This window comes from Musa acuminata, chromosome BXJ2-11 (genome assembly GCF_036884655.1).
Source record: "Musa acuminata AAA Group cultivar baxijiao chromosome BXJ2-11, Cavendish_Baxijiao_AAA, whole genome shotgun sequence".
Lineage (NCBI taxonomy): Eukaryota > Viridiplantae > Streptophyta > Magnoliopsida > Zingiberales > Musaceae > Musa > Musa acuminata.
In genome coordinates, this window is record NC_088348.1 from 1,825,799 (window position 1) to 2,080,460 (window position 254,662).

At 39.7% G+C, this 254,662-nt stretch overlaps 25 protein-coding genes, 3 long non-coding RNA genes and 3 other non-coding genes across 62 annotated transcripts; 12 read left to right on the forward strand and 19 right to left on the reverse strand.

Annotated features, from left to right (window-relative positions):
• Nucleotides 1-2,201: 2,201 nt before the first annotated feature.
• LOC103970229 (uncharacterized) lies at nt 2,202-13,600 on the reverse strand. Its single transcript, XM_009383923.3, has 3 exons — nt 12,800-13,600; nt 3,806-3,892; nt 2,202-3,628 (listed from the first exon to the last, which is right to left on the reverse strand). The coding sequence occupies exons 1-3, from the start codon at nt 13,151-13,153 to the stop codon at nt 2,675-2,677; spliced, it is 1,395 nt and encodes a 464-aa protein (XP_009382198.2). The 5' UTR covers nt 13,154-13,600; the 3' UTR covers nt 2,202-2,674.
• Nucleotides 13,601-14,259: 659 nt separating this feature from the next.
• LOC135627727 (uncharacterized) lies at nt 14,260-18,792 on the reverse strand. The gene is made up of 4 exons (XR_010492678.1): nt 18,628-18,792; nt 17,418-17,475; nt 16,693-17,320; nt 14,260-14,763 (listed from the first exon to the last, which is right to left on the reverse strand). It is a non-coding gene; the product is annotated as an uncharacterized LOC135627727 (long non-coding RNA).
• A 430-nt stretch (nt 18,793-19,222) lies between these two features.
• Nucleotides 19,223-26,048, forward strand: LOC135627728 (nuclear transport factor 2-like). 2 transcript variants are annotated; one of them, XM_065133923.1, is made up of 9 exons: nt 19,223-19,576; nt 19,697-19,831; nt 20,744-21,050; nt 21,622-21,881; nt 21,954-22,146; nt 22,593-22,714; nt 22,783-22,848; nt 23,182-23,257; nt 25,660-26,048. In XM_065133923.1, exons 1-9 carry the CDS (start codon nt 19,538-19,540, stop codon nt 25,878-25,880), a joined length of 1,419 nt encoding a protein of 472 aa, XP_064989995.1. In that variant the 5' UTR covers nt 19,223-19,537; the 3' UTR covers nt 25,881-26,048. The 2 variants fall into 2 exon arrangements, with proteins under 2 accessions (XP_064989995.1, XP_064989996.1); XM_065133924.1 differs by having other exon boundaries at nt 21,954-22,128.
• A 21-nt stretch (nt 26,049-26,069) lies between these two features.
• On the forward strand, nt 26,070-28,826 carry LOC103970844 (plasmodesmata-located protein 2-like). The gene is made up of 4 exons (XM_065133925.1): nt 26,070-26,210; nt 26,291-27,618; nt 28,024-28,128; nt 28,233-28,826. The coding sequence occupies exons 2-4, from the start codon at nt 26,784-26,786 to the stop codon at nt 28,238-28,240; spliced, it is 948 nt and encodes a 315-aa protein (XP_064989997.1). The 5' UTR covers nt 26,070-26,210; nt 26,291-26,783; the 3' UTR covers nt 28,241-28,826.
• A 1,377-nt stretch (nt 28,827-30,203) lies between these two features.
• Nucleotides 30,204-34,986, forward strand: LOC103970232 (uncharacterized). Its single transcript, XM_009383927.3, has 8 exons — nt 30,204-30,505; nt 30,913-31,376; nt 31,467-31,539; nt 31,663-31,743; nt 31,858-31,921; nt 33,763-33,850; nt 33,983-34,067; nt 34,788-34,986. The coding sequence occupies exons 1-8, from the start codon at nt 30,389-30,391 to the stop codon at nt 34,824-34,826; spliced, it is 1,011 nt and encodes a 336-aa protein (XP_009382202.2). The 5' UTR covers nt 30,204-30,388; the 3' UTR covers nt 34,827-34,986.
• A 295-nt stretch (nt 34,987-35,281) lies between these two features.
• Nucleotides 35,282-56,068, reverse strand: LOC135627730 (pre-mRNA-processing factor 19-like). 2 transcript variants are annotated; one of them, XM_065133926.1, is made up of 18 exons: nt 55,890-56,068; nt 55,696-55,781; nt 55,471-55,542; nt 52,667-52,729; nt 51,722-51,808; nt 43,383-43,527; nt 43,179-43,297; nt 42,802-42,918; nt 40,742-40,837; nt 40,567-40,626; nt 37,973-38,047; nt 37,051-37,155; nt 36,779-36,895; nt 36,607-36,684; nt 36,423-36,519; nt 35,965-36,016; nt 35,685-35,755; nt 35,282-35,594 (listed from the first exon to the last, which is right to left on the reverse strand). In XM_065133926.1, exons 1-18 carry the CDS (start codon nt 55,900-55,902, stop codon nt 35,467-35,469), a joined length of 1,581 nt encoding a protein of 526 aa, XP_064989998.1. In that variant the 5' UTR covers nt 55,903-56,068; the 3' UTR covers nt 35,282-35,466. The 2 variants fall into 2 exon arrangements, with proteins under 2 accessions (XP_064989998.1, XP_064989999.1); XM_065133927.1 differs by lacking the exon at nt 55,890-56,068 and having other exon boundaries at nt 55,471-55,576; nt 55,696-55,768.
• A 12,027-nt stretch (nt 56,069-68,095) lies between these two features.
• Nucleotides 68,096-74,200, forward strand: LOC103970235 (protein PHOSPHATE STARVATION RESPONSE 2). Of its 2 annotated transcripts, XM_018821053.2 has the most exons (9): nt 68,096-68,234; nt 68,932-69,255; nt 69,355-69,506; nt 70,106-70,313; nt 70,388-70,464; nt 70,555-70,594; nt 70,868-70,925; nt 71,944-72,013; nt 73,769-74,200. In XM_018821053.2, exons 2-9 carry the CDS (start codon nt 68,943-68,945, stop codon nt 74,048-74,050), a joined length of 1,200 nt encoding a protein of 399 aa, XP_018676598.2. In that variant the 5' UTR covers nt 68,096-68,234; nt 68,932-68,942; the 3' UTR covers nt 74,051-74,200. The 2 variants fall into 2 exon arrangements, with proteins under 2 accessions (XP_018676598.2, XP_018676597.2); XM_018821052.2 differs by having other exon boundaries at nt 68,932-69,506.
• Nucleotides 74,201-75,546: 1,346 nt separating this feature from the next.
• TRNAG-GCC (transfer RNA glycine (anticodon GCC)) lies at nt 75,547-75,617 on the reverse strand. The gene has a single exon. It is a non-coding gene; the product is annotated as a tRNA-Gly (tRNA).
• Nucleotides 75,618-77,615: 1,998 nt separating this feature from the next.
• Nucleotides 77,616-77,686, reverse strand: TRNAG-GCC (transfer RNA glycine (anticodon GCC)). The gene has a single exon. It is a non-coding gene; the product is annotated as a tRNA-Gly (tRNA).
• A 2,603-nt stretch (nt 77,687-80,289) lies between these two features.
• Nucleotides 80,290-80,360, reverse strand: TRNAG-GCC (transfer RNA glycine (anticodon GCC)). The gene has a single exon. It is a non-coding gene; the product is annotated as a tRNA-Gly (tRNA).
• Nucleotides 80,361-83,979: 3,619 nt separating this feature from the next.
• LOC135626181 (protein NRT1/ PTR FAMILY 5.2-like) lies at nt 83,980-88,298 on the forward strand. The gene is made up of 4 exons (XM_065131301.1): nt 83,980-84,193; nt 84,632-84,849; nt 86,736-87,307; nt 87,381-88,298. Exons 1-4 carry the CDS (start codon nt 84,073-84,075, stop codon nt 88,237-88,239), a joined length of 1,770 nt encoding a protein of 589 aa, XP_064987373.1. The 5' UTR covers nt 83,980-84,072; the 3' UTR covers nt 88,240-88,298.
• A 168-nt stretch (nt 88,299-88,466) lies between these two features.
• LOC135626182 (uncharacterized) lies at nt 88,467-90,658 on the forward strand. The gene is made up of 3 exons (XM_065131303.1): nt 88,467-88,898; nt 88,998-89,146; nt 89,284-90,658. The coding sequence occupies exons 1-3, from the start codon at nt 88,815-88,817 to the stop codon at nt 90,215-90,217; spliced, it is 1,167 nt and encodes a 388-aa protein (XP_064987375.1). The 5' UTR covers nt 88,467-88,814; the 3' UTR covers nt 90,218-90,658.
• Nucleotides 90,659-92,490: 1,832 nt separating this feature from the next.
• LOC103970239 (cyanate hydratase) lies at nt 92,491-95,724 on the forward strand. The gene is made up of 4 exons (XM_009383933.3): nt 92,491-92,861; nt 93,547-93,618; nt 94,489-94,597; nt 95,248-95,724. The coding sequence occupies exons 1-4, from the start codon at nt 92,503-92,505 to the stop codon at nt 95,281-95,283; spliced, it is 576 nt and encodes a 191-aa protein (XP_009382208.3). The 5' UTR covers nt 92,491-92,502; the 3' UTR covers nt 95,284-95,724.
• Nucleotides 95,725-96,241: 517 nt separating this feature from the next.
• LOC103970240 (splicing factor U2af large subunit A) lies at nt 96,242-108,553 on the forward strand. Of its 2 annotated transcripts, none has more exons than XM_009383934.3 (10): nt 96,242-96,395; nt 97,052-98,561; nt 98,681-98,818; nt 105,016-105,087; nt 106,546-106,587; nt 106,724-106,813; nt 106,919-107,020; nt 107,110-107,202; nt 107,339-107,418; nt 107,506-108,553. In XM_009383934.3, exons 2-10 carry the CDS (start codon nt 97,245-97,247, stop codon nt 108,296-108,298), a joined length of 2,727 nt encoding a protein of 908 aa, XP_009382209.2. In that variant the 5' UTR covers nt 96,242-96,395; nt 97,052-97,244; the 3' UTR covers nt 108,299-108,553. The 2 variants fall into 2 exon arrangements, with proteins under 2 accessions (XP_009382209.2, XP_009382210.2); XM_009383935.3 differs by having other exon boundaries at nt 96,336-96,477.
• A 459-nt stretch (nt 108,554-109,012) lies between these two features.
• On the reverse strand, nt 109,013-127,370 carry LOC135585223 (protein NPGR2-like). Of its 7 annotated transcripts, none has more exons than XM_065133934.1 (9): nt 127,140-127,370; nt 126,904-127,054; nt 125,799-126,099; nt 124,856-125,105; nt 121,061-122,274; nt 120,603-120,753; nt 116,550-116,672; nt 113,050-116,462; nt 109,013-109,663 (listed from the first exon to the last, which is right to left on the reverse strand). In XM_065133934.1, exons 3-8 carry the CDS (start codon nt 125,988-125,990, stop codon nt 116,356-116,358), a joined length of 2,037 nt encoding a protein of 678 aa, XP_064990006.1. In that variant the 5' UTR covers nt 125,991-126,099; nt 126,904-127,054; nt 127,140-127,370; the 3' UTR covers nt 109,013-109,663; nt 113,050-116,355. The 7 variants fall into 7 exon arrangements, with proteins under 7 accessions (XP_064990006.1, XP_064990005.1, XP_064990004.1 ...); XM_065133933.1 differs by having other exon boundaries at nt 113,050-113,265; nt 116,333-116,672; XM_065133932.1 differs by having other exon boundaries at nt 113,050-114,093; nt 114,168-116,672.
• Nucleotides 127,371-129,530: 2,160 nt separating this feature from the next.
• On the reverse strand, nt 129,531-133,234 carry LOC135627320 (cyclin-dependent kinase inhibitor 4-like). The gene is made up of 3 exons (XM_065133370.1): nt 132,570-133,234; nt 130,202-130,402; nt 129,531-130,092 (listed from the first exon to the last, which is right to left on the reverse strand). The coding sequence occupies exons 1-3, from the start codon at nt 132,986-132,988 to the stop codon at nt 130,023-130,025; spliced, it is 690 nt and encodes a 229-aa protein (XP_064989442.1). The 5' UTR covers nt 132,989-133,234; the 3' UTR covers nt 129,531-130,022.
• Nucleotides 133,235-137,618: 4,384 nt separating this feature from the next.
• LOC135627210 (E3 ubiquitin-protein ligase PRT1-like) lies at nt 137,619-145,297 on the reverse strand. 6 transcript variants are annotated; one of them, XR_010492553.1, is made up of 6 exons: nt 145,027-145,226; nt 141,986-142,060; nt 141,203-141,396; nt 139,652-139,767; nt 138,753-139,296; nt 137,619-138,566 (listed from the first exon to the last, which is right to left on the reverse strand). XR_010492553.1 is itself a non-coding variant. In XM_065133219.1 (5 exons), the coding sequence occupies exons 1-5, from the start codon at nt 145,113-145,115 to the stop codon at nt 139,075-139,077; spliced, it is 717 nt and encodes a 238-aa protein (XP_064989291.1). In that variant the 5' UTR covers nt 145,116-145,217; the 3' UTR covers nt 138,586-139,074. The 6 variants fall into 6 exon arrangements, 1 of the variants encoding a protein (XP_064989291.1); XR_010492552.1 differs by having other exon boundaries at nt 137,622-138,574; nt 138,753-139,317; nt 145,027-145,217; XR_010492551.1 differs by having other exon boundaries at nt 137,626-138,566; nt 138,753-139,317; nt 145,027-145,217.
• A 2,035-nt stretch (nt 145,298-147,332) lies between these two features.
• LOC103970846 (uncharacterized) lies at nt 147,333-147,719 on the reverse strand. The gene has a single exon (XM_009384774.3). The coding sequence runs from the start codon at nt 147,717-147,719 to the stop codon at nt 147,333-147,335; it is 387 nt and encodes a 128-aa protein (XP_009383049.2).
• An 892-nt stretch (nt 147,720-148,611) lies between these two features.
• On the reverse strand, nt 148,612-150,398 carry LOC135627428 (uncharacterized). Its single transcript, XR_010492602.1, has 3 exons — nt 150,239-150,398; nt 149,260-149,381; nt 148,612-149,149 (listed from the first exon to the last, which is right to left on the reverse strand). It is a non-coding gene; the product is annotated as an uncharacterized LOC135627428 (long non-coding RNA).
• Nucleotides 150,399-155,951: 5,553 nt separating this feature from the next.
• LOC135627157 (pectinesterase inhibitor 9-like) lies at nt 155,952-156,847 on the forward strand. Its single transcript, XM_065133153.1, has one exon. It carries the CDS (start codon nt 156,011-156,013, stop codon nt 156,593-156,595), a length of 585 nt encoding a protein of 194 aa, XP_064989225.1. The 5' UTR covers nt 155,952-156,010; the 3' UTR covers nt 156,596-156,847.
• Nucleotides 156,848-163,084: 6,237 nt separating this feature from the next.
• On the forward strand, nt 163,085-167,734 carry LOC135626269 (uncharacterized). Its single transcript, XM_065131459.1, has one exon. It carries the CDS (start codon nt 163,085-163,087, stop codon nt 167,732-167,734), a length of 4,650 nt encoding a protein of 1,549 aa, XP_064987531.1.
• An 8,089-nt stretch (nt 167,735-175,823) lies between these two features.
• LOC103970244 (UNC93-like protein 1) lies at nt 175,824-177,629 on the forward strand. The gene is made up of 2 exons (XM_009383944.3): nt 175,824-177,097; nt 177,207-177,629. Exons 1-2 carry the CDS (start codon nt 175,935-175,937, stop codon nt 177,421-177,423), a joined length of 1,380 nt encoding a protein of 459 aa, XP_009382219.2. The 5' UTR covers nt 175,824-175,934; the 3' UTR covers nt 177,424-177,629.
• Nucleotides 177,630-180,779: 3,150 nt separating this feature from the next.
• Nucleotides 180,780-185,208, reverse strand: LOC103970246 (uncharacterized calcium-binding protein At1g02270). Of its 2 annotated transcripts, none has more exons than XM_018820312.2 (11): nt 185,073-185,208; nt 184,768-184,953; nt 184,574-184,678; nt 184,379-184,484; nt 182,864-183,084; nt 182,702-182,778; nt 182,516-182,624; nt 182,287-182,412; nt 181,729-181,839; nt 181,545-181,652; nt 180,780-181,307 (listed from the first exon to the last, which is right to left on the reverse strand). In XM_018820312.2, the coding sequence occupies exons 1-11, from the start codon at nt 185,073-185,075 to the stop codon at nt 181,068-181,070; spliced, it is 1,392 nt and encodes a 463-aa protein (XP_018675857.2). In that variant the 5' UTR covers nt 185,076-185,208; the 3' UTR covers nt 180,780-181,067. The 2 variants fall into 2 exon arrangements, with proteins under 2 accessions (XP_018675857.2, XP_009382222.2); XM_009383947.3 differs by having other exon boundaries at nt 180,780-181,310.
• A 2,912-nt stretch (nt 185,209-188,120) lies between these two features.
• LOC135627731 (uncharacterized) lies at nt 188,121-204,014 on the reverse strand. 3 transcript variants are annotated; one of them, XM_065133937.1, is made up of 7 exons: nt 203,863-204,014; nt 202,289-202,705; nt 190,490-190,624; nt 190,361-190,403; nt 189,915-189,974; nt 189,620-189,734; nt 188,121-188,485 (listed from the first exon to the last, which is right to left on the reverse strand). In XM_065133937.1, exons 2-7 carry the CDS (start codon nt 202,603-202,605, stop codon nt 188,355-188,357), a joined length of 801 nt encoding a protein of 266 aa, XP_064990009.1. In that variant the 5' UTR covers nt 202,606-202,705; nt 203,863-204,014; the 3' UTR covers nt 188,121-188,354. The 3 variants fall into 3 exon arrangements, with proteins under 3 accessions (XP_064990009.1, XP_064990010.1, XP_064990011.1); XM_065133938.1 differs by lacking the exon at nt 203,863-204,014 and adding an exon at nt 203,792-203,817 and having other exon boundaries at nt 202,289-202,708; XM_065133939.1 differs by lacking the exon at nt 203,863-204,014 and adding an exon at nt 203,153-203,355.
• Nucleotides 204,015-209,518: 5,504 nt separating this feature from the next.
• On the reverse strand, nt 209,519-210,173 carry LOC135627733 (small ribosomal subunit protein eS17-like). Its single transcript, XM_065133941.1, has one exon. It carries the CDS (start codon nt 210,122-210,124, stop codon nt 209,699-209,701), a length of 426 nt encoding a protein of 141 aa, XP_064990013.1. The 5' UTR covers nt 210,125-210,173; the 3' UTR covers nt 209,519-209,698.
• A 273-nt stretch (nt 210,174-210,446) lies between these two features.
• LOC135627732 (heavy metal-associated isoprenylated plant protein 44-like) lies at nt 210,447-211,887 on the reverse strand. The gene is made up of 3 exons (XM_065133940.1): nt 211,681-211,887; nt 210,986-211,061; nt 210,447-210,903 (listed from the first exon to the last, which is right to left on the reverse strand). Exons 1-3 carry the CDS (start codon nt 211,876-211,878, stop codon nt 210,587-210,589), a joined length of 591 nt encoding a protein of 196 aa, XP_064990012.1. The 5' UTR covers nt 211,879-211,887; the 3' UTR covers nt 210,447-210,586.
• Nucleotides 211,888-217,144: 5,257 nt separating this feature from the next.
• Nucleotides 217,145-217,656, reverse strand: LOC103970250 (uncharacterized). The gene has a single exon (XM_009383954.3). The coding sequence runs from the start codon at nt 217,504-217,506 to the stop codon at nt 217,318-217,320; it is 189 nt and encodes a 62-aa protein (XP_009382229.1). The 5' UTR covers nt 217,507-217,656; the 3' UTR covers nt 217,145-217,317.
• Nucleotides 217,657-234,994: 17,338 nt separating this feature from the next.
• LOC103970252 (B3 domain-containing protein Os02g0683500-like) lies at nt 234,995-240,112 on the forward strand. Of its 14 annotated transcripts, none has more exons than XM_065133945.1 (3): nt 234,995-238,952; nt 239,411-239,508; nt 239,816-240,112. In XM_065133945.1, the coding sequence occupies exon 1, from the start codon at nt 235,349-235,351 to the stop codon at nt 236,363-236,365; it is 1,017 nt and encodes a 338-aa protein (XP_064990017.1). In that variant the 5' UTR covers nt 234,995-235,348; the 3' UTR covers nt 236,366-238,952; nt 239,411-239,508; nt 239,816-240,112. The 14 variants fall into 14 exon arrangements, with proteins under 14 accessions (XP_064990017.1, XP_064990024.1, XP_064990019.1 ...); XM_065133952.1 differs by having other exon boundaries at nt 234,995-237,090; XM_065133947.1 differs by lacking the exon at nt 239,816-240,112 and having other exon boundaries at nt 234,995-237,090; nt 238,892-238,952; nt 239,411-239,742.
• A 1,885-nt stretch (nt 240,113-241,997) lies between these two features.
• LOC135627091 (uncharacterized) lies at nt 241,998-242,639 on the reverse strand. The gene is made up of 2 exons (XR_010492530.1): nt 242,317-242,639; nt 241,998-242,143 (listed from the first exon to the last, which is right to left on the reverse strand). It is a non-coding gene; the product is annotated as an uncharacterized LOC135627091 (long non-coding RNA).
• Nucleotides 242,640-243,825: 1,186 nt separating this feature from the next.
• LOC135626626 (peroxidase 5-like) lies at nt 243,826-245,406 on the reverse strand. The gene is made up of 4 exons (XM_065132061.1): nt 245,158-245,406; nt 244,816-245,010; nt 244,475-244,637; nt 243,826-244,384 (listed from the first exon to the last, which is right to left on the reverse strand). Exons 1-4 carry the CDS (start codon nt 245,371-245,373, stop codon nt 243,984-243,986), a joined length of 975 nt encoding a protein of 324 aa, XP_064988133.1. The 5' UTR covers nt 245,374-245,406; the 3' UTR covers nt 243,826-243,983.
• Nucleotides 245,407-247,657: 2,251 nt separating this feature from the next.
• Nucleotides 247,658-249,215, reverse strand: LOC135627376 (peroxidase 5-like). The gene is made up of 4 exons (XM_065133460.1): nt 248,878-249,215; nt 248,602-248,790; nt 248,304-248,466; nt 247,658-248,216 (listed from the first exon to the last, which is right to left on the reverse strand). Exons 1-4 carry the CDS (start codon nt 249,145-249,147, stop codon nt 247,834-247,836), a joined length of 1,005 nt encoding a protein of 334 aa, XP_064989532.1. The 5' UTR covers nt 249,148-249,215; the 3' UTR covers nt 247,658-247,833.
• Between the last annotated feature and the right edge of the window lie 5,447 nt (nt 249,216-254,662).

Genomic DNA, 254,662 nt, shown 5'->3' on the forward strand with positions numbered 1-254,662 from the left:
TAAATTAGCTACTCAAGTTTTGTTGTTCAACACGAAGGGATAATTCCATACACCAATCTTAACTGTCATGAGTCTGGACTAACTAGTCTATCAACTTCGTTTAGTCTAAATCATTAATCAAAATACTTAAGTTAAAATTAATAATAATATATTCATAAAATTCTTATAAATCAATCTTAATCTTACTCACTTTCGATGTATAACGAGATTTATGAGTCACGTGAGATAAAACCAAATTCGATATATGTGCTGTACTTCTAAAATAAAATAAAATATACAAAAAATATTATGTGCATGACCAGTTTTTATATCTTTTAAGACAAATAAGCTTCATTTTTTTATCTTCAAAAGTCTTTTTTAAGGTTTATGAGTAAAATCATATAGATATATCTAAAATGGATAATTCCTTATAATCCTACTGACTTATTAGAATTGATAAAAATATTTAATCTTACATTGATTAAAAAAAAAAAAAAAACTAAGAACTTACAAGTCCACTATGTCACTATCTTTTGAAAAAATAAAATTGTGCAGAACATTATATTTCATTTTCCTAAGTTCAAACGCCAAGTTTTATGCAAAACAGAGTACATATTATGCTGATTCAATGACGGAATACACACTTGTGGAACATTCAAGAAAGCATGCTCATTAAGGCTTATTAGAACCTGGGGAAGTTGTTCCTGGCTTGATACAAGAATATTTCTCACCAACTTATACATAATTACCATACTGCACCAGTAGAAGATAAAAGGCAAGCAGCGTAAGGAAGACTTCAACAGATTCAATATATAATGATAACGAAAAGTGAACGAATAAAAAAAGATTCACTGATAGTTTATTACCTTAAAAAAATATATGTTTCTTATCTTCAGTGTTGCGTGTCACAGTGGCTCAGATGCATTCGCGGTGCACTTAGATTCCCGATACCAGACCAGCCAACCACGTATCCAATAAAATACTCCATTGGGACAAGCCGATGTAGGAATCATAATCATGTGCTGTACAAACGTATGGCTGTTAGATTCATGACATCTTAGAGAGGGCCAGCTTTGAGAGTCGGTGATCACAGAAAAATATTATCAACTGGTGAGCAAAACAACAGGAGATTGCCCGTCGTTTGATAGGTAGAACAGCTAAGACAGACAGAAGAAGAATATTAGGTTTCCTACGATGGTATGATGTGAATAAGAACTTGGTGTGGCGAAACAAAGCAAGTGTTGTAGTAGTGGCAACAAAACGTACACGTACTGAGAAGAAATAAATGGACGACGAGAAGTCAAACTCACAAATGGCTATGCAAGGGATCTTCTATTAAACAAAAGGACACAAAGACATAAAGATAATATGTGTTCTCCCAGGAAAAAGAAATAATACAACCTCTTGCGTGAAGAATCAAGTTCCTGCATGATTTACACATGGCCACATCATGAGATTGATCATCAAAATACTTTTAAATGCAAGTATTTGAGAAGAAGGAATATTAAGTGGCCTTTACGCCAGTAAATGATAAAGCAGGAGATAACAACAGCAAAATGAAAATGAAGCTTTCTAATGTGCCTTCAATTATTCATTTTAGCTAAATTTCTTCAAAATATAGTATAAAAGAATATATTTGTTCCGTTCACAATTAATTAGCACAAGAATAGAATAGATCGACAGTGAAATGAACTCATTCAGATAAGTTATCATGCCAATAAATTATGTATATGAGATGCATATCTCCTCTTGCCTTTGTGCAATGGTACAACTGGATTCAGGTGATCTTTGCTTGCAAAGATAAAGCTACCAACATTAACCTTTCCTATATTCTGCATTGTGAGAGCCTCATGCACTTATATTATCTTTTACTTAGGTGTATTGATAACAAAGCATCCACAAAGATCGGCATCAACCGTATGAATACCGGAAGTACTTGATATATTACACTCCGAAACCTATGGACACACCATACCTATAACCAATCATGAACGATTAAGTCATATCCTTGCATTTGGGTTGCTACAAGTATTTACCTGGTAGATGGGGGTCCTGCAACCGACGGAGCATGAATACAGTTAAGGATCCATGATTGCTGCCGCTAAATAAATAAATCAGGAAGGCTTATTAGATATGCACATAAAATTTCACAGATGAACTTACCTGCATGATCCACAGCCACCTTTTACTTGAAAGCCCATGAAACCGCATGCTAACTTGGATACTGGAGACTTATGTATCATTGCTCAAACATGAATAGTTCATCTCAACCTCAAATAACTCAAGTAGATCTATGGATGTTGTTCCATAGCAATTGAAAAGACAGATAAACTCAATCCCTGTTGAACTATAGAGGGGCATAATTGCCTCCACTATGACCAAACTGAAACTGAAAGGAGCCAAGAACTGAGCAGACACTCGACAACTTTGCCACTTTGCTACCTGAGACTCCAAATGAACACAGTAGATCCATTTTCCAAGTCTGGCTCATTAACAGACTCTACTATGATTTCTCATTCTCTATGGAAGCTCAAAAAATTGTCCAGAAAAGTCTCTACTGAAATGGTCACTTCCAGACACCAGAGTGTTGGATGTCTAGGATGTTCACAAGTGAGGATCTTCTACCGGACTACGTTCTTGAATCTGGGCCATTGTATCACTTGACCATCTACAGTCATAATATAATGAACCAGGGTTAGTGCTTGCTGGAACTGGACCAAGTATCCTGACTTGCATTGGTTTTGGAATAAGACTCATCAAAAGGTAGTGATGAAGATGGAAACATTGGAGGCTGTTGGGCATTAGAGGTACCAGTGTCGCTAAACATGGAAACTCCAAGTTCAGAAGCCACGCTAGCCAGTAGATTCTGCCAACTTTCCTGACTATCATCTGCTGCTGTCACTGGGGGACACATAGAACTCTGCTTTGTTGGCAGTGTAAAGTGTGATGATATATTTTCTTGCATCTGATATGCTGAGGCACCTGGTGATGTCACCAACGGATCCTCAGATCTCTGCTGTCCTACTTGAGGGCTTCGTGGTCTCTGTGATGTCCTCGTCGCATAAGTAGATTTCTGTAGCACACCCCTGGGAGTATGATTACTACTGGCAATGGTGTTGTGAGGTGGGTTATTCAAGCTAGTAAAGCTATATTGCATAGTCCTGGCCCTTTTAAATCTTGTCTGAGAATTCATGAGTTGAGTGGTCAATGCACCAGCAACATGGCTATCTCTCTGTATATATTGTATACTAGGATTAAGTGGGTAGGATTTGGTTGGCCGCTGGCCATGTCTCTGGAAAGAGCAAGAGAGAATGGTAGGTTGATAATAGTTTCTCTGGTTGATTGCATTTGAATTTGAGATACTAGCGGCAGAGCAAGTCTGGAGTGAATTTGATCTGGAACCGGGAACCAATAGAGGATTTAGGTTTGAATAAGACAGTGGCACTGGATCTTGAAAAGGTGGAATCTTAGAAGTGGGGTTATCCGTGGGTTTCTGTGGAAACATAGACTCCAACTTAATTTGTTTGAAATATTGCCTCAGGTACTGCCACCTTTCTTCTTTATCAGTTGAATGACAATGGTCAGTACTTTTATCACCAATATCCCAGCAACTGCAAGGGGCTGGAGAGTCACAGACATAACAATGGCACTGCATTGCATAAGGCAGCATCAACCATTTGCTTGCATGAAAAAATAAGAGAACAAAATACCTAAGAAAACCAGTCTTTCAAGTTCTAGGAAAGCATGCAAAGAATCATTCAACCAATCAGATTATGGCCTTAGACGAAAAGAATACCAGTTTCTGAACTGAATGTATAGGACTCACCAAATCACAGAACTTTTCATGAGGTGATGAGCTGAAAGGAAAATGAGCACATAGGTGTCTTGGATGTGGGTAATCCCGGCAAGCAAACTGCATAAGCATATAAAAGTAGTTCAAAAGAAAATCAGAGTCACTAAAATCGAAAAACTGCAGCTTATGTTAACAACATTAAGTATCTCTTTTGAAGGTTAAGCAGTGAAGTAGCTGCACTTTCTAATATGTGAGTATTTGGACAATATAACCTCCAAAAACCTGCTATATATATGCAAATAGTAACTAAAATGCAGCATGTTCGAACCCTGAAAAATAACTCATATTCACTTCACAGTCCAATATGAGAATTTTTGGACAATATAAGTTACAAAACTTGTTATGGATATGCAAATAATAACTTAAACACAGCCAGTTTGAACTCTTAAAAATAGCTCATAATCTATAATATGAAATGGAAGAATAAAGGATGCCAAAATCATTTCTCTAAAGTTCCAAAATGTCAACATCCATTCTTGACCAAAATTTTTGCTATGATTTGCATGATTCATTTTCATGAAGTAATTTTGAAAACTATAAACGAAACAGAGGACACGCTAATTACTACATGTTATGTATAGAATTACCATAGCGTTAACTGGAAGGGATATGGAGGGTATATACTAAGTAATATTGAATTTGTGGTGCTAAATGCCCTCGTCATTTAGTTGATAATACACTTTTAGAGGGTCAATTGCTGAACATATGACATAACAAGCAATTCTAGCACCAAGTTCTTAGTGCCTCGCTGTCTGCTTTAGTATATTCATTTGTGCTGACCATTAAAGTCAAAACAAGCATGTGGCAGGACTTGGTTGATTGGAACTTATTTTCTTAAAATGGGTCCCTGGAAAGCATAATGTTATTATGTCAGACTTTTTTCTCTTTTATTTGTATATACGTATTTAAACCAAAAGAAGCCTCTTTTAGTTGTCAATCTTAACTCCCTTGATGTTAGTGAACCAATGAGCTAATAAGTGATGGAGAACAATTTAGCTTTACAAAGGATTTTAAAAATGTTTTATTCTAAGCAAAGAAATCAACAAAAAATCATCAATTAGTTGACCTAGAAATTCTAAGAGTTGTGTTGAAAATTGAAAAGTCTTTTGCGCTTCTAGGGATTCCTTTTGTATTAAGTGCACTCATTTACTATTTATGTATCCTAAAAGTCACATTTTGGATTTCTAAAAGGCATACTAATTCCCTAGGAGATAACTCTTGGGAATTGTTCCCTTCATTGATCATGCTAAGGCTCCTAAACTCCTATAAATAGTAAATCTTGTCAATGGATGACTTACTTCAGTTTTGAATGAAGAGAATTGCATCATCTCTAGTCTCTTACTCTCCACTCTTATCTCACACTTCTCTTTCTTTCTCTTTCCTTCTCTTTCGCTCTACCTTCTTACTTTGTTCTACATCAGTTTGGTATCATAGCTCATCGAGAAACCTACCCTGTACCTCATTGGGCCCTAACTAGTAACTTCAATCAACAGTGACGTCACTCACGAAACCTTGCACCTCCAACATCAATCCCTTACGTATGGAGTTGGGCTTTGTGGTGACTATCCCTATGGAATTGGTGGACCACATAGCTCTCATTGTCCAGTAATTTTTTTAAAAAACTTTACTAATTTTTTTTGTTGGGAAGAAAAATAGTATATTCCATTAGATCATGGTTTTCATCGCTTCTCCCCTCATATTCTCCTTTTTTTTCTACTTATCAGACTCTCTATCCCCTTTAGTTACAACTACATTACCACAAAAATTTAAACCCTTGAAAGTTGTCTAAAAAAAAAAGTGTGGAAAAAAAAAAGAAAATCATTTGAAACATTGCATTTATATCTTGTGCATTACAACAATTAACAACCTCATTACCAAAAGGTAATTTGTCGATAGCATTAGAATCATGACACGACAAGGTGAAAACCAAATCAATCCTAGTGAATCCCTAAGCCAACAAAGTGAGGTAGACACTCTTAGAACTAAGCTAGCAAATCATGACACAATGTTGAACCAATTATGTGATCAAATGACCCAAGTCCTAAGAGCTCTCCAAAATCTTGAAAAATGACTCCTGAATGAGGAGGTTAGGCAACATGTCCATTCTCCATAATCTATAGCTTCAAATCAAGGAATTTTACCTACTCCCCAAGCCTCAGTTTGAACAATACTAGATCTACCTATAGGGCACCTATTCACAATCATGCTCCTACAATTCTTGATGATCAAGCCTTTAACCTTAATGATGAATTCCTAGAACCTACTGGAAATCCACAAACCAAAGTAATGGGTTAACAAGTTTGGTTTGCTAATAATCTGGGGGAAATAGTTAGAAGAGTCAAAGTGGATGTATCGAACTTTGATGGTAGGTTTGACCCAAATATGTTTGTTGACTGGTTAGATAGCATTGAAGACTACTTTGAGTGGTATGGAATGATTGATATTGAACCTATACCATTTGCAAAAATAAAACTGATAGAGTCAACTAGGAAATATTAGTAACATATCCAACATAGTCTCTAACACCGTCGAGAGCCTCCCATCACTCAATGGGAAGTTATGAAACAAAAACTTAAGGGTAAATATTTACCAACCTACTTTCGAAGCCAATTGGTTGAACAATTGTTAAACCTTAAATAGTTGAATTCTAGTGTGGCAAAGTATTTGACCCAATCACCAAGAGACTCTACTTACTGGACCCTAAATCTTTTGAAATAGAGAGCCTAGATAACAAACTTTGCATGTCCATCGTTGCTAGAGAAATTCTTAGCCCTTGTAATATTCTTAACCTAACTCTTAAGGTTAAATCCTTATTAGATGAATTTTCTGATGTCATACTCTTGGAATTACCTAGTGAGCTGCCACCTATCCAGCATGCCATTGACTTTCTCCCAGGATCGCAACTCCCTAATCTCCCACATTATATAATGAATCCTAAGGAGAGAATTGAGTTAAACAAACAAGTTGAGGAACTTTTGGCTAAAGGCTTTGCACGACATAGCCTTAATCCTTGCCTTGTAACCCATAAGAAAGATAGGTCGTGGAGGATGTGTGTGGATAGCCGAGCGATCAACAAAATAACAATCAAATATTGCTTTCTGATTCCTCGACTCGAGGAGATGCTAAACCTTTTCATTGGATCTAGTTGGTTTTCAAAAATTGACTTGAGAAGTGAATAACACCAAATTTGTATTAGACCTGGTGATGAATGGAAAACAACATTCAAAACAACTCATGGTCGTGACTTTATTTTGGTTGTTATTGATCGATTTTAAAAAATGGCTCACTTTATCCCATGTAACAAGACCAACGACGTCTTACACATTGCTGAATTGTTCTTTCGAGAAGTGATTAAATTACATGACTTACCCTTAACCATGATGTCCGATAGTGATGCGAAGTTTGATAATTACTTCTGGAAAACATTGTGGAAATTGTTTGGCACAACATTGTAGTTCTCTTCAGCTTTTCACCCCCAAATTGATGGTCAAACTGAGATAGTTAATCATTCCTTAAAAAATCTTCTTAGATGTTTAGTTGGGGAAAAACCCGAAAACTGGGACTTAACCTTGCCCACTACAAAATTTGCATATAATAACTTAGTCAACCGCTCCACCAGAGAAAACCCATTTCAAATTGTCCTCAACTATACTCTCGCAACCCCATTGACTTTGCACTCCTTCCACTTAACTATCATGCCTCAAAACCAACCCATTCCTTTGCTCAACATATTCATGATTTGCATGTCAAGATTCGACGAAAAATGCCTGAGTAATGAAAGTTACAAATTTGCTACTAATGCATATCATAGAAGTCAAAGAGTTTCAAGTTAGCAATTATACCTTGGTTCATATTCGCCCTAATCATGATACTTTTGAGCCTTCTCTGTCTACCGGTATTCCTGCAGGTGATAATCCTCTGAAAGCATCGATTCTCCCATAACACAAGGATGGCATAGAGGTTATTCTTGATGACCATCTTGTTACGTCTGTTACTAGCATTACTCAACACAAGTGGCATGATCGTTTAGTTTCCGATGCCACTTGGATTACTTTCAAGGAACTTTATGACTTTGCACAAGATTTAGTGGACCAATACCTTGCTAATCACTCTCCAGGGTCAAATTATTTTCTATCGAGAAAGAATAATGGAGAACCATATAGTTTTACAAAGGATTTAAAAAAAAGTTTATTCTAGACAATAAATTCAACAAAAAATCATTAATTAGTTGGCATAGAAATTCTAAGAGTTGTGTTGAAAATTGAAAAGCCTTTTGTATTAAGTACACTCGTTTACTATTTAGGTATCCTAAAAGTCACGTTTTGAATTTCTTTTTGAATTTCTAAAAGACATACTAATTCTCTAAGAGATTACTCTTAAGAATTATGGCCTTCATTGATTATATTAAGGCTCCTAAACCCCTATAAATAGTGCAGCTTGTCAATGAATAACTTACTTAATATTTGAATGCAATTTTCTCTGGTCTCTTAGTCTCCTCTCTTATCTCACACTTCTCTTACTTTCTCTTCCCTTCTCTTTCTTTCTACTTATCTACTCTGTTCTACATTAACTATACAAGATCCAAAGGCTTTTTACATTAACTATACAAGAAATAATTTAAATACAACCATTATTTTGTTGCATATAAGAATAGATTTTACTTTATCCTTTGCGTGCATAATTGCATATAACTTTAAGTTTGATTAACAACCAAATCTGGATGTACTAAATAAATTAAAAAATGATTTTATAAAAAATTCAACGTTGTTATTCTTAACCTCAAAGCAGAAAAGTTAGATATGCATGACATGCCAAATCCCAGAAAAGAATATGTTCATGGATCTCATATTATTTTCTTCATAATATTTCCAACCCATATTGGTGGACATAACCTAAAAAAATACAGTTTATATATCAGATAATCAGATAGCATCATAAATGGATCCGATCAGGGTTGATGAACATCTGAACTGACTGTAACGTTAGACTAAATCAGATCATGAATCAAATAAAAAATTGCAATTATAGGATGAAACTTTTGGACTCAATAGACAGGCCTAGATCAAGTTGAATTCTGGAGAGGTCGAAAAAATGCAAATGGGACCTACTCAAACCAAACCCAGCAGCTCAAGTTTCTTGAACTTAGAATCAACTCATACAAGGGGTCAGGCTAGTTCAGGTTAAAACAAATAGGGTTTAGAAAGAAAGCAGGTTGAGATTGTTTTCACAATACCTATATGAACATAATATAACTAAAAAAATATCTTGATCTCCACCTGAGCCATATATAAATGAAATCCTTTTTTCGTTTTCATATTAATAATTATATACATTTACATATACATATATAGCACATGTATGAATTATATAAGATTCTATTCTTGTACACATGGTGGTACTAGGCTAGACTCCCTGACGTTTAGTTACAGCTTAAGTATTAACCCAGGCACTGAAGCAAACATTTGTTAAAACAATAAAAAGGATAAGTAGTGTGCATGGATAATTAAAAATGTTAATCATATTCCTCAAAAAGCAAAATATACTTATGAAAACAATTGAATCATCTTTCACCTAGCAACAAATTCTCCAACTTATCCATGATATTTAAATGTATGTTGTCTACCAGTTCTAGAAATAATTATGGAACTTACTTTCCTTTCTTTTTGACATTATTGTCAATGAAAAATGCTTAAATAGTAGATTGCAACCATAATTTATAAAACAGCAAAAAACCATTTTTACAATTTTCTTTAAGGAAGCACAAAAGAATCCTAATAATCAAACAAACAAAGTGATTGTGAGATCCGTCAATGAACCAACAAATTCCCATACAAGCTTTCTGAAATTGAAGAAAAGTGAAACCCTTAAGTTCAAGGGAAAAAGTGGTAACACAGATAAAAATTATCACTTTGACAGAAGTCCGCATTTTTATTTATTTGGTCCATAAGTGTAAATTCAAACAAAAAGGACTGGTTTGAAAAGCTCAAGACTTTTCCCATTGATGTGTTCATAAAGCCCAACTCATAAGTGAAATGCTTCAAGAAAGGCTTTTAAGACTATCAGCTATATACACTAAACATTGTCATACCAACAAATTATGCAAAAATAGTGACAATAGAGCAGAACATGTATTGAGCTAAAACATGCAATTATAATAAGAACTCAAATGCCAAATAAGATTGCTATATTTATATAGCAGACAGCATGGCATAGTAGTGTAACCAGAAGTGTGCCTTAGGCAATTACCTCGCCAGTTTCGTCAAAATGATCAATGCCTAAATGCATGCCTTTATAATGTTAATATGCTTTCATTAAGCACTACAAACAATTGGGTTTCACAAATTATTTCAGTTACCTTTCTGTTCTCGCTTTCTTTATTTGAAGTTTTGCTTTCCTCCATTAATCTGTTTTTCTATTTCTTTCACCACCTATGTTACTATATTTCACAAATAATGCATTTTGGTTAAGAATGTATCATCACAAAAAAGGAAAAAAAATTATGTTTCTTTCTTAAGTACCAGCAATATGTACTTGGAAAAATCACAGATTATTTTTGCAAGACGAATTACTTAAGCATCAACTCAGATCTTTTTGCAAGCCATAAGGACATGCTTGAACAAATTAGACCCACTCTTTCTTTTGCATTAAAGATAAAGAATAAAGATAATTATCAGATACATAATAAATGAAAGGCATTTTTGTAGCATCTGATGTGGACATATCTTTATTATTATAATACTCATGGGCTAAGTGAAACCTATGCCGACATAATAGGCAGTGATTTAAAAAGGCGCTCGGGCGCTCTCGCTGCTGCTGTCTCAGACATATTCTTTTGCTGTCGACGCTCTTGCTGTCGTTGCTGCTGTCACCGCTCTCGCTGCCGCTGCTCACTGCTACCGCTGTCGCTCCCACTGTCGCCGCTCCCGCTCCCACTGCCGCTGCTATCGTTGCCACTGTCTCCGCTCACCGTTCTCGCTCCTGCTGCTCGTTGCTGCCGGTGCCACTGTCGCCGCTTGCCGCTCCCGCTGTCGCTGCTGCAGCTACCGCTACCACTCCCGCTCTTCTCAGTCAACACCCTCGGTCTTCCGACTCTTCCCTTACACTCTTTTCCTCTTTCGATAATATACTGTTAACAATATACAATATACAGTATATTGTACACTATTAACTGTATACTAGTAATAGTATTTGTATTTATTAGATTAATTTAATAACATATTTTTATTTAAAAATTTAAAAAAATTATATTTATTAATTATATTATATATTTTTATATTTTAGCATCTTACTTCGCTCGGGCGAGCACCAAGTGCCTCGGGCGTTTTTGAACCTTGACGCTTTTAGGCGTCTAGCGCTTTTTAAATCACTGATAGTAGGAAATCTCAACTGTTTGTTTGTGAAGACTAATAACAAAGAAGGTAATATAGGAAACATATTCCATCATTTAATCTTTGGTATAGTAATTGCAAACAGGAAAAAGATGAAATTAGCTCTTTCTGTGTTAACCTTTAGTACGTTTCTTTAATTATATGTTCCCTATTTCACATTTCGAACAGTATGAATTCAAATTTGATCACGTGCATTGATATGCCAAATGCTAGCCATAGATGTTGTTCAAAGGAGACAACAAATAGCTTGTAGGTTAGCTCATTGGATCCACAATCAAGCTCAATCTAAAACATTCTGTTGGCAGTAACCAATACTGGTTTGCTGTAAACATATGACAAAAGCCACTAAAAAGGCATTCAGATGTTTAGCATCCAACAGATTTTCAGTGAAATTTTGCATGGACAGTGTAGAAGTCATTTAAGGTCTGAATATCTCAGGGGAGACCCATGATAGGATCATATCATGTTTACATAAGACAAGACAAACATGTACTAGTTGCAAACACCAACATCATGCGACACAAATTTTCAATATACTATATCTGTTCATGTGATGCATATGGAGAAAGATGTAGTCCCAGAAGAAAATGAGAGGCATTCGTTAGTGAGTGCATCTGAAAAGGGAAAAACAAGTTGTAAATTATAAAACCTTTTGACGAACCATCTAGATTACTCCTCAGGACGACATTATCCTCGTGCACAGTCCTCATTCATGGTGTTTATACTAAGAGGTCAAGCTCAATGAAGGCAAGAAATAAAGCATGTAAAATAATCGCAAAAGAGAGCCAAAATCAAAAGGACGTGCTTATTTTTCACAAAAAAATCTATATACTCTATGATAGTAACATGCAAGTCAATTTTTCAAGCTCCATATGCTGTCTCTTCCAAATGGATATCCAGATCATTCATGCATCAAAAAACACAGTCATGATACAATGGCTTGCAAATTCCTTTCTGCAGACTATAAAGCAACAAACCAGGGCCAGATGGAAGAAACTTCTCAAAGTGCAAATACGGATTGGTTTACCACTTCAATATAATGCAAAAAGTAACAAGTGAAAGGACACCCCATTTTTATGCAATCCTTTGAGGAGCCAAAATTTGAGATATGCATATATTGCACAAAGCATTAAGTTGGTTTATTTCAAAGATATCGAAGTGCCAAGTTAAAACTATATTTTTATGTAATCCTTCGAGGAGCCAAAATTTGAGATATGCATATATTTCACAAACCATTAAGTCGGTCTTCCTCCTAAGAAATTTTTAAGGTCAGGTTAAAATAGGCAAGAAGCAACATGAAGCTTTACGTTCTAGCAGCTCTGTCCAAAACAGACAAAGCTGGTGCTTAACCTAGTGGGGAGTTCTCTGCCATATTAACATGCACGAGGCTCTCAATTATAAACAAGAAGGCATGCAAGCTGCAAATGACATCAAGAAAAGTAAATAGCCAAATTTCTTTTCAATCAGGAACAAATAACACCAAGAGACATCTAAGTAAGAAGGCAAGACATCTACAGAATGAGACATAATAACATAAACTAAAGCATAAACACCACCACATTTTTCACAAGGTCCTCACCTGCCCCTTCTCGGCGACGATGAGCAGGTCATCGCCCCTATCCCCAATTTCGCCGCCATTATCATCAACCACCGAGACCGGCTTATCCGGGTCAGAGTCCAACACTACGCAGTCGTCATCGTCAAAGCCACTGCCCTTGTCCGGCGCCAACAAACCCGAGTCCTTCTTACGCCTCTTCGCGGCAGAGGCCGAGAACTCGTCCACGATCACGACGTCATCGGATTCCTCCTGTCGCCGCACGTCCGATCGATCGAGCACCTCGAACGAATTGAAAGAGAGGCCATCAGACGCGTCCAGGCCGAGATCCTCCTCATCGGAGCTAATATCGACCACGACGGCGTGATCGGGGCCCATGAATCCCGACGCTTCGACGACTCAGATTCCCAAAGAAAAGGTTTTCCGGGCTGGATTCCAACAACAATGGTTTGGTGCATCTCAGGGACCAAAACCAATTCTTAGACGATCAAAGTCCGTCTAGAATTAAATAGAATAAATAGCAGCAGCAACAGGAAAGAGAGAGTAAGATGATGTAAAGAGTCCAGACACTGAAGCGGAGATACTATCAAAGTCAGTCCAGACGCATAGATATTGGAGATGGCATGCTAAGGAGGAGTTCAATAAATTGAGAGAGGCACCGGAGAGCGAGTGGAGAGGGAGAGAGAGTCTGGCGGGTGGGTGGGGTTGATTATTCTGCCGCTTTGGAAACCCTGATTCGGATCTTTTCCAGGCGTCGAGAGACCACGGCGGAAGCGCTCTCCTAATCCTAAGGCCATTGGGCTGCTCATTGAATGTCTCTCTGTTTCAAAATTATACTGAAATATAGTAATAAATAAAAATATATATTAATATTTGTTTCAACGGAATTCTTCCTTAAATATTCTATTCTATTTCTGATCAACCAGGTCATACCAGAATTATGGACGGCGTCGGCGCAAGCACTCTCGCAATCCAAAGGCCATTGGGCTGCTCATTGAACGTTTACTTTTTATGTTTATTAATATGATATTATTTGTTAAATATTGCATATAACCCCCCATAGTTAATCATGAATAGTATTCTAGTTCTTATATTTTAAAAAATTAATATTGAGGTCCCTAGATTTATGGAAACTACTCCTGTGGCACAGGCCTAAGCTCCGTTAAGTTATCATAAGACTCGCATGAGGATGCAAATCCAATATATTTCAGTAATATTATCATCAAACCAGTTTTGAGAATCAACACTCATGCTACCCTCAATATTCAAAGCAGGTAATTGAATTGTCAAAAGGAAAATTGGCACCCTAAACACTGGACATGCAGTTGACAGGCCGGAGAAATTTCAGAGGAAACCTCAAACATTTCAACTTCTACAAACATTGGTTCATTAAAGAAATTTAGAATCTGAAGAAACACTATTTTTGCTAGAATATCATCAGATGTGGCATCTTGACCAAAGAGGCTTTATACTAGCTGGAATGATCAAAATCTTCTCTTAGGATAACAGCAGATTCCAGACCACATATTTAGATTTTCCCCAAGTGAAAATGACTATTACCTTGTCTATATCAATGCCCTCATTTGGATCTCCAGGTTGGAAAAAAAAATAATCCACAAGCAGGCTGATTGTAGAACTGAATGTGTGGGAACAAGGCAGGAAAAGAGTCGGAAACACTCTGAGATCTAGCACAGCCCACCTGTCACCAATATCATCATTGCATAACATTAGAACCTGATCAGCCCTTCATCATTTATAAGCATTGGTGTATCTTGAAAGAAGAAACATGAATATCATAATCTGAAATGATAACAGCCAAGGAAACAAACAGGTCGTAACCCAGCTTGCTAAGCGTCAGTTGTCCCAAATGATCAGCTACATTAATAGTAACTTCCATAATATGGTTGAGCAGATGGTGCTGGTTGGGAAGGAAATGCTGGTGCTACTGGGGTGGCTGCTGGCTGGGCATAACTTGGTTGTGGATAAGCCTGCACAACCAACAATCAGATTAAGTTGGTGCCGGAACAAAAAAGACAAGATTACTACCAATAGGACCAATAACATCCCCAAAACACAAGGCAACAAAGATGTAAAATGGGCACCGGATTCATGCTAGCTTTACAACCAGGCCCTAGAGGAATATGTGAACAAAGACCAAGCAAAAGTAGCATACAAGTTATCACAGTGTCTCACCAACAACTAATTGTGCTAAAAGCATTTGACCAGCTTAGAAAGAAAGCAATATTAAGGACAACCGACAACAGAGCACACAGATGACACAACGCAAATAAACAGACACAACATGAACTAAAATTAAACATTACGCAACATTAATACCATAGTTAATATATGTCTTTATATATTATTCTAATTTTATACTTTACACAATAAAGATGATCTATGATTATCATATATGTCACTTATAAGAAGCACAAAAACCATTCATATGACAGGCAAACATTCAAAAGAACTTCACAGGAATCTGACATAGACATGACAAAAACACAGTAAACATTCTAAAGTGTCAAACTTCATAGCGACAATGCATAATGATTCATGTAAGTATGTTAATTAGCATATAATGTTGCACAACCTTTCCAAAGCACATTCTTCCCAACAATGAAGGAACACTGGTTATTTGCTTCTAATTCTTTCATTGCTTACTAATATAGATGGAAAAAGGATTGATAGGGTACAAGAGATCGAAAGAAATGAAGACATCATCAACTTGCTAATGCACAATTGTAAAATCTCTAATCCAGCTAAAGAAAAAGTGGTTCGCTTGCAATGAGAATGATTATTAATGTGATGTAGACATCGTTTCCATGGATAAATAATCTTTAATGCTTGGACTGTTGCACAAGAAAATGGGAAACAATTTCCCATATACTTGTATTTTCAGAGCTGGAAAGTTAGAAGCAGCTCAATTTTGGGGATAGACTAGAATTTCAGATAGAAAGATTAACAGAAGCCTTTAACTTTTCTTCGGTGAAAAGACACAAAACTTTTCCGAGAACTCTAGTAACTTATACGGCCTGGTACTGGTTACTTTACCAGGTAACTTGTACCAATCAGTCATTGGACCAACAAATACCAATTCATACCAACCAATATAACCAATTTTTAATATCTCTGTTGAAACTATCACCCAACTTAATCACTGATCATAAACTTTACAAGTCCACCTAATTGACCTTGTAACAAAAATCACGAGTGACAGCAACAAATAATTAATAAATTTATTTTCTATGATATTACTAAAATATCCATTGTGTGGGATGCTCATCATAAGTACATAAATTCTAAATCTTGTCACCTACAGATGTACAATAAGATATATGTTGTGTAACATATGATGTGAAACACGTACATAAATTAACTTGATTACAGAGTCAATTACTCTTAAACAAGCCACAAACATAAATTTGCATGAAATCCAAATTAACAAACAGGAGTGATAAAAAGGCACCATCTGGAAGTGGTTAGAACCAGCTCTTCTGTTAAACAAAAATGTAAAATTTGAGGAGGCAAAAATGTAACAGCACATGCTCCAGTTGAGGCATGTAGTTCTTAATTGGACGAGAGGCTAAAACAGCATATTCATTTCATTTGTGCCATGTGACCTTTACAACCATGACTATGTGGCCATCTGGATCTTGCATTTTATCTGATCTGATTTACAGCATCAATTTACATAATTGGTTAAACTAGAAAAACAAATCTTCTACCTGAAAAGCCTTAATTGAATTTAAATTTACCCAGAACAGTCAATATGAAACAATTATATCTTAAAGCTAATATATTATGAAAATCGCATATTTGGCATAAGCAAAGGATTACATAAACTAGATCCAATCAGAAACATATTTGACAACCAGAAGTAATAAGTTAAGATAACAACAAAAGAATCATATAACCTGAGCAACTTTTTCTGTTTCTTCAATAAGTGCTGTCCAAGCATTGAAATCTAAGAAATTTGCTCTAACCATGTTCCACTATAAACAACAACATAGAAATTAGAGAATAGAAAAAAGTGGAAAGAAAAAATTCTAAAAATTATATTTCTGAGAGAATGAATATTAAATAAAACTATAAAAAAAGAGAAAGGATTAATAAAACTATATTAGAAACAACAACATAGAAATTAGAGAATAGAAAAAAGTGGAAAGAAAAAATTCTAAAAATTATATTTCTAAGAGAATGAATATTAAATAATCAAAAGGGTAAAATCTCAGTAACATCATCATATGCTTGCTCAACAACGGCTCCACCTGTCTCATTAGACACTTCCATTCATGACAGCCCCAGTAGATTGATAATTTGTCATTTCGCTGGTGCTTCTGTCAATGGAATCATAACCAGCCATGTTCTGCGAGATACTAGCCATGTTTTCATCAGTGACAACACCTTCACTATGCCCAGGAGTAGCAGCATCAGCTTTGGCTTCATAAACCACACTAGTTGCAGCATCTTGTGAGATTGAATTTCGATCGTGAGTGTAGGCATTCCCATCATTGGTACCAAAACCATCTACCAAAGCATGAGCTGTAACAGCAGATGAAACAGAATGAACAGTGTCTCCACCTCTCAGAACACTTTCTGTATTCAAGAGGAACATGTTCTGAAGAAGTATATTCTGTACCAGTGGATTCTTGGTGGAATTTAGGTTGACTACCTTCCATCTTGCACCAACAACTAGCCTACATAGCTAAAGACAAGTCAGCTACACATGGATGCACACACGTGCAGAATAAAATCTAAATATTAGATCTTGTTGAACATAAATTAAAAGGCATTTAATCAACTTAATCCGTGACCTCTATAGAAAAACATCCAGATCAAGCAATAACCCCATGGACAAACAATGCATCAAGACTTAAGTTGTGCATGAGTAAGCCTAACATAAAAGCACCCTCGAAAATGAAATAATATGACAATACTTCGGCAGAATATCATATGTCCTGTTAAAATTGGTAAAGCATTCAATGCTACGGTCTACCAATCGCTCAAGCTTACAATTCTTTGGATCAAACGCAACAATGCAAGAAACCAAGATTGCATACGGTGACATAACAAAACCTTGCAATCTGGATCAGTTACCTACTTGAGGTGTTTCCAGACAATTAACAGAACGACTAGAGTCAAAAAAGTGTAACAACAAGAATGTTCTATTGATCTTGAAAAGGCACTCTCCGAGAATGGATTCTTCATGTCATAGATTCTGTGGATTTTTCAGAATCCAAACCAAGATTCCCAACTATTCAGACTTGCACAACGATATATTAAAGAACCACAAGTTCAGCCCCCATCAAAAGAAAAAAATGAAGCAAAAATCTTAATAAGATAAATCCTAAATCTAACATGTAATTCCGGGCTTAAAATAAGGCATTCAAATGGGAACTCATCCAGAAGACAAGACCCTAATTCTAACCTAGCAAAGAATAATCAATGAAGATAGTACCTACTTGAGGTGGTTCCAGACAATTAACAGAACAACTGAAGTCAAAAAAGAGTAACACCAAGAATGTTCTATTGATCTTGAAAAGGCACTCTCCGAGAATGGATTCTTCATGTCATAGATTCTATGGATTTTTCAGAATCCAAACCAACATTCCCAACTATTCAGACTTGCACAACGATATATTAAACAATCACAAGTTCAGCCCCCATCGAAAGAAAAAAATGAAGCAAAAATCTTAATAAGATAAATCCTAAATCTAACATGTAATTCCGGGCTTAAAATAAGACATTCAAATGGGAACTCATCCAGAAGACAAGACCCTAACCCTAACCTAGCAAAGAAAAATCAATGAAGCTAGTGCCTGAAAATGAAGCTAGGGGTCGGAGATTACGAGGGTCACGGCAATAATGGAGGCGCAGCGGCAACGATGGCGGTGGGGGCGACAAGGCGGTAACAGGACAGTGGAGCGCGCGGGACGGAGATGGGAGGGGAAGAACAGTGTCCAGTGGAGAGGCTGTTAAACTAGTTTCACCGGATCGCGGAGTCGGCAGCGTTGCAGGATACATGTACATATATATTGACGCGTAAGGAGCCAACAGCTCTCCGCGCGCGTCGCAGGTGCAAACGATGAACTGGGCGTGGCGCCTATCACGCCACTTGAGCGCAACCTGACCAACTGTCAAACTTTCTAACCCGTTCAACTCGCTGACAAGTTACGGGGCCCACCACGATTAGGCAAATCATCAGCAAGGTAGGAAATTACAACGCGTAGAAAAGATTATTACTCTCGAGTCAAGCTCCTGGCTCTGCATCAATCATTGTTCCGTTATAATCCGTGCTCTTGGGTAATGGAACCTACTAATCTGACGGATGAGATCGTATAGAAGGGAGATACCACGGATCGACGGTAAAGATCAATGAGCAGTCGCGTTGCTTCCAGGTCGCTGTCCTCGTGATAAGCGAAGCAAAGAGAACCAAAGAGAAATAGAAAGGCATTTGAAGCGCACGACGGCGTGGGAAGAGCACAGAAGAGAAAGACAAGGGCGAAAAGAGGAGAGTCTAGGCGGCGAATTCCAGGCGCCTCTTTTTGAGATATTTTCTACCATTCTTTCCTCGATTCTGCGATCGAATTCGAATCTGTAGTTTACCCTGTTGATGATCGATCTGTCGAGAGCGTTCGAATCTTGTTCTTTCTCTCTCTTTCTTCCGATCTAGGGTTTGTTTTTACGAGGCTCTACTGGAGGGTTAGGTTTTGGCGATCGATCTCTTTGCATGCTCGTTGAGGGCGATAAAGGGCGACAATGACGTCTTTCTATCCTGGTCATGCCAATGCGACTCAGGTAACCCAATCGGATGCCTCAGGAGACGCGGTTTTGCGTGTTTCTAATTTCAAGTACCCAAAATGTTCTGTTTTGCTGTGTTGTCGGTTTTAATTTATGTTTTTCTCGCGATGACTACAGGTAGGAACGTACTTTGTGTGTCAGTACTATCAGATTCTTCAACAGCAACCGGATTCCGTCCATCAGTTCTATACGAATCTGAGCTCCATGGTGCGATCTGATGGGGCTGCGACAGAGTCTGCTCAAGGGATGCTGGTAAATTATATTTACTCTGGATTTTCCTTTGTAACTAGATATAATTGTACTCTAATTGGTATATTTGACGATCAAAATTGTATACTTGGGCATGTCATCGATAACTAGAAGAAAGAAATAATGCCTTTAGTCCATCAGCTGTTGGTTTATTTCTTGAATGATCTGTATATTAATGACCTTATTATGTTCTTGTAATCTTTTGTGTGTAATTTAATGTTTTTTCATTTCTTTTTTCTAAATGATAAAATGGTGGAATCTTAATGATTTGCTTTTCGTTGTCACAATTGCTTGAGATTTTATCTGGCAATCAAGGTTTAATACTTCTTCCCAAAAGAGAAGTTTTTTGTTCTAGTTGTTACTGCAGAAGCGATAAGTTTTTTTTTTTTTTTCATTGAACAGTTTATTTGAGAGACTATTTCTTTTTCTTACTTATGTGTACCAAAATTTATTAGCTTAATATCTGGGATTTGTATTTCTTGTACTTATAATATTGAGAAAAAATTATACTGCATTTCAGATAAATGGTTTGTCTTCTCTTATTATAAATTTAATTCTATTTTTCTTAAAAGCAAACAGCTTCCCATATTTCCACTAATTATTTGTGGATGTCAAGAATTATGAAAATTCCATAGAAAGGTTTTTCTTACATGCATGTTTCTTGTTTAATAAGAGATTAAGAGTATAAGAATATCTTACAAGATGAGAGAATTGCCCATTTTCATCATGGGTGTTAAAATGTTCAAGTTGCATAAATAACCATTTGATCATAAGAGCAAGAATGTACTGTCAACAGTTTCATGCATTGGGCCAACTTGTCTTCCTGAGAGTTAGGATTTATATGCTTTTAACTATTTACTCTTCTTCAGTCTTTGCTGATCCATGTTGATGATTAATATCTTCTAAACATTGCAGCAAATTCACAATCTTGTCATGTGCTTAAACTTTAATGGGATTGAAATCAAAACAGCCCATTTTTTGGAATCTTGGAATGGAGGCGTGTTGGTGATGGTTTCTGGATATGTGCAGCTGAAAGAATATAGTATTAGGAGAAAATTTGTGCAGACATTTTTCCTTGCTCCTCAAGAGAAAGGGTACTTTGTTCTTAATGACATCTTTCATTTTCTTGAGGAGGAACATGTACATCAGCTCCCGGAGTCTGTGTTGGTTCATGGTGACTTTGAGACCAAACAAGATGCAACCAACTCTTTGCCAGAGCCAGGTAGTATGCACTTTGGGATTCAACTTCAGTAATATGCTTCCATGTTATGGGCCAATGTGGAATACTTGATTATAAATCATATTCTTTAAAGACCAGAATCAGCAACAGAGACATCTTTACATGAATTTGTTTTTGTTTTCCTTTTGATATCTGAAAAACTACATTCATGATATGCAGTTGTCTGGTTTCCTTTTTGTGTGAATTTATTGATGTGTTTATGCAGGAACTTCCACTTAAGTAGTATGATAGTCACATCTCATTTGGTTGAAGGAATATATAATAATCATCCGTCACATATGTGACTATGTTTTTGTTCTATTTTTTTAAGTTCTTAGTAGCCTAACCTGATATCTGAGTTTTTTTGTTATATATTTTTTCCTTTTAGTTAGGATATCAATGAGAAAATTACACCTCTCTCAGCAGATGTAATAAGTTTGTTTTTTTTTAAGGATCAATGTTATTAAGTTTCTAAATTCACAAAATCATTTTATCAAGGACATAAATAGATTTCTTTTTCATTTTGTTGTTCTTGGTCTTGGCTCATATATTTGACTTGTGATCAATTTTGCAGTTTCTGGCTACACAGTAGCAGAACAAATTCAGGCTGAGAATTTTGTGTCTCCGGTTGATGCAGAAGAAAATGATTCAAGTGATAATAATACCATTGATGAAGTGCCACAGGAATTTCCTGTTTGTGATGAAAGAGAAGATGAAACTCCTCAAGAAGAGCGTACTATGACACATCCAAATGCAATAAACAACTTAAGGGACCTATCTTCTACTGCAGAAGAACCAGTAGCAGAAGCAGGGAGGCAAACTTATGCTTCCATTGTATGTTATACTTCTACCTTTCAATATTTAGTTGTATCTTGTTCCATTTCAGGCTAATCTGTTTGACCTCAGCTCCAAGCTAAGGGACAAGCTGGACCTCACCCTACGTCTTTAACCAAGAACTCTCTGGTGGCTCCAGACAGGCATCACAAACCACCACCAACCACCCAACAATCGCGATCTGCCCTGGTAACAGAGAAGTCTAGCTCAATGTCAGTTGATGAAGCTCTACTAGTTGAGGATGAAGGTTTCTATCTATATCAAAGTAACTGATTCTGTGTCTCTCATATTCATTGTGTATTTCCAAAGACTTGAGAAAAACTATTTGACATCTTGAAAGGAGAAATCACATTTTTTATAGGATAGCTGATTGTTTAGTAAATTACTATAATATGTTGAACATATTAAGCACCAAAACTAGTAACATGAGATTTTTCAAATGCTCTACAGTCTAGTAATGTTTTGAGTTTCCTCGTACATTGGTGTTTTTTTCGCTTTCAGTGAACCTTTTCCGTCAATATCAAGAGTCAGACCATATTCCAAATCAATATTCAGATTTGCTTGTTTGTTTTCCGTTTAATAATATTTAACGCTTACTGCTTTTAGCTTTTAATACCTTTTTTGGAAAATCTAATTCCTTATGATCAATCCTTATTCTTTTAGCTTCATTCAATATATTGAAGTATCTAATCTTGACCTTCTTTATGCCAGGGGAAGAAAGATCAGTCTATGTCGGAAATCTTCCATCATCCATTTCAACTTCCGACCTTGAGCAGGAGTTTAAAAACTTTGGGAGACTTAAACCAGATGGTGTTTCCATTAGGAGCCGCAAGGTGACTTTGCTGCATCTTTTGGCCTTTTTTCCTTTTTTAAATAATTGCTTTAATCTGTTGATCTACAGGAGGCTGGTGTCTTTTATGCTTTCATCGAGTATGAAGATGCCACTGGAGTACAGAATGCACTTAAGGTAGGTGACTTCAGGAGAGATGTCAACTTATTATTTCTAATGCGGTCTGAACTCAGTACCAAATAACATCGGGCTGAAAGCTGGAATTCTGTAATTTTCTCCAAGTGCTACAATTGATGGGACACTTAAAATTCATAATTGAAAATCCATTTTATATTAATTTTCAGTCTGAAGGATTTCTTTCTATTCTATATTGAGAAAACTACTTAAATGTAACAATGTGCATGTAGCTCACAAAGATCCTCTCTCTCTCTCTCTCTCTCTCTCTCTCTCTTGTGTTTTATCCTGTAGATCTCATTCTTTTCTATGCTCTGAATTATTGTATTCGTTCAGGCATCTCCAATACAGTTAAATGGGCGACTGATTCATGTTGAGGAGAGAAGACCAAACGGGGGTGCTTCAAGAGGAAGTAAGCAATGTGATACTTGATAGTCTTATATTTTTTAATATTTACATATTATGCAAGTCTTCTATGCATCTATGGAAATATTTTATTGGAGTACTTTGTTGATTAAAGACAATATAGCATTGTTGATTTTGAAGGATGGAAATCATTATTAAGCAAAGAACTTAAATGCAATTAATTTCTTTGTGATTTGCAGTTTTATCTGCACTATGATATTTCATCCCATTGCATATCTTGCATTGGAGTTGGAAGTTTTGAACTATGTACTTGAACAGTTTCGTGACTCAAAAGCCTATCTTTATTATTGCAGAGTAATATCGTCACTTTATATTCTATTTTGAGTAGATAAGATATTGCTTGCAAATGCTCAAACTTGAAGGAAAATAACTTCAGGACTTAACCTTACCACAGAAGTCCAACATATACTATGCAGGAAATATGGCTAGTCATACTAGGATTAGTATATAAGTTTACTTGCATATATCCCTTCTCCATGTTGTCTTCATTTGTGCTGTCTAGTTTTTTTGTCTCCTAGTTGTGGAGACTGTTGTTATGCTTTGAAACCTGTTGTTGGAACTGTAAAATGTATAGTTGGAGATATGGATAGAACCATGGAACCCAACTCAATCATAGTTTTCATGAGTGAAGAACTTTTCTCCTTCATTCTCTTAATTGATTTTTGAATTGGCTAAGCTAATGGAAGAGCCAAAAACTCTGATGCATGGCACAGTAATGTTGCCAGTTCAATTTTTTGGTGCTGGTTAGTACGTTTAGTCCTTATCTAATATTGACTTTGAAGAGATTAAAATCACAGCTGAAAGAGAGTGTCAGAGTGGCCTCGAATCATGATGCTGAGTTTTGATTAGATTTGATTTTTTTATCTGAGTATCTTTATTTCAATATTAAAATAAGAGACGAGCATCTTTGTTATATGAGACAATTTAGTTGCCTTCAGAGTGGTGGGTATAATTCTTATCATATTTCTTTTGTTTGCAAAGCATAAGTTATAAAATTGAGATTCGATCCCATGACCTTACTATCAATAATCAAATTCTACCGAATAAACTAGCTTTCATATTGGAAAAGATATGTTGGATGTGGTTTCGAACCTTAACCTTTGGAAAGTAGATTAGTATACCATCTCCAAATTAATATTTTAAGTATAAATTTATCATATGAAGTCTTGAACCATTAACTTTTTAAAGTGGGCATCCTGATCAGACTAATGAGATTTTGAACCTTATAACCTTTGGTAAGAAGGTCCGGTGCATCACCATCAAACTAATGTTCTATGTATAATTATAATGATGGGAATTCTCATTCTAAAAAGATGTAAATGTGTTAGGTCCAAAGGTTACAACAGAAATGTATAGTTTGAGAATTGCTATAAGTGAACGAAGGATGAGAATTCTCAAAGCAACTTTGTTACAAAACTAAAGATTGGATATAGCTTGTTGTGACTTCACTACTTTGACATTTATCTTCTTTTGTATAAATTCTTTGTTTGGTCTTTAGCATATATTTACCATTAATAATTGTATGTTTGTTTATGTTTAATCAAATGCTATATGAATATGGAATCATGTATGTGGCTGCATATGTTTCCATATATTGTTTATGCTGTAGCACGTTGAGCCTTCATTCCATGACTATTAAATTATTGATATTTTGAGATGAGAATTATGTTTTTTGACCATAGGCCTTTTTTCTATTTACTGCACTCTATTCTCCTAGTATCCCTCCTACATTGCCTTCATATGCAAATATTCTGCTCTGATGTGGAAATTGGTCCACCAAGTTACTCCTCTAAACCTAGATCACTTGGAGCCTATTGTAATTTATGTAATGTAGATTCTAGATAGCAATCATGTTGTCCATTTTCATGTAGTGTACCTACAATAGCAGCAGTTTTCTCTCTATTTTTTTGTCTGAATGATCTGCCAGGTCCATATAAAGATTGGCTGACGAGCTACCAGGGAAAACTAGGTGAGGTGTTGTTTAGGGTCCTAGGAAACATAGTTTCACTTTAACGGGCCATCATTCTTTCAGTCATATTAAACCTTAGTTTCAGTGACTGGAGGTCTGTCAAGACTTGACCTTTTTGTGTTTTTGCATTGGCCTAATACGTTTAGGATTTTTAGAATGACATTTTTATTTTGATTTGTCTTCATTCCCTCATGTTAAATACTACACCTTATCTGTTTTCTGTTGTTCTTTTGCATACCTCATGTTGATGAAACTCTATCCTCGACTTCTATCCTGTGGTCCTCGCATGTATATGTGCGGCAGCATTTATGGACTTCTTTGTTGCCAATTTTTATAATCAATCATGATAATTTCTTTTGTTTGCCAGAAATCTCCTCTAGTTGGTAAACAAGATGTCACTGCTCTCTTGTTTTCTGCAGGAAGGAGCCGAGGAAGAGGTGGATATCAGTCTGAAGTTCCACGGGGACGTTTTGGTGGTCGAAGTTTTGGCAGGGTTGTGGCACAAGAAATGGGTGATAAGGATTATAACAGTCGCCTGAGAGGAAATGGAAACCTCCAGCGAGTTCCACGCCAACAACGGGGCATCTTGGGGAGTCAAGCTCCAAGAAATGGGCACAACCCAGCAGAAGCTTTGTTTTAGTTATCTATTATGTTAATGCATGCATATATTGCGGCCAGCTTCTGCCAAGAGCTGCAATAAAGTTATTCTTCTCTCTTTATAGAGTGCCAATTTTGTGTGAGCATTTTATCAGCGGGTATTCAGAAGCAGCCCAATGTTTATTTTCGCTTTTAGTCTTTTGACTCTTTATATTTTGTGTCTGCTGGGTGGCTTATGTAGTTTCTTTGGTACATTCCTGATCTCTCTATCAACTTGTTGCTCGTAGGTAAACTGGCTTATGATGTGGGTCGAGCAATCCAGGGCACGGGTTGGCGTCCCATACCCACATTTCAAGCAGGACGGAGAACGCAGGTATAGTTGAAAGATGTCCAAAGGATAAATTAGTTTGATTGAAAAATATTAGCTTCTGAGATGTTTCCCGATGATGCTAGGACGGTTAATACTTGTCTGTTGCGCTATCGGATGGCCGTGTTTAATTTGAGGAGCTCACGGCATGACGATTGTGACGGGACTTGAGCTTTACGTGCTTGATTGTCACAAATCCGGTGCTGGGCGTTCCAATGTGTGCAAAGCCAGGGGTGTGGGGGGAGTTGAATCGAAGCCACGGGCGGGCGTCGCAGAGATATATGCCCCTATCCGGTGCCCACTGTTGACGTGCCACGTCCACCACGCCCCATCGTCTCCAAATCTCCATTGTCAGTCTTAAAGCTTAAAGGTGGAGAAGGTAAAATCCATCCAAAGCGCGATACACTGTCGAAAGAAAAAGTCCCCAACGCAAAGTTGTAAAGGTAAAAGGGGATCCCACTGTCTCTTTCCCCGCTCCCACCGCAGGGTGACCTAGAAGAGCTAGGAGGGGATTAGAATAAGAACCCGCAAAAGAAGAAAAGTAGGGGATAGAGAGAGAGAGAGAGTAAACCCTAGTCGATGGGCATCTCTAGAGCCCAACACCACCACCGCCACCGCCACTCTTCCTCTCCTCCCCGAATCTCCAGAACCCCATTCCCACTCGTTACCATAACCTTAACGCTTCTCCTCCCCGCCGTGGCGGGTGACCTCTGCACCCTGGTCTATAAGGGTTGTGCCAACCAGACCCTCTCCGGCAGCGGGGCAGCCTACATGCAACCCCTCGCCGCCCTTTCCTCCGCACTCACCGCGCGAGCTGCCGCTGCCAAGTTCTACAAAACCACCACCTCCTCGGCCGTCGGCGGCCAGCCCCTCTTCGGTCTCTTTCAATGCCGCGGTGACCTCTCCCCCTCCGACTGCTCCGCCTGCGTCGGCTGCGTGCTCCCCATGTGGACGTCCCTCTGTGGCCCCGCCGCCGCTGCCCGTGTCCAGCTTAACGGGTGCTACGCCCTGTACCAGGTTTCCGGCTTCCCGCAGGTCTCCGGCACCCAGATGCTCTACAAGGCATGCGGCTCCGGCGGCGGCGGTGGCGGCTTCGAGGTGAAGCGCGACACGGCCTTCGCCCAGCTCCAGAGCGGCGTCGCCGGCGGCCAGGGGTTCTACGCCACCAGCTACGCCTCCGTCTACGCCATGGCGCAGTGCGAAGGCGACCTTTCCGCCGGCGACTGCAGCGAGTGCATCGCCCAGGCGGTCCAAAAGTCTGAAGTGGAATGCGGCGGCGCCGCCTCCGGCCAAGTCTACCTCGACAAATGCTACATCAGCTACAGCTATTACGCCAATGGCGTTCCCCACGGAGGCGGCGGAGGAGGCGGAGTCGGCGGCGGAGGAGGCGGAGTCGGCGGCGGCGGCGGAGGGGGTAAATGCTGCCTTCATTCCCTTGCATTTCTTTTGTTTGATTTGTGGTTAAAAGCTGTTTTCTTTATTCCCTTTGGATTTGGTTATTATATGATTCCAAGCTTAGCTTTTCTTGTAAAGCTTGTAATGGATTCAACGTCACATTCCATTCGACTACTTTCTTACTGCATTCTTTCCATTTTTCATCTTATATTTGGATAAACTTGGAGATTATTTACTATTCAACTCTTGTGGTGTTAAGAAGTTGCTTACATATTTCTTCTTTGTTCTTTTCCTTTTTACGAGATAAAGAGGTAGAAATGCCTTTTTTTTTTTTGTAAAAGCATTCACTTCTTAGTCTTAATACTTTCTTTTCTCATCTATCATAGACATGGTAATTAATCGAATGGTGTTGGGTATCAATCAGGGCAAACAGAGAAAACAGTGGCCATAGTGGTGGGAGGGGCAGCAGGGGTTGGATTCTTGGTGATCTGCTTGCTGTTTGCCAGGAGTGTAATGAAGAAGAAGGACGGTAAGTGTCTCTGAGAAGAGAGAGATTGGTTCTTTGGTTTCTTGGGTTGCTTGCTTCATGCGTGTCAGTGACATAACTTCTCTGGTCTGTTGAATTGATTGCAGATTTTTGAGGACTGGTGGTGGCAGAAAAGCAACAGAGGAGTAATTGTTGGGAATTTGGCTATGGAGAGGGAAAGATGTCCTTGTGAAACATTGGGCTTCAGGGACAGGAGGGATGGAGTGGATGTTTGTCCCTTTGGTAAGAGTTGATGGAATGCTGAAGAGGCCCGCCCTCCCTTTGGCTGATTCCTTTCTTCGCATGGGTGTCATCCACCATGTGAGGGAGAGAATAATGTGTCGGATCCGATCTGCACTGACTCACTGTAAGGAGATGCTCTTTGTTTCATCATCATCATTATGTACATCTGCCTCTGGGTAGGGAGGGATGTAACCCTATACAGATTCAAGGGAATATTCTCGACAGAAAACATAGGCTGGATAACCTTCAGTTCTTCGGTTCTCTCCCACTGCTTGTTTGCTCGGTCCCAGAGAGATGGGCCTTTGTGTGCTCTGTTTACTGGAGATCAGTGACTATTATATATACTCTTTTGGAACTTGAACTGCACCGTCTACGTAAGTCACTTTGCATGAGTTTTAACTTCTTAAATTGTAGATTGATGATTGCAATTAGACGATGCCAGCATGTGGATTCCTGCACTATTTATGTTTTGTTTGATATGTTTGCAATTAGTTGATGAAGTCGATGATCGATGAATGAAGAGAGAAGAGTGAATTAAGAAGCTAATTATAGATCATCTCTATAATTAGTTATTCTTAGTATTTTGTTTCTTATACTTTTAAAAGTTATATTGAGATTGTTATATTTATGAAAGTGAAATATTTAGTTTAGTGTTTTCTCATGTTGTCGATATTGTTGACGAAAATATACTCAATGGTAAATCGAAGGTAAAGCCAACATATGTTTAGTAGTAAATCTTGTAGTAAATGAGATTAAATATTTTACTTTCATAAATATAAGGATCTCGATGTAATTTTTGAAAATATAAGGATTGAGATGTTAAAATAATTAATTATATAAAATAATTTATAATTAATCTTAATTAAATTATAGCGTGGAAAAAAAAAGTGGAATGACAATGTGTTTACAATAATATTCAAATCCGACCTAGGAATTATATTAAAAAAGAAATAATTTTATCCATTTTTAACGGGACAATATAAATGTAAAAATTGATTTGTTGTTGTGCAAATGACTTGTGGATGATCTAATACACTGCTTTTCTTATTATAACTAAAATGATCAATTTGTTCGCGCAGATGCTTGTGTGCATTAATTCATTTGTTGTATTTAAGACATAGAACTCTTCTTTTAGAGTTTTCTAGGTTAATTACGACATCATTACTTATAAAATGTGTAAGCTTAAAATTTGTAATATATTATATTAAATATGAAAATAATTTTTTATGTTAAAATTAAAATTAAATATAATTAGATCTAGTTTTATAATGTATACCTAATGTTATCTGAAAAAGATATATCTATTTTGATCTTTAGTCTCTAAAGTTCTATTTATTTATAGACAAAAATAAAGGATGAAAAATAAAAAGACTAATTTAACTTAGATTCACAAATTAATTAAAAGTTGTAAATAATTTTACTTGCCTCATGTTAATAATTTTGTGAGACACACAATAATTTGTTGGGTTCATTCCAAGAACGGATGCATGCACACATCTTATGGTAGATTTAGCACCCCACTCTTTCTCTATTTAATTAATACTAAGTTTAAATCTCGTATTTATTATTTATTTTTTAAAAATAAATAAATAAATAAGTAGATTATCAAAACAAAAAAAAGAAGTCGATTTCGGATTCGGATCTGAAATGATAAATTTGGGCATGCCGCGGTTCCCAGTCAAGATTGCTCTCTGTTTCCATTCGTGCATGCCACCGCGTAAGCTAACCAACCAACGTCAACAATAACAAAGGAAACGAATACGTCCGTTTCGTAGGCGTATTTTGGGAAACACGCCGTCTCGTGCCGTTCACCGTTTCCGTCCCCATTTTCCGTTCCGTTCTATACGACACGCCTTGCATTTATGTGCCCACAATCCGAGCGGCCGAGGGACGGACCGTAGCATCGACGAACGCCACCTCTCTTGCTGCCGCGTCCTCGAAGTTCGTATCGACTCCCGATCTACGGTTAGGGTTGAAGCTCCGATCCCGAGATTCCCCCTTGGCACTGCCACCGGCCGCGATGATCTCATGGAAAGACAAGGTGGCCGCGAAGCTCTCCCGGCTCCTCGCCGACTCACCCTCGTCTCCTTCCTCTGCATCCGCAGATTATTCCCCGGTCGCCTCGTCGGAGCCTGAGGTAGTTCCGCTCGATCTCGCCCTCTCGTTTTCTTGATTTCCGGTTCCTCGAAGCGATTAGATCTGTTCTTGTTAAGGTTCGATGCTCTCGTTGTACCCTTTTGTGGGTGTATCCGATCGGATCTGTTCTTGTTGGAGTCCGATTGCACATTCCGTTGGAGTCCCATTTGGTGTCTGTGTATTCTTGTAGCGCTTGTTTCTTGATCTGTTTCGTACGCCGCCCCTTGTTTGCTGGGATCAATTTCTTGGAAGTTTGATTCGATGGATCGTCCTTAAAAGATACCGTGAACTACAGATCTGAATTTTCTTGAACTTTCTTGGTCGGGATTTTAACATGCTACGACATTGCATCATCTAAATGCGTTGAAATCATGTCTCTCTCTCTCTCTCTCTCTCTCTCTTTTGTAGGAAATGTTTTCACAACAATATGTGTCTCCAAAGAAATTTTCTCACTCTTCACAAGGTTTATCGTTTCCGAACTCAACAAGTTGTGCTGTTGATGCGAATGCGCAAAACTCACCTGCAAATTGGCGGCGTGGTGTAAATTTTTCTTCACATAGCTCACTTCCAAGAAGATGGAAAACCAACTGTCTTGCGCAGAAAGATAGACCATCTGATTGTCCCGAGGAAAGTGGAACGGGATTTGAGAGTGAAGAATTGCCTGAGAGTACAAAGGAAAACATGGATCATTTCCCGAAAAGGCTTGTCAATGTTTCTCGCGTTCTTGATGAAACCTCCATCACACATGACCCCGGCGAATATCTTTCTTATCTTACAGAGAAGTCTACGTTTATGTCTGCTGATCTTTTTGAGTTTTTCCAGTCATGTTTGCCTAATATAGTGAAAGGATGCCAATGGGTTCTCTTGTATAGGTAAGATGTTATGAATCCTATTGTTGCCGAGAGGCTATATGATAGTCTTATTGGTTGTGATATATGATTGCTTTCTCCATTGAAGGGCAGCACATGGAAACATGGGATATCGCTTCGAACACTTCTTCGTAACAGTGTGAACCATCCAGGGCCATGTCTATTAGTAAGTTGTACTTGTCTGCTCTCAGTCTTTGATTGTCACTCATCCTTGTCTGATATTGCAACCATTCAAATGTTTCACCTTGAAGAATAGTTTTTTGTGATGGTTTTCTTTTTTACTTGCTAGATTGTTGGAGATATGCAAGGTGCTGTATTTGGTGGCCTTTTGGATAGTCCTTTGAAGCCTACAGCTAAAAGAAATTACCAAGTAACACTCTACAAACTCATCACAACAATGTGCATCTTATTGTAAATTTGTTCTATAATTCTGTAACCTTCATTGTTTCTCGAGTTTGATTAAGATCACAATGTTAGTGAGCAGGGAACAAGTCAAACGTTTGTATTCACTACAGCTTATGGGGAACCAAGGCTCTTTAGAGCAACGGGTAATTAATTTCATTATTTCACTTGTATATGATTGCATACCTCCTCAGTAAATGTTTAACACAATCATTTATCTTTGCCAAACTGTTCTTAAGACCATGATATAAGGACCTTTGTTGTTGTATCAGATGATGCTAGTAGGATTTATCAGAATCTGGTAAATGTGTTTTCGTAAGAAATGGAAATGTTATATGACGGGAGTGGCATATAGGTCAGTTATAATTTACAAGTCTGTCTAGTCTTGACTAATCATATTTAATTAAGCAATAAAGAAAGATCTAAACCTTCATATTCTGTTCTTCTGTTGACCAACACATGAAATTTTGCAATTTGATTTACTTGCAATGGTATTCAATTCTACCAATGTCAGAGCTGGCAATTTTTTGGACCCAATTGGTGAGTTGATCCTGGATGTTTGTCATTATTCTTTTCATCCCTTCCTAGCAGGAAAGGCATGTCTTACTGCTGACAGTTTAGACCATGAACAGCATGATATAATTTGGGGCTATTTACATGTTTTTGAAATGGAACAAGGACAACTGAGGCACAAGAGGGTCAAACTCAATCCGCTATAGTTCTGTCGGATGAATTTCTTCTCACTTATGAGGATCTGGATTATTTTTAGCTTTTAACAGAACTTCTGTTCAACTTATAGGTCTGTCTAATTTAGTAGAGACTGTTCAATTTGTAAAATCCAAAGTCCTAATTGGTTTACTTGTTATCTAGTAGCCAATTGGAGCTATGTCTGAAGAGTTCTTCGGTAGCAATGCAATCTTGAGAAAGTTTGGTCCATGAGCCTCTGAAATTAGCAAAAAGGAAAATTGTATGTAGTAATGAAATTATGAAGTTTGTCAGAAGCCACGCTACATCTATCAGCAGATGTGATAATTTTTACTGAACCAACCTTGTAGATATGTTTAGGTACAAACCCTTGGATGCTGCACTAAGATCATGGATTTCAAAAATGTTGTGTTTGACTAGAAGTTACTGGTTGGAAAATTGAATTTCAATTGGAGTAGAAGGGCATTGGTTTGTGAAGAAACATCTATTTTGTTGACCATGTGGTGTGATAATCTTGAGTGCTTCTTCAGCAGTCACCATGTTATTGTAGAAATGTCCAATCTATTTTGAATTATTGTCTGCTTTGGAGTAAAGAATTACTTGCTCACATAAGTGCATTATAGAATATTTTTTTTGTTACCTTATATAAGTGCATCAAAGACGGTTCGGTATGATTCAATTTTATGCCCAGAATCAAGGATAGAAAAGCTTAAGAATACAATTTTTCGTTCCACATGTAGTTTATGGATAGAGGAAAAAATGTCCAAGATATGGATCGCTAATTCTAATGTATTCTGGTCATGTATTCCTCTGGTTATTCTTGATCAGAAATTTTATAATTAAAGCACACCGTTTGCCCATTCTTTTACTATATGAATATATTTTAATCTCTATTTTCCTTCTTTGCATTCACAAAGATATATATATATGTATGTATGCTATTTTATTGTGGTTGCTGATCGAGTTACTTTTAGGATTGCAACATCTAGGTTATTTTGTGCATCAATGTGTAATAATTATTGGCCAAGTGCTGACAGCTTTGTTTTATACACATGATCAGATTTGACAGTCTTTATGATATCTAATTATTTATACTTCCTGGAACTTATATTAAATAACATCATGGTTTATGACCTCTTAAATTTTGGATGGTTTCTGCTTTAGAAATTATATTGTAAGTTACTTGACATCAAATAGTGTGGAACAACGTACAAAGTGGAATATGCATATTTTGATAAAGATGAACTGAAGCAAGTATACAATCTTGGGCCATTGCTTGCAGGCACAAATAGGTTCTACTACTTGTGCTTGGATGATATGCTAGCATTTGGTGGGGGTGGGCATTTTGCATTATCTCTTGATGAAGATTTGTAAGTAATGTGCATTCAGCTTCTATTTCGTAAATACTGAATCTTCGGTTCATGTTTTGATGTATAATAATACCTCCTAAGATGAATAAACTTTTTGGAATAACTATTGCCTTTACATTTTTTGTTGAAAAGGTTACATGGAACTAGTGGCCCATGTGAAACATTTGGAAGCCTATGCTTGGCTCATAGTCCAGAATTTGAATTGAAGAATGTTGAGGTAAATATTTAACAACCTGTAATCTAGTTTGATGTCTTAAACCTGTACATTGGTTTTGTTATTTGCCTTTACCTTCTATTCATCCGAGCACCCAGCTTCTGCCAGTTCATTGTATAATATGCATGCAAATTTTTAGCATTTTGGCCATGTTACATATTACTTAAAAGGCTATGCATGCAAATGCTAAAATTATATGTACTTGATAAATATTGCGTTTGGTCAAAAATGATCGTTCAGACAGAATGGTTTTTCATTACTGAACCTAGATCCAAAAGAGTATTGCAAAAGTTCTACAACTCCAGGTGAAAGATAGCCAAACTAAAGAAGAAATTAAGAAGTCAAGAGGGAGTTAAAAGAAGGGTAAAATGAGAGAAAGTAGAGGGAAAGCTGGGAGACAACAAATAATAGAAATAGAAGACACTATGAGATGGCACACTATTCTTATGATCATTATGATGATTAAAAATGACCCTTATTTCCACCAGGTAACATATCTCGTGGCAATAGAACTTGACTAGCTGCTTGAAGTTTGAAGGCCGAGCCAAAGAAAGAATAATAATCTTATTATTGCTCTCTTACTCCCAGAATGAGTTCTTTTATGCTAATTGAATACATTAATCTCTTTTATCTGTTCATTATTTTTTGTGTTTTTTCTTTAGATTGACTACTTTAAGAAATGTTGTCTTAATATCTAAGTTTCTTGTTATCACGTTGCTGCAGTTGTGGAGTTTTGCGCATTCATCTCATTATCTCGCCTAAATGGGGGTGAAGACGCCAGTACTAATTATTTATTCCTATTCTTTTATTAAGATGGGTTGCATTACTGCATTATTTACTGTCCCGACACACATCATATGTTGTATTATTACCTTGATTAGTTTGTTCTATTTGAAATTTATCCATCTCGTGTTCTCTATTATACCCTTTGCTACATTTGCTTGCTGTGACTGTACTGTTTGATGCATGTTGCCCGAGGCTTTCGCTGATGGCGAGCAGAGTGCAGCATACCATGTCATACTTCACCCTAAGAGCAGCCGATAGACACATAAGGCGATCCTAGGATTTTGGAAGTATCAAATTTGAATGTCCGTTCATAAGGCGATCTCATCCAAATTGCTGTGTTTAAACGAGTATACAACAAATTAATTCAGCGACCATAGTCTAACGTGACCATCAAAACCCTAATGGTTTGAATGAATGCTCCAAGTCAAAACTACAAAATAATTGGTCGTGTTCGACAATAATTAAAAAAAAGTGTACAATAATGCTGGGCAGGCAGTTTCTAACCGCTCCTCCATAACATCAATTTTAAAAAAAAATAAAATAAAATAAAATAAAATTGCTGATAGACAGACAGGCATAACTCACCTGATCATTGAGATTTTGGCAATTTGGCTCATTAATTATCAGGGGATCTCGGCTCCTCTGAGTCATCCCCTGGAAGACCAAACATCCGTAGGTTTCGGTCCATGGAACCCACTGCCATGTATTTTGCATCAGCTCCAAACTTAACACATGTGACTTTCCCTGGAGACATCAAAATTATTACACCAAACAATCAACAGAAACTAGGTTTTATAATTCAGACAGACTGTATCTGGCATCAGAAATCTGCACCTGTTCCAGATAAATCAGGGAACGTCTTGATAAGATTCCACTCCAACTTCACGTTGGCTACTTGGTACACCCTGCAACAAGCCATTTAACGGTTCTATTCACATCAGATGAAAAGGATGACATCTTATCTTTCTGATTAGCAACTACCAACATTTAGAATCACAACCAGACGTCTTCTAGTGCACAAAAGCCTTTTAAGTCCATGTCCTTTCTTCCAATAAATGACTCATGATAGATATGCACATTATTACTCGGAGGCCAGAAATTGAAAATAACATACCTGGTGTCCGAGCCTGCGATAGCAAGATAACTCCCACTGAAGTCAAACTCCACTGCAACAAAAAAGCACGTCTGATTTAGCCATAACGTCTCATCAAGAAACAAAGGATGCTTTTAAATTGTCGTTTACAGAAAATTAGCACCAAGTTCAATGACATTAATTTAACCATTGCAGTCAGACCCTCTTCCCCCATCCCCAAGACACTACCACTGAACATGCGAAGAAAAAAAGAACTTCCCATGAAATAAGGAAACATAATAGCACCGAAACAATTGAATCACTAGCAGTATGATGGATCTTTTACATGCAGCAGAGGTGACATCTTTCACAATTAATCTTCGTAGTTCTGATAGAGCAGTTTATATCAAAAAATTAAACATGCGCACTAGAATTAGAAAGTACAAGACTGAAGGAAGAAATTAGAAACGTTTCATGAAAAACAAAAAGCAGTGGCATACCAGAGTTTGTTGGCGTATTTGGATCATAGGGAGCAAAGGATCTGAAGTTCCTTAGCTTCCTAAGATCCCAAAGCTTCACACCATCCATAGCTGCAGTCTGATCAATGCCAAAACAATAAATCATTACAAGGCAGTGTGAACCTCTATAACTGTTCCTACATTTAAAAAAAAAAAAAAAGCCTACCGCAAGGAAATAACCATTCTCAGAGAATGACATAGCGGTCACTGATCCAACATGCCCATCAAATTTCGCAACATTTGACTGAAATATTCTTGTTTCCATCAGCATAAGCAAAAGGCAATCAAATTGTTCATGCCTTGCAAACTATCACCTTTCTAAATTGCCAATATAGTACCTGAGATTTGACATCCCAAATCTTAACAATGGCTCCAGTGGTGCCTGTTCCAAGAATAAGACCATCAGGATGAAAGGAAGCTGAAGTAAATCCCTCCTCTGTTGAAGCTTCACCAACCTGCATATGCATGTTCTTAATAAATCAACATTCAAGTGGAGCATCTGCAAGTTTTGAGGGTACATATGCTTGCTTGTGTATCATGTTGATGATGGCAGAAAAAAGAGGAAGGAAACAAAAGAAACACAAAAGTACTTTGAGTGAGAGAGAGATACTTGAGTGAGGCATGATCCAGTAGAAAGGTCATAGAAACACCAAGTACTATCCATGGAAGCAGTCACAAAGTACTTTTGAGTGGCATGAACAGTAACAGCTTGCACCTGTTGCAAAGGTTAAAATGTCAAAATACAAATATTGTTATTATATTGTTTTATTCCAATAATAATGACCTTTCACTTGAGTGAAAGGGATTTGCAGAAGGTGATCTCTAATTCTTTAAATATCCATGATTCCCCTCAGTAACAATATTCAGATTCTTTCTTTCAGATAAAAGAAAGAATAAGGATCTTAATGTTGCTTTACACAAAGACCTTTTCTATTTCATACTCATGAAAACAGATAAACTAGATTATCAATTTACTTCTTTGTCTATTAATCTAAAGATGTCCATATTAAGCAAATTGAGTAACATTAGTTTGTGAAAGCTAATTGTTCAATTAATAATTTGGACATCAAAATGACATCTACAGAAATGTTTCAACCACTCTTCATATTCTTCAGATTCTAAAACCAGCCTTTCCAAGAAATTAGAGCAATAAAATGGCAGCCAAAGTAGACTCGAAGGACCAGAAATTGTAGGTAAAAACATGAAGCCAGGTAAACGAATTAACAGCACATTTCTAATATCTTAGCACAGACATAAAATACAGTTAAGCAATTATAAGCTGATGTATGTAGAATGCAAACAGAAAACAGCATTACAGTCACATAATTTCCTTTCATAGTATGTTTCAAGGCCAACTAAAACTGCTGTCCCACAAAGTAGTCACTATTAAGAAACTTCACAAAAGTAAAGTATCCATGTTTAAAAGCTTTTCAATCTCTAACATGAAAGTTGGATAGACAATTGCCCTAAAGGAAAAATACAAACATCCGAAATAATCAATAATAGACACTAGATGCAATAGATCAGCATACCTCAGCAGTGTGGTCCCTCAAGATATGTCGACAATCATAACTACCATCTTCAGTCCCTTGCCAAACACGAACAGTCTGTAGAAAACATAAATCAATTCAAGAAGCACAAATGTAGATCATCAAAATCAAACATCACACACTTTTAGGATTTTGATTTACAAAGTCTCTTCGAGAGGCTCAGAAGAAAATAACTCAGAACTACATAATCGAAAATCATGTTATAGCTATCCTAGAAAGCATATATTATATTTTATAATTCTTTGCATAGAAGGACAAAACTAAGATGGTTAAGGCATAGTGAGGCAGCTGCAGAAAAATACCACTGTTGTATGTTTGCTTGCAGGTCTATAAACAAAAAATGGATTACAACTTCCAATGATGAAAGTAAGAACAATGAAAGAATAAAAGATAAACCTACATTCAGATCTTCATCCAATTATGACATTTTAAAAACAGAAATAACTCATCAACAATCAACGCAAAGAAATTAAAAAGAAAAATGAGAAGAAAGAGAGTGTTGATGAGTTATTTCTGTTGATGACCATACAAACAAATGGTCATCAACAAGCAAATTTCCTACAATTAAGAAATTAATCTTGATTTCTTGAAATTAATGGTCATCAACTGGTCTTTACAGACACAATGAATCAGGAATTTACAGATGGAAGAATCAAAACATGTCTAGTTAAAAGAATACAATCACATAATTTTAGTCAAGGAATGCCATCTCATACCAATCAGCCATACCAGTATATAGGCACACTGGTATGTACCAATGTTTTGGAAAAAAGGGCCAAAATGACCTGAAATTATAAAAAAAACCCTATTTTAGGGCTTTTCTCCCAATTTCTTCATATATATATTATAGTCAAGGAAGACCATCTCGGACTGGTATGTAATGGTAGGTGTATGTTGATACACCTGTACATACCAATGTTCCAAAAAAATCAAAAAAGACCTGAAATAAATAAAACTATTTTGGAAGTTCTCCTAAATTCTTTGTATATGTATTATATTCAGATAAGAATAAAGTATATATAAACCATAAATGAAAAGAAATTCTAGGTTGATTTCCACTCCTCTAATTATATGAAATGATAAATAAAACATCTTCTCTAGGTTGATTTTGACAAGTCTAATTATATGAAATTATAACTAAAATGTAAAGAATCTAAATCTGGATTTTTAATTTCGAATGATACCGATCATACCAATTGGGGTTGTTTCCGCCCAGTTATCATACGAAATCGGTCGGTGACAGTCGCTGCCCGCTACAAGACGATATTAGCCGAGGGAGAAAGAAGAAGAGGGAGAAGAAAAGGGAGAACCTAGAGATCCGGTGCCGCTCTCCCTGGACGATCCCGATCTATCGTCGGACGCCGCAGATGATATGTCGTCTCCTCCTCGACTGAGGCGACGAAGCCTCGACGTTATCGATGACTTCTCGTCATCCACGAGGGGAGAAGAAGCCTCGGTGACATCGCCGAGGCTTCGCGGGGAGAAGAAACAAGGCAACGTCAACCCTTTTTTTAATTTTTAACTTTATTATTATTATTATTATATATACCGAACGATACGCCAGAACGTACCACTCGATATACCCGTACCATACCATACCGAGCTGAACTCGATACTCTAGTACAGTATGAAATTGCGACCCTTGATCTAAATACCTTCAATTGGAGAGAAATTCCACTATATCTCGAGTTCCAATCCCTATTTTATCCGAATCAAAAGGTTATTTTTCACTTATCACCGACTAGGAAGATTAAACAAGTGAGAGAGTGAGAAAAAGCAAGAAAGAGAGTGAGAAAGACAGCGACAATTAGAGTGAGTGACAATAAGTGAAATAGGGAGAGGGCTTTACAAGAGATGAACCACGTAATACCCGCCCTTACAATGTACCTACTGCCCGAAACAAGCTGATCCACATACCAATCAGCTGGCAAACCAATACATACTGACTGTTTCATACTGATCAGGTGGTACATCATACCATGATTTTATCAATGTCAAACCGATGTGCAATAAATGCATAAGAAATTGAGTTATATAATGTGTTAAACAATCACATGGCATTTGTCCATGTCAATTAAAAAAAAAACACATGCATTTACATGCACAAGTAGACTACACAGTAGAAAGAACATCTGAAGAGATATATACCTGAACTTTACAAATTTGTATGAAAGGCAGTTCCATAAAAATTTGTAGCACATATTTGGACCAATATGTGACTAATCTGGATTATGTGAACATTCAGTTTAACATCATTGAAGAATTCATCATATAATGCTACAAAAATGAGGATATTACATAAAGTTCATCTTATTCTCTTTAAGAATTGCTTACTCCATTTCCCCCTTTGATAAAAACATGTAAGGCGGTTATGGTTTAATTGGACATTAAGATTATAGAAAATAAGAAGTGCAAAAGAATTAAACAATGGATGGTAGCAAAAGAGAACAAGTCCATATTAGATCCACAGGAAAAAGCATAGACAGTTTACATACAGAAAATATACAAAAAAAATCTTAGAAAGTTGCATATGAAGCCAATGAGAATATATAACACACTAGTCAATTGTGACTAACCTTATCACTTGACCCAGTTACAATCACTTCACTACCAGGCACAAATTTCACACTGGTAACCTACAGTGAAAAGAAAAAGAATCATTGAAAAATTTTCACTCACTAAGAAACCACTAAAGAAAGAAATACAGAGAACTGAATAACAGGAACAGTAAGCTGTGGTGGAAGCAAAAACCTTTTTTGAGTGGCCAGCAAGTGTAGATAAGATCTGACCTGATGTCCTATTAAAAAGTACTCCATTTGTATCAAAACCCCCCGTTGCAATCATGTCCTGCTAGTCATCCAGGAATGTCTCAAACAAGACATGGTTTCCATCATATAGAATAGATAATATAGTGCTAGCATAGCATTATCCAAATGCAAATTGTGTTTAGGAAAGAAACTTTAACATCAAAACCAATAGAGAAATTGCTAAATCCATCAGATTTGTAAAAGAATAGGAGCACTGCCAATTTTCATATAAGTGGTGTGGCATGGAATACACACAAATTGCCCAGTTTCATATCTTCATTAAGAAAATAGTAGATGTCTTCTTAAATGGAGAAAATATCGAATAAAGTAATCCTAGGATAAACATATCATTCTGCTATTCCTGCATTATTTGCAGCCAGATTAGCAATATTCATAAGTTATGAAAATTGGGAACATAAGCTTTCATATGCTTCTGCCTTCCATCAAGAGTGTGACAAACAACATATTTATGTTTCAAAAATTAATTATCAAGCCTTATGTTGCATATTTGGTGTTGCACTTTCTTTGTAGGCTAAAGCAAATTCCGAGAAACCAAAACTACATTACATTTCATGTCTTCATGTATCATTATAAACAGTCGAATATCCAACGATTGAAACACTAGTTCTTTAATGCATTCTAAATCCAGTGCCTTACTTTTGGGATGGTAAACTATGTCCATAAATAGTTCTACCATCCCATTGCAAAGGCTGTACAATTGTCCATTCATGCCAAAAGTTTGACCAGTTGCATGCATGCATGCATATCCTTAAAGGCATTTTGCATATTAATTCCCCATATCGACGGGATTTCCACAATAATAGCTCAACCCTTTTTTCATGTTACTCCCTAAAAATTCCCAAACCATATCATGTAAAAGCCTTTTGAGTTTGTTTAACCACAACAATAAGAAAACAATTCAAGAAATTATTTTCATCATTGTAATCTTTGATGATTAAAATTTTTGAAAATTTTATCCCTTTCTTCTCCTTCCTTGGAACAAAAAGTTTCTTCATCATGGTAGTCTTTGATACTAAATGTTTTGTCAACTCTACACACTTCTTCTCCCTTGGAAACCATACTTCCTAAAAGTTCAAAAGATACCTCATGATTTGAGTTTGTTTAAACACAACAATAAAGAAGATATCAAGAAAGATTTTTTGATCATCGTAAACTTTGATAATAGAAGTTTTGAAGATTTTACCCTTATCTTCTTCTTGCTTGGATGACTTGTCTATTCATCATGGTAGTCTTTGATATTAAATATTTTATCAATTTTATCCCATTCTTCCTTGCAACCATACTTCCAAAAAGTTCAAAGGCACCTTACAATGTCTCTTAATCCTACCACTTACAATTTCCAATCACAATAACAGTCCAAACAGCAAATTGATAGATTTCATCTGAGGATTTGCATTTGTATCAATATTTCACCTTTACTTTTCAACTAACATACTAATCTCCATGCATCATTTTCTAATGATTGTAAGGTTTTAGGTTATGTATATTCAAGGTCTCGAAAGGAAATGATATCTCCTAGATATCACTAGTTCTAATAGAAAACTTATGAAGTTCCACTCTAATAAAAAAATATCAAGACTAACATAGAATGAGAAACAAAGTATAAAACTAGAAAATAAACATTATATAGCATTACTTTGAGGACAGAGAAGTAGTATGGTCATCTTCACCATGCAAAAGTTAAATACGTAGAAGGTTCAATAAGCACTACGATTTAACATTGTCAGGATTAACATACAATACAAAGAACTGTTGGACTAATATGCAACTCAAAGAGAGACTATTGCGAAAAATGAGGCTATATATGTACATGTATATGTACATATGTATGTGTATGTATATATATAATATGTGTGTATATATGTATATATGGATATACATATATATATGTGTGTGTATGCATGTGACTATATATATATATATATATATAAACTGAAGAACAAAGAGAAAGTAACCAGAAAAGCAACCAAAGAATTGATGTACCTTGGAAGCATCAATATCAATAGAAAGAATGCCTGGCTTGTTAGTCTTGTGAAGAGGATGACTAGAGATCTGAGTGGATCTCTCCAGCGCATCAACAGAAGCCAATGTTGCTGGGATCTAACATACAAAAAAAGAAGCCAATGTTTATAGTATCCACCCATCTTTTACATCTATGTGTTCTTGGACTGTCTGCAATTCACAATGATTATTTGCTTTTCCACAACAAACATGACCACATATAGTTGGGATAGATAGCATGATGAAAGTGGTGGTGGTGATCCTGCTGCTTTCGCAGTCAAATGGTTGTGTTAAAAATATACTGATCACATGGCTGAGGAAGAGGCCAATTTGACTGCAATAGAAAAGAGAAAAGGTACCTGCCGCTTCTTCCGCTGTCCAGAAAGCAAAGCATTGCATTCTGTAAGTTCTGCAATAATAGCAGGATTAATACCAGGACGAATTCTCTTTCCATCAGGACCCAACTCATCCTCTGCAGCTGCAAGTATGATAAAATCTTACAAGATGTAGTGAATTCCTGTTGTAGAAGCCAAACTTCACATTGAATTTAAAATTATCAAAACCTCTTTTCCCATTGCTGACAATAGTTGTTGCATTAGCAGCTGAAGCCGTTAATAGAGGGATCTGTCGCTCAGCCTGAGCCAAAAGCACCCTGGCTTCATCCCTTTCCTTCTTCAGCCTTGCGATGACACGGCATGCAGCATCATGCTGAAGGATAATGCAATTAGTGCTGCAAAAATGATCTGACCAACAAGGTGCTAAAACAATATATAAAACAAAAGAAGGCTAATGGGAAAATGTATCAGCAATGATTCTAGAGATCTGATGCAGAGCAATACAAAGGAAGGTTCCGATAAGAAACAAGAGCCATCAGGTCATTCACAATTTAATTTAGTTACATCCAATCAGGAGATCATCAGATCAGAACAATCAATAGAAAATTTAAAACAACTTCCAAGGATTTGGCGCATGAGTTGCATAACAAAAAGATAGTGAATTCAAGGTTTAAACTTTCAAGAAAGATATTTGTCTGAAAATTAATGCAAACAAAGCAGTTTCTGGAACTTAATGCAGCAATCAGCAATTGAATGTTGAACATACATTTACCACAGCATTAAATATGAACCAATTTAAGGCATAGAAAGAACAATCATAAACTCCCTGCTCCATGTTTCAAGTTAAAAAACATCTAGATAAAAAGGATTGATAATGATTACTTTAAGAACCAAGAATGAGAAACAGCATCAGCAGTTTGAAATTGTTTTTGTGGCCAAAGTAATTTGCAAAAAAAGACTTCAACAACTACAAAAAGAACAAAAAAATAAAGAAGAACCTAGAGAAGGAAAAGACCAAATATTGAACTCACACCGCCACTAGAAGGCTATGAAATCAGTGGAAAGATTTCACAACTCTATACACCTTGCAAACTTCAGTCTCATGATTGGAACAAGGTACTTATCAACACCGATAAAGTGAATTTAAAACCAAAAAAACAACAAAAATAGGAAACCACTTCATCTTACACTGAACCTTTCCCTAATTCCAATTTTTTATTCCATGACCATCTTATTATTTTCCTCATTATAGCAACTTATCACCAAAAAAAATTGTATATAGCCTAATATAAAGTAGATGAACCTCAAAGTCGCCATATCACAACATACCGTTCGATACAGGCAGTACATATTAGTCCAATGGGAGACTAGTACGAGCAATACATACTGGTATGTCAATATACCCCACTGTACCATGTTGTCACGGACAAACTCTGAAACAGGATGTTTGATGTAATACTTATATCTGTCCGTGTCTGTTGGCATGTTCATGCCTTGTACAGCGTGTAGAGGGGCAGTCGAAGGCTTATAAGTCCCATTTTAGTTGGGTGATGGCCTCTTTAGGCTTGTAAATAAAGGTTGTGTCATGTGGACACGTGCGAGAGCTTTTCGGTCTGTAATGGACCATTTTACCCCTTTGTTGTGCCACTGTTCAGAGCTTGTAAAGTCTGTTTGTAATTTGCATTGTCTATGAAGTGTTTTTCGGACATGTTTGCTTGTGGATCCCGATTGAGGCGTTCTCTTTAACCCGTTCTCTCTTTTGTTGGTCCTAAGGGACAATGGGAGGCTTCGGGGAGGCTGACCTTTGCGGACGGACGCGCGAGGGAGCCGCACGACTTAGGCAAATCCAGCTAAGTCCGTGTCATATGGTATCAGAGCGGGACAAGCACTCATAGAAACACTTGACATGCAAACGTGGGGGACCTAGCGAGGCTGCGTTGAGGGCAGTCAGCACACGCGCGACCGTTTGAGAGAAAACAGGCATGGAGATGTAGGGAAAAGAGTCGCTCGGAGGAGCGGGCATCTGAGATTGGCATTCAGAAGAATGGCCAACCCTTCGCGCAAGAGGCACCACGAGAACAGGCAAGCTTGGAAGAATTTGGAGCGCACAAAGGTTGGGATGGCTGAGTTTGAGCTACGGCTCAACGTTGACAACTATACTTGATGGTGCTCTAGACAAACGAGGCGCTTGGCAAGAATGAGACCATGCAAGGTGGAATGAGTTGCTCAACGACCAAAAGAGTTATGCAAAGCTCACAGAGGTGAGGGGAATTGCTAACTCGAAGAATTTGGTACTCATGCATGGGCTTGTATGCGGACGACGGAATGTTCGTGGCCATCCCAAGGCGACCGAAACTCGGCGCCATGGAGCATTGAAACTTTCTCTTCGGCATGTGAAGGATACGTCCGTCGGAAGCTAAAGTGTGCAACGAGTTCAGCATGTTGCTAGGCCTTGAGGGGCGCAGCGGGGGCTGTATTGACATGGAGTCGCAATCTAACAAGTGCGTTTGTAGGAGGCAGAACAGTGCACAGTTTGTTCAGCAGATCGGAGTAGTCCAAGAGGATGCTGGTCTCCGAAACGAAGAAAGATGTTGCTCCAACGAGATAGTTATCCAGGAGAGATAAGTCTCAGCTCTCCAAAGGGAGAATCATGTGAGACGGACCTCACATGTTGAGGAGGAGTACCTCAACAAACAACAACTCCACGAAGCTCGATGGACTGAGCAAGCGACGAGGAGTTGTCGCATGATCTCGCTCGAGAGAATGCATTGGTGGATGCATTGCGAGATCAAGTGGGGGAGTGACCTAAAGCAACTTAAATGAAGGCATACTTGGAGTCGATGTGGAGATCGGACTCAAGGGAGGGCTGACCCGTGGAATGGTGGGCACGAGGGCCACCATCGACTCAATGCAAAAACGAGGAGCGGAGCAACTTGGGTGTAACTTGGCGAAGTACCCAAGCCGCATGAAGGGAGCCAGCATAGATGTTGGAACGTGGAGCAGAGGCACAGTGCTTTCCTTAGACAGAGGTCAAGGGCATGAACTCTTGCAGAGGCAATAGTAGGATCATGTTGTTCCATGGGTCCTTCATTCTGACGGAGCGAACTCATCTTGCATGGTGCCAAAGACGAAGGGAGCTTCGGGGCACATGCACCTTATCTCGGAGAAGCATTTGATGGAGGAACAAAGGTGACTCAATTTGCAGAGGCGAAGTTGGGTTCAGAAGGCCTTAGCACGGGGCAAGAGGACGCAGAGGCGGGTACTCTTGAATAATATGCCACAGTGTTGTCATTCGAGTTGCTATGAAGGAAGCAGTGCGCAGCGGATATTGTGCTGGTAGGGGCAGAGTCCCAGGATCCAGACAATGGTGCACAAATTACAGTGAAGTCGGTGGACTTCGGGAGCTACTAGGCGACGGACTGTCCTAGAGCGGTACTTCATCTAGGTGTGACCCACCCAAGAGTGGGTGGATGAAGGTCGATTGCCAAAGGAGCGAACAAAATCGAAGGTGGAAGAGACCCTGCGATGTATTGGCAGAGGCCACACATGGAGGGTTCACAATTCGAGTTTATTCCACAAGGATCAGAATGCAATGGAGATGTCACCAGGAGGCGACATGGTGCAGCGGATCGTGGTGGGACAGTTCGTGGCAATGCGATACACACGACAGAGTCCCGGGAGGGACTAGATCATATGGAGATATGATCGGGAGCTACTGGGAGCTCCACTTCGGTGAACAACACGACGGCAAGAAGGGCTATGGATTCAAGGAGTGAAGGTCATGGTACCGCAGAGGCGGGTCTTCCGTGCGTGCATCGAATTTTGCATCGGATGAAAACCTTGGTCATCAGCATATAGGGGCTGGGTTCCACCAAGGGAAGAGTTCGGATGCAAGTACCAGTGAGTCCCATGAGAGGGACTTGATCATGCAGAGGTATGATCGAAGCAGCTGGAGAGTTGGACTGCTCCAGAGCTCATATTCGCTTAAGGGAGCCCGACAAGTCAGAGGATAAGGTCGAGTAAGCGAATGTTGCTACCAAGGAAGCTAAGGAGAACAGAATCGGTACAAACCCTACAATGTGATGGCAGAGGCCATGCATGAGAGTTGCAGTCTGTCTTTCCATCGACCAAACAGACTGCTTGGAGAACACAGAGGTGTTGAAGCAGGAGGTCGAAAGGGGCGAGGAAGCGACGAGGAGTCCAGAGGGACTTAGCTACCCAAAATCAAGCATCAGTCAGAATGGAGGTGGACTCAGAGGAGTGCCACGGAGACATATCTACTGATCGTGAAGAAAAGGGATGCAGATGCGAGGAGACGGATAGTAGGGCCATGGGCATGGCAGCGCCATGGTACCGCAGAGGCGGGACTTCCGTGAAAGTCATTGATCCCTTGCTCTCACGGAGGGAGAGCGTTTGGTCGTGAAAGGGGCCGAGGAGGTGGAGCATGCAGAGGCAATCTCCAAGTACCGAGACAAGGCTGAAGGGCAGAGGCCAAGAAACTTCGTAAGACCGGTGTCAACAAGTTTCTCATCAAGATAGCCGTAAGTGAAGGACTTCGGGTCATGCAAGAGTGCACGACCAAGGAACGAAGCAGGCAGTACGCGGTGCTGTACCTTTGCTACTCAGTGGAGTAGGCGGCAGAGTTGATGGAGAAGACGGTACAATCCCAGAGGCGACCTCATCTATCAGAGAATTACTCCAAGTCGGGGTGAAAACTTCCCGCATTCCAGAAGTTCGATGGCATTGAGAAGGTGAATCACAGTAGCTAACTCAACGCAAGGAGTGCAAACACTTCAAGTGCTTCAGAAGTGTGAGCAAAGAGCAGGCGAAGGCCAGTAACCAGCTCGATGCATGAAGTACAACCTCGAGGAGGCGGGCGAAGTCAAGTAACCTTTGTCTTCTCAACTCTTAAGAGAATGGGCAAAACCGAGTACCCCAATTCTCTTATCTATCCAGCAGAGGAGCTCTGCACAAGTTCAAAGACCCTTCACCAACGGAAGGGAATGGAAGACAATAGTTGTCAAATCCTCACCAACGGTGATCAGTGCTACTGAGAGTAGATTGTCCGCTTCATTTCCCAACGAAATGCCAATCGAAAGCGGAAGTGATGCGAACCTACTTGGATGCGACAACTAACTGAAAGAAGAGTCAATGAGCAGATTTTGTGGAGGAAGGACCCAAAACTTCAGAAGTTTGCGAGGCGATGCTCGTTAAAGCTCCAACAAGCATCCACCCAGTTCAAGCAGCATGTGAAAATTTTGAGAATCTGGCGCAGTAAGGATGGTCTTTTCCTTCATTTGGTGGATCCACAGGAATCAACGAGGATCAACACAACTCAGCCAACCCCACACCAGAGTCAGAGTCATTGGTGAGTTGAGCAACATGGCGGATCAAAGTTCGACTACTCAAAAACAGCAGCGGAGAGCAGCTGGGAGCCAGGAGACGCATTGCAGCTGGAGCAGAAGATTGAAGACTCAGCAAAGGCGAAGAGTTGCAGTGTTCACAAAGGCTTCGACGAGGACGTCGAAGGGATAAGTGGGGGAGAATGTCACGGACAAACTCTGAAACAGGATGTTTGATGTAATACTTATATCTGTCTGTGTCTGTTGGCATGTTCATGCCTTGTACAGCGTGTAGAGGGGCAGCCGAAGGCTTATAAGTCCCATTTTAGCTGGGTGATGGCCTCTTTAGGCTTGTAAATAAAGGTTGTGTCATGTGGACACGTGCGAGAACTTTTCGGTCTGTAATGGACCATTTTACCCCTTTGTTGTGCCACTGTTCAGAGCTTGTAAAGTCTGTTTGTAATTTGCATTGTCTATGAAGTGTTTTTCGGACATGTTTGCTTATGGATCCCGATTGAGGCGTTCTCTTTAACCCGTTCTCTCTTTTGTTGGTCCTAAGGGACAATGGGAGGCTTCGGGGAGGCTGACCTTTGCGGACGAACGCGCGAGGGAGCCGCACGACTTAGGCAAATCCAGCTAAGTCCGTGTCAATGTGTTGGTACATCGATATGGGCCGGTACATACCATACCGACAGCCAATCGGTACATCGGTATGGACCAATAAAGTGAACCATGCCTCAAACAAAGTTCCACCTTGACTTGTTAGGGAGCCCTTAGATCATTCTCACGGTGAAACCTTTCATGAAAAAGACCAAACCTATACCATATCTAAGTTGAAAGGACAAGCACAATCAGAAAGCTTTAAAACAACCAATCAGACAAGCATGTGTAAAATAATAAATACAACTCTCAAGACAATGTTGTATAGTGATGTAAGCAAGGCATGAGGTTCAAGAACAACTCAAGCTCAACCTGACATTTGGTTTGAGCCCAGCCCATTCCAGTGATTTAAAAAGCACTAGGCACTCGCCCGAACGAAGCAAGACGCTCTGAAATATTAAAATATAAAATATATAAAATATAATTAATAAATGGAGACTAACAGTGCTAAAATCTAAATATAATAACAATAGTTAACAATCTACTGTTAACAGTATTTAATCAACTATTAACAGTAGTTAGAGAGGAGAAAAGAGTTAGTGACGATAGAAAGTGGGGAAAGAGTGGGCGACGATGACGAAAGAACTTTCGGACGTTAGTGACAACGACGGAGGAAGTTGTGAATGGCAACAGTAGCCACAGAGGAAGCTTCGAACAACAGCAGCAGAGACGAAAAAAGCTTTAAACGATGACGACGATGATGACAGAAGCTGTGGACGATGACATCTTGGGCGGAGGAAGCTTCAAATGTATTCATCAGTGGCAAAGGAAGCTGTGGTCCTCTCCTTCGACGGTGCAAGGAGCTGCACATGGAAGCAACAATGGCGGAGGAAACTACACACGAAAGCTAGACCTTCGAACCCATCTGTCGATGATAGAGGAAGTGTCGGTCCTGTGCGTCGATGGCAAAGGTAACGACAAAGGAGGCAACGACGAAGAAGGTAGCAACTACGCACGAAATAGGGTTTATGGCTTGGGGCTGCGCGGGGAGGGGGGAGGGTGTTTGTGTGCACATATTTAGTAACATTATATAGCTTAGTTGGTTCAATCGAACCACCTAAGCTAATGTTCAATCGAACCAAACTTAATAGCCTAGTTCAGTTGCCTCATTTTAATCGAGCGCTCGCCCGAGGTGCTCGACACCTCAATTCAAGCGAGCACCCAAGCGACGCTTCATTGAAGCGCATCGCCTAGTCGAGGTTTGAGGCGCTCGAGCCTCGCCTCGCCTGAATGCTTAGGCGAGCACCCTATTTAAACCCCTAGCCCATTCACAAGCCCAATGAGCATGATCAAATCATATTTTTACAAATCTGCTTCTTAAAGAACTAAGCTTGAACAAGCCCCAATGTGCTTGAGTTGGAACATTAAGGCCTTAAAATTAATACAATATATATAAAAGGAATCCTTCGAGTGTTGTTGAAGCAGAACCGTTAGTTGAATATCATATCATCAATTCATTTCATTTTTACAACTTAAATCAAAATTCATTTCATAAATAATCGAACCCTAACACTCTTCTATTTGATCTCCCTCATCATTATCTCCCCCAATTGTCTTATTCCTTGCTCTCTCACCCTCTACTGGTTCCACCCTCAGCTTCTTATTCCAGTTTTGGTTTTAATTCTATGTTCAAATTCAATCACAACTACAATTTGGACTTAGCTCCAACCCTGCTATATGATATTTGGTCCTGCAAGACTATCCAAATTCAGCCCAATCCCATGATTTAGCACTATTTCGAAAAGGAAAGGCAAGAATGACAAAATAGTAGTCCGAACATTGAAAAGCATAAAAGCAATGCCATGTACTCTCAGGATAAGAAAAACAACAAAACATGGGTAACAAAGGATGGTAGATCAAATGCAAGGAAACTAACAAAAGATTCAACCCATCCACCATAAAACAAAAAGAATCACTTAAAAAACTATATAATAATTAATAATTTCTCATAGAACCACAGTTAAACACCAACAAAGTGGGACAATGTCATGACTAAATTAACTGCTACCTATACATTTTCATTTAAAAGATGATGACTTATAACTACCTTATAGTTGAGACCACCAAAACTATTAATTATTCCAATGGCAAGGCTTAAAGATTAAGCTTATAAAGAAAATGCTACTAATGAGAGAAATTCTGTAAGAGCATCCATGATATCTAGCTTTGCCGAAAAAGCTTAATCTACCCTTTGATAAAACTTTAGACACCTCCATCATTGATGCTCATTTATCTACAAGTGCATGTGTTGTTCCTCGTTACCTATCAATTTAGGGAAAAATGATAGAAAGTAATTTTAATAATGAACCAAGCATGTTTCTTTAGAATTAATCCGAATGGTTGGCAAACCACGTGACTAGGTTATAGTCCCTGTATTCTCAAGTTTTTAGCCACTGTGCATAACAAGCACCTAATGAGAAAGGTATTAACAAAAACAATCATGGAAAATGACTAAGTATCAAATGCAAAATGCAAGAATAAATAAAAAACACAATTAGGACAACACAAACTGATGGTCTACAATCAAACCATATTCCCTCTCATAAACAAGAAATTAATTCATACCTGATACAAGGCATGACTTAGCTCTTGCCTCGCCGTGTGTAATTGTTGCTCCAAAGCAAAATTAGACAACATTAGAGCATCCCATTCCTATTACATAAAAAGAAAAGAAACCAACGGTTCAATTCCCAAAAGGTCAATAAGAATCTGATGTAAGAATTATTAAGTTACATAAACAGAAAAACGGTAAAATTCATTAATACTTTTAGTCTTCAAGAAGAATTTGCCAATTAGACATAACTACATAGACATACAGCTCTTGCATCATGACGACTTTTACATAACCAGGACATATCACAAGAATTAAGCTCTACAACAGTAGGTAGCCTCAGGCTTTAAATTGCCCCTGGTGAACAAACGAAATGATTGCCAAATGCAACTTTCTCTTTTTTTATTTTAACAAAAATGTCCCTCGATGAATTGCCATCTTATCTCGTTACAAGTGCAGATAAAGGTAGTAAAACCTGCATAAATAATTTTTAGAATGGATTTGGCCAATAAATGCTAAACTTAGTAGCATATCACCTTGATTACACAACTACCAAATTAGAACCAGATTATTTCTCAACACCAATGAAGAATAACCAAACACACTCCTCCATCTATTATTTGACAGGAAGCCAATTGAGACAAGCAACTCAGCTGACACTTCAAATCCATGTACTACATGGCAGCATGGGTTATCAATGAAATGGTGATGTGAATAGAAAATCATACAAATGAAATTTCCGGAACCTGCAACATATATTTATATTCCCTGAAGTAAAGAAGATGCTACATCATGAACTACCAAGTTCCAACTAATAGCCAGTATTACTGAAAAGCACTAACATCAAGGATTTTGCCATTCATTACATTCAGATTGTAATAACAGTAGTAAATTTTTCAGGACATGATTAAACGAACAAGAGAAGCCCCAAATAAACCAAAGAGTTCAGGGAGACGTACATTCTGAAACATTCCTAGCAACCCAGGGATGCTTGCAGCTTGCAAGGGTCTGGGCTTCACCACCTACCATTGGAAAAAGATTGAGAAAGAAGAAAAAAAAAACATGCAACAATGAGAAAGAAAATAACATTGAGCAAAATGCAACAGCTGCTTAAAAATCCAATTGCATTTGCAATAGTATCATACCCAGCAAAAATATTCACATATAAAGCAAGCAATTGATGGATCAATTAACAAAAAGAATCCAAAAGAGAAGATTATTCCATTTTCTGTAAAGTCGAGTCCTCATCGTTTAAGTTCTAAACAAGCTAAGCTCTTTATTTATGTTCATGCAAGGCATGATTCACCTTACCGATCCGTGCTGGTGTAATGGTCAGCTGTTGGTACAGTACTTACTGAGCTGTACCAAGCTGTACCAAATGTGCCAACACATGATACGTGGAAACATACTAAGGTACCACCCGTGCCGGTCCCCTGTCAGATAGGTACATACTGCTAGTACCAAGCTATAAGCTACGGTACGACGAACCTTGGTGCAAGGTAGTCAATAAACTCAGCAAGAGTTAATCCAAGTCAATAAGTTAGACTTTTACAACACTTAACTCTTGCCTAGTAACAATTTGTGCTTTTTTTCGCATAATATTGATTACTACAGCACATTATACCAATCTATCTGGTCCTATTCAGAGGTACAAACAGGGCAGCCTGATCAGGACACGTATCCAGACTTAACTTGAAAATCACTACAAACATGGTTGATTATGCGATGAGGCAATTCGAAAGTTCATTACATGATCATAAAACTTGAAAGTTCGTTTGGACATGGGACTTGCCATGCTAATAGGAATGGTTTGAAAGAAGTTCAATTTGAACAGCAGAGGAATCAAGCAAGGTAATTTCGGTGGTAAACTAAGTCTACTTCGATGAGTTTGGAAGTGCAAGCTATTCCTAGGTCACTCGGCTGGCAGTTCATTTTGGGTATTTCAGCAGTAGCACCCATGGCCCTGCCATTTTAGATGAAAATTTGTGCTTGGATACCTTGTTCTTGCTTAGGGACCTAAACAAAACATTATCAGTTTTCATTAGGCAGATGCCTTAATCTAAAAATAGGTGATTTTCCATATATCAAATTTTGAATTACATATATCATGAGAACTTGATTTTCTAGTGTATATACCAGGGATTCCAGATGAAAAAAACTACGAAGCATCTATCAATGTATAAGAACTGTTAGCTTTATGCATTAGATAAGAAAAAATTATCTTGCATTAATCATGCCACTCTCAATACCATGTTTCATATACAGTCCAGCTAAAATATCTTTTCTCTGCTTAAGCAGCAAAGAACTGTTTCAAAGAACTATAACCAATATGAATTATAACTCTCAAATGCTACTTGAATGGCAAAACATGTCCCTAACACCAGTGATATGTGATGCAAGAATGCAAATACTGAATCCATGTATCCATTAAAAGATGATGTTAACCCATGTCTTCGAGCCATGTGATTTGGTCACACTAAAGAAGACCAAGTGTTGTTAAAAGATACCGTTCTTTATATCTTGCTCAGTCAACCCACTATCATAAGCAAAATGCATGCCATCAAGGTCCCCGGATGTACAAAGTATCAAAAGTTATAACAGAACATAATCAGTTTCTTTAAGGCCATAGGCAGAGGCTTCTGAACCAATCAACATTTGCAAGGATCATGCAGGGTGTAAGGTCTATTTGCAGTTTAAGTGAGGCAATCAATACAGAACCCTCGAGCCATATGCTCAAGTATATTATATGGAGACTTCTATGTCATGGGAATAGCAAGCAAGAAACAAACTGCATAGCAAAATACAAATTATAGCTGCATAGTCTCAAAACATCATTGAGCAAAGATAGATATTCAACATCATGCGGATTGTAAGAAGCCTTGATCAGATGAATAACAGTTAGCTTATGTTTTTAGATGTACCTAAAGTGGAGTCTGATAAATGTTAGTGTTTTAGAGAAACTCACTCTCTATTGGTACAAGCCTGCTAGATTGGACAAACAGAAGAGATGGCCGATTGGAAAAGGCAGGAGGAAAGCTCACTAATGCCTCTGATTTAACTTCATCTCCTCAATCTCTTTCAAACAGCCTAAGAACAGCAGATTCTGGACATTTGTGATCTATAGTTGATTTCACGCAGAAGATTATGATTCACAATAATTCTGTTGTTTGAGAATAATTCTCCAGACCTTTCCTCATGGTGCAATTTTATGCCTTGTCCTCTCCCATCTTCTTCTTTCTCACTACTGCACATCTCATCTCTCCCATGTTTGTCACACGATCTTCTTGATGTTGTTTTCTTTTGACCATTTTGACTAGTAGTAAATGTAACTTACCTAACACAAAAACCCATTCAACACTGAATCTGTGATTCAAGTGCTCTTTCATGACACCCAAAGCCCTATCAAGCAAACTATGGTGATATTATACATAGAAAATCAAGTTTTATGTCCCAGAGAGGGGACACCTGGACTTCATAGCCTGTACAGCTAAATCACAGATGTATAGCCCTCCATGTACTGACTTATGATCTTTCCTAAATTTAAAACAATGAAACCAAATAAATTGCACAACATGCAACAAGATGCTCATTATCTTTTGACATGTCACTTTGCAGTGAACATTCTTTCAAATGGTTCCCCCGAATTAGACTCTTGCTACTTTTATGGTTCTTTTTCTAGTGTCTTAATCTATGTGCCAATAGTACTATGCTTTTACTATCAAGATAATAATAACTGAGAGTTAATCGAAGTTATGAAATGCACCTTATTGGTCTTCACAGGTACAAGATCATCTGTCGTGAGGTCCTCCTTGGTAACGGGGCATTTCCCGTGACTCTAACAATCCAACAGATAGGAAGAAGAGCACAGACTAATCAAGATTCGGCAAGAAAATGGTATAAGTAGAGAACAGATGCAGCAGAAGACAAATTTCATGCAGCTAGAAATCTTGAGCCATTCAATCTTCCCTAGAAAGGAAAAAAAGCGTACCGCAATGTGGTGCTCGATCAACCGCCGCTCAAAGAGAAGCCCGGATTTCTTGGAGACCACGGGTTCCTCCGGCACTTCGCCAGAGACTACAAAGAAAAGGAGGAATCGAGGTTAGAACCCTAAACCGAACGGTGAAACGAAAGAAAACAAACCCTGGGGTTTGCAGACGACGAAAACAAGTGGCGAGGCTGTACTTGCGCAGATCATTGCGGATTCGACTGAGGGTTTCGACCGCGGAATCGGCAGGCGGAGGGTTTTCGCAAGAACTGTGATTCTTGAAGGGCAGCAAGAGAGAGAGAGAGGCGGAGGAGAAATCCGCAAGGGCGGTAGGGTTTACAAAAGCTGCTTTTGTTCCAGTCGACTCGAGACGAGTCGCCAGGGCCGGATGACGACGATATATTGATTCGAGTTCACGACCAGATCCGGAATCAGAGATCCGAAACCCATACCCGTTAACGCTATACCCGACCCACTTGGATCTCTAGGAAGAAAAAAGGTAATATAATTATGCGAGCAATGGGTGATCTGCCACGAGTGCATCAAGATTGACGAGATGCCTTTTATACGGCGTGATCTGCCAACAGAGACCGACGTTGGCGAGCTGTTCCAAGACGGTCGAGTCGCCACATAGAGGCCATAATTATGGGTGACCGTAATATGTATTATATAATAAAACGGCCAATCCTTTCAGTAACGGATATGTGTCCTATTTCTCTCTCTCTCTCCCTCTCTCTCTCTCTTGTTGATTTTGAAGAAGTCAAAGGCTTCTGACACAATCAAGATGGCATTAATTGTACATGTGAACAGGAAAGACACGTATTTTTTTTATATATAATTGGTTGTTACACTGCGGCCTACAAAATCTCGCTTTTCAAAATAATTTATACATCATATTTATTTGAGGAATATTGAGAAGTACAGTTAATTATTTTCACAGTTAAATCTTCCTTCTTTGCTTCTTCCTTTCAGGAGTGATGGAATCTGCATTTATGGTTGATACTATCTAACATTGCAAGATAACTTTGTTGATCTTGTGTACCTCCTAGTACAAAAAAATAATGAACATTATTGTTATTGGATAATATATATTAACATATATCAGGAATCCAAATCTTATTACTGTTATTTACTCGAATATAATAAAAATGGAGCCCAAGGTGTAGTTACTGAGAGTAGGTAATGGGACTGGGTCTTTGTCCACGTGTTTTGTGTGCTTTGTTTTTAGTGGTAAAACAAAAATATTATCCTTCTCCAACAACAAGGCCTTTACAAGTCTTTTTCCATGTGTTTTGTTTTTCTGAATTATCTAAAAAAGAGGTAAAAAAAAATCGTTAATGGAGACGCTTTGGTGTCCCTCTCGGTGTTCTTCTTGGTGGTACTGTTGTAATAGTTTCCGCACTTCTTGTAGCTCCTCCTCCTTTAAAATGGCCCATTCGGAAGCAGAATCGGAGGGTGTATCTGCATTCCCATCGCCGCCCAAATCCTCGACTTGTACGAGAACGACATCGGCAACGATCTCCTTCCGACCTGAGGCTGCCTCGCCCTCCTCCGGCACGGCCACGACGTGTTCTCCTCCTCACCGCGAACGTCTCCTCCCCTCACTCGACGCTCTCCCAGCTCAGATGCTGGACCCCGAGATCGACCTCCTTCCCGACGTCTGCTACCTTTCCTCGGCCTCCTCCTCGTCGCTGGGCCGTCATCTCGACATGTTCACGGCCCAGGCACCGTACGCAGGAGAGTTCAGCCTGGAACCCTTCGACGACCTGATCTCCATATGCGACGTCGCCACGAGCGAATACCGGCCGTACCCGCCCGACCACGCGGCGGTCCAGATGGCGGCGACCGGTGGCCCGCCGAGGTGCCAACAGCAGCGTCCGGCGAGCGATGAGGAATTCCACGCGGCGGTGGCGGCGGCGGTCGGGATGACACCGCCGCTGTGTGCAGTCCTCGACGGGAGCGGCGTCGGGGCGTCGTACCACTGGGGCGGGTCGGCGCGCGGTGACGGGCCGCACGGGTTCTTTCCTGCGGGAGGGATGATGGCGGCGGGGCCCGAGGTAGGGCCAATGGGTTCGGAACACGTGGCAGATTACCAGGCGGTGCTAACTGGCTCGAGGATGTACGGGCTGGAAGCGCCGCCGCTGCGAGCGTGCCACACTGGGAATTTGCAGGTACAAATAACACCCTCTATAGTTGTTTATTATTCTGTCGACGTCATAGCACTTTTAAGTTCTCTCCTCGTCTGCACCGATACATGAATAATCATGCACGCGTAAAAGGACAGTTACATTATAAATATCTTAGTCGATATCATATTTTTATTGCTCCTAAAATATATTATTGTTATTATTCACATATAATTGACATGATGAACCGTGACAGAAACTAACACTCATGCCCGAAATCACACGTATCTCATGACCTGGTCGTCCAAGCACGTGTCCGCAAATGATGATGTTGAATGAGGACAACAGATACTTGGGGCCTAATTCTTTGCGCACATGCAAGATCTTGTGGATGACCAAGCTTGATGTATCCCATAATTTGACAAGCTCCGATGGAGCAACAATTAACTGAGAACATAATAAACACGTCAATTAATATGCGAACACTTATGCGACACTAGCTATAAGCCATTTTTAGGTTGCATTTCTGCCTCCAGGCAAAAGAAGCTATCCACAATCTTTTTGATTGAAGAGTCGAGTCCCTAAGATTCACCTAGTTGTTACATCAAACTGTGGAATATATCTTATTCTACAAGAAAAAGTTGATCTTTGGTGCATCCATAGAAGGTCTGAGCGACTAATGTAATACCAACTCTAATAGCCCAGAGCAGGATTCTCCCAACTATATTATGTGCAAGCCAATCGATGATTGAAAGTGACTGTGTGAAGGAAAAATGGGTTAAGACCATTGACTATATGCTTCCTCAGCGGCTCTTTTGACAAGAAAGTTATTTGATGCTAGAACAGTTGATACATTATTCCACGCAATCCATAGATTATAGCAGATGGTACATACCTGGGAATTGAAGCCCAGGTTGTTTCAGTTGATCGCATCGCCTTAGAATAGATCCAGCTTATCAAGTATCAACTGACAATTAGTTTGAGCCTCGTGCTGTAGTAAATAGATTTTGCACAATACAGATCACATACCTTGCCCTTTTCATAAAAGGATGTAATAGAGTTTCATTTGCCTTGTAAAGGTGATTGGAGGAGGGAGCCAACATCTGATGGCTGGGAACAGTGGCAACCCAACACCCCTGCCAGGTTCCAACGTCTCCGCGATGGATGAGTCCACCTTCAAAGTAGGTCGTCTGTCTGTCGAGGAGAGGAAGGAGAAGATCACCAGATACATTAAGAAGAGAAATCAAAGAAACTTCAGCAAAAAGATCAAGGTAAAATTAACAGTTTTGAAAGTAATTGAAATACAGCCTAAATTGATTGCAATACACTTGCAGTATGCTTGCAGGAAGACTCTAGCAGACAGCCGACCTAGAGTCCGAGGGCGGTTTGCAAAGAATGATGAATTTGGAGAGATGACAAAACCCAGTTCCAGAAACCATGAAATGGATGAGGAAGTAAGAACCTACTTTTACCATTTTTATTGCAGCTCAACACACAGTTCCAGAGACCGACCCTTCTTCTTTCAGACTCTGTCTCACATGATACAGATCCTCACAGCTTAGAAATCTGCATCTCATTTATGATACAAAAATATAAAAAGAACACAAAAACTAGGAGATCATAATTTATCTGCAACAATATAGAATGATTTTGAGGTTAGCTTGTTTGGAGAAAAGAAAAAAAAATTACTATGAAATCTGTAATTAGATTTCTAAAAATCACCCAGAATTCATTGCACTTTACCTTTATACCAAAAACATGCTTCCACAATCTGGTGCTTCTGGCAGTTTTCCCTCAACACTTGCTATTCTGTTTGTCCAACAATAGCAAAATGTTTTGCGCACCTTACTTTAGCATCATCAGTACCGATGGATAATAACATGATAAGTTCTGAAGAAGCAGTAGCTACTACTATTCACATATATCAAAAGGAAGACCCGTTAAGAAAATTGCAGTCATCATAATCATTGTATGTGAGAGCTTAGAAGCTTAAAACTAACATCAATTTACAAATTCAACCCACATTTTAAAGATTAAATTTGTAGACGATCAGAATTAGAAAAACTCAGCTACTTGGTAAAATAGCCCCTAACCAAATTCAGCGCAAAGCTTCCACAAGATGACCTAATGTCAAAACTTACTTCAATGACATTGGCTCCTTTCCTATATGAGTATGCATATCTTACTAATTTTAATTACGTACTGCTTTTGTTTGTAGGTGGTTATGAAGGAAGAAGACATACTCGACTCCTCAGACATCCTTGTACATATCAGTGGCATGAACTCTTTTAAGAACAACTTCACTCTTGAATCTTGGATATAAGCAAATGAGTCACATGACCTGACAAGTTTGACTCATATTGCTGATTTTTTTACTTGCATTCAACAGCTGATGTAGCCATTATTTACCATACAATAAAATGACTGGCATGGAAACTAATGTTACCGCCACAACATTGTCTTCCCATTTCTCATTGTTTCAACACCAAGAAACATACATAGGAGTCATGGCAGATAATCACTGTGGACCCTGTATAGCTCCAGAGGAACATAATAGTGTCGAATGAGAAACTAAAGATGGGCAATATACATCTTGGATTTTTTGCAAACTTTCATATTTTCATGAGTGCATTAGCTATTCATAACAAGGTGCTAAAATTTGCCAGTACATTACATAATTGGAAGTCAAAGGCTAATTAGATAATTGTGTGCAGCAAAGCAAGAACCATTGGAGTTTGTATAGTAACTGATTTACCTGATTCAATTGACCTCAATTGACAAGCTTGTTGTTCACTAAAATCAAACAATACAATGTCAATTGTTTTCTAGTCAAAATTAGAGAAGAGGTTGACATCAGATTGTGGATATGTAATCATACAGTCATGAACTTATTACATACAATAACAAGCATTTGACCAGTTCGCTCTGCAGTGGATGTACTGAATTATGAACTAATTTGGGCCAATTTGGCAGCTAGAGTGTTTTGTACCCATTTTAGTATTGGTGAAATAGACTTCAGTAAGAAAAAAATTGAAATGGCATCGAAGTTTATCCTTGAGAAAACTAAGGAAAAATAATTCCCATGTAGGTATTGTATCTATTCATATTTCTCAACATTAATATCCGGTTTGATTATGAAGCAGGAAAACTAAGTTGTAGGAAAGAATCTTCAACCGCAGCATACACAAAATTAACTGTAGTCAATGATGCCTCTTCAAAGAAACTATAGTGGGTGATGAAGTATTTCGGACCTTTACCAACTGAAGTAGTAAAATGATTTATCCAAATATTTTACAAGCAATCAACTAATCAAATGTTTTAAAAAGTAGATTCTAGCATGTAATAGAAATTACTTCTGATATTTACTGAGAATAATTAGGATGTGTCACATGCAATATGGAATTTCTGAGAAACATTCACAAGCCAGTGGATGGTGATAATATTATGACTAATCAGGAGTTAATTTATGAGATTTTCTGGCATAATTTCTATAACATATGGTACTTCTGTACTTTCCTTCGGAATCCCTCCTGAGCTTTATATATCACTTTTCTTTATGTTTTGTTTGTTTACTTTTGCGTATAAATCATCCTTCTCTTTTTATGACAAAAGATTTGAAAGGATAACCCCTAATGTTTCTCGAGGAAAAAACAAATGTGCAAGCCAGTAAGGGGGCCTTAACCAGTCGACATAACAAAAGCTTTTGCATCTGAAGATAGTTTGAAGAATAAGACTAGGCCAATTATAACAAGGACGGATGATGAAGTTTAGGAAAAAGAAGTGGGCACTCGAAGAGCACATGAAGGAAGGTCTAATCACCAAAAGGTTTAGGCTCAACAGCAAAGGTGAGCAAAGTAGAGTACCAAAAGCAGACCCTGAACATATTAGGAAAGTCAAAATTAAGAATAGAAGATAGAAGCAGAGGTCATAGTTAATTGTTTTATCCTGCAACGGGAGGAAGCTAATTAGTTACCAAAGCCAAGTAGACCACATCATTTATCCGAAATGGTCAGATAGGAAAGCACGATGACTGCAGAACCTATCTAACATCTTCTAACACCTCATCCCAGTTCTGGCTTGGCTTCAAAGTGAAAAACCCTCAATCATGTTACCAAACCAACAGCTTACTGAGGCACTAGGCTCCATGTTGCCCATGTTTCATTAGATGTATTGCTCACCAATCCGAGAAAGAAAAAGGCTGGTGGTGAAGTTGGTCTAGGGTAAAAATTACTCAAGTGACATGAGACATCTAAACCCGAGAAAGAAAAAGGCTAGTGGTGCAGTTGGTCTAGGGTAAATATTACTTTGGAGATTATGCCACGCCAATTTTCAAACTAGCAATAGAAGGCATTGCTCGTTTGGCAATCATGATGATTTTTTTGTTGCTATCAGGATGTTAGGTTACCTAATGATCACAAGTTCCATTTATGCACCACTTACCATGTTAAAAAGTTCTACAACTTTTCTCATCCAAATGACATTCTACTCAACTACTCAAATAGACTCCACTTTGAAGAAAGCATTAGCTCAAATGGTGAGAATTTTCCTCATTGGACCTAGGTAAAATAAGAGGGCATAGCTATTCATAATTCAATATCATACAAAGGCAATACTCTATTACAGTATAAATCAATCTCCAAAACCTAAGCAATGCCCTCTCCAATGAACTCAGTGGCTATGTCACTAAAAAATTATGGAGAAGATTATAAGCCATGATTAAAATAATTTGCAGCAAAACTTTCCATTATCGGTGATACAAGTTTACAAGCCTGAGATACAAGATAAGCATAGACTACTTTGCAACTACAGACAAGATAACCACTATACAGCAGCTACATTGATTTCGTTGGGATTACCTCATTTACAGGAATTGACAAGCAAAGCAATTCAGACGGGTGGAAAGCTACAGCCATCTCACCGATCACAGCTGCCTCCCATAAAGGAAATGGCTCCGAGTAGAAAACTCTTGTACATCCACGAATGCCATCAAAATCCAATCTTTTGTAGCTCAAACGAACCCCATGCTTCAAATCAGCTGTCAGAAAGAGACAGACGCGCCGATTCCTCGTGCGCCACTCAATCGAAAACCAGCGCTTAATCTCTCTCCCCACCGTCGCAGCCTTAACCAGCAGTCCCAACGCATCGATGCCATCTCTGAGCGCTGAATTCAATTGAAAACCCACGAACCCTTCAAGAACCTTGGCAGTGTTCTTCGAAACCTTGTATCCACCTTTCAGGAACCCTATCCCCAGCAAACCATCAGCGACGGATGGGGATTCCGCGTAGCCGAGAAGGCTGACGGCGCCGAGGCAAGCTTTGAGCCTCGCCGCCACAACGGAAGGGATCTTAGGGTGGGATTTGAACGGATGGAGGAGCTTGGAGGCCTTGTAGCTCTTCACGAGGGCCTTGGTGGCGAGAAAGACCGACTGGGGCGAAGGCGAGTGGAGAAGCCGGAGGGCCTCGGTGCCCTTGATGGCGCTGTCGGCGAGCTTGATGGCGGTGGAGAGAGGTTTGAGGGTTTGCGATCGGACAAGGACAAGGGAGGCGCAGACGAACGCCAGTCCCAGCGAGGCGGGAATCGGAGAAAGGTGTAGGGCTTCGATCGAGGAACGGAGAGGAGTGGATTGGGAACAGAGGCTTTCCTCCCGCTGCCGTTCTTGGGATTCCATGAAACCATCCGCGTCTTCGCTTCTTCGAGACTATTCTACACTCGGTCGGGGTCGTCACGCGTTTGATTTGGGGACGCGACGCCGCGCATCACAACGATCCGCATCTCTCCACCACTCTTAGATTTTGTGATTCGGGTTTCTCGGTAGATCGAGATATTTTGCATCTCAGGTCATTAGCATTAGATTTATTTCATCCATATAATGCGTGAGTGATAATATTATCTTACCTATATGAAATCAATCGAAAAAATCATTTTTACAAAATTGAGGATGATAAAAGTCGAATTATTACTATGGTTGAGATTCCAAAAATAGGATATTTTCTTTGAATATTCATATTGCTAATAATTCTTATTTCGATTCATTAAAGATGAATCTTGTTTATGGCATTTGTAGTTTGATTATCTATATTTTTATAGCTTAAAAATCTTGTATGAGTAAAAGATGGTCATAAGATTTTCTATAATTAACCATCTCGATAAAGCATGTGAAGAAGAATATATTATACAAAAGCAAAATCGTCACCCTTTTTTTTCAAAAATAATTATAGAAAAACTAGAAAGTCATTGGAAGTTATGCATTCAAATATCTATGGCCGATCGATCCAACTTTATTTGGTAATAAAAAAAATATATATTTTTTCACTTTTATTGATGAATTCACTTTTCTATATTTTTTAATAATTTAAATCTTTGGTTGAAAATGAAAACGATTGTTATATAAAGGTTTTGAGAACCAATAATTTTGATAGATCTTATAAAAATCTATTATAAGAGACAATTAGTTGCAGCATATACTTTATAGCAAAATGATGTTGCATAAACATGGTCAGAAGTACATTGAAAATCAAATCATTATCTAAGAATTTTGAAGTATATATTTTTAAAATTATGTTTCTTAGAAAATATAAATATAACACCCGACGAAGAAGCATGGTGTGATTATAATATAAGCCAGATGTTAGTCATCTTAGAGTTTTTTATTGTGTTGCATATGCTCACATTCCAAATGAGAAAAAAAAGAAACTGGATGATAAAGTAGAAACATATGTATATTTTTGGACTACAATGAAATTTTTTTATGAAAAAAATATAATTAGTAACTATAATCCCATCATTAAGAAAATTATAATTAATAAAAATATTTTTTTTGATGAATAAAAAAACTTTAAAAAAGATTATAGTTATAGGCAAATTTGTTCCAATTAACTTAAAAAATATAGATAATGAAGATGTAGTTGGGTACATCAAGAACATCTCGTTCCTTAGCTAGAGATTTTTTAAGCCCATCGACTTCAAAAATATCCTCAATATCGTAACCTATGTTAGCTCCTATAACTTACAAAATTAGAAGACAATAGTGATTGATAAAAGATTATATTACGGATCTTCATAATTTTTTGTAGATGTTGAAGAAGTTGATAATATCCTAGTTCACCTTGTATTATTTGCTAACGAAGATCTAGTCATCTTTGAGATAAAAAAAAATGAAGAAAAACAATGTAAGTGCAAATTAATTCTATTGAAAAGAATCAAGCATGAGAATTGGTTGATTTAGCTCTAAAGGAAAAGCCTGTAAGTGTAAAGTGGATTTGCAGAATAAAACTGAGATAAGATAACACTATTGATATATAGACTAGTTGTAAAAAGTTATAAATAGAAAAAATGAGGTGTTTGCAATAGTCCTAGACAAAAGACAATGAGGTTAATATTTTCTATTGCAACTCAAAATAATTGATTAGTCTATCAGTTATATATTAATAGCATTTTTTACTTGGTGAGTTGCACAAATAAGTTTATGTTGATCAATCTCTTGGATTTATGTTTAAGAGAATTGAAAATAAAGTATATATATTAAAAAAGATATTATATGATCTAAAGCAAGCACCCATAGACTAATATAGTCATATTAATGCATATTTTGAGACATATAGATTTGAAAAATCATCTTAGGAGCATACTTTATTTATAAAATATAAAGAGACAAGGAGGATATTAATTGTTTGCTTATATACAAATGACATAATTTATACTAGTAATGATGCTGACATGATTCATAAGTTTTAATCTTTTATGAAAAAATAAATTGGTATCACTAACTTGGATTAATGATATATTATCTTGATATTAAAATTAGGCAACATGTAGAATAGCATATTTGGTTATATTTTCATTTTAGGTATCGGAGGAACTTCATGATATCATGAGAAGCAATTATTGTAGCAATATTGAGTAAGATGTGCTAATCAAAAAATTTTATGATAATTCTTTAGCCTTAAAATTATCTAAAAATCCAACCAATGGTGGCAAAAGCAACCATATTCATACGAGAGATTATGTCCTAAGACATCAAATGAAGAATAAAATAATCAAGATGAAGTATTATAGGATCGAAGATCAAGTTATAAATATCTTTATAGAGCTTATGAAAACTTTGATGATATATCGCAAGGTCCTAAGCTCGAATACAACCTTTGCAACTTACCCTTTGTAAAAAATAAAAATGTTTGAAAACTAAAACGTTTGAACACTTATGACACTAACTCGAAGGTTCAAGAAATAATTAAATTAAGGGAGGATATTAAGTACATGATTTAAATTTAATTAGGAGTTCGAGTTGAATTATAGCTCTAAAAAAATAAATTAAGAGAATATATTAGAGATATAATTTAAATTTAATTAAGAGTTTGAGTTGAATTATAAATCTATGTTTGATTAGAAATAAATAATTATTAATTTAGGGTTATACATAAGATCCTTTACAACCCCAATAACCCTGAGCCATGAGAAAAAAAGGACACCACTAGGGGTGTAAGAGAAAGATTTCTACGAAGAGATGGATGGCTCATAAATCCATTAATAAGGATTGCCACAAGCAAGATAGGGTCGAAACCGATGGCCCATGATACTGTTGTCTTAGTTTCGATCAAGAAACGAGAAGTCTTATGGATTTCCTTTCTTCTCTTATAAGACAAATGGCATAATCTAATATGTTTCATACCTGCATAGGTTTCCCAAGCGTACACAACTCCCATTATCATCCAAGTCAAAGAAGGCAACAATCTAATATGTATTATACCTGCGCAGGTAGGTTTCTCAAGCGTACACAACTCCCATTATCATCCAAGTTAAAGAAGGCAACATGTTGCTGCAGAAACACTCAGATGACAGATGCTTAAGGTCGATGATACACGTCTAGAGTAGCTAATGCTCGAGCCGAATTTCTAGTTCAAAAACACTGTGAGCACTCCTATCCTAATATATAAAGACGAGTGCTTGCATGAACAACAACCAAAAAATAGGACCAGCAGCATGAAAATTCAATTCCAGTTTCATGTGCAACTAATCATTTGTGGCCGTCTTCTCCTTTCCATGATGGATGAACTAGGAGGTCATGTAGTCCTACTTTGAAGATGAAAGATGGACGAGAGAAACATGGAATACAGGTTCAAGTGAAGAAGTGGAGAGCAAGCATCGAAATCCTCTTAGGAAGGTGCTCCTCCAGGTCAGTCCGGATCCTCCTTTCCAGCGTCACTGGCCATCCTACCTCACCTTCCCCACCCCACTCTCCCGCAGGGACGGAGAGCCTTCGAAAGAGCAATGTGGGCGTGTGCACGGCAGCAGTTCCGGAAGGCAACCGATGCCGGTGACCGCTGCACCAACCGCGGGGGCCAGCTGTCTCCGCCTTTGGCGCGCTGAATCGAAGTCTCGAGGAGTATCGCGTACACGAGAAGCGCGTGCGACGAGAGCGCAGGGAGAGGCGTGGGCTCCTTCGTTGGTGCGAAGGGTCGACATGGACGACCGCGGGCGGCCTTTGGGGCGCACTGAAGCCAACCGACTCCAGTGCGCCTTCTTTGCATTTCCCCTTTTCACCCTGGGCTTCGATGAGAATTACAGTCCTACCCCCTAACCAAACTTCCGGATGCAGTCACCTCCCTACATCGGAGACTTCGCTATGATAGAAAATTGGGATGATAACCCACTAATTAATTAAATATAAAGTAACCATCGATAATGTTCATGCGGGTGGAAAAATAATTATGCGCTATTACACCTAATAATAATTCTTTGCCTTCGTGTGCGCACCGCCGCAGAATCTAGCTTTTTGTCGGCGAGGACAAAACGAATCCAAATGTTATGATGCCTCACGCGAAGTCCTCAGTACAATTTGGTACTGCCGATGTTTGTTAGTACAAGATCATGCGGGAACTCAGTACAACAGCTCCATATCTAAATTCCGGTTAAATAGTTAATTTGGCTTAGCAACATGCTAACGCCGGATCAATTTAATCTCCCTCCATTGATTGACCGCAATTGTAAGACACGTGGATCGTGGAGTCAGTTTAAAGTTCATTTCCATTTGTGGTATGTTCCCCTCGCGTCCCCAAAGTTGCTTCCAAACTCTTCCGTATTCTGTTGTTGGTTATCCTCGATGTTCGAGCATCGTCCACTCGTTTCTTTTCCCGGTGTCGTGATTGGATGAACCGATGCTTGCGCAGCGGGGTCCGCAAAGGGGAACGACGCCCTCGTGGTCAACTAAAGCAGGTAAAGTGGCGGAGGGTACAAATCAGTTTTGATGATTTGGGTGTGGAAGCTAAGATGGAAGTTTCCTCTCTCTAGAGGGTTGCGACGGCTGCGTGTCTCGTCTGGCCACCGGAATCATTTGCCTCCCTCGTTCTCCGCCCAAGGCCTTCGCCACTACGTCTCCGGTGGCAGCTATTTCTTCCCCCTTTCGGCCCCTCGAGGAGGTGATACCGAAGCCGATTTGGGCAACTAATGCTCTTTTTATTGTCTTGTTCGGTCCCGTTCGGTTAATTCGGTCGTGGCTGGAAATCCCATTTCGAGTTCTTGTGTTTCTATGGACAATCTCGAAAAATTACTCCTGTCGATGAATTTTATAGTTTTCCTTCAATTTACGTGCATAAGATTGTTAGGTTTTGTTTAGGTAGCGTGTAGATGTCCCCTTTTCGATTTCGAGTTTTCCCATCTGTCCCCTCTTTATATATAATCTGTAGAATCTGAAGCCTCATCTTGATATGTTCCTTTTCATGTAATCTTCATGTTTCAGTTGTGCATACATGTTCGTAATGTTTTTGTTCCTTCCGCTTCATCTGGATTGTGGATGTTGTATTCACTTGACAGAATAGTGGTTTTAATATGTTGATTGGTTGTTTCGTTTTCGTTGATGAACTATACTTTGATTTCGAGATAATAGTGTTATAGGCATATTAGGTGAGTTGACTAAATGCTTAGTAGCTAACTCTCTCTCTATATATAAACACACACACACGTATATTTATGTTATTACTAGTTCTAGTTGTAATACAACATCACCTTTCCTGGAAGGTTCTGAAACTGGAGGAGGCTTAACTTTTGCAAGTTATTAGTGAGCAAAAAAAGTTATTTCTGGGCATCATCCTTATTTAAGAGATCAATTATTTGCAGGAAATCTGTGAATGGAAAGAAATGGAAGTTATGGACTTATGTCATCATCTTTACCTGTTCTACCGACCCCCTCAGAAGAGAAATTTCCTAAGCTGACAGACTTACAACAAGTTTCTGTGGAGAGGGAAATAAGAAACATTGCACTGGCTTCTCACCATACTCCATTTATCTCTGATGGTGGGATTGTTGGATCTCTGTATTCATCCCCTTCAGGATTTTCTTCAGAACTTAATGGGTCTTCCTTTTCACTTCACGAGGGGCATCCTCTGTTTGCTACACAATCACCGAGAGTTGGGGTCTCTTTGCATCCAACTAATCCATCATGTACAGGAACAATTCAACCTATCACAACTAATTTTCCTAGACAGTCCACTGAAGTAGCCTGGTGCCCAGATGCAGTTGATGACATTCTTGATTTTACAGACAATAACATTGGTGTGGGCAATCAAATGCCAAGCAATTCTGCCATGGTTTCTGATGATCTTAGTAAACAAAATGAGTGGTGGACAGATATAATAGATGAAGATTGGAAGGAAATTCTTAATGAGACAACTGCTATTGAATCTCAGCCAAAGGTATGTATATTGCATTTAATTGTGAATTTCATTTGTATTATATTGTAAAAGTTTGTTCAAGACTATCCGCCTTTTCTCCTTGTTTCTTAATCAATGTCCATACCCAGAACTATACAAGTTCAATCGTATTTGCTGTTACATAAAAGGGGCAAACATAATGCACAAGGTTATTGCTAATGTAGGATATGGGGAGGGTAAAATTATCTAGCCTTACTCCCATAACCAGAGAAGTGAGTTTCATGACTCAAATCCTGATCACCTAGGTTGAAAGGAACAATCTTACTATGATATCGTGGGTTTTGCTAGATAATTGACACTTCTTTGTTGTTGGCTACAATTCTCTTGTTTCAAGCAGATGGAAGATGGTACCATCTGAATTTATCATAAGAAGGATAATCATATTGTAAATTACGTGTGCTACTGGACATTTTAGTAGGCAGCCCAAATCCGACAAGTGAAAAATTAAGGTGGACAACTAACTAGCATTACGTGCGAGTGTTCTAGAGGCAATAACAATTATGTTTCAAGTAGTTGTCATTGTAAACTTATTTACGATTGTGTTTTTTTACTTCTGATTAATATTTTTGGTTGTCATATAGGTTGTATACTCAACAACTCAATCTACACCTAATATATTAGTGCATGAGCCACCAATCCATCATTCTGTTCCATCTAATTCAGGAGAGACTTGTGCTGTTATTAGTTCGTCATCTGCTGCGACTAATGCAGCCAAGCCGCGCATGCGCTGGACGCCGGAGCTTCATGAATGCTTTGTAGATGCTGTCAACCAGCTTGGGGGGAGTGAAAGTATGCTGCCCTTTCTTTTTCTGTTGATACCATATTTATTTATCAGTTGACCTGTTATTAATCTTGACCTTCAGAAGCAACTCCTAAAGGTGTGCTGAAGCTCATGAAAGTGGAAAGCTTGACAATATACCATGTTAAGAGCCACCTCCAGGTCCCTGGTTTTTTTTGTTGTTTTCCTTCAGTTGGTGTGACATTTCTTTCTCTGCGTTTTAATTGTTTTATTATTTTTTTTACATTTCAGAAATACAGAACAGCTCGGCACAGGCCAGACTCTTCGGAAGGTAAGTAGAGTTGGACATGGCATTCATTTCCTCCAGAAACATTATGTTATACTGTTATTGATGTTTCCTTTTTCACTTTTTTGCTTTGTATCATTGATGAAGCAAATACACATCTAGGGATCAGCAGTTTTTTATTTATTGACAACTATTTTGTCTGCAGCACTAATATCTTTCTTTGCTTTTGTATAAATTCTTTAATGAATTTCAGTAGCTTCAGCTCTTTTTTGTAACATTAGCCGGAAGCGATTATAACATTTGTTTTAATTCAAGCAGAGATATTCAACAAGAAGATCACTTTGAAGGAAGAAATCCCTTCTCTAGACCTCAAGACGTGAGTTGACTATAATTTAATGAGAAAATTTTCCCATATTGTTTCTACTATCTTTTAAGTAACTCTGGCTATATTGTTCTTAAGAGTTAAACCAATACTATTAGTTTATTGTCTTTTTTAACAATGCTAAACACTATGGTTGTTAGACATCCAAATAAAGTCACTCAATCACCTTACTTGAATACATAAAGTTACAGTCACTATGCCAAAGTATCTTGAGTGAAACACTGTGGTGTAGTGTACATATTTGCAGCAAATTATGAAATATTATTAAGGTATATCTTCAAGGTTAACTTGAAACTTGATTCAAATACTTAAAGAAAAGAAAATAAAAGAGAAAACCTTGATGCAAGTAACCATTTGACAATGGGCCTAATGATTTTGGATTTATTTGGTTGAGTTTTCACTGGCCTTGGGAATATATTGTTGAGTCTTATTACTGTCTTTTAATTTTACATATCGGATGCTGGTCCTGACATTTACTTTGGAGTTAAGTTAATATTCCTTGACTACTTGTGTATGAAACATTTTGAATTTGAGTACAAACCATTTCTATTTTTATGTGCTTAAATATCCTTCTCTTATGAACTATTTGATGTTTTCTATCTGGGGTGAAATGGATAAGGTACAGATTGGATAGTAAATAAATTATATCTGCATTCATTTTTAATCGACTGATATGAATTCAGATATGGATATCGAACAAATACTAAAATTTTGAGCAATATTTGTTTAAAACTGATATGAATATGAACCAGATATACAGCAGATGCATTATTTTGATCTTGAGTATATATTGATCGAGCGGTTATGTGTTGGTATTCCTGTTTTACAGTGAAGCATCTCACTATTTTTCATCTTAAGGAAATTCACCAATTTTAGTCCGTTCATAGTTACAGATAATTGTTCTTGATATTAAAGCTTCAACTTGGAAAGCTTGATCTTGCCTTCTAAGTTCTGTTCAGTAGGTTGTACTATGGTTGGTTGGATATTTAATGTTGTAGCATTCCAATGTCAGGAGTTTTGACCTTACTGAAGCACTGCAACTCCAAATGGAAGTTCAGAAACAGCTCCATGAGCAACTTGAGGTACAATTTGTATGGTCGAGTTATAGTCAAGCTTTACACATGATGCCTTTTCTAAGCTTAATCTTAGTCTTTAAAATATTGTTCGTTAAGAAATGCCTTGAAAGAATTTCATGGTTTGTTATTGAGCTGAGTTATCATTTTCTAGAATTCATCTCATGTAGAACAATTAGGTAGTTTGTGAACATATTTTTATTTGTACTCATGGTCTGTTATCGAGCTGTATTGTGACTAATTTTCTTCAAGTTTTATCGTATAGATTGCAAATTTCCACATTTTCACTCATAAAGACATTTCTTGTAGTTTTTTGGGAAACAAAAGCTAAGCTTGTTCTATTTATGTTACTTATTTCTTTGGTGTTTGCATTAGCAGTATTCAACTACATGCAATTCATAGTATTAGTAAGATTGTGCATGCCATCTAGGACTCTTTTATAGGATATAAGTGTGTTTGCATTAGCAGTATTCAACTACATGCAATTCATAGTATCGATAAGATTGTGCAAATATATCTTTATGCTGTCTAGGACTTTCTTATAGGATATGATGACTTTTGCTGCCACTGCTGGCCTTCACATTTCCTTGATCCAGCTATTGCCTATGTCACCATATGAGGACTTATCATTACCAACTTTTCATAATTTACAAAAGCCCTGTGAAGTTGCAAATACCATAAATATCCTCCTAAAGTTATTAAACTTTCAAGAGTATCCTTTTGGATTTTCATTGACGCTTAGTTACCTATTATTAGGCCTGATAAGATTATTTGATAAATCAGGCCAAACATGCTGAGAAATGTTTTGTTCTATGGGATCAAAATCATAGCCTTCCAAAGTCCATTAAGTATAATCCCTTATCGTGGTATATAACAATGCTCAATTAGAAAAAAGAAACTACAATCAACCGAGTCAGGGTCAGGCAATCTATGGATGAATCCAAGTCAAACCTCAATTCAACTTCAATTTCACTCTGGACCATTGGAGGTACAAACAACTACAATGGACATATATGACAATTTACGTTCAAAAGGCCATCCATGGTACTTGTAACTCTGGAGGAGGATACATAAAAATTTATATTACTAATGAAGGCTATATATGATATTGCCCCTACTTGGACCATGTCTTTGGGTTCTTGGATAATTATACTTGGTGGTTGTCGATTGATTGCATATCTTTCCTTATTTTACTACATAAATAATCTTGTATACTTCATGTTGATTTTATGTGCTTGGTCCTCTCTATACAATAAAAAACAGAGATCTTGCCGTATCTTATTGCTATCTCACCACGGTTAGGTTAGAAAATATAGGTAAATAACTAAAACTGTCATTTACATTCTTTCAAACCCTAGTAATGTCCACCAAAGAACTATCCTGGAGTAAAAAAAAAAAAAGAATCTTGGAGCAATTTTCTCTTTAACCATACAACTAAAATAGCCTAAACCCCGTTCTGTTTAGATTCAGTTGTGCAACAAAATGGTACAAATTGTGTTTCCTAAATTTTTCACTTATAGTCTTGTGATCACCAAAGGGTATTTAGATCCGTATACACATCCCAAATCTTGCTGAATGCATTTAGGGATGCTTGTCCACCACCACTCAGATGAATTCTGGAATGAATAGCCAACTCTCTAGTGGCACAGTAAATCTGAAGCTAACGTGTTCAGTTTGTCTGTCTTCGCTGTTGCGCATGTGAGAAGAGTGTTTTAGGTGAATACTCACTAACAGAGCTAATCGTCTATATGATTTCTGCCACAGATTCAGAGGAATCTGCAGCTGAGAATTGAAGAGCAAGGAAGATACCTGCAAATGATGCTTGAGAAGCAATGCAAACCGAGCATCCCGGTTGCCACCACTGTGGAAGGACCATCAACCACAGCTTCCGATCTAATGCATTCAACTGACAAGGTTGACGTCCCAGAGAACAGTGACGACAGTGCAAATACAAAAGAAGGTTCAAAGCAAGTTGGTAACGAGATAAAAATGCCTGACGCTGAACTTTCAGATATAAAAGAATCGGCTGCTGTCGGTCATTGTTAGTGTTATTTTTAGTCATTGTACCAAGTATCACAAAACAAAACAGGTTAGTGTTATTTTTATGCTTTGATTAGTTATATTATACCGTCGGACTCCTCTAGGTTAACTTGCATTCTAATGAATTGCAATATATGCATTCTATTATTGTCATAATGCATTTCAATGTATGCTAAAGTTATGATGGAGTCAGTATTAAAAGAGGGGGGTGAATTAATGCAGCGGATAAAATTACGTCGGTTCGAAATTTTTTTTCGTTTAATAAAACCAATATCGGAAAGATAACTTTAAATTTCGTTTGTAAGCGTAGTGAAAATAGTAAATAGGTAAGACAGTTTGCGGTAAAGATAAATTGTAAGAATGAAAATGCAAATCGAGTTTTATAGTGGTTCGGTCGTCGTAACCTACCTCCACTCCGTTGATTCCTCTTCCGTCGAGGCCACCAGCATCCACTAATGATCTTTCTTCAATTGATGAAGATCAATTACCTTTACAACTCGATTCTTCTTTTGACAGGTTTAGGAAAAAACTTTTACAACCCCCTTCATTCCTCTCTTAAACAAGACTAATACTTAGAGCTTGAGAGGAGTTTTCACGAGATTACAACAACTTTTTTGTTTCTTTTTGCTCTCAATTCTCTTGTATATGTTAACCAGGGATGAGAGGGGTATTTATAGGCCTCAAGTGGATTCAAACTTGGAGCCTAAAAGTGTCTCATCCCGGGTTTTCCGGGTCCTAGCGATATCACTGCTTGCAGTACTGACACTAGGCGGTACCATCGCGTGACAGTCTCTTGGAGACTGTGTCTGGGTGGTACCATCACCTAACACAATCTCAAAGATTATGTCACGACGGTTTCACATGTTGAGTCACTATTTGGGCTTGGTCAAACACAGCCCAAACTTAGGCCTAGTTGGCTCATAATTGAGTTGGTCTAATTACATTCTAAACCGACTCAATTAGATTCTAAACTAACTTGATCTAGACATAATCGATTACAAGCGAATCCTATGTTGTCCGGCATGTCATTGGTTCTTCCGACGCTTCGTCCGATCCTTCGGAGTATTGCTCAATCGGCATGTTGTCTTCTCGTAATCTGATTTTCTTGGCGCAGTGTTCGATCTTCTTAACCCAATGTTGAATTCACGGACCGAAGCTTTTTGTCGACACGTCGACCGATCATCCGACCCGACATCCAATCTTTTGATATATTTGCTTCGACCCAATGTTTGATTCCTTATGCTTTAATCGATTTGTTTTTCTGATCGAAGTTAATCTTATATCACTTAAACGCAGATCAGATAAACACTATCAATTAGTTTCATCATCAAAATATGAGATTCAACAAAGCATACATTAAAATTTTACAGTATATTTTGAAAGCAAATGGGATATTTTTGTTTGATTCAGTATCATTTTTCATATAATTTGATAACATAAATAAACAATAAAACGGGTATATGTATAAGTAAGACAAGTGAGATAAAAAGAAGTAAAACAACTGCACCAGCCGGGAATCGAACTCGGGTCTGTACCGTGGCAGGGTACTATTCTACCACTAGACCACTGGTGCTTCTGTTATTGGTTGCTACTAATACTAATATGGATTAAAGAAGAATCTATCGTCTACCTCTCAAAGAGGAGATTTTGGTCATGGTTGCAATATTTGACATTATTTTTAGTATTCCAAATAATAATACAAAGCATTAGCAATAATAATACAAAGTATGTTTTAGAGAATTTATCCAAATCACATCCATGCACCTATATGCCAATCATGAATTATTATTTTTTAATTGCATTAGAGCATTCACTGCTTAAGCAAAAGATCTTTTAAGGATCGAAACGATCATTAAAATGAAAGAATTTAAAACTTTTATTTTTATCGAGGGATCATTTGGGTTTTAACCCGCACCCATCATCTAAGCATAAGTTGATAAGTTGTATGTTAAGAACAACAACCTTATTATAATGGCACTAAAAATTTACAAGGTTGGCATTAGAGAGTTGATTTACACCAACTAACTTTTCTAAGTTAATAATGGTCTCATTAGTGGTCTTATTTTTATGTGATTTAGCTCATCTAAAGATAGCATGATTAAGAGTATCAAGCAATAGTATATCCCAATCTATTGATGGTTGGAAGAGAGTTGATTAGCAAGGAAGGATCTAACCATCGGTTTAAAATTATCATATTCCAACTAATAAGGTTTAAACTTGATGTTGGTATATTGATTTCTTTTTTTTGGAAAATGGCTAAGCCTAATGAGTAGGGAGAGAGTGATGGGATGCAATGCAAGGTACGTGGGTGGGTGACAAAAGTATTTTAAAAAACAACATCCCATAATTATTGAATAATATAATAATATCTAATCGAGTAGAAATTTACTTTGAACCAAAATGATTGTTACATCATATAAAATGACTATCAATAAAGCCAACATTTATGAAATTATTATGAAAAATAAAATCCTTCAAGTTAAGAATAGAAGAAGAGAGAGCAAAATTACGATTACTAAGTTTTTTTTTTTAAATATAGTATTAAAATTATTATATTAGAGCCATGAACCGATGAAATATTAATATAAAAGTTAAGATTCCAAAAGTATTATATTCGAAAGAGAGAGTGTTGGCATAGATCGTTGAAAGCAACCAAGAAGTCATACCCAAGTTTTGGATTAACAGATTTATTACTTGTTTATTCTGATGAACTATAGCCACCTTTAGAAATAAAAATCTTTTTATGCAATAAAAATGCCTCTTGATTGTCCTTTCACAAAGTAATAGATATCAACCCAAATACTATCTAACTTTCTTAAAAGGTGATGGGATTGATCTTAAGTCATCTGAAGCTCTTTTTTTTTTTTTATTGACTTTCGGATCTTAGAATTGTGGTTGACTTTAGGGTTTGGGAGTATCTTCTAATAAACTAAGAGCACTAAGAAGTACATCAAATATTTTTATTTCAAAAGTAAAGTGAAAATAAAAGAAGTCGACAACCAAATTCTATTATATAGTAATAAAAAAAATTCTCAAATTTTCGAAAGAGCATATACGAGAAAATTAAGGGAAATGTGTTATCAAAAAATATTCCGTAAAGATTAGGCTTCCATCTACCGCAACTAGAAATCAATTATCTTGGATCCAACTTGAGATGTTTATCATTGAATTTTATAAAGTTTATCCTCAAGATGTATATTCGATTTTCATCGTCTTGCTCAGGACGAGAGACGAGTAATGAAGGAGAAAAGCAAGAGGATTTGATCGATAAGGGTAAAGTGGCATTACGTGATTTTTTAAGAAATAAAGAAATTAGATACTCATCGAAAAAAAAGACGATGAGAGAAGAAATTAGATGGAAGAGTGAAGCATAATGATTTCCATCATAATATTTTGATTAATTATGATCCACATGTTTTAAATTATAAAGAGCTTCATACCATTTACAATCATTTTATAAGTTAATATAGTTATTTTTCTTTTTTATAAAAAAAATATTAACACAAATAAACAATAAAAGGTGTAAAGAGATGAGTAAATAAGCATCAACAAATATAAAGACCAAAACAAATGCACCAGCCGGGAATCGAACCCGGGTCTGTACCGTGGCAGGGTACTATTCTACCACTAGACCACTGGTGCTGATGTGACATCTCTGCTTTATGTACTATTTTACCAAATGAATGGGTCATGTATTGGCACACGCACGAACACTTGCATCAGCAGGAATCCTTCTTCTATCTCCATCTTTGCTCGTCCTCAACAACCCCCTCCTTTGGCTCAAATCCATGCTTGTCGTTTGACTCTTCCTCGAAAGAGAAAAGTCACTCGGAAATTCTAAGACTTCGTGATCCAATGAAAGACGACGACACCCACTTACGCCAGAATCTGTCTGACATTTCTCCGATAGAGAATTGACAGTAGCTTATCCAACGTATTGCGGTTCTCTCTCTCTCTCTCTCTGATTTCTAAGCAACCAAAAAGTCATAGATCGCTGAGAGCAACCAAGAAGTCGTACCTAAGTCTTAGATTAGCAGATTTAGTACTTGTTTCTTCCGATGAACTGTTGATTGTCCTTTGATAAAGAAATATATATCAACCCAAATAATATCTAACTTTCTTAAAAAGTTATGGGATTGGTGGTCATTTAGATGACTCTCTAGAAGAATTATGATATTCAAATCGCATGTCTTGATGAGGTTGTGAAGAGCCTCACATTTCTTTTTTATTACTTTTGTATAATTCTTAGATAGAATATTGAGAGTGATAAGGTAAAATTTGGGCCTCATCCACGTCACAATCAACATCGTGTCACGTCATCGCTAGGTCAGCAAGAGGAGTACTCCCACGCATCGAACCAAGATCAATACAAGGCACCCCTCAGCACATCCCTTCCCGGGAAGCTCGAGACGTGTCGTATAGTGTCGTTCCATGCATTCTGAAATGCGACCGCACAAAGGTACCACCTCGACCCTTAGGGATTAGTCGTCGCGTCAAACCCGCGTACGATCGACCCTCGCATAGTAATATAAGAGTCTCTAACCGACATCTGGCCAAGGGAAGGTAAAAAAAAAAGAGGAGAGAATCAAGCACTAACTTACTCGTTGAGGGGCCACCGTCGGTAATCACCCGACGAGGGCCTTCTATGTAGGAGTGCAGCCACACCCCGAGTCATGACCATCCCGACCTAGAAACATCTTCCCTCATACGGACTCAACATCCCGACCTACGGGTGATCAACTTTGGTGACCCGTTCGATCAACCGTTGACTCCCAACATCGATCCGTAGATTAGGCCATGCTGACTCATTAGTTATAATACATCAGTTCATCAACATAGAGTTATATGAATCATGAATAAGAGGTAGTACAAGTTGTGATATATATATATATATATATTTTCAATTTTATGTTTGAAAGTAAGGGGTGGCAAAATAAAGACCTACTTATTATGTGTCTTTTAGGTTTTGATCTCAAACAATATAATGTCTGTTAATTTGGATTTTGATTGTTCAAAATGGCCTCCTCTATCTTGTGATTATTATCGGTTATTACCTTTCTGAAGACTTCTTGCATGCGATCCATAAGTGAATCTAAGGAGGTTGCATTGGAAAGGGAAGTAGATGAGGTAAGAAGTGGTGGAATCCCATTGGAAGAGCTGGTTGAAAAAGTAAACTCATGGTAATCTGAAGAGGAAGGGTCGTAGTGCTTCTTTGAGTGTTTCGACATCAAAGCTACAAGAGGGTTAAAAATATAAATAGATTTTGAGGGAGGAAGAGAGGAATTATCTTGAAAAGAGTGGAGAGCTGAAAGCAATGACATGTTGCTAGTAGGATCTTTACTTGATCATTATACGATGATGTTGATCTTTTAAGTTACGTGAAGCTCTTCTTTTTTATTGACTTTTGGATCTTAGAATTGTCCTATCATGATTGATTGATTTTAGGGTTTAGGATTTGATAGCAAATAAGATTTCTTCAACTATACTAGGAAATACTTCCTTCTAATATGTATAAATAAGAAAGAGACATGTTAATACGTTCGAAGCTTCTTTAATAAAGTTTATTCAATAAAATTTCTTATCTTTTATTCTTTCTAATAGAATTATCTATTATATGATATTTTTTATTTCAAAAGAAAATAAAAATAAAAGAAGTCGACAATCAAATTCTATTATATGATAATAAATTTTTTTTCAAATTTTAGAAAGAGCTTATACGAGAAAATTAAGGGAAGTATTTTATCAAAGAATATTCTTTAAAGGTTAGGCTTCTAACTATCGCCTATTGTAGTTAGAAATCAAGAATCTAACTTTAAATAAAGAGATATCTGTTATTGAATCTTATAAAGTTTAACTAAAATCGTCGAGACGAGAAAGGAGTTAAAAGGGGAAAAACAAGAGGTTTTGATAGATAAAAGGTAAAGTGGCATCAGCTGATTTCCTAATAAATAAAAAAATTAGGAAAGGAAAAGAAAAACAAATGGAGGAGTGAAGCCTAATGATTTTCATCATAATATTTTGAATAATTATGATCCACAGGTTTTAAATTATAAAGAGCTTCATACCATTTACAATTATTTTATAGGTTAATATAGTTATTTTTATTTTTTTAGAAAAATATTAACACAAAAAAACAATAAAACGGTAAAGAGGTGCAAGTAACGAGCGAAGAAAGCATCTCCACTGGCCGGAGGGGAAGCGGTAAAGAGATGAGTAAATAAGCGTTAACAAATATAAAAAACAAATGCACCAGCCGGGAATCGAACCCGGGTCTGTACCGTGGCAGGGTACTATTCTACCACTAGACCACTGGTGCTGATGTGACACTTCGTCCGATCTATAAGTTCTATTTTATTAAATGAATGGGTCATGTTTTGGTAGGCACACAAACACTTCATCGGCAGGAATCCTTCTTCTTCTGTCTCCATCTTTGCTCGTCCCCAATAACCCCTCCTTTGGCTCAAATCCATGCTTGTCGTTTGACTCTTCGGGTACACCGTAGATCAAAGACGTGTGTATTAGCTGAAGTAGCCTATCCTTCTCGAAAGAGAAAAGTCACTTGGAAATTCTGCGACTTCGTGATCCAATGAAAGACGAGGACACCCACTTACGCCAGAATCTGTCTGACATTTTTCCGATAGAGACGATTGACAGTAGCTTATCCAACATATTGCAGTTCTGTCTCTCTCTCTCTCTCTCTGATTTCTAAGCTCGTGATATAACTCGAGTCAGCATTGCTGCCTGCAACTTGAGCTGGCGGCTTGACCTTTTAAGCAGCGCAAACGATTCCTCCGAAGCTTCCGCTGCTTCATTGACCACATTTTTTCGGTGTTCGTGACGTGAAGATGCGCCTCAAATCGACCTCAAAGAGCTTCTTTTCTAGAAAGAAAATGATCACGGAGAAATCTAATACGAAAAAACAAATTAGCTCGACTGGAATCAAGTATTTGCCATGGCCTTTGTATCTCCGGCAAAGACAAACTTACCGAAGCATTTGTGCTAAGAACTGATGTGACTAGTGATTTTTCTTGAATTTTTTGTTTGATATTTCTTGCTTGTGTATGCATCTGTCAAAGCTTCGATAAAATAGTTTTGTATCTTAGAATAAGTTACACCTAATCGACTATGTAGTCTATTGACTCTTCCAAATAGATGTGAAGAAGGCTACTTTGTCCTTTAGATGACTTACCTAAGAAAGACTTGTGTTCATCACCATGTGAGTGGACGATCTGTATCTGACGAACTCGCCACCCATTTATTATCATCAAACATTTTGTTGGTGGACAAGTAATTCAAAGTAAAGAGAGAGAAAACAAAAAAAAGAAAGGTGCAAAATACAATATACAAAAGTATTGATAGAGAAACTTCAAATACTTGCAACTAATAGATTGCATGAAAGGGACTGGGAAGCAATCCTCCTCCTTGGGAACAGATTTTTTGATGTTGTAGTTTACTAGTAGTCAACATGAACTAATATTATTGTGTTTCTACATCAGATATTTAAGGGACCATCACTGACATAGCGAGTATATAATCCGCATTCTTTTTCTTTTGATTTCGGAAGAACATCTTTTATTATGATGAAAGTGGATCCGAGTCGAGGCAAGATTTTGTAGCACATAATGATGAGTAGAAAATTCAAACCTCGAAGTGGAGGCATCTAATAAGAACTAATGACAAAGAAAGGGATCCAATCGAAGAGGAAAAGACCGACCAAAGTACAAATTTCGAGGTCGTACGCTATCGTATGCCTGCTGGTGAAAAGACAGCGATGTGCCATTCACCGAGGCAGTCAAATTGCATTTATGAGTTTTGTCTGCTCTACATGTTTTATATGCTCTCTTTTCCATGAAGACAATTTGCATTCGTTTCTTTCTTCGGAACTTCGTCTGGTACACAACGCTTTCAGCTCATCAATTCCTGCTCAGATTGGATCTGCGGCGATGCCACGCCATCTTTCCTTTCATCTCGGGGCGACCAGTTGACCGATCTGATGAGCGTGGAATTCTTCTTCTCCATCTCCTCATTCAGCATCCTGTTCACTGTATGAACAAGTAAAAGACGGAATAAGAAGTGTTGGAGATTTATATAGTCTTCCAAGTGAACGGCATCGCAACTTTCTGACTTGTGGAAGCTCGCGAAGAGACTCGCGGAAGTGCAGCATCCACAACATCATCGATTGTGACCTGTTTGACAGGAAGCATTCTGCATCCAAAACCCTAGCTCCAGAGCTTTCGGAATCGCCTACAAAATGGACTGGTGATGAGGAACACAGCCGTCTCCATACATGCAACTTGCTGTGCCGACTGATGCTTCAGCTGGCACGCAGCATGGAGAGGTCTTTGCACCTCCTTCAGGGTTACACGAAACGTAAAGGTAGAGAAGGAATCCGTCACATTTCGTGATACAGATGTGGAAGTCGACGGGAATATGATGGTTAACGTGAACAAGTTTCAGGATCAAAACAAAAATTGTCCGAAAAGTCAACATGGAAAAATCTAATCTAATATGATATATAGGATGGTGCTTCTGTGGGCACCTGTTATGCACGGATCAAATTTGATCTCATGGGTGTATGTTTGGAAACACTTAACGATATAATCGAAGAGAGATGTAAGTGTTCTTTTCTACAATGAAGAAAGATGCCAAAAAATAAAAGAAAGAGATGGGACTTTATTTTACTGTGAGGAAAAATGATTTGATCATGACAGGACGAGTAGAACAAAGTGTGATCTCTTCTTTTATTGCATGGTTGTGTGTCCGATTTCCTATGACTAGTAAATGTGTATCAATGAAACACAATGAACTTCAAAAAATAAAGTAGCAACTAGTAACATCGTCAGTAATGAAAATTATAAGGGGAAGAATATTCTATTGATACTATAGAATATTTTATATGATTAACCCGCTATAAAAGACCACTCGAGACACCGTAATAAAAATCAATTATGATTTTCTAAATTTATTTTATAATTATCGATTATTAATTTAAGCGTAGGAGAGATCACGTCGAGAATCCGACTTACTTTGATCTTTATGCAAGTTAGTCGTAGGATAATTGTACATTAGCTCTCATATATGTATTTTATTTTTTCATTTCATCACATCAAACCTTTTGTACACATAGATCAAAACAAATAAGGTTGATATAAGCAAGAATATTATCCCTATCAATGATCATAAGAAAGTCATTACTTTTCCAATTAGGATTGTCTCAAGTCTTCTTTTTTTATTCAACGGTTGTCACGTGTGTAACACACGTAATCTTGTAATTGAGATCATTTCAATAAGAGCTAATTACATATTATCCCTTATAGCTAAATACATTTAGTATTTAATTCTTTAAACTTTAAAATGTTATATTAACATTTAGATTTATTTACGGTAATTTTACCAATCAAAATATGAAAATAAATAATAAAAAAATAATTTTAATATTTCAGTTTATGATAATGGATGACGATGCTATTAATGGCCATGGGTGACTTCTGTGAATGTGAAAAATAATGACGAGAGATAAGAATTACTTTGATATAGTTATCGAGTGGTTCTCATCTCTCGCCGATGCTCTCATTATCCATGATAGCTACTCGCGACCCCCTAGCGACATTGTTATCTATCACCATCGACATCGTTCATTACCATAAACTGAAAAATTAATCTTTTTAATTTTTTTTTATATTTTTATTGATAAAACTAGCGATGTTAAGATAAATGGATCAAAATATTTTATTTTCATAATTATAATAATATTAATATAAAATTATTAAAGTATAAAATTCGAGATATTAAAGGTAACTAAGCACGACGAGCCCTCTCGACCATAATGCAACGAACTCAATGACACTCCAATCTGGTCTTCGCTAAATGGAGAATGTTTATTTTAAGATTCCCACAGGACATCTCACGTGTGAGCGTCACGATGCATGCCCACAGGAGACTCCATAGTCTCCGCCATTATTTCCCTTGGTTACCGGCGATCGGTGAGTCTATAAAACTCCGAGCTGCTCCTCATCTCTTGGCGAGCCATGGCGGAGAACTCCGAGTCTGGGCGAGGGGAGTACACCAAGGACGGCACCGTCGATCTCAAGGGCAACCCCGTTCTCCGATCCAAGCGAGGAGGATGGACTGCCTGCTCTTTTGTCGTCGGTAATGCCCTCCCCTGTCTCACACTCCATCTCTTAAGGTTTTGTCTCTTCTTGTGAGTGTTGTGGCTCATGTTTGGATGCTATAACCATGGAGCTCAAGGCTTTGATGTCTTGAGAACCCTTCAAACTACTAAACTCCGGCAGTAAATCTCATCTGAAGGTGTCAAAGATACATGATGACTAACTGATGCATATGGACACCCCTGCGATCATAGTCTTTGAAACTTTCCTTTAGAAAGCACAATTAATCAGTAAATCGTTCACTATGAACGAAAGGGCTTCAGTTGATATCGTCGAATTTGGTATCACACACCAGTAATTACCGGAAAACTCACATCGAGCTTCCTATGTTATCTGTAGATCACTTCCTACCATGGTTTTTCGATCACCACCAGCTACCTGATTTCAATTTTTATCACGTTCTTTGACCAACTTGCAGTGTATGAAGCGTTCGAGAGGATGGCGTACTATGGCATCTCCTCAAACTTGGTGCTGTATCTGACCGACAAGCTCCATCAAGGTACCGTCGCCTCTGCTAATAACGTCACCAACTGGGTCGGCGCGGTGTGGTTAACGCCCATCGTCGGCGCCTACATCGCCGACGCGCACCTCGGCCGCTACTGGACCTTCATCATAGCATCTATCATCTACCTTTCGGTAAAGCTTCCAAGACCATCTTATCTCTTTGCTCGCTTTGAAGGCCATTGACATATAATTAGGTAAAACTCGCAAAGAAATATCTACCCATCACAACAGCAAAAACGGCAGTAGCAGTAACATGCATAATACTGCAAGGCCTGACTTCCAAGTCAACGGATCATTTTCTTTGTAGATACGAAGTTAGAAGATTAATCATGTAGCAGAAAATGATAACTAGATAAATATCCTCATTGAATCCTGACCACTACAAGGCCCTAATTTATGATTCGTGTACCTAACAATATAAGGGTCTATGTCATGTCTGCAGTGTATATGACATCTGCCACCTCAGTCAAACTCTTGTATTCTTGGCTTCAGGTGTAGTTGCTAGATTCTCGTTTTGGATGAAGATGAACTCTAACTTAAGATTAAGGATGCGAGGTTATAAATGATTCAAAATATCACGTTTCTTCGTCCTCCTGAAAGATACTGACTTCCCAGGGACCACTACTGTAACCCAATATGCAGACAGTTGAATCTTCTGAGATAACTATGCTCATTGTCCTCACTGATTCTCTTGTTTTCCCCGCCCACTGGCCATTTCTAGATGCCATGTCGATGGCTATTCGACATTCCAATCTTGCATCTTTGCCGGCAAAATATACTTTGTCCAAATAATTTGTACGATATGATTCCGCGATGATACCATATGTCATTTGGCCTTGAAAACTTTGTTTCCTCGACTGAAATCCGTATTGTCTTGTTTGGCACTATAGTCAAACGTGTAATAGCAGGTATGCTGTCGTTCACTATTAGGGTTGCAGTCTGCACTTCACGGCATGTGTTTTGACATTTGAAGTGAGATGATTTGAAGATGTCAAGACCTTATTGAACAATTAGTCTAGTAAATGAATACATTAGACTACATCCTGAGTTTCTGTAACCCTAATATGTTCTTATCTTGAGTTTTTTGCTATGATTGTGTAATGTTTTTTAGTGATGTTCGATGTTCTAAGGACATCTTATAACGCAACCAAAGAGACTTTAGATGACTACTGTCAAAGCAATATAACCCAGTTTGATGAGAGCAGTTTGTCTACCCCTCCAAACATCTTGACCTATATTAATTTGCTGGGAGTTTGAAAAGCTGACGACATGAATACTATTCTTTAAAGCACGGCGGTTTTGGCTCTTGAGGTGGTCGATTAGTCAATGGCCATTGATGATGAACTAATATTGACTCCCAAGTATTGTTCTCAAGTGATACATTAAACCATCACCCTGTAGGCCTTACGTCTTGGTGAAGAAGATTCCAATCTTCCCCAGGATCTGATTGGTGCAGAGTATAATACAGGTCATGAGGTTGGTCAACCTGCATATTTTTCATTACGCTTTGACATAGTCTTAATTCTCTGGAAGAAGATGTGTCATGCTTACAATTTTGTCATTGTTGCCCATTGCAATAATTATTGATCAAGAAAATGCGGCCTATAAACTTTGACTTGGATTCCTGGAGTACCTAAACGTCACATCATGAAATTATATATGGGAAAGATTGGACGATAAGGAAGCTACGATGTGTTGGGAGTTGGGCGTGGCCAAATTCGCTTTAAAGCTATCTGGTCTTATCCTATAAAGCTCATAAATTGTAATTAAAAATCTTAATCATGACTAATTTTGATGTGAAATTTAGGTTCTGCCATTTTTTTTGGGACTTTATATAGCTTATATTTAGAACAAAGTCAAAGCATAGATCCATTCATTCATCCATCTAAATTTACAAAAAAAGAAGAAAAAAAAGCTTCCGAGATGTTTTGTGAGAAAAGATTGCAGCTGTTATCAATCTCCTGCACAATCACAATGAATGTGTAAGCAGCTGACATTCCTTCTCTCCACTCGCACAGGGAATGTGTCTGCTAACCTTGTCAGTCTCACTGCACTCGCTTAAACCGCCCCCCTGCGGAGCCAACACCAGCGACCCCAACTGCGACCAGAAAGCCTCGACGCTGCAGCTGGGCGTGTTCTTCTGCGCGCTGTACATCTTGGCCGTGGGGACCGGCGGAACGAAGCCCAACATCTCCACCATCGGCGCCGACCAGTTCGACGAGTTCGACCCAAAGGAACGCGCCCACAAGCTCTCCTTCTTCAACTGGTGGATGTTCAGCATCTTCTTTGGCACCCTCTTCGCCAACACCGTGCTGGTGTACATCCAAGACAACGTCGGATGGGCCCTTGGCTACGCCCTGCCGACCCTCGGGCTCGCCATCTCCATCGCCGTCTTCGCGGTCGGCACGCCGTTCTACCGCCACAAGCTGCCCTCGGGCAGCCCCTTCACTAAGATGGCCAGGGTTATTGTTGCTGCCGCGAGGAAGTTAACCGTTCGCGTGCCCAGCGATCCCAAGGAGCTCCATGAACTGGATATGAACGCATATGCTGCAGACGGGATATATCGCATCGATTCCACGCCAACTTTAAGGTTTGCTTGAAGATTTTGATCGTTTGCATGCATATGGTCAATCTTCAGTAGTATCCGTTCCACATGCACGCAGGATCCTCAACAAAGCAGCAGTGAAGACTGGCCCGACGAGTCCGTGGATGCTATGCACGGTGACTCAAGTGGAGGAGACGAAGCAAATGCTGCGAATGATTCCGGTCCTGATCACTACCTTCATCCCCAGCACGATGTATGCTCAAATCAACACCCTCTTCGTGAAGCAGGGGAGGACTCTCGATCGACACATGGGGCCGCACTTTCAGATCCCGCCGGCGAGCCTCGCGGCCTTCGTTACCATCTCCATGCTCATCAGCGTCGTCGTCTACGACCGGTACCTGGTGCCATTCATGAGGCGTTGGACCAACAACCCCAGGGGGATCTCTCTCCTGCAGAGGATGGGGGTGGGAATGTCGATCCACATCGTCATCATGACGATATGTTCGATGACGGAACGGCACAGGCTCGCTGTGGCGAGGGAGCACGGTTTGGTGCAGAGCGGAGGGGTGGTTCCGTTGACCATCTTCATATTGCTGCCGCAGTTTGTGCTGATGGGGATCGCAGACGCCTTCCTGGAGGTGGCCAAGTTAGAGTTCTTCTACGACCAGGCGCCGGAGGGGATGAAGAGCTTGGGCACATCGTTCGCGATGGTCAGCTTGGGAATCGGCAACTTCCTCAGTAGCTTCCTTCTCTCGACGGTCGCGCGCGTAACGAAGGAGCATGGCCACACCGGGTGGATTCTCAACAACCTGAATGCCTCCCACCTGGACTACTACTATGCATTCTTTGCCATCCTCGACTGCCTCAACTTCGTCGCCTTCTGTGTTGTGAGCCGGTTCTTTGTTTACAGAGCGGAGGCGCTGGAACAGAGTGAGGATTCCCATCAGGTGGGCACAATAATTAGTGAAACTCTCTAAAAGGATTAGTCACACATGAAAAAGGGCATAGATTTCATGAATATTAAATAATTACATCAGCCTTGTCGTGTTATCAATGCAATGCTGTTGATGATTATTTCTTCATGCAAGTCAACGAAAATATCACTCGTCTCCACGTATCGAGTTCTTTTAATGATTTCCATAACGGAAATCAACGCTCATTTGATCCACTTATAGGATAATGGATGGAAATGATAATAATTTCAATTTCAGAAAAATTCAAGATGAGTTGACCTTGTCAACGTCGGCGATGATGAAGACATGCACGGGACCCACGTGCGCACATCCCGATGCCTAGGCTGGGTGTAGGAGCGTGCACGCGACGCTTGGTCTCACGAGGTTCGAACGCATTCCTCCTCCAACGGTCTACTTCCTCGACACCCTCAAAAGGAGCACATCTCCCGATACACATCATCCCGACCACCTAAAGCCATCTCTTGTTCTGTGTTCGTGATGAGGAAGTTCTCGGGACATTAGATTGGCTCTCCCCACAGCAAGCATCTCATAACTGGGAAATCGAGAAAAGACACAGCACTCTTGTTCTCCTCTCAAGCATGGGTTGCTTTCTTGCCTGCTTCGGAGATGTCAAGGATCGAAAGCGGCGTCGATCGCCTAAGAAGTCGCTTCCGCTTGAGAGGGTACTCCCGATTCGGTTCGGTTCTCCGATTAATTGGATTTGGTTTTGAGCGTACGGTTGATATATGCTGTTAACTGGATTTTGTGCATTCACTTGTTAGGTGCACGAAAGGTACAGACTTTCGCGTTCGAATGTTTCCCGGAAGCAGATCACGCCGATGCCCCTCATGCCGAAGGTTTCGCCGCCGAATCTTCCGGTGGATACAGTAACTGACACTCTTCTGCAGCTGAAGTGCCACGATTTAATCCAGTTAGTTCAAATAGCTGTGTTGCTAGCTGTGATATTGAGTTCTTTCCCTTAGTCGCTTTTCATATGTTTGTCGATATGTCGACTCGATCCCTTCTTGGACATCTTGGATTTCTTTTAAGCTTTGATTTTGTTTGCAGGGAGAATCTTGCGCAGGGGAGCTTCAGGCGAACCAGGAAGAAGGTTACGTTCGATTTGAACGTCCAAACGCATGAGTATGTATTAGGCGATGAAGGTCCTAAGTGTCCATCGGAAGATGACGAAGCGACCGAAGTTATAGACGAGGAGAGGAAGCCACATAAAGGGCAAGATAAATCTTTTACCAAGTTTGGATCTTTCCCCTCTAACCATAGGTATCAGAACTGTGGAAGCAGCGATGATGACGAAGGCGTCAGCGAAGAAGATGAAGAGGACGACGAGGATAGTGATATCGATGAGGAAGAGGATAACGAGGATGGAGATGAGGAAGGGTCATATGATTTCCTCTTTTCTTTGGCAAACGACGATGAGCCGCAAGGTGTTCAAGAAGCGAATAGCTCCTCCTCCTCCCCTGATAGGCGGCCGATCCTTTTGGCAAGAGGCAACACACGCGATAGGAGACAGTATGTGCACTCAGTACTGAACCCTGTAGAAAACGTGTCGCAGTGGAAGGAAGTCAAGGTACGTGCGGCACCAGCGAAGAAGAATTCCACGAAAGAAAACGTTGGCGCAGAGAAGGAGAACCAAATGGAGCCCATGGTCAAAGTCAAGAAGCCTACCAAACAGGAGGTCTCAGTGGAAGCCAGCCTCTCGAGCTGGTTGTCCTGGTCGGAGAATTCGACTGTGGAAGGGCCTGAGTTGAGCAATTCACGTGATTGGCCGAACTTCTCATGGTTTAGCCAAGAGGAACGACGGCCTGTTTTGGGCGACGTTAAGCAAGCATCAGTTGCATCTTCGCCTGGGAGGTTCCCCAGCAGGAGCACGGAGGAGATTCCAATCTTGGGTACTGTGGCTGTGTACCGGAACTGTAAGAACCACGGAGATGAGCACACAGGCATTCAAAATACCATCAGCAAGTACGGAGAGATATACTGAATGACATAGCACATGAATCTTATCGAAGGTGTAGGAGCACTCGTATCTTTGTTTGGCTGAACTGGCACTTTCACTCCTTTCCAAGTGATCCTGGAGAGGGCTCTACAAAATTCCCAGCACGGAGGAGATGCTGCATGAATACTTTCCAGTAGGATTTCAAATTCCCAGTTTCACTGCTCTGATTCCTGTCATATCTTTCTCTTTCTTTGTTGTGTGTTTTTTTGGGACTCGTTTATCGATCAAGATGATGTGTATTTGATTGAGCACGACAATTAGTATTCCATCTTTGCCTAAACAATCTATTGATCTTAATTGTTATAATATTGTAGATGTCTTTTAGGGTCCTATAGCATATATCCAAGTTCATATCATGAATCAATCACTGGTTGGGTTAGATTGATTCTGCTGCTGCTTTGTAATAGTTCTCTCTATCACACCAATGGTGGTGAAGCTGTCATTAGCAAAGGAAACAACTCTTTGAACCGGAAGAGATAATTTGCTTGAGTATTAAGTTTGAAATTATTTTCAGTGTTCCAAATAAATCAAAACCAGTAGCTATGATGCTACGAAGCCTCTCTTTGGATGATTTGTTCAGGTCATCATAAAAACTTTTAGAATTGTAAGAGATTATTAGCTGCCACAAACTATTTGATTATGTTTTATGTTGTCATAGAGTTCCTTCCATGAACAGATATGTAGCCTGTTCATAATATTTATTTTGCTATGTCATATGTTGCAGCATAGCTGTTTCATGTGCTATCAACTCATAATAGCAGATAAGTAAATGATCCATTTCCAGCCTTAGAAAAAAATTATTATTATTTCCTCTGCCAACAAAGAATAGGAAAATCTTAATCCACATTACTTATGCTTCAACATGAGTTAATTTCATGTGTCAGGTTACGCTCATCTACTTCTTACAGTTCAATTAAAAAGCTCTGACAGGGATTTGTACCAAATAATTACACTGATAAATTAGCTACAATAGTCTCATGGATAGGAAGGCGAACTTAGTACACGATCTAAGTTCCAGCAGTGATAAGATGTCGACTGACTTGCAGATGAGACACTTTGCAAACCTCCTCGTTTCCATTCGTTTGGTATCCTCCCAAGTCTTTTCTATCTTGCTACTGCAAATCGTACCGACTCTTGCATCTCTTTGCTGCAATCTTTTCTCCCACTGCCAATTAGATACTTTCGAGTAGATTGCAAGCAACAACAGCATACATAGCACATCATCTTCCTTCCTCTTCTTCATAACTTTATTAAGGCCATCTGAAATGATGTTGTTTTTTCTTTTTGTACTGAAGAATAACTTTACGAGTGTTGCATCCAAGCAGCTTCGAAGGTGCCATTATACTCGATGCTAGTATCAGTTGAATGTATAGCCGTCTGCATTACCACAATTATATCATGGAAATCAAAGCATATACAAGTTAATCCCTCTATATATATCACTTCTACCATATTTTTCCATTAATATATTACATTATCTATTCTTAATTGTTTTGTGGGATTACTATTCACAAAAAAAATATGTTGAAGAGCTAATTACATATTACCCTCTATATTTGGACTTTATTAGTATTATAATTTTATACTTCAAAAAATTTATATTAAGATCCTTATAGTTCAAACAAATAATACTATTTGTCTTAATGTTATTAACTGCGTTGATAGAAAACATAAAACGTGACACCAACAATATGAAAGTGTTAGATAAAAAAATAATTTTAATATCTTTTCCATTTGAGATGTTAAAATTATACTTTTATCGATAAAGTTATTAAAAATAAAAAAATATTAAATTTTTTTTATCATATTTATGTTAATCTAACACATGGTATTTGTATTTTCATTAATATATCTGATGGTATTAGGATAAATAAAATTTTTTATTTTATTTCTAAAATTATAAAATTTTAATATAAATTATTTAAATATAAAAATCGTGATGCTAATAGGACTAAGTAATTAGTCCTATGCTGAATATATATTTTTCTTTCGAATATATTAAAAGTATATATATATGAACTAGAGGAGAATTTTGTTGTGAACTGTTCGACTTCCACCGCCCAAGAACATGTGGTGGTAATGAATTCCGTGCACAGAATTCCCACGTATAATTTGGTGGTAATGAATTCCGTGCACAGAATTCCCACGTATAATTTGGTGGTAATGAAATGAAAAAGATACCGACACCCACAAATACAATAGATCACGTGCTGTTCACGTGCCATTTTTTGTTCACTTCAGTCAAAAGATAAAGTATCGGACCGGGCTGTATGCGGCGAACAAAGAGAAGCAAGCCCTACCGACCGAAGCCCAAGATACTTTCACGGCGAACTCTCGAGATGGAGAACGGCAGCGGCAACGGGACCACGGCGGAGGGGGCGGTGGTAGGGCGGCTGATGGCGGCGAAGAGGCAATCGGGAAAGAACTACTCGCAGATAGCGGCCGAGACGGGGCTCACCAACGTCTACGTCGCCCAGCTGCTCCGCCGCCAGGCCCAGCTCAAGCCCGGCACCGCCGACGCCCTCCGCGCCGCCATCCCCGCCCTCACCGACGACCTCGTCGCCGAGATGATGGCCCCGCCCTTTCGCTCCTTCCGCCCCGACCTCGTTCACGAGCCCGCCGTCTACCGGTCGGTTTCCCTTCCTCTGCTTCCAAGTTATTGCCTTTTCTTGATACTTCTCACACCGGTATTTGCCTTCGCTGATTTATTTATGGTCGACCACAGTGTTTATGGATTGAATTAACGCGTGATCCAGTTTTCGATGCAAAAGTGGGTTTTGGATATGAAACAAATATTCTCTCTTGTGATTAATTCGTTCGTTAATCAGTTTTCTTATCCTTTTTATTCCCTTTATCACTATTCACCATGAAGTATGGATTTTCTATTTTTTCCATGTCCCATGTAAGATTTAAAGCTTCGATTTTTAGGCTACCAAACCGTCTGACAATTCTTCTTCCTGCAATTTTCTAGCAAGTATTTGTTGTTTCCTTATCATACTATCCAATCGAACAAGTGATGGTTAACTTTCATGTTTATTGAAGTGCGTATAACCTGTGGCTCATCGAACAGAATGATGACTTTCAAATTGCAACTTTGCACGTAAAAATATTTGATTAGCTTCAAGTGGTTTATCTTGGGTTTAAATTAAAAGGCTATTTTGTATTCTTTTGAAGAAGGGTTTTTTTAATCTAAAAAATTGTGATATCTTTGTAATTTTACAATTTATTTTTTTATCCTTTTTGAGTTTTCTTCCATCTCCCAAAGTTGATCTGGTTTCCCATGTTTAAGTTGTCTTTATTTTCTGATTTCCTAGATTAAATGAAGCTGTTATGCATTTTGGAGAAAGTATCAAAGAGATCATCAATGAGGAATTCGGTGATGGCATGTAAGTTGATGTGAATTCTTTCTTTCCTATCATGCGATCAATTCCTTTTTGTGTTATGGCTAAATCTTCTGAGTTATGTAGGTTTGTATTTCATGCTGGTACAATCATCCATAGCACTCATGATTTCATATATAGCTTTTTTACAGGTTTTGAAACTTTTTCATTGATCCCTTTTATTTCTCCCCTGTAAAAACTCTGTGACAAGATTGGAGTGTGATGTTGGAACAGGAAAAACCCTAAACCATGAACCCTATTAATCTTTAAGGCTTTAATTAATCTATATAGTGCACATAATTACCAAAAACTTCTACTTAAAATTTAAAACTGCACGATGGATATCCTATCCTCCACTGAGCTGTGTCTTCTCCACACATTATTTTGTAAGTTAGATGGGCTAACTCTAACCATTACTTCAAATGAATAGAGTGCATACTCCGTATTCCAAAATTTTAACCCAACAAGTCATATTAGAATTTATTAGAGAACTTCAACTTCAGGTTTATGATTTTTCAGGAGGAAATGGTTTCATATATTTCCTCTCTATTTATGATTTCCACTTGGCTGTATCTGATTTACTAACGAGGAAATAGCAGTTTCTCCTCATGAGGCAACTAAACAAGAAGCTTTTTTATCAGAATTAAACTAATGCAATGCCACACCATAATGACTTGAAATTTCCAGGTTATAATTGAGTTGCGTAGACGTTGATACTTGATAGTAGGTTTGGATTGGATTAATGAAGATTCTGATGCCTTTCTTTTCATTTCATATTCTCCAAAGATTTTTGTTTTTTTTTCCTTGTGTTCCTTTCTCCTCAAGTGTTTGTAGTAATGTTTTCTTTCTGCATAACATATTTCTTTTACATTTCAGTATGTCAGCTATAGACTTCTACTGTTCAGTTGACAAAGTCAAGGGTGTTGATGGAAAAGACCGAGTGGTTGTTACTTTTGATGGCAAGTATCTGCCTTTCAGTGAGCAGGTTAGATGTTTTCATGCATCTCCCCAAGTTTGCAGTGTCTTTTATCTATACATTTGCTTATCAGCCAGGTTAGATGTGGATCATTAAACTAGAGTTTGCATTTTACCTTATAATTCAAAGGTAGAAAGGTTTCTGGTAAACATCTGCTTGGGGGTAGTCCAGAATAATATTTCCCCGTTTTTTTTTTCAAAGGGAAGCATCGGAGCATTGTCTCACATCTGACTTTCCCATACGAGTATTTATCTCATTAGTTTTGTCTTTTAACAGGTACCGACATGCCTATTAATCAGTTTTCATCATTTGACCCATTTAATGATAAAAAGGCTTATAAGCATATATTTACTCCGTTCCTATATGCTGCTGCTGCATATAAATACTTATGATAAATGTTTGGAAATATTAAGTTCCGAGCTAGAAGCATGTAGATAAATGTGGCGCAACTAAATAAATGCATTTATGTGGTTTCTACTGGATATGTCTATAAATTGTGGAGAACATTCTCTTTTTTTTGACGTTGTCGACTTTGACTATAAAACATACATATCAAAGCCGACAAGGTCAAAGAAAGAGAATGTTCTCTCCAATTTATAGACATATCCATTTATATCTTAGCTGATTATAACTAATATCTTTTTTTTTTTGTTTTACAGAAATCTGAACACATGGTTTCCAAGTTGAAACATTGAGAAGTGTGTAGCATATTTTCAAGTGCTGTATATGCATAATTTAAAAGAAGTCGACTTTCTTTCACAATAATGCTTGCAATGCGATCACCCAATTGCAACACGGTAATCGGTGGTGACCGAGTAGAACTAAAACTGAGAAGGCAGCTTGATATGGTCTCGTTATGCAAATTCTAAAAGACATCGACTTCAGAATAAATTCTATTTGTGCTGGTATTATTCTACTGTAAGATTGTACTCGGTCATTCCTGATTCGGCTTCGTCGGAACTGAGAACAGCTTGATGTCGACATTCCTCAACTTCCTCTTGCTCATGAGATGCTCTGTTTTGTCATGGGCATGGTTCTTTAATGTGGTGCTCCATCTGTAATATGACTCCTGGTACTCTCTGCAATTTATGTTTATTATCTATCATAACTAGTTCATGATAGATACTGATGGTACACATCAAGTTGTTCCAACTTGAGGTTCTACATACACACGCTCTACTTTGACTAATTTTAATATGGGCATGTGAGATGTGGCCTTGTAGCAGGGCTCTACGTTGTGATCTAACCTTATCTATGCATGAAGCTCGCCATTCCCAATACCAAGTCTAAATCATCGATTCATAATGGGTTCAAATTGATGATACTGAACCCATCAAATCCTAATAGATCGACTCAAGTTTTTATCCGCTTACTATGTGGCACTAAAATAAAATGTTATATTCTGCTCGCCGTAAAGTTGGGCCGTGTCGGCTTGTGGGCTGCGGTACATTCTTGATCGGCGTTTCGTTAACATGAGCCCAACCATAACCAAACCCTAAAGCCCAGCCTCGATCGCCCTTAGCTGTTCCTTTAAGACAGGAAACTGCACACATACGGAAGTCAATTCCCTTCAGAAGAATTTTGTGGATGGCCCCACTCCTTCCAGCAATGAAATATGCCTTTTCCCCGAACCTTGCACGTATGAGGACAGCTAACTTCCTCTCAAATGATCAAACCCGAGGCAACTGGTTACCGTCGACCCACGAGAGGCCCCTCTAAGGAAACCCCATTCTTCTTTCTCGCCTTCGCGTAGAAGTATTCACTCGTCGGCGACGAGCAATCTTTTCCTCCGGCCCCAAATCGCCTGGTAACGCTCTTTTCCTCGCCCTGCCTCTTCGATTTTGTTCTCCTAACAACAACAATGGAGAAAGGTTTTGCGCAGTAATAAGGTCTGTTCAAGATCGGAATTTCTTTTTAATCTCTTTGCAAGGATTTTTTGGTCGTCGACATTTTTATGCGATGGTGCTTTCTGTTTTATTTGTATATAAGTTCGATTGAGAATTTCCATCTTTAATAGTTTGGAGCGAGCTTGATTTACCCTAGCGTTGACTAGGTGAGGGGATAAGATGTTGTTACCACATGACAGGATGAATTCGGAGGAAGGAGATGCTGGCATATAACTAGCTTAAATTACTTAACAGTCTCTTTTCTTGGAGGAATTATTGAGAAAAGAGTTGTCATTTGTAATGGTTGTGGCGACAAGTTACCCGTTCTAGCAATTTGTCACTTGCAACTAATAACAATTTTCTGTGAGATTCTTTAGAAATTAGGTCCTGGGAAAAACCTAATCTTGGTCATCAGTAGCGATCTCAAAGTTAGTTATCCAAACTTATTGCAGCGGCTATGATTGTTTGATCATGTGGATACTCAATAATTGCATTTTGATGAATTTTTCACTTGTAAATTAATGTGGCTTTTCTTCATTTGTGTTATTCCACCGTTTTGCTACCATTTGTACTGCAGATTTCCAAAGAATTCGCTGTTGTTCATCAGAGGAGCTCGTGCTGTTTACTTTTGCACCATCCTCTTAGTGAAACTAGCTGGAGAGAAAGAGATAAAGATTGGAAATGAGAAGATAAATCTCCTCGTTATTGCATAATCTGTGGAGGATTGATTAAATTCTGAGTGTAGTAGTTGTTCTTATGTTGAAGTAAAGATGAGTAGAACAAACAGGAGAAAGGAGGCGCCTGGGATCAATAATGAAGGCACTGCTGCCCGCACACGACCTATCAGTTTTGAAGAGATTATGTTGAGGAGAAAAAAGAAACTTACAGCAGATGGTAACGAAAGAGAAAGTCGTTTTAAGGAACACTTTGTGAAAGATGATGCAAAAGTCACCTTAGATCGCTCGGATGCTGATAGGGCTGGCATGAAGGATTTCAAAGATACCATGAAAGAGAGCTCCAAGAAGACAAAAGAAAAAATATATAAGGTGAAGGATGGTGATTTAGAAGGTATGCATAAGCATAAGCTTGAACTCTACGCTGATCACAAGCCAAAATCAATCTACAGTAGGAGTAACAAGGATAAAGAAAGAATGAACGAGAAACAGAATCATCCTAGGAGCAGAAATGGTGACAAGCTGGGAAATAGTTCTGCCAAGGAATTTGAAAAGAAACAACCAAAATATACCACTGAAAAGGAAAGACATGATGATAGAGACAGAAAATCAAGAGGGGAGATGAAAAAAAAGGAGCACAGTTATGCTGATGAAAGGAATAGATTGGAAATTGATTCTTCTAGTCTGAGGAGGCATGATTTAGGAAAATCACGACACCCTGAATATGCTGAAAGAAATGATAGGAGGAAGGATGGTTCCAAGCATTATTTTGAGCAGCTCAAGTCAAAAAGGAGAAGGTCTAGGAGCCCAGAATGTGAACGAGAAAGAGGCAGGTCTGTCTCATCCTCACCTCGTGGACATAAGCGATCCCATCATGGACGAGAATATGAAGAATCTTCATCTGTATCTTTCAAAGAAAAGTCAAGGAGGAAGCATTCCGATGGGGACAAACATTACCATAAACATGGGAGCGGACTTGGTGGCTACTCGCCAAGGAAAAGAAAACCTGAGGCAGCTGTTAGGACTCCATCTCCAACTATTCCATACCCAGAACGAAAGTCAGCCAAATGGGATCAACCTCCTCCTGATGCAAAGAATTCTGGTGCTGGAGTCCCGCCTGATACTTTTAAATCTCCTGCCACTAAAATGCTTGAGCCAGCTCTAGTCAGTCCAGTCACACCAGCTGCCAAAATCCACCAGCATGCACCTTCATCAGAGATTGCATCTGTAGTCATGAGCACATCTATTGATTCTGTGCAGTTAACACAAGCAACCCGCCGGATGAGGAGACTTTATGTCGAAAATTTACCAGCATCTGCATCTGAAAAGACACTGGTTGATTTTCTTAATAATCTTTTAGTCTCATCTAGTGTTAATCACATCAAAGGAACTGGTCCATGTATCAGCTGTATTGTAAGTGGAAATTTTATTTCACATGGATGATTGAACTGTAGTTTGTCTGTTCACATGTTCTATTCAGTTTGTTGAGTTATTTGTTGATTGGTCTTATTTGCATATTTACTTTTCTGCAGTTAAATAAAGAGAAAAGTCAGGCTCTTGTTGAGTTTCTCACGCCACAGGATGCTACTGCTGCCCTTTCATATGATGGAAGATCAATCTCTGGATCTGTTCTTAAAATCAGAAGGCCTAAAGATTTTGTTGAAACAGCAGTAAGACTTCTAAGTATCCATATCCCTGCCATTTCCTGTTTACAACTTCTTGTATGGGTTAACTACAGTCCACACAATTATTGTGAAGAATACTGAGTACATAGAATTTATAGAGTGTATGGGGGGGCTCAGAATAATGTCTTGCCTAGACCTCAATAACCATGGTGAATCTTATGTTTTTCTTATAGATACATTTTTTCAAGATTGCCAATTATAAGCAAAATGCAAGAGGTAAGAATTGAGTAAATGTTTGTTGGGTGGATGACAGACTATGGTCTTTTAGGGTGGAATGTCAACATTTTAGTGGTCAGGATAACTTCACTTTTTTGTTAGACCTTATTATTCTCTAAACTAAAGATCCAAGAACCTAATCTATTTGTTAGAGATTCAGAAGAGATTGGTTCATTTATTGTGGTAATGTAGCAAAGGTATAATAAAAATATCTACTTGGATGATATCATTGCAAGATTTAAGCTTGATAACCATGTTCTAGTTCAAGATGAGTTTATAACTTTTGAACTTATGTTGCATCCATCATAAAGTTTTGTTCTTATCCACCTTTTGATGCTTCAGTCTTATAAATGAATTACTTTTATGGCTTGATAGTGTATCTACTGATGCCATAAATGTTGAGTGAAATATTGATAAATTATCAACATGTTCTATCCTCCTTTCCAGGGCAAGAAGTTTAATATTGTTGCTATTTCCTATATGCTGCAGACACTAAGAATCTAAATGCTCCTACTGTGAAGTAAATGTTCATGTATTGTATACAATCTCTGTATTGCATTATGTTAAGAGATTTTTGGCATAAAGGGATGCATATGTTTATAACAAGTGATGTAGCACCATCCTCTATCTTCCTGTATCAATTGCATGGATGTGATTTGTTTGCTATTATGATACTTAGGGTGACATTGGTATGCGGTTAAATAGCCTTCTTGAACAAATCAAGCATTCATGCGTAAATCAATAGTCTTTTGACTGCTAGCATATTAATATGTTACAGTTCATACCAACCCTTGACATGTTTGAAAGGCTTATTCCTGGCAAGTCCTAAATTGGTATGACTTGAAAATGTCAGATCACTCGTGGTTTATGTAACCACTACCAAATTAGATAAACTAGATGATTCTTGGATATAAAAAGTCCTAGATCTGCTTAAAAATTAATTTGATAACCTTAAGTCGTCCTATTTGCTTTTAATAAGTTTCCTTTCAATACTATGCCTGTATGACAGATAACTAAAGGTATATGTTTACATTGGTGACCAGAAATCCACTTGGTGGGTCCAATTGAATATTTCAAGTGATCCTTTTATTAGCTAAAATGAAGCAATCATGTGGCAAATACTTCCTTGTTCTTTGACTGTTAACTGACAAAGCATCTCATTTTTGTTATACTGTTTTTATTAGATGTCCACTTTTACCTTTCGCCCATAGAAGATGTGTTCCAGCAGCTTAGTGTTAGTATATTTATAAATGTCCATCATGTTTTTTTTTCAGATTTTCATTTTTCTGGCATGTTTAGTTAATGATGTAACTGTGAATTCCTAACTGATGTTTCTGTTAAAATGAGCTGTCCATGTGAGAATGTTTTGTGATTCTCTAGGCTTCTCTGTATTGTTTGTTCATTTATTCGGTCATACTGAGTAGTTCCTAGATGCAGTTTGGTGCATTTAAATGCTAGTTATTTCATTCTAAGAGCATATTATGTCCGCTATGTTGCGCTGTGTAATAAACACCTGATATTTCTTTTTGGGCAAGAAAAAACATGAAATTATTTCTTTGGACTACTTATTAATGTATTATGCTGCCATCAACTGTCTTTCTAGGCATGTGTGCACTGTCAGTTTCTTTTCTTGTAATAACCAGAAATACTTGAAGAGTGCTTGGCTGCCATCATGCATTTTTATCTTTTAACTTATATATGGAATATCCATATGCTTTTTAATATGCATATTTTTTAATCTGTTTCTGATTTATAATTATATGACCCTTCTTGGTCGTGTCTGAATTATTTGATATGAAGTTCATTGTTCTTGTTACTCTGAGGACTTACATACAAAAGTGCTACGAAAACTTCCACACAGTAGTATGTTCTGTTGCTTGAACTATGGAAGTAAATGTCTTATTTTGTTGTAGCTTACTGTTTCTTTTATGTTGAGATCCTGAAGATTGCTCTTGAGGTTTCTATTAGCAGCTATTTTTTCACTTTTGCTATTTTGGTTTGCATAAGGCATGATAATTATATTCCACAATGAAACATTGTCTGACTATCATGTTGGAATCTCTTTTAAATAGGGTATTTTTATTGGGTGTATCATAATTCACATTCATGATCGTGACAAAGCGGGGACTTTATAAAGCTGACTTCCAGGTGTAGAGCGATGTACTGCTTATACTCGGAACTGATTTCTGGTGATTTTGACTTTCAGTAGAGTCCTTCCTGGTGAATCATTCTTTGGTGTTTGCTTTAAATTTATGGCAAACTTGACAAAATGATGTCAGCTGAACTATCATCAAGAATGCTGGCACTTTGGCACAACTTGAGGTTACATTATCGGAGAAGTCAAAGATCTGGTTCACGAAGGATATTATTTGTCTATTTTCCAATAAGATGTGTTATATTTTATGATGGTTCTCTGTCATTTTGATATGAACTGAAGGGGCAGTGCAATTTTTTCAAAAGTTATCTAGCTTGTCCATTCGATTTTACTGCATCCATATTGTTCATCAGTCGTTGGAACGGATCATAGAGGTGGGGGTTTTGTCTAAAATAATTAGCTAAAAGTCCTAGTTTCCTTATTCTCTAGATGTCATGATTCTTCTTTCAAAATTTTTAATCTAGGTAAAGGTTTTTCATTCAACAAATAATTTGTGGCTAAATTTCTTAGATGACAATTAGATATGTGTCATCTTAGGAAATAATTGAAGTTTGATATCTTCATTATTCTTTTGCAATTATGAGGTAGTTTTGAAACTTAACTAGAGGCAAGTCCAAGAGCCATATTCGTTTTGCCTACACTAATAAATTCTATGTCACATGAGTTCAGTTACTTGAACTTTATCTAGAAATATTTTTCAAATGCAAAGAATTACTCTTATATATTTACTGTTGACTTTAGCGAACAAGTTTCAGTAGTTATTATGCACTGATACAAGATAAATCTTGCCTATTTTCTGTCCTTTGCTGTGTTCTTACCTGTATTAGTGGTTCTTTAATTATCATTTCTTGTATGTCCTGTAGGTTTTTGAAGTTTTTACCATTTGATCCTTATTGTTGATGCTAAAATGAGAATTAAATAATTTAATTCTGAAATAGATATCTAAGTTGCTTACTTTAGTTCATTGCTTTAGCACAATCACTTAATGCATCATATTTCTTTTAAGTGGATTATCAGAAAATTATTGTACTTTCTTTGAATGATGTGTGAAACCATGCAGATTTTTTGGCCATGACATTGTTCCATATCTTATTCTTCTTTATTCTTAGTGTGTGTTGGTTATGCTTACTGCATCTACACTATCTTTTGAAGGATATTTTGAACTATTGTTTGTTAATGACTGCACAACGATTTTCATATATTCTATCAGTTAAGGACTGATGCTATTGGGCATGGGCCTGCACCTGCCTAACTTTGCCATCACATCGCAAAACCTTTTTGCCATGTACGTCATGTATCTTGGCATGAAGGTGTGTTATGTATCTTGCAGAAAGGTTATGCAGTGCCTCTGTACCAAGAAGTGGAAATCCTTGTTATCAGTTGTTCACTTGGGCATTGGTAAGATTTGAGAGGTCATACTCAAACATGCCAATAGCTTATCTGATGAGGATCTTAGTTGTTGATAGCAAGATCCTGGGATAGAATCTATCCCACCTTCGCCACTTCCACTTACTGCCCCATAAAAAGAAAGAAAAACTTAATACTTGGTCATGTCGAACTACTTCAAAGAAATATTTTTAGTTTTATCACAGGAGGAATCTGGTAAAGTGGTGCATCTGACTCATAGGCAAATACCTCTTCCAGTTGCTTACCCATCATTAGAAGAACCACCCTTTGTTGGATTTCCAGTCTATTTAGTAAAGAAATCCATTTAGTGGACAATATTCAATAATAGGATTGTTGAAATGCTGAAGATGAGAAGACCAACTTATTAACTTAGGCTTTTAAGCAACCACTTTTACTCAGCTCATCTTATATCTATGCCTTCTTGAGCATTTCCCCATCTGTATTTGGCTTCCTTGCTAGAGCCGAAGAAAAGCCTATGAAAACTAATAACTTGGCATTGCCGTTTGATATATATGAGAACCTTTCTAGGGTTAGGCTTGGAAGAAAGTTCCATAAAGTTGGATATTACTAAGGTCTAAACTGAATGATTCTTAGAGCTAATATAAATGCAAGTTACATCATTTATGATGAGAGGGGCAGAGAAAGAACTTGGTTTTCTAAACCTACAACAACAATAACAACAAAGCTGTAAGTCATTTATTTTATGTTGGCTGTGGATTTTTTTGCCGCTATTGAAATGTGTAAAAAATTATACATTTAGTTAAGTTAAGAGGATTTAAATAATTATTTATAGTTTTTCTTAGGTCTTTTTAGGTCTTCCTCTATCTTGTACCACTAACGGTAATCATTTCACCATTTTCCGTAGGTCTCCTAAGCATGTCTATGCCAACTTAGACTATTCTCTTTCATTTTATCCTTTATTGAAGCGCGACATTTCTTTTATCTTAACTTTGTTTTCTGAACCTAAGATATTAAAAATCTCGGCAATAATGCTATATTGGTGATGGAGGGGAAAGGGTGGTTGACACTGGTGGAACAAGTGTTGACCAGTTTTAGATGGCTATGTGGGAACCTAGACTCGCACCAGCATTTTAATTTTTTTCTGTTTGTTGTGCATTAAGATGTGCAGGATATCTAATCGTTTCCAGTTAGCGTACCACATAGACTCATGCCAGCATTTTAAATATTTTCTGTTTGTTGTGCATTAAGATGTGCAGGATATCTAATCGTTTCCAGTTAGCGTACCACATAGACTCATGCCAGCATTTTAAAATTTTTCTGTTTGTTGTGCATTAAGATGTGCAGGATATCTAATCGTTTCCAGTTAGTGAATTATCTGTCTTGTCACTATTTATTCTTTTCTACTTTAAATGAACATGTCCACTTAGCTAGCTTGTATGTCGATTGTTCTTTCTTTACACTTATAGATAAATTCATGTGTTACAAAGTAAAAAAAAGTGGTCACATCAATGTTGATGTCATATAACATGTTCATGTATGGTTGCCATTTATCCAATATCTGAAACTAATCCTCAGTTTTGCATTTCCATTCCTGCATCATGGGTAGTGTTGTCCATCCTTTTGTATCTTAAGTAATTGTAGTAAGTACTAATTGTCATGTTTAAATTTTATTATTTTATCTATATTCTATAGTGTGTGTGTTAAATCTTCTTAGCTCTTACAAGTGGTTTCATGTGCGACAAATTTTCTACCGATAGAAACGGAAACATTTACTGTTATTCTCATATCTCATTTTAATGTACTGTTATCAACAATTTATCTGGTATCAGCAAGCAAACCCAGGGTCTTATTTTCTGCTTGTGCACTTTTGTGATTAGTGTCATCCATCACTGTCTATGATGGGAATATGATAGGTTTGTTTATGGATTTAGGTACGAGTAATAGTAACTATTCTGGAACCTTATCAGACTAGTATATACTGACTGGTTTGGTTTGGTATGCCCCAGTACACATTAAAAAGTTATTTAACATGTTGGTATTTAGCAGCTGGTATATGATTCTGGTACCATTCAATACACCATGATATATGACTGTGTTCAACTGTGATGTCAATTTGTTTGTCTCCTACATCTCTAGTTAATGTCATTTCATCCATGGAAATGCTGTTTTCTGATTGTCTTTTCTTCATTTGTAAACTTTGTACCCATAATGAGTATCTAATTTTGCTATCATTGGACCATCGAGTGTCCTGCCAATTTCTTGTTGGTTAATGTATGTATGCGCACTGCATATATATCTATTATGCAGTTTTTCCGGATTGTGTTTGTAGTATTTTTATTCATGATTCTTGTAAGAGCTTCTTGTTTGGATAGAGGATGCTTTCTGGGGTGTATTATGATCGATGACCTTGTCCAAGTTTTTCAGACTTCTTATTTTCATGCAGACTGTTGCACCAGAGAAACCAAAGGAAGAGCTTAAGGTAGTAGACGATTTTGTGAAGGATTCATCCCATAAGGTACCAGTCTAGAGGCATATTATTTTTCTATTAGCTTCATGTTCTTATTGTTAATGGATATATAATGATCGATGACTGATTCACTTGCCTTTGGTCAGTTATCATAGCTTGAAATCTGTAGCATTGCATGGTAACGCAGAAAAAAATGAGGGGGTTGTTGAGACCATCAAGACCTTATGAATTTATAATTTTTTAAGGTAATTTCTTTGAGGCAAAAAAGTTTTTCTCTTAGTGATCAGTCTAACTTGTGTGCACAATTCAAAAGACCACGAATTAGAATCTGGGTCCAACACTACCACCGATAATTAGTTGGACTGGTATGGTATCAGTTCAGGTCAGCATATTGGCACTCGGTACTTGTTACTCAGACCAGAAAGAAAAAAAAAAGAAAGAGGAGGTGACTGGCTTATCAGGCAATAAACTCTCTGATGGGACCAAATGAAATTGCCTGGTTCACGTATTGGTAGGTTGTCAGACTGATAATTACCCATCTTTACCAACCGGTACCATCAAAGAAAGTAGCCATCCTAAATATTATAACACTTGATTTCTTCACTTCTTAAAAGATTATTCTGCATTCATTATGCCAGTTGGATATTTTAGGAATAACAAGCAAACCATCTTATAAGATCTTATTGTAGCAAGTGAAGAACAGACATGGTTTGATCAAACTCAGTTTTCTTGTGATCTCAATTCTGTCGTATTTTTGGAGCATAGTTTTAAATACTGCTTGGACGAGTCTATATGGGGTGCTCTTCACTGATCCCATGGCGAACCGGCACAGGGGCCAGCCCTTTTCGGGTGGTCCGGTCCAGTGTGAATGGAAGTTGGAAAAATTGAAAGGATTGATTGTTGTGTTGAAAAGTATTTTAAAACATTTTCGTGAGTATGAAAAGCCTAATATACATAAACTTCCACAAATTCCTTATCTAAATGCTATATAAGATCTTAAACTTAAACCCCTGCTAGAAAATACAACTTATGTTTGTCAGATATCTGCTTAAAACTTGCCAAGTCAAGCTAAAAATTCCAACCCTCTTTGTTGTTTTCCTGTAAAATCTTATTAAATTCGCAAAAATCTTATCTAAAATGTTGAATTTATGAAACTAATCTTAAGTTTCCAAGTCTCAAAGTTTGAAAGTCAAGGATTGTAAAAAATGTGTTGTATATAAAGAAATTACTTTCAGAGCCTAGATTTGTTATTCTTTACCTGGGACTTTCTAGTTGACCAGAGGAGAATGAAAGGCCTCCCATCTTCAGTGATTATGTAGTACACCTTCTGTATTGAATTTTGACCAGATTTTGGCCAAGGCCATGTGAACTAGTTGATTGCAGTTGAAATCTACTGCATTTCGACTTTTGGCATTCAAAAGTATTGGATGAAACTTCAAAATCTGGTCTGAATTTTTCAAACGTGCTAACATCTAAATGTCCGGTAATGCTTTTTTGTGATTGCAGATTTTCATTGGAGGAATTTCTGAGGCTATCTCATCTAATATGGTAAGTTTTCAAAGATCACTTTTAAGAGAATTAAAAAACATAATCTTTATGGATGTCCAACATCCTTTTCCACTGGTTGATGGAATAAATGACAACCGGTGCCGATCTAGTTGATTGTTGATTGCTGTTCTTTCAGCTTATGGAGATTGTTGGTGCATTTGGGACTCTAAATGCTTACCACTTTGAATTTAACAAAGAACTTAATGGACCATGTGCCTTCTTAGAGGTATAAAAAATTCCCAATTCTTGCATTAGCTGCTTGAACTTTCCTGGTATTATGCTGTTGACATGTATGGTATTCAGCTAGTGATGCTGTAATTTGATGTGACAGTATGTGGATCATTCGATTACTTCAAAAGCATGCGCTGGACTGAATGGGATGAAGCTTGGTGGGCGTGTTCTAACTGCAGTTCAAACTCTTCCTGATGCCCAGGTGAGGCTATGTTACTTTCAGCAATCTGTTATGAATTTCTTGTTTGAACTGCTGGAATTTTAGTTGACCTGCTAACCGTTGGTTCTCAGGAGAACGCTGAAATTGTTTCATGTTATGGTATTCCTGTGCATGCCAAGTCACTACTCGGGCCATCAACAAAAGTCCTTCAGCTTAAAAATGTGGTATGCTATACCAAATCAATTTTGGTTGTAAACCATAAACAAAAAGAGATATTTTGGTGACATGAGCATTACGATATACTTGCTATTATCTTAGTTTCCTTTAACAACTGACAATCTTCCTTTTAATCCTTCAAAGTTCAACAAAGAGGAGTTTTTGCTGCTATCAGAATCTGAATTGGAGGAAGTTATAGAAGATATACGATTGGAATGTACAAGGTGCGTTTGTTGCCATATAAATCATTATTCTAACATGTCTATGCTTTTAAAAGCATCACAAGAGTTCTTTTTGATTTAAATCGACAGGTTTGGAACTGTTAAAGCAGTCAATATTATAAGATATATCAGCAATCTTGGGACTGCTACTGAGAATTTTGAAACATATCCTAGTGGGTATTTGGTCAAGGCAGAATCTAGCATGGAATGTCCAAGTAATGATAGCAAGCAAGATGTAGATATGGCACCTCATAAAGATGCTGAAAGGCCTGGAGATATCAGGAATGATGTTGTAGAGATACAAAATAATAACAATATGCCTCTGAAAGAAATCGAGGAGAACATTGTCTTTGGTGAAATAGATGGCTCAACTACTTCGAAAGATGCCCAACAGATTGGTGATGTCGCAGCTGACCAACCAATGGAGACTGAAAAGGATGTGATTGTAGAAATTGGTGCTGAAATTGGTTTGTTTTCTGAAACACCAAAGCTAGGTGAGGATGCCGCCGAGGTGGAACAAAATGCTGATTTGAGTAGCATCACTGCCGAAAAAGCAGAATTATCCTCAGATGTCGATCCAGCATCGACAGAAAATACTTGCTTACAGACTTCGTCTCCCAAGGAAGCAGAGTTAACCAAAGAAGATGATGAGCACCTGTCCACATACCCTACGGGAATTGACAAAGAAGCTACTAGTGACAAAGAGGATCACCAGGATTTTGATGTCAGTTTGTTTGAACCAGGCAGTGTTTTTGTGGAGTTTCTAAGGACAGAAGCTACTTGCATGGCAGCACACTGTTTGCACGGCCGGGCTTACGGTGAACAGACTGTGACAGCTGGCTTTTTCCCACATGATATGTATTTGGCACGATTTCATAGATGAATGCGGCTGTGGCATTGGCCATTTTGAGTTGTTTTCAGTAGACTTTGGTACGGAGGTTTAAGGAGGATGATATTAATCAGACCTCATGTGGTCAGAATTAGATTATAGTATTCCGAGTTGTTAGATTCATTGTAGTTACGCATATGTGACTTGTCACCAGATCACACTGAGGAGGTTCCAATTAAATGGAGTGATGGGAAGTGGCCTTTGTACTTTGGACTGATTCATTGCCTCAAACCTTGTTGGAGATTCTCATGCTTTGTTGTATTGTCTGGCTTAAGTTAAATCTAGTTTTCACACAGTTCGTTGTTGAATTGTCTTTGCATCTGTTCGTTCGTAAGCACGCGAATCTTTGGGAAAATACAACACAACGACGGTGGCAAACGGACAATTTGTGCAGGTGGAGAGAGCAACCCTTCGTCCGTCACCGAGGAAATAAGGTGCAGAGGCAAATTGATTTCTGGGGCCAGCATCATTTATATAACAAACAAACTTTTTCTTAGGGATATGTTGAACCTAATATAACATCATCCAAGAGGAACACTATGCGTTCTCTGTCGATATATGGTTGGAACTTTTTCTTTGGGATCAAGAGACCGTAACTTTTGCTTTGGGCATGAGTTGGAAAACGTGAATATCCCAAATTGGTATGAACATTGCAGCAGGAAAAGAAAAGAAAGGGAGGCATAAAAAGAGAAGAGCCAGACCATAGAATCAAATGGAAAAAGCTGAATCTTACTTGATATAGGCTTTCATTCATAAGCCATATTGCATTTTGCTACAAACATTCTGGATAACATTGTTTTCATCTGCAGTTATTCAATCAGAAGACCAGCATGGAAACCAATCTAGCAGCATTCGCAGGTTGTGATCCAATCGGAACATCATGTCCCAAAGATGTGTTACAACCCAACATTTAAAGCATAACTTCATTGAATCAGATCAAGGAGATACATACCGACCGACCTTTTTCCATCCATTGTCGTCAAATGTTTTCCCCATCATGCTTTTCATTCTTGGAGAATGTAGATGCTGATGTTTGTATCACCCACCCCCTTTGGGTAAATGCTTTTCATTCATGATATCTTCCTCGGTTTTCCTTTTTGACAGGCCTAATGTCATCAATACCAACCATATCCTTCCGCAATTACCTTAGGCACACTACATTCAACTGTACAGGAATGCATGTCAAATCGAAACTGACATCACCTCTTGGCATTCCTCCAAGGACATTCATCAACCACATAATAAGGCTTCAAGATCTCAATGGGGCATATGTTATTCCGATCAGATTCTTCTAAAGCCTATGTGGTTGATTATGTCAAGATTCTGGATTGATATGCACTCGAGGAGAAGGCAACAGTCCTTACAAGTTCCAAAATCAAACAGAGAATTAGTGATCCTGATGCATGATGCCTGTTGATTAGGAATATAAAATAAAGCATAGCTGGCTATCGGACAAATCAACAAAACAAGGAAAATCTTGAAGCAAAACTTCTGGTGATGTATTTCAAACTCAAACCCTAAATTAGAAAATGAAGACAGACATCAAGCACAAGATATTTGTTGAATGTGACACAACATGCCTCCTAAATTTAAGACTTCAATAGTGACAATATCAGGACCTGAAAATTACTCAAAGAAAGATAGCATACACTAAAGGGAGATTGCATACATTAAAGGGAGCATAGGATAAACACTAAACAAGAGAAGATGATCTAAAAATTACTAACATAGAATGAAAGACATGTTTAGAAGGTTAGTTGACAACATGTACGATTAATAACATGTAAAACTCCTGATCAAGGCAATAAAGAAAACTGCATTAAGTAATCTGTTGTAGAAATTACAAAGCAGTTCAAAAACATCACATGAAATGGAAAACAAATAAATTAGATGGGCTGAATCACCGTTGAAAGTTCGGGTTGATGTGGTATCTCACATACCTCGTGTGCGGGAATCACACATAGCCACCACAATAAGTTCTACAAAAGGTGACATACCGCTTAAAAATATTAAAGGGTTGAATTAGAACACCCAAATGGCAATGTTCTTATTAAAGTAACTGAAGGCATCATTAGGACTGTTGATCAAAATAACTATGAAGTGCCCATAAATAGATCTTCTCAATGGAACATGGAACAAGGAGTAATCTCCTGAATAAACTTTGTTAATAGAACATGAGGCAAGATGTAATCTCTTAGGTCTTAATAGACACCTCTTCGAATGTCTCTAAAGGCACCTATGGATGTTGGAATTAATTATGTTCTTCAAATAACTTGTTTTCTTGTTGGATTGAAGAACATCTACAAGTATTTTTACTGTTTAAATTGTGTTCATCAAATAAATTTGATGTGAAAGGTATATTAAAATCTTGTTTTATTGGTCCCTCCATGATGATACTTGTTTGTTTTCTACTTCTATGCAAGACCATAGTTGAAATTTTAAGCAAACGTTAGAGACTTCCAGACTTATCCCATCCTCTTTTTGAAGAAAGCTACATCCAGCAAAGATGTCTTGCCCGTAACATGCCAAAACAGAGTGCACAACCTGAACTCTACAGCATGGGGTTGTTGGATATCACGGTTAAACCTCTACAGTAGGTGTCTTGACAGCTGTCTGAGACAAATGAAGTTGTCTGATGACACAGCAAGGACTCATACCTATTACCATCTCAGAACATTTTGGCAGTGTTCAAAATTACCAAATCCATCTAAAAATAAAAACCATGGCTCAGGGTAAGTCATCTATAAGGAGCATTGATGGCACACCTCAATTCATTTCCTTTCTTTTTTTTCCTGTGCCTCAATTAAAACAGAACTAATTCTAGCACAAGCCTCAATATTTAAATGATAGCAAGGTTCAAAATCCTGGTCCAGTATCAGTTTCAATACCTCGTCAAAGCAGTATGAAACTAGTATAATTATACTGTACCACCAGCAGCAATGATTGTGCCAGTTTTGAGATCTATCCGACTGGTAAGAGGTGATATACCAACCTATGCTGCTTCGTATTTTCAAATAATACAATAAAAAATATAAATAAATCATATATATAGCAATGTCCAGCTATACGCTTTGATACCAGGACTTGGTCAACCCAGTATAATAAATACTAGATAGTACATACAGGTCCATCTGGTATTCAATTCCTTTCAATCAGTACTGAGCTATATGGTTCAGTACCAATTCTTGGTCGAACAGATAAATACCTGTTAGAATCAATGATTTAAAAAGCGCTAGGCGCCAAAAGGTGCCAAGATCCAAAAACGCCCGAGGCGCTAGGCGCTCGCCCGAGTGAAACGAGACGCTAAAATATAAAAATATATAATATAATTAATAAATATAATTATTTAAAATTTTAAATAAAAATATGCTATTAAATTAAGAAAATCTAAGATATAAAATTAACAGTATTAAGAAACCTAATAATTTCAAATAAATGAAAATTAACAGTATTAAAATCAAAATAATATATTATTAATCTATTAACAGTATTAAAAATTAATTATTTTAAATAAACTTAATAATATTAACAGTATACAGCATACGTATACTGTTAAAAGGAAGTGTAAAAGGGTGCTGAGTCTGCTGACTGAGAAAAGAGGAAGCGACAGCGGCAGTGGCGAGCGACGACAGCGGTGAGCAGCGTGAGCGGGAGCGGGAGTGGCGAGCAGTGGGAGGCGCGAGCGACAGCGACAGCGACGAGCAGCGGCAACGGGAGCAGGAGCGACGAGCAGCGGGAGGCGCGAGCGACGACAGCGGCAGCGTTTGCGAGCAGCGACAACAGCGAGCGGCGACAGCGGTAGAGTTTGCGAGCAGCGACAACGGCTAGCAGCGGTAGAGTTTGCGAGCAGCGACAGCGGCGAGCAGCGAGATCAGGAGCGGCGGCGGCAAGAGTTAGGGTTGGGTTGTCACTTATATCGGTTTTAGTTGGTTCGATTGAACCAACTAACCATCGGAGACCGAACCAGGACCGAACCAGACCTAAAATCCAGGTTCGATCGCCTTGGTTAACCCAGGCGCTCGCCTGAAGCACCCAGCACCTGGGCTCGGGCGAGCGCCCAAGCGGCGCCTGTTTGAAGCGCGCCACTTGGGAGATTAGCGAGGCGCTCGAGCCTCACCTTTCCTCACCCGAGCGCCCGAGCGCCTTTTTAAATCGCTGGTTAGAATATACTAATCCAATCAATTCTTGGTGGAACAAACAACTACCAGTTTAGGAATATACTAATCTGATCAACATTTGAAACTTGAATATTGTCACATCCCCAAAATAACATTCAGAGAATAATATCATTGAAGTGTGAACCTATTTTAAATAGGATTTTTTTTTCTCCACTAACATAACATAAAACGTTCACAAATCACATTCAAATTCTAGGAATGAAACTTTCAATATAAAATTATTTAATACAAAAAATTATTAAATGAATTTTCACATTAAAATAAAAAAAAAATCATGGATATCATAAAGAATTTAAAAATAAAGGATATTACAAATACAGTACTAGCAACTAATATATTTTCCTGTAACCATGCAGTAGAGAATTGCAACTGAACTATGCCATCTTTCATAAAAGAAAACTGAGATATTGATACATCTTAGCAACTATGTTAAATCAAAACATACATCAACGGGATAAAATCCATGTTTAATGGAACAAAATTTAGCTTAAAGTTTCACACTTGTAAAGTACAAGATTCAGATAAGAACTAATACTAAATATTGAGTATGCTAAAAAGATCTCTTACCTTGGAAGTGTATAGAATTTGTCTCAGACTCCACACTCCAGAATATTGTAATTGCATACAGAGTTCATGGCAATTAGCAACTCTTAAAGATGATAAAAAACCACCAGAAGTATAAGATTACAGTGAACACCATATCTCCATTCCACCCCCCAGAGCCTTTGCGAAGCTTAAGTTGACGGATGATGCCACTTGCCAGTTGCCCCATTAAACCACACCCTACAAATGCATGTTTGGACAAGTGGTTTGTGTTTTTGGTCAACTTCTCTTCTCAAACCTAGACAATGTGTACATAGTACTGAAAGCAGCATTGCCAAGGAATTATAGATGATCTCCTCTTGCCTTCATGTATTTCATAAGGAATAAATTTTAAGCTTGCATGCTCCCAAGTAATAATGCATATTTCCACAACATATTTGACAGAATTCATGCGCCAAAACAAAGGGAACATTCAGCTCATAAGCACCAAGCTTCTGTTATTAACAATGTCCATAGACCAACCAATATATTACTGTTTTATCCAAGGTTTGACATCTTGGTCCGACCGGTGGTGCCGGTCAATAGCTGGACTGGTATGTACCGGTCATTACCAACGTATCATATGCCGGTATGTACTGACAAACCCAAACAACCATAAAAAATGTTTGAATACTTGGAATAGAGAAAACCCTTTTTTAAGCCTTTTAAATAAAATTTAATGCAACTAAAATTAGATTTCAATAAAAACAGAGTGGAAATAAGGTTTAGATAGCGAATTTATCTTTTCTTGATGTTGAGAAGCAACTTTGTAGCATGTTTTCCGTTTCTTCGATGTTGAATCATCTACAAAGATACAAGCAATGTTAGATTACGTATCGAAACATATAGGATGGATCTTCCACCAAATGACAAGTTTGAAAACTTTAATCCCTCCAATTGAAGCTCTAAGCCTCTAATCAATGATTAGGAAGCTCAATTAAGAGAGTACGAAAGAGTGAGTGTGAAAGAGAGGGGGAAACTTGTGTGAGTGAGAGGGAGTGAAAGAGGGGAGTGAGGAAGCTTTTAAACCTTTGAAGTTTGAACTAGACCAAAGTTGAGGAGGTCCAACAGTCATTTAGAGGGGAGTAAGGAAGCTTTTAAACCTTTGAACCAAGCCAAAATTGAGGTCCAACAGTCAAATTGACCATTGGACCATGACAAATCCTGACCCTTGATGTGTATTGGTCAAGATACAACTATTACCGACCGAAAAATGTCAATAACGATCATGTTTCGATCGTTTCATCCAGTTTCTGGGGTGTACCATTCGATCGTTTCATCCAGTTTCTGGGATGTACCAGGTGGTACACCCCCACCTCCTGTGTTTTGCCCGATACAGAGTGGTCCATGTGCCAGTCGCTGGCTAGACCAACATGTACCGCCTTTACTGTACCATATCAAGCAAAATTGCAATCCTTGTTTTTATCTAACTTCATGCGAAGCCTATAAATTCAGGAGCAAACGAACATGTAAACCCACTTAGAAGAATAGGCAAGAGAAGAAATTTGCAATCACAAACAAGTTTGTGGGAATATGTTTTTATATGACCCAAATTCTCATGATCCTTATCGCTATAAGCTTTATTAGGAGACCCAAATATTGAATCAACAAACTAGAGCAATCCAAAAGTATTATAGAAGAGCAGTATGCTTGAAATGATTTGGCATATGTCAACAGCAGAAACTCCTTTCAATAGACCACTTACATTAGTGAAAATTCAAGTTGGAGAGAGGTTAGCATATAGCCAGTAAACAAGAGATAGCAATACCATCACCATCATGACTAATGGTAACTAATTTTCAAATTCAAGCTAACTTTTTCCAGAAAACAAAAAACTGTAAAAGGATTTCCAAGAGGAAGTGTGTGCAAGCTGAACAATTTTGGAAATAATCAGTGGTATGGACTTAAGATAGTTACACGAAAAGTTCATTTGGCAGAAAAAAAAATTGTTTGAGCAGGAAGTATTTTGTGGGTGTAGTAGGAAATAATCAATGGTTTGGACTTAATGTAAGCGCCATACCAGATTTTAATATAACAAAGATTCATGCACTAAACTTCACATCAGTTACAATATAGTAAATAATAACATCATTTGAGCCCTAGCTGCTGCAAGAGCCTTTTAACTTCAAAATTAGAGGTAAGCTTCATAAATACTTGGAAAATTCAGTCAAATTTCTGAAAGTTCATGGTTCTGGGTAGCTCTCATCCAAGTGCCAAGTTTTTGCTTCTTAGGTAAGCCAGTAAAAAAGCATGCAAAAAAAAAAAACAGTTCTTGAATGTTTATTTTTTCAGGCATTTTAATAATCTTAACCGGTCCACTAAAATGACAACCTGATTGTAATTGACAGTTCATGTGTCAAGCACACAAGGGTGTTGGTCCTCAATCTGAGTAATAATATATTGATGATCAAAGGGTTACAGCTGAGTACATTACTTTTATTCCACATTTTTACATGAAAAAATGCATGATAGGACAATATCTCTAAAACCAAAGACTAGAACTAGGGAAAGTTGATGCAACTTGACAACTCCACATAACAGATTCATACCATAAGATGCATGTGGACATCAATGAATCAAACGTGGAACAGTAAAAGGTTGACCATTTCATGAAGCGAGAAGAAAAAATATTTACTTGTGTGCGTAAGAAAAGAATGTAGAGTCTCAACCCAAATTTCTCGTATATCATTTAGAATTTCAGCAAAAAACTCCAACTTCCTCAGAAAGATGTCCTATAACAGTAATGCTATGAAAGGGGACAACTTCCTTTAGATGATTACATGTACTGCTGCAATGGCATACTGGTGTCTCTTTTTCATTTATGTGCTACAGTTGATAAAGGAATGAGTTGGGAACGGAACGTCACATGGTTGACAAGTATTAGCTCTGCCAGTGATTTTCATATGTTCGTCAGATATTCATTATTGGATGCACCAAATACAAATAAATGAGCCCCTGATGTTCTGCTTCTTCTTGGCTGATTTTTTTTTTTTTTTGCATTTCAAATTTCCAGGAAAATTCTCCACAGTTTCAAGAAAGAATAATTGTCACCTTCAGACTAATCATGCTGCTATTTAAGATTAATTGCAATAAGGAAATCTCGTTCTGTTTATTTACCATCTATGAACTATGAAGGCTGGGTTCTTGATTCAAGTAATACTCTGAATGATCTTATAAGCTGCAATTTTCAGTAAACTACAATACAGACGGCATATCCTATATACTGCAGAAAACAAACATAACCATGAAGGTTTATAAAATAGCTCACAGAGTTGATTACTCCAAAAAACCTCATCTGAAGGGTTCAACCGGTGCAGTCTCTTTAAGAAAAGCAGCAGTCTGAAAACACTCCGCAGCCTCAAGTGCTGATCTGGCACCTTCAGCTTTATAAATTAAACCTAGATTAAACCAAGCAATATGGTTAGTCCGGTCCAGCCGAAGTGCATCAGTCAATAAGCTCCTAATGACATCCAATGACCAATCACCAAGATGCCTAAGAACAATTGCTCTTGACACCAAGCTTGGGACATGGGCTGGCTCTATATCCAATGCTTTAGCATATGCCCCTAGAGCTTCTTGAAGGAGACCTTTTGCTTCATATAGCTGTCCTGAAACATTAGCAATTGTTTTTGACATTTAACACTAATGTTGAGAAGGTAACAAAGAGTGGAGAAAAATAAAACAGAGTGGATAGTTTGAACATGTCTAGATAGAGAGTGAAAATTAATATCAATTCCACATACGTTGACAGTGGCTCTAAAATTCTTAATAAAATTCAAACAGGCAACTAACCAATTCAAGCAAAGAACAAAAATCAGTGATTAAGCAAAGTCTTCAATGTTTCCTCATGATGCTAAGATAGCTACTTTAGATAAATCTCTCCAACAATGGTTGACATAACAGATCAATAAACTTCTGATATATCAACCAGCAGTTCATAAAATTTTCAGACACATCAAAGGGATGAGCTTCAATAGAGAGAATATGTGAATATGTTTGACAAGTCTCATATTACATGTATTACAAGTCCAGACAATGCAAATTAATTGCAAACACCCCAAAAATAAACATGGAATCATCATCACCATCTTCATCCATGAAGGATGGCCCAAAAAAAAAAAATGGAACAGGATAGGGAGGACTGAAGAGCAAGGTGAGCTACCAAAGGGGTGAGAAATTGCACAAGAAAAGACCAAAAGGAGCCTAGCAAGAGATGTCAAGGATTCATATCTACATTATAAAATGCTAATTTCCAAAAAGTTTGGGTTGATTAAAAAATGAAAAAAAGGTCTTCAATATTCTTGGTAGTTAACATGTTCCATAATTCCCACAAAGAAAATCCTCTGCTGTAAAATTACAAAAATCAGCATAGAATTTATATCATTGCATGATCCAACTGAAAAAGGGAAATCTTCTGGTGTTCCCATGCAATGTGCCAGAGTATCCTAGACACAAAAATGCTAGTATCCTATGTATCTAACAAATCTAAAGGTACCTCCTTATCTACACCCTAGCAATAGACCTATTAGGTCTCACTAGTAACCATTTAACAGGTTATCTAGCCATAAATTCCAATCAACCTCAACCCATGTTGAGGCAAATAGGTCCTAACAGGATCTAACAAAGTCTACCATCAATGGCATATAAGGGAGAGAGATTTCTAAGTTTTGCACAAATATACAGGATGTTTGCTTTTTTTTAAGGGATATATATGATATTATATTGATTCGTATAAGAAATTTTTCCAGAAAAGAAAACCTAGTGATGCATAACTTAAGTCTTTGCATATGTGAAGTCAAAAAGGACAACTTTAAGGTAATTCAAGTAAACAATGACAAAATCATCATATATTAAAATAAAATATTTCCTATATATACAAGAACAAGAGTGAGATAAACTAAGAAACCTCTTAAATAATCATTCAGATGACCAACAAGGTAAAGATAAAACTTATGAAAATCAACATCTACAACTCATAGACTCAGAATAACTATAGGAAACAAACATTACAGATTGTTTCTTAATATATATATATATATATATATATATATATATATATATATAGAGGTGTCCTGATAGGATCATCCATAATCTTCTTAAGGATGTTAGAGAGGGATTTCAGGTTATTATTGGAGGCAGGAACAACTAGCATGACTGTTGGTGGTCACATTTACTTTTTGTAAATGTGAATGAAATGTTGTTGATTTCTAAAGTGGTTGATCTTTTTTCAGGAGGTCAATGGAGTGTGAATAGGAGTGTAATGATCATTGGCTCTTCAGTGGTGGAATGTATCCTTAGAATTCATCATTTTGCTTTAGCCAATGACGACAGATGGTGATGGTCGGAAAACCCCGAAGGGGTGCTGATTGTCAAGGCAGCTTATAGGGCTTTGACAAATCAGCCATGATATAGAGAGGAGTGTTGGTCTGGCTGGAAGGCTATTTGGTATTTGAGAGTAGCCCCAAAAATGAAGCTCTTCCTATCGAAGCTTACATGAATAGGTTGCCTACTCTAACTGGTTATCTTGTGCTTCTCATTCCCAGATGGAACCTTCTCATCTTTGTCATCTCTCTTCAGATTCCCCCAATCACATTTCATTGGAATGTATGGTCACATTCGAGTTATGGCTGTTAATTCAACAGCATTTAGGTTTCTGCTTTTGTTTTATGGCCTCTGGATTGGTGGGGATGGATTTGGGAAACACATAGCCTTGATGATAAAATTTCCAAGGATTGGATTCTCCCTGTTATTGAAACCGAACTTTGGTTTCTTCCACAACGAGGCCAAATATAGCAACCGTCAAACTAAGCCAACCTCTTTGTTGCACAAGATCTTATGATATGCTTGTGATTATTTCACTAGATGAAACAAGTCTGAGAGGAGAATGCAAAATGCTGCAGGGGAAGACTTGTCTGAACAGTCTAATTTTGATTGTATACTAGAAATTGATGGTTCTTTTTTCTCACAGAATGTACAGGCTGGTGTTGGTTTTACTATCAAATTTAAGGACAACTCAGTGCTTGGGTGTGATGGCAGGCCTTGCCAAGTCTCTTCTGCAAATACTATGGCTGAGTGCAAAGCCTTGCGTATGGGGCTTTGTGAGGTTTAGGAACTCAAATTGTCCAGCATTTTGGTGACAATTGATGCTATTATCATATGTAATTTTGTCCGAGGAATCTCTATTGTTCCTTGGTCTCTTTGAGTATAGTTATTGACATTTCTAGCCCTTGTAAATCACTAAACATATGCACGATAGAGCATATCCATAGGAAAGGTAATCAACTAGTTGATAAAGCTGCTAGGTTTAGATCTTTTGCTCCCCCATTTTTTGGGCTGGTATAGATCCCAGATTTGTACATTACATTTTGAATAAGTAATACAGTATTTTTGTGATTCAATATATACATATATATATATATATATAAGTTTTTCGTGAAACTCTGAAAGATAGCTATTTTATTTAGCAATTCACTAGAGCAAGTGAGCAACTATTAGTTATTCACTAGAGAAATTATGATATTGAAGTCAATTCGAGACAAGTGTTTGGATCTACTATGACATAACAATTGGGTTCCAATGGACTATTTTTCCCATGGAAAGTCAGTTCCCAGCACGATGAAAAAATCATGTTTTTTGTGCAAACAAGTGTACTTATATCAGAATGAATAAATACCTATATGAATCTACTTTCCTGCCTGAATCTAACCGGAGTTTTACAGTGGCGGAGGAATTTGATCGAAAAAGATGAGTTCTAGTTGTAAGATATCTAATGAAACCATAACTAGAATTGAGATATCATTCAATGAGAAAGATGACAAATACATGAAGTTTCTTTTTTATCCCATATAAATGATCCGATCCGCAAGGACCATGATTAGGAATTGTCTAATCGTCTTACTCCGAGGAAGAAGCGAAACATAATCAAATTGAATAAGGAGCTTAGGCAACTAATCAATCAAATGATGAGAATGTTTACATATATATGTATGTATATGTATATATAAACCTATCTTGCGTGACAGTCTTACCAAATAAACATGAACACTATTTTCTTGTTGTAAAGTGTAAACTTATGTTGCTGGTTACTTCTGTTTAGATTAACCAGGGAACAATGTATATATCGGAGGATATATTTAGGTGATAAATCACTCAAAATCTTCCACAACTTGTCTCTATGGATACGTTCACAGCAATTCCCACCCAACCCATATAACATACGATAGTCTCTAATAAGCTAATCTGCACAACACGTTCTAATCTAACCAGTTTCTGTTCTGTAACTCATTTCTTAAGACAAACTAAAGAAAACAACAAATGCAACATCCAGCAACCAGCAAATACTAAGTTACATATTCCCCACTAAATACTAAGCAGATCATAATATTTTGGAAACTCTTGGTTTATATGTGTGATCAAAATCAGCATACTAAAAGTACAAGGAAAACACACACTAAAAATAAAAGCAAGCATATCAATATCATAATAGAAAAATGAAAACATAGTAGAAACTATAAACTAATGTCCAAAATCTTGACTACCAGTAGCGTGCCATCTTAAAGCAGAATAAGGACAAATAGCCTTCAAATTAGATAGGCAAATTTCAGCCTCCCTCCACAGTGACATGCTTATGTAGACATTAGCCAGATCATGCCACGTCTGGATTTCCAAACTTCTCTCACTTTTTCCACCCTGTTAAAAAGTTATGTGAAAAGTAAGTGCACATGAATTTCCATATAATTAAAACGAAGCTGATAACATAAAGGCACATAATACATTTGTACGTGCAAATTATAATGTCATAAACCTACTGTGATAATATAATAGCTATGTGCAAATAAGTGAATATCTTATTGCTAAAAGGGAAATCTGCATGACAGAAAATAGACACTAAATTAATAGACAGGAATAAAATAAAGTTTAGGCTGAAGAAAGGCTACAGCAACAAGAACAATAAGGACAAATTTGCATGGAGTAGGTCGAAGAAAGTAGACACTACCTTCAATGACATTAGTCCATAATTAAAACTCTTAGTCCTCAACTGAATTATGGCAAGAAGATGAGTATATGTCTCAATAGCATTCTTCAGTTGTCCCTTTGCAATCTGAATTTTAGCTTTAGTTTGCAGTAGTTCTCCCTGGTCCCACTTTCCTGTTTGCTCCAAACCAGCATTGATAATGGTCTCAGCATCAACAAACCGCTTCTGGGCAGTTAATATTCGTGCCAAAAGGATCCACGCATCTACATTTGAGCCAGCTTCTAGTTTCAGAAGCTGTTTGGCATAACGAAGTGCTGCATCCAACTTTCTTTGTTCAGCATGTTCTAAGCTGAGATTGAATATGGTTTTACAGTCTTTTCCATGGATCGTTCTTTCAGTTTTTTCAAGCACCTCAAGTGCCTCAGAGTGCCTTGAAACTCTTTCTGAATCAGAGGAAGAAGATCTAGCCTGAGCTGAAAGTGAGATACCAAGTAAACAATTAGTTACACTTTCAATTTGATCACAGCAACCATGCAAGTTGGTGAGTGCCCTGCGTGCAAAGGAAACACCTTCCTCTGCACAAGAAGTATTCTCACCACAAACTTTAGCAGCAAGTATCAATGCTTTTACACAATCTGGATCCGTAGCATTCAGTAGCTTTCTCAGCAAATTCAGAGCCGTAAGGTCATCATTTTCTCCTAAGTAACATAAGGCTAAGGTATAGTATTGTTCTTTCATACCTAGGACACCAGGTAATAACCCTTCTACCTGACCGGCCAGAGAACTAAGCTGCCCACATATAGATAGTGCAAAAGACAGATGATCGATGATAGATGAATCCCACTCAATTCTCCTAAGAGAAACTTTCCGCAAAAGAATTATTAACAGAAGAACTGCCTCTTCCATGTTGTTCCTAGGTATAAATGCACCATCCATTTGAGAGTGAAGGTTTGGAGGGCTAGCATCACAGCCTCCATAAAGAAGAAAGATAGCAAATTCTTTTTGTATCTTTGCCATGGTAACATCATCAAGATTCCAGTGTCCAAGTAGGGCCCTTCGGTAAGTTGAGATGGCTTCATGAGGAAATCCAGCCAGTTTCCATAGCTCCGGAAGCAACTCAACTGCCTTGCACACTATCTCCTGTAATTTATTATCAGTAATAAAGTTCCCTGGCAAGCCATCATGTAACGCAGACTCTATAGAGTTCAGAAAAATGCTGCATGATTGAGCAGCTTCTGCATGACCAAATGAATACTGTTACAGTCATGCAACAGGCATTTTAACATTTGGCTATTGATTTCAGAATAACCATGTCTTTGACATAAGTGAGACATACAATGATTTATAAGTAAGAACTCTCTGTGGTCCTTAATATGGTGATCACCTTTTTAGCAGCAATTCAGCAGGCTTTGGAAAATAATTCATTTTCTTCATAAACATATAAGCTATAATAGTCAGTACTCAACAGTCTATAGGTGAAAACATAAAAAAACAATTGCGCGCGTCTTTGTCCATATGGAAAGAATACTGACACTTTTAACAAACGGGAAGAACCAAAAGTTCAAAAACACGTTAAAGAACCAAGCTAAAAGTTTCTTACCTATCAATGAAGATTGGAGCTAAATTATACTTGTACAAGAACAAATAGTATATGATAGATGGAATGTAACTAATATTAAAAAAAATCACAGAACATGAATGTGAAATTAAGAAATGAGCAAATAGAATTAAGAAATGAGCAAATAGCCCCAGGAGCAAATCAGACCAACAAAATCTGAATTCTGAACTACACAAGGCATTTGTGTACCTAATTATCTTGTATTTAAACAAGTAAGAATAATTCTAGAAGGTATTATTCTTCAAAACAAATATAAAAATACATTCTTACAAGTACAGAGCATATGACGTGAGGAAAAGGGCTGCAGGTGATAAATATAATGTTATAAATCCCAAGGCCATAACGGTCTCAGGGGGAAAAGTACAGTCAAAATCCAAAGAGCACAATTTAGATTTCATAATAGTCTCAGAAATAATGTTTTATAACAAAAAAACCAACGATTTCAATAGGCGCTCGGGCGAGGCGAGATGAGGCCCGAGTGCCTCGCTTCATGTCCAGGTGGTTCGCTTCAAAGAGGCGCCGCTTGGGCGTTCGCCCAAAGCGCCCGACGGTTAGGCTCGGGCGAGCGCTCAGGTCAAACCAGGCGACCCCGGTGCTTTAGTTGGTTCATTCGAACCAACTAAAGCACCGATATCAGCTCCCAACATCCCTCTCATGACTTTTCCAACCCTAACCCTGCTCTCGATTCTGCAACCGACATTTCCTCTCCACTGTCGCTGCCTCTCTCCGCTGCCACTATCGATGCTCGTCGTTGCCACTGTCGCTACTTGCCACTGTTGTAGCTGCTCGTCGCTGTTGTCTTACTCACTCTTCTCACATCGACTCGATAGTATATTGTTAACTGTATACTAGTAACAATATTTTTTATTTATTAGATTAATAATATATTATTTTGATTTTAATACTACTAATTTTTATTTATTCGAAATTGTTGTTATTGTTTTGAATTTTGAGACTTTTTGTTAATGTGATATTGTTAGTTTTTTTATGGTATCACTAATAAAAATTTATGTTTTTTGATGGTATCACTATATCTTTTTAAATTTGGGGACATTTGAGGATACTAGACTTTTTGTTAATTAGAACTTTGGCGCCTAGCGCTTTTTAAATCACCGCAAAAAACTATAGTGATACCATCAAAAAACATGAATTTTAGTTCATCTTCTAGTAGATGTTTTTAGGCCTTTGTACAGCTTCATCTCCAGTTTCCTCAAATGTCCCCACATCATTGATTAACACTGCTATGAGAACGATATCAGAGACAGTTTTATGTTATACAACAAAGATGTCTGCCCACATGTAAAACTACTATCAGACAACAGAGACAACATGTGCCACTTATCACCAGTCTCGTGGTTTCCTATATGGAGAGTGAGTAAAACTGAATCCTAGTACACACATCTATTATCATGCACCATGTACAATAATGCAACATGAAGAACAAAACATCGATTTCAACATTGTGAAATGGATACAGACATCATAAGGAAGAGAGATAATAACTAATGAATAGACAAAAATGGGTATTAAGACATTTAAATTTGCGAAGTGAAGCTAATAGATATATAAGAATTAGCCCAGTGCATCATGTTTCCAAACTAATAATTATATAAGAATGGCCCAGTGCATTACGTTTCCACTGACCAAACCACTGTTCCATTATTCTCTGGAGAAAGTCAGAAGCACTAAAACTTACCCACCGTACAACTACATTAATTTCCTCAATTAAACCCATGCCCATGTTGCAACAGACAACACTTGCTAAGGCACTGAGGCCACCTTTCTAGTGAATACCTGAGTACAGCATTTCTCAAAGAAAAGGAGGGAAACTTAGGAGTTGCACAACCAATACATGTTGATTGCAATGGATACGAACATGACGGGGCAAAGGTCAAATGACTCCAAGTTAGGATGAAAAATCTGACGGGAGACAAGAAATCTCATGGACCAAATCACAACCTGAAAGAAATCTCAAGCTTAAAAACAAAATTAGATTGTATATATGGATATTGATGTCCTTAACTATAATATGAATATCACCTACAACTGACATGTTCTTTTGGTGGTTCCCAACTAAAAAAGAGAGGACTGAGAAAACAAAAATAAATTTTGTACTATGATAATTTATAAAAATATAAATTCAAGAAAATTGAATAGGTAAAGGTACTGGAAAAAATTGATCAACATATGATCTCCACCTTTAAACCTTCCAAGATCTTGTAGAGCTCTTGCTTTCAGATATACTGCTTCAACAAGTAAGCTTATTGCATGTATGGACATTGTTCGTGCATCCCATTTTGAGTGACACTTGGGGCGTTCCATTCTTTCAGCAATAGCAGCTTTGATCTTAGGAGCTACTGAAGAAAGATCTATTCCATCAAAAACATGAAGTGCAGCTTCTACATTTCCTCTCTGATATTCTATCCTTCCAAGCAAGGCTCTTGCTTCCTGCAAAATATAAAGCTCCACTAGACATTACAACTAATCTTATTTTGCATGTCTACACAGTGTGACACATATTCAAGAATTTTTATAAACATTTGTATATTGTATTAAGACACCACACAAAATTCAGAATAAGTGACAGTGTTACATATATCCTATACATTAGAAGGATCTTGTAAAGGCTTCCACCATCAACATTGATTTATTAGAGTAGAATTAAGATCATAACTTCATTATTACCTTGTGAAAAATAAATGAAGGATTGATGTATAGGGCCACATAATGCATGAATGAAGCACAATGTATCTTGTCAAGCTGCTCAGCATAGACTCAAGCTTGGCTTGATTCAAAATTAGGCTTCACTGATTATGTAACATATCAAGCTTGATCAATCTTCAGCCCAGAAATTAATTACAAGGCAAGCTAAAGCATGGTTAAACTCATTAAATCTTGACTTAGTTACATCCCTACCATATGGTTGAATAGGTTTCAATCCAAATAAATACATGTTCTGACTTAGCACTATCCTCAGTTGGCAACCAAAAGAAAAAATCTTCAATACTTAGAGAAGACAACATATTTGACCTAAATCAAAAGCCAAGAAAACCTGGTTTAACATTGAACTTGGAGAAAACTTGTCAAGCCTCAGCAGTTCCTTCATGCATAGGATACAAAAAAAGATGTTCAGGAACCAACCTCATCATTTAAGCAAAGACCTTCACGGAGAGATGATTCAGCTTCTTCAATGTTTACAGTGTCAACCCTCCGCTCAACCTCACCATTTCGACATGAATAATGGCCAGGCAAGCAGTCCTTGGTGGCCAGGGACCCAGACGATTGAACCATTTCATCTACTCGCAATTGATCATCCGAACACAAACACTTCATTGTGTTCCTTAGAAGATGAGAAAATTCCTTGTCTCTTTACTCATTTCTTACCATTCATGCTGCTTTCTGTTGAAGAAAATTACATCTACCATCTGCCTGTTCAAAGTGCCTACCAAACACAGAAAACAAGAGTTTAAACAATTGCCAACCAGCTGAGGGACAGTAAATTTACAAAAATTTCCAGGAAACAAAATTGACAAAGTAAGCCACTCATTTTTGACCCAATTGTATTGATGTAAACTACAACAGAACACGTACTGAATCAGACTGGGACAAGTCAAAATCTTGTCAAAAAAAGGATAGATACACCATCCAAATTACAAAAAAGCATTTGTGATCAATCAGAAAATAAATTAGATGGGACCTTTACACAGATTTAACACTTGATATCCCCACCTTGCCAATTTAAAAAGTAGGGAAAAGAAGGAAGAATGACACGTAACTCAATCAAGCATGCCCCAAGGTCAGAAACATTATGTTTAAACTCGGCATCTCCATGAATTATAAGCATAGGCGAAAGAACTAACAATACACTAATCCATGCCTCATAAGCAACGCTTAAGCAATTGAACCATTAAATCCTGACAAAAGCTGTTTCTCCAAACACCTAGAAAAGGTGGTAATTGCATGAATGTCCAATACCAATTTCAAGAAAAAGAAAAAAAGAAAAGGAAAATCAACAAAAGTCGGAATCGTGGAAAAACAAGTAAACAAATGAAAGAATTCAAATGCAAATCATGAATAATAACTACAGACAAGTTTGACGGAAACATAAAAAGGAAAACTGATAAAGAATTCACTCTTGCGAAACCCATCCAAAAACACAACCCCTAAAACGCATCAATTACAATGCAAGACTCTGAATTCAGCAACCCAAGAAGCACCAAAAAGCATCAAAAATACCAAACCCCACCTTAAGCCACCCCTTTCTCCCAGTCCTCCCGAAACCCTAATCCAATTGCAAAGGGCCAAGAAAAAAAGAATAACTGGCCAAAATTTCCCCCGTTTCACCGCATGATCCCACTCCAACCCGGCGGCACAGACCTCTCGCCAACTCTGCAAACCTGCCCATATTTAGTGCGGCTTGTCGTCTAATGGAGATCGAAGGCGGCAACACAAACCATCAAAGGCGGGCAATAAAAACCGTACCTGTCCAGGCGGCTGTTAAATCCCACCAAACCAGAGTTGTTCTTGGCCCATCAAAGAAGACACCGACCCCCTTAGAATCTCTCCGACCCAACTCCACCAAGAAATCCCCCGACCAATGCGTCCACACAAGAACCCGAAATAAAAAGATTCCCTTCGCCGTCTAATTCGTCGAAGCCTTCGATCTTGGATGAGTCGCTTCCGCAGAACGATTCAAATCACCCGGGGGGCGGGGGGGTGGGGGTGGGGGGTGGGGTTGGTGGGGGTTAAAAGAGAAGATTTTGGGAGGCGCGGCGAAAGGTCGACGGACTGACGGAACTTTTATTTTAATTAACACAGAATATATATATAATCAATTTGTTTCTATAAAAAGAACGGCCGATAACGCCCACCTGTGTGGGGCCCGCGGAGGGGTCGTAAGCCGCCTGAGGCCGAAGATTTGCCAGGTGGCACAGCGATTCCCTGTCCCAGTATTGATTCATGTCGGCGGGAAACGTAGAAAACTCGTTTCCGCAAATGTCCGTCGCCGACCGAGTCTACCGTTTCGGCCTTTTTTGCATTTCCGACAACGCTTCGTTACCCACTACTTTACCCACTTTATTGACACCGTCGATCTGCTTAACTGCACGGACGGCGGGTGAGACATAAGCTGGTAGAAATAGAAATATTGCTCTTTTCTTTCCTCTCTCTCTCTCTCTCTCTCTCTCTCTCCCCCCAGAGACAAAGTTCTAAAGGCCGCCTTTTCTTTTCCTTTTAATTTTCTGTACTCTCTTAATCTGTTTTCTTTGGATTTACAGCTCAATGGATGGGAGATGGGAGGGAGATGGGAGATGGGAGATGGGAGATGGGAGACGGGAGAAAAGCTTGTGACCTGGTAAACACCATCATTTTGGGAAGGCAGTCACAAATTCTTGGGACGATAATTGCTCTTTGCTATTTAATGGACCCTCGTAATAAGGATGCACGCAAATTACCGCACCGCCTACACCCTTTGACTGCGTTGGTCATTCTTTTAAGGGAACTCCACCTTGGATAGGGAGGGTATCAATTATTTTCTTGATTTCTGGCAAAGTGCACTTAATGTTGTTGGTGTGTTTTTTTTTTTTTCCGAAAGAAAAAGGTTCGAAATAAACTCGATGAAGAAATTATTTGTGGCTGGTGCTAAGTTCAGCGGGATTAATAAAAACCAAATTTGAGTCGAGGAATATAGTATTTAAATTTATAAGGTCTCAAATAACTAGTTATCCTTGAAAATATTAATTAAAATATTATAACTAATTTTAAAATTAAAGTATGGACGAAGTTACTCAAGAGCTTTCAGGAAGGATCTCTAACTATAATTAATGTTAACATGGTTATATTTGATATATACCAAATTAATCCGGATCTAATTAGTTCGATTAAAGTAAGGGTGAATCGAAGAGCCATCTTGGTAAGATGGAGAATATGAATATTAAGCACTCCTATATTAGACTTAGACAATTTATGTTAGCTAAGTGTATGTCCTTAGTCTCGTGACTTTTTTATCATAAGAAGTTCTTTGTAATTTTCTCAATATTGTTAATGATATTTTTAGGTATCTAAAGTTACTACTAAGGTATATAGTGAGGTTGTCAAAAGGATCTAGTTAATGAGAGAAATCCTACCAACTTGGGAAAGATAGGAGGCTTGCCAAACCCCAGCTTCTTTTTAGATTTGTTGGATTTGGGATTCAAAAGTAATAAGAGAGATCCTTGACAATGAGGTTACCAAAACCAAAGATTTCAGTTTTGGATTGGTTAATTCTTTAATTAGGGAGGATCTCATGTTTCTTAAAAATGTGCTTGATACTAGAGATAGATTTCCTATTGGCCCTAAAACAAAGGAGGATATCATTTATAGGATATTTTCAATTGACGTTTATAATAGAAAGGATCTGAGTTACCTAATTTAGTAGTTTAGGTACGAAGGTGTCAAAGTAGTTGGACCACCAAAATATAGAGGTGAACGAACACAAGCAATTGCTCCAACATTACCAACACAATTGTGTTGAAAACAAATAAAAGGAAGTTCTTCATATGTCAAGACTTAAAAAATATTATATTAGGATTTTTTCGATCCAAATGCCTTGTTTAAGGGCTTTTGACAAACCTAATATCCATCAACTTTGCTAGAGAGAGTCAAAACTCGAGATAAGATACTATAGTAGTATCTTTTTCTAAGCCTTGGAACAATTTGAGTTTTGAATAAATGTGACATCTTTTTTTGTGCCTTCAACAATTAGAATGAAGTGTTTGACACGTTCAGAATATTCCAAATTTATATATGCATACATTCAGGATGTGACACATTTAAAATCGTAATAAAAAGATTGTCTACAGTAAGACTGGATTAAATCCAACAGCAAAAAAAAAATCAATGGAAAGCTAAATTTATTAATAAGATAAAAAGGATAGACATCATGGTAAAGGCAAATAGAGTATCCTCCTAAGATGTAGATCTGCCTTGACCATTGGCCTTTAGGTCCATAAGAAGCATAGATAAATGACCCAAGACAACCCAATCAAGTGCAGCATTGTATACTCCCAGGCTGAGTCTCTAAAGTCAGTGACATTTGCAGATGATTGACCCCTTTAATCCTTTGTAGTGAGTGATTTGTTAAACAAGTTACATGAAGCTTAAACTTGCCACGTTCACTTTTCTCTACCAGTGTCTCATCAGCTCTATACGTTACACAGCACTAGACTAACACCTTTGGGAACTTCGACCTTTTACAGCAGAAGAACAACTTGTCATTGCAACCACCAACATCGCATTGCAGCCCTGCCCCCCTTTGAAAATTCTGGGCAGAGATCATCGGAGATCATGCAGGGAAAGAAGGTCCACGCCCAGCTAGAGATCTGCCATCTAGAAGTCAACTTTCACCCATTCATACCGACCAGGAAGCGGGCGGTCATTTACAGGATCAAAGTTGTACCTAGAGACAATGGCAAGAGAAGGGAAAAAATAGACTGAGTACATCCACAATGGTCAAATTCAGGTAAGCTTACGTAGATAAACGGAAAATTTAACTTGAAGACCTATACCTTTCGATAAATATTCGTTGCTGGAGTTGCTCTGCGCCGGCAAAAAACTCATCCATCTCATGAGCACTAGGAATATTCTGATGAACAATTTGCATCCTCCGGTTAGTGGTTGTAGAATTGGAAGGCCTGTTTGTAGAACTTGGAGTCCTTATCGCTTCTGGATTCCTGATCAGACTGCAAGGGGTGGTCTCTCTGGAACACCTGAGACAAACAAATGGTCATCGGCAACATAACATTCACATGGAATTAAGGTTCTTCTAAAGAAGTATGCTTCTCGATGAAATGTTGTTGCTAGATCTAATCCATACTAGAAAAGCCTCCAGAAACTTAAATATAGTTCAGAACAGCGCTAAAACTCCCAAAAGCTTCTTTGATAGCTCAAACCAGTGTAGACTAATCGATTAGCCAAAATCATTCAAACAAGAAAAAACACGAAACAGGACAATGTTTTTTTTACCACCAAACGAATATTACTTTAGCATCCCGAAGACGTTATTGCCTTGTGCATGTAGTTGCAACTCAGAAAGAAACCAAAGATCTATTACCAGTTCCAAGTCATGTGCAAGTCAGATCTAGAAGATTTATTACAGGTGTGACGAGGACCTCAAGCAATAAATGGCAATAGACAATCAAGAAAAGGGCCCCAAAATTTGTCATGCACTGGACAAAACGATGGAAAGCTCCCTATTAGTGCCATCCGTAGTCCCTCCAACATTTAGCCTGAGGTTCATGTATGTATCCACCCAATGTCACCTTGGCAACAAAAGTGTTCCACAACGAAAACAGAATACAATTATTTAGCTAAGCTCATGATTGCACAGTCAACAGCAGCAAGGACAATGCTTCATTGATTGCTCTAATGGTAGCTCAGACATAGAGTACAATAATCCATATTACCTCAGTCTGATAGGCTTTGGTTTTTCCTTCCTGTCCAGATGCGTATTGTTATTTATCATGTTCTCTGATACAAGAAGAGAGCCAGCAAAGCATGTACCAAGCAATGACCACACCATTGTGGCATGTTTGAAGTCAGTAAAGAAATCATTACAAGACATTGTGGTACTCGTTTCCAACTTATCTTTTCAAACTTTATTGTGGATACTGCCAAGCGTTACCAGTCATGCATATTGCCAAGTAGTTCTAAAACTAATGTTAATAATCAGGTCAACTGCATGCACTTTGGCCTGCACAGGTCCATTGCATGTGATGAACCAAATCATGTACAGCATTGCACTGCTTGAAGCACCGGAAAGGGAAAAATGAAAAGACAAAGCTAAAGGAGAACATGAAGGTAAATGAATTGGTCTTCCACAAGCATGGAAATGTGAAGCAAGTAATTCCAAGAAACATAATAAATTAGAAAGAGGGTATTAATGTCAGGACATGTAAACAACAGAACTTCCTCAAGCAGGCATAAATGATCACCAACTAATGTTGTCCCTCCGGTACCAAAATCACTGAAGACAAAAGAAAACCCCATTCATCACAATAACTCCAGTAATGAAAGAACATGACTGAAAAGTACTCATGCTCCGGAAACAACCCATAGAAGAGAAAGTGCAAGAACCTAATAGATTTCTATAGTAACAAAAGAGGAATGGAATCAACACAATCAATCCAAAGCAATATTACTCGGCAGCACCGAAAACCTTGCCAGTCCAGCCATATAGTTAAAAGAAGAGAACATTAAGAACGGAACAGAGGCAAGGCTAGGCATCAGTGCACAAGATTAACTAGGTTAACTCTGTGATGATAAGGTTTGTGAGAATAAAATCCACACAGAAAGAACAAAAAGAAAATGGAAACATAAACATTCGCTGAGAAAGTACAGAAGAAGAATCAACTTCACAACTTTTACATACGCGAGAAAATAAGCAAAATAAAAGAAGCATTTTTAGAAATGAATGTCCTGCTTGAAGGAGTGGATACTCTTTATAACAGGATAAATTATAGCGAAGAATAGAGGTTTTAGCTCACGGCAGGCTTCGGCTTCGGATGAAGACTATGTTGAAGAGCTCACCGATGTCGGACTACTTTCATTAAAAATGAGACATGTAGCTCAAAACCTATGTTTAACAACGAAGTGTCGCTGAAAACACGGAACAATTCCTCGAGAAAATAAAAACGAGATCGAGATAGACCATAGAAAGAGAAATATAGTAGTAAGCAAACAAGCAAGGAGAAAAATCATTGCAAGTAACAGCAAAGCTCGACTTTGATATCACAGAAAGATGAATGAAAGAAACAGAGAAAACGGGAGAAAGATAGAAGAACGGGAAGAACAAAACCCAAAAAAAAAAAAAAAAGGAATCCTGATTTTAGCAGAAAAGGTTCGATTTTTAACCCTACAGATTCGAGCAAAACCCACCTGTCCCTCGAATCAGCCTCGAGAATATTCTCCCCAAACGAGACCTCCGCATCCGGCGGCAACTCCGCTTCCAGCGCCGCCGAACATCTCCTGGTCGAGACGGACTCCACCGATCCAGAATTCGATCTCCGATTGGGGCCAGACTTCTGCGAGCTAAATCTAGAGTCTGTCTTGGAGCTAGGGTTAGGCTTGGGCTTGGAGGTGTCCTTGCACGGCTTGCAGGCCGAAGGGGGCGGGAGGGGCTTCTCGAGCCGGCGGCTCCGGAGTTCGAGGTAGGCGCGGGAGGAGTCCTGCGCAGCGGCGGCTGCGGCGGCGGCGAGGGTTCGGGCGCGGGTGCGGACGCCGACGGAGGATTGGTGGGAGACCTCCATGACTGCCACCTCACCGGAGACCTTAGCCTTCCTCATATACTTGCCCATATCCTATATCTCCTCTTCCCCCCCTTCCCTTCTCTACAATCTACACTGAGCACATACAAGAGAAAGGGAAAGAGAAGTACACAAGGCTGGTGGAGGGAATCGAAGTGGGAAAATGCGAAATAAAAAAGGAAGGGGAGGTGAGGAAGCTCGAAGTGGTGGAGGAAAAGGTGAGAGAGATAAAAAAAGACAGTTTTTGAAAGGAAGGTAGGAGGAAAGAGATCAACAGGTGGGGGAGGGGAGAGGGACGGATAGGCGATGGAAGTGGGCGAGGAACGATGGGGAGGGGTATTCTATTTGTATTAGGAGTGGCGAGAGAGAGAGAGAGAGAGAGATGCATACGTACTTGCGTTGGATGTAGTAATAGTTGAGGAGAGGATATATTGGCGAGATATTAAGTGGAAGGTGACGGACGTAAGCAGCGATATAAGGTTAATTGTTTCTACGATATGTCATGGAAACATATAAGGTTCGTAATGTCGAAGAAAAATAGAAATATGTGAAAGAAACGCGAAAAGACGGTGAATTTGTCACGAGACGAGAAGATGTGACACGACGCTCATTGGATTCTCTTTTGAGTTCAAAATAGGGTGCGGCGGAGGTGAGCGGCTTCGGCGATTCTAATCACCGGGAGGGACTCTGCATGGGGTCGAAAACAAACTCCATCGCTCATTGATTCATATGAACTTTGACTGTCTCATTCGATTCAATGTTATTAAACTCGACCTTAAATGAGCACAAAGTCAACATTTGCTCCGAGCATTTACAGCTCGATGCTAATAGCAGTCAAATAACAAGCAGTGGCAACACATTACTGGTACTTTTGAGTCCAAATATAGGCCCAGCTGTCCCTTAATGAATTAGCTTACAAGGTTTGGTACTGACACCATCGCACATATATATATATATATATATATGCGTCGTAATCTCCATTCAACAACACCTGAGGGATTATTTATCTTTATTTTCCTTTTCCTGCGATCATTTAAACTAGAATTTCTCGGATTGGTTGGACTCTGATTTATTTATAGGGTATGGGGGAGACGCCATTAAATCCTCATGTAAAATAAATCTACTGGAACAGGAGAGACTGCTCACATAAGTCACGGCTGCTACATGGGTGCATGACACTGAAATCTTACACTTCTCTGCAGCAGATATAGAAAATTCTCACTGGTGCAGGGAGTCACATCTCTGGCCATTCTCGTCTTCCAAAGAGAAACAATAAACAATGATCACCAGATGGGAAACACCCGTCTCCTCTGAAGTTTTCACATCCCCAAGCCGCGTATCAGCTTCAAGGAATCCTATGCTTTAGCTCTACTGTGAAGAGTCGCAGTACTAGTTGTTTTAATGCTCATAAATGCTATGGTCTATGTCACCGCCCTCTCTCTCTCTCTCTCTCTTTCTCCCCCTCTAAATTCCAACAAAAGATTAGTAGTGACAAAGTAAAAGAACGTAAAGGCGAGTGAGAGAGGAAAAAGAGCATAAGATAAGCTTTAGACAATTTAATGGTTATAATGACTTGAGAGAGGGCGAGAGGGCGAGAGGGAGAGAGAGAGAGAGAGAGGGGTATCCTATGTGTATATTCTCGCTCTCTCCGCTCTCTTCGAAAGGCATCTCTGGGCTATGGATGTTCCCGCCAAGGATTGGAAAACCCGACCCCGACTGCGCGCCAAAACCAACCCCGCACGTGCGATTTTCCCGCCAATCAAATAGACCCGTTTCCACACGTGCCCGACCAACGGGTCGCCATTCCCTCCAAAACGATAGAGACCGAAGCGAAACGGTAAGAGGAGGTCTAAATAAAACCGGGCGAGCGCGAGTCCCATCGCCGTTTCCTCCTCGGTTTCCTCGGCCAGCTGCCACTTGGTACGCACGGGGTCCACCCGAGGCCGATCCCACCCGGCTCGGCGGCCAATCGGGTTCCGCCCCGGGAAACGAAGTGGCCGATTCATCGGCGAGGAATCCAGGTGATCGATCGGACGCGTTTGACGCGTGCAACGGTCATCCGCCAAAGTGGGACCGGACCGCCTGGAAGAGTGTTTCTTGAGGTGCGGAAATCATAATCATACGCATCAAAACTAAGTCGTAGTTTGGGGTGCAGAAAAAGAATCTTAGCACAAGTGTTCGTAAATCTTACTTTCTTATCATCAAAAGATTTCATAGATAATCTTTTTTTTTGTTTTCGGATCTGCACCGGCGAAGACAGATCCGATAATATTCGTACGAATCCGAGATCTTGAATTTGGATTCCATTTATGTGACTTGGGACACCTCGAGCATAGACAGACTCAGATGTACTCGATGTAGCATGGTGACGTCACCATCTGACCACAATTTCACGTGTCAAATCGATGTCTATGCTTTTGATGAAAATCTATTCTCAGGTGTTACAGCTTTATATACATGCATGCATGCATGCATGCATGCTTTGTTTATGACCCTCGTGAAACCTAATTCCGGAATGGTGCGTCGGTGACGAAGGATTAGGTTTCTTCGGGGCGCCATCATTAATGGTGTTTCTCCGGTGGTCATTTTGTTGATCTCAGTAGCACAAGGATTGACTGTGTTAAGCTTCTGGAACGTGATCTCTATTGTTATGGTAAATAATTTTTTTAGTCGTGGCCTTGGGGTCGACGCGGCTCGTTCAGGGGTCCGAATGACGAGGATTTTGAGCGGCGTGCCTCGGGTCCCTCTGGTAATCGACCGCGGTGATCTGGATGTCCCGTCAGGGGGAGAGCTCTATCGTAGCGTCGGGGAAGAGGCAACTTCGTCTCGTAGCGTCGAGGAAGAGGCAACCTCGTCTCGCACCTGCGCATTGGTCGGGCCGGAGGCTCGGTCCGACCCCTCCGACGATCAAGTTAGCGACGTGGAGAGGGTGATAGTAGAGAGAATGCTTTTGTCCCCCTTTATTCGTTGAGAACTCTGGGGTATTTGTAGTTGGGTTTGATGTTACCTGATGTGTCTGTCTGCAGGGGTAGGGTCGTACCTCTGATGGCGTCTGACATTACTGCTGAAGTAGCGTAGAGAACCGAGCTGCCGCAGGGTATGGCCGAGCCTCGGTAGACGTCTTTCTCTGCTTCGACGAAGCGCGCGGGGTTAAACAGTGGAGTCGTTGATTGGGAGCGAGTGACGTCGACGCACGTCAAATCGATGTTAATGCTCGCTTCCTTGGCAGCGACTGATGTCGTGGCGCATTGCGTCAAATCTGTTTTTACCCTTATCATCTATGATAGATTGATGGAAAAGGGTAGATGGATCGGTCGTCAGCGGACAAGGATCCGAGCTACTTTTCTCCGCTGTGTGTTCTTGTTCTGAGGCCTTGTTTTCCTGCCTGCTTTTGCTGAACGCAAGGAGGGGTTGGCTGTTCCGTGACATATGTTCTCTGATGCATGCACTGCTGCTGCATCCCGTGGAAAGCCAGCTTTATTTCACTTCCCCGGTGGGAGATGATGGACATGAGGAGCCAGTCACTCTGGTTTATCTCTTCTCCTAGTCCAACTCGGTGCCTCTGTACGCTGTCTGTATCATTGCGAGATGGAATTCGCCAAAAGATTCAAAGGCGTGCACCAACCTTGCTACATGTCAGAATGGCCCATCTCTGTTTCATTCTCTTGCTGGCCGAGAATAGTACGAACTGTTCTTGAGTCATGCTGGGTCTGCTCTGATCGGGAAACTGCTGTTGAGCTGAATCGGATCCCCCTTGGAAAGTTTGATGGCGATGGAGAATGCAGTCATACCGCATGATAATGATGGAGACCAAGATCAATAAAAAGACTTCATCTCAGGTTTTCTGATTTAAGCTTCTCTTCCTTTCTGATTACTGTAGATCGCTATAAGTTATCAAACATATATTTTTCATTAAAGTTTATCGATATATTCTCCTTATTTTTTTTATTTATATCGATTAGGAGGGAAGATTTTTCTCAATCAAGTAATGAGATTTCTTAGTACAGTTAAAAAAATCTTATCTGCTATCAGAGATACGATGAATCCACACGAGGATAGCACAAGGGATGGATGGAGTCCTGAGTTGTAGTTAGCCGAGCGACAACAGTGATAGGATGCGTCTAATAGCCGACTTTGGAGATGCGAAAATACACCACAATTGTCACTGATCAATCGTCGTCGAAGGTGAGCTGGGGCAGAAGAGAAAGCCTAGGGAGATGCATGCACGACTCACCAAGTGTTTCTACCGTTGTACTCAACCATCTGGAATAGGTATGAACTACAACATCTTTAAGCGAGAAATCGATTACAGTGAGGAGATATCGTGCTTTTACAAGAACGACGATGGGGTTGCTAGGGGCAGATGAGCGATTAGAGTAGAGGCATCGTAAAACAACTAAGATTCTTCTTCGAAAGGTGACGGGCTCGATGAGGAGTGATTGATGTTGTCGGACAGCAAGAAGAGAGCTTGCTCTATACTCTAATACCATGATAGAATATATGTTTTTCGTTAAAGTTTATTGTTATGTTCTTTCTATTTATAAAAATTATGAGAAAGAATTTTTCTTAATAAAACAGTGAGATTTCTTCCGTACAATTAAAAACTATTATTTATTATCAATCAAATCAGGAATACTGAAACATCACCCTCATCTTAACGGGAGTAAAAATTAAAGAGCGACAAGATGCTGCAACCAATAAGAGATGGCTTGTTACCTAATGCTGCAATCAACAGGTGTCCTCCCAGCTTTCACCATGTCCAATCGCAGCATCATCTACCATAGTTTCAAATGGATTCTCGAGAGCCAGCAGAGGAATCTCCCAAGGCCAAGTCGCTTTCGGGAGTCAGAGAGGGAACAGTAAGTCCACGGATGGCACCAAAAGGCCATTCAGGAGTGGCTGTCCTCCGGGAGGACAAGGGAACAGTCGTAGGTGAGCTGGGGTGGCTCTCGTTTCAGCCTTCACTGTGTCATTTTGGCATCTTGCTTCGTGGGATGAGGGTTGTGAACTCCGGATTTTGATGGTTCAGTGCGGGCTGTAGCAAACTTGGCTTTGGACTCGCGTGCATGGAAGGAATCAACCAAAATACCGCAAGATTTCCTACGGCATCATGGCGTCACAAAGTAGGGTTCTGTTGTCGCCTAATGGTTCTTGCACATACGTGGCCCAATAATTGTTGGAACGCCCACCCAAACTTTTACAGCGGTGTCATAAAAAACAATTGGTGTGCGTCATGTAATGAATGACTTGCATCTTGTTGAGCATCTGAGTGTTTGACGAAATGTCGGAGGCAATGCTCACGCACAAGTACACCGTTCTTTGAAATCAACAAGAACAAGGGAAGGGGGTGTTCGATTGCAACGGCTAAGAGATGTCAGAGCTCAAAGCCACCGAGTTCTCAGATAAGTAGTGTTTGGTCGGAAGGAAGTCGCTGCATCCACTGCCATAAAGGATGGTTTCTACCAATCTCTCTGCACAAGGTTTCAGAGCATTTTTGTTCCACCTGATTAATTTGATGGAGAATTAAGTGGCCAAAGGATATCCATACGTCTAACCTCCGGTGTGCAGCATTCCGACATCTGCTGTGTTCCGTAAAAGAGATGGATGGAGTTCAACAGCAGTCCAAAATCTGCATAGCTGCACCCTAGTTAATAATAACTTATGCATCGTAATCATTTAAAGCAAAAATAGAGAAACCATCGTAAATATTTATGGTACCACCAGCATTAATATATACATAAATCAACCTCATTTCCATGCACGTTTAATCTTTAACTATGTTCTCTCATCACACAAAAATGTAGCGTATCGATACCTGGGTTCCTCCACTTCTCCGTAGCGCCACCAATGTGGCGCAGGTGGGGGAGGTTCCAAATCTTCTTGGTTTGGGGGAGAAGAGAACAAAAGGACCTTATCAATCAAATTATTTGAAGCGAGATGCTAGCCATAGAAGTCTTGTTTTGCAGCGCCCTTCTGATAACATCAGACACTATTCTTGTATTGTAGTGCCCTTCAGAAATCTGGATAATAATACACAACGGTTTTTGCTTCCAAGGACATCAAAGAGCTTCCCTTTCCATCTCAGATCCTCCTCATTTCCACCCCCTTCGTTGTCGTGATTTCCATCATGTGGATCATCATCCATAGGGACAGACTACTTCAGGACGTTGTTGAGCAATGTTAAACATACTGGCTCTTCGCAGTAATGTGTTACGTAACATGTGCAGCTCATCAAGCTCAAACTTGTGGTCAGGCGTGTGCTGGTGGTTGAACCTGCCAGGGAGTTTTGATTTGGTTTTGTAGCATGCTTCACACAAGTCAAAGCCAACTGCTTCTTTCCAATCCTTACACTTGTATCGCTTACCAATAATCAGATATATCTGTTAGTGAGTTAAAAAAAAGGGTAATCAAAAATAAAAAAATAAAGAATAATTGTTTCCATGCAGGAGGAAAAAAGAGAGAAAATAAAAGAAAAGCTCAATAACATTTGATATTTAAAAAAAATGAATAGAATTAATGCCTTTAATGGTGATTCTAGAAAAATATTAGTAACAGGAAGCAAAATGAGGAGTTGTTTCTTTATTTTCCTAAGTTCTAAATGCAGTTGTTTCCTTACCTTCATAAATTCATAATAGATTAAAAACAATCTGCTTTGTAATGATCCTCTATAGGCAATTAACAGGAGTTATAAGGCATATGACATGGCGAACATACCTCACATGAGTCACACACGACTCCTACAATAAATACAGACATGTCTTCATTAAGCCATAATAAACCCATGGCTTCACAAGGTACTTTGGCCTTCAGTTTCTTTGGTTGTAAAGTACCTACCATGGAATAAGCTACTGTTAACTCTCAATAATAGTATGGAAAAAATAAAAAGCCAGCTTATTACCACAATATCAGAAATATACAAAAAAATAATCACATGGCAAAATGCAACTAGAACAAGATATTCTAAACGGCAGGAAAAGATCCAATAAATTGCAACCACACACAACCCTAATTCCGGCCATTTACAAGGTATTTCTGAAGTTCTCTAGAGAAATGAGTACTGGCAATTGCTCGTAAAGTTATGCCAAAGAACATAAAAGTAGCAACTAGTGGCATAAAAGTAACTTCATTATTTTTAAAAAGTGAGTTAACTTTGCTACACCTGTAGTAGTAACCTGTATTACAAATCATGGACAGCCATACCATCTCGGCCGATGTTATCAATCCATGGGTGGACCAACACATACTAGTCCGTACAAGCATACCGTATCGACATACGCCGATAGGTACCAATTTTTGATAAAAGACCAAAAAATGGCTGGAAATTGATTAAAAAACACTTTTTAGGTTTTTTTCCTAATTTAATAGTAATTTTATTATATTTGAATAAGAATAGAGTGCACATGAGGCATGAATAAATTAATATGACTGTGATTAGACCTAAATACCCCCAATTTGGGGCTAAATGTAAGAGAATGGACCTAATTGAGACAATACATAAGAGAATGACCTCAATTGATAGCTTGATTATCACTAATTGTCGATTAAAAATTTTAATGTGTGAGAAAGAGTGAGAATGAGAGAGTGAGTGAAAGAGAGGGGAGGGAGGAGGTTTTAAAGCCCCGAAAAGAGGCCCCAACGGTCAAGGTTTAAAGGCCAAAGAGAGACCCCAATGGTCAAATTATGATCAAGGTTTAAAGCCCCAAAAGAGGCCCCAACGGTCAAGGTTTAAAGCCCAAAAAGAGACCCCAATGGTCAAATTATGATCAACGTATAAAGCCCCAAAAGAGGCCTCAACGGTCAACTTGACCATTGGGGTCAAACTTGATCCCATTTGGGTTGGTATTAGTTAAATTCCGATCGGACCGACCCGCATCAGTTAGTACGGGTGATGTAATGACCGTTGGGGTCAAACTTGACCTTATTTGGGTCAGTATCCATCCAATTCTGATTGGTACCAATCTGTCTTGGTTTGTATGGGTGATGTATCGATCGATACGGATGTACTGACCAGGCAATGTATCAACCAAAGGTGATGTATCGGCTGGTACGGTGCATCGTGCTCTCACAAATCAATTAGGTGCCAAAGACATTAGACTCAATCATTCAAACCTGTGACACACTGAACCAAATTAGAGATCAAAAAAGATATAGCAGATGACAGAAGTGGTACAAATTGGAAGCAAGATTATAGTCAAAATCACTATCACCTTACAGATAACATGGAGCCCTACATATATCAACTCAAAAAAAGCTAGAGAAGCTTACCTGTTGATGAGTTTGCCGGTTGACATTGGGCTTTACTTGTTCTCTTCTCACTGCACACTCTTGGAAATTTTTCTTCTAGAAAATGATCCAAATCCAAGAAAACATTTGGAAACTCACCAGGATCAAGGCTTTCACAAATTTGACACTGAAGAGTCTCCCCACTTAAGTCAGATAGATTTGCAAGACACAATATACTGCATAAATAATTATATTAATATGTACATTACCAAGGAGTCAGTTCATGTAAAATCTTTAATGCCTAATCATAACTTAAACTAACCATGTCCGCAATTAAGAACTGCAGGCTGATACAGCATTTCTTTGCATAAAGAACATGATTTATCATCCACAAAAATGTTCCTTTTCATACTTTTCCCAGGGCAATTTTCTTGTGAATATAAGTGTTCACAACCTCGACATCGCCTTAAGTGCGTCACAACTGTCTTAGAAATGATGCTAAAAAATATAAGTGGTATTTAAGGAGGCTGAGAGTTAACCATTATCAAGATGAAGTTTCTCTGAATCAAACTGATATGATAGCTGAGGTGAGTATATGTCAGCACGCTTTTCTTCCTCTAAAATATATCATAAGGAAAAGTTAAATAAATCCCTCATACATACAGAAACCAAAATTTTAAAATTTCATGATAAATGAACAGTTAAATTTGAAGAGCCCACCTAGAACTTCCATCTCCCTCGTCTTATATGCCACAGGTTCAAGTTTTAATAGCAAAAAATGTAGAAGATGGCAAATACTAGGAAAATGATTATAAGGCTGCCTACATATAGCGCAATGTGATGCTCGCCCCTATGCATGGCCTTTGTTCAGACACCAAAAGCAAGATATGTGTCCACATGCTGCCGTAGAGACAAAGGAAGTAAGATAGCAGTAACATGAAAAATGCAATGGAGAATGCTAGTGATTAATCCACACCAAGAAGGAAAGGTTTGTACACGTTTGCAGATTGAGAAGATCAAACTAACAAAAATGTCTTTCAACTAATGCTGAGAGTAAATGATATAGAGTTACAAAACAAGAGATGTTGTCAAGAAAGAGTCATTGATAGGAAGAAAGCTAATAACAATGTTACAACATAGCATTTAAAACAAACTGGTCAACTGATGAATACCATGGAATAAGATGCAAAAAATTATCATGAATTTCTACAGAATGATAACAAGAATGACAAATTTAACATTCAAAGAACTGATGCTAGGATTATATATCTTACTAGACCTATGTTCTCTAACTAAAAAACATAAGATATATAAGCTTTTTAGTTAATATATAAGTATACCACAACTTCAACTATCTTTTACTTCGTTTTTTTATTTTCCAGTAACAAAATGCAATATGGTGTGCAGACAAATCATACTTGTCTGAGGAGGGACAGGGGAGAGAGGGAAAGAAGAAAGAAAAGGTAGCATCTGAGACTGTCACAGTTAGAAAACAAATATGGAACATGTATAAATTGAACAGTTTGTTCTATTTTGTGAGGTCCATCAATACGAGTTGAATACTTCATTAAAGAATTTTTAATTTTATAAAAAAATGGAATACTTTAAGAATCGAAAGGATATTTTTTATAATACATTAAGCAAAAACTTGATCATTTTGTTTATTGACAAAATGGATATAAGATAAGACATTGTTTAATATTTTTTGTATTAACATTATATTACAATACATAAAATTAAAATAATGTGCTTAGTGCTTACTATGCTTATCTTAAGTTCATGCATTTCCCCTGTATCGCTATGGGACTAAATATTTTTACCAAAAAAAGAATCTCTTTTATGGTGACAAGCTTAGGAACTAATTAATTACTTGATAATATTAATCACAATACGTGACTACATGTTGTAACACCATAAATAAATGTCAAGCTTAATCATGTATATATTGTACATTTAAAAATACATTTATTACCATATCCATGTCATATTTTAACCTGACTTTTCAAAATTTGTTGTATCAGTATGTCCATGCTTTATGAAAAACAGAGAAAGAAAGATGTAGATAATCCTCATAAAAAGATATGAAAAAATAATGGGAACAGGAACAAGGATCCATAAGGGGTAGAGCAGCAAGAAGAAACACTTTGTTCATAGAAGTTTAAGCTACTCAATGAATAGCTAAAGCCCATAGACAGATTATGAGACTTCCGGATCCATTGCTCTTCATCAAAATTTTTGTATGTCAAGGAGAAGCTATCGAGTAGCATCCATTTTAGAATCACCCTAGCATATATCAATAAAACTGCATTCCTCAAGCAGGTAGGATTCCAGTTACAATAATTTCCATCTGTTGCACATGACAGGGACATTCTCGTGAGTAGACACCTTCACGTCAATGCTAAATCTTATTCCCCAAAGTGAGGGACAGTGATAAAATTTTTAATAGAGAATAAAGTAACAATTTAATGGAGTAATAATTAAAAAAATATTATTCCTCTCTTTCTACCAATTGTTCCTATCCTGAATCCCAATATTTTTATCAATATCATTTCAATTATATTAACATTCATCTATTTAAAATTTAAGTTAAGTATCTTCTTCTTAGCAATGATATCATGGAACCCACAATAGATTATATCCACATTTTTCATTCTGTTCTCCCAAATTCAATAAGCGAATTAACACATTTTTGCTGAGGTTCAATGCTTTTTTTTTTTCCCTCCATTCCTTCCCAGCCTATAGAACAGAAAAAAGGGGGATGAAATACGAACATTCAGTCATGTAGAATTGTGTCTCTCATTCTTCACATATCAACAACAATAATAAACAAGGGGAATAGCAAATCATCTAGGAATAAACATTAATTTCAATCAATAGACCAGCTATAGACACAAATCATAGAGTACTTAGCACAGGTGGACCGCAGATGGACATTTATGAGTCTTTAAAACGTAACCAATGCCCTAGTTGGTTCTATATATATGACCAAATCTTGCCTTCAGTTTTGAAGATCACATTTTAAATCATCTAGAATTGCTTAAACACCTATAAATGCTTCTCCAATTGGGAACTAGAATGCACATATGGATGTACAACTCTGTATATCATGTATAATCATGTGCGGCAGAGATGCACTACCATAGCATGTGTTCGAACTTCAAACCAGCGTTTTCAAGCTGGTCTTGCACTAATGACAGTTCAGAAACCAGGATTCTTGAAAAAAAAGAACGTTCATTTTGCTTAGAACTAGTGAGACAAATGGTTCAACTGCTTGTATCAGTTCATAAAGGCCTGTAAGAATAGATGAGCTCTTTTCCTAAATTCAATATCATTGTAATGCAGTTGCAAATTGGTCGACAGCAATTCGTAAGATGACGCAATTCCGTACCAATTACTTATTTCTTTCAAAGATGATTCAATTTCGTGAACAACCCAATTAATAAACCCTCATCCAAAAAAATGATACGTCGAAGGATACCAACCAACCATCAAGAACTAGTAGAGCATAACATCACCTAAAGTGGAAAAAGAATTAAAAGAAAATCCCGTTCAACACCGAGGTTGTACCATGAAAATAAATGAATAGACGTGAGAATCTCTTCATCCAAATTAGATCCATTTATTACGAAACAATCAACCGCACACTGCAGATTTTTTATTCTAGCGTTGATTAATCGCGTAATTAAAAATCCCTAACTGCCTCTACTTTTCGTCGGGACGAGACAAAATCTAAAACCCGGAGAGCAGTGATCAAGATAGCGAAATATACAGTTCCAAACGAAAAACAGACTTCGAACATACACAAGGTTCCAAAGAGTACAAACAAGATTTGATCTGAGATTGGCGCACGAGAGAAGATTGCTCACAGGCAAACGCAGCACTGGAAATGCGAACTGGAACCATCATCAAAGGTTCCCACCGCCATCGAGGCCTCCGCCGCCCCACCACCGGCCATCTTTTCGAAAAGAAGGGAACAAAAGCAACCGACGCAGTGTATGTCATACGAAGGCGATCAGGTGGAGAGGCAAATTGTGGCAAGTCGGGCTCCTCGTCAGTTCTCGCGGAGTTTAAGAACGCATTTCAACCGTTCATCTTTCATATCTCAAGTCTAGACCGTCCATTTTTTGAGATGCCCTATGGATCGAAGATAAAAGAAAAGGTTGGACGACGGTTGCGACACGAGGATCGGAAGGTTATTTCGCGTTAATTATATATTACCTTTATAATTAATTATCTTTATTATTTTAATTATTATATTTTTAAAATTATATTAAAATTCTTTATATGTATAAAAACAAAATATTTAATCCGTTGCTCTCTTATTTTTAATTCTATAAAATTATTTTTTAATCTTATATAGAAACCTTAATGTTTCACTTTATCCCAATATAATTTTTTAAAAAATATAAATATTAAAATATTAAAGATAATTAATTACAAAAAAATATAATTAATTCTTTTGAGAGATTAAGAATCTACTGGAGCCCACCGACTTCTAAGTGCAATTCCTCCGTACTCATCTTTTCTTTGTCATTGGAGATTGAGATGGGGCCCACTCGAGCTATCAAATCATTGAATCCGATTAGTCATGGACTACCACCTAGGAGTCAACATGTACAGGAGAGCTCTCTCTCTCTCTCTCTCCAATGATCACCAACGAGAGCAAGATCCTTTAGCCCTTGTCCACCTCGACCCTCGAGAGAATCACACGAGCTTATTATTGGGAATATTGATACACAGCAACGAGATTTATTCTTTTGTTTTTCCCCTCCTCGTTTGGGATACCAACCATCGGTCATGCATCACTCTGGTCAACCATGATTTTTGAAGGGCTCAACACCTAATCGCAGGGAGCATTAATCCCAGATGGTGTGACTTGGTTCTCCTCTCCGAACACTTGACACTGAGTATCATATTATGTTCATTCTAGGCGAACTCCAATCTTGAGAAATGACGTGCCCAACAATCTTCATTCCTTAATGTAACCCTCGAAGAGACGTGTTCACTAGCTATCGACGTAAATGAGCCCTTGGCGACATAAAGAAGCTCCTTGATGAGCAATGGACTATCCTACACGGCCACTTAGGTATATAAGTGGCCCTAAAGCCTAGAGGGGCAGTCAGACTATTGTAATCACCACGCTACTAACTTAATCTTCGGATGAATTGTGTCACGAACATCCCTCGATGCAACGCCCAACCTGTTACAGGCGAATGAGATGCATCTCGGGACCAAACCTGCTAGATTCTCCTCCCGCCCTCGCTTTCTGACGTGATCTTGCGCCTTTGAGATCGAATTAATCTCATCTGTCGACAACATCCACGTACCAACAAAAATTAATCTCAACTAACATATATATTATTTAGAAATATTCAAACGCATACATGGAATAATTCATCAAATCAATATGATGATCCACCTAATTTGATCTCATTCCCTATTTTAAAGAGTATCCAATCTCTTCTAATCGGAAGACCCACCTCATCCAATAAGATCCACCACATTTGATCTCATTCCTTATTTTAAAGAGTTTCCAATCTCTTCTAATCGGACAACTCACCTCATCCAATAAGAATTGGACTTACACTCAAGCATTTATGGACGGAAGACGCGATTCATCGGCGTCCTCACCACACAAATGTTCTTGTATTACGTTTGTAAGAACAAAGGAACAAAGGGAGGGAGAAACTTCCATGAAGGTAGAAAGCATATGAGTGTGACGAGCCATAGAATACTTGGACTTCCGCAACATACAAAATAGCAGTTCTATGCCATGGACCGTTGCATACAGTAAAAGCGCGCATGGGAAGAAACACACACGCTGCTACAGAATTTAGTACGAGTTCCACAACACAACACAATGATTCAGGAGTATCGCCGAAGGAAACGAAGACGACAAGGCAAGCAAAACCATCGTCAAATCCAGCCATTAGGCCATCATGAATAGTTACAGCGATCAAGCAAATCAAGAAGAGAGAGAGAGAGAGAGAGGGGTCATGGAAATCAAAATGAGGGAAAAGAAAAAGAACGCCCACCAATGTCAAAGGCTTACCTTTTATTGTCCTTTCATGGGCGGGGTGGTTTTGGGTCACTCACCACATCGAGGAAGGAGGCTAATGCGCGCACAGGGAAACCCACCAGCGGACCGCGTCGGGGCCCACCTCATCCTCACTCACAACTGAAGCCAGCGGGCGAGCTGGGTGGGGTTGACGACGCCCGGGATATGGGCCGCGTCCGACTTCAGCAGGTAGGACACCTCGGCGTACCCCAGCCGATCCGGCCTGGCCGGGCCCTCCTCGGTGCCGCCTGGCGGCCGGGCCGGGTCGGAGCCCGTACCCCCTCCCCACCGCTTCCCGAAGAGCGTTCCCCGGGTGAGGAACTCTTGCGCCAGGAGTCCGGCCAGCAGCCGGTTGTCCCCGACCGGCGTGGGCCGAGCCGCCGTGGCCGCGTCCGGCAGATGCGGCTCGGGTTTGCTCTTGGATTGCGTGCGGGTTGGGTCGGACGGCTCGCGCTCCTTCCGCTTTCCCAGCACGCCAGGTTTCGGTGCGCGGATCGACATCGGTGGGCCTCCGCCTCTCGCCACGTCAGCTTGGTGCGATCAAGATCGATTAAGGAGACGAGGCCAAGAAAAGGCCCGAAGATAGTAAACGAGTTACCAGATGGGCCGCAGACAAAAGGGCTAAAAAAGGGACGACGAAGGAGGAAGAAGAGGAGCGATCGGAACCCGCCGGGTTCCTCCGCCGTGATACCGGCGGCAGACGACTGCGGAAGAAGGAAGAGAAGGAGCGCGAGAGACACAAGGAGAGAGGTGGGAAAAGACAGGACGAGGGAGTTTGGGGAGGTGGACTCATATATATATATAGTGGGCGTATCACATAAATGGCCTCCCAAGTTGTCATAATAACAAGATTACCATCTACCTCTGCTCTATTGAAATACCTGAAGTACCCTCCATTCATCGCGTCCGTGGCCTGAAGTCTGAAAATTCATCGGCCGTCGGATGAGGAGGTCAGATTCGTCATAATGACTACCCGGAGGGGCTTTTTAGTAATCTAAAAAAGTACATCGGCGAGAAGCGCATGTATGGAAGGGTAAACCGGTCATTTGAATGGCTGGATGTGGACGGGTGCGTGCGTGTGTGGCGTGGGGAGGTTAGAATCTCCGGGGAGTAACGTTTTCCTTGTCACCGTCGGCTCGGCCCGCACCGCTTACCTTCTCGGCGATTGGCCAACCTCGTGAGGCCCAGTGGGCCCCACTTGTGGTTGCGAGGCAATGATGCATGTGATGACTGGAATGGATGAAAACTCGAGGGTTTTAACCTCGGAAGAAGCAACTCGGAATCAGAGCGATTAGCGAACGGGGGAAGAAACAAAAGAAAGTTGAAAGCGGGCCATTGCTTCATCGCTAAAAGAAGAAGGTTTCTTCAAGACAAGTCCATGGCCGAAAGCTTTAGGGTTCTTAGATTCCCCTCCAGAGAAGGCTCTCGGGCCCAAGAATCCTTCCATCGAATGAACGGATAGCTGTCGTGGTTATCTTCTCAAGGAAAACGAAAGATGAAACAACCAAAAATACTTGTCCTCGCTTAGACATTTGTATCGAGATGCCACTCTTATGGTCATGATTAAAATGGCAAGTGTAGGTTCCCTCCAAGAAACTGATACCTTCTCTTCTGGTTTCTTAGACGAGGAGAAGAAACATCTCTCGAGGCGGTGTTCGAAGATTAGAGAAGAGATGGAGTTTGGGGGCTTCCCCGTACAGCCTTCGTTTTCTGATCCTAACGAGGGAGTAAAAATAAAAAATTTTTTTTTTTTTCAGAGTAAAAAAGGTTAAAGCACGAACCTCAAAGCGACAAAATGATTTCCACATCACCTTTTTCTTATTCCTTCCCCATCCGGCTTTCTTTCTCTCTATTGTAATCTTCGGAGGAAATAGAACACATCAAAGGCATTGTTTCTTCCTCCTTGTTGAAAGTACAAGTGTCGACAATCTCTGCAAAACATGAATTTGTATTAAATGATGCATATTTTATCAAGTAGTTTTGGATTTATAGACATAATAATTTTGATAAATAAGGAATTCAAGTATGAGAAGGCTTCTACATGCATATACTTCTCTTTGATATGTTATGCAAGGAAAGTCTCATCAATTAAGTCGTGCGGCACTCATACGTGTCCGTTCATAAGGATCAACCTTTCTGAAATCTTCCATGATCCTTTAGGACCTATAAAAGAGAAAACAGGTTAAAGAAAGCACCTCACTCAAGATCCACAAGCAAACATTCCAAGAAATACTTCATACATAATACAAATTATAAACATACTTTACAAGCTCTAAACAGTTACATAACAATGGGTCAAAATGGTTCATTACAGACCAAAAATCTCTTACAAGTGTCCACATGACACAATCTTTATTTACAAGCCTAATGCGACTACCAAACCCAATTAAAATGGGACTATTAAATTTTCGACCGTCCCTCTACTTGTGCAAAATATGAATATACCAAAAGACACGGACATACATAAGCATTACATCAAACATTTTATTTTAAAGTTTATCCGTGACACAACGTGAGATTAAATAGTCTGAATTATTCGCTTTGGACGTATCTGTACGATTTTATCCTTTTCGGAGCATGTGAACTTCAAAAAACATCTTTGAGAGTAAAAGAGACCTGACGGATTTATAAGTTCTTGATTTCCATACTCCTCAATCAATATGGGACTAAATGACTTTATCAAGAATAATACCGGTTCATAAAAATCCATGCCAAACCATGCATCTGCATTGATTGGTGAGGTCCAAATATCTAATTTGCTTGTTATTATTTGGAAGCTATAGCTTGATAATAGATTAAGACTCACCAACTCCATCCACCGAGGCTCCCGAACTCAGAGTACGACCAAGTCATACAATTTTTACATTCATTGATCTGCAAATTTGATCCAAACATCTAATTTGCCTGATACTACTTCAGAACACACCAACTCTATTTACCTAAGATGAGGTTTCTGTAGTAAGCCGAGTGTCGAACACTTTGAGTGCAGTGTTGAATTCAGAACTTAGCCATAGGCATACCTGATGCAGGCCGCCGCCCAAGCGAACCCGCTACCGAAGTCGCCACTTTTGATCGCCACGAGACCTTCCCCTTGCCCTCCTTGCTCACCAAGTCCATCCCAAAAGCACTCGCAGCGACACAGCCCAAGCAAAAGCACAGCGCTCCTCTTTCGTTCTGTGGTTTTCGACGGGGGCCTGCAAACTTACAAGACGGTTTGGCGGATCTCTTATTTAACCCGACCCGACATTAAAAGGGTCGGATCTGGTCCTCCTAATTTCACACCCGAAATGTTATAAAAGTATTGTAGCGTCCGATACTAATGTAAATTGATGGACTTTCTTTTCCCGTTGCAAACGACCATAACGAGTAAGAAGAAGAGACCGTGCCGTCGATGAAGCTTAGAGCCCGATATCTTCACATCCCGACTCCAACCCTTATCATCCATCGTCGTCTTCTCCTTTTCTTATCACCTTTCATCCCTTGTGTCTCCGTTGTGACGGATTGTTCGCTAGGCCGCAGACAAGATCTTTGATCTCTATGCAAACAGAGCACCGAGTGATACAACAAGCAGCTCTCGCATGGCGCACACCCGCGTAACGCGTGGGTGGTACTTGAGCAACGGTGATTACTGTAGCAGAGGTAAATTGGTAATTTTTGCATGGCGTACACTCATGCAATGCGAGTACACTTCAGTAATTTCACATAGCAAGGGGAAATAAGTAATTTTATAATTTTCTAATATGTTATAAAATAAATCAAATATGTGTTATTCCACAAATACGTTGCAAACACAGTAGTGAACGATACAACGACACGCTCTCGCAAGGCATACACCTGGGCGACGCGTGGGTGGTACCCGTGTCATGGTTTTCATTGTAGCAAGGGTAAATGGGTAAATTTATTATGGCGTAACACTCGTGCGAAGTGCGGGTGGTACCCGTGCAGTAGTAAATAAGAGTAATTTCATATAGCAAGGGTAAATCTGCCAAATCCATATATGTGGTCTTTTTTTTTAATGACAATATCATAATTCATCAATTTTAAATAAAATATTAAATTTTTAGAAATAGTAAGAACGCAGTATTTATTTGTAAGATCTATCAGATAATTTATCTATAGGTATAGAAAATAAGTTTCCATTACTATCACACGATTCCCTATAATGAATTTATTGTTAACATAAATTGAAGTACCCAAATTAATTCAGAATTAATCTATCAAATACTAGAAGGAATTTATACATTTCTCTTTTAACCAAATCTTACGTGTAATCATTTTTCACATATCTTTTCTTACTACAAAAGAAATATTTTAATGTAAAAGTTTTTTTCATTAATTTGCTTAATATTTTTAGACCTAATAAATTTATTTGATAGATGATGCTTTAATCTTCTTTTCTTATTACTAACTCTTTTATTAATAATTAGAATATTATGAGATTTTTTATTTTAATCTTCATTCTTCATGAACACATATACTACTTAGTTCATTCAAATTTCACTTATCATTATTTATATTATAGTAAATCATAAATAAACCAAACCGACGAGGAAAATATTTGAAAATAAATTATATGAGGAAATATTTATTTATATTCATGCTTACTACTTTAAGTTTCATATCTTTACGAGCCTATGGAGGGTATAATTATGAATCTCTCGAATTCTATCATATTCAATTCATTCATTAATATGTCAATAACTTATTAACATATTTAAATCTATCTTCAAATATACTTTAATCATTCTGAATAATTTGAACTAAAGAGTATAATAATACTAGAAACATAAGAGTGTATAGAGGAAGTATCATTGTAAAATATGAAATAATATTAATACTTTGAGTTTTTAATATATAATGAACTATTGATATTATCCATATTTTATCTTTCGGTAAAATATAGATATATTTAGTGTTCACTCAAAATTATTTATAGAGGTGGAATAATTACTATTTTTGGGTATACAATCTTAAACTATAAAAATATATTATCCAATCTTATCACATAATACTTAAAATAGATTCTCCTTTACAATTGTCTACATCTCCTAATTATGTGTACTATTATAAATATTATTTTTTTATATTATTTAGGATTAATTCTTTAATGTAATTTTATAAGTTATTCATTTATGTCACTTTGGTCACTATAAAACTAATACAATAATTTAAAATATATTATAACTGATAAAATATTTATTATAATTTATATCTCATAAGTCTATAATAATCATAATAATAATCATAATAATTATTCAACATGAATCAAAATAAAAGAAAAAATATATATGATAATTGTAATCATCATAAAATATAAATCATACTTTTATTAAAAAATAAATATTATTTTATAATTTTAAATATATATGTGAATAACTGAATAAATATCTAAGAACAAAAATTAGAATATAATTATTACATATAAAAATCTTATCAATATGTCATATGAGAAAACTATAAAGGAAAATCATAATATATATTTTTTTTAAATTTTGTATGAAATCATACTTTTATTTTAAAAAAATAAATATTATTTTATAATTTTAAATATATATGTGAATAACTAAATAAATATCAAAGAATAATAATTAGAATCTAATTATTATATATAAAAATTTTATCAATATGTCATATGAGAAAACTATAAAAAAAATCATAATATATATTTTTTTAAAAATTTGTATGAAATCTTAAATTAGACTAGTCAATCATGTTCCATGTTCCATTGGCTATGCTTAGAATTGGCTAAACATTAGCCCAATTGAGTTATTCAAAAATTAAAATCAATTAAAGTCAAAATTTGATTTTCTTTGAGTACGATCAAAACTTGATTGATCAAATCTAAATTCAGTTAAGCAATCAAGATATAATCATGATTAAGCCTTATCAAAATATTTGATTAAAATAAATCAAATTAGTCAATTTTATAACATTACGATACAAGTTAAATTTGTAATTTTCAAAAGGGAAAGCTATAATTTTACTTGGGACATATAATGAAAATGCATAGTTTTAGAAGGGAAAAACTATTAAATGGATACAAACTATAATTTTAATAAATAAAACCCTATTTTTTTCTTCTCTTTCGGTTGCCGTTGCGCGAGGCATGGAACCACCATAGCATGCAATTGTCCACCATCGCCTATTGCTATCATGTTGGGCCATGGTTGTTCTCATTCAACCAATCGATGACCTCATTGGTCGTCACATTGTGCCACTACACCCACATGTAGTTGTTCTAATTGTATTAGTTCCTCATTGACGGAACACTTATGTGACCTAGCATTATTGATCATCATTCCACCACGGGGTTATGCATATGCGTGGATCGATGAACCCACACGATCGTTGTGTGGTGTGGTTGTGCTCACGCATTCGCTTGATGACCCCATAGGTCGTCGTAGTTATTATTGTCTACTGCATAGTCGTTAGGAATCATGAAATTTGGTGTCTAGTAGATGCCAACCATGGCCAGCAAATGCCACTACAACAACATTGCTATAGTCGATGGTTAAAGGAAGCATTACAACCACCGCAAGTAGTAACACTACTATAGCCACCTATGACCAACGCAATGTAACGGACAAACTTCTAAACAATATGTTGGATGTAATGCTTATGTCTGTCCGTTGTCTTTTGGCATGTTCATGCCTTGTACAGCAGGTAGAGGGACGGCCGAAGGCTTATAAGTCCCATTTTAGTTGGGTTGGTGGCCTCTTTAGGCTTGTAAATAAAGGTTGTGTCATGTGGACACGTGCGAGAGCTTTTCGGTCTGTAATGGACCATTTTACCCTTTGTTGTGCAACTATTCAGAGCTTGTAAAGTCTGTTTGTAATTTGCATTGTCTATGAAGTGTTTTTCGGACATGTTTGCTTGTGGATCCCGATTGAGGCGTTCTTTTTAACCCGTTCTCTCTTTTGTTGGTCCTAAGAGACAATGAGAGGCTTCGGGGAGGCTGACCTTTGCGGACGGACGCGCGAGGGTGCCGCACGCCTTAGGCAAAACCAGCTAAGGTCGTGACAGCAAGTCGATCATCGTAATACTACTACACGGAGGTAATCGTGCATGTGACTACCATCATATGTTGCACCCCACCATACTTCTACTGTGTATGATAGCACCTATACCTAAGTGTTGCTCGTGATTGGGCTGGCGACTATCGGAGGTCGCCACCTTCAACAATGCAATTATTGACAATAAGCTATCAATGGTATTCCATCGATCAAACATAAAGAATCTTATATCACCCGCAAACAAGTGCTAAGACGGATAAGATATAAAAGCAGATCGACAACACAAATAGATCGTTTAAGCATTATAAATCAAAATCGAATAACACTTTTTCGTAAGCAAAAGATGCTAATAAATAGATCTAAGGTATTTGATTTCAAAAATACAGTTCTGATACTAATTGTAAGCATAAAAACTATTATTATACTATTATTATGTAAAAAAAATTAATATTAGAATCAAAATCAAATAACAATAAATTAAATTTATGATGCATACATTTTAATGTCATTTAAAAAATCTTTATTTGATCTACAGACACAAATCTACTATGATACTGATTTACATGGAAAACTAAATTTATCTACTTTTTTTCTTCCTATCCTTCACAAACCCATGAGTAATAAATTAGAGACTATGGAAGATTTAAGAATAGATATGTAATCTTAATAACTTATCATAAGAGATTTTTATAAATAAGAACATGATTTCATCTAATATTTTCACTGTATGTAAATTGTAATTGTCAGCTCTTCGTCGATTCCATTTGAAAGCATTACTCTAACTGGGAAGCTGGGACGATGCTGACAAGATTTATTGTATATTCTACACTATTGACGTGTCACCGGGATCAGACACCGATGTTTTTGAGCGATCCCCTCATCTCGGCTAATATATCGTGACCGATCACTTCCACGTGATCCGATCCTTCTTGTCTCAAAAGATTTTAAGCCGACGAGGCTCCACCGCTTCTTGTCTCTCGCGACGTACGTCCATTACGCGCTTATAATACCATCACCAACGCAGCACGCCGCTCTCTCATTCCTTATAATTAATTACAGCGCTGCCCCGTGACAGAGCGTTGTGGATCGTTGTATTGGCACGTAGTGCTGGCGGTGTCGGCAGCACTCGTGTCAAATCTTTAGCGTCGTGGTACGTCTAAGCGCTGTGGTGCCCTAATTTCCACCGTCTATAAATCCATCCATCACAACATCTATAGATCCAACAACTCTCATGAATCACATTATGCAATTAAACCAGTGTTATTACCAAAAATGCTGTCTTGGTTAGGGCTGGTGTTTTCCTATAAACCGGTGACGCCTGCTTTTTTTGGTCCATGGCCCCACCCACGCGGGCCAATCTCTCCGTAGCCTGGCAAGTTGAATAATTGAAGTGTGTCTGAACAGGTGGCCATGTGTCTGTATCGTGGCTCGCACGTGTCTGCATCGATAACGCCCGTCGAACTTTCAGTTTCTTCACTCTTGCGTTAGAAAAATATTAACATCACACGAACTCGAGTTTAGCTCATTCCGATCCATTATGGATGATTGTGAGCCCGATATCAATTCTGATGCTCCTTTGATTCTTTATGGGATACAGATGTGCTCCATCAATTCTTTCCTCTTTTTATTTGTGTATTAAGTCGTAATAATAAAGACGAACGTGGCGCATCACGTGACACCCACGCCACCATTCTTCTACATAAAGACCTCCAACAGCCCAGCCCTGCGCTCATAATAAGGGAGAAAAGCCGGGAAACGAAGTGGGCAGCGAGTGCTGCAATGGAGCGTTTTGTCACTCTCTCCATGGTTCTCTTCGGCGCGGCGCTCGCGGGTGCGCTCGCCGCCGACGCGAGGGGCATCCCCAGCGACTTCATCCGCTCCTCGTGCCGGGCCACACAGTACCCCCACCTCTGTGAGCGTTGCCTTTCGACCTACGCGCCGCCGGTCCGCCGGAGCCCGCGCGGGGTGGCGGCGGCCGCCCTGGCCGTGAGCGCGGACAAGGCGCGGTCGGCCTCGGCCTTCGTGAGGCGGGTGTCGGTGGGGGTGCGGCCTGTGCGGTCCCGGGAGTCCGGGGCGGTGCAGGACTGCATGGAGACGATGAGGGACAGCGTCGACCGCCTCCGTCGGTCGGTGCAGGAGATGAAGCGGATGGGGCGGGCTCGGAGCCCCCGCTTCGCTTGGCACCTCAGCAACGTGCAGACCTGGGTCAGCGCCGCCCTCACCGACGAAGGCACCTGCCTCGACAGCCTCTCGCAGAACGCCGGCCCCACCGTCCGGGCGGCCATTCGGAAGCGGGTGGTGGAGGTGGCGCAGGTCACCAGCAACGCCTTGGCTCTCGTGAACCGGCTCTCTCCCCGGATCTGAACCCGGTTCGAACCACCACCGCCTCGGCTATCTCTATAGTCATCGTTGTTATATATATAAAATGTAGAAATGTAGGTATAGAGAATGCAGTGTTTGAAGGAGATGTGGAAGAAGAAATATGTGGATGTATAATGTTAGTGGCAGAGTCTTGATGGGAGGATATGATGGTAGTAATGTTGTGAAACGCGAGCTTGTACTAAGTTTTGGCTTTGGTGTGGAGATGATCATGTTGTCGACCACACAATTATTTTATTGCCTGTGTCGGCATCACATACTCTCCGTGCTTACAGATGCAAAGAGGCCGAGATCCCACAAGAATCGTTTCTATGGTCCAGTAAATTATGGTCTCTCGAGCCAATAGTCACCGATCAATACATAGCATGACGAATTAGAAGCGACTCTTGTGCAGTACCTGTGGAAACTCTTTTAAGTTATTGAGAACCAAATCATTCAATTCAAATGGGAAGAAGAAGTAAAAGTGATTGGCATCCAACTTTGTGTGAGCCACATCTCTCTAGTTTATCTTCTTCGTATTTAATAGTCATCGTCCCTCCCACGTTTGCGTAGGGCCCTCCAATCAGTCAACAAAGCCACCGACGTTGACGGCCTTTAAGGGGGTGGTGGTGGTGGTTTGGATGAAGGTTAGATAACTATGTATCAGTTACTTCACCGTATCGGGAACGACGATTTCATTTGCCGTGGTCGGAATTAACCCTCATCGGTATGGGCGCTTCGAATTCCAGTAGAATGGCCGGTCGCAGTCACTGGAGTGGCCCACCTGCTGCTGCAAACAGTACAGGGAGATGTGATGGCCAGCCGTTTCGTGGTTGGTTGAGTTGGATGGTTGTATCACATGAGCCAACAATGAATGATCCGTGGGATGTCGTGGGAGCCACCTCTCACGATCACACTTTTCCCCTTACAGAGAGAGAAGCGGGAAGGTGTCGACAGAGGCACATGGAGGCCTCACTCCTCCCCCTGATTCGCTCTTCTTCGGCAGCAGGCAGCAGGCAGCCGCAACTTGGAGAGAGCTATACGATCTGGAATGCCCGACTCTTAAAGTCCAAGTCACGAGACAGAACAGGGTTGCGATCACTCATGGAAGTCACGTGATGAGAGGATGCGTGCACGCTCCAAGTTGATGCAGTAGGAGTGAGAGGAGTTATTGTGTAGGTGAAGGACGAACGATGAATTATTACCATGTTGCCACGTCCTAGTGGAGGAAGCCTTTGCCCTTCAAGATATCCCCTACCACGCACCACGATATGATTCGGGCAATGGATAATTAATAAGTGGGGCCCTGGGCCCATCCGTCTCTACGTCGCAGTTTGGTACGCGTCTTAATCAAGCGGTCCCATACCCTCCCTATTCTTGGCAAGCTTTGTGAGAACATGAATGCATGGGTATGAAACTAATCAATCCATCGACAAAATTAGTGCAAGAATTTATATTAATATTCGGAGAACATAAAATTTCGTTTCTATTCAAAGTTCAGTTTATCTAAAAAATTGTGTGGTCGACCTTAGGTTAATTGTGTGTTATGGTATTGATAATGTGGTTTGACACGTGGACGATCGAATCTCACATCATCTTCGATATTACGTCGACTCAAATGCACCTCATCTCATCGTTTGACATTTGGATCGAGAAGTCCGCCAGATTAATACGACGCATGACGGCATAAATCGTAGCATCTAACATTTTGATCAATTTTCGACCATCGAAATCGCCCGATGATTCCGCGCTAGTCTCCGATAGACCTCCACTTTCTCCTGACTTTTAGGAGAAATCTCCGGCCCACCACTTTGGACTCTATATCGGGCTCTATAAAAATATTTATGCTTATAAATCCTCAAATATTCTTTTGTTAATTAATCAGAAAGAGTTTTATAAAATATATGCCTTTGACAGTCTCGTAGATACGAGTTCGAAGATAATTTAGATGATACTCGGGTGTTCGATTGATCATTAATGAATAATAACGTAGTCGACATCTCAACACCATACGATCGAAACCTCAACATCATATAATTGACATCTCGACGTCACATGATTGATATCTCAACATCATATTGTTTACCATTCATCTTTCATCTAAATAAATTGAGCATTATCATGTTTTTGGGTTTCTTATACTATTATGCATTTCAAGATTATAATGTTTTGGGTTTGATATACTTGAATTTCAATATTATTATAAATTCTCTAATTTATAGCGGAATCACAATATTTAGGAAAGTAAATGATAAATTTATCTTTATTATAAATTCATCTCTCTTTCCAGGAATGAAAGTAGCTTATTCTTTAACTATAAGATTATCAAGATAAGATTTAACCTTATTGGCCAAAACTTGAGAACAAAATTTATATAAAATATTACACAAAGAGATATCTTTGAAATCATTGAATCTTTGATAAGAAGACCAAATAAGTTTTGCCCAAAGTAGTAGGGATGACAGGGTTTCTATAAAAAGAACTAAACTCATCAAAAATACTAAACTTAATATCATCCTAAAAAGATTTGAAAAATTCAACCATAAACCCATTTGATTAAAGGTCATTAAATATTTTATTAATAAAAAATATTTGAATTAAAGAAGAACAAAAGTGATTTTCAATAAAAGGAAGAGAAGGGTAAAGATGCCAATATGTTTTCATATGTATCTTTTTTTTTTCAAATAGAAACAAATAAATTTATCCCTTCATCAACCTAAGACAATGAGTTTCTAAAATATCAGAACTTAAAAAGATAGAAGAGCTTTAATAAAAACCCATTATTCCAACTAACAGTGGTTTTATTAGATTTAGTAAAATTTATCAACCAATTACTATCCTCATTGCCTTAAAATCAAAAGAGTGAATAGTATATAAGACCACTGTTTATGATATTTGAGATGCTCCATGGCACATGAGTTTTATGCTTGTGAATTAGTTTTTATAATAATTCATTAAATTATCTCAAACTTAGCCACCTTAGTCTTAAAATTACAGTAACTTTGTTGTATAGAAGGACTCTTATCTCTAAAATCTTATATCCAACCAAAATATAAGATGTGTTAGATCTTCTAATAACATAACTAGAGCCCCCATCCTCAAGGTGGTTCTAAGAATCATCATAATTGAGCTTGTATCAATCATTGCTAGGTTTCTCCCATATAATTGGGAGTTGATGTATCTCCCTATAATCCTCGGGAGTATTAAATATAATAATTATTATAATTGTTGTAAAGGCTCTATTACAAAGAGATAAAGGATTTATTTGAAAGAATTAAAAATAATATTATTATGAGCTTGTGAAGAAGCCAAAAGAATGTAGCAATCAATGTTTTGATGTAAACAAGAGTACTCGAATAATTATTCAAAAAGCCAATAACCATCCTACTAAGAAGTAATACGATTTAAAGTGAAACTCAACTTGGATTATAAGAAATTCTAAAAGACTAAAAATATAATCATAGTGAAAGAATAAGTGAAGAAAAGTTTCAAAAGCATTGCTACAAAATGGGTAAGCTGAAAGGAGGCCAATACCAAGAGCTTGAAGCCTGTTTATGGTAAGGCGATGGTGCTCTATGGAAGGCGGGATGTTTCCACAAATAATATCATATATATTTATCCATAGAAGAAATTATGACTTTAGATTGAAGGAAAAAAGGAGAGATTTGATAGAGGCTAAATCTTTGTTGCCACATCAGTTTATCATCTATGAGACAAATCAATCCTAAAAATTAGGTTAGTATTAACATGGTCAATGTTTCAAGTAGAATGTGAAATCAAATCACCAACCAAAAAAATAGGTATGAATATTCATATTAAAAAAATAGGTTTTTCTAAAATAGGAATATCCAAAACCCATGCATCATGAAAAAAGTTAATCAAAAAATTAAAGTAACCTTTCCTTAGATATTCAAAAGCATTAAAAATAAGTTTTTAACTACAACTTAAATTATATTTAGCTTTGACAATGCTAACCCAAAGATTGAAATCACAATTAAGATAACAGAAAATTCATTCGGCTTGCAAAGAAACTTTAGAGATCAAAATTTTATCTTATTAAGAGTAGCTTATTATTAAGTTATTAGAGATGCAATTTTTTTTTTTTTTGCCAAATAAAGTTCTTGATAATACAATTTATCTTACTAAGAGTAGCTTCAAGTAGAGTGAGGTTTCGGGTAATTATAGTGAGAGGGCAATTAGACTCATCGGGGGAATTCCAAACTAGAGTTCTCACAGCATCATCATATTCGATCCAAAAATTTTAAAAATAAAATAATTAAATATAAGGTTGATAAGGTATATTTTGGGTCTAAGACACGTCACAGTCGATGTCATGCCACACTACAGTCGAATCAGTTAGGGGAACATCCCCACGCACTAAGCCAGAGGCTATACGAAGAATCTGCACGGTATGTCTCGTCTTGATGAGCCCAGGGCGACGCCGCATGACGCTGTTCCGTGCGTCCCGTGGCGGCGACCGCCCAAAGGTACCGTCTCACCTCCCAAGAATCGATCGTCGTGTCAGACCCGTGTACGACCGACCCTCGTACGGTAGTATAAGGCCCCTGGCTGGCATTCGACCAGGGGAGAGCAAAAGAAAAGAAGAGAGCCGACCACTGACTTGCTCGTCAAAGGGGCCAAAGTCGGGAATCACCCGACAAATGTCATTTTTGCAGGAAAGCGACCACCCTTGAGCTATGAGCATCTCAACCTGGGAATTGCTATCCAGTATACGAAGGCAAGCTGCTAACCACCCTAGAGACACAGAGATGCTACTCAACATCAATGGCGCATGGACCGAGAAACGCTGATCAACACCCCATCGTGAGAGCCCGGTCTACCTCGGCATCCAGCTCCGTCGACAGAAGACTCCCGACATCAACCCGTTGACCAAACTATGCTGACTCATCAACCACGACATATTTGTTCACCACCAAAGCCAAACTTGTGTGAATAATAATATAAAGCAAGCAATGATCAAAGAATTTTCTTGAATCGTGCATCATGGTGGACCATATAAAGGAATTAAGCCAGCTAGGGTTGACAAATGCTCTATCAAGCCTCACCGAAACCTTGGAAACTGCTCCTCTATGGTTGTTAAACTGGGTGTGTATTTGTTCTCAAAGAAACCAAGATCTTGAAGACCATAACTGATAGGGAAAATACTGGTCGGGCGATGCGCCGTGACGACAGCCCCTTGGAAGAGCAATAACGCTGACTAGACCCGCCCCGACGACTCCCGCTGTTGACGGCGACCTCCGACTACGCACGGTAGACGCACTACCCAAGGTGGGAAGCTTCAATGCCGAACTGATGGGAGCACGTCAACCGAGGCTCGCCCATACCCTGCGGCAGCTCGGTCCTCCACGCAGCCCCAGTGGCCATGTCAGATGCCACGCGGGGCACTGTCCTGCCCCTGCAAGCAGCCACATCAGGTAACATCAAACTCATCTATAAATACCCCCGAGCCCTAAGCAAAAGGAGAAGAACTCACTCAGACACAACACTCAGAGGCTCTTCTTCTGCCTCATCCACAATCCCCTCCACATCCTTCTCTAACTTGATCGTCGGAGGGGTCGGGTCGAGCCCCCGACCCGACCTGTGTGCAGGTGCGAGACGGTGTCGCCCCTTCCCGAAGCTGCGGCCGAACCGACCTCCTGACCCGAACCATCGAACTCGGCCGTCGGGAGACCTCGAAGAGTCTACCTGCCCGATTGACCACCACCTTCCGGGCCCGAACCAAGCCGCGACGACCTCGAGGTCACGGCTGAACAGTTACTTACCGTAACATTTTGGCGCTAGAAGGAGGGCCCCGGAATGTCGACTGGTCAACAAACCCGCCTAGGCGGCCCCTCAGTTGCGAGGACGCACCCGATCGGGTCCCCGGAAGATCATCCCCCGCGGGAGGAGCTCCGAGGGGGAGGTCTCGCCGCGACTTCGGAGCAATACTGGCGCCTGTTCAATGACCCGGGCTTGTCGCCACCCGACGCCACTATCGTCCCCCCACCAATTTCCCCCGAGGCCTTCCACGATCTTGCCCACCAGGTGAGGACACTGGCGGGCGTGGTGCAAGCCATTGTTCCGCTCATCCCCTAGCCGGCGCCCTCACAAACGAACCAGCCCCTGCATCAACGGGAGCCCGCCACTCGGGAGCGGGCACCTCCCCCCGGGCCTCCGTCACCTCGAAACCAAGCGACCCGGCTCGGCGACCGGGACACCGTGGGCACGTCGTGCCGCCCCGAGCCCGAGTGGCCACCCGCAAACTCGACCCCCACCTTGCAGGCGCAGCTGCATCTTTTCAATCAACGCTTGAACGAGGTACAACAAGAAGTTCGCAGGTCGAAAGGGGAGCCCGGGACGGACGGATACCAGGGGTCCCCGTTCGCGCCCGAAATACAAGATCAGGCCATCCCGCCGCACTTTCGGCTTCCATCCCTAGACACCCACAATGGCGACACCGATCCCGCGGATCACGTAGCCGCGTTTCGCGCCCAAATGGCGTTGTACGGAACTTCTGACGCCCTGATGTGCAGGGCGTTCCCGACGACTTTGAGGGGACCGACCCGCGCGTGGTACGGTAGCCTCAAAGCAGGAACCATTTCTTCCTTCGACCAGCTCGCCCGGGACTTTGAGCTCAACTTCCTCGCCTACGCCCGCCCGAAGCCATCCGCGGCGCTACTCCTCGGACTCAACCAAGGGGAAGATGAGTCCCTTTCCCACTTCTTGGACCGTTTCACGACGCAGATCCGAGGGCTCTCGGACGCTCATCCTTCCCTGTTGATGCAGGCATTCATGATAGGCTTACGGCCCTCCAGGTTCTTCTGGTCCCTGGTAGAGCGACCCCCCACAACTGTGCCAGAGATGCTTCAATGGGCGAGCCAATTCGTCGCGGCAGAAGCGTGGATGGCCGGGAGACCCAGGGAGCACAGGGGGACCAAATCAGAGCCGCCTCGACAGCAACAACCACCAACATTCCGGCGCAGGTCGGACAGATCTGACCTAACGGCTCCAAGGCCCCCCCTGCCAGCTTTGAATGCATCTCAAACAGACATATTCCTTCATATAAGGGGAAAAGGTTTACTCAAAGAACCCTACCCGATGAGCGATCCCCTGGCGCTGGCGGATCAATCGAAATACTGCCGCTTCCACCGGCAACGCGGGCACGACACTGAACAATGCCGGGAGTTGAAAAGACAGATCGAGGAACTCATCCGCAGGGGGCACCTTGGTCAGTATCTCCACCCGGACAAAGAATCCTCTCCCCGCCCCGAAGGGCCCGTCGAGCGACGTATTGACGTGATATCCGGCGGCCCCGCATCCGGTGGAGACTCCATGGCCCGCAAGAAGGCATACGCCCGAGCCACCTCAGCAGAGGCTCCCGGACACGCCCCCGGACCCAGTGTCACCTTCCCGGCCAGGGTGTATGAACAGGCCGAACACGATGATGCACTCGTGATCTCGGCCAGGATCGCCAATGCGCAGGTACGAAGGATCATGGTCGACACCGGAAGCTCGGCCGATATACTATACCTCGACGCCTACTTAAAGCTTGGCCTACCCAGAGATGGCATGAAGCCGGTATCCTCGGCGCTCACCGGCTTCACCGGTGACTCAGTCTCACCGCTAGGGGCGGTTACTTTGCCCCTGACCCTGGGAGTTCCGCCAAAGTCAAAAACAACGATGACCACCTTCCTGGTCATCGACCTCCCCGCCGCTTACAACGCCATCCTCGGTCGGCCGACGCTCAACAAAGTTAGAGCTGTCGTCTCGACCTACTATCAGACTGTGAAGTTCCCGACCTCGGCAGGAACTGGCGAAGCTGCGGGAAGCCCTCGAGAATCCCGACGCTGTTACTTAACCGCCGTCTCGCTACCTAAGAAGCCCAGAGTCGAACCACCATTGATGGACCCCCGAGAGGTGCAGAGGTCGGCCCCCCATGTCGAGCCGAAGGGAATCACGATCGCTGTGTCGCTGCAAGGACGCCCGGAACGGGCGATTAGGGTCGGGTCAGAGCTGCCCATGCACGAACGGGAACGACTCGTCGGCCTCCTGCAAGAAAACACTGATGTCTTCGCTTGGTCCCCCTCTGACATGACAGGCCTCGACCCAGAGGTCGCCCTACATCGCCTCAGCATCTCCTCCGACGCACGTCCGGTACAACAAAAGCTGAGGCGGCAGGCCCCTGAACGACAGACGGCCATACGGGAAGAAGTAGCTCGCCTCTTGAAGGCAGGTTTCATAAAAGAAGCCGGATACCCGCAATGGCTGTCCAATGTAGTTCTTGTCAAGAAGGCAAATGGAAGCTGGAGGATGTGCGTTGACTACACAAGCCTTAATAAGGCATGCCCAAAGGACTGCTATCCTCTACCAAGGGTCGACCAGCTGGTTGACGCCACAGCCGGCTACGCCCGCCTGTCATTTATGGACGCCTTCTCGGGCTATAACCAGATCGGGATGGCACCCGAAGATCAAGAACACACGGCCTTCATTACCGATCAGGGGGCCTACTACTACAAGGTCATGCCCTTCGGGCTGAAAAATGCCGGCGCGACATACCAAAGGGCAGCGAACAAGATATTCGCCCGCCAGATCGGTCGAAACATGGAGGTGTACGTCGACGACATGATTGTAAAAAGCCAAGAAACCGGGACTCATTTGGCTGATCTAGCCGAAGCCTTCGCTACACTCCGCCAGGTGGGCATGCGCCTCAACCCCGCGAAATGCGCCTTCGGCGTCACATCCGGAAAATTCCTCGGATTCATCGTGCATGAAAGAGGGATCGATGCCGACCCAGAGAAACTCCGGGCAATCATCAACATACAATCGCCCCAGACTACCAAGGACCTACAGCGCCTCAACGGAAAACTCGTCGCCATGTCCCGATTCCTCGCCCGCTCAGGGGATCGCTGTTTCCCCTTCTTCAAAGCACTGCAGAACCCGAAAGGCTTCCAATGGACGACGGAGTGCGAGGAAGCCCTCCAACAAGTGAAAAAACACCTGGCCAATCTCCCTCGGCTCACCTCAGTCTCTCCTGGCGAGAAACTGAGCATCTACTTGGCTGCCTCCCTGCACGCAGTGAGCTCCGTCCTGGTCAAAGAAAGCTCAAATGGCCAACTCCCGGTCTACTACGTGAGCCACGTCCTCAGCGGCCCGGAGGAGCGATACCCCCCGATCGAGAAGCTGGCGCTCGCCCTCGTGCTATCCGCCCGGAAATTACGCCCCTATTTCCAAGCCCACCCCGTGGAGGTAGTTACGGACCAACCACTCCGGCTGGTCCTGTCTAAGTTTGATGTAGCGGGACGGCTCCTCAAATGGGCAGTGGAGCTCGGCGAACATGACATTCGGTATGTACCCAGGACGGCCATCAAAGCCCAGTCTGTGGCCGACTTCATCGCGGAGCTAACCCAAGGGGAGAGCGGGAGCCTCGCACGACCCCCCGAGGCCTGGCTCTTGCACGTCGACGGGTCAGCCAACTCAAAGGGTGCGGGCGCGGGGCTGGTGCTCCGAGCCCCCGACGGACGGTCATTCGAGCGTTCCCTCCGCTTTGGGTTCCGTGCCTCTAACAACGAAGCAGAGTACGAGGCACTCCTTGCGGGACTCAGGTTGGCCCTCGAGATGCAGGTAGACTCCCTCCACGTCCATACAGACTCCCGGCTAGTGGCCGAGCAACTCAGCGGAGGATATGAGGCTCGCGACCCGACCATGGCGAGATACCTGGCGCAGGTAAGGAACTTAACCGCGAAGTTCCTGCACTTTACATTATCTAATGTCCCAAGGGTGGAGAACGAGCGCGCTGACGCACTAGCTAAGCTAGCCTCGAAACCTGCCCCCGGTGTCGGGCCGGAAGTCGAGGAGCTACTTGCCCGCGCCTTCGAGATCGCGGTCACGGCCACCAACAGCGCGTCCTCTTGGGTACAAGAACTACTGCGCTACAAACGGGACGGAACTCTCCCACCCGACAAGGCGGCGGCCCGGCGCCTGCTCCGCACGCACGCATGGTATGTTGAGGCGGGCGGGCGGCTTTATAAACGGTCCTTCTCATACCCCCTCCTACGATGCTTGGAGCCCGACGAGGCGCAAATCGTCCTGGCAGAGATACACGAGGGCACCTGCGGAGAACACATCGGCGGGCGGATCTTAGCGCATAAAACTCTCCGCCAAGGCTATTACTGGCCGACCATGTGTCGGGACGCAAGAGTACACGTACAGCGGTGTATCCCATGCCAAGAGCACGCCCGCACTCCTCGACTCCCCGCAACCCCGCTGGCCCCCATTGACTGCGCTTGGCCGTTTGCGCAATGGGGTTTAGACATCCTCGGGCCCTTCCCCTTAGCCGCAGGACAACGGAGATTTCTTATCGTCGGCGTGGATTACTTCACAAAGTGGGTCGAGGCCGAGCCACTGGCAACAATTACAGCACAGCAAGTAGAGAAGTTCGTATGGAAAAACCTGATTACCCGGTTCGGGCTGCCCGAAGCCATCATCACGGACAATGGGCCCCAGTTCTCCAGCCAGAGGTTTCGGGAGTTCTGCGCAAAACATGGAGTTCGCCTGAAATACAGTTCGGTCGCTCACCCCCAGACGAACGGGCTGGCAGAAGTGACCAACCGATCCATTCTGGACGGGCTCAAAAGGAGAGTGTCCGCAGCTCGGACAAACTGGACGGACGAGCTCCCGAGCGTGCTCTGGGCGCTGCGCACCACTCCAAAAACAGCAACGGGAGAATCCCCGTACAGCCTCACGTTCGGAACCGAAGCTGTACTTCCCCCCGAAGTAGCCATTACTACCTTCCGCACGAAGGGCTACGACGAGGGAGCCTCAGAGGAAGGACTCCGAACCGCCCTCGACTTGCTGGAAGAGCGACGCGCCGACGCACACATAAGAGTCCTCTCCTACAAAAGGGCGATCGCAAGGGTTTACAACCGAAAAGTACGACCTCGACCCATCAGATTGGGCGATCTGGTCCTGCGACGGACCGAGGTCAGTGACCCGACCCGACAAAGAGGCAAGTTGGCCCCCAGTTGGGAAGGCCCCTATCGGGTGATCGAAGTCATCGGAACCGGAGCGTTCCGGCTCGCTACAATGGGAGGTCAGCCCCTGCCAAGAACCTGGAATGCACAAAATCTCAAAAAGTTCTTTTCATAAAAACTCGGCTAGTCCCGAAGCGCAGATCATTAAAAGGAGATCATATTCATTCAAAAACAAAGGAGGATGTTACAAAGGAAAAAGCAAAAAAGATGTGATACGAGGGACGTTAATCCTCAGCGGCGTCCGGGTTGTCGTCAAAAGGAACATCGGCGGGCATGTCGACGCCCAGATCTTCGGGGAGGGAGCAGAAGGGATCCCCCGTCACCTCCGAGTCGGGATAGAGTGCCTTGAAGCGGGCAAGGGCAACTCGGTACCCGTACTCGTACGAGACCCGCCCGGTCCGAACGAGGCCTAGCTGAAAACCCGACGAAGCTTTGTAATCCTCGATCAACCCCTTGTCCTTTTCCGGCCTTTGGCGAATCTCGGCCTCCAGAGCCTCGGAGGCCCTCGACGCCTCGGCCCGTGCCTCCTCAAGACGCCGAACCAGCTCAACGGAGTCGGACCTCGCCGAACGAGACTCCGCCATCGCCGCCTTCAGGCGAGCCTGCGACTCCGTGTTGCGCTCCTCGGACGCCTCCAGCAGCGTCTGCAACTCCGTAAGCCGCTCGGAGGACGCCTGAAGCTCAGAGCTAAGCCGAGCCGCCTCCGCCTCCGAGTTCAAGGCACGTTGCTCGGCCGCAACCATCGCCTCGGGGCCGGCCCCGGCTCGGGCCATATCCACCTGCCGACGAAGCTCGGCATTGCGGCTGCTCAGAACGGCGATAACTTGCCCCGCGTCTCGAACGCGGTCCATCAGGGCGGCGGCATAATGGTTGCCCTGAGAGTTAGAGCAAGTCCTTGTTAGAGTTAGAGCCAAGCCCGTCCCCGGACAGGTAAACCCAGGAGCAAAATGGCGCTTACCCATAACAGGGACTTGGCCGATTTGCTAAGCAGGACGTCGGAAGATAGGGAGTACAGGTCCCGGGCCATATCAGGATGAAGCCCGCCTCGGATGAACCGGCCCGCGATATCCCCGTCGGCCCATACCCGGGCGCCCCGGGTAAGACCATCCCACCGAGCTACCAGAGGGTCGGTGACCGCGCCGCGGGGGAGAGCACCCACCTCTCGCACCAAGTACGGCTCATCCTCCCTCAGCGGAAGGCAGAGAAGCTCGCGGACGGAAGGTTGGTGAGGCGCCTCGATCGCCGCACTCCCGCTCGGTCCGGCCCCGACCTCTCCGGAGCTTCCTGTGGCACCCTCAACCGCCGGCGGCACCACGACCCCCGCTGCCTGGGCTGCGACCGCCTCAAGACCCTCCCCTGGGGATGCCCGTGCCCTCTTCCGAGGCTTGCGCGCCTCGACGTCCACAGGAGCTTCCCTCGTGCCCACCGTGGTGGCGGAAGGCGAACGGCCCGGCACGGCCGAACTCTTCCCCCCACGAAAGGCCTCAAGACGCACCATATCTGCCAAGAAGGATCGGGATGACTGTCAGTCAAACGACAACATGCAAAGAAAAGGAAAGGAAACCCCCCAGTGGAACCGCTCCTCGGAGCGTACCTAAAGAGGCCGGGCTAAGACCCGCCTCCACTAACCACTGCTCAGACATGCTCCGGATAGCCTGAGAGGACGGGAGGATTTCTCTGAGCCGCCGAAGCCCCAGGCGCTCGTCATCATCCAAGACCAGGGTGGTGTTGTCTACCGAACGCGCCCCCCAGCGGACGCCGAACCCCCAGTCTCCCGAACGACTAACAAAAAAGAAGCGCTCTTTCCACCCCTTGTTACTGGAAGGGGCCCCGCTTACCCTGAAACCCGATCGAGCAGACAGGTAATAACCCCCCGACCCCTTGCAAAGACGAAAGCAAGAGAGGAAGAGAGAACGGGTCGGGAGTATGTTGGCGTAATGACACTCGCCCAGAAACACCACCAAATAGCGCCACGAGTTCGGCGCCACTTGAGACGGGGAGATACGCCACCAGGAGAGGCAGGAGACTATGACAGGGTGCAGAGGGAGGCGGAGCCCGGCCTCAAAAGCGTCAAGGGTGAGGGCAAAGCCCCCAGGAATTGGGTCATACGCACGTTGGCCCGGCTCGGGGGCTTGAAGGACAAACTCCCCCGGGATACCATAGCGATCCCGGAGAAGAAGCAGCATTGACTCGCCCACGATGGAGTCGTGGTCGTGAGGCCACATCAAAGCCTCAAGGGCCCTGGACGCCTTCCTGTCCGACGACGACGTTGGGCTCGACGGAGCCGCCGCCCCCCCGGCCTCCGACGAAGAAGAAGAGGAAGAGGAAGAGGAGGACGCCATTCTTACCGACCTACGAAAAAGGAAGGAGGAACGGTGGGCACGGGCAAGGCGATCAAATACGAGGCAACACGGCACACTCGGAGAAAAAGATCTTCCTTCAGCAGCCAGCCTCACGCCACTTATAAGGAGACCACATCCTGCCAGGAGGCGGTGACCCTTCCTCTTCTGAAGCCCGTAGCAGAAGAGGAAGACGTCACCTCACCATAAATACAGCCAGACATGGCGAAGGGCTACGGCGCGGCACGGGCACCAAGGAGATCATCATGCCTCGGGGACGGTAATCGAGACAGGCTTAAATACATTAATCACGCCTAGCCATAATCATGCCGAGCTCGGAACCCGGCGAGCGTCGAAAGGGGAAGGCCCCTTGACCTTCCCCAGAAAAAACTCCTACGCAGCTAGCCCGGCAGGGCCTTCCCCCTCGGTCGCGTAATGCCCGAGGCGCTCCTGAACAGCTAGCCCGGCAGGGCCTTCCCCCTCGGTCGCGTAATGCCCGAGGCGCTCCTGAGCAACTAGCCCGGCAGGGCCTTCCCCCTCGGTCGCGTAATGCCCGAGGCGCTCCTACACAGCTAGCCCGGCAGGGCCTTCCCCCTCGGTCGCGTAATGCCGAGGCGCTCCTGAGCAGCTAGCCCGGCAGGGCCTTCCCCCTCGGTCGCGTAATGCCCGAGGCGCTCCTGAGCAACTAGCCCGGCAGGGCCTTCCCCCTCGGTCGCGTAATGCCCGAGGCGCTCCAGCACAGCTAGCCCGGCAGGGCCTTCCCCCTCGGTCGCGTAATGCCCGAGGCGCTCCTGAGCAGCTAGCCCGGCAGGGCCTTCCCCCTCGGTCGCGTAATGCCCGAGGCGCTCCTGAGCAACTAGCCCGGCAGGGCCTTCCCCCTCGGTCGCGTAATGCCCGAGGCGCTCCTGAGCAGCTAGCCCGGCAGGGCCTTCCCCCTCGGTCGCGTAATGCCCGAGGCGCTCCTGAGCAGCTAGCCCGGCAGGGCCTTCCCCCTCGGTCGCGTAATGCCCGAGGCACTCCAGCACAGCTAGCCCGGCAGGGCCTCCCCCCTCGGTCGCGTAATGCCCGAGGCGCTCCTGAACAGCTAGCCCGGCAGGGCCTTCCCCCTCGGTCGCGTAATGCCCGAGGCGCTCCTGAGCAGCTAGCCCGGCAGGGCCTTCCCCCTCGGTCGCGTAATGCCCGAGGCGCTCCAGCACAGCTAGCCCGGCAGGGCCTTCCCCCTCGGTCGCGTAATGCCCGAGGCGCTCCTGAGCAGCTAGCCCGGCAGGGCCTTCCCCCTCGGTCGCGTAATGCCCGAGGCGCTCCTGAGCAACTAGCCCGGCAGGGCCTTCCCCCTCGGTCGCGTAATGCCCGAGGCGCTCCTGAGCAGCTAGCCCGGCAGGGCCTTCCCCCTCGGTCGCGTAATGCCCGAGGCGCTCCTGAGCAGCTAGCCCGGCAGGGCCTTCCCCCTCGGTCGCGTAATGCCCGAGGCACTCCAGCACAGCTAGCCCGGCAGGGCCTCCCCCCTCGGTCGCGTAATGCCCGAGGCGCTCCTGAACAGCTAGCCCGGCAGGGCCTTCCCCCTCGGTCGCGTAATGCCCGAGGCGCTCCTGAGCAGCTAGCCCGGCAGGGCCTTCCCCCTCGGTCGCGTAATGCCCGAGGCGCTCCAGCACAACTAGCCCGGCAGGGCCTTCCCCCTCGGTCGCGTAATGCCCGAGGCGCTCCTGAGCAGCTAGCCCGGCAGGGCCTTCCCCCTCGGTCGCGTAATGCCCGAGGCGCTCCTGAGCAGCTAGCCCGGCAGGGCCTTCCCCCTCGGTCGCGTAATGCCCGAGGCACTCCAGCACAGCTAGCCCGGCAGGGCCTCCCCCCCTCGGTCGCGTAATGCCCGAGGCGCTCCTGAACAGCTAGCCCGGCAGGGCCTTCCCCCTCGGTCGCGTAATGCCCGAGGCGCTCCTGAGCAGCTAGCCCGGCAGGGCCTTCCCCCTCGGTCGCGTAATGCCCGAGGCGCTCCAGCACAGCTAGCCCGGCAGGGCCTCCCCCCTCGGTCGCGTAATGCCCGAGGCGCTCCTGAACAGCTAGCGCGGCAGGGCCTTCCCCCTCGGTCGCGTAATGCCCGAGGCGCTCCTGAGCAGCTAGCCCGGCAGGGCCTTCCCCCTCGGTCGCGTAATGCCCGAGGCGCTCCAGCACAACTAGCCCGGCAGGGCCTTCCCCCTCGGTCGCGTAATGCCCGAGGCGCTCCTGAGCAGCTAGCCCGGCAGGGCCTTCCCCCTCGGTCGCGTAATGCCCGAGGCGCTCCTGAGCAGCTAGCCCGGCAGGGCCTTCCCCCTCGGTCGCGTAATGCCCGAGGCACTCCAGCACAGCTAGCCCGGCAGGGCCTCCCCCCCTCGGTCGCGTAATGCCCGAGGCGCTCCTGAACAGCTAGCCCGGCAGGGCCTTCCCCCTCGGTCGCGTAATGCCCGAGGCGCTCCTACGCAGCTAGCCCGGCAGGGCCTTCCTCCTCGCTCGCGTAAGTGACCGAGACCCACCAGTACAGTCGGCACACCCAAAAACCCCATCGAGGTAAAACAAGCGGGACCGCCCACCGCCTGAGACCGCCTCGACACCAAGAGACGCAGCCATGCCTCGAGCTCCCTTCCCCTGTCCCGATCGACGCATGGCTCCTTTTCGGGGGGGGAATATGATAGGGAAAATACTGGTCGGGCGATGCGCCGTGACGACAGCCCCTTGGAAGAGCAATAACGCTGACTAGACCCGCCCCGACGACTCCCGCTGTTGACGGCGACCTCCGACTACGCACGGTGGACGCACTACCCAAGGTGGGAAGCTTCAATGCCGAACTGATGGGAGCACGTCAACCGAGGCTCGCCCATACCCTGCGGCAGCTCGGTCCTCCACGCAGCCCCAGTGGCCATGTCAGATGCCACGTGGGGCACTGTCCTGCCCCTGCAAGCAGCCACATCAGGTAACATCAAACTCATCTATAAATACCCCCGAGCCCTAAGCAAAAGGAGAAGAACTCACTCAGACACAACACTCAGAGGCTCTTCTTCTGCCTCATCCACAATCCCCTCCACATCCTTCTCTAACTTGATCGTCGGAGGGGTCGGGTCGAGCCCCCGACCCGACCTGTGTGCAGGTGCGAGACGGTGTCGCCCCTTCCCGAAGCTGCGGCCGAACCGACCTCCCGACCCGAACCATCGAACTCGGCCGTCGGGAGACCTCGAAGAGTCTACCTGCCCGATTGACCACCACCTTCCGGGCCCGAACCAAGCCGCGACGACCTCGAGGTCACGGCTGAACAGTTACTTACCGTAACAATAACCATTGATAAAATTTGAAAAGATGTTATGGACAAAGAAGCATAGAATCATATCTGATTCATAGAGAGAAGAAGAGAGATCCTCCTATAGTATGTTTTGAAGGTATTTAACCCTCCCTTTCTTGTGTTTTGTAGTCTCATTAACCCTCTTGCCATGGGCAGCAACCACCTTGGAACTTTTGGAAGGTAAAGCTTTACGCCCATCCGAAAGAGGAAGAAGGTGAGCCAAAACTTGATCTTAGACTTTCAGGTCATTTATTTGAGGTAGCCACATGTGGAGATATAAAGACATCCACAACAACTGTTGAGCTAAAACATTAAAGGAGAAAACTAAATCAATCAAGTCCTTACCCGTATCAAGGGAAGTATTTTGACCTTTGACCCAATATATATTTGTATATTATATATATATTTGTATATATATATATATTATAATAATAATAAAAGTTAAAAAAAGGGTGACATTGTCGAGGCGATGTCATGTCGTTTCTTCTCCCTGCGCGGATTAGGAGAAGTCGTCGACAACGTTGAGGTCTCCCCGTGAAGCTTTGGCGACGTCGTCGAGGTTTCTTCTCCTCATGTCGAGATTTCGTCTCCCTATGTAGATTAGGAGAAGTTGTCGACGACATCGAGGCCTCGTCACCTCAAATGAGGAGGAGGTGACATCTCATCTATAGCATCCGGCGAGAGAGGGCGACGACGGATCAGGGTCATCGAGGGAGAGAGATGCCAGATCTTTAAGTTCTTCCTTTTCTTCTCCCTTTTCTTCATTCTCTCTTGGCTAAAACCATTCGGTAGTGGGCGGCAATAATCAAAATCAACCATCACTGATCGATTTCAGATGGTAATGAGGTGGAGACAACCTCAATCGACGATAGCAGACGATTCGCATATCAATATGTTAGCGGATCGGTATGTATCATTTGGTACGAATGGTATGATTCGAAATTAAATACTTTGAAACAACATAGGTAGCACTCATCTTGGACAATGTTGCCTGATGTGTTGTTGAAGCCACCTTCACCTACTTGAAAAAGCATTCATAAAACTTATGACCTATATATTTACAAAGAAAGCACATGGTCAGAAGTTTTTTTTTATAGGAAACTACTTGAAGAAACCAAAAGAGGGAGGACCGATCCAAACTTGTTATTTTAAGGGAATAGATAAAAATCAATCGGATACAAATCCAAACAAATCAACCACGCTCAAAATGTAAAGATCGTTCATCAATTTTAGAAGGACAATCTAAATCAGAGGCAATCGAAAAAGTCTGTCTAGTTCTAATATTCAAGTAGTAAAAAAGATTTAACGAACTTATGAGTCATTTCATACTCTTCAATCAATATGAGACTAAATGACCTTATCAAATAACTTTATTATTTTATCATCGAATAAATATACTTCCTTAAAAATCAATTATCCAAAACAAAATTCTATCAATCCATTTTCACTCAAGCTATCTAACGCCTTCAAGTTACATTGTGCTCAGTTATTGAGTTTTAAATACTACTATATCTTGATTCCATATCATTCCACAATCAAACACATTAAATCCGATCAATCTGATTAGTATATTAATTCCTCAATCATCTCCCATATCTCATCTCTTCCGTGAGCGCCGATTGATCGATTAGATTCGGACCATTGGGGATTGACGTTAATTTGGGCCTCTAGTGCCAGATCGAATCAAACCCTTAATGATAGTAGACTGCCTCTACATCATTGTTTAATTCATGGAATCCACATATCATTGTTTAATTAGACCAAAATAAAATATTCATCAAAGAGCAATCTCTGAATTGATTTGATTAACTGCTCGCTCAACAACTCCTCCTTTTAATTAAGAGGAAACACGAAGATAAATATAAGCAACTCAACTCAACGCATTTGTTTCATTCGGCAACTCGGATTCCTTGGATCCTTCCTTCAAAGGGCAGCTATTGCCCAGTCCAAGCTGTAGTGACAAATTGACACTTGGATCATTCTCCTCCAATTCCAACCAAACTCCTTACCAATTGGCCACTCCTCCGTCCCGTCTTCTTTCTTTCTGTGGGACCGCCTGCCATGCTTCGCTTTCGCAGTCTATTCTTCGAGTCAAAGTGAGGGCGTCGCCTGATGTGAGCCTTAATTACGTTGGTAGAACAGGAAAACTCGCCGGCCGATGCTGCTGCTTTGTTCGTATAAACTTCCCCCGATGATGGAGACGTGGAGACGAAGACATGCAATGGAAAAACGGGACCCACGAGTTGCATGTGATTTGGAGTTGCCATTCCTTTGCTACCGCAGAAGACAAAGGCGAAAGCCGGCAACTAAAGAGTGTGACCAAGTGATAGCAACATGCAACGGGACACAGGAATTCTCTCTCTTCAACCCAACAACAAACATACTCATTTCTCCTAATCTTAGCTCACCAAACACGAACGATGGTCATTCAGATTCCTCCATCTGGACCAATTTTCTAATCCGGAAATTTTGTGTGTGATGGAAAAGATTCCAAACTAATGAAACCCGTTGGAGATATCCAATAAAAACTTCCCCGATAATTCCTCCCCCCTCCGCGCATATATCAAGAAGCCAACCCCCTTCGCTGTTTCTTCCAACCCATTCCCAAATCCCGTCGCTCTTCTCCTCTCCCAACGCCGCCGACTCCGTCCGTATCCAGAGGAGGGGGAATCATGGGATCGGTGGGGGAACCGGTGGCGAGTCCGAACACCTTTCCCGTCCGCCCCTCGCCCTTCCGCTACAACTCTCCGCTGGCCCAAGTGAGCCTGATCGGGCTGGTGTGCTTCTGCTGCCCCGGCATGTTCAACGCGCTATCCGGCATGGGCGGCGGCGGCCAGGTCGACCACACCGCCGCCAACAACGCGAACACCGCACTCTACACCACCTTCGCTGTATTCGGCATCCTCGGCGGCGGCTTCTACAACCTCCTCGGGCCCCGCCTCACCCTGTTCGCCGGCTGCTCGACCTACGCCCTCTACGCCGGCTCCTTCCTCTACTACAACCATTACCAACACCAACTCTTCGCGATCCTCGCGGGTGCGATCCTTGGCATCGGCGCTGGCCTCCTATGGGCTGGCCAGGGCGCCATCATGACCTCCTACCCGCCGCCGGAGCGCAAGGGCACCTACATCTCCCTATTCTGGGCCATCTTCAACATGGGCGGCGTTATCGGCGGCCTCATCCCCTTCTTTCTCAACTACCACCGAACCGACGCTCGCTCCGTCAACGACGGCACCTACATCGCCTTCATGTGCTTCATGGCTGCCGGCGCCCTTCTCTCCCTCGGCATCCTGCCCCCCTCCCGCGTCGTCCGAGACAACGGCACCCGCGCCACCGTCGTCGCCTACTCCGACGTCAGCACCGAGGCCGTCGAGATCCTGAAGCTATTCGCCGACCGGCGGATGCTGCTCATCGTGCCGGCGGCGTGGGCCAGCAACTTCTTCTACAGCTACCAGTTCAACAACGTGAACGGCCTCCTCTTCACCCTGAGGACCAAGGGGCTCAACAACGTCTTCTACTGGGGCGCGCAGATGGTCGGCTCGCTGGCCATCGGCTACGTGCTGGACTTCAGCTTCAGGAGCCGGCGGACGAGGGGGTACGTGGGGATCACGGTGGTGGCGGTGCTCGGGACCGCCATCTGGGCCGGCGGGCTCGCGAACCAGCTGCGGTACACCGACGGCGTATGGCAGGACGAGCTCGACTTCAAGACCTCCGGTGCCGACTACGCGGGACCGTTCGTGCTCTACTTCAGCTACGGCTTGCTGGATGCCATGTTCCAAAGCCTGTGCTATTGGATGATCGGCGCGCTGGCCGACGACTCCCAGACTCTTAGCAGGTTACTCCTCCATCAATCATGTTCGTCTCGCTTCAATTCCGCTTCAAAACAACGTGTCTGCTTCGTGAGCATCGCCATCATCTCCATTTTGTCCTGTACACAATTGCAGGTACAGCGGATTCTACAAGGGAGTGCAGAGCGCGGGTGCCGCAGTTGCTTGGCAGGTCGACACGCGCAAGGTCCCCCTGCTATCGCAGTTGATTGTGAACTGGTCTCTCACCACGGTGAGCTACCCATTACTAGCTGTCTTGGTGATGCTATTCGTGAAAGATGGAAACACGGCCGAGGACGGCGAGAGCGACCATCCAAAAGTCGTGATCTCCTAAAGCTTGTGGATAACGCTCATAGACTGGCTTTTGTACGTATACCTGTTGTTTTAGTTTAGCAACTCTGCTATTCATGTTGTTCCTCTGTCAGTCAACTTGTTAGGAGGAGAGCATGGGATATGGTTCAAAGATTTCATGACTGTGAAATTGTGTAGTCAGTCCTTTGGTATGTTTTACTAATAAATTATATATCATTTTCAGAATCATTCATACCATGATAAATTTAAAGCTTGTAGCTATCCGCATCCTTTACCACTCCAACATGAACTGGCGGCGAACGGAAGAAAGCACAACTCCTTCAAGGAGCTACAGAAGCCAACGACACAAACAAGCGATAGCTGTGTCACGAAACGCTTTCCAGGATACGGTTGCCTAATACATGTCATGTACATGCTGCTTGTTTTGGGTTTCTCTGGGCCGGAACGCTATGAGTTGTCTATGCTTCCCTCTCCGCTCTCGTCATCGTCATCGTCATCGTCATCGTCATCCTCGCGGTCGGAGATGGCTATGTGGACGCCGGGGTCCTCCGCCGTGCAGCTTCCGCCGAGAACGATCGAGTTGTTGACGGCCTGGTAGTTGCTGTTGGCGCATGCGGCCAGTGCGTTCTCGTCAGCCCGCAGCACTCCGCCCGTGTCCACCATCTCCTGCGAGTTCACCCTTGTCACCGCGCCTCTGTTCTCACCCGCGAGCACGACGATCCTCGTGCCATCGCCGCCCTCCTGGCCGAGGCCCATGGCATCGGCGTGCTCTCGGCTGCTCGACTTGGGAACCATGGTCGAATAGAGGTGAAATCTTAGTCACCGTCGGTCGGTCGGTCGGTGGTGACACCCGGTGTCGGACAAAGCTCGATAGATTTATAACGGAGATTGAGCTTGCTATGGAATGGAATTATTCTTACCTTGTAACGAGATTTAAGCTTGCATGGCGGACAAGGGACCGAACTGCATATTCCGGTCGCAAGGTTGGACGCCAAGGATGCGATTGCCATGGCTTAACACCCAAGAAATCTTATGAATTAATCTTGGAATGAAGTGTTGGACTCCTCAACATGACAATCTCGTGTTCTGCTGCTTATATTTCAGTCGGCAAAGGTAGCCAACACGACAACATGACAGTCGAAGCTTCAAGTGCTCTCCATACAAGCAAATGAGAGATAAATAGTTGGGAAAAGTCTTCCTCGGACAAACGTATAAGTGGGACAGGACATCATGGGTTTAAGGTTGTTGTTGGGTAGCTAAATGTAACGCAGATGTAGTTTCATCAGCGACTGTCCTTGCTTCTGCAGAGAACTGACAGATTTAGCTCCTGCTACAGATTTTGGCACGCTGCTAACGCCAAGAGCAGTGAAGACTCCGTCGACCATTTCTTTCTTTGCAGGTCCGCATGCAAGAGCTGGCGAGGGAGCTGTACAAGAGCACAAGTGAAACCTGGAACTGGTTTCTCGAGTAGCAGCCATTTCGCAGGACTCTTTCCACCAAGTTGCTGCTATGACACCGAATTAAAGCAGAGATGGCATGACTTCACTATTGCGTCCATCTCCTCCACCTTGGTTAAAATTGAAGCAGTGATGCTTGCTTGCTTATAATGTTGTCATGAAACAATCTTGTGAACTTCTCTTGCTAAGTAGAATATTATTGGTCACACGATGTTCTAACTCAGATTTGAAGGGCACAGCACACAAATAATGCCCTTCGAAGCCACGAATAGGTTGGTGTTCAGTAGCATGCCAATCTCGACAAGTACCGATCGGTTTTATGTTGGGAAGAAAGAAGAGATTTGAAGGAAAGATTTCGTTGTATTGGAGAAAAATACTGCAGCATATACAAAAGATTTCTTTTTAAAAGAGTATTCTGTTGATTTTTTAGATCTAAAACCTTAAACTCCTAATCTAAAGTCGTTGCACCCATTAATAGTCTATCAAAACTGTACACGCATTCATATTAAAATCATAAATTAGTCTTGAACTATAGGTTGATCATTTATACTGCTACCGAACATATCTCATCTTTATTCACCAAGTCGAATTTCAATATGTTTCCTCCAATACTTAAGTCAAGGGGGAAATACATCTATATAAGTTGTAAATCATAATATATAATGAAATTAAATAAAAATTATAATCAAATATGAAATCAAGATTTACGTGAAAAACTCTTCCAATAAAATAAAAATTATAATCAAATAAAAATCATACAACAAACTAAAGATAATCCACTATACAAATAATAAAAGTATAAATCTCAATATTTTGTTCAAAACTAGGCAACAAGCTCAAGAGAATAACTGAGATACAAGGATCATATTACTGTGCATAATATCTAAATTCTCTTTGCGTCGTCTTTGTCTTTTTTCCTTTCTTTCTCTTATTTTTTTATTCTTTTCTCATTCTTTTTTAATCAAGTTGCTATTGCAATTTGATGCATTGTTAATGCAATTTTCGTAGCCATCACACTCCCCTTATTAGATCGGGTTAGATGAAAGGGGATGGACTATGGACTGTTAAAACCCACTATGGGCTGAACGTATGGGCTATCAGCCCAACAACACTAAGGAGTCCTCAGTTCTATCATTTAGTTGGAGAAGAACAGTAAGCTATAGCACGGGTTTGGAAAGGCCCTACAACCACTCTATTTTGTTAGAAGGAAAATATTTTTAACAATAATAGTACACTAATCACTAAAAAGAGAAAAATATTATCATGTTTTTTTCTCGCTCATTCATATTAATTTTAATATTAAATGATATACGATTGATGTAACGAGATAATTAACATGAATCAATTATCAAAATGTTTGAACTCAACTACTAGTAATAAGTTTTTATAAATTCAATTCATTCAAGTCTTCTTCCACTTCACACTTATTGATAATAATAATAGGATCTAAAATGCAAATAAGTAGAATAACTATCTACCAGTTACTAAAGCTTGAGGCAATTGTTTGAAGGAGAGTCATCCTAAAAGGCAAAACAACGACTTGGATCTTCATAGATTTTCCATATTAACCGATGGTTAAAGCTTTCCATCGACTTGCATATTAGAAAATTATAGCTTGCATGATAGCAAGTTAGTATGCTTGAGAAATTTGTCTCTTCTTGCCGACGATGTAAACGATAAATTGGTAATAGAAGAAAACAAAAGTTGTAACATGACAAATGCAGATGTGAGCATTAATGACTGTCTGATGTCGGAAGGGACAATGTTTTAAGAGTAAGAAATGGAGCTCAGCATTTGGCTCGAGAACATCTACTCTTGTCGCTTGATGACAGAAAAGGTCAGCGACAACAAGTCAAGCCTGAAAGGCCACTAAGATCTAATAACCATATATTATAAGCATCAATCAGTGAACGCTTGGAAAGACGCAAAGAATTATACAATATTCACATTAGAGAGGCCATGTTGTCGCATTGAAAATGGGACAGAAAGACGTCTCTCAGAAGATTGGCAAAACCGTTGACATTTGTCATTGTGTTCTATTTTGTACTGCTTCACTTTCATCCTCTCTCTCTCTTTCTCTCTCTCTCTCTCTCTCTCTCTCTCTCGTAGTTACAAGTGTATATCGTCAAATACCCTACTCATAGCTCTGCGAGCTTTACACAGAGAAGAGGCCGTGGTAACACCTGAATCTGAATCCCCAGATCGGGGATTAGCAAATTGGTTGACCACATGGAACACTTACAGGTGAAAACACAACGGTCAGTGGTGCATGGTCGGAGAGAGAATAATTTTCTGGCCACATCCCTCGCTCGACTTCTGGTGGGAAGAGGACAGCGTCCTTCACGTTAAAACCCAAGGTCTGCTGTCTCCCTCCCATCATTTGTGTTCCGTCGATTCCCGGTGCTATTTTCTCCTCGGGTGGCTCTGAACATTTATGATTCCAAATTCGCTGCTGCAAGAGCAAGTTGTTTCCATGAGGATATGATATGCATGCAGGGCTTAACATCTCAAAAGGCAGGCAGGCAGGCAGGCAGGCAGCAAACGACCAATAGTTCTATTTCCTTGACTCAGCATGCTTGGTTTAAAGATTTGCGAGTTAGAACACCGGTCAATATATAATGTCATTCAACCAGTTAATGCAGTGGGGTTTCAGGAACCTTAGTAATAACGTCTCTAGAGCATATACCTGAAACTCTTCATAGTCCACGACACCATTTCCATCAATGTCGACTTGAACCCATAGATCATTTGTATCTTTAGGACCAAGACAATGAGGATGGCCAGCTACACCCAGCTGAATTGATTTGATGCATTAAACATGTTAGATTAATGATTTAATAAATGATAACTTAGTAAGAAGTTTTAATTACCTGACAAAGTGCCTGACAGAAACCAGAGTAGGTAATGTAGTCACCAGGACTGTCCACTTTAAGGAATGCAAACGCATTATTCTCTGTAAGAGAAGCTGTTCGAAGAAGATACTGAACATGAAACAATTCAAGTCAGCCTATGAATTCTTTTCAAGATAAGATGTAAAAGATGGGGGGGCCATAAATTTGACAAACATCAGAATGTTTTCAGAAATATGTGAAAAAATTGCAAATAACATGTCATGATTCTTTACTATGGAAATTTAGAATAAACGACATGCTCATTGCTCCTTCAGATGTATATATCTTTTCCTCGAGGAAAAGGGTCTAACATAACTATGATTGTAGAGAAAGCAGAGGAAGCATTCAAGTGCCACTGGATCACGGAAAGATCTTTCTACTGCCATTGCCTAAGTCGGAAAAATGAGTTCCTTTTAGCTGAAACTCTTTGATCTCTAAGAAGAGCATGATATGGGTTACAGATGCAATATCACTGGACAACAACAGAATATAGCATAAAGGCATCGTCGGTACAGTTAATCCAAATAAAGTATTCACCTTAATAATGCCAAATACAGCTTCATTCCAGCTAGTTCTCAAGGGTTTCCTGCACTTATTTGGATTTAAAAGCCATATAAAATCAACTCCACAGATGTTCCCACGGTGATTGCGATGGCTAACCCACTGCAAGCAGAAAAAAAAAGAAAGAAAGAAAAGAGAGATGTCAACTAACATTAAAAAATTGACAATTATGGCATCAAATTTAGCATATATAAATATGACAAACCTTGTGAGCGTCAAAATCACTGTACTGATGAGCAGTATCGTATGATGATACAAACCCTTGGGACCTTAGGAACTTATAAACATGCCCTCGTTTGCTTCCATTCCAATCGCTGGAAAGTAGAGTATAAGATTAGAAAATTTCATACTATTCACTAATTAAAGATGAATGCGTGTGTATAGTACTCACCCACAGAGTATGATAGGCATAGGATCAAGATTGTGCTCTTTCTGATATGTCTCTATATACTGAAGGATCTTATACACCTGCCGGTAACAAGCCAATATCAAAGTCAAGTCACATGTAGGTAAAAGTGGAAGAAAATCCAACGCAAAGAACAGAAAGGATTACCTGTTGCAAACGAACTATACACAAGCTAGAATCATGAGGAAATAATAAATGGGTATTCACAATGAGGACTTGCTGCTGAATGCTGCTTTTTTGCTCTTGCCAAGAAGGATCAACTGACTCAACATGTAACAGCTGAGCAACACGATCTCCAAAGTCATTAAAGAGCAATTCCCGATGGTTTATTATCTTAAAATAGTCTCTGTGGACAGCAGTGAGGAGTCCTGCACACAAGTCGATAGATCTCTTGTAAGCAGAAAAAGAGTGCAGCTAACAAAAGTAACTACTAAAAGGCTGCTACATTCTTCTATTAATATTTCATAATAATACTAAATATATATACATATATATTACATAATAATGCTACATTCTGCTATTAATATTTCATAATAATACTAAATATATATACATATATATTACATAATAATGCTACATTCTGCTATTTCTCTCCAAAGATTGCACATCTTCAAAATGTGTCTAAAACTCAAAGTACCTATTTTTAACATCTAGTACACTTGGAAAATAGGACTTGGGAGGTTAATTATTCAACGTTATTTTGTTGGATTAATAAAAAGAAGAGGCAATCAAGACTAATTTGTGCAAGGGAGAGATTGAAGGAAGATTTTACAGTGATGATATCACTTGAAACAAAATTTATCATAAGCTAATTAGTCTCATTGTGGTCCAAAATGTAAAATATCCATAGCCTTGATAGGTATGTCAAATTTTCATACACCTAAAACAAAAGATATTTAAGCAAAGAACACAAAAGATTACTAGGGAAGAGGATAGGCTCTGCTGGCCAGCAAGGCTAAAAGTTTGTTGGTCATTACCGTCCAAGAACTTCTCAATTTCTTTTCTTGAGGAAAGCCAAAGTGCATTGATTGGAATGACGGTTCCATGCAGTAATTAAATAGCACAATAACCCTAATTTCCTCTAGAAAACTGCACTGATTAACATGACAAACGACATTCTGTTCATTTAATTTGTCTATTGGAGAATTCTCTCAAATGTCAACTGGAAGAACATAACACGTCTATAAAGCAAATTGACAGAAATAACAAATAAAGATCTTTGGCAAGTGCACCATCATCCCACTTGGCAATTGCAACAGATAACACAAAAATGAGGAATCAAACAAATGTCTTTTTTTTTTTTTCACTACTACTTGTTTCAGTCCAATTTCCAGAAAGGGATTCTCGCTCCATAATAGAAAAAATTCTGGAGAATCTAAATTCTCATTCCTGTATAGGGATCTACAAAATTAGGTCATGGAATTCCATCTCTCATGTTTGGAATCAAAACGCTAAACAATCAGATCTCTGGAAATAATAAAGCAAAACTACATCGTCAAAAGAAATAAATTAACGTAAATGAAAGCCTCTTTTTTTTTTTCTCTTAAAAAGCAATGTTAATAATCTAAATAGCAGAAAAGGTGCCCTCAGTCACAATACATCAAAAACATTCCATTCAAAGCCGAAAGAGATCTAAGAAAAAGGAGGATCAGACATGCATACCATCGCCACGATTGTTCGTCCTTGCGAGCTTGAAACTGACATAACCAGCTTCGCCTAACCTCTTCTCATACATATCAACGAGCTCATCATTCCCCAACCAGACCTCCTAAACCAATTCACGCCAAACTGATCAGATTCGCAGCATCTCTCATCCGAAATCCAGATTATCATTCTTACAAGGAACATCGATCGCACCTGGAGGCAGATTATGGAGGAACGATCGCCCAAGAGCCGCTCGATGATCCTCTCGTTCCGGCTCAACCAATACGCTCTGTACTGGCTCTCCCTGCAGCTCTGATCCTGTCAAACATAGAGGACCAAAAGTCAAACAGATTGAGGGCGAAGGCAAACGGCAATGAGGAAACAAAGAATGGGAATCGGCTGCTCACCTCCTCGCTGAGCCGTTTGTAGATGGGCGCGAGAATGTTGAAGGTGGTGCAGGAGACGCAACGCTCGGAGCCCACCATCGAGCCGCACCCCATCCGCATCCTCTTCTTGTTGTCGCTGATCTTCCTGATCCTCTGCCGCCGCTGTTTGAGACTGTCGACGCCCGGTTCATCATTTCGCTCCTTCCTCTGCTCTCAGTTTCCAAACAAACGACACATGCAATCAGCTAATTGGTTCGACGCCGAGATCCTTGCAGAAAGAAGTATCTGGGAAGAAAGAGATGGACGAGAGATCCAATTCTGCGTACCATTTTGGAACGGGAACGAGAGGCGAAGAGCGTCGAAGAAGACGAAAGGTGAACAGAAAACGGAATAAAAGAAGGGAAATTGGGGTGGAGAATGTGACGGAAAGGTGTTCCGCTTTTGGCGTAATATCGAGATGAGTGGGGGACGGAGGAGGGAGGAGTTTATTATATAGCGTGGCCTTTAAAAAGGGATAAGAATTAAGAAGCCCCGATGGTGTACCGATGTTGATCCAACGGCTGGCCCACGTCATATTATGGTGATTTTTATTTTTGACTGCGTAAAACTTTGAACCATTGAATTCCGTCGAACCGTTGATTCGATGTGCGTACGCCGAGGGCAAATCCGATCTGGCGAGTGGCAGGAAAAATGACTCTTATCACAAACCCACACCATTAGTGGCAAGAATGATGGACCTATAAATTGGGTCCCGGAACTCTCGGCCAATCACAAGCGGGTAATCCGCCCACATCGGTGTTCTCTTAAGATAGTCGAATCATGTCCCGAAAAAACTGGCGGCTCCAGAAGCGAAATCCCGCAAAGGCGGTGCGCCGTCCCCGTCTTTCGTGGCTTGAATCCTGACCCGAGTGGTCTAGCGAAAACATTTCTCCTCCATAAATGGAAGGGTGCCGCGAGCCGACACGAAGGGTTCGTAACGGACGGCCCAGGTGGCGGAGCGGTTGTTCGGCTCAGGGGTTCACATGTCGGTGGGGGCGCGTGTGGGTCCTCGAGATCCATGATTGAGTACGTTCCGAGTGGTGACACGATTCCGGTTCTGCCGACTTGAAGGACACGTGTCGGGACGCAGGGCCGGGGGCGGTTCTGTAAACGGGTGGCGGCCCGCAGCGGGAAGACGACGGCCGGTGGTTTCTCGAAACGCATCTTATGCTTGGAAGTTTCCAAATCGGACGGCAAGAAATCCCAAATTGAGTTCGGTCCGGTACTTACTATGGAAAAGACATTCTCGTTGGCCAATAGGTCTCCGAATTTTAGGTTGAAGGAGGGAAATTGCAGCTCTCAGTCGCCATGCTTACGCTCCATTGCAATCTAACACATTCGTAAATGACATATGACATTTTCGTCGATCAATAGGTCTCCGGATTTTAGGTTTGAGAAGGGAAATTGCAGCTCTCAGTCGTCATCCTTACGCTCCATCGTCTCAATGGTTCATCGGTTATGGCCGGGATGCATCATTGTCTCTGAAACCAAACCTGAGGGATTTCATGTGGAAGGCATCATTGTGAACCACATGTAGCACATTAAAAGAGCGCTCCCGACAACCCACCCCGTGAGGGTAGAAAAGATATCGTCAGAGAGCATATGAGTGGAGGCAAGAAGAGGTGCCCAAAGTTGAGGGACTCCACGCCAAAGAGAGCCCCTCCATCCATCACTGAGCCGCCCATACCGTCGTTGACTTGGTGGTCTGTCAGTCCATCAGGTTATGACTTCCTTTCAAGATGCTTTTTTTTTTTCTTTTAAAATCAAACGTTCATCCTTTTGTGAATGAAAAAAAAGAAGAAATATTAAATTTTTTATTTGATCCAATTAGATGGAGATTTGAGAACAACAAAAGAAGTGAGATGAACAGTTTAAGAATCTTCTATAGCTTTCCTATGAAGGGGGGTGCACATAATTTGCAGTTTTCTTCTCCTTCTGGTGGAATCCAGATTAAAATATACTGCCCTCTTCTGTTGGCAGCGTCTGTTGTCATGGGCTCCACTAAAGATAAAGAACAATCAATCTAGTAAAGGGAAAAAAGAAATCTAGTCCTAGCATCGGTGGAGTTGATGCTGGCTCGTGTTCGAGAGACATGTGACCCACTTTTATGTGAAATGAGAAAGAAAAGGTGAAATGGATATTTTAAAGGCCAGAACCTGATGAGAAATGAATATAATGATCAAAATAGAGGAGTTTAATGCATTAAGCAAAATAGATTCCCTGTTAACCTTTGTGAGATAATTAGGCTTAAGGTTGGTCGTCTTGTCGGATTCTGCAGCCCTTATGAAACTTGTGGATTTCTACGACTCGGAGGCATCACATGAAAACGGATGTCAAAAGCAATACTTAAATAGGTATTGGATGTCAAGTTTCACTGCATGTGAACAGGTCATGTCCTAAGGAGCAGTTTTGTAGAACTTTTGCGCGAGGGCGTGACAGATCGAGCTATGGAAAGCAATTTAGTAACCCCATTTTAATTCAAAATTATAATGAAGATGATGAGATGAACATACTCTCGTAAAAGGTGACAAACGTATGTAAAAAGATGAATAAAAGACTAGAGATATCAAAGAAATTAACTGTTTAGTACATGATAACGGTGTGTATCACAGAAACCTGGTCTCAACCTTAGTGTAATGTTGTAGTTTATGATCACCTCATTTGACACCTATAAACAAATCCAATGTGTTTATATAAAATACTGATCTAAGTTAATGCAGACACAGTGACTTGATTATGGGAAATTGATTGTTTTCTTTTGCAAAATAAATTAACTCTTTTGGAGATTTTTTTTTTCTAGTATAATTTGTTTTTTCCTGATGCAAATTTTTTTCCTTTGTTTCAATTTCCTTGCTATATCAGTACCAATCATGACCGACCATCTGCTATCCATGTGACGTGAATGAACGACCACACATTAACCAGTCATGAAATATAGAGATATGAAACCCACCCAAGATAGAGGGCAACATCCAGCTGAACAGATAATAGAAGCTCACCACAAACAATTCTTGGATGCTGACAGAAAAGGTTGTATTTCCACATATTCTAGCAAAATGAATCCTTTAGTTCAGATGACATCCATGAAAAATGAGAAAGGCTTTATATGGTGACCTCATAATATTAATTGAGAAATAGTAGCTCAAATTCGGAATCAAAAAAACAAAATTTGACGCTGAAAGAAATTTCATAATTTAACTACATGACTATAGCTCCAAACCATATGATTCAAGCCTAAATGACTTGTATCATAAGGATCATGAAACAAGAAGCCAAACCTTGACATGAACACCAATGTTAACCAACAGCGGATTTAAGCATAGAAAAGTTCTACATGCATCAGAATCAAACAGACAAATTCATTCATTCAAGTTATAGCATATAAAATACAAGCTGATTATTAAGGTGTTTTCTTACAGATCGGATGTATTTACTCAAAGAAAAATGTTTGACTGTACACAAATTATGCCTGGTATTCAGCCTATAATATATGGCGACAAATTTTCTGCATGTTACAGGTAAAAAAAAATTGGAAACAAGTGTACTGTAGTCATACATTATTTACGGTCTTACACTGTTGGATGGTATCCAGGATTTAGGGTCACTTGTGTCAGTTGGAGGTTTCTCCTCGCACCCCACTCTTGACAGCATTCTAGTGCGAGCCGAAAGGAAGTGCCTAATCCGAGTACGATAAGAACACCTGCAGCGTTTGCTATCTACATCACATGACACATATGTACATAATTTCTTTAACTTTTTTTCTCAGAATATAAGAAGACAAGAAGTTAGATTCCAAATAATACAAAACAGCAATGTCAAGAAGGGTTCTGCCTGTTCATTCTTGTACTGGTAAACACTCAACAATTAATTTTCCTCGGGGAAATCATGTGCATGAAAGGAACATTGAATTAAATGTATTATATGACAATCACACAAATCTAAGTGTCCATCTTAGCATGGTCATGTACAATCTAAATAAAACACTTCTCATTACAGTAGTCAATGCTTCAACCACACCCTTGGGTTCTCAATCATTTTAATCTAGACTCTCAGTCTTACTCTTAAAATAGCTTCACAATAAGTGATTTGAGCAAACTCCTTGTGAGAATAGACATTCCAGTTGGTTACAACTTACAATAGAATAATCTGATCGCTTGCCCACTTGTGCACCATTTTTCTTCCATGTTTCAACCAATTTAATTCTTAATGGATGATCTATGAGGATGGTGTTCAAATAAATTTATTGTAGCTGTTATGAATCCAAAGCTTATATACATGTACGAGGATCATGAGAAGCCACTCAAAATGATACCATCGAACTGGAAGGGAAAGGAAAAAGGGGCTTGATTTTAATAGCAAAGAGCTGGATGATAGAGAAGACATGTGCAACTGGCTAACTTAAAATAAACACTTCAGAAAAATTCCCAGTGCATATCTGAGGTAATTTATGCAAGAAACTTCGGATCAGCAAATAAGTAGACTTCCTCGCTCACCTTTTATCTCATGAATCAAATCAATATGACTCCTAAAGTCTAAAGTTCCAGAATTTTGGGCAGTTGTCTGCATCGTGTAAACAATAGATCTCTGTAGGAGTTTATCAGAAAGCCAGTTATATAGCAGTAAAAAAGTTTTCATATCTCTTTTTTTTCAGGCAATTCACCATCACAATTTTTTCAATCTCTTTCTCTAAATTGTTGCCTAAAGAACAACATGTATTCATCCAATCAACTTAATGTTCTGTTTAAGATGATCAAACACACAGTTTGGAGATAAACAGCCAAATAAAATTGATGAACTAAATAGATATGTGCTTCTGGTAGGATACAAATGTTACCAATTATGATGTTCACAGGCAGTGCAGAAACACCAAGAGAAACCGAGACTAGCACATCCAACAAGAGTCCGCCAACTAAAATGGCAAATGCAACCCAAAATGGGCTAAAGCATCCCTGACAGCACAAAGAACCAAACAAGTACATATAAGCAATGGAATGAAATCTACAATGAAGATGGCAAAATGGCAACAACAATCACGGTGTTGGTGCTGGAAAATAGGAAATTTATTCCATGAACATTGAGTACTCAATGATGCAGATCATGCAATGCTAAATTCTTAGAATTATAAATACCCTTTCACGTTCTTGTCCCATGATGTAAGCTGTGTTGATCCTCCAGACCCAGTTATTTACCTATACAGCAAATGGAAAAGGAAAACACAAAATAAACCTTACTAGATTACCCAGCAACTTCCTGAATATAACAAACCTCTAACCTGAATAATATCTAAAAGTTGTAACATAGGGTGCTAACTACATCGAAAAAAGTAATCTTCAGGAAGTCTAAGGTTCATATAACAATTTTTTGCTAATACATGCCAATATATTGAGAATGATATTAAAACTAACTTTTAGTTATTAAGTTCTCCATATGTTTAATAGTCTTGATAAGTACCAAAAAAAAAAGTAAATTGGTCTGTGGCTCATAACAAGTAACTGGTGATACCAATAACCAATAAAGTGGTCTTCATGTTACTCAGAATTAACCAACTATACCCTTTCTAATTCGATATACTTACACTTGGTCCTGATTCTGGAAATGGTACATTTGCAGCTATCTGCCTGGACAGAAAGGAATCTAAATAAGAAACCAGCCTTATCTACAACATACAGAACCGAGAAAATCACTTCGCAAGTAAAACACTTACTGGCATATTTCACATTTATTTGAACCTTTTGTATGGAACCAAGTATCAATACAGGAGTGGTGAGCTTTAGCAAGCTCACCTCGGCATCTGCACCCTAGATCGATCAGTGGTTCTTCTGTTTCCTGCTGACAAACCCTGCACAAGTTTTACAGCAACACAAAATCAATAGCTAAAATGACAAAGAAAAAAGTTGAAACTTCTTCTGTAATATTTAACTATAACATATAAGCAGCAAAAGCACAATGCAAAGTCAATTAACACAAGGTGTGGATTAACTGTTGATACAGATTAGCAAAAGCTGAAGTCAATGGTTCATGCTTTATGCAATCAAATTCATCCTCCTTAAACATGGAATGGGATGGCACTAACAGGAGCAGCAGCAATCAGGAAGTCAATGTCAGTTAGCTTGATAAAATATAAGCTTAGAAACCAGAAGAAACTTAAAGTCTTCCAGGTATCAGAAATGATACAAGAGTTGTAAAAGAAAAAAACTAGAGGATACAAGTAGCATTAGAAAAATGGAGGATGAGAAAAATTTCCATAATCGTGTCTTAGTGGTTCCCAAAATGATAAAAAAAGCTACTAAATGTGCATGCCCAAGTTAATGTATTTAAGCAAAAGTTGATTCCTGGCTATTTCAGAAATACAAGTTTACAGAAGGAAATCTTACATTAAGCATCTGAGTCTATTTGTTTACAGATTTTGTTTGGGTAACTGCAGTTACGTTATCTCCATCAATGAATTTTTTTAATAACAGGTGAACAGGCAACAAAAAGGATATGATGGCTTCATGTTCCATGGAATGTACCAAACTCAATTAGTGCTGAAAGCAGCTTGCAACTAATTCCACTCAAAATTGGATCCAGTAGCTGTACTCATATGTCCTTGTAAGCAGGACATGGCAGTCCTTCATGCAAAGTTATAGCGAGCCAACAGTGGTTTATATCAGCTAACGTGAAGTTCCCAAAACCTATCCCAGCTTGCTTGCAATTGAGCCTTGGACGAAGGAGAGAACAGTTTTAATGCTAACAGAGGCAGCAAATGAGAATAGCAAGGTTCACTTTTACCCTGAGATCCTTATCTATTCTTTTGCCCCTTCATCTCGTTCATCATCTTCCCTATTTTTTGCTCCCCTATAATTTCTGTAGTTCTCAAAACTGAACCGAGCAGTGACCCGGTTGAGCCTCAAACAATTGGGCCATTGATCAAATGGGTTAATCAACAAGGTTAGACAACAGTGAAATAAAAAAAATGAATTTCCGTCATGTTAAAATATATAAAATTATAAAAACATTTTTATAACAAAAAAATAAAAACAATTAAAATGATTTGTTTGAAAAGGTTGGAGGAATCCGTAGAACTCATTGGCCAAGCAAATAAAAGTATGAGCCCTCACGGGTTAATTAAGGAAAGAGAGGAAGAGAGAGCAAACTCAGGAGAAAGAGAGGACAATGGTGAGAAAAAGCGATAATGAGAGAGGGTGTGTTAGGATCGAGAGCACTAAGAGGGGGGGGTGAATTAGTGCAGCGGAAATCTTACAGCGATTAAAAACCAAAAGCTGCGTTCGTTCAAAAACTATTATGATGCAAAAGCAAATTCTCAGTTTGTATCTAAGTGCAGTTTGCGTCTAAGCGCAGATTGCGTCTAAGCGCAGTTTTGCGTCTAAGCGCAGTTTACGTCTAAACTCAGATTTACGTCTAAACACAGTTTTACGTCTAAACGCAGATTTACGTCTAAACGCAGATTTACGTCTAAACGCAGATTTACGTCTAAACGCAGTTTTACGTCTAAACGCAGATTTACGTCTAAACTCAGATTTACGTCTTAAACTCAGATTTACGTCTAAACGCAGATTTACGTCTAAACGCAGTTTTACGTCTAGACGCAGATTTACGTCTAAACTTTGAAACTTGTTTGTATACTCGCAGAAGGCAGTATGCAGTTGAAATCAAGACGTAAACGTGAACTGAGATCTGATGATTGAGCGAGGAAAGCCGATTTACGTCTGAATGCAGTTTTACGTCTAAATGTTGAAACTCGTTCGTAAAATCGTAGAGGACAGATTGCAGTTATCAATAGGATTAAAATGTAAGTGTAAACTGCAAAGAAGCTCGTTCGTAAAAGCACGGAAAACAGTTCTGCAGAATCAAACGTAAACGTAAACTGTAATGTATAAAAATACGAATTTACGTCTGAATGCAGATTCGGAAGAACAGCACTTAAAACTTGTTCGTGAAAGCGCAGAGAGCAGTAGTAATGAGGGAGGTTTGCAGTAATGATAAAGTGCTCGAAAATAAACGCAAACCAGAGATTTAGAGTGGTTCGGTCAGCCTTGACCTACTCCACTTTTGGCTTCCTCCACCGATGAGGTTGCCGACGTCAACTAGGTGCCTTCCTTCAATGGGCGAAGGCCAAACTGCCATTTTACAATTTCTCTCCTTTTGACAGGCTCAGGAGACAACCTTTACAGACCTTTCTCTCCTCACTTTACAACTGAAAACTTGAAGAACAGAAGGAGGAGACTTAAAGGCTTTACAACACTTTTGAGCTCTTAGAATCACAGAAAAGATCAAGATTTCGGTGTAGGTCTGTATCTTTTCAGTGCTGAATGGGTGGGGTATTTATAGGCCCCAACCCAATTCAAAATTCGAGCTCAAAACGATCAAATCGATCAAATCCCAGAATTCTGGGATCAGGCGGTTGCACCTCTTGACTGGAGAGGTGGCACCGCCTGGCAGAGCTCGAAGACTGAGCTCAGGCGATTGCTTCTTTCTGCCAGAGCTCGAAGACTGAGCTCGATGGTTGCATCACCTGGCAGAGCTCGAAGACTGAGCTTGGTGGTTGCATCACCTGGCAGAGCTCGAAACTGAGCTCGGTGGTTGCATCACCTGGCAGAGCTCGAAACTGAGCTCAGGCTGATGCACCTCTCTGCCAGAGCTCGAAGACTGAGCTCGGTGATTGCATCACCTGGCAGAGCTCGAGACTGAGCTCAGGCTGATGCACCTCTCTGCCAGAGCTCGAAGACTGAGCTCGGTGGTTGCATCGCCTGGCAGAGCTCGAAACTTGAGCTCTGGCGGTGCTACCTCTTGGCAGAGGAGGTTGCACCGCCCAGTCTAGCTCGAAGACTGAGCTCTGGGCGGTTGCACCTCTTGGCTGGGGCGGTTGCACCTCCCAGCCTCGCAGCCCTGGCGGTTGCACCTCCTGGCTGGGGCGGTTGCACCTCCCAACCTCACAGCCCAGGCGGTTGCACCTCCTGGCTGGGGCGGTTGCACCTCCTGGTGCAATCAGGGTCCGAATGATTCACTCCATTCGGCCCAATTTGAATCTTTTCAGGGGCCCAATTGCCCCAAGATTAAGCTAATGGGATCACCTCCCATTTTCATGCTTAATCATCATGCTAACTACGATTAACTCTAAGACAACTTCTGCAGCTTTGCTCCGATGCGTCAATCGCTTCTTCCGGCGAGTTTCCGGCCAACTTCCGTCGATCATCCGATAAACCCTCGGTGATCCTTCTGCGGACATCCGGCATACTCCTGGACTTTGCGACGATCCACTTGGCGAGTTCCGACGAGCTTCGCTTGGCAAGCTTCTGGACTTCTCGGATCTGTTCTCGCTGAACCTCCGACGACCGTCCGAACTTCCGTCGAACTCTCGAACTCCCAACGTGATCATGATCTTGACTCCGGCGCAACACCTGCTGCTTGTCTTACTCTCATCGTAGTTAATCCTGCACACTTATCTCAACACATAGATTAGATAACAAATGACAATTGACTTCATCATCAAAATCCGAGATTCAACAATCTCCCCCTTTTTGATGATGACAATCAATTGATAAAGGAGTTGTCCTTAACTCCCCCTATCTATATGCCATAGTTGAGATAAGTCAACCTTGAATTCAAGACCTAAGAATTCAAGTGACGTATTGATAAGTTAGATCAGTTAAACTTATCAATGCTCCCATCATGATGCCCATCATGATGTATCTCTTCAAGAATGATGTCAAGGCATGACATACATCATCAAGTTTGTATGATAGTGTTTGTAGCTATTCATCATGTAATAATATAAAGCTACGAAGGACTTTTTACATGATGCACACATTTGAGATTTTCTAGCAAGTTTGCATTTTCTATAGAATATCAAATCAAGATATGATGCAAACTATAGCACATGTTCACATATCTCTTGGTGATGCAAGGATGGCATAACATTGTTTATAGCATCACTCAAGTATTTGCAACTATGACATAGACATGATTATGGCAGTTCAGCTATGACATAGTGTTTATCAATTCATATATTTCTCCCCCTTTGTCATCAACAAAAAGCATGATAGCATTATCAAGCATATAAAGGAAGTCATGACACATATAACTCTTTATTGTTTGTTGCTTGACGGAGGAAAGTCATTTTTCAAAGAGTTTTCATAAGAGTGTACAAGAACATCCCATACAAATCGAAAAATGAACTTCTTACATGCATTTGGTTAAAAATATTTGTCACATAATTTGCAACATGTTATTTGATCAAGCGTTGTCAAGGCATGTAATAGTAATAACATCCGAAAGATAATTTTAACTAGTTTAAGTATTCGGACACATCAACATTCCTAATTCTCTTCTTATGTAATCAAATTGTTCTTCACATAGGGGTTTTGTGAAGATATCAGCCAGTTGATGTTTGGTATCAATAAACTCTATGGTTACATCATGATTAGTGACATGATCACGTATAAAGTGATGTCTAATATCAATGTGTTTTGTTCTTGAGTGTTGTATAGGATTTTTAGTTAAGCATATTGCACTCGTGTTATCACATTTAATGGGAATATCTTTAAGATTCACTTTGTAATCTTCTAAAGTGTTTTTCATCCATACAACTTGTGCACAGCATGCACTTGCTGCAATGTATTCAGCTTCGGTTGTTGATAGGGCAACCGAGTTTTGTTTCTTAGATGACCAGGATACAAGGGCATGTCCTAAAAATTGACATGATCCTGATGTGCTTTTTCTGTCTAGTTTACAGCCAGCGAAGTCCGCATCAGCATAAGCTGTTAATTCAAAATTTTCTGATTTTGGGTACCACAATCCTAGATTGGTAGTTCCATTAAGATATCTGAGTATTCTTTTGACTGCTTTGAGATGAGATATCTTAGGGTCTGATTGAAATCTAGCACAAAGTCCTACACTGAACATGATGTCTGGTCTGGTGGCAGTGAGGTAAAGTAAACTTCCTATCATACCCCTATAGGTTTTTTGATCGAAGCTTTCTCCATTCTCATCAATTTCTAACTTAGTGGAGGTGCTCGTAGGAGTGTCAATGGCTTTTGAATTATTCATTTTGAACTTCTTTAGCAAACTCACAGCATATTTGGTTTGACTAATAAAGATGCCATTGCTTAGTTGTTTGATTTGTAGGCCTAAGAAGAATGTTAACTCTCCCATTAGACTCATTTCGAATTCATGACTCATAGTTTTCGCAAAGGATTCACAAAGAGATTCATTTGTAGAACCAAAGATAATATCATCAACATAAATCTGAACAATGAGAAAATCATTTTCAAAATTCTTGATAAACAATGTAGTATCAACCTTGCCTTTTATGAAATTATTTTCAATGAGAAAAGAGCTAAGTCTCTCATACCAAGCCCTTGGGGCTTGTTTTAAACCATAGAGAGCTTTAGTTAATCTAAACACATGATTAGGGTAGCCATTATTTTCAAATCCAGGAGGTTGTTCAACATAAACTTCTTCGGAAATGAAACCATTTAGAAAAGCGCTTTTAACATCCATTTGAAATAACTTAAAATTATTGCAACTAGCGTAGGCAAGGAGCATCCTTATGGCTTCCAATCGAGCCACAGGTGCGAAGGTTTCTTCGTAATCGATACCTTCTTCTTGGTTGAAACCTTTGGCCACTAATCTAGCCTTGTTTCTAACCACGATACCATTTTCATCTTGCTTGTTTCTAAAGACCCATTTAGTACCAATTACTAAATGGTCATTTGGCCTAGGAACAAGCGTCCACACCTCATTTCTCTCAAATTGATTTAATTCATCTTGCATTGCGATAATCCATGAATCATCTTTCATGGCTTCATCAACACATTTGGGTTCAATTTGGGAGAGAAAAGCGGCGTTGGCACAAAAGTTTTTAAAAGAAGATCGTGTTTGAACCCCCTTTGATGTGTCTCCTAGGATTAGCTCCTTAGGATGAGCATCTATATACTTCCAATCCTTGGGTAAGGATGTTTTGGAAGTGGATGCAACCAAGTTGCTAGTTGGAGACGGGGTTTCGTTTAAATTCAAGGAATCAAAATTAACATCATCATCAAGATCATTTTTCTTAATTTCTGAAATCTCATTGAAAACAACATGGATGGATTCTTCAATAATTAAGGTTCTTTTATTGAAGATGCGAAAAGCTTTAGAAACCGAAGAATAACCAAGAAAGATTCCTTCATCAGATTTAGCATCGAATTTTCCTAAGTTATCCTTTTCATTCAAGATAAAACACTTACACCCAAAGACTTTAAAATATGAGACATTGGGTTTTTTGTTATTCCATAACTCATAAGGAGTTTTGGTGAGTAAGGGTCTTACTAGAACTCTATTTAAAATATAGCATGCAGTGTTTACAGCTTCGGCCCAAAAATATTTGGGTAGGCTATGTTCATTCAACATGGTTCTTGCCATTTCTTGTAAATTTCGATTTTTTCTTTCTACTACCCCATTTTGTTGAGGATTTCTTGGAGTAGAGAAGTTATGGTTGTATCCGTTGAGTTCACAGAATTCTTGGAAGTCATGGTTTTGAAATTCTCCACCGTGATCACTTCTAATTGACGAAATCATAGATTCCTTCTCATTTTGAACAAGTTTACAAAACTTGGTAAAATGTCTAAAGCATTCATTTTTTTGTTTTAACAAGTAGGTCCATGTATATCTGCTGTAGTCATCAATAATGACAAAGGCGTATTTGCTACCTCCTAGACTCGATGTAGAGATTGGTCCGAACAAGTCCATATGGATCAATTGTAAGGGCCTAGAGGTGCTTATTTGATTCTTAGCTTTGAAGCTACCCCTAATTTGCTTACCTAATTGGCAAGCATCACATACATTATCTTTGATGAACTTGATATGAGGAATTCCTCTTACAAGTTCTCTAGATGATACTTGATTGATTAGTTTCATGCTAGCATGACCTAATCTTCTATGCCATAGCCAAGCATCCTCATTCATAACGGCAAAGCACATTTCATCACATAAGTCATTGATGTCAATAGTGTATACGTTGTTTTGTTTTAATGCAATCATAGATATATTTTTGTGTGGTTTTTCAATGATGCAGGCATTAGATTCAAATCTTATAATATATCCTTTATCACATAATTGACTAATGCTCAAGAGGTTATGTTTTAAACCATCAACTAGTAAAACATCTTCAATAGAGAGGTTGGATTTGTTACCTATGGTTCCTTTGCCAATGATTTTACCCTTGTTGTTGTCTCCGAAGGTGACATATCCTTCGTCTATGCTAGAGAGCTTAGAGAATTGAGATGGATCTCCGGTCATATGCCTTGAGCATCCACTATCAAGGTACCATTTCTTGCTCCTAGCTTGCGATTGTTTAGTTTTCTACAAGAAAGGATGATGTTTAGGTACCCATTTGCTTTTGGGTGCCTCATAAATAGATCTACATTTTCTATCATGTTGCATAGAGTTTATCATGGTTCCTTTAGGAACCCAAATTAATTTGTTTGGACTTATTTTCTTGAATGGACAACAATGTGTCTTGTGTCCAGATTTGCAACAAAAGTTGCACTTGGTTTGGTGTTGAACATGTAAGATGGGGCCTTTTACAAAGGTAGTTGGATTTCGGTGAGGACTCCTCACAAATCCAATCCCACTTCTTTTGGGAGCATGACCCTTGTTTGTAAGGATCATGTTTAATGACTTGCTACCAACCTCGAATTTCTTCAAGGTGTCCTTAAGTATCAAGTTTTCTTTTTGTATAGTTTCTAAATCATGACATTTGATACATGAATTTAAACTATCATGATGTTCGACTTTTAACTTATCAAACTCACAAGTAAGATTATCATGTACCTTTTTTAGCAACTTGTATTTTCTATTTATAACTTTGCATTCATCAAATAAATCATGGAAGGCATTTAATAATTCATCGAAAGATAAATCAGCATCTAATAAATTCGTTACCTCCTCTTCGATGGCCATAAAGGCGTAATGAGCAACTTGCTCGGTGTTGGACTCCTCTTCCTCAGATGCGCTCGAATCATCCCATGTTGCTTGGAGCGCCTTCTTCTGTGTTGTTCTTTTCTTGACTTGGGGACAATCACTTTTGTAGTGTCCCGGCTTTTTACATTCGTAGCAGATCACTTGGTCCTTCTTGGTTTCAAGTTTATTTTTCACATCGTTTTTAAACTTGTTTCTTTTGAAGAATTTCTTAAACTTTCTTGTCAAAAGTGCCAAGTCATCATCACAGTCCTCATCACTTGAGTTTTCTCTCAAGTGGCATTCAGAAGTTTTAAGTGCCATATCCTTCCTGTTCTTTGGAAGGATGTCTTCTTACTCTTCATGAGCTTTGCAAGTCATTTCGTAGGTCATTAATGACCCGATTAGTTCTTCAAGAGGGAAGTTGCGCAGATCCTTTGCCTCTTGAATGGCAGTGACTTTAGGATCCCAACTTTTAGGAAGGGATCTTAGTATTTTATTTACGAGTTCAAAATCCGAAAAACTTTTTCCGAGTCCTTTTAGACCGTTGACGACATCCGTGAAACGGGTAAACATGTCGCCAATGGTTTCACTCGGTTTCATTCGGAAAAGTTCAAAAGAATGCAGCAACAGATTGATTTTTGACTCTTTCACTCTACTTGTGCCCTCGTGGGTCACTTCAAGTGTGTGCCAAATATCAAAAGCAGTTTCGCAAGTTGAAACACGATTAAACTCGTTTTTATCAAGTGCGCAAAATAAGGCATTCATAGCCTTTGCATTAAGAGCGAAAGCCTTCTTCTCCAAATCGTTTCAATCGATCATTGGAAGAGAAGATTTTGAAAATCCATTTTCAACAAGGTTCCACAGTTCAAAATCCATAGAAATAAGAAAGATCCTCATTCGGGTCTTCCAGTAAGTGTAGTCCGTTCCACTGAACATGGGTGGACGTGTAATCGAATGCCCCTCTTGGTTTCCGGCGTATGCCATCTCTCTTGGGTTTTAATCCTTTAGAGAGTTAACCTTGCTCTGATACCAATTGTTAGGATCGAGAGCACTAAGAGGGGGGGGGGTGAATTAGTGCAGCGGAAATCTTACAGCGATTAAAAACCAAAAGCTGCGTTCGTTCAAAAACTATTATGATGCAAAAGCAAATTCTCAGTTTGTATCTAAGTGCAGTTTGCGTCTAAGCGCAGTTTTGCGTCTAAGCGCAGTTTACGTCTAAACTCAGATTTACGTCTAAACACAGTTTTACGTCTAAACGCAGATTTACGTCTAAACGCAGATTTACGTCTAAACGCAGATTTACGTCTAAACGCAGATTTACGTCTAAACTCAGATTTACGTCTTAAACTCAGATTTACGTCTAAACGCAGATTTACGTCTAAACGCAGTTTTACGTCTAGACACAGATTTACGTCTAAACTTTGAAACTTGTTTGTATACTCGCAGAAGGCAGTATGCAGTTGAAATCAAGACGTAAACGTGAACTGAGATCTGATGATTGAGCGAGGAAAGCCGATTTACGTCTGAATGCAGTTTTACGTCTAAATGTTGAAACTCGTTCGTAAAATCGTAGAGGACAGATTGCAGTTATCAATAGGATTAAAATGTAAGTGTAAACTGCAAAGAAGCTCGTTCGTAAAAGCACGGAAAACAGTTCTGCAGAATCAAACGTAAACGTAAACTGTAATGTATGAAAATACGAATTTACGTCTGAATGCAGATTCGGAAGAACAGCACTTAGAACTTGTTCGTGAAAGCGCAGAGAGCAGTAGTAATGAGGGAGGTTTGCAGTAATGATAAAGTGCTCGAAAATAAACGCAAACCAGAGATTTAGAGTGGTTCGGTCAGCCTTGACCTACTCCACTTTTGGCTTCCTCCACCGATGAGGTTGCCGACGTCAACTAGGTGCCTTCCTTCAATGGGCGAAGGCCAAACTGCCCTTTTACAATTTCTCTCCTTTTGACAGGCTCAGGAGACAACCTTTACAGACCTTTCTCTCCTCACTTTACAACTGAAAACTTGAAGAACAGAAGGAGGAGACTTAAAGGCTTTACAACACTTTTGAGCTCTTAGAATCACAGAAAAGATCAAGATTTCGGTGTATGTCTGTATCTTTTCAGTGCTGAATGGGTGGGGTATTTATAGGCCCCAACCCAATTCAAAATTCGAGCTCAAAACGATCAAATCGATCAAATCCCAGAATTCTGGGATCAGGCGGTTGCACCTCTTGACTGGAGAGGTGGCACCGCCTGGCAGAGCTCGAAGACTGAGCTCAGGCGATTGCTTCTTTCTGCCAGAGCTCGAAGACTGAGCTCGATGGTTGCATCACCTGGCAGAGCTCGAAGACTGAGCTTGGTGGTTGCATCACCTGGCAGAGCTCGAAACTGAGCTCGGTGGTTGCATCACCTGGCAGAGCTCGAAACTGAGCTCAGGCTGATGCACCTCTCTGCCAGAGCTCGAAGACTGAGCTCGGTGATTGCATCACCTGGCAGAGCTCGAGACTGAGCTCAGGCTGATGCACCTCTCTGCCAGAGCTCGAAGACTGAGCTCGGTGGTTGCATCGCCTGGCAGAGCTCGAAACTTGAGCTCTGGCGGTGCTACCTCTTGGCAGAGGAGGTTGCACCGCCCAGTCTAGCTCGAAGACTGAGCTCTGGGCGGTTGCACCTCTTGGCTGGGGCGGTTGCACCTCCCAGCCTCGCAGCCCTGGCGGTTGCACCTCCTGGCTGGGGCGGTTGCACCTCCCAACCTCACAGCCCAGGCGGTTGCACCTCCTGGCTGGGGCGGTTGCACCTCCTGGTGCAATCAGGGTCCGAATGGTTCACTTCATTCGGCCCAATTTGAATCTTTTCAGGGGCCCAATTGCCCCAAGATTAAGCTAATGGGATCACCTCCCATTTTCATGCTTAATCATCATGCTAACTACGATTAACTCTAAGACAACTTCTGCAGCTTTGCTCCGATGCGTCAATCGCTTCTTCCGGCGAGTTTCCGGCTAACTTCCGTCGATCATCCGATAAACCCTCGGTGATCCTTCTGCGGACATCCGGCATACTCCTGGACTTTGCGACGATCCACTTGGCGAGTTCCGACGAGCTTCGCTTGGCAAGCTTCTGGACTTCTCGGATCTGTTCTCGCTGAACCTCCGACGACCGTCCGAACTTCCGTCGAACTCTCGAACTCCCAACGTGATCATGATCTTGACTCCGGCGCAACACCTGCTGCTTGTCTTACTCTCATCGTAGTTAATCCTGCACACTTATCTCAACACATAGATTAGATAACAAATGACAATTGACTTCATCATCAAAATCCGAGATTCAACAGGGTGAAGGCCAGAGGAGAGAAGCATAGTGAGATAGATGTTATCCAAAGATATATGTTTGCATCAAAGAACATATGGAGACAAATGGCCATATTAATGCTGCAACCAAGAATTCTGTAATGTCGATTTTACAATCCTACTTCCAGAAAGTAATGAATTCCTATTCATCAATTCATTCATGCACAAAACATGGCATCTAATGTGGAAACAGACTTAGAAACATCAATCATGTTTTACCTGCACTGTTCCTGATAGCTCCCACTCCTAGATAGGAAACCCTTCTTTGAGGCAGCCATCCCAGGAATCTTGTCACCTGCCTCAGAAGCTGCTGCACTCTTCGAGGCACTAATGTTGGGTTTTGAGATGTCATCTGGTTGGAAGATCGTGATGCTCAGTGCCAAAGGAGGCACGGATCCGTCCACAGGACCCTCCTGCGGAACTGTACCTGCTCCTCTTCTCTCATTGCCACTAAAATTCAAGGTTGAATATATATTTGGTTCAGAAACACCCTCATGTCTTTTCTGCTCTGCTCCACCACCCTCATCATTCGGCATCGATCCTCTGCAACACAACCAGTCTTCAGCCTTCCACTTGACCCTTGCTTGGTACTTAAAATTTCACAGTTTCTGCGTTCTCCCCCAAGTGCTTCATGGACTGGTGCAACAAGAGAGATTTCATGTAAATGCTATTGTATTGGTTTCATACTTCAATAAAACCTCTAATAAAGACCAAGATATATATATATATATATATATATATATATATATATATATATATATATATATATATATATATAGAGAGAGAGAGAGAGAGAGAGAGAGAGAGAAAATAAGAAAAGGATTATGAGGATTGACATGGTTGCTGAAACTGCTACAATGACAAATCAAGCTTTGGAAGATTCCGCTGCACAAGTATACTGCTCTCAAAAATCACAAACAAAGGCCAGGTAGGAACTATCGATCATGCCATGACACATAAAAAGCACCTCAAATGATGAGCAAAAAAACTAAATAAGATTCCTTCAAGCTCTCCTCATATAATCTTGGAACAAAGTGATATCACCAAACAAGGACATCAAATATTTTCAGTATCGAAGTTAACCTCAAACGAAAGCAAAGTCGAGAACTTCACCACACGAAGAGATGCTAATGAGATTTTCCTGTCGATGAGGACCACCAATCAAGAACACAGTACCAAAACGTAGGCACCAATATCGATCTCATGTTTCGAGAAACTGCCTCAAACGGCAGCGAGATCTAAACTTCAATAGGAGGCCGACAGCTTCGGAATCAGAAAACACCACCAGGTATCTCACTTGCCTCAAAATCCGACGCCACGGGTCCGCGAATGTGTACCGAAAACAGAACTTTATGGGAAAGCCAATAAATCAGACGGAGTTGGGGACTAACTTACGGCGCCGAGACCAAGTGACAAATCAGAAGACGCCGTAACAGCAAAATCGAAACTTCGCAGCAGAAATCCCCAGATTCCATGGCAAAGCAAGAGACTCTAAAGCCTAAACATAAGCAGATTTTTAGAAGCCCAAGAATTCCTATACTCCTATCCTACAAGATAAAAAGGGCGGTTCCTGGTGCTCACGATCAAAATACTGGGCTTGTCGACTAGTCAACTGACTTCTTTTTCTTCCTACCATCCTCAATCCATTTATTTCTAAGTATTGATCACCTCCACCACCTAATTCTTTTGTAATGGGTATCCATGTCAGTATTCGATTTACATGGAAACGATGCAGAAAACCTAGAAAAGACAGCAGAAATCCCCAGATCCCACGGGAAAGCAAGAGATTCTACCTGGGAAACGATGCAGAAAACCTAGAAACCAAGTGCGGCAGAGGAGACCACTTTGGAAGTGCAGAAAGTAGGAGAGAGAAGGGATCTGCGGGCCTTATAATGCCGGTTCGGTTCGGTTCAGTTCGGTTAGGCCGGGCTCCGACGAAGTAACGGAGGCGTGGAGAGAGAGAGAGAGAGAGAGATAATTAATGCTCTCATTCCTTTTTTATTTTTCGTATATTCCTTAGTAAATACTTGATCGAAATGGTGCGATAAAATAATTTACCTTTTCTTCTTCATTTTTCAATGCGTGTTTCCATTTTTAGCTATCATTAATCCAAAATAAAATTATAAAAAAGGTAGCCAATTATTGTTAATTATGAATAGAAATACATCACCAACTATTATTCCAAGCCGATTAAGTCAGGAGTTCGTGGATGGAGTTGGCACGCTATAGAATGATAAAGACGAAGCAGGAGTTCAAATTGGTCGACTGATATCATCCTTTTGCTCCCTGGCCATCATCTCATCTCATCATCTTGGCAATTTTAGCTTCGATCTTTTAGTCCACTTTACTGAAAAACAAAAACAAAAAAAAAGAGAGAGAGAAAAAATGTTCAGGAAAAAGAATCTAATCGAAGATCAAGTGCAAATCTTCTAAGAATTGAACTTCGAAGTGATGATGTACTTCAGATAGATTTTTGAGTGGAATTACTAAACTGTTGGCAGTGAAAGAAAACGAAGAAGGAGGAGGCGTGCGAGAGTGGATCACCGAGGATAGGGAGATCACGCAGATGTTGTTGTTGGTATTGGATGGATGAGGTGATAGCCAACTCTTAAAGCATCATCCACTTTATAAAGGGGATGCAGAGCTGGCGATAGTGCAACATCGTATGTCTTGGAATAGTTGCCATCGACAGCTTGCCAATGAGGAGACGATGTGAAGTATAAGTCCACGAACCAACCACTAGAGAAAAAAGTATCATGGGAAGACGATGATAGGATGTGGAGGGACCATATGGGTTTCTTTCACTTGCTTGCTTGCTGATGGAAAAGTCATGAGACATTTAGTGGGAACCACATTGACAAAATGCTTCTTGTTTTTCCATCCGTTGCTACTTAGTGGCTGCCGCTATTCTTACTTCACATAAGCAAGAAAGTCGAGCAGTGACACATAAAAGTGTTTGGTCCCTTTGCCGACTTCAGCTGCCCCACAGGCTATTATTATTGAGTGGCTATCGGTCGCTTCAAACATGTATCATCGAATTCTGTCAAAACACAATCTACGATCCAACAAGATGAGCCATACAGATCACCTGCCAAAACAACATGCTAAGTTGTGTTTGCAAATCGAATCCAACGCTGCTACATGCAGCACTAGTGTCATCTATGTGGCAAATAATACATCAAATTTAGGACCCAACATCATCAATCAAGTGCCACATCAGAAACAAGAGCACCACGTGGCACCATTTATATAGGATGATAAACACCCACCTGGACACAAACACTCAAGGATATAAATGGCTGTGACCAAAAGGAAAAGCCCAAGAAAGGATAGAGAACAAGCATGAGCATTGACCAACATCATTGCGGATTTAATCTTGTTGGAAAGAGCTATTTTTTGCACCAAGGAACAAGACATGCACAGAGTTCACTAAATCTATTTCCCTGTAGGCAGGAATTTAAACATATGGATGCTGGCATTCAAGTAAAGATCGTCACCCAGACATTTAAGCATCTTTAAAAACACATTGGAAACTAACAGTCTCTGGCATTTGTCAATATCTGAACTTCATTAAATATATGAACTAGAATAAGTTCAACTATCCCAAAGAAAGGGAGGCACAAAATCAGTTAACTCGCTTATCATTTTAATAGAGAGAAATAATCAGTGAAATAATTTGAACTTCTACTAAAGAAGCCAAAGACTCAGCTATGACTTACATGAATCTAAGCTTGCTACAACATCTGTAACATGAACAGGAAAAGATAATGATCCATGAATTGACAAGACAGCAAGACACCATAGCGGCAAAATGGATAAAGAATTGCCATGCCAAAGACAGGGAGCCAATCGTCAATTGATGTTAAACAAACGGAACAAAAATATATGTTTCAGGTAACAGGGGAAAGGCCCAGAATACTAAACAAACTCACATACCAAATTATGGGCCAACTAAGGGTGGTAAGTGCGATCATAGTGAAATTTATAAATCTGTAACGGAAATATGCAAAAGAATCCATGTATTGAATATGCAACGTAATATAAAATTACTTTCAACCATAGTTATCTAAGAACAACAAGCCTTTGGATGCACACACCAGAACTCCTTAGATTGATGCACTCACAAATAATTGGTGTCTTCTAATCTATGCCTTATGGATCTTCAAGAATGTTCATATCATACGCCTGTACATATATATATATATATATATATATATATATATATATATATATATGCTAGACAAGGGTCTCAATTCATTTTATTTCATGAAATATTTAATGTCATGCTTTAATGCTTTATATATATAATGTTTTCGTCCATCATGAAATCAATTTAAAGCAGTTTTGGTAACCTCCTTATTTTGTGACTAATAAAATCAATTTTATTTGACCAATAACTATCATGCAACTACATATTACCACCATCATGATAAATGTTATTATTGAAGATATTATTAGACATGTGGACCATATTTCCAATGACTTATGGAATTCCCAACATTCTCTCATTTGGTCCACGTATCTAGTATACAGAATTCCCAATGGCTTAGTGATAACACCATATAAACATAAAAAACAAATCAAGTAATATTATAACTGCCAATCATATAAAGGATGCAACACATGAATCACAGTGATAGTGGTTGTATTCATGCGTTCGTATCTTTATGAGTAAGAGTTGTATATGATTATATTTATTTTTACAATCATATAAAGATATTATCACTTGAGGTTATAATAAATGGACCAAGTGGAAAAATATTGAGAACATAAGTCATTGGAATATCACAAAACACTTGATATGATCCACATGTCTAATGATAACTTCAATAACGTTTGTCATGATAATAATATGAAGTTACATGATTGTTAATGACTAAATAAATTTGATTTTACTAGTCACAAATGAGAAGGTTACCAAAATTATGTTGTTGATTTTGTATCAACTTAACTCCAGAAAGCCCTGCATGATATTCACAATATGGATTGATAAACCAAAATCAATCCACCATGCATTATTTAGTGCATCAACAAGAAATGATTCATAACACACTAAAGATACATAAGTATCTTTATTTTCAAGTCAGCTTTTGTTCTTTTGACCTTCCTTCTTGGATAAACTTTATTAGCTTCATACTGTACAGTGTATTGATAATTTTTCATTTTTCTTTTCATTATGGACACAGTTTACTTACACTTGTAGCCCTTCTTGTGAAATTTAGATCACCACTATCCCTTTTCTTATCAAACTTCTCATGTTTCAGCCTTTCTTCCCCTTGTACACACATGGTCAAAAGTTCATTACCTGGTCATTTTTCCTTATTTGTGTTATGAGGTATTTTAAATCGACCAAATTCTGTAAAGAGAAAATTCAATATGAAATGGATTAAAAATGATTCGAATAGCCCAACCTCCAAAGACTTAAGTTGGACAACAATATCCCTTGTTTACATTATGAGCTCACCCACACATTAAAATTGTTAAACTTCATGCCTGAAAACCTTTTCATTAGGGTGCTAGAGAGTGTCTTAATCTAAAATCACATTATTCTTTGATGACTTTTATATGATCTTTTACCTTGTTGCGTTCAAGAATGGAACCACTTCCCGACATAATATCTAATGAGCATTATACTTATGTGACTGGATCACTCTTATGGCTCCTATGTCATTTTCTCAAGTGACATACTTAATTCCATGAGAATGGCTGGCTCATCCACACGAAGCACCAAGCCAAAGTCCATGCACCCAACCCAAGAGTGAAGATTTTTTTTTTCCCGATCAAAAAATTATCACCACTTAAAATAAGAGAATTATAAAAAAGAGCAAAAGAAAAAAGAAAAAATATAAAATAATAATCAACTTTTATGCTATGAAACAAATAGTCTATATTAATGCAAATTCTAACCTTCCTATAGGTAGCCGTGCATCATGCATAGAATCTACATCAAGTTTTAATACTTTAATTAATCAAAGCAATAACAAGAGTACTAAAACAATTTTTCATACCTATGGGTCTAGAAAAATTATATTCTCAAGTTACCATCTTATGACGATTAAACCATTAGGACCAAGTGCTTATCCTATCACAAGTCCATTATAATCTTACTTAATGTCATATAACCTTTTATAATCATTTTAAAATAATTACTTTACAATAGATGTGACTATCAATCAACCAATATTATATTATGACTTAGGATGTTGTGGCTACTCCTAAATTACAAATATTGAAACCTTATATGACATCTCATAATAATCTCATCAACAATCCTCATGTTGATGCATAATACAAGAAATAACTGAAATCACGTATCGCACATACATGCACAATAAGCCACATAAGCCTCTTAAGAGAATCAAAACACATGTAGCAAAGTACAACTTTAAATTGTAAAAAAAAAAAACTTGTCAATTACAAGTCATATAATGAAAATCAACTACAATATGTTGAAGAAGATTATCTCATTAACCAAAAAGTCAACCATCAAAATATTTAAACCCATTATATTACAATTATAATGGTTGAAAGCAAAAAATATAAACATGACAAATTGGTTGTGAAACAAGAACATAAAAACTATAAGGGAATACCCGTTTGAATAAAATTCATAAACGAAGCAATTAAATCAATTCCATCAAAGAAACATCTCAAATTTATACTTTGTCTTGAACAGCATGGATGACGCATGTTCTGATGCCGCTAATGCTAGCAAAAAAATTCATGTATTAAATATACAACGAAATATAAAATTACCTTCAATCATAATTGTCCAAGAACAATCTTCGGATGCACACACCAAAACCAGAACTACTCCTTGGGTTGATACACTCACAAACAATTAGTATCTTGAAGTCTATGCCTTTTGAATCATCAAGAATGTCTATATCTTGATGGATAACCATATGCTTATATATATGTTAGACAAAAGGCCCCAATACATTATGTTTCATGAAATATTAAATATTTAATGTCATGCTTAATGCTTTATTCTTAATGCTTTCATTCATTATGAAAGAAATTTAAAACAATTTTGATAACCTAACTAGTAAAATCAATTTCATTTGACTACTAACTATATATAACACCATATCACATGACAAATAACAAATGCTATTATTGAAGTTATTATTTATTAGACATGTCATCACATCAAGTATCTTGTGAGACTTCAATGACTTATGGAATTTCCAGAGCTCATCAACCATGGACCAATAGCTGGAAATTGAAACTAAGAATAAATGATATATGTCATGTACATTGGCTACTTTAATCACGTTTTTTCTTTTACTAAAATTAAAACTATGCATTTAGCATAATAGGCTCCTATATTTCCTTCAGATGTCAACAAGTACCGATCTTTCAAAGCCTTGCAGATAGAACAGGGGGGAACATCTATGTAGATAATGGTGAATCATTTGATATATGGGATAGATTAGACAATCATCATAAAGACTAGAACATTACTACCATCAACTAATTAAAGGAACATTAAATAGTCCAAATTATTGAAGACTCCAACGGTACCGAACATCCAAAGTAACCAAAATATCGATCAAAAGACTAACTTTCCATCGATTGAAGCAAACACATAAAAAAAAGTGACACCAGCTAAAGATTGCTACCGTCTCAGATCCTGCGGCCGCCGTACCCACCAGGGCGGGTCGGGTACCCAGTCCCCGCCGGCGCATCGGGCTGCTTCTCGACACCGGGGAGGTCAGCCATGCCGAGGGTGCCGAGCATGTCTATGGTCTCCTTGTCGACCACAATCTGGTCCACCTTGATGGCGGACTCGTCGGGGACGAAGTCCATGCGGCGCTCGCGCTCCTCCTCTTGGAGCTTGAGGGAGATGCCGCGAACGGGGCCACGCTGGATCCGGCGCATGAGGTGAGTGGAGAATCCGGCGATCTTGTTGCGGAGGCGCTTCGAAGGGATGATCGCCACCTCCTCCAGAATCTTCTTGTTCGTGTGGAAGTCGAGCGTCATCCGCGAGTAGTATCGCTCGATCACCTGCCGTGAGGACTTCTTCACCGTCTTCGTCCGAACGCGGCCCATCGCGGCGGTGCTCTCTCTCTCTCTCGATCTCTGGTCGGCTGTGGATATGTTAGGGTTTCCTAAGGTGCGTGTTAAAAGCATGAGTTGGTGACGTGGCGCTCCGTCCCTCAATTGTGAGCCACGTCATCAATAGCGACTTCAGATGCCGAAACGAAGCAGTCTTCCTGCAGGACTTGAAATGCCCATTGGGCCCTGATCTGTGTAATGGGCCGCTTCTCCTGTAGCCTCTTAATGGAATTGTTGGATGTGGAATTATGATCCCTTGACCGATTCCGTGTATGAGTCAATAGTAGTAGTACGATGGGCGTTGGCAAGTCAAACCGAAGCAAGCTTAAGCCTTAAGCCGTATTATTCCCAACACTGGGAAAGCAGTCCACAGTAGTTCCACAAACACATACTTATTGTACAACCACCCTTCCTTTCACAACATGTACATGCACCAGCGTCGTCTGTCTCCCACCTTCACATGACGCTGCATGCGTTGACGTCATCGTCGTTGAACATGTTGCTGACAGCGTCCTCGCCCCTATGCGTTACGGGGAGACGGCCGTGCTTGTCCCCGTTGTAGCCGTGCCTCCAGTAGTTGTAGCTGTCGCGGAACGACTCCTCGTCGTGGAAGTAGTCCTTCGCCGTGGTGAAGTGGAGCGGGAGGTCCGGGTTGGGCCAGAACTCCGCCTTTTTGCCGCTCCGGCGAACCTCCTTGAGCACCTTGTTCCGGTCAACGTACCCCGTCACCGTCACCTTCTCCAGCTCCAAGTCCACCTCCACTGAATCGACACCTACCATGCACGAAAAGCTCCCATTTGTTAGCAAACTTAGCTAAGGCCTTTGGAACCCCATTGGTCCAAACACAACAATCACCTCTGAGCTTTAGAAGAGCTTGTTTGACAACCCGCTCGCAACCTGTGCAGCACATCCTCACTTTGAGCTCCACCGTCTGCAGAAGAGAGAGTAGAAACTGTACTCAATACCTGCGACAGGGATTTTTGGCCCTCAAGAAGAAGGTTGTCCGTGACAAGTTTTTATGATCTTTGATTCTCAATTTGTTTAATAAAGATAATGACATGGTTACTAAGAAGATAAGATTTAAAGATTCTCTGATTCATCTTTGATAGTGGTGCAAGGACAGCACAAGCTGATTCCCTTGTTGACTTGTGCGTGAGATGATGGTAACAACGGTGCACCATTCTTAACGCTATGAGAACAGAGACACGGTGGGTAAAGAAGCCAAGGAACAAACTCGCCATTAACGAGACAGAATCCATCTTCGAAGAATCAAGCGAGTAAACCCAAAATTCTCGCATCAAACTACAGGAAAATAATCAAAATATTCTTGTAGGTAGGAGATTTCTTGGTAGATTCTTACAAATAGTATCCATGCAGCAAAAGTTGTTCTCAATTATCATATTTTCTTCAACAAAAGCTATAGCCTTTCCCCTTCTAAATTATCATGTTTGTGTTTGCGTGTGTGTGTGTGTGTGTGTGAAAGAGAGAGAGAGAGAGAGGGGGGGGGGGGGGGGGTGGAGGGAGTTGTTTCTCATGGGAAGAAAGAGAACCTGCAAGGAAAGAGGCTTTCCCTTGGTCATCTTCCCGGTGTAAAGGTTCCCGTCGAAGTAGGAGTGAGTGCTGCTGCCGCTACTCGTGCTGTTATAGTAGTATGTGTTGCTGTAACTCTTAGGGTGGCTTCTCTGGTAGCGGAAAGGGTAAATGGTGGACAGAAAGGAGTGCAGTGCCGTCGCTAGAGATGCTGCCATGGCTTACAGGGTTGTGGATTTTAAAGGAAGCACATCAGGGATAGATTTAAATGAGAGCAAGCTCAAGGCATCCCGACATCACATCATATTATATTCCATCTCCTCCGTAATATACTAATATTCTTTGGTTCCCTGCGCATGCCAAGTTCTCTTGCTACTTACGTTCCATAAATAATTTAGCATATCGAAAAAAATATAAGATATTAGATTATATAGTCATATTTAATTACATAAATTAATGTTATCATTCAATAAAAAAAAAGTCCAATAAATTTTTTTATTAAGACGAATATAAGAGTAACTCTCCTAATTATTTATATAGACCTTAACGACTATTATTATTTAATTTTAAATTATGATATTAAATATTTTAGTAATGATAATAATAATATGATTATGCTTAGGATACTGTTTTATGCCTTTTTTAATCTCTAATGTATTGAAGCGAATATAACACTTTGCTTCCCCCTGCAGCTGCAGCCAGACAAACATATTCTAATCGTCCGGAACTTTGAGGACACTGAAGTGTAGCAGTCAAGCAACCTGATCCAGTACTGTTCTACTCAATCAGCTCAAGACTTTTGCTTGACCATATGATAGATTCAAATTTGAGAAACAATTCTTCAAAATTACGAGAAAGAATATACAATCAATCTATTGGTAATGAAATGATGTAATTCTTGTGAATTTATTTCATTGATCCCAAAATCTTATCTTCGATAACTAAAGGGATTATTCAAGCTACGATCTCATATCCGAATCTAATTGGCAGATGTAGAAAGAAGAGATCTCTCTCTCGAAGTGGCCAATTGTGGCCGACTCCTCTGCGGTCTTTACAGCCCTACCACAAGAGAATATGTGACGATGATGAATCGTACTTCACATTGTGTCTACTCAAAAGTTCGAGAGAGAATCAAACCAAGTACACTGCATCTTTCTTTTCCGACTAGGAGAGAGGAGAGACGACCACTGTCCATCTTCCATTTCCTTCGATCATGCTGTCTTCTTCGCTCTAAATAACTGAGTCATGCTTGGCCAGAATTGCATGGAATAAATGCCAAAGTGATGCTCCCTCACTCTCTCTTTAGATAAAGACGAATTCACTGGATTCTCGAAGCACTACTACTGCCTCGAGAATAATATCCACCGGTGAGTTCCTTTGTTGCTAAGCAAGAAGAGGAATATGTTCAGGTGCATCTATCAGAGCCTCCATCACCATCTCGAGATTCGTGTAATCATGATATCTCGATTATTATTTTTATAATTTTCAATTAAATTATCGAACGATAATGATTTCTCGATTATCTTAAACCAAATATATTTGACATTAGATCCGTGATGATTAGAGTAAAGCATTCTGATAATATAAATTATAGGTTAGAATCCTTTTGAGAGAGATTAAGAGTATATATCTTATCTTCATTTTCATAAATATAAGGACTCAAACACTCGTTATGAAATTAAAAACAACAACGTATTAGGAAGTGTATTCGTTGTATTCATTGTAACTCTTCACTTCCTCATCTTTTTTTCTATATTTTGAGGGATTTTATGTGTTTGGACAGAAATTATTTTTATTATGATATTTTTGATGTTTTGATATCGTATGGATAGGAAGAGGGATGATAGTATTTAGGATATATACAAGCCATAACTCACCAAACAAGAATGTTATCACATCATATTCATTCTCAATCATATTTTTTATTCTATGTGATACATTGATCAAAGTACTTTGGGTTTAGAGTTTCTGATGGCATTGTTATAATGAATACTGTCAAAATTTTTGACTCTAACCTTTTGAATAGTGCCATAAAGTGTAAGGGATCTCTACATCAATAGAATTATATATATATATATATATATATATATATATATATATATATATATATATATATATATATATATATATGAAAAATATATAACCCCTTTTTCAAATTGTTGAAAAAACATGAAACATATTATTAGATATCTTTATAAAATTAATTTTTTATCTCTATGTTGTATAAATGTTGATATTCATGTTATCTTTAGTTTGAATGAGTTCTTACGCATTGGATTTTCACCACTTTTTCTATTGATGTGAAGTATGAATAAAAGTTAGATAACAAATAAAAATAAAAAAGTTTGTAAAGAGTATCTATAAGGGATTGTAACAATTTTGTATTTAAGCGAGTAGCTCGAGATAAAAAGAATGTATATCCATACACTACTTGGGATTGTAATAAAGAATCTAGATTAAAGTCTGAATTTATATTCTTATCTTTTAATACCACACATGTAAAAGGGTATCATATGATACTCGATATGAATAATTTTCTATAGAAGTAGTAGCACAAGAACAACATAAAACACCTTCACAAAATATAGAAGAATTGCATCGGAGGATGTTATTTCCATAGGTGTTGTAATAAGTCATTTTATACGAATTGATAAATATTGTATTACCATGAGGGGTTGGATTACATAATGATTATATATTGTACTGAAAAAACGAAAATGATGAATCATGTTGTAAATGTGGTGTATCTAGATGGAAAGTAAATAAAAGATATGTTGATAATAATTTGAAAAATAAATAGAAGAAGGTTTTGAATTATTTTTCATTAATTCCCAGGCTTCAAATTAAGTTGTTCACATCTTCAAAAATAATTTTCAATATGAAATGGCATGAAAAAGGTGATAAGAAAGATGGTCTCTTAAGACTCCATGCAGACTCTGAAAGGACTTTAAATGCCCATATCTAAAATTTGTCTGACTCACACAATATTTGGCTTGGCCAATTATTTTGATTCGATGGATGACTAGACACGTATGTTTATGCTTCGTAAAGAAAATGGTGAGAATATCCAAGAAAATGGTTTTGAGATTATTATGATAGTCTCAATTGTAGATTAATTAACTACTTCATTAATCATTTTTCACTTTGTCATTTTTTCATTATATTTTTTTTATTGATTGCTACTACGAAAAACAGGAAGACACGTGAAACTTAGCACCGGAAGAGTGCATTGTTATTTGATTATGTACAAACAAACACAGCATGTCGGTCCTAAAGGGGGATTGTTAGGTGAATTTTGAGGCTGAAATATAAAGATAACACCATTAAATTTCAAATCATGGAAACTGATGTTAAGCAATAATAAATTTTAAAAATTTCTTTTTCACTGGACTCCTAAGTGCCATCTTCAATTAGTACATTGGCCCACCACTTCAATCATAGGATATTTATGATCCATCATAACTCATTAATTAAAGTATGACTTGCGGTAGAACTCAAGCCTCGCTCTAATTGAATTTTTCTAAAAAACTCTTTCTCTTTCGATCAGAATGATCATAATTATGAATTTGTATGAGCAAGAACACATAAGATATTTTTCTCATGACACAAAGAGTGGATGATTTTCTTTCGATACTAAATAGCTCTCGTAAGGTTGACTACTACTCATGATAACCGGCTATGTTAAATTTGGAACTTACAAACCTACAAGTCTGGCATCAAAGAGTGAAGTACTCATATAATACATCATTGGTGTCTCAAGTCTAAGGACCAAATATATCATTGGGACGACAGAATCGTTGTTTGACAATAAGGATCGATAGCCATCCAACATTTTGTAAGTTGATTGATCAGTGAACTCATTCTCCAATAAGCATCTGCACTATATCCCTAGTATCTCCATACAAGCAATTATAAGATCAACCGCCTCCATCATATGGATAGATATATAGTACATCAGTATATCTGATTATCTCGATATCCCTCTCGAGTAATATATGATCAAAATTATTTATGATATATGTTTAAAGACGAATATGTCTCATTATCATGATCTCATCACGATATGATTCTCATTACATAAATTTATGAACATTAAAAATATATATAATATACAATATAAAATAAAAAATATTAAATATATAATAAAATAAAAAATAAGTAAAATATATATTCATTACTCACGTCATTCACTTTCAAACACACACACGTTATTTTTCACATTTGTAGTTACATTCATTATACCCATTCTCCCTTCACTTTTATTTTGAAGATGATAAAAATAATTTAAATTAAATAATTTAATGACAATAATTAAAAATAAAATTATTATTAATAAAAAAAAATTTAAAAGCATCAAAGTCTATAATCATGCTTTTGTTATGCGAAAAAATATCAATGTCAAAAATTAAAATGAAATAATCATAGATCGAGATTTAAACGTCTATATCTTTTAATGTTATTAAAAAAAAATTATCTGATCTGTAAATATATTATTATCCGATTTAAAAATTATAATGATACTAATACACAAGAAGAATTAGATTCGTTTTCGAGTCTCTCTCTCTCTCTCTTAATATTTTAAATAATAAAATAAAAATTAAAAAAAATAAAGATATATAATTTTTTTTAATATCATCACGTATTGAATTGAATAATAGAGAGAGTCTGAGATAACTAATTAGAAATTTCCCCATCAACATTATCTCTAATTAGATAACTTAGATAACTTATCATAATTAAATAACTTATCATAATTAAATAATAGAGAGACATCCGAGATAACTAATTAGATAACTTATCATAATTAAAAAAAATTATTAATTAAAATTATAATCAAAATCTAATAAAATATATAATATATTTTATCTAATTAAATAAGATCATACGATCTAACCAAAAACAAAACAGTGAGAATTATACAACCGACTTGGCAAATAGTGCGAGACTTTTCTCAGTTTAATTGGCAATTCACTTTCACTGTTTCAAAACAATCGAAATAATTCTCGTCGGACAAACCTTCCTCCACTTGGTTTAGAGATGTTGTAAAAACATAGGATTACAATCAAACGAAGAGTCTAGCGGAGGGCACCAACGAAAAGGATCAAGAAGAAAGATAACATCCACATATTGAGGGCCCACTATATCTTCTATCTGATCCTCAAGGAGTTGGCTAAATATCTTCTCGACCTCCTCGTTGGCCTCTTAAATAAATATCTTCTTATCGATATTTAGGATTTAGTCCAAATAGTAAACGTAATTAATTTTAATCATATTTTTAGAGAATCCACTATTTTGACTCATAGTTTGCTAACTTCAGCAGAAGATCTCAAATCATCTTCGCTTGGGGAGTGGAATCTCCAAATATTCTTAATCTTAATTTTGAGTAAATGGAATGGTTTGTTTTTGCTTTAAAAAAACAAAAAATTACCCACTTTTTTTTGCTTCGATAATTATGGAAAATATTCTTTTTCCGAAATTTTTAAATAGAAAGCGAAAATAAAATTATATATACATTCATACGAACAACTCTAATCTCGGGAAAACATATATACAGAATATCAACTAAATTGGGGGAAAAAGCGAGAAGCCAACATCTAATAAGCTAAAAGGAAAGGAGGCTGCCGATGCACGTCATCCGAGCCGTAACAGCGTCGGATTCACCGTGTGCGGGCGGCGGGGAGGGGCAGGGGCAGGGGCAGGGGCGGGGCGGCGAAGGGGAGGCTACGGAGCATGAGGAAACGCATCCGCCTGGGGAAGGGCGCGTCGCGGAGCAGGTGTTCGAGCACCCGCGCCACCAGTGCCGTGTACTCCTCCAGCATCTCCGCCACTATCGCCACCAGTATCATTCTCTTCTCACAACTCAGAGCAAGACAAGCAAATGGGGAGGGGAGGGGCAGATACTTCCGGGTGTGCGCCGCTGCTGGGATGGGAAGAGAAGAAGAGGGGCGGGGGAAGACAGAGACCGACACGGCGGTAGCGACGGGAACAGATCTCTCTCGATCACCGATCGTTTTGATTTGTCTTGTTCGATGAGGGTGGACGCGTGGAGGGTCGCGTTTTGATCTTATCCGCACCAATTGGTGAGAAGATTCTGGAAGTGGTTTGGGGTTTGCAAGACTGATTTGAAGCCGCGGTTTCGGGCGACGGTATTCGTTCCCAATGTCGTGTCGTGTCCCAAGTTAGATAACGATACATAAGTGCCGCGGTTTCGGACAACGGTTTAGTACGATACATAAGTAAAATGCTTCGAACACATGTTGATACGAATATTTTCCCTATCGATCGCATAGCATCACCATTATTAAAGTCCTTATCGGTTAAGCTAATGAGCACTTGTAAATGGATTAAGTTAGCTCACTTTCCGTGGAAGATTAAATCAAAATGTGATAATTCAGATATGGATTCAAAGCGGATTTGACATCATAACATCTCTACGAAAAATGAGACACCAATAATTCTAGTGGGACAAAGGTCGTACAATCCTAGATGTTCTCATTTTGTTGGATCGAAGCATCAGAAGTCAAACATAAAATAAGGGATGTCCATTAGAGCCACCGGCAGTCGGCCCAATGATTTGAACGAGGCCTGTGAGGATGCAGCACCACACCATGTAACTGTGACGGCCCATTAACATGTCTCCGGCTGTTTGACTCCAAAGTCCACAACAGAACAATGCAACCTTTCTGTTCCTCTTAACTATTATTATCATTTGCCCCAGCTAACAATAACGTTGATCTGAGGCTGTAGATGAGACACTTTGTAGTCTTTTTCTTAAGCCTTTGGTCAATCTAATGAGTAGCTAATTAACCAAGGAAGCACGTCCGCAGCAGCACGGAAAGAGCTACTGTTCTCAGCTCTCCTTTTTGCACGGAACAATAGCAGGACCAGCTATTGCTGCTGCTATCTGTGCTTCCTTCCAATATACCTAACATAAAACACGAGATGAACTGATGCATGCATGCAGAGAGTCGATCCCCTGTTAGAATCCTGTAAAACTCTCTCTCTCTTTCTCTCTCTTGATGGCATCTGATGAGTTCGGAAAGCGACCCAACAGTGAAGTCTCAACGGTATCACTCGGGGGTTTGCAGAGACGAAGTATGGGCAGCTGCATGCGCAGCTAACCTTCTTTTTGTTTCTGCATTCTGGAATCATTTTATTCTGCATGCTTTTGTTCAGTCCAGCCTATGCATGGTTGTGCCAGTGGCAAATGAATCAGGGAGACTTCATCGGTAACAGTTGGCTCTTCTTAACTAGAATGGTTGGCTTGCATATATAGGTCATGATATATACCACCGAAACAATGGACCTTGTCAGTGTGGCAAATGGAAGGAAGACCATGAAGAGACTGCTGGCCTTGCCGGAATACTGGTGGGGAAGAAAAAGAAGACAAGTGGAGGTGTGTAGGAAGAAAGAAAGAGAAAAGCCAAGAAGAGGGTTGAGGCCGATTCCATTGAGGAGCATGGTCCTCCGGCTTCTTCCCTATTGCCTTGTGCCTGTGTCCATTGGACATGATAGCACAACATAGTAGTACACACTGCCACAGACAAGGCTTTCCTCATCTGAATCAATGTTGACATAGGGATGGAGCAAAGTGAGGGGTGGAATTAGCCCGATGAGGTCCCCTCCCTTGAACCAGCCATCATCTTTAAGGCCATTCTCCACCGAGCTTCGTAGGTGCTCACTTCGGAGGAGAGACGGCTTCCAATATTACCTCGACCCATTCCTCTTAAAGTGACTGTACCCACGCGTAGGCATCTACCGCATGATGGTTTCAGCTGTCCGCGAGGAGTAGAAACATATTGTTTGAGAGTCTACGTCTGATGGCGTTCCCAACACGTTTGACATGGGAAGGACAGGCCTATCTGGGGTAGCTATAATTGGTGGTCCGGCCTCTGCACCTCGTCTTCTAGTATCATACAACCCACACATTGGTGTATTTGTGACTCACATACGACACGTACAAAAACATCAGTGGAATATAACACCATGCATCCAATATACGTATGGTCGTACTGATAAGGTGGGCACCGTAGCGTTTGGTAGCTCCACCTCATTTGTCACATTCCACAAAGGTCCCCTGCACTGCTTGTCCGAGGCACACATCACGAGGCACACATCCCCTCCATTCAGCTCTCAAGTTCCTGAATTAAATTAGATTTTGTTGTGAATATAATACCTTTCTAAAATGGGTTGATTATTTAGGTGTGACGGTACATTGCTGAAAAATCTTGGTGAATATTTAACAATTATAAGGAAGCGATCATTAGAGTAGTAGAAGAAAAGAGAGATGAAATTAGACTCTCAATCACAATCTTCTTTTATTTTATCTCGTCTCTGTAAAAAAAAATATTGAGAACATGATCACTAATTCAAATTATAATTTTTGATGATTTTTTTATTGATGATAGCTATGATAATGAAATCATGATTTATGTAACAATATTTATTTATAATAGTAGTAATTATGATGGTAATGACTGTATAATGACAATGATATAGTGAAAATGATGAATGATAGTCGACATGGCACCATATACTAATAATGATTGTATTTAGTAGTAATAGTGTGAATGATGGCGCAAGTGTGATGTTGGGAACGGTGATATAGTAACGATGACAAACTTAAGTAAATACTATTTCTTATTTTTAAATAATAAAAGTACTTTCTCTGGTTTCTATTATCTGATAAAATTTTCCACACATTGCACATGTATCTCAATTATGGAATAAGGTGCAATGAAAAATATGTGAGAAAGAGTAGGATTTTAGTTGTAGGCACGAAACAGGTAGCATATAGAATATATAAACTTGCCAAAGACCGAAGCAAAATTGATATTTGAAGAAAGCAAACATATAATTAATTTAAAGTTTGGAAATAGTGATTGTTGGAATTGAAAATCGATTTGAAGTCTTTTCTCCAAGTCAATGATGAGTTAAATATTTTCGGGTGGTTCGGTTCTCAATTTTTATTTTATAAAATCAAAATAATGATTAAATGGTTAAGTATAATAAAAATAAAAATATAACATATAGATTTCTTGTGGTATAGTGGTTAAATACTTGGTTTCAGACTAAATAACTTGAGTTTAAATCTTATAATCATTATTTATTTTATTATAATTTTTTATTTTAATAATCAATTTTTTTATGTTGTAACACTCATTAGAGTTATACATCAATTTTTTTTAATAATTTTAAAAATAAATTATCATTATTATTTTAAGTTAAAAATAAAATTTTGATTCTTTAAACCCCTAACTAAAACTGTTCGAACTAGAACGGATGATTCCAACTTTGGTACTAATGGTTCTAGTTTTAGAACGGATCATAAGTGGTTTAGTTTCGATTCTTGATTTTGAAAAACTAATATCGATAATTCCAAAGCCAAAATCGATGATTTTGAAATCATCGTAGTACATAATAAATTATTTTTTAGTGAATATTAGTCATAAAGAATATGATGCTCTTCTCCCGAGTTTAACTATCATCGTGGTGCATCGAACTCAAAACATGAGAACATTTGAATACTAATAAAATTAACGTTCTACTACTTGAGACCTAAGAATTGATGCTGAGATTTTAACCATATGATATGTCATTATCAAGATATCGACCACGACAATGCACCCCTAACAAAAAAAGAAAATCTAAAAAAGTTTAAATAAGTAGGATTTGAAGTAATCGGTGAAGAGAGCAGTGCAATCATCGAGGAGGCCTCTGGCCTAAGCTCTTATCCCACTCTCAACTATGAATTGGCCCTTCTTATACTGTTTCAAGAACACAAGTACGTCTACTTCATACATTAACCACAGCGTGCCCTATGCCTTTATCCTCTTCGGCGCAAACCCATCACTCGCTGTCTATCCAACTTCACGCATGCGAATTATTATCCAATATCGTGATGGCCATTTTTGTCTTGTGTGTTCGCAGAATAATGTCTCGGGATCTATGCCGTCCCATATGAGCATGCTCTCCCATCGTAGAAAATAGTGACGATTGTACGGACATTCGCAGTTTACTTTGCTATTTCACCGATTATCTTATTTCTCATATTTTTCATAAGAAAAATACTATTGCAAACTGATTGGCTGTAATAAATCTTCTTGCCTGTGACGGGAAATAGTTCAGATACGAACGATTATACTCATTATTATTTTTAATTAGTATCTATTTTTTAAGAAATAATGTAATTTATGTACCAAAGTCTTATATGAATGCCAACGTTAGAGAACAATGATCCAAACTTTTACCTTTTATTATTATTATTATTATTATTTTGATAAGATCAATTTTTCATTCTATATTATCAAAAATCTTAATTTGATGATCGATATTCCTATCTCTTAAGGCAATATTTGGTTGTCCGAGTTTGAGGTTTATTCGGAACCAATCTGGATCAATCTCACGTTTATCCCAAAATGATTTTAACCAACATCATCGTCTAAATCGAATCGAGCCGAATACCTATAAAACTACGTCAGGATGTTTTTGACAATGTTTATATGATTCCTCAGTTAGTAAAGGGTTTGAAGGATCTGATTTATATTTCTCAAAAAGAAAAAAAAATTTGTCTCTTATACACGTAAGAAGCCCTTTTATAGCGGGCTTCGAATATATTACTTCCGCAATAAGCTCAGTTATAGAGATGATAGTGCGTCTCTTCTTAATTACGATCGTGGTATGTCGAACTCGAGATGTGATAACTTTTGACTTATTTAGCCGTATGCTGAGGTATTGGTCATGAGGTGTCAATTGCGTATCAATCATATATTATTGAGTGTTAATCATATGATATCGAAGTATCGACCACATGACTACTATATTACTATATATTAGGAAGTTTGATTGATGTGAACAAATTTGATCACAAGCACTTGATAGATTTTTTTAGTTTGTATTACTTGTCTAAAGTTCTAAGAGACGAAGGATGAATATGATAACTTGGTGATATTCATGGAAGAACACTAACCTTGTAAGCTGATGTTAGTTATTTCTAAGACTAGTTTTGTTCTATTAATGGAAATTATAAGTTAGATAAGCCACATATGACGTGAATAATTGGAATCTCGATAAGATTCAAGCAAAACTATAGGGACAATAAATGAACATTACATTTTATCGACTTTACTCTCTTTTATTGCTACCGGAATATTTAAGCTTGTATCCATCTTATCATCATAATTCAAAAGGATAATATGAAAATGTCGTTTTCTTCTTTCTCTTGTCATTTCAAAATTTTAAACATTCTGCTAATGTCATCGAGTGCATTGATTGTAAACACCCAATAATTGGAATATGTTGTAACTGTAATTTATTATGGTGTGCATTGATTGTAAATACCTTTTATCAGATCTCTCTCTTCTTGCTCCCAAAGGAGATATGACGTCTGAGGAGATATGTGGCCCTCATCTACAACATTTGTTGTCCTCGACATCCATTCTTGCATAGAGATCAGTGCTTCATCCATTTGATTTGTCCTTCAAAGCTTCTATCTTGGTTATGCAAAGGGATCATAGCAGGAGCCGTGGTTTTTTTGGTTGTGCAAAATGTATGTTTTTGAATCTTGATCAAGAGATTGACTCCAATTAGTGCGTCATCTCAAGCAAATGTTGTGCTTGTGGAATCAAATCAGTGTTTCATCTCAAGTAAGCGCCCATCTAAGTTTGTATTTAAAATGTCTAAAAAATAAATAAAAAATCTTACCTATTAAATTAAATAAAAAATATTTTTCTTGGGAGTTTCAATCTTGAATGATTGTGAAAGGAAAAGACTTAGTGGGGGCATTTAGATAGATCCATCACAAAATCTAAAGTTAACACTAATAGTAAAGGTATTGCGTAATGAGATTTAAATGAAAGCTAATTATATATTATCTCATATAATTAGTTACCTTAAATATCTTGATTCTTATATTTACATATTATCTCCTATAATTAGTTATCTTAAATATCTTGATATATATACTTTCAAAAGTTACAAAGAAAGTGAAATATTTAATTCTATTGCTCCAACAAAACTCCTCTCTATTTCTTGATTTTTAATCTTATAAAATTACTTTTTTAACCCTATATAGAGATTTCAACATTTCACATTTATGTACAGGAATCCTAATATAACTTTTAAAAAAGTAAAGATCGAGATACCAAATATAACTAATTGTGGGAGATAATATATAATTAGCCCTTCTTTAGTAGAGAGTGATAGCAAAACTCTTCTAGTGTCTATCCATCAAAATAATGTTTAGAAATATTTTGATCTAATTCATTCAAATGTTTCATGACACTCACATTTTAACTCTAATTCTTGTCATAAATATTTTATTTTCTTTATTGATGATTATTGTCATCATACTTGAATCTATTTTTTTATATTTTAAATCTAATGTCTTTGATATCTTTTAGAATTTTCTTGCATACGTAAAACAAATTAATTTTTTACATCTATTAAAATTTTGAGATTTATATCTTGAGGTGAATATCTAATGAATTTCAAAACTTTTTTTAGAGTGAAGGATTCATTTCTTAAATATCTTGCATGTCGACTCTCTAATAAAATAAAATTGTAGAGAGGAAAAATTGACACATTTAGTTAATTGCTTATCGTCACCTAATATTCATAATGAATCTCTATAATTTTATTTATTTAATAAACATCCTGATTACAATCAATTACATTTTTTTGGATGACCTTGCTATGCATATCTTCCTTCATCTTATAGAAATAAATTGACTGCATAATTTGTAAGATGTGCAATTTTTGCATATACATTCAATCAGAAAGATTTTTTTTTGTTATGACCCTATTGCTCATTATATTCATATCTAAAGAAATTTTATTTTTGTTGAAAATTCATCATTCAACTCAAGATATATTCATAATCAACATAAATACATCAAGGATTTGATTGCTTTAGGTAGACTTGACCATTCAACTCCAATTAATATTCCATTGGAAATCAATGTGAAATACTCTAAAAACAAGGAGAACTACTCTTTGTTCCTACTATTTATCAAAAGCTTGATTTATTTGATAAGTGCTTGATCAGATATTTCTTATGCTGTAAATCTAACAAGTCAATTCATGAATCAACCTAGATATTGACATATGACAATAGTTAAAAAAGAAAATTCATTAGTTGCTCAGTGATAAGGGATAATTTAGTCGATCAGCTATTGGTGTGGCCCGTACACTCACGAGGAATTATCTATTTTTGACGATGGGTATACTCGCATGATTTCATCCTTTCACGTGAGCTCCAAAAAGCACCTCTAAGGATAAGGAAGACATACTATACACCAGCAACTTATCAAAATCTTGATTTATTTGATAAGTACTCGACAAGATATTTCTTATGTTGTAAACCTAATGAGTCAATTCATGCATCAACCTAGATATTTACATATGACAATAGTTAAAAAGGACAATTCATTAGTTATTTGGGACTTCTAATGGTCGATTATTTTACAAGGTTGGGTTTTCTCATAACCTCCAAGCTTATAATGATTGGATAGGGTGTCAAAATTCTTGTCGATCTACAATAGGTTGATGTATGTATCTTTGTGATACTCTTCTTGTTCAAGGAAAATGCAAAAATAGGAAACAGTATCTAAATCTTCTACAGAAGCTATGTCATATGTTTATTCTGAAATCACTTGGCTTTGACAACTTCACTTTTAATTGAGTTTTCCTCAAATAACTCCTACATCTCTACATGTTGATAACAACATGAGTAGCATTCCAATTGCTACTTGTCCTGTGCTTCAGAAATAACAAAACACATAGACGTGGATTTTGTCACTACATTCGATATATTTGTTCTGATCACATCATCACATTTCCTCATGTCGAAGACATGACATTAATTTTTAGTTAACAATATTGTTGCTTGTTGATTCACCACTGGCATCAATCTAATGGTGTTCAAATAGAGTCTTTTTTTCGATTTGATTCAATTAAAGTAAATAGTCTGAATTAAAATCGATTTAGATTTATCTAATCAAACCAATTCAAGTTAATCAGTTTATAATTTTACGTAATTAAAAAAATATATGTATTTTTAAATGAATTAGTTTAATTCAATTAAATCGATTGAGAATTTTGGTTCAATTGAGTCATACAATAAGATCTGTGAAATTAAATTCATGCTATATGTAAAATTGGGTCTTTCGACTAGTTTGATTTATCAATTTGAATCAATTAAGGGCTTAGGATAGTGAACTTAATAAGATTAATATCCTTTAAATTAAAATTAATTCGATCAGATCAAATTGGTTAACTAAACCAAAAAAACTATTTATAATCTTTAAAACTAAATCATTGATGAATGTTTGGTTCGGTTCGATTTGAACACGCCTACTGATGATAAAATTATAATAATTATTTAGTAAATTCTCAAAAATTACAATACTAAATCCTGGCAAAATTTCAACCAATGTATTGTATATATTTATAGTAATTGATTGTAAATATCCCATCATTAAAATTGATTGTCACTGTACCTAAAAGTTTAGAAAAACTTTACACATGATTATATAAAGTTGCATCTTGGAGAGAGAGAGGACACGTTTTAAACCTAATAGTTGTTTTTGATAGCATCAAACTGATTTAAAAGCCTCATCATGTTAGCTAATGCATGTGGATTAGGGTGACACCTAAGAGCTTTTATCCTTAATTAGTCAAGAAGAGTATGATCACTCACGAAGATATCCCAATAGAAAGGCTTCCCATTAGATATAGTTCCACAATCTAATTTTCTTGTAGTTACAGCTTCATGGAGTACTTGGAATGTTTCTAACTCATGTTGGTGTATAACCCCAGAGAAGACGATGATGATCATATATTGATTGCTTGTTTCTTTAGTATTCATCAACCACACATTAATTAAGTAAGCCTATCCTACCAAGCAAGCTGTTCATTTGCAGTGATCTCATCCTCTCTCTTCTTTATGAGAATTGATCTCATTGTCAGTACAGATCGAAAGAGAGAGAGAGAGAGAGAGAGAGAGAGAGAGAGAGAGGTGTTCATTTTTGTTATGAAGCAAGGTTGACTTCCTCTCTGGAAATTTCTATCGGTCAGACGGTCTCTCTTTGATCACTGTCACACTGAAATCCAACGTGCTTACTGGTCCTGCAATATGTTCTGGTGACAATAAACTAAAAACCAAGATAAGGTTGCACATAATTTTCTTACTCCATGACCTGATGTAGGTTTCTAGCTATTACTGCTTCAAGCACTTCACATGTTGCAAATCGCTGAGTTTGTGCTTGCACGTTGTCTCATCTCCCCTTTTAGTGACAGCACAAGAGCATGGTAGAGGAGAAAGAAGCAGCAGGAAAGAAGAGTTAGGTCTTAGTGCACACTGTATAGCTCTCCGTAGACCCATATTATTTTGTTTTTGGGACACCTTTGTGTTCTTGGTCCGTACACAAGGAATTCTTTTAGTAGCAGCATCCTGTAGCACATCTTTCCTCTTTCAAACCACCACACACACCTAAATCTTCCCTCCCCAAGCAAAAGTAGAAACCCACAGCCTAATAAATTCGATGGTGGACAAGAGGGAGTAGTTTTTATGGACAAGAGGGCGTAAACAATTCTGCAGCTCATTTAGAGGGCACGAGACAAGTAGGCGGCCGTGAGAAAGCCACAGCCAGCCTTCCCTTTTACGTATTAAACCTCCATGTGGTGCCCTTAAACTAATCCCCACTTCTCCCGCCCCTTCGATTCGGTCCATCGGCCGACGTAAGGCGTCGCTTGGCAGCTGACATTTACTGTTAGTTTAAGGCGGATTCACCGATCGATGAGAGAGGAGAGGGGGAAGAAGGAATGAAAATGTGATACGACTTCGGTGAGCTCCACGAATCACATCCCGTGAATAGCAAGAGACGTACGTGTAGACTCTTCTCGAGAAGATGATGTGTTGCCGTTGGTAGAGGAGATGACATAGAATAATGGATGTTTTATAAGACTGACGTGGCTCATTCTGAATCTTAAATTTTACATGTTAAATTATATAATTATATTTAATTAAATAATATATATATTATATATTTTATTTGATTATAATAATAATTATTATTAACTAATAAATTTCGATGGATTCCAATTGGATTCTCGAGACTCAACACGTGATTTAACATAAAAAAATAGATTGTAGATGGTTGTGTGAAAAAATAGAAAGAAAATATATTGCGAGTTTAGTTATTCTTACACTTGTAGACCAAATAATTTTTTTTAAATGACATTAAAATAAACATAAATCTAAACTTCATTTTATAATTTCTTGAGTTTAGTTCTTGGCATTAACAAAAGCGTGATTTTAATTTTCATGCTTACAATTAATATCAAAACCATATTTTTGAAATCAAAATAACTTAGCTCATCAAGGAATTTTAGATCTATTTATATGATTAGATCTATTCAACTTTTAAATTATAATTTTAATCTCAAATTAATATTATTTTTAAATTAATATATGATGTATTATGTTCGTCCTTTGAATATATTTCTCATGCTCCTCATATGCTTACATGTGATATAATACAAGCGGAACCATGACAGAAGTATATTGTCTATATTTATTTGATGGGCTATCATTGGTAGCTTGTTGTCGGTAGCATCATTGTTAAGAGAAATAACTTTTGTTGGGCGATGGAGACTCGTATAATCATGATAGTTGCACTAGGGTGTGATAGAACGTCACATCGATTATTGGGGTCATCGATCGATCATGGAAGGAGTTCGGGCTAGTGATAAGTAGGCAATAAATGATCGCGCACCTAGAGGCCATAGGCCTCATGCATGTTACGACAATTGAGAAAAAAAAAAAGAAATTAAGGTTTTTTACCCATTAAATGATTACTTTAACTTTCTAGATTCTTTTAATTTCAATTGATGTCCTGCTATTTAGAAATAAGATGTTTTCAATATATATCCTACTTAAATTATAATGTTACCTTTCAAAAATCAAATGTTTTTAACTTATGTCCTCAATTATTAAATTTACTAATTTAATATACTTTAATCGAATTTTGACTGAAATCCAATTTTTTATCAATCTGTTTCTAAATTGGATTTATGATTGAATGATTAATTTAATTGATTTGATTGTTGGGTCTAATCTTGGCAATTTAATTTTGGCTCAATTTTAAGATGTCTAATTAGTTAAGATTGATTGGCCCATTTAGGTTATTTATATCTTTAAAAAACATATATTATGATTTTCTTTTATTGTTTTCTCATATGACATATTTATTATTATTTTTACTTGTGATAGTTAAATTATTATTAATATTATTCTTTGATATTTTTATAGTTATTCACATATATATTTAAAATTATAAAATAATATTTTTTTTAAATATAAAGGCATGATTTATATTTTATCATAATTATATTTATGATATGAGTTTTTTCTTTTATGGTGATTAATGCTTAATAATTATTACTATTATTATTTATTATTATTAAACTATTTTTGCATAAATTACATTAAAATATATTTGGTGAATATTATTTATAACTTATATCTCTAACAATTATAAATAATATAAAGACTTTATTACTATTTGCAACTAGAACATAAGAATATTTGAGGGATATAGAAGATATATTTAAATATACTAATAAGTCATTGATTAACATATTAATGAAAGAACTGATTATGACTCAGCATAGTTGCACTTAAAGGATTTAGGATCATATCTTTAATATGACTGACAAGATTGTGAAACATAAAGTATTAGGCATAAATATGGATGAGTCTTTTCGTCCATTCTTAATTATTTTCCTTAATTTGGCCTATTTAAGTTTTATTATAATATAAATAAGGATAAATGAGACTTGAATGAGTTAATTAATTTATATATTCGGGGAGAATTAAAGTTAAGATAAGAAAAATCTAATAATGTTTTGATTATGAGAACAAGAAAAGAACGTTAAAGCATTATTCACCAAATAAACACATAAAAAAAATAGCATAAGAAGTAAAGAACTCATTGAGATTATTTATACTAATATATACGAACCACTTTATATTCTTCATTTTAGTGATGAGGAATATTTTTTTATATTTATAGATGATCTATTAAAATATGAATATAAGTATCTAACATATGAAAAGTTTTAGGCTATTAATACTCTTGAGATGTACACAAATAAAGTGAAGAGATAATTATATAAAAAATTTAAAATTATTAGATTTGATAGAGGTGATAAATTTTCTAATAGATATGATGAGTTAAGTCAGAATCCGAGTCTTTTTGTTAAATTCCTATAAATGTGAAATGTGTACTTAATATACATTATCAAGTGCATCACAATATAATGATATTATTGAAATACAAAATTATACTCTTATAGACATGATTAAGAGTATGATGAGTTTTTCCTGCTTAAGTTGATGTAGGACGAAGCTCTTAGGATAACTATATATATTTTAAATAGGGTTCTAGTAAGTCGATTCCATCAACCCCATTTAAGATATAGACGGATAGGAAATCTAGTTTGCGATATCTATATATTTAGAGTTGTCTCGTAGAGATAAGAGTTTTCAATCTATATGAAAAGAAATTGGATCCGATAACTATTTCTATGTATTTTATTTGTTATAAAAAAATTAATTAATACATATTTTATTACCCTAATCATAATATGAAGATAATAAAATCTGATAATATAAGATTCATATAAAATGATAAAATTAATGAGAGTAAAAAATATTAAAATATTAATTTGATTATAAAAGAGATATAAGATTATGCTTGTTTATCATTTCTTATTCGAGAGTTTATTATTTCTTAAATCATGAAACAAATGGATGAGGATAGATAATAAAATAATATTAATAAACTCCCATGTGATATTGATGTAATTACTAATAGCTTTGTAAAATAACTATAATCGATAGTTTTAAGAAGATCTCATAGAGAAAGGAGACGTATAATTTCTAATGATTATATGATATATCTATATGAATAAATTACAATATAGGAATCAAAAGGGATCCCTTATAATTTTCACAAGCCATGTAAAACATGTTAGTTATAGGTGCCCTGTAAGCCAATCACGTGAGTGATAGCATATGTGATACGCTACATAATTTCTTTCGATTAATACTAATAATGATATTTTTTCATTTTATTCGGCTAATGATATATTTATTACTAGAGTTAAAAGATTCAGTCAAAGTCATTATCCTAAGAATAACTTAGAAAAAAATTAGAAATCTAGAACATGCTCAAGCATATACGAGACCAGATATTAGTTATAAAGTTGAAATGTTGGGTAGATACTAGAGCAACACATGAAAGGAACATTGAACATAAATAAATTGATGAGATATTTATATAGAATGAAAGATCACATGCTTACGTACACACGAGAGGAGATTAGATTAACTTGAAGTGACATGATATTCAGATGTTGATTTTATAAATTATATTGACAATAGAAAATCTACTTCAGGATTTATATCTATATTAGTAGTTTTAAGCATATCAAAATAAAATACTTAAAAGTTAGAGAAAAAAAAGTAAAAATAAATATCAATTGAGAACTTAAGTACTATCTTGATGAGTGCTAATCTAAGCCTTACAACATGAAGTATTTAAAGAATATATTTTTAGAATGGAGCTTGTGAGCAACTTATGATGCATGTTTAAGTAGGTACTATTATTATTATTATTATTATTATTATTTACTTAATTAAATATTTATTTCTATTTTTATATTTATATTTATATTTATATATATGCATATTATAATTAATATAATAATATGATTATCTTAACAAGATAAATTAAAAAAGGTAATTATAAATTATTATCTACTTTATTCTTTAGTTATGCATTCTTGTTTTGACCCGAAGAATTTCACTTTTGGCTATCTTGGTGAGAAGCTCGTTGACACCGATCTTATGAAGTTCTCTAGCCTCTGCCCTTTAGTCTTGTCTCGGTACTTGGAGTTTTGCCTTTGTATTCTCTACCTCCTCGATCCCTTTCATTACCAAGCATTTTTCCTCTATGAGAATATAGGATCAATGACTTCACGGAAGTCCCACCTCTATGGTACCATGGTGCTGCCATGCCCATGGCCCTACTCTTCGTTCTTTTTTTCGTAATCGGTAGATCTGCCTCTATGACACTATGATACATCTTTGAGTCCATATTCATTCTAATTGATGCTTTGTTCTGAGTAGCTAAGTCCCTCTAGATTCGTCGTCGCTTCCTCATCCCTTTTGACCCCCTACTTCAACACTTCTGTGTTCTCCGAGCAGTTCCCCTTGGTCAATAGAAAAATAAACTGCAACTCCCATACATGGGCTCTACTTTCATATTGTAAGGTTTGCACCAATTCTGTTCTCCTTAGCTTCCGTGGTAACAATGTTCGTTTACTCAACCTTATCCTCTGATAAAAACTAACCATATTGTAGTATATATAAGAGAGTATAATATACCACTATGACTGACATTGATAGTTAGACTTAATTTAGTATTATTGTGTTTATTAGATTTATTGGTCTGTTTTATAAAATTTGTATATAGGTTGTAAAATATTTTTTAAAATTTTTAGAATCTAATTTAGTAAAATTATTTTTTAATAAAATTTCAGTTTTAATTTTGTTATGTCTTACGAATGGACAAGTGAGAGAATATTAGATTATGTATTATGTTTGATTCGGTATGATATATTATAAATATGATTAGATTCTAATTACAATTATCGATTAATAAAAGAAAATTTCGATTATAATAATATTATTTATGAGGGATTGAATAAAATGAGAGATTACATTGAAAACAAGTCTAGTTTTCTTTGTATATCGATGTCATTGTACCTTTAGGATCGGATGATGATGATGCGCTTATAGATTAGATAAAGATTTTTTTGAATGATATGGAAAGATACACATCTAAATTTTATTCTATGATTATTTGATTTTAATTCTTAATATTAAGATTATTCGGTATACGATTTTTATACGCAACTGACACGTGTAAGTTGTGATGAGTTAGCAATTGTTATGATAGATTTCGGATGGAAGAAAGTAAAGATGTTGTGTGTGTCATGTTTTGGGATCTGTCTAAACTGTATCAGAATAAACAGATGCAAATTCAATTACGACCTCAAAACGAGAAGCGTTCCCTTCACATGTTTGTCTCGGTCGGCATCAAACAGTGCCTCGACCCACAGATTAATTTGGGAGCCACCATCTCATAGAAGTCGAGTAGGCCAAGGAAGATGCACATGGAATGCTGCAGCGTCTACCGGAGATGACGATGAAAATGGAGATGGAGGTGTCTCTCGAGGACAGAGCTCGCTGAGGTCGCTGTTCTGATGGGAACATGGCAGCTAACCAAATAGATGGCGGTCATTCTTGGCTACCACGTGATATCGTGCTCAGGAAGTCGACAGGTTTCATTTCTTCTGGGTGCGGAAGCCATGCGCATAGGAGGGATCGAAGAGGACGGTATCACGTCCATGATGGTTGATGGGGACATCTTTAAGATTCCTTCTCTTATCCTGATTTTTCGTCACAAGCTCATCTGAGCCGTCCAAATTACCACACTGTTTCACCCTTTCGACGCATCCAGCCTCAGGTTTGCGTCTCAGAGCTTGGAAAGCAGACAGATGAGGAGAGGCATGACCAAGAGAAACAGGAAAGAAAGAAGCTGATGCTTACTGGGTTATAATAGCATATGATTGCCACGGGATAAGATCCTGAGCTAAGAAAGGTGGACGTAAGATTAAATTGGGGATTGGGAGCCGTTATAATATGGATTAATTATATATTTTTTAATTTATTTATTTTTAATATTTTTGATTTTTTTATATATTTTTTTAAAAAAATTATATTAAATTTTTTATATTTATAAAAGTAAAGTATTTAATCTTATTTATCTTTACATCGTCGATTATATTAATTAAAATACCATAAGTGCTCAATGATAAATCCAAATGATAAATGTTACGGTATTTTCGTTAACAGAATCGATGGTATAAGAAGAAACGAGATTAGATGTTTTATCTTCGTATAAGTACAGAAATCTAAACTTAACTTTTGAAAGTATAAGGATTAAAATATTAAAGATAATTAATTATAAGGATAATCTGTAATTAATTCTTATAATATCCACCTCCTGGGTTCAAATGGGCATGTGATCGACTAATAATGTAGGGTCCAAAAGATTATTATTGCTACCGTCCATGATGCTCATCCCCACCAAATCATGTAATGTTGATGGGTGTCGTTCTGTCAGTTCTGTCAATTAGACGAAGATTGTCCATACATGATGGATGAAGTCGATTTCACCTTCCTCACTAATGTGAGAAAGAGATATTTAAATCAAGGGAGATAGTATAGTCTTTCCAACATTTTTCTTCCGATATTTAAATCAATATTCCTCTTCTAATGCTTAAGTCAGGAGATCCTTTCGTAAAGAAAGACTCGAACTTTGCCACTCTAGGAAAAGAGAGTGGAGATAGTTAAGAAAGTAGAGGTGGAGTTCTCAATTCTTGCATAATTATATGTATGTGTTCTTGCAATTGTATCGATTAATAATTTATGTGTGTGTTTTTGGAATTGTATCAATTACCATATAGAGTTGAATATTTATAATACTGGGACGATGATATTGGCCACTCCAGACGAAAGCAGATGGAAATTTAGCACACCTGGGTGTTTAATGTTCCGTCCTAATTTGAACTCGAGATCAGTATCAAAGCTCACATTCAGATTGAATCACATGTTCATGTTTCTCTTTCTCTACATGGGTTTCAGAAGTGTCGAGGAGGAGTCTGATGGGTAGGAGAAAGACCAGCTGCTACAGTCTGAACTTTCCCCCCTCCGTTGTTGAGTTATCAGTGTAAAGCTCAAGTCACAGTTCTTCTCTGGTCAGGTCAAACCAAGCCAAGCTTTCTGCTCTGCCATTTACCCTACCAAACAATATCATACAGAAGCAGCCCAAACGAACGAAGAGTAACCAAACAGGAGATGTGACATCAAATGCATAGGCCGGATAAGATGACGTTTATATATGGGTGATTCTGGTCTCTGCGACGCAGTGGAGAACCAGGCTGAGGGCCTTTGTTCTTTAGAACGACTTGCTCTGGTGGGGCTCGTCACAGGTCATCTCTGTAAATGTATGACGAAAGGGACAAGGCCACATGAACCCGGTCAGATTGACAATTCATTCCTCTCCCTCCTTTATAAACTTGCTGCTGTTAACTATTCAACGTTTACTGCTCTCTCTCTCTCTCTCTCTCTCGCGCTCTCTCTCTCTCTTTCACACACACAGTATAGGATGCTGCTCTCTTAACATACAGCAGCATGGCTAACATACCACCATCCTTCTTCTGGGAAACTTCTAAGGCGGTCTCGGTTGGTAGGACAAAGAATAAGCCACGAAACCAAGCTAATATAGTGGTGTTACGATGCACTCAACATCTCATCTCTTCTCCCAAGGGGTCAATGGCATCCCGCTTAATCTACAAACCTTTCTACTCTGCAGTCAAAACTTGAGGCACCGACCCCCCGCCCCCTTTGATTCTTTCTTTAGATCGCAGATCAGGATAATACAAGGAAGGAAGGAAGGAAGGAAGAAATAGGAAAAGACGATACTAATATCAGGGGAATAGTAGCCCTCCTGCTGCTGCTGCTGCTATCACTTTTAGTTGGGGTTTCTTTTGAGGATGGAGTTCACGCATGGAAGAAGAAATAGGTTTTCCATCACCGAGAAAGAAGAGAAAGGGGAAGATTGCAGATATGCTGCTTTCGTACCTTCCCCTTCTTCCTCCTCGTCGCCATCGTCCTCCTCCGCTCCTTTCAGGCGGAACGACGGCTCCTCGGCCAGCGGCGACAACCTTTTTGTGGAGAAGGAGCACATGTTCGACAAGGTGGTAACGCCAAGCGACGTCGGCAAGCTAAACCGGCTGGTGATCCCGAAGCAACACGCCGAGAGGTACTTCCCGCTGGACGCGTCGGCCAACGAGAAGGGGCTGCTGCTCAGCTTCGAGGACCGCACCGGCAAATCTTGGCGCTTCAGGTACTCCTACTGGAACAGCAGCCAGAGCTACGTGATGACCAAGGGATGGAGCCGGTTCGTCAAGGAGAAGCGGCTCGACGCCGGGGACACCGTCTCCTTCAGTCGTGGCGTTGGCGACTCCGGTCAACGTAATCTTTACATCGACTGGAAGCGGCGGCCGGAGAACCACGACCCGGCCCGGATGCCCCGCGTTCCTCTCCCGGCCGTATCCTTTGTGCGGTCGGTAGGACCGTGGGGCGGTCACCTCGTCATGCCACCGGCGTCGGCGTACGACCGCCGCCGCGAAAGCTATGGATACAGTGTCGCGAGCCCGAGTGCTATCGGGGGACAGCTTCTTTTCTTTCGTTCCCCAGAGACCGCGCCGCCACCCGTGAAGGTGCAACCCAGTGGCAGTGGCGGCCTGTCCATGGTTCTTGAACCGATGCCGGAGGTCCACAGCCAGGCGACGGCCAAGCGTGTAAGGCTATTCGGAGTCAACCTTGTCCGTCCCGAATCAGAAGGCGACGGCGGCGGCGGCGAATCTACATCATCTTGCCTGTTACCATCGCAAGAAACATCTGCTCTCCATCTCCTCCGATTTCAGCATGGCAGCGTCGAGTCCTCCTTGGCATCATCGTCCTCGATGAGCAAGGAGCAGCATTCGTCGTTGGATCTTGACCTATGAGGAGGAAGGACCCTGCGAGGGAGCATATTGCCATTCACATGCTAATCAATTGGGATGGAAATCGAACCCGAATAGAATGAAAGTTTTGGAGGTTCTTTCTTTAATCTTGTGCTTCTCTTTTACTCTTAAAAACGGAAGAACGGATGGGTGCATCCAAATCAAGAGCTGGTTTAATCCTCCATAATCTTCTCTTAAAAGTGTAAATACGCTGGAAGATTCAAAGGCTCGTAAGCCCACAACATAGGATTCTTTTGCTATAAACTCTCATGTCTTTGTTGATCTTCCTTTGAATTGGAGTTTATTCCAACTCCTAAGCCAGGTTTTAACAGCGTCATCTCTCTCAGAAGACTCCAAAGTAGTCGATTCGGCATTCCTTAAAATGGAGGACAGACAGTTCTGGAGCAAATAGAGGTCAGATCGAAATCCTTCTCTGTCCATTTTCCTATCTTGCATTTACCGGGATTACTTTTTGGTCTGCTGTGGCAGCGTTACAATACTTTCATCCATGCACTAAGGGTAGCTTAGGACACGACTCCATACACCTGCATAGATTTTCTTCCTTCCCTTCCTTTTAGCTGAATGTCTTGTAGAACTTGTGTCACCGTAGGAAGTTGCAGAAGGATGAATTACCTGCTCCTCATTTAATTAAAGGCTGTTAAAGTTGGATTATCTTTGCTTCTGCTGCAAATTTATTGAGTTCCACCTGTTGATATATGTACACAAAGGTGCGATGTTCTCCATAGTTTCATGCTTTTACTGGTTTATTAATCTTCTTACTCCCAAAATTAAACGGAGAAGTTCATATGATTTACATGTAAATGAAACTTTGAAGGCAAAAATAATCTACATGTCTAGTAGCTTTATCCCAATCTTTTCCCTACAAGTATTTCGTTGTCTCTAGCAATTTTCACTCAAAAATTGCTCCTTACAATTTTCATTAGAAGAAAATCTCCTTATATGTTCCGTTTAAAATGTTAATTAGTGATTAACTAGCCATTAATGCTTCCAATCTCGTGAAGGTTAATTAGTAATTAATCTGATTGAAAGCTGGTATTGTTCTATCAGTCATGCCATGTTCATTCATTGCTGATGCTACAAGAGAGTGACATTTATATCACTTTACCGTAATGCTACAGACTGGTCCCATGAAACTCTTCCACCGAAAGCAAGGTTAGAAAGACAACAACATGGCTACTACTAACATTTTATTTCATTTCTCCGGACTATAATAAGATCGTAATTGGCTCCTACTTGAACAAAGAGATACCTTCTTTTAGTTTTACATGGTTGTGCACATGAGTACATCATCATGCAGTGATGAATAGCTTGTGCTTATCGACGCAGAATAAAACAAGGTTCATTCATGCATATTATATAGGTCTTCTCATTGTTTCTTCGGAAAATGCTAGTTATGACTTAGAAAATTTTGCGCTTGCGATACCGATGTTGATTAAGGAATAACTCATTGTCAATTTGTCTAGTACAGTGTCGGATACATACCTAAGTATTTGAAGAAATCGTGTGGTATTCGTGTTGATTAATGTTATATTGGTCATGAACATATAGATTATAGGTTTGGCATTGTACGTAATCAATTCACTTACTTTCAAATGGTCGTACTTTGATATGCTAATCGAGCTTTATATAAGTACTTTTTCTAAGTCTTATTTATTTGGTCATCTTGGCATGCTAGTTTTATTTAGGGCATCTCTCACATGATAGCATACTGTGAAACTAATTAAGATGCAATCCTTGCATATAGAACGGACGTATGCTTATGTCCTCTTGATTGATCACTCATGTTATTGATCTGATTTGAAGACGTCTATTGAGGGGGAAGAATTGCTATTATTGTACTATGTATCAAGATGAATGAGCATGCACATGACAATAGGTTTGGTCCTTTGAATTTGAGATGATGGTTAGCAACTTTAGATAGGACAGCCATTGAATCAGTCTTCTTTTTGTCTTGATCACAATATCACAAAAAATGGTCATGTAATTTGCAGAAACAATACATTGGCACAGTTGAAAAACTTGCAAATGCAAATGTAACCTAAAGATATGATAATAGCAGCGATGATGTCTATTACAATATTATATTTTTCATAGACCTTTTAGACGGCTGAATGGTATTGCTATTGGTCATGAATTATGACTCCATCTCTGAGGCCATGATGATGCATTATGAAATTTAATTTGGCGAACCAGTTGAGTATGTATGTTTGGGCAACGAACATCATCCGTATTGCTAATTGTCACAGCATGCGAAATAGGGTATTCTTCTATGGTTAAAGAACCTGCAATTTATAGAGATTAAAGCGTTGGGGCCACAATGGTGTCAATTTCATTTATCATAGCTTTGGGGCCATAATGTTAAACTTTGGATTAGAGTGATTCCAATTCCCTCATATAAGACTCCTATTGTTCAGTTTGATGTTTGCACTCCTATAAACTATTCTCACTAATAAGCATCATAATCGCGTGTCTTAGTTTTCTAACTAGCAATTTACTTATATCTTTTAGATATCATGAGCCTCTCCTTGAAGTGTCCGTATAAACTGTTGCAATTCGACGTATGTTGGATGTAAGTTTTATGGTTCATCTATTGAATTCTTTCCTTATGAACATATGCTTGTGCATTTTCTGCTACTACTGCACTCGGCCAACAATGAGTTCCTCTCTGATGTTTGGTTTACGTGCACTGAATACTAACCCAAATTTTAAAGAGAAAGGAATTAGAAATTTAAATAAATAAAGTACATTATATATATATTCCATTTTATGTATGCATTCGTGGCATTAAAGAAATGATGAAGATGAGAGTTGTACAATGTGCATTTGAGCAAATCTGTTCCAGTCACCATGTTAATCAAAACAATTTAGTTTAGTTGCAGGAAGAAGCTGATTTGATGTTGTTGTTTTATTTTTATTTTACATTTTTGAAATACTAATGTGGCAAGCATAATTGGCTAAAAACAAGCATTTGATTTTGATTTGCTCAGGCTTATAAGACTTGCAAGTTTCTTTTGTGTTCCTGATCAGATCTGAGAGTACTGACTGGAGGCTTCTTGAAGCACAATTTAGAACTTTTCCTTGAAAGGAAGGTTTCTTGTGAAGACCTGCAGAAAGCGCAGATGATGGTAATTCTTGATCTGATCTGAACATTGGTATCATATAGTTTGATCTCTAGAACTGAGCAATTTGTAGAATTGACCAATAACAACAAAGAAAGATAGGATGAAACTTGGACTGAATTGTCAGAATCAGTGACAGGAAATTAAGGATGGACAGAGTAGTTATAAATAATGTTCGTTGTCTTCATGTGGTGTCACCGCTCTCGTTTTTATATGAATTTAGTCAATATTGTGCATTTATTGTGATGGAAATTTCTATCTGTCCACTTGATATTTCTCATCAGTCGAGATCAGAAATCATCACATCATGCAGGCTTGAATAATGCACCCCAAAGAAACTGGAGGAAGATCTCATGGGGACTTCGAAACATAGCTGTTAACTTTTGAAGAGGACGTAACTTCAAAATACTTTCCCTACATTTACCCATACTACCTCTTTCTTTGGAAGCTCATGTCATTTGCGTATCCGATGCAGAAATAAGATATATTATAATATTACAAGATGGTAGATAAAGGCTGATTAGTACACGATTTGGGAGTACTCTAAATCTGTAACTTCATAATGTTAAACAGGGACTTTCTCACATTTAAGATGACTTGCTTTTCTTCTCTTCCTTTTGAGATGGAAGTCTGCATCGGCTGATGAAGAGTTTCCGGCCGCTATACGTTGAAGGTTTCAACATACCACTATGATCACTTGGCAGGCAAATAATTGCCCACGTGATCAGAATCACTTTCTTTGCACATTGTCCTTTCCTATGGGTCTCATATCATGCAATCAAATTATATAGACAACAATATCTATAGCATGTGATCTTTGGCGCCAGGGAACTAATATGCTTGCAGCACTTTCTCATGGCACCACTGTTTCCCATACATGGTGCCCTCATCGGCATGGGCGTGGCAACAAGCTCTCTCAACCTTAGCTCGAACATGTAGAAGCAATAATGTAGAAGAAGAAGAAGATAGATAGCTGGTCCCTGTTCATGCTGAGAGAGCAGATGTGGTACGCATGTAAGCTAAGGCAAAGTGTGCATGAGCCTGCTCTCATCTCCAAGGTGGTCCAGGGGCTGCTAAAACTTTATAGCGAGTACCGAGTCTTAAGCATCTGTCTTTTTTAATCTCATGCCCGGCCACTGCTGTCCATGGCTGGACTCGTATCTCTAGATGCCTGCATGCTCTCTCTTTTGGCTGAGCTCAACTACCGCCAACACCACCACATGTTCTTGATGATGACCTCTCCTTGATCCTCAGTGGTGTTTCAGAATGATAGGATCAAACCCTTTGTTACCTTAGCATATATGTGATAGACCTCATTACTTTGCTTGTCTGTCACCTTAGCCCACTTGGATGTTGGGTTATTTCCTTTCACACTTGCAGGCAACATGGCATTATTAACCTATATTGATCGAAGTTGGTTTAAAGTGCTCAGTACTGCACTGCATCAGTCCACCTATATACTTCTTTTCTGAATGGATGCTAGCATAGCGCATAGAGAGAGAAAGAGAAACTATGTGGTTCGTACCCTCTCAACATTGATTTGTTTATTGTAAAGGAAGCGGTGTTTCTTTGGTGAGTGGGTGGGTGGGAAGGACGCGGGTAATGCGTGCAAAATGATACGACCAAGGGTTGCATGGGACCACGTAGGTTGAATTTTCCTGTGCATCAGCTAGCAGCGGAACTTCTTCATCACTTTGACCTTATTGATCTACGACAAGGTTGGGACGATAAAGTTTCGTGTGCAGGAGGGAGAAGCAGTAAAATAGACTTGTTGCTGGTTTCTACAGGCCTCGTGTTGTAGAAACCGCTACCTTGTTTCGGTGCACTACAGTTCTGACAGAGCTCACATCCACACGAGGTTTATTGGCAGCGAATGATTGGTTTACACGGAAACAGATCAATGGCTATTTGTGCTGGTGATTTGCCAGAATCCGCCCGTGGGTCGTAGGTTAAAACACGATGGTAATATAGGGTTTTACATCTCATGAAGGATCCTGCAAATGCAAGCTCTCAACGGTGGAAGCTGCTCCGGCAGTGGCCCCGATCTGTCAGGCCTTGATCTGTGTGCCCAATGAGGGTGCCAGGGATCTCTCTCGATCAGAGGCAAGGCCGACGTCGCTCCCATCCACGTACATGCGTCCACAGGGATCCTGCGGGCTTATAATCGTCCTTTTATGAATGGTTTCAGAGTTCAGTCGTTGGCCATGCCCGACTGGCCCTTGTGCTTGCAGTAGGAAACAATCTTTAAGAGGCCTCATTAATGGAACATATATTGCTCTCCTTTCTTATTTCTGCAGTTGCCTCTCTCTCTCTCTCTCTCTCTCTCTCTTTGTTTTGTTTTTTCCCCCTTCTTAAATTCCGGTATCTGTTTGAATGCATCTTCTTCACTCCATTTATGCATTGTGGTTGCTCGTTTCTCGATTCATATCGCTTATATGGTAGTGCAAAGTTTGACGTGGTTATTATTATCATTGACCCTAAAATTTCAAGAGCCGTAAGCGGGACTTAATCCCAAAAATTGTAGATTACCTTCCCAACCTTCAGATCTAAAGTTCGAGAATGCAAGAACAACCCATCGGCTGATACAGTAAAACAAACACTAGAGGAGCCTCTGCTAGCTGCATCCTGACGTCTCACAGGCCTGCAGCACAAGTGGCGTATATCAATTAGAGCTGCAGACTCGAACGAGAGTAACAAAGCATGGGAAACTAGAGACAAAAAGGAAAACAGCAAGCAGCGAAAAAGGTGGCCCTGAGGAAGACGAGCGAGCTGCGTGTTGCAGAAGCTTGCCCAAGAGTTAGGTGGCGAGAGTACCGCTACAGTTTCTCCCTCCCTTCTCTGCTAGCTGCCATGGCTTTTGGGGGTGGGGACGCCGGACGGGCGACGGAGTCGAGCACCTGCATGCCTCTCGTGGCCTGAGGCGGGCTCGCACTCCCACCAAGCGAGCTGCTGCTCTGATGCATGCACTGCGTGCCTCGTTGCTTTCATGCCGTTCTGGTGTAAGCTCCAACCCCCCTGCGCTGGCTTTACAGCCCTCCTTTGATGGTTACGTATTAAGCGCGGGCTACGAGGCCGGAGCGCAGCGGCCCTGCGCCTTTTTCTTGTTGGCATCATTCATCCTTCTTGGAAGGAGCTAAGCAATGATGTGCATCTGTAGTTGGGTTGTTGGGTGGGGCCCTCATACTAAGTAAGAGCATCATGGATAATTTGGTAATTTCAATTTATATTTTCAGGCCTCAAGAAATATAAATCTTGTGCCTCGACGGATTTGGTGGCCGAAGAAAGCCCAAAAAGATCACAACTTGCCCGAAATTGACTGTTCCCGGCCCCATCTGCGGCTGACCTACATCTGATCGAGCACGTGTCCACCTCGACTTGATTGGTCCCTGATATCTCGACCAATGATTGATCGACACGATTCATCAAGAAGCATCGTGACGTGTCAATTCACGAGAGGAGGGGGCCGAGAGAGTGATTGACCCTGACGTCTTCGAAATGACCCCACGAGGCATCTTCGAAGTAGATGGGCTGTTCTTAATGGAGATCCGATCCGTTTACGAACGATTAGCAGGCCTGGCGTCCGTTAAGCCCAGCAAGAAATGGTTGCTTCTGCTCTTACGCATGAGGATTACCTGTTATATATATTACATTTTTCCTATTTGATAAGAAAAGACTAATCGAGCATTTTGAGAATTCCATCTTACATGTGTTAACTATGCATCGTTCATTTTATGACCCGAGATTATGGATTCAGTGTCCTAAACAACGGATCGTTATCTTATAGCCAAAAGATTATGGATTCACATTTAATTTCCTCGAAAGATTAGCTTAAAACCATCGTATCTATTGAAATTTTAACACTTGCTGAGAGAAGATTCCAAGTGGCAATCCTTCTACAACTATGAGAAGAGAGAACATCTTGGATTTGTGGATCTCTGATTGAACAATCATATTTAAGGTCAGTGAACATTTAAATAATTAATAATAAAAAATTAATTGATACAATAATTTAGGATAAAATATATTAAATATTTTACTTAAGTTTATTAAATTTAATGATCGATAAAAAATAAGTGTTAATCTTGAGGGATTGATTACATTAATGAGAGGACTCTCTCGACTTATCTTTTGTTCAGTGTCTTCTTGAGTTCATCTCAATTAATATCATTTTCAATTCTTTCAATTAATTATAGTTATCTTATACAAGTACAAAGGTATACATGACTAAACATTTTTCACATAACAGTTTAATCTAACAATATACGTTTATTCATTATTTTGCAGAAACAATTAGATCATCATTTTCACCGAAACATAAACAAATTAAATTTCAAAAAAGCACTTCTTTGGCACATTTCAAAATACATAATAGAGGAAATCAGCACAACAGCATGCGCCTTTATGATCGAACGTAGCAATATCAGAAAAGATGAAGCAAACAAACAAAATGCAACGTATAATAGGAGACGACTTTGTGCCCACTAGTTCGCCACTCTGCAGTAGCTGCGTATCTCGCCTTGGTCACCGGTGAGGACACCAATTTTGCCCATCTTCACCATGGCTGCTGCGAACTTCTGCTTGAAGAGCACAGAACTGCTTGCGAACTGCCTCACCTTTCCCGCGGTAGCAGGCGTGGACATGAGGGTCTGGTCGGAGGTGAAGAGGCCGCGGTTATCGAGGAGGTTGCTGTAGTAGCTGGTGTCGAACGTGAGAGGGCTGGGTGGATCCATGTCCACCTCGTTGTTGCTCCCCGGAGGACATTCCTTCTTCAGCTGGTCGGCATACTTGGGGTTCAAGGTTGGGTCGGTGCTCGCCTTCCGGCTGAAGTTGGACAACCTGTTGGAGAACGTAGGACAGTGCGCTACGCCGATGGTATGTGCTCCTGCATACGACGTTGCAATCTCCTCAGGATGCATGGCTTTTGCATGCCTCGACCACAAATAGGGACTTAATATTGCTTCTGATTTATTACCTGAGAGTGTGATCATCTCATCCTGGCTCATCCCTTTCGAGGCAAATGACTGAGTGAGTTGTTTGAGGTTAAACGTCGGAGGAGGGAGATCGATGGTGTCGCTTGATCTGGAGATCTTTCCATCTCTTCTGCCTGCTGGGACCGCGTAGAAAGTTCCTCCGTACTGCACGCATAACACCGTTTCAATTCCAAGTTACACAACTTTCACGAAATTCTGCATGAACTATAAGTTTCACGTTGAAGAACAGTAAGGTAAGCTAAAAGTCAAAGAAAGCAACGTCTTGGACTTAGGTTTGTCTTTTCCTTATCATCGTAAGAATTTTAGAGTCGAAGAACGTTACATGTGCAACACTGTCTCTGGCGGCGAATGCAAGAATGTCTGCACATGAGACTGTCCCTTTGCAGACTTTCTCTAACTTTTTCTTGGCCTTGTCGATAACTTGAAATGCTTCATCTTCAAGGGTTCGGTTGGGGATCGCATCCTTCTCCGCGGCATTTTTCTTGGTCGAATCAAGAAGAATCGAACCATCACAACCCTGATATGATCACAGAGACAAATCGCATATACTTAATCCCCATCCAATGTACTGAACTTAAGACTTGTAAGAATTTGCATCGTTAACAATCTGATGCAGATAACCAAAGTAATAGCAGATGATCAAGGTGTCAAGCAGCTAACTAACCCTCACGAAACAGTCATGGAAGTGCATCCTAAGAAGGTCAGCTCCAATGCCAGCATCGGCCTTGAGAGCCTTTTTAAGCTCCTTCTTGACAATCACTTCAGCTTTAGGGCAGCTATAGGAGTAGAACCCAACTCTGAGATGGGCTTCTGTCCCGATTGCGCTCAAGCATAGGGCCACAACGATAGCTAGCAACATCTCTCCTCTTCTGAAAGCCATCTCCCTCACTGTCTTAATAAGCTCAGATGTGTGCTTCGCTGCAGCAAGGTCTTCCATGGCATCCCTATTTATAGCCAGGGGAAGTAAGAGAAACCAGTTGATCCCCATGCAAAGCTGGTAAGGATATCTGCTGCAAAAGACTACTCCGCCGCCGCCACCATACGAATGGTAAACGAATCACCGACTGACAAGTGTCTGAGCATAACGTGGGGCCGTGTTTAGGAACGAGACTTATGTGTGAGGCGCTCGATTGCTGTCTTGTTCTTAGCTTCTTTTCTTAGGAAAGATCATGTGCAACTTGGTTATGCGTGCACCTTCGACGTGCAGGCTTGTTGCGAAGGAAGAATATAATTCATATGATCTTACGTTCCAACTTTTAGACAGCCAAAAATCATACAGTTTGGCAAATTTATACAGTATCTGATCGTGTGGAGAACACATCGATATAGAAACGAACAGTTGACCTAAAAAAATGCTTATTTTACAAGTATACATGGTCAATGATCCGCTTGAAGAAGAAAGAATAAATACGAGTAGATGTCTTCACTGCTAACTTCCCACGCGAATTGGTACCGAATTGCGCGTTTGACGAATTAATAGCGAGAGGCGCTGTTCTTTATTCAGATTTGTTTGGGAGGCGAAGAAGTTGTCCGCATTAGTGTGTGGGAGACAGATCGATTTGGCTGTCGTGCCAACCATTCCCAGAGTCGCCGGGAAGATGCGTGCAAGTAACAGTGTTTAGAGGGCCTCGAATTCAACGCATGCATTATTCTATCTCATCCGAGTCGAAATGGTTAGACTTAGCAGATTCCTACAGTTAAAGTTGCTCCAGCGCAGCATTGGGTTAGAGTTTTGAGGAACAGCTCATTGCCCTGCGTGGAATCAGTATGACCTTAATGTTAGAGAGTCGTCGTATGTTCCTTGAGAATGTTTGCAGAACCATTTAACAGTCAGAATGGGAACTTGTAAAAATATTATTTTAATAAGTGATAAAAGTAAAAAAGTGTGAAGAAAATGTTTTTTTTTAATGAAAGAATTCATAAATAAACAAACCTCAACTCTTACCATCTCTTCCGCAGTAGAGAAGAAAGTTGAATATATTAATTAGAGCATTAATACTAAAATAGTAAATACGCTAAAAATAGTTTAAATTAAAATAGAGAGTTTAGGAAAAGAATTCTAACGTGCGCAAGAGTTAACCGCTTCGGGCCAATAGAAAAGTGTCGCGTGGCACTCAGCAGACGTGCTTGCGCCAGAACGGAAAACGAGTCAAACTGTGTGGGCTTGATGAGGGAGAGAGAAGAGGAACCTCCTCCCATGGATGTGAGACTAAAGTTTCCACTCACACACATGCATGGGAAAGGGAAAAAAGCTGAGGTTTTCCCCATGTTCTAGCAGAAAATAGCCAAATTTGTTCGACTCGATTTGGTTTAATAGCACAAAAATGGGACAAAAACATGGTGACCACCGAGATCAATAACATTAGAAAGTAAAAGGCAAGCGAAAGCAAAGCTGACATCAAAGTAAGATAAAGATAGGGAAAGAATATGTTCTTGATTGGACGTCATGTGTCATCAACAAGCCATTTGATGATGAAACGAAGAATAAAGGCGTCGGAGCGGGTTTGGAGTAACTTTAACTTTATACAGTGCAACTCTAAGTCCACTTGTTTGCACGCCTGAATTCTGAGCCCCTACCCGAGCTAATGAACCAGATGAAAGGTGGGTCCTTTGATCACTTTTAGATGGACATATATACGATCTGGAATGGGGTAATTGGTGAGTGTTATGTAGCACCCATCAAGCAAATGCACTTGAACCACCGGGAGACACTGAGAGAACCCATGCTAGATTTGGTAGAGGAATAGTTCAAACTTCTCTTTTGCTTGAAGCCCAAGCAAATCGTGCACATCCACGAGTTGAAGATTTGGCGTCCATCGAGAGAATCCAGCCATGCCAAATTGAGTCAGATCAGAAAAGCCAAAACATAAAGTGATGAAATCAAAAAGGTCAGTCAGATTGGGGCATCATTCATTAACCTTTCAAATCCAGGAAAAGTCAAAGTTGCAGTTAGCGAGCATTTGGATTCGACACGAAATCTTCTCACATGAAGAGGGGCCGACCAGCTTCAACAACCCCCCATCGGCGCCTCGTACATCAATGATTGAGTTGTGTTATCACCAACTACAGCAGAGTATCCAATTCCTCTCTCCAGTTTGAAGTCATAAGCAATCCGAGAGCTTGTAGACAAGTACCCACAATTTTATAACATTCAACAAATCAAATGATCTCCAAGACGTGTATTAGACACCCTTATTCAACAATGCCACACAGATTTGAACAACCTAAGAAAGATCACCTGAAACGGTACAGGAAATCTCCAACAAATCAAAGTATACAATGGCCACAAGGAATTCCGATGTAGATTCCATGTGGAGGCAAGTCGAGATAAGTGCACTCCTCAGTTGACCACTTTGCAATCGGCGCGTATCTCTCCCTCGCTCCCCGTGAGGACTTCGATCGCCCCCATCTTCACTATCGCATCTGCGAACTTCTTCTGGAAGCGCTTGTGGCTCTCGGCGAGCCGCTTCACCTGCGTCGCCGTGCCCTGCGTCGAGACCAGGGTCTGGTCGGAGGTGAACAGCGCTTGGTTCTTCAGGATTAAGCGGTAGTAAAGGTTGTCGAACTTGCGAGGGGTTTTGGGATCCATCGACACCGTGTTGTTGCTCCCTGGCGGGCACTGCGTCTTCAGGTAGGCTGCGTAGTTCTTGTCCAGCGTCGCGTCTCCGTTGTACAGCCTGTTGGAGAAGGCGTCGCAGTGCGCAATCCCGACAGTGTGCGCTCCTGCGCGCAACAATGACGTGCGTGCGACCGCCACTATTAGTTGGTCTCGTGCATGATCGTAAGGTGCTTATAATGGCTTCTACATACCCGAGAGAGTGATCATGTCATTTTGGCTCAATCCTTTCGAGATAAATAACTTGGTGAGCTCGGAGAGGCCTAATTTTGGGGAAGGGAGAATGCTTGTGTCGGCTGCAATGGACACCCTTCCATCTCTTCTTCCTGAAGGGACTTTGTAGGGAACTCCTCCGTACTGTTCAAACCCAGTTAGAAACTTGTCTTAAGATGCATGTTGGTGAGCAAGTCCAGCGAACGGATCTTAAGATAATTTTGTTCTCCATCTCATAACGCCTTATTGGGAGATGGCAATGGGAGCTAGAAAGCTTACATGGACGATACTGTCTCTGGAGGCGAATGCAAGAATGTCTGCGCACGAGACAACTCCTTTGCAGGCAGCTTCCAACTTTTCCTTGATGGTGTCGATGACATCAAATCCTTCAAGGTCCGTGTTGACTCGTGCATCCTTCTCCGCAGTGTTGCCCTTCGTCGAATTAAGAAGAATCGAACCATCACAGCCCTGACGTGGTCATACAACATCAACTTGGGTTACTCGGTCAGCATTTCACGTTATCAGCACAGTTTATGCACAGTACGAACGACTAACCCTCACGAAGCAGTCATGGAAGTGCATCCTGAGGAGGTCGGCGCCGACGCCAGGGTCGTCCTGGAGAGCCCTCTCAACCTCCTCCTTCACAAGGAGCTCAGCTGCAGGGCAGCTGTAGGAGTAGAACCCGACTTCGAGCTGTGGTTTCGCCCCGGTGGCGCACAGGCACAAGGCCACGACGAAGGCCAGCAGCACAGCTCCTCCTCCCAAAGCCATGTCTCTCCACTGACCTGTGTCTTGAGTAATGAGGCCTTCGATTGCGTTCCCCATTTATACCAAAGGAGGCAAGGGGATATACCCGACGACTGCTGCTTATTCTATTAATCCATTTGCGTTTGCAGCCTCTACTCCTTGCAAGGCTAGAAAAGAAGAGATGCCCGACGTCTCACCAGCCAAAGGATCTTGCCCCAATACTATATTACGTGTAATTGAAATGTGGCAGAATCAATGCATGCTGCGTGCATAAAATAAAATGCAAAAGAAAGACTCAGATTGTATTTTTTATTAGGCAGAGAGAAGAATCGTTGTCTAATCCCACAGCAAAGAGAGAAGAAATCACTCTCTGACAAATCGACATAGTATGCATCATCGTCGGTGAAGCTGGACCTGGAATTCTATTCACCTTACCTACCAAAACATGTGTACGAGGTAAGATCGTGGGGTGATGGAGCAACCACCAGTAGATCCGACGGTTGTTATGAACCCTTTGGGCCAAGTAGATCCTACGCCACGTACGTATGTCCAGCCAATATCGTGACGAAATAAATTGCCTGGAAATGAACTCAATCATAGAGGGTTGGTATGCTGGAAATACGTGCATGATCTCCTCGAGATTAATTAGTGTGGTGTCGTCCTCAATGACGCAGACACTTCAACTATGTTCACTGCACCAGACAAGCTCGTGATGCTAAATATACACTGAAATGTATGCTATCTTATACACAAGAAGCCCGGCATTGATAACGATTGCGTACAACACAGTTCATGTGCATGAAAACGATACTATTCTCAAAGAAATCAACAGCAAATCAATCTTACATTGGCAGAATAGACCAGAAGACATCAACCCCTCAACACTCGAAGACAATATCGAAAGATATCGCCACCTTCATACAGGCAAGCCAGTTCGCCACCGTCGAATTTTCTGCAAGACACATCTATATTCTGCCTCCTTATTATGGATCCACTTTATACTTATAATTTCATTAAACTAAAATAATACAGTCTGTAACAGATAATAAAACATTTTCTATAACCATAAAAACATAGAGAATTTTATTGGAAAGCACATCGATATTCTACTGATGGTGTCGCAATTCACCTCTTGATGATAAGAAAAAGAAAGTATAGGTGAATCAGTATTCAAAATATTCTTTCTCTTCTCTCCCCTCTAAACCTCACGGAGCCCCAACCTCCTTGAGTACCATAAGAAGATTGTCGAGAAATCTACGATACCTCCTTTTAGTTTACAAGTTTCTCAATGTTCTAAGCCTACAATACTATCAGGAAAAGATATGGTCAGCTCTAACTTTTTCACTATTCACCGATGATCAAAATCTGATCTCTCAACCACATTATCCACTAATATCTTAAGTACTAGTCTTGTAGAGGTGTATCAGACTCATTTATTAAAGATTGAGGTTTCAAAATCCAATTCGATATATTTTGAAGGTGTCAAGTAGTTTAGTTGGTAAAGGCCTTACAAATTTATCATAAGGTTTTGGTTCATACCCGTTTACTCCTTGTAAATAAATAAAAAAATTTCATTGTCCAATAAGTAATTTTATGTGAGTTAAGTATTGATACTTATCTTATAGCTTGGTTGATCATGTTTTGAAAACTCCATAACTCAAGATTTTGGGATATGTTTAGGTTCAGGAAGGACACAATTTAGACAGATGATAAAAAATTTAAAGTTATAGACAAAATTTGAAAAGCAAATAATGATATACACATGACAAAAATAAATATAAATAAATCGTATGCTGAAAGAAAAGGAAAGCGATACAAGTCGTAGACTTGTGTTACGTAATGGAAATTAAAATTTTCGATCACATTGAATCCCTAATTTAACACCTTCACATCCACCCAAGATATGCAGTCCATGTCCTGCTACTGATTGATGATATGTCTCACCGAGTAGGTTTGCACAAAATAGACAGCATGAGACTATGGCATGCTTGTTTGCATCCCACCTACTCCGGTTGGTGAATGTTCCCAAACACCTCACCTTTAGTTGCGCAGCATTTGGCTCTTCCGAAAAATCTATGTATAATTAAAGAACATGTCGCTCTAAATCCAATCAGCGTCATGGTTGACCAACATGGCATTGCTTACTCCCTCTTTTATGTTGTCCATGTGTACGTATACATGTATACAACTTCCATCGATCATAATATCTTCCATTACTACTATCAAAAGTAGTGTCATAAATATCATCGACTATTAAGCCGACATGATTGGTCCATTATCGAAGATATAAACTTATCTAGTTAACGTGAGAGACTTGGTAAAGTGAGACCGTATAGGCTACTCGGTCGGAAGACGTTATGTTGGTGATAACCTAGTTCAAGATGGTCGGGTAGGTTGATTAGGATCTTCTTGGTTGCAAAGTTCCTTCTTAGGAGCTAGGTTGTTCACATATCCTCGAGTGGCCGACGATCTTGCATGATATACTGACGACGGGGGTTGCTCGATGCTGCCCCTCCGATGCTTAAGTCAGCAAAGGGAAGAAGACAGTAGCGTAAGTTGTATGACTAAGTTGGTATGTAGAGAGAGAGAGAGAGAGAGCCCTCCTCTCGTTCAATGTGAGTTGATGGGTTCCCTTTTATACCTGATTCCTAAGCCTTCTTACTTAGATGGTCTGGGATAAGATTAGGTGAACCACCTAATCATTCTTCAATCTTGATAAGATATAGTGATTATTGCAAGTGAGGCATATCGTGGTGCATTGCAATGTCATTTTGGGGCTGGTGACTTAGCGCCATGCTTAGGTGTCGGCCTTGATGACAAATGAGTTGTCATAGGGCAAAATCATCCCTATCATTTGCCCCCCCTCGGAAGAGCGTCCTTCGAGGCCTTTCTTTGGAGGGCGCACTTGCATGCTCTCCTATTGGGTGTGTGCTTTAATAAAAGTCCGTTGGCTGGGGTGTTGGGAATATGCCAGTTTGGTTGAGATATAGTCCTGGGGTTTTTATGCAGAGTGCATGGCTACGGAGTGTGTAAGCTCAGCCTAGGTGCACCCCTTGGATCGTTTTACCGAGGTGCATGGCTACAAAGCGCATAGGCTCGACATAGGTATAGTCCTCAGGGCTTCACGCCTAGGTGCATAGCTCAGGAGTGAGTCCCTTTTAACTCTTACTTATCATCTGAGGTGCTACTTTTGGGTCTTCATGTTGAGTGTATAGTTAGAGATCATGTAAGCTTAGCCTAGGTGCAGGCCTTGGGGCTTCTCACCAAGGTGTATGGCTAGGGAGCACGTAAGCTCAGCCTAGGTGCATCCCTTGAGACTTCACACCTAGGTGCATGACTTAGGAGAGAGTCCTTTTTAACTCTTACTCATTCGAGGTGCCACCCTTGGGTCTTCAAACTAAGTGCTTGACTAGGGAGTGTGTAAGCTTGGCTCAGGTGTAGCCCTCCAGGTTTCTCACCAAGGTGCATGACTAGGGAGTGCATAGACTTAACCTAGGTGCAGCTCTTGGGTAGCTAAGCTTAGCCTCATCGAGGCAGAGGACTAGGCTCATCCGAGGTCGGACTCAGTCACGTTGAAGCGAAGGTCTAGACCTATCTGGAGGTTCTGCTCAACTGCATTAAGATGGGAGACTGGATCCAACTAGGGTCAAGCTCAACTGCGTTGAAGTAGGGGTTCGAACCCATTCGGAGGTTCGACTCAATTGCATTAAGGCAGTAGATAGGATCTAATCAGAGTCGGACTCAGCCATGTTGAAGTGGAGATTTGGACCCATCTGAAGGTTCAACTCAACTGCATTAAGGCGAGAGATAGGATCATTTCAGGGTCGGACTCAACCATGTTGAAGCCGAGATCCTGACCCATCTAGAGGTTCGGCTCAACCGCATTAAGGCAAGAGACTAGATCCACCTGGTGTCGGATTCGTTCATGTTGAAGGTGGTTTTTGCCATTACGAGGTATCCTTATCGCTTACACCCCTTTTAGTGGAATTCTCTTGGGGATCCGAGTGCCCCTCTTCCGATGCTTCTGTGGTTGTGCTGGGGTAGGCGATATGATCTTCGCCATCATCGCAAGCACTGACTTAAGGGTATAATCTCTCTAAATTAGCGATGTGCTAGGTCCTTGGTAGTGTTTTGGCCTCCATGGTCTCAAAGCGATACATCTTATCTTGGACTGCCTCGACCACCCTATAGGACTCTTCCCATTTTGGCACCATCTTCCCTCGAGAACTAGTCGGTTCACTGATCTCGGCTTTTTGGAGCACCAGGTCTCCAGCCTCGACCTTACGTAGGCGAACCTTGTGGTTGTAAAGTTTTGCCATCGCTTACTTATATCATAGGGCTCGGAGATACGCTTTGACTCTCAGCTCGTTGATCAGGTCTAGCCCGACTTAAAGTCCTTCTTTGGACATGGTTTTGTCAAAATTTTCTACTTAAGGGATCAGGAAGACTATCTTAGATGGGAGGATCGCCTCATGCCGAATGCCCAAGCTAAAACATGATTCACCCGAGCTGATCTTGGGGGTGGTTCAGGACACCCATAGGATGCTTGAGATCTCATCCACTCATGTACCTTTTGCCCCGATGACCCTCTTCTTCAGGCCTTCTAGGATGGTTTAGTTATTGACCTCAGCTAAGCCATTGGTCTAGGGGTGAGCTACCGAGCTGAACCTTAGCTGAATTTCATAGGATTGGTAAAACTCTTTGAATTTTGGATTATTGAACTAAGCTCCATTGTCAACGATGAGAGCCTTCGAGATTCCGAATCAAGTGATTATATTTCTCTAGATGAATCCTTCCACTTGCTTCTCCGAGATTGATGCCATAGGCTTTGCCTCCACCTACTTCATGAAGTAGTATACTCCCACTGTGAGAAACCTTTGTTGGCTAAGTGTTGGTGGGATGGGGCCTAAGAGGTCCATTCCCCATTGGGCGAATGGCCAAGCACTATCGATCGGGGTCCAAGGGATCGCAGGTCGGTATTGTATCCTAGCAAACCTTTAACACCTATGCATATAGGCGATTGCATTCTTGTGCATAATCGACTAGTAGAAACCTTATTGGAGAACCTTGAAAGCTAGGGTGTGTCCCCTGATATGTTCTCCATAAATCCCTTCATGTACTTTGACCAGCACCCTTTCAGCCTCTAGTGGTGATAGGCATCGGAGGAAGGGTTGGTTGAATCTCTTTCGGTATAATTAGTCATTTAATATATAGTACTAGGCTTGATGTTGTTGGAGCTATTGTGGGGTTGATGGGGAGCATCCCGTCCATTTTATAGTGCAAGATCTCATCAATTTAGTGTTTGGAAATCTAAGGATAATATCACATGCACAGTGAAAGAATAGAAAATAAAATTCTTAGATTTTTCAAAAAGGTGTTCATTGTCATACGAAGATTGGTACATAAAATCTATAAAATTAAAAGTTATGTATATGAAAGATTATGTTTTACCAAGGGAGATTGTATATCCCTAAATCTCTATAGATCTATAGGAGAGGATGAAGGAAGTCAAACACCCTCCTCTCTAGCGGTGATCTACACAACAGGACTGCGACGAAGCTCCTCCAATCGTTGCCCAAAACTTCACACCTAC

Excerpts from the sequence above, each read along its gene's own strand:
- LOC103970229 (XM_009383923.3), bottom strand. The coding sequence starts at position 13,153 with ATGGGCCCCGATCACGCCGTCGTGGTCGATATTAGCTCCGATGAGGAG. Across the intron at positions 3,893-12,799 it reads TCGTCGCCGAGAAGGGGCAG|TTTGCTTGCCGGGATTACCC; the intron begins GTGAGGACCTTG and ends ATGCTTATGCAG. Across the intron at positions 3,629-3,805 it reads ATGAAAAGTTCTGTGATTTG|TGCCATTGTTATGTCTGTGA; the intron begins GTGAGTCCTATA and ends TATGCAATGCAG.
- LOC135627728 (XM_065133923.1), top strand. The coding sequence starts at position 19,538 with ATGACGTCTTTCTATCCTGGTCATGCCAATGCGACTCAG. Across the intron at positions 21,051-21,621 it reads CAACTCTTTGCCAGAGCCAG|TTTCTGGCTACACAGTAGCA; the intron begins GTAGTATGCACT and ends TCAATTTTGCAG. Across the intron at positions 22,147-22,592 it reads AGGTTTCTATCTATATCAAA|GGGAAGAAAGATCAGTCTAT; the intron begins GTAACTGATTCT and ends TCTTTATGCCAG.
- LOC103970844 (XM_065133925.1), top strand. The coding sequence starts at position 26,784 with ATGGGCATCTCTAGAGCCCAACACCACCACCGCCACCGCCACTCTTCC. Across the intron at positions 27,619-28,023 it reads CGGCGGCGGCGGCGGAGGGG|GGCAAACAGAGAAAACAGTG; the intron begins GTAAATGCTGCC and ends GGTATCAATCAG.
- LOC103970232 (XM_009383927.3), top strand. The coding sequence starts at position 30,389 with ATGATCTCATGGAAAGACAAGGTGGCCGCGAAGCTCTCCCGGCTCCTC. Across the intron at positions 33,851-33,982 it reads TTATCTCTTGATGAAGATTT|GTTACATGGAACTAGTGGCC; the intron begins GTAAGTAATGTG and ends TTTGTTGAAAAG. Across the intron at positions 34,068-34,787 it reads TTGAATTGAAGAATGTTGAG|TTGTGGAGTTTTGCGCATTC; the intron begins GTAAATATTTAA and ends ACGTTGCTGCAG.
- LOC135627730 (XM_065133926.1), bottom strand. Across the intron at positions 43,528-51,721 it reads TAAGTCATGCCTTGTATCAG|CATGATGCTGCATGCCGTGT; the intron begins GTATGAATTAAT and ends ATTATCCTTCAG. Across the intron at positions 43,298-43,382 it reads TGTCAGCAATGGGAAAAGAG|CTGCAGAGGATGAGTTGGGT; the intron begins GTTTTGATAATT and ends TCATACTTGCAG.
- LOC103970235 (XM_018821052.2), top strand. The coding sequence starts at position 68,943 with ATGGAAAGAAATGGAAGTTATGGACTTATGTCATCATCTTTACCTGTT. Across the intron at positions 70,465-70,554 it reads ATGTTAAGAGCCACCTCCAG|AAATACAGAACAGCTCGGCA; the intron begins GTCCCTGGTTTT and ends TTTACATTTCAG. Across the intron at positions 72,014-73,768 it reads AGCTCCATGAGCAACTTGAG|ATTCAGAGGAATCTGCAGCT; the intron begins GTACAATTTGTA and ends TTTCTGCCACAG.
- LOC135626181 (XM_065131301.1), top strand. The coding sequence starts at position 84,073 with ATGGCGGAGAACTCCGAGTCTGGGCGAGGGGAGTACACCAAGGACGGC. Across the intron at positions 84,194-84,631 it reads TGCCTGCTCTTTTGTCGTCG|TGTATGAAGCGTTCGAGAGG; the intron begins GTAATGCCCTCC and ends ACCAACTTGCAG. Across the intron at positions 87,308-87,380 it reads GATTCCACGCCAACTTTAAG|GATCCTCAACAAAGCAGCAG; the intron begins GTTTGCTTGAAG and ends ACATGCACGCAG.
- LOC135626182 (XM_065131303.1), top strand. The coding sequence starts at position 88,815 with ATGGGTTGCTTTCTTGCCTGCTTCGGAGATGTCAAGGATCGAAAGCGG. Across the intron at positions 88,899-88,997 it reads AGTCGCTTCCGCTTGAGAGG|GTGCACGAAAGGTACAGACT; the intron begins GTACTCCCGATT and ends TTCACTTGTTAG. Across the intron at positions 89,147-89,283 it reads AAGTGCCACGATTTAATCCA|GGAGAATCTTGCGCAGGGGA; the intron begins GTTAGTTCAAAT and ends TTTTGTTTGCAG.
- LOC103970239 (XM_009383933.3), top strand. The coding sequence starts at position 92,503 with ATGCGGCGAACAAAGAGAAGCAAGCCCTACCGACCGAAGCCCAAGATA. Across the intron at positions 92,862-93,546 it reads CACGAGCCCGCCGTCTACCG|ATTAAATGAAGCTGTTATGC; the intron begins GTCGGTTTCCCT and ends CTGATTTCCTAG. Across the intron at positions 93,619-94,488 it reads GAGGAATTCGGTGATGGCAT|TATGTCAGCTATAGACTTCT; the intron begins GTAAGTTGATGT and ends TTTACATTTCAG.
- LOC103970240 (XM_009383934.3), top strand. The coding sequence starts at position 97,245 with ATGAGTAGAACAAACAGGAGAAAGGAGGCGCCTGGGATCAATAATGAA. Across the intron at positions 106,588-106,723 it reads AGGCTATCTCATCTAATATG|CTTATGGAGATTGTTGGTGC; the intron begins GTAAGTTTTCAA and ends CTGTTCTTTCAG. Across the intron at positions 107,021-107,109 it reads AAACTCTTCCTGATGCCCAG|GAGAACGCTGAAATTGTTTC; the intron begins GTGAGGCTATGT and ends GTTGGTTCTCAG.
- LOC135585223 (XM_065133931.1), bottom strand. The coding sequence starts at position 125,990 with ATGAAGTGTTTGTGTTCGGATGATCAATTGCGAGTAGATGAAATGGTT. Across the intron at positions 122,275-124,855 it reads AGATCTTGGAAGGTTTAAAG|AAGCTGCTCAATCATGCAGC; the intron begins GTGGAGATCATA and ends TTGGTCATGCAG. Across the intron at positions 116,673-120,602 it reads TTTAAGATGGCACGCTACTG|GACAGCTATATGAAGCAAAA; the intron begins GTAGTCAAGATT and ends CTAATGTTTCAG.
- LOC135627320 (XM_065133370.1), bottom strand. The coding sequence starts at position 132,988 with ATGGGCAAGTATATGAGGAAGGCTAAGGTCTCCGGTGAGGTGGCAGTC. Across the intron at positions 130,403-132,569 it reads GAGGCTGATTCGAGGGACAG|GTGTTCCAGAGAGACCACCC; the intron begins GTGGGTTTTGCT and ends TGTTTGTCTCAG. Across the intron at positions 130,093-130,201 it reads CAACGAATATTTATCGAAAG|GTACAACTTTGATCCTGTAA; the intron begins GTATAGGTCTTC and ends CATTGTCTCTAG.
- LOC135627210 (XM_065133219.1), bottom strand. The coding sequence starts at position 145,115 with ATGGCCGGTGGTGGGGCGGCGGAGGCCTCGATGGCGGTGGGAACCTTT. Across the intron at positions 141,397-141,985 it reads AGCATCACATTGCGCTATAT|TATATTGTGTCTTGCAAATC; the intron begins GTAGGCAGCCTT and ends TTATTTATGCAG. Across the intron at positions 139,768-141,202 it reads ACCGGCAAACTCATCAACAG|GTACTTTACAACCAAAGAAA; the intron begins GTAAGCTTCTCT and ends ATTCCATGGTAG.
- LOC103970846 (XM_009384774.3), bottom strand. The coding sequence starts at position 147,719 with ATGTCGATCCGCGCACCGAAACCTGGCGTGCTGGGAAAGCGGAAGGAG.
- LOC135627157 (XM_065133153.1), top strand. The coding sequence starts at position 156,011 with ATGGAGCGTTTTGTCACTCTCTCCATGGTTCTCTTCGGCGCGGCGCTC.
- LOC135626269 (XM_065131459.1), top strand. The coding sequence starts at position 163,085 with ATGGCGTTGTACGGAACTTCTGACGCCCTGATGTGCAGGGCGTTCCCG.
- LOC103970244 (XM_009383944.3), top strand. The coding sequence starts at position 175,935 with ATGGGATCGGTGGGGGAACCGGTGGCGAGTCCGAACACCTTTCCCGTC. Across the intron at positions 177,098-177,206 it reads GACTCCCAGACTCTTAGCAG|GTACAGCGGATTCTACAAGG; the intron begins GTTACTCCTCCA and ends ACACAATTGCAG.
- LOC103970246 (XM_009383947.3), bottom strand. Across the intron at positions 184,679-184,767 it reads ACAAACGGCTCAGCGAGGAG|GATCAGAGCTGCAGGGAGAG; the intron begins GTGAGCAGCCGA and ends TATGTTTGACAG. Across the intron at positions 183,085-184,378 it reads GACGAACAATCGTGGCGATG|GACTCCTCACTGCTGTCCAC; the intron begins GTATGCATGTCT and ends ACTTGTGTGCAG.
- LOC135627731 (XM_065133937.1), bottom strand. The coding sequence starts at position 202,605 with ATGCCGAATGATGAGGGTGGTGGAGCAGAGCAGAAAAGACATGAGGGT. Across the intron at positions 190,404-190,489 it reads AATAAATGTGAAATATGCCA|GCAGATAGCTGCAAATGTAC; the intron begins GTAAGTGTTTTA and ends CTTTCTGTCCAG. Across the intron at positions 189,975-190,360 it reads TTCCAGAATCAGGACCAAGT|GTAAATAACTGGGTCTGGAG; the intron begins GTAAGTATATCG and ends TTTGCTGTATAG.
- LOC135627733 (XM_065133941.1), bottom strand. The coding sequence starts at position 210,124 with ATGGGCCGCGTTCGGACGAAGACGGTGAAGAAGTCCTCACGGCAGGTG.
- LOC135627732 (XM_065133940.1), bottom strand. The coding sequence starts at position 211,878 with ATGGCAGCATCTCTAGCGACGGCACTGCACTCCTTTCTGTCCACCATT. Across the intron at positions 211,062-211,680 it reads GAAAGCCTCTTTCCTTGCAG|ACGGTGGAGCTCAAAGTGAG; the intron begins GTTCTCTTTCTT and ends TCTCTTCTGCAG. Across the intron at positions 210,904-210,985 it reads AGCTCTTCTAAAGCTCAGAG|GTGTCGATTCAGTGGAGGTG; the intron begins GTGATTGTTGTG and ends CGTGCATGGTAG.
- LOC103970250 (XM_009383954.3), bottom strand. The coding sequence starts at position 217,506 with ATGATACTGGTGGCGATAGTGGCGGAGATGCTGGAGGAGTACACGGCA.
- LOC103970252 (XM_065133942.1), top strand. The coding sequence starts at position 235,349 with ATGGAGTTCACGCATGGAAGAAGAAATAGGTTTTCCATCACCGAGAAA.
- LOC135626626 (XM_065132061.1), bottom strand. The coding sequence starts at position 245,373 with ATGGCTTTCAGAAGAGGAGAGATGTTGCTAGCTATCGTTGTGGCCCTA. Across the intron at positions 244,638-244,815 it reads CCAGAGACAGTGTTGCACAT|TACGGAGGAACTTTCTACGC; the intron begins GTAACGTTCTTC and ends TTATGCGTGCAG. Across the intron at positions 244,385-244,474 it reads TGAGATGATCACACTCTCAG|GAGCACATACCATCGGCGTA; the intron begins GTAATAAATCAG and ends CGTCGTATGCAG.
- LOC135627376 (XM_065133460.1), bottom strand. The coding sequence starts at position 249,147 with ATGGGGAACGCAATCGAAGGCCTCATTACTCAAGACACAGGTCAGTGG. Across the intron at positions 248,467-248,601 it reads CCAGAGACAGTATCGTCCAT|TACGGAGGAGTTCCCTACAA; the intron begins GTAAGCTTTCTA and ends GGGTTTGAACAG. Across the intron at positions 248,217-248,303 it reads TGACATGATCACTCTCTCGG|GAGCGCACACTGTCGGGATT; the intron begins GTATGTAGAAGC and ends TGTTGCGCGCAG.